General features: G+C 45.8%; 9 protein-coding genes and 1 long non-coding RNA gene across 17 annotated transcripts in view; 8 read left to right on the forward strand and 2 right to left on the reverse strand.

The window, feature by feature from the left end:
• Positions 1-4,171: 4,171 nt before the first annotated feature.
• Positions 4,172-13,581, reverse strand: LOC135367953 (retinal homeobox protein Rx1-like). 2 transcript variants are annotated; one of them, XM_064601046.1, is made up of 6 exons: positions 13,492-13,581; positions 8,899-8,990; positions 7,922-8,023; positions 5,671-6,131; positions 5,342-5,469; positions 4,172-4,608 (listed from the first exon to the last, which is right to left on the reverse strand). In XM_064601046.1, exons 1-6 carry the CDS (start codon positions 13,574-13,576, stop codon positions 4,301-4,303), a joined length of 1,176 nt encoding a protein of 391 aa, XP_064457116.1. In that variant the 5' UTR covers positions 13,577-13,581; the 3' UTR covers positions 4,172-4,300. The 2 variants fall into 2 exon arrangements, with proteins under 2 accessions (XP_064457116.1, XP_064457118.1); XM_064601048.1 differs by having other exon boundaries at positions 4,438-4,558.
• A 24,486-nt stretch (positions 13,582-38,067) lies between these two features.
• LOC135368866 (small ribosomal subunit protein uS3m-like) lies at positions 38,068-39,689 on the reverse strand. Its single transcript, XM_064602408.1, has 3 exons — positions 39,660-39,689; positions 39,260-39,440; positions 38,068-38,419 (listed from the first exon to the last, which is right to left on the reverse strand). Exons 1-3 carry the CDS (start codon positions 39,687-39,689, stop codon positions 38,130-38,132), a joined length of 501 nt encoding a protein of 166 aa, XP_064458478.1. The 3' UTR covers positions 38,068-38,129.
• Positions 39,690-40,146: 457 nt separating this feature from the next.
• On the forward strand, positions 40,147-43,304 carry LOC135367954 (GTP-binding protein SAR1b-like). Its single transcript, XM_064601049.1, has 7 exons — positions 40,147-40,280; positions 40,672-40,722; positions 40,822-40,941; positions 41,381-41,446; positions 41,779-41,882; positions 42,095-42,226; positions 43,097-43,304. Exons 2-7 carry the CDS (start codon positions 40,680-40,682, stop codon positions 43,208-43,210), a joined length of 579 nt encoding a protein of 192 aa, XP_064457119.1. The 5' UTR covers positions 40,147-40,280; positions 40,672-40,679; the 3' UTR covers positions 43,211-43,304.
• Positions 43,305-44,743: 1,439 nt separating this feature from the next.
• LOC135368867 (rap1 GTPase-GDP dissociation stimulator 1-like) lies at positions 44,744-52,533 on the forward strand. Its single transcript, XM_064602409.1, has 15 exons — positions 44,744-44,868; positions 45,097-45,213; positions 45,458-45,610; positions 45,684-45,809; positions 46,129-46,272; positions 46,368-46,493; positions 46,620-46,745; positions 47,172-47,318; positions 48,443-48,574; positions 49,281-49,418; positions 50,140-50,265; positions 50,327-50,416; positions 51,292-51,468; positions 51,909-52,037; positions 52,126-52,533. Exons 1-15 carry the CDS (start codon positions 44,865-44,867, stop codon positions 52,248-52,250), a joined length of 1,860 nt encoding a protein of 619 aa, XP_064458479.1. The 5' UTR covers positions 44,744-44,864; the 3' UTR covers positions 52,251-52,533.
• A 4,455-nt stretch (positions 52,534-56,988) lies between these two features.
• LOC135368868 (core histone macro-H2A.1-like) lies at positions 56,989-77,338 on the forward strand. The gene is made up of 9 exons (XM_064602410.1): positions 56,989-57,292; positions 57,499-57,605; positions 58,434-58,664; positions 60,932-61,012; positions 61,099-61,189; positions 61,280-61,369; positions 72,741-72,915; positions 73,531-73,695; positions 75,692-77,338. The coding sequence occupies exons 1-8, from the start codon at positions 57,121-57,123 to the stop codon at positions 73,691-73,693; spliced, it is 1,110 nt and encodes a 369-aa protein (XP_064458480.1). The 5' UTR covers positions 56,989-57,120; the 3' UTR covers positions 73,694-73,695; positions 75,692-77,338.
• Positions 77,339-78,923: 1,585 nt separating this feature from the next.
• LOC135368870 (uncharacterized) lies at positions 78,924-151,948 on the forward strand. Its single transcript, XR_010414885.1, has 4 exons — positions 78,924-79,215; positions 109,349-109,472; positions 118,662-118,798; positions 151,870-151,948. It is a non-coding gene; the product is annotated as an uncharacterized LOC135368870 (long non-coding RNA).
• A 612-nt stretch (positions 151,949-152,560) lies between these two features.
• LOC135369479 (uncharacterized protein K02A2.6-like) lies at positions 152,561-156,502 on the forward strand. Its single transcript, XM_064603064.1, has one exon. The coding sequence runs from the start codon at positions 152,561-152,563 to the stop codon at positions 156,500-156,502; it is 3,942 nt and encodes a 1,313-aa protein (XP_064459134.1).
• A 23,781-nt stretch (positions 156,503-180,283) lies between these two features.
• LOC135368871 (zinc finger MIZ domain-containing protein 1-like) lies at positions 180,284-229,334 on the forward strand. 6 transcript variants are annotated; one of them, XM_064602414.1, is made up of 15 exons: positions 180,284-180,332; positions 203,856-203,913; positions 218,790-219,059; positions 219,646-219,847; positions 220,749-221,066; positions 221,717-221,998; positions 222,281-222,431; positions 223,022-223,368; positions 223,916-224,182; positions 224,810-224,877; positions 224,954-225,111; positions 225,820-225,948; positions 226,020-226,207; positions 226,957-227,340; positions 227,910-229,334. In XM_064602414.1, the coding sequence occupies exons 2-15, from the start codon at positions 203,873-203,875 to the stop codon at positions 228,072-228,074; spliced, it is 2,970 nt and encodes a 989-aa protein (XP_064458484.1). In that variant the 5' UTR covers positions 180,284-180,332; positions 203,856-203,872; the 3' UTR covers positions 228,075-229,334. The 6 variants fall into 6 exon arrangements, with proteins under 6 accessions (XP_064458484.1, XP_064458483.1, XP_064458486.1 ...); XM_064602413.1 differs by lacking the exons at positions 180,284-180,332; positions 203,856-203,913 and adding an exon at positions 216,322-216,765; XM_064602416.1 differs by lacking the exons at positions 180,284-180,332; positions 203,856-203,913 and adding an exon at positions 217,552-217,658.
• A 5,183-nt stretch (positions 229,335-234,517) lies between these two features.
• LOC135368874 (group XIIA secretory phospholipase A2-like) lies at positions 234,518-235,857 on the forward strand. The gene is made up of 4 exons (XM_064602419.1): positions 234,518-234,813; positions 235,031-235,098; positions 235,390-235,558; positions 235,644-235,857. The coding sequence occupies exons 1-4, from the start codon at positions 234,576-234,578 to the stop codon at positions 235,754-235,756; spliced, it is 588 nt and encodes a 195-aa protein (XP_064458489.1). The 5' UTR covers positions 234,518-234,575; the 3' UTR covers positions 235,757-235,857.
• Positions 235,858-236,312: 455 nt separating this feature from the next.
• The window catches only part of LOC135368872 (protein spitz-like), a 52,324-nt gene continuing 278 nt past the window's right edge, over positions 236,313-288,358 (forward strand). Inside the window, exons 1-8 of one of the 2 annotated variants that reach the window (XM_064602418.1) lie at positions 236,313-236,485; positions 237,531-237,645; positions 271,436-271,549; positions 285,482-285,653; positions 285,761-285,822; positions 286,038-286,143; positions 286,862-286,973; positions 287,945-288,358. The exon at positions 287,945-288,358 is cut by the window's right edge and continues 278 nt beyond it. In XM_064602418.1, the coding sequence (XP_064458488.1) occupies positions 237,633-237,645; positions 271,436-271,549; positions 285,482-285,653; positions 285,761-285,822; positions 286,038-286,143; positions 286,862-286,973; positions 287,945-288,004 (639 nt within the window). In that variant the 5' untranslated portion in view covers positions 236,313-236,485; positions 237,531-237,632 and the 3' untranslated portion in view covers positions 288,005-288,358. Of the gene's footprint in view, positions 236,486-237,530; positions 237,646-266,600; positions 266,873-271,435; positions 271,550-285,481; positions 285,654-285,760; positions 285,823-286,037; positions 286,144-286,861; positions 286,974-287,944 lie in introns of those variants that run through there. The other variant, XM_064602417.1, reaches the window with a different exon arrangement.

Genomic DNA, 288,358 nt, shown 5'->3' on the forward strand with positions numbered 1-288,358 from the left:
AAGCGTAGGGGTGAGTTTTGCGTTTGCGTTTCTCCTCCAACGAACTTTCTACAGAAAATAAAAGTTATAAAAGTTGTTGGTAGTAAACTTCTTACGTGGTGCACATTTTCTTCGGACGATTGGTTCGAGTAAAAGCGTCCTCGCTCACTTGGGGACACTTACACTCACTTGGGGACACTCGTGCCCGTATACGCGTCAGTGCAATTCCTACAGCTACATGCTTTCACCCGTTTTTTTTTCTTTTTTACTCTTGTTTAATTTGCAATAAAACTGAATTGAATTATTCAACTTGTGAGAGCAAAACTGTTCAATTCGGCCTCACCGTCATTGTCATAAGCCAGCTGTGGCGCCGCTCTATGCAAATAAGCGCGCGCCACGTGCTGTTATACGTTCTTCATCATACGTCGTCACTCATGGATGTTGGATCCTTGTTTTAGCTCATTCAGCCCTTCATCGCGGAAATTGTTAGATATATTTGTTCCTTCATTTTCATTGTATGTATCATTCCAGAGTGTTGGTAAACTGTCTCTGTGTTATCCAAATGCCGTAATCTTGAATCTTTCGAGTTAGGCAGATAGCCAGGGACATCGGGTCCGTCACCGACGGTACTTAACTACATCTTCACCCCTTTCCCCACGCTCTATCTTGCCTCACATAGCGCAGCCGACACTCCTCACAACTTACAGAGGAAGGATCATGAACGGTGCGTGATGCGCACATGATCCACATCAAAGAGAGAGAAATGCTGAACATGCAGAAAAAAAAAGCATTTTCCTCTTATCCTTTCTATTCCGTTTCCCGTTTTTCAGAGGGTGATGGGTGTCAACTGCCTGATCTCATCTCCGCAACCCTTTGTGCGAACGGCGCGTCTAAAACTAATAATTTCTCCTGTTGTGTGTCCGGCGTCGCATCCATCAACCATCGTAGCATCCCCCTCCACTTGTTAAGCCTAATAACGCGAAAGAACCCGCCACTTATCCAATTGAAGGCCCCTAACGTAGTTATTGACGGCTGCACGAGCGCTACTTAATGCATCCCGGACACTCGTTGCGACCAATAAAAATGCAAATATCTCTCACCCCCCCCCCCTCTCCTTGCTATGTTGCCAGCAGTTGTCGGAGAAGAGCTAGTATCCGCTGAGTGGGTCAATTATGCACCCATGCCCGACGGTGCGGGCTATGGAGAATCAACTGTAACGCCAAGGGGCACAGGGACGCTTTTTACGAGTTTAACGAGCGGGTACAATCTGTCTGCGAATTCGCTGCTGTCGAGGGTGTATACGTGTAACGCCACGGAGGTCTCTGTTCTCATGCCTATTGGACGCCCGAGGTAATATCAATCGTTAACGGAGATGAGCCTTCATTCGGCCATCGATAATGACGAATGTTTGTTTAACTTGCTTATAAAAAGACGTATTTGAAAAGAATGTAAATAAGCTACGTTTACATCAACTTACTCTTTGGTTCGAGGCCGTAATCTTTTTCGCAGCGAACTTTATGATGATGATGATGGTAGGATAAAAAAATATGGAGATGTGAGCCCGTTCACCGCGGGACAAGCTACTCCAGATCTAGTAGAGGAAAGAAGGAGAAAAAAAACGTCTAAAAATAGAGAACTCCGCTATGCTCATAACGAAGGTGATGTGCGAGCGCCGCGCACCGTGACCATGAACCGCAGGCCATTCGCCCAGCACTTTCACGACGTCAAAGGGTCGGCTATGAAGACGGTCCCGGGATCTCTGAAGTTGCAAACGGGCAGTGTGAAACCGCGCATATTCGAGAAGAGTAGGTTACGAATCTTCACGCACGTCACACGTTGAACACAACGACGTAGGTTGGAGCGCCTGTCTTGAACAGAAATGCGTTGGCCAATGGGACATTGAGTCGAAGTCTGTGAAGCGAAGTTTCGAGCGACCGCGACATCCGCGGAGGGATTCGGTAAGACAGGTCAATTCTGCGCAGCAGCGACGTCGGCTCTGCGGAACTCGACCACTGGCTCCGAACTGCACCACCCTGCATGACGCACAACATACGTTTTGCGTCCTTAGAAGTGAAATATGTCTTTTGCGCGGGACCGCGTTGGTGAGCATCACGTGCTTCTCTGTCAGCAGCATCATTCTCACGCAGAAGAGTTGGCACTTTCTTAGTCCTTTTTCGTATTATTTCACTGTTAGATTCTTTCTTCTTGATGCTATACACACTAAGAAAGAAAAAAAGGAGTAATTTTACTCCTTTGGGGACTAAATACATCGCCACAAAAAAGTAGTTCATTTCGGGAGTAAATGAATGTCACAGAGTGGAGACTGCATTTCACGCTCTGTTCTAAGAGTCCCAGGTACATAATTCGTGTGCATGCATGAAAATACTTTGAAGCAAACCGTCAACCGTGATATATCGAGTTATATAAAATCTTGCGGCATACATATGGCACAATTTGCGAAGAAAAGAAGAGCTATCTGTTTCTTACTCTGTGTGGGTGGAAAATTGCTACGTTGGCTGAGTTATACAGCCTTGTGCCATCAAATTGACCAAGAGCACTCATATACGTATAGCGTTCCATTCGGAAGACCTTTTGCGAAGTTCAGCGACAATTTGCATTCCTGGGGAGTAAATTTCGGGGGTTAGGGGACTAAAATGGGGAGTAATTGCAGTCTAGGGGACTAGAAGCTGCAATTACTCCCAATTTTTCTCCTTGTTTTCTTAGAGTGTAGATTCGTGACGCTGCAGAAGTGCAAAGTATTTTGTCTAGCCTGATGTTGCTTTGTGGCCCGCAGTATCGCCCTCTCTCGTACCGTACTGTAACGATACCTTGTGTAATCCAGCACTGCTGCGCTGACACAGTGTTTCTAAGCTAGATTTGGCTTCACCCAGTAGTGCCACTCAGTCCAGCTCGACAACATTGTGCAGTGAAGAGAAGACAATTTATTGCTCATTCACACATTTTCTACAGGTGCGTATCGTATACACATAGCATATGTACAAGTCTTTTTTCTTCTTTTCTTTTCTTTTTTCTTATGGCTTCATTTACACATCAGTCGTGAACACTATTTTACACAGTGGTAAGGTGGTAGTAGAGCTCACATAGTTACGGACAATAGTTTTACTCTTTGATTTATTACTACCGCGGTTCAGGTGTGTGGAAACGAAAAGCAGAAGACAGTTTTTCTTCTGACAGAAGCAGAAGTTTCTTCTTTTTATTTCGTTAAATATTTAGTAGTTCAAGTTCAGTAGTCGAGCAACAACTTGGAGAATAACATTACTACATATTTACATACAGGCATCGCTTTAAAAAATGTGCAGCGGGAAATTGCAATATTTTATCGGGTATACACACAGGGAATATCGAAATGCATGAATTGTTTCAGATGCGTAGCTTTTGTTCCTACTAACTTCTGCGCGATGTAGATTAACTTGATCTGGATCTGCACTTGAGAAACTAGCAGAACAGAAACTGGAAGTGGTCCGCTACTCTTCGTGACCTATTTGGAATTTGAATCTGCGTAAACGTTAATCCAGATCGAGCTGATCTAGGTCGCATTGACAAGCGGGCTAACACCAACATAGAGAGGGTAAGCTGTCGAAAGGGAAAGAACGGAAACACAATATTGCACACGACCCGCAACGCCTAGCACATACATTCCCATATGGGAAGAATGGGACTTATTTTGTAGTAACCAGTCAAGATGGCTGTTTCATAGAAAACGCGCTTCACTGTCGGAGTTCTACGTACGCGTCGGATGCCTCAGTATTTCTCAATACTGCCTTTTGCTCGCGCATTATTTTCGCGTCCTCGTCAATCATATCCGCAGGCATCATTGATTTCATGATAAAGATAAAGAAGTGGTAAAGATAAACAGCCTGCCTTCCTGTCACGGAGAGCAGCTGTGATGCATTAACCTACTCTGCAGTAACTATGCCGTGGCGAAAGTGTTAAAAACAGCGAGCGAGCTATAGTTTAGAATTATACGATAACGCTTATAAGGTTCCACAAGCCATTGAAAATTACACCGTACTCGAAACCGTGCATTCATCATACAATTTGACGTATATCACATCGACCATCGCATATCGTCAGTCACAACTGAAGCTCTGTCGTTGTCCGACACGTCTTACTGTGTATCTTTCCCCTCACTTCAACTGTACACCGTTGTCTATGACATAATTCTTTGTTTAGACTTACTACCCCTAGTCCCTCCCGACAAGTAAACAAAAGAAAGAAGAAGAAAAAAAAACATGTTGCTTGGCGTCCCAATTAGACAAAACATTGCACACAATGTTACATCTCATAACAGAAGTCGTCGCTAGGTGTCGTCGGCTACATTCGGAAGCGGCGGCGTTTGTGACGTGCCCAGTATGGCGGACGCCGATAGGACAGCTTGAGAATGTTCTCGCGCCTTCCGTCGCAGTTCGGACACGCTGTTTGAAGTTTCTTTGGACGATGACGATGCTGCTGGAGCTGAAGAAGGCGGCGAGGCGTCGTTGCTAGCTGAGCTTCCGAGGGTTGTGGTGGGCGTCGAAGAGTTCTCTCGGGGTTCCTCTCCGCTCGCCGAAGAAGGGGGCTGCGACGAAGGGGGTTTTGAGATGCAGCAGGCGCACAGGGGATGAAGAGCTGCGAAAGAGGAAACCTCCTCGCACACTAGCAAAAACAGAAGCGATAAAAAAAAAAAAAGTGGAAAAATGGACTCGCACTGTATACATTCGACATTGGCAAGGGTTGAGGCTTTTATGTCGCGAATACTTAGAGGTGTGCGCGGATGACGTTGACAGTATTCGCATAGTACTCGCGCGCTTCTAGTATCCGGAATCACGACGCTTGAAGTAAGTGTATCTGCTTGTGTATCTGCGGATATTTGAGCATATCCGCACATAAGCGATCGTTGCTGCACTCGTAGGGAAAAGTTATGTGGCAAACACTTTTACTTCTGAGCACGCAGACTGTTTTTAGGAACATTACGTATTATAGAGTTGACCAATAATAGTAACGCAGCGCATTAACAGTAATATTAACGTAACATAAAAGTAACGCAACGCATGACAAATTTGGACCGTGTTAATTTGGATTCACTAAGTTTTTGTCATAGACTACCGCGCTCCGCGGAGGCTCGCGGATGTATATGCATCTTAATAACGCGGATTTTAAAGCGGTCGATTTTCATCCGCGCACACCTCTAGTGATATACTTGCCGAAAATCGTCGAAGAACGTACGTACGTATGTGTCAGTCAGTTCAGTCAGTAACGTTAGGATCCAACTATGCCACAAAGCGAGTGTAAAAGGCGTGCTCAACGACTGGCTTTAAATGATGCGCTATTTTCTGCGAGAGGTAAAGTGAGAAATCCTTACATTTGAAGGGGAATCCCGTCTGAGATGGCCCGAACTGACTCGACAAGTGGGGAGGGAAGTACATGGGAGGTAGTGGGAAGCGAGCATGCGCAGAACCACCCAACAAGGAATCACAGTGCTGGCCACTCCTGCAGGAAAAAGAAAAGCAAAAAGATCGGTTCAGAAACATTGCAACGAATTTGTAACCGCATGGTCTGCTGAATCTGCGTGATCTCAATCCTTCAATTCGTATCTTTGCGACCTTAAGCAGTCATATCTACACATGCTCGTATGTATTTCTTGAAGCTTCTGGAAATAAATAATGACTATCCACTCAGAATACCACTTACGAGTCCCCAAAGGCAGAGAATAGGGGATGATGGTGATGATGAGCAGCACGCAGCGGAAGTGACGCAGCAGCCGCAGCAGCGGCCGCGAAAGACGACAGCGCCTCCTTCAAGAATGGGTTGTCTGATGACGTCACCGGAAGGGACGGTGGAGGCAACATCGGCAGCGGAGGCGGTCGACCGACGTGTCCTTCCTCCGCAGGCTCTGACGTCTTGGACGACGACGTTAAGCCCGTACTTGCGTTGGCCGGCGACGGTGACGTTTGAGACTCATCGTCGTCCGTGATGAGGGTGGGGGATCCCAGAGGCCCTCCTTGCTTCTTGAGGTCGTCAGGAAGGTCTGACCCATCGTGGGGGACGTCGTTTGCCGATGTCCCCCCTTCTGGTCCGCGTTCCTTGTCTTCGCGCTCTTTGCGGAGTCTTTCCGCCTTTCGCCATTTGGCGCGACGGTTTTGGAACCAAACCTGGAGGTATTTAAAAAAATTACTTCCAGAACCACGACGACGAAGTCTGAGCTTTCGGCACAACGACTGCAAGGGCGTAGCGTAACCACACACACACGAGCTCAGCTTCCAGAAGCCATTTGCAGGCAACAGAACGAACGTGCGGACTAATACACTAAAGGACACGAATAGTCGTTGCGACTATTCGTGATCTTTACTGTATTAGTCCGTATGTTCGTCCTGTCACTTGCAAAGCGGATATGTAGCAACCGGCCCAGTTGTTTCTGTTCCAGAAAGCAATTGAGTCGCTGCTTTACCAGCTGAGAAGTTGATGGACTTTGGGTACCACAAAGTCTGACGTTGTGCGTTGCTACATTATCCACTGACTTCAGACATGATACCTTCCTAGTATCAAACCTGCTATAACTTGAAGTTGAAATACCCTTATATCATATGTACCTTTTTTCACCGCTTTCTATTCATTTTCTTGGATATTGTCCGTACTTCCCCCTCTCCTAGAACATCTCAGTTTTGCTGCCATAGATTCATAAACGAGGGTCGACAACAACAAATACATGTAGTGATCGTGAGTAGTGAAATTTTCCACTTTAATTTTGTGGTTCACTACCCTAAGTCGCATTAGCCGATTAGCGTATGACATATGAAATGATGTTGAGATGATGGGATGATGACATTACATCCTTGTCCTTGATACGACATGACGTCAGCGCACATAAAAGTCGCAATATTAGCGACATTAGGAATTAATGGATGACAGAATAACTGTTAGACTATAGTATGTGTAACAAGAAAGCGAGCGCGACGTAGCAACTAGCGAGCGATGTAGAAGTCGCGGCGTGCTTCAGCACACTTCGCGCTTTATTGTTGTTGTTGTTCTTCCTGTCTGAGCTGCAATCCTCCCTCGGAGCTGTTAAGCAAGCAAGTCTCGGGAAAGAAGGGAGGCCTAATTGGCGGCTTGATGCTCCCGCCCTCCTCGTGGCTGATCCCTTGTGTGATTTACAGCGTTGCCAAGTGTGGCTCCTCTCTCTATAAGGGAGATGAATGTCTTCCAATGGTGTGCTCTTGGCACAGAGTCAATTAAGGCTGGTAGGGAACTCTATTATGCCTGGCCCGTCTTCCATGCGTGGGGGGGGGGGGGGGGGAAGCTCTTCTCTCGCCGATGTTGCCAGACACTTGGTCGTTGAAAGGAAACCAATCAATATTTAATTACCGCTTAATTATTTTTCGTGCCACGATGCGAGTCAGCGGGACGTAACGCGTGTGTGCACGCTGAAGTTCTCGTACACGTTTCTGCATTCAGTGGAACACATTGGTGTTCCGCTGAATGCGGCGTTCAGAACGTGCTGCACTCTAACGAGAAAAAAAAATTTAATTAATGTAATTTAATTAATTCGTTTTGGAACTGTAGATGCATTGTTACAACAATTAGTCCCGTTCGGATCAAATGCGCGGAAGTTTGTGCATACTTTAGGGACTACTTGTAGTGTTTAGGGAGTAAATATTAGGGTCAGGGTACTGAATGGGGAGCATGGGAGTTCCAATCTAGGGAACTATAGACGCTGTAATAGCTCCCAAAATTGCTATTTCTTTTTTCGTACAGTGTGGGAGTGGCCACCAAATTACTCTACGAACAATCATATACACAGTTGACTATGCCATTCCGTTCTCTGTCTCAAGGACAGACTTAAATACGCCGGGTTGCAGAGTGTTCTTTTGCACATGACACCAACAGAAGGACGACCGCCTGACCCAACATAGTAGTTGTCGATCAAGAACTCGTAGCGACTTACCTGTACCCTTGCTTCTGTGAGGTTAATCTTCATGGCGAGGTCCTCGCGGGTGAACACGTCGGGGTAGTGTGTCTGAGCAAAAGCCTTTTCCAGCTCCTCCAACTGCGCACGCAGATATACCATATGTATAGTCTAATATATATGCGTAAATATACCGGGTGTTTCAGTGAAATCCCCGGGCTAAATAATTCGCGAACGGGTGCACCAATCCACGAACTTTCTTTTTTACAAGTATCTGTCCGATACCACCTACAAGCTGCACACCGTGTGAATGAGTGGGAGGCGCTCATTATTAAAATAAAAATGCAAATGAGTTTCGTAAAAAAGCGTAACTTCTGAAGCAGGGCGCTGTCGGCATTAAAATGGGTACTACCCCTTTTGAGACCTTCAATGGACACCTTTTAGAGAAAAATCTGCCACCGAAGCGGATCATTTGTTGCAGTAATTAATTGGTTTCGATTTACGTATTTTTGTCGCGGCTGGTCGCGGCGCAGCGCAAAAGGACGCTCTTTCACTCTCTTATCCATCAATAAATTACGTCCTTACATTAATGAATTACACCAATGAATTACACCAATTAAATACGCCCTTTTGCGCTTCGCCGCGACCAGCCGCGACAAAAATACGTAAACCGAAACCAATTAATTACTGCAACAAATGACCCGCTTCGGTGGCAGATTTTTCTCTAAAAGGTGTCCACTGAAGGTCCCAAAAGGGGTAGTACCCATTTTAATGCCGACAGCGCCCTGCTTTAGAAGATACGCTTTTTGACGAAACTCATTTGCATTTTTATTTTAATAATGAGCGCCTCCCACTAATTCACACGGTGTGCAGCTTGTAGGTGGTATCGGACAGATACTTGTAAAAAAGAAAGTTCGTGGATTGGTGCACCCGTTCGCGAATTATTTAGCCCGGGGATTTAACTGAAACACCCGGTATATGTACGTCTAGTAGAATATTTAGATGTTTGTGATCACCTGTTGAACAGTGAACGTGGTCCTGTTCCTTCGCTGCTTTCTCCGCACGAAGGCGTCTTCGTGAAGTTCCGTCTGGTATCCGTAGCTACCATCTGACAACAAGATTAGACACCTGAGGTTTGACATCCTAACTTTGTATAGTGGGGAGAATACTCGGCTTTAGAAAACAAAACAAAACAAAAAAAACATGTCAATGTGATTTCATTAACGTCTTTCGGCAGTCTAAGTTCGTGTAGGAAAAAGCAAATCTGTTACCGATACATTGATTAACCCATCGAGAAATGTTCCGGTAGGAATATGGAAGAAAGGACGGGTTTCGAGTAACACTCGGGTGGGGAAAAGTGGAAAACGTGGGATATTGCGTAAAAAGAGGGACGAAGCGTTTCGAGACTTAATCGATTGATTGATTGACTTGATAGAAACTTTTAATGACGCTATCAAAAACAATAATAATAGTAATACGGTTGAGTAAATTATTGCGAGATTACCATTGCTGCCGCATTAGGTTGGCTTGGATCATGTTGCCATGTCTGCGCGCTCGCAAAAGCTAATGTTCGAATTATCCTTAATTTATCGAATAAAGGCGCCTTCTTACTTACGTCCCGATGCTGACATTCCCAGTTTGAACTAGCACACTGTTTTTTTTTTTATTTTATTTTATTTTTTTTACCAACTCGCGCGGCGTAGTGGTTAGCATCCACGCCGAGTCTGGGAGGTGACACGGGTTCGAATCCGGTCACCGATTGTGCTGTATGAGGTTTTCTCTTGGTTTTCCAGCAGGCTTTCCAAAACGAATGTCGGCACAGTCCCCCCTGAAGTCGGCCCAGAAGGCATACTAGCCCCCCTGTCCCCCACGCCTTATTCCTGCTGTCGTCTCTCATTATGTCCATGTCCGTGCGCTGCTCATAGCCACAGTTGCTTCGCAGCGCTAACACGGAATTTAAAAAAAATATTAATTGAAACATTATATGAAAAATTTGAAAAGAGGTTACCGTAATTTTTATTAGGTTTGGAGTAATATAGCTCACCGTAAAATAAAATAAAAAGTCCATGTTCCGTCAATGTCGCAACTAAGGCCCTTCCCATTCACCATCCTATATTCCCTAAAGAATTCTTCCTCATATACTTACTTATCCCTGTCCCTTTTTTCCTTTTCTTCTTATTCCACTTCCTTTTGCCTCCAACTCGTGGCATCCATTACCCATATGCTTATATATGTATATATACGTCAATAAACTCATCAAAAACCAACGAGGGGGACGTACTACTCTCCACCTGTCATCGTTGCCCCTCTACTCACTTTAATGTATTACCAGGGCACCTTCCATTTGAGATCGCATTATGTTAATAAGCGCAGTTACGAAAAGCGGAACCCCCCCAATATTTTATTGACGCTAACGTAAAACCGCATTTTCTGTTACTGCGCTTCAACTAGAGAAAACTTGTCCGTGTTTTTTTTTTTTTTTATTGGCTGCCGCCACGCAAAGTGAGTTTGCCTCGGCGAACATCATCCTCGCTGTTTTTATCTAATATGCGCATTAGTCTCCGAACCCTGGGCGCAGTTTGCGCCGCCTTCGAATTATTCAAAATGCGCTCCTATAATGGAATGACGCTTTCTGAAAAGGCACCGAGATAGATACTGTTGTAAATATGAGAACACGTTTGCGTTCCGTACATTCCACTTTACGCGCGCTTTATTTATTTAAAAGGGAGCGTTGCTTTTTTGAGAGCAATGGTGGGCACGTGTTCCATGAAAGGGAGTTATAAGGCAGCAAATGGGGATGGAGGTGTCTTCTATAAAGCCTCGTTTTTTGTTGTTTTTTTTTTCTGAGACGGATATGGGCGTTAAGTGTGATGAAACTGCATTTTCACCAGGCATATGTTGCACGGTGTCCGGAATATTTTATAACGCGAGTAGGTCGTAGCGTGGGAGACCAGCGTGGATATACGATAGTGTACGAGAGACGGTGCGATGTGCTCGGGAATAAGGTAAAAGGCTGTTTCTGAAATTCGTGACTATTCTTGTAACGATACTCGTTTTGAAAATTCGTAATTGCCACATTTTTTTTAACGTGTGACGATTAGCAGCGGATTTGATACCAGTCATTCACAGTACTCCAAGCTTCTTCAATGTATACGTTTGAAAGAAAGTGGAAAAAATTGGTCTTCTGCCGCACTCTTAAAACAGATCTTCACCGCATGGCACGCTGCTGGCCAACCATCAACCCGAGTGACATCGTTCGCTCGCCTACTTTGTTGAAAGCGGGAGGCGTACGCCTTTTTTGTGACACTTAGGCAGTACATAATTGTCACAAAAAGGGGCGTACGCCTCCCGTTTTCAACAAATCAGGGGCGAGAACGGTATCTTTGGGGATGATGGTTCGCTAGGAAGTTCTGTTTTTAGGAGTGCGTCTCCTCTTTTCTCTCTCCCCCTTTCTCTCTTTCCACAACCGTTATGGACGGACCTACACGGCTGCTCACGTTGTTGCTACGTATTAGCACCGCGAAGCAGCTGTGGCTATGAACGGTAGTATACTGATGTGGACGAGAGGACAGCAGGACGAAACGGAAGACTGTGCGAAGACAGGTTATACGTTTTAGTGTGCCTCCTGGGCCGACTTTAGGGAGATTTGTGCCGATATCTGTCGGGAATCGCGGGAATGAAAATCCCGGGAAGACCCGAGACAGCGCAGCCGGTGATGGGATTCTACCCCGCAAGATCCCCGATCTTTAGATTTCCCATTGGGCTACCACTAAGGAAGGAATAGGAGCTTAAATAGGAAAGAAACGTTAAATTGGCTTCTCCGAAAAAAATCGGGTTATCAGTCGAATTTAACTGAATGATTCTCTTTTCCCATTGCGTGACACCTTGCAACCGAAGATACATGTGCGCCAAACTTTCGTTTCTGCAGAATAGGTGAAAATGACAAGACTCTATTTTTTTTCCTTATAATCAAACAAACAAACAAAACTCTATTTCGCCAGAAATAACCTGTACACCGCAGCACTTGCCAACGCAATAAATTTGAAATGTCAGAACCCCCTATTCATAGTAGCTGCTTTTCAGTAACATGCTAACTCGTCACACATAACAAACAAACAAAAAAGTAATTCTAACGGGAGCAGAGATAATCGGCCATAGAAATCTCCCCACGAGATTCTGGAGAAGCTTTATTCCAGTGAATACCGGCACTCGAGTTTATATTGTATGAGGCAAAGACCCTTGGGAGGAACTTTTCTATGGACAGAAAGCGAATGCGTGGACTACGAGATTGGTCGAGGGGAAAAGAAAAGAGTAAATGTACGTCACTCACTCACTCACTCACTCACTCAGCGAGCGGGAAATGATATACTCGCATTAAGGTGAAAAGAAAACGATGTTGATGAGCGGGGAATTCCAACTCTTTTGTGTTCCGTCCCGCGGAATAATTTTAGAGGGAATTCAGCGAAGGCCCGGGGCGGTTCGCGCTGCGGAGACATCTAATTATTCTGCCCGTTTCGAACGCATTTAATGCCTGGCACACACAATCTACTTTTCTATGGCTCTATAGAGGTATCCGAGTTAGAAAAGAAAGGCCTCGATTGTGCGCGTTTAAATCGTGCGAAACGAATAGAAAATAGTTCTGTGTCCGCGGGCAGGTTGTTTTAGAAGCGTCGCGTTTCGAAAAGGATCAGTTTTCAATAAAGGCTCTCTTACGGCGTAGGAACTTGCGTCATAGATAAAGCGCGACATCGAAATTATGTTCGCGTAATGGATAGCAATACGGTCTGTGGCATTCTGGTACAAACAGTCGTCTTCTTCGCTCAGGCAGCACAATGTACTGAAAGTCGAGTGCAATAGGGGTGGACGGGTAGGTGGAAGGCCTTGAACACACTCGTGAAACTAAATAACATTGATAAGACACATACCGTCTATTGCACTCGACTTTCAGTACATTGTGCTGCTTGGGCGGAGTTTCGATTGGCATGCGTCGTGGTTTTCTATTTTCCGCGCCTCGTTCTGTTAGTGTTTTGAGTGGTGATAGTTTCCAGTTTGCATAGTATCTCATGTCTGGGTAGCCTCGCAACTATAGCTTAGATGAGATGAGATAAGAGATGGAGATAAACAGGTGATGACGGAGGTGTTCCTTTACGCAATATGGGACGTTGTGAGGTACGAATGAAATACTGCGCAATGCCCATTGATGCGTTCTAGCTGGCAGCTTATTTACGTCAGATACGTGATTTTAGATAAGAGATAGGAGATAAACTGAAGTTCCTTCCATACGTGATTTTCCTGCTCTTTAATCTCTGAATCGTAACTACGATCGCAGAAGGAAGCCGAACAGGCAGTATGACGTCACGATGACGTAACTATGAACAGGCCAATGAGATGTATCGAAGATTTCTTTCTCCCCTCGTATACCCATTGTAAATTGGTATATCCTTTTGTTATATCTCAAAAAATTACACCGAATGAAGCATAAACGTGGGTTTCAGCCATTTTTTTTTCTTTATCACATCACCATACAAGACGTTACCTGCACTCTGGCTAGGAGCGTGCTATGTGGTGAAACTCATTTTTAAGGGTGTGTCAAAGGGCGTGTAACTTACATGGGGATCCCGGAGAGTAAACAGAGAAAGGCAGTGGAGGAGGCCTGGGGCCGAGGCTGCTGATTGGACAGTGATAGCAAAACATTCCGACTTCGCTAACCTGTAATCAGACAAAAGAAACGGTCTTCAATTAATGATATACTCGTAGTGTCCATTCTACATGTAGTGAACCCATACCCCATTGCCACATCCCCATACTTTTTTTTTCTTTATCGCGTCACCATCACCATCAGGCTACCGCAAACACAGTCTGGCTATCGCGCAGTGTCACGTGATCTCATAAGGCTACCGCTTTAATACACTGTCGCGAATTAAACTCGGCTCTACATAGTGTGATTGTTAGTGCATTTTTGTTATTAGATCAGAGGAGAAAAGAAAAATGTACTTCAGTTCAATTTAGTAGATTTTCTTCCACTCTTAGCGGCACTCTTCCGTCGTTGTTCCATCTTCGAGGGTGTCCACTCAGTGACTCATGACGAAAACACACTCACGTTTTATGGACAGCTTCCTCTTTAGCAGATAGCTCTTCGGACGGAGGTCATTCAATCACGATCAGTATCACTATCTGCTTTTTTTGACGCTAATAATCCTTCAGTCATCCACCAATCGCGTGGCATACCGGAAGTGATTTGTTACGGACACATATCACGATAAATGACGCTCGCTGTGCATCTAGTATATTAATATATAAAAAAACAGGCTGTAAAAATGCGCGAGTAACGAGAAATAAATTTACAATGTCCGCTCAATAAAAGCGAAGCCCTCCCATTGTCAGATGTGAGTCAATTGCAGAGGCTGACCCCTGGCCAGACGCCTCTTCCGGTTATGCTCGAGAGGGGATCGCTTCCGATGCGGCATCGTGCCCCCGTCATGCACACACGTCACTTCCGCCCTGCAGATTGTCCCCTTTGTGTGGTCATCGCGACACAGTGAGTAAAACACAGTGGGGATCGCGCTTATAGGATCGGACGGTTTGGAAACAGTACGTATGTATGTAAACCTTTGTATTGGAAAAAGCAATGAGAAAGAGAATGCAAAAACTGTGTAATTTAGATAATCACATTTTAATGGGGTAGCTTTCTAGTGCCCACCAACGTCGTGTATGTCCGTCCATAACAGTTGTTGAGAGAGAATAAGAGAAGTCGAGAGAAAAGGAAGAAGCTACAAAGGCACTGAAGTGAGCGTTGGGGATATATGCTTATTAAGAAAAAAAAAAGAAAGGAAAGGTTAGCCAGGCGAAGATCCGGCTTGCTATTCCAAAAACAAGAAAAAGGAAAAGAAGGAAAGAAAGGAAAAGGAAAGAAAGGTTTCGGAAGTCGGCCTTAGAAATCCACCGCATTTAAACACGTTTGGGAGAATGCCCAAAAATGCGGCCAATGTTTTAACTACGTACTTCTTCGATTTAGGCATTCCTGTGGGGTCTTACCCTTCTATATCTTACTACGTATCTGTGTCACCAGATCATTCTGGAAAACTACAACTACTCTCGCTGTCCTTCCAACTTTGAGATTCCTTTCCAGTTCTTGGGAGCTACGTCCGACTCCTGGATCCCTTTCTTACTTGGCAGGGAGCACAAGTCCCGAAGTCCGTATATTCATTCCATGCTCACGGCAGGAAGAAGTGGGGGATGGGGAGAGGGGGGGGGGGGTTCGTATGCGTCCTGGGCAGACTTCGAGAAGAAAGTCAGAGACAGAACAGCCGGTGGTAGAATTCGAACCCAGTACCTCCTAGCACGATCTTGCCTACGACCGACGCGCACACGCCGTGCTGCTGGTGAACTTATATTTCCGGAATTTCAGGTAATCTCGTCCCATTCCAGAAAGCGCGACATCAGCTTTCTGTGCCTCTCTTATATTTGCTCAACCCGAACAGATTACTCCGCGTACCAGGATATTCTCAACGCTAACGTTCCCCTCGTAAAAGCCTGTCGATTCGTGAACTACTCGAACACATTTGTCAGCAAAGTGTGCAATGTCCCCTCAACATCATCCGCTCTTTATCGCAATTCCCGTGGCAGTTCGGTTGCGAAATTCGCTCGCTTCGATTTACAATCTTCTGTCGCAGCGTTCTCGAAAATAGCGACCGATAAAATAAAATTTAAAGACAAAAAGGTGGCGGTCGAGTGTTGTGCGCATGCGTGCCACCGCCGCCGCTTGCATGCGTAAACTCATTAACGCTCTCATCAGGAGCGGCGTTTTATAATTAGCTTTTCTGCCAACGGAGGGCGGCCACATCGCTTCCCAGGGCTATAATTTCCATTAGCGCGGCGGCGGCAGCGATGGTCAGCGGCCGTTAATCAAACTCATTAAGTGGCGCTGGCCGCCACGCGCGCCGCTCCAAATTAATCAATTACAGCCTAAAGGGAGGAAGGACACAGCGAGCCAATCAGAAGCAAGCGCCTCTTTGATCGAGTTGCTCTCTTGTTGGCCAAAGTTCTCGTTAGGCTGCTGCTGAAAACACACTCTTTTATCTTTAAGTGCCGCTAACTGTGTAGGTACCTCTTAAAGAACGTGGAAAGTAAATGATGTGTTCACAGAGAAGAAATGGGTCGGTCTTTTTTATGCACATCTTCTCGGGTTAACACCGCGAGACAACTGTAGCTATGCGTGGTGTGCAAACGTGGACGGTTGGAGGAGAGGATGAGTGGGAGACAAGGGTTTAGTATGCCTCCTGGGCCGACTTCTTGAGGCACCGTGTTGACATTCGTCTGGAAAGTATACATGGAAACCTTGGGGGCAAAGCCCATGGGTTCGAACCAAGCACCTCCTTCGGTCTACCAACCTTGTAAAGAAATTATTGTTTACAATTCGCTACTTAAAACCTGATGTTGATGTTGGCGAAAAAATTAAAGCGAGAGATACTTATTACTTATTATTATTATCTTATAATTATAATTATAAGTATATTATTATCTATTTACTATTTGCTTTTTTGCGCATACGTATTGTGCAGCTGTGACTTACTTTTAAGTGTCGTTTTTTTTTGTTTTTTTTTTAATAACTGGTCCTACACGGTTCTTTACTTCGTTTCCCGGTTTAGTTGCTAATAAAAGGGTAAAACTGTTTGTTTGTCTGCTTGGTACGGATTAAGAGTGGTTAGCCCATGAAAACCTGGCTTGCGCCTACCCGGCGCAACCCGAGTTTATAATTTACGCGACGACCAAGTCGGCACTTTTCGGCACTTTGGGTGAAAGCGGAACCTGCCGCAGTTGCCTTATTGAATTTGAGTCCAATGGAAACAGTGTTCACACGACCCCTTATCCAAATCTACTGGCTTAATCCGCGTTAATCCGTTTTACAAGAGCGGCTCTCGCTAATCCGTTCCCCCTCCATCGTTGGACGGCGTCGGAAAATGCGATTAAGCGCCAGATGCGCTTGTTACCTGACACGTCCTCTACGTCGATTACGTGCTTTGCGCCGGTCGCAAAATTCTGGATAGGAGTTCGGAAGTTGCTCTCTTTCGATTGCTTCCAACTTTAATTGTTTTTATTTTCATTTTATACCGTCATTGATGGAGCCGTAACCAATGAAATGTTTCAGGTAGATGATTTGGTATTGTGTGCGTGCATAAGCGACAACACGCTTTCTTGCACTTGGAAACTTCGTAGTGAGTTGTGCTATGGAGAGAGCGCGTTTAAGATTCGTGTAGCAAGCCGGCTGTTATCGGGTTCCTCGTTTTACTTTCCGTATTTTACTTTTCGTTGTTTTACTTTTCGTTATACGTGCCCTCTGCACCGCTTTCGGTTTGTTGCCAAAACGACATCCGGTTTCGCAGCAAACACGGTCTGCGCCAACCGCCATGGCGACTGATACTGCCACCGCTTCTGACTTGAGGAGAGAGAGGGCCGCATACGCCTTTTTATGACAATTCAAATTGCCACAGAGAGGCGTACGCCTCCCGTTTTCAACATATCAGGAAAGTGAAAGCTATCATTCTGCATGGTGGCTGGTTCCGAGCATCCTTAGTCGCGGAAGGGCCGCAAGTCTTCGTGACACCGAAAGGCTTGTTTATGTTTACTCGTGAATGGTCATGTATTGTACTTACAGCAGTTCGGACAGTTGTATATAGGCGTGATAGGGGGAGGGGAGCTAGATTAGATAAGAGTATGACAATGAAAAAATGGCTAGATAAGAGTACCTAGCTTTGTTTACAGGTCCGTTGGAAAGTAAGTTGTCGAGCTCACAATTGACACTTCGACCCTTAAACCAATATTCTAAAAGAGGGTTGATTACTTCTATGTAATTAATTAATTAAACGCAGTAAAAAATATTTGCGAATACGGTACGCGGCCGCCAACGACATTCTGTTCGTTTGGTTTCATTCGTACATTCTTGAAATTTTCTTTAAATGTTAGTTGAGACACCCTGTACGTTTTCCGTTAGTTTTTCAACTCCGTGTTAGCGCAGCGAAGCAACTGTAGCTATGAGCGGCGTACAGACGTGGACAGATGGAGAGAGGACAGCAGGAAGGAGTGGGGGACAGGGCGGGTTAGTATGCATCCTGGGCCGACTTCAGGGGGAACTGTGACGACATTCGCCTGGAAAGTCTGCCGGACAAATCAGGGAAAACCTCAGAGAGCAGAGCCGGTGCCGGAATTCGAACACGCGTTTCCTCCCACACTCTTAGAAATGAACTTCACCGCATAGCATGCTCCTAGCCAACCATTATCTCGAATGATATCGTTATCTGCCCTGATTTGTTGAAAACGGGAGGCGTACGCCTTTTTTGTGACAATTATGAACAGCGTAAGTGTCACAAAAAAGGCGTACGGCTCCCGTTTTCAACAAATCAGGCAGGTCAGATAACGATATCATTCGAGATAATGGTTGGCTAGGAGCATGCTATGCGGTGAAGTTCATTTCTAAGAGTGCAATCTTGGTGTGGGAGGAGGTCATCCTAACCGCAACGCCACGCGAGCTGTTTTTCGTTGTTCTTTCTTCTTTTCGTTTCTTTTTTGCATTAGTTGAAACACCCTGTAGGTGTATTCCACGACCTACTAGATTATAACGACCATGTCATGGGCACCCCTTCCGAGCGCCGCATTTGGAATCTAGCGGTGGCGGCACTCATTGGCCCGGTTATTGCTTCCTCAATTTCTGCAATACTTTGTGCTTCAGTTTACCTTAGTATTTTTTGTACAAACGGTGGATGTCCAACGGGAGCTTCTTCTTTCTAAAGTTGATTATCATCATCATCATTCTAGGCGTTTTCATAGGAGCGGCTGCTGTCGTCTGCTACGGTAGTCGTACGTCTGCTTCTGCGCGTCCAAAAATTCAAACTTCCATTGTCCAATCATGATGTAGACCTCGCGGGCCGATGAGAAGCGCGCCTACCGGACCGTGCGGACGGACTCCTCATATAGAGGTTGCCGATTATGACATGGTCGTTATAATCTAGTAGTAGTACGTCGTGGTGTATCCACAAGCCTACTGCACTTCTCCGTTACCCAGCCATATACCATATTCAACTCTCGTTACGATTATCCTTTACGCGATCAATAAACTGGCGAAAGCCGACTCTAACCTGATCATCTTTCCCGGGAAGCGCGGCTGACAAAGTTGCTTAACGCACATAAGCTCAAAGACGGCGCCACGTTAGGCCTAGCCCGCGCGATATGGGCTCGATTCAATTATCCCGTAGGGCGGCGCTGCAACCACTTATCCCTCGAGCTAAGTATATATACATACCGCAGCCTAATTTTGCGAGCCGGAAGCCAAGGTGTATACCTCGCTAAATAATTTCATTAGTGCATTAGAGCCCGTTACGAGGTCGTTAAAACGGGCCGCTCCTGTTTGTTAGGCCTATATTTCGTCCTCGCACGGAAAGGCACGAGTGCGCCATGTTTGTATTTCGTTAGAGCCAATTAGGCGCGTCGTGTTACTCGTCCCATCTAGAAGCTTCCCCCGCCACGGAAATATGTTGCAGTTGCGGACCAAAGTTTTTCGTCGGAAATGCGATTAAACTTTCGAGTCAACTTTCGAGGATAATCCATTTGAAAAGACGCGGGGAAAAAAAAGTGAAAGCGCGTTGGTAAAAAAAAATAGCATAAATTCACTCCGTAGTTGCTTTTTACTGTCGTGCGCGACATTTTTAGGTAAAAACAAATTAATTTCGAGGCTAAATAACGTATATACCAATAGCAGAAGTGAAATTTCTGCCCATGGTCAAATCCAGCCTGCACTCTAAAAACTGAACTTCACCACATAGCACTCCCAGCCAACCGTCATCCCGAGTGACATCGTTCTTTCCCCTGATTTGCTGGAAACTGGGGGCGTGCGCCGTTTTTGTGGCATTATGCAGTTCATAATTGCCACACAAAAAATGGCGTACGCTCTCCGGTTTCATCAAATCGAGGGAGAGAAGGATGTCACTCGGTATGATGTTTTGCTAGGGGCGTGCTATGCGGCGAAGCTCTGTTTTTTATAGTGCACCAACACCCTGCCCTAGCAGCACCTCCCTGGAGAATGTAGGACTGCAATCAATCAATCAATCAATCACCAGCGGCATGGCCGAGTGGGTTAAGGCGTCTCGCTCATTTGTGTCGTTCCGACTGGGAGGTGTTGGGTTCGAATCGTACCACCGCGGCTGTGCTGTCTGAGGTTTTCCCGGGGTTTTCCGAAGACTTTCCAGACGAATGTCGGCACAGTTTTTCCTGAAGTCGGCCCAGGACGCATACTAACCCCCCCTGTCCCCCACTCCTTACCTGCTGTCCTCTCTCCATCTGTCCTCATCCGTAAGCCGCTCATAACTACAGTTGCTTCGCGGCGCTAACACGAAAGTAAAAAAAAAATCAACCAATCAATCAAAAATATTTTATTAATGCGACGAAAATACAGCAATGACAGCCACACATTGAGGACTTCGGTCCTCGATGTCATATTCAAAATAAAGTTGTTGATTCGATATTTTCTTTTTTCTCCTTACTCTTGTCAAACGAAGATACTTCCGCCGTTAATTTACGAACGGAACACGATATTTCACCAAATTATTTTACCATCACCAATATGAAAGATGCCCTCTGTCGTAATAGAGCATATCTACACAGCGTCACCCTCTTCCCTCTCCCGTTACGTTACAAGTGAACGATGTGGAGCAGACTTTATGCGTTCCCTCGTGACGCATAATCATGTTTCATCATGCTGCGCTCACCGGCAAAGAGCGAGTGTGCCAATTCAATTTGCCGCTAAATTTTATTTGGCGCGCATTACTGTCAGAGTGTTGGGAGCGGCTCGGAGGAGCATTAATCAGGCGGTGGCCGCCGCTACTCCGAGCCCGTTGCTTCATAAATTATGACAATGCTATCACGGGAGGTTGCGCCAGTGTTTTGTTGTCGTGCCAGTTAAGCGGTGGCTAATTAGCTGCGCCCGTGCGCTGCGCCTTCGTTGTATGCGTATGTTTCGAAACCAGTTTCGAAGTTTGCAGGTCTTGGCTCAAGCAAATTAAGCGTGTCAATATGAGTATGCTTCACTGCGTTGTCTCTTTGACCGGCAGGCAAAGCACGCTTTACAGGCGTGTAACGGATTTTGTGTCACGGTACGTTGCATTGCATACACTCTTAAAAATGAACTTCACCGCATAGCACGCTCCTAGCCAACCATTATCTCGAATGATATCGTTATCTGCCCTGATTTGTTGAAAACGGGGGGCGTACGCCATTTCTGTGACAAATATGAACAGCATAAGTGTCACAGAAATGGCGTACGCCCCCCGTTTTCAACAAATCAGGGCATATAACGATATCATTCGAGATGATGGTTGGCTAGGAGCGTGCTATGCGGTGAAGTTCATTTTTAAGAGTGTACGTGCGATTTCAGTAACCTTACACTCTCAGGACAGAACTTCACCGCGTAGCTCGTTGTTGGCCAACCATTACCACGAATGATACGGTTACCGCTTCTGATTCGAAGAGCGAGGTGGGCGTACGCCTTTTTGTAGCAATTTGCATATATGATAATTGTTACAAAAAAGGCGTACGCCCCTCTATCTCTTCAAATCAAAAGCGATAACCCTATCTCATTTCCCTGTCTCATTTCCATGTTCGTTCTGCACATTTTGCTGTTGTTTTGTTGTTACGTTTTGTACAGTCCAAGACCGCGACATTTCCTCCATCTCTTTCAACAGTTCATTAGCAGAGGAAGAATAACATTTTGTGTACATTTTACGGACAATGTTTTTCCGACTTCTCCCTTTCTTTCCCTCTCTCTGGCTTTCCTTGGCTTCAGAAATTTTCTTAGTTGACAGTCAGTGCCAGATAGTAAACAGATAGCAGCAACAGCAACTTTATTTTGATAATGTGCCTTTTTACAGCTTCTTTCTTCTCACAAACTTAAGACGCCTCCTTGTTTTTATAAACAGCGATAATAAGTGTCGCCGTACGTTCTTCCAATAATCAGGATGCTGTCCTCCAACGAAGCGGACATCATGAAACCTGGGCGCGAGTCTCTGAGAAAGCCTGTACGGCGACGGCGGTGGCAGCCTTGGTAATCGGGCGAAGTGAAGGCAGAACCGAAGCAGCATAATTAATGACGTTAAATGACGATCATTACTCGCTCAAGTTTAATTAGCTTTACGAGTCTCGCCGACGGAGTTTAACTCGATTACCGGAGAGAGGACTCTTTTATGCAAGCTAATTATCCAATTGTTTCTGTCCTTTTCCCCGCACGGAAAAAGAGGGAACATTTTCTGATTAGACACTCGTTTACGATGACGATTTGGGAATGGTGTCATTTTGTGTTAACTCTGCTCACTCAACGATCAAAAATTCAAACATTTTCCCTCCGATGTCTGAATATTTAATATAATTTCTTCGTCCGCACAGCTATATCAGTCGATTAGAAAAAAAAAAATCGGGAGAATATAATATCGCTACCTCCGTCACTTTTGTCAACTGTTCAAAACGTTTTCCGCTATACCACGGTGTGACTTTATACGTTTATCTTATCTGTTGAGGTTGTATCCTTATCCTAGATTTCCTCTGACGTGGTCAAGCAAAGCCAAGGCTGTTACGACTGCAACTTGTGCGCTTCTCATGGTAACTGACTTTTCATTGTTCAAAGTAAGGTCATCTGAAATGACATGTGCTCCTTGTTCGACGGGTCCCAGCCTTTGTTATTTATATATGTTTAGAACACTGTGTGAAAACGAAAGCGACGAATGCAATAGGCTTCTCCGGTGGAGTGGCATTCCAACCCAAATCCGCTCCAAATCCAATGCACGTTTATAAAGTGGCTTTGGATCCGGAAAATACGCCAATACTTGCTCATATGAGTAGTTCTGTAGCGCGATGTTGATACTGATGTGAATGCTGCATGACTGCTAACGCGTACCAAAAGTGAGTTGATGCAGTGAAAGCATCATTCCCTAATAATCTGCACGGTTGTATCATTTATCCCGAAGCCTGATTTGTACCCGCCGTATACTGGATGCTACTTATACGTCAGAAATGTTGTCAGAAGGTCCAAAATGACCTGCCGAGCAGCTTATCCGCGGTGCACTCTTAGAAATGAACTTCACCGTACAACACGCTCCTAGCCAACCATAACCTCGAATGATATCGTTATCTGCCCTGATTTGCTGAAAACGAGAGCCGTACGCCATTTTTGTGACAATTATGAACAGCATAAGTGTCACAAAAAAGGCGTACACCTACCGTTTTGAACCAATCAGGGCACATAGCGATATCATTCGAGTAGATGGTTGGCTAGGAGCGTGCTATGCGGTGAAGTTCATTTTTAAGATTGTGGAGATAATAGACAGGAAATTACAGTACACGGCCACGTTATTTCTATAAACAAATCTCAGAAACGATCTCCAACATTGATCCATAACTTAAAAACCCGAGACTACACTCTTAAAAATGAACTTCACCGCATAGCACGCTCCTAGCCAACCATCATCTTTAATGATATCGTTATCTGCCCTGATTTGTTGAAAACGGGAAGCGAACGCCTTTTTGTGACACTTATGCTGTTCATAATTGTCACAGAAAAGGCTACGCCTCCCCTTTTCAACAAATCAGGGCCGATAACGATATCATTAAAGATTATGGTTGGCTAGGAGCGTGCTATGCGGTGAAGTTCATTTTTAAGAGTGTAGGGGACAAAAAACGACAACACAATCTATACCACCAGCTCGCTTGCTACCTCTCTATCCTCTCGTTATCCAACATTGAGTTTGAGATAAGTATGAAGCGATGGATCCTGTCCCAATGCAGAAGGCGGTGCAAAGATGTGAGGCAGTTGAATTTCTCTTCGCTGATACCTTTTCCACGTAGCTACATGCCTTGTTTAAAGTTGAAAAGTAATTAAGGACAGTTGGTTCATCATCATCTCTGGACACCATCGGACTTCGATCGTTATTGTAAAGGGGCTCGTTATTTTATTCCCCCCATTCCACCAAGCACTGGGGTAGAGTATCGCCTGTTGCGATGAAACTCCCCACTCTCCAAGGCCGAAAATAAAGTTGTTGTTTGTTATCATCTCTGTTCTTCTCTGGTCATCATCTCTTTGTTTTCTCATCATCTCATCATCTGTTTGTACTTTGTTTGTAAGCGTACTGGGGTAGCCAGTTCGACTTCGTCACATCCCTTTTTTTTTTCTTTTCTTTGTCACACCACCATCACCATCGGTAGTGTGTTACTTCCGAGCTATCTTCCTGCCGATAGAACGTCGTGTTTCTCAGAAAGATTGTGCGCCCTGGGCCGACTTCGCAGGAAGCTGTCCCGACAGCGTCGGAAGCGGGAAATCAATGACAAAGCGTAACAAATCGAAACTAACGTAAATTGAGTTGGAACACACGGCACGCCTAGAAAGCGACCCTAGATCCTTGAAACTTGAAGTTGAAGTAGTTTCCAGTACATTTCTTAATGCGCTATTACTGTATTTTCTACTTTGTTTCTAAATACTGTAATGGTTACAGCAGAGGGTTCTGGTAGAGCGGGGTCAACATAGATATCACGTCCGAGCGGAGAGTAAGCTTCTTCAGAACACGAGCCTCGTCGTCGTCGGTTTCTTCCTGACCGCATTTATATATTTCTAAACATTAAAACAAAAAGAAAGCTGCTTCCTTTGGCGATAGCTTGAGTTTAGTTCCTTCAATACGCACTACCCAAAAAAGCGGGAGAAATGTTGAGTGACAACAGTGCGGTTCACTGGCCCTTTAAACCGGCAATCCAACTCAAAACTACATTTATAGAAATTAGCTGCATCATGGGGCATTCTGTCGGACTCGTTTAAAAGCGGTGCCATTGTAACTTCTTCCCTTCTCTCTCTTCTTCTCTCTCAACTGTTACGGACGGATCTACACGCGGCTGTGGACGTTGGTGCGCCATGTACCGCTACTACACAAAAACAATACACGGCGACCGCTCTCTTCTTCTTCTTCTTCCTTATGTCGTTGCGTCGTGTTTGTGAGGGAGTTGCTCTGCACCCATCAAAAGAAACTCGTACATGACATACTACCCTAAACCTTAAAAAAAAAAGAAAAAAAAAACGCGAACATCGTCGAGAGTTTTGATGTGGTTCGCCTTCCAAGGTCCACGCACTCTTAAAACAGGAATTGTACCGGTTGAAGTTTTTCTACTTAGTTGAATGGTTTTCAAGCATTGATTCTACACTCTTACAAATGAACTTCCTCTGATTTGTTGAAAAGAGGAGGCTTGCGCCTTTTTGTGACTCTTACGCAGAAATGTTAATTGTCACAAAAAAGGTGTTACGCCCCGCGCTTTCTACAAATGAAGAGTGCTAGAGCTATCACTCTGCACAATAGTTGGCCTTCAGCGTGCTATGTGGTGAAGCTTTCTTTTAAGAGGTGGACACGTCTGATCTTCCCAAAATCTTCCCCTTATTATCCCCGAATTATTATTATGATGATTATGATTATTATCATCATCATCGTCGTCGTCGTCGTCGTTATGCGCCAGTCAATGAGACCCAATCATTCTAAAGCAGTCTGCCCTTACAAGGTATTCACTGATATTTTCAAGTATTGGGTCCGTTGGGTTCGTTGAGGCCATTGTTAAGCAAGTTGTTCTTGTTTGTTAAGCAGGTTTTGGTTGTGGGCAGCATTCGTATTGCTTAAAGTTTGTCTCAGTCTATTAATTAAGTGTGCAAAAAGGGTCAACTCCTGCATGTCTTCACACACATTAAAGAAAAAAAAAACACTGAATCTTTCTGCACTCTTAGAAATTAACTTCACCGCATAGCATGCTCCTAGCCAACCATAATCTCGAATGATGTCGTTATCTGCCCTGATTTGTTGTAAACGGGAGGCGTACGCCTTTTTTGTGACAATTATGGACAGCCTAAATGTCACAAAAAAAGGCGTACGCCTCCCGTTTTCAACAAATCAGGGCAGATAACGTTATCATTAGAGATGGTGGTTGGCTAGGAGTGTGCTATGCGGTGAAGTTCACGTCGAGACTGGGAGGTACCCGAGTTCGAATCCCGCTGCCGGCTGTGCTGTCTGGGTTTTTTCGTGGGATTTCCTCAGACGCTTTCAGACATATGTCGGCACAATTCCCTTAGAAGTCGGCCCAGGACACACATTCCCGAGGGCGTCACGCTGTGCGTCAACCATTGCCACGAATGATAGGGGTATCGCTTCTGATTCGGGTAGGGGGGGCGTACGCCTTTTCTGCGGCAATTATATCCAAATTGCCACAAAACGGCGTACGCCCCTCTATCTTCTTCTTTCTTCTTTCTTCTTTTTTTAAAATTTATTTCAATACAATGCAAAATTCGTACAAAGAAACAGGACTGAAAGGGCAAGCCCTGAATCAGCCCTTCGAATCAGAAGCGATGACCCTATCATTCGTGGCAATGGTTGGCGCATAGCGTGCTAGGCGGTGAAGTTATGTTTTTAGAGTGTGAAGAAGCGTGGCCCTCCACGCGTAAGCTCGTATACAGAAATATACTTAGAAAGCTTCAGTGTTGTTTTTATATGTTTGTATCAATTAAGTGTAAGTGTATATTTGTTAGTGGTAGTGGGCTGCCTTTCTTATTTTGTAGCGTACTAATTTTGCAGTGCATATTGGATGTACCATGCCTGGGCCTGGTATAAGCCTGCAGCATTCCTAAATAAATGAAAGAATAGAAACAGAACTTCACCGCATGGCACGCTCTTAGCCAACGACCGTCCCGAATGACATCGTTACGCACCCTGATTGGATAAAAGTGGGAGGCGCACGCCTTTTTGTGACACTCACGCGGTCATGTTAAGTGTCAAAGAAGAGCGTACACCCAGCGCTTTCCACAAATCGTGAGTGATAACAGTATCATTCTGTGCAATGGCTGACCTTCACCGTGCTATGTGGTGAAGTTCTCTCTTAAAGGGCTTTCATAGGTGTGGTTCGTTACATCATGGGCGCATTGTATTGCAAGCCAGAATACCGAGGATGAAAGAATTATTCTGCAACGCGTCGTACTTAGCGAGATACAAGCCCTCGAACGCACTCCTGTGCAAAGCGCAGGCCTCGCAGACCTCGGAGTTGCGTCCATTCCCATTGGCAGCCGTTAAGCACGTGACTTCTCGTGCGCTGGCTCACTGGCGGCGGTGAGGTCTGTGACGTCAGAGCCACAATAGTTTCGCTGTCCGCGGTGTCCGTTTTCTCCGTTTCTATTGCCTTCTTCGCTGTGAAACTTTCAATGCAGGTTCACACCGATGCAAAGCACCGGCTTTTTTTTTTTTTTTTTTTTTTTTTTACGGTTATCTTGGATAACGCGGGATGGCCCACTTCCCCGCTGCAAAGCTTTTACAAATCGAGCGTCGCGGGCAACGATACCAGCGAGCAATTCTTGTCGATCACCGCTTTCGTGTGCGAGTTCTGGTTTACAAGTTTCGAGACTCCGATCGAGTCGCATTACTATATAACCATTGCGCATTCCGTTTCCTTCTTCTTCTTCTTCTTCTAATGTAATGTTTCCTTCCTTTGTTTCCGGCGGCGAAAGTGTGCTGGCTGGAAACGAGATCAGCCCAAAGAAGAGAAAATCGCTTTGGTGCGATCACTGAGCCCTCCGAAAAATCAGACCTCTTCTACTTCCGGCGGAAGTTCGTTTCGTGTATATACGCGGCAAAACTCGGTTATGTAGGTGGATGTGCGCAGTCTGAGGAGAACGGCGTCTCTGTATGGCTGCGAAATTGGATTGTAGCCAGTTCGCATCGCATAAGCCAGTTAGAAAATTGAGTCGCAGATTTGGCGCCGAAAAGCAGGTTTGCCAATAGGATCAAACAACTACGCCCGTGTGAGTGTTCTCTCTCTCCCTCTGCTGGAAATCCTTCGAGGACGCAAAATTTTATATTTCAATGTCCGCGCCGTATTCGTGTCAGCGAATATATACGTGCCATGTGTAGCAGTCATCTACTTGTTGAGAGAGAAAAAAAAAAAACAAGTCACACAGTAATACTCGCAAGTGAAACTTCTTTTAAGTCTTTCCGTTTTCGTGTATCTGTGAGGCTTTCAAACCGAGCGAATATCGTCCTCCTTTCCTGCTGGCTGAGACACGGGTGAACAGTGAGGCGAAGGGAGGTTACAGGTACACTGTTAAAACAGAACTTCGTCACATAGCACGCTCATAGCCAACCATCACTCCGGATGATATCATTCTGTGTATTGATTTGTTGAAAATGGGAGGAGGTGCCTATCTGGGACACATTATCTTGTCCCAGATAGTCGCCTCCCTCCTGTTTTAAACAAATCAGGACACAGAATGATATTATTCGGAATGATGGTGTGCTATGTGGTGAAGTTCTGTTTTGACAGTGTACTCTTTGAGGAACAGGGAAAAATAAAAGGAACGGTAGCGTTGAAAGCGGTAGCGGTAACGGCTTCTTGTTTTTAAATTTTATAGTGACGCACAGCTTTTAATTCGTATACGCCCCCACTACCCCTTGTGCGGTGAAGGAACATGAAACACTTGACTTTCTTAACTTGAAATATGAATGTCCATTATATTTCTCTCGGACCGCGGCTAAGGAATCTGTATAGTATGCATGTTGAATAATTGAATTGAGAAGTATTGAGTAGCCAAACAGTACTCGGTAGTAGAAATAACAGGGAGCCTGCCTCAGGAGATTCTTTATAATATCACTAATTCTGTGTTTTTTGTCTCGAGACGTTAGTTGACTCAGTGTCCTTTTCTGAAATCACGCTGATACGATACGGAACGCGCCTGTAAAGCGTGCTTTGTCTGCTATACACAGTAGCGCTGCAGTAAAGCGTACTCAACGACTTCACCAAGGTCTGTACTCTCAAAACGTTTTGCTCCGAAATGTTACTGATTTAAAAGTTTCGTTTTAGCGAACATACTTTAAGGTGACAATGTAAATGTTAATCGAAACAAGGGGAAGCTCAGTTAACGAGCAAGTTATGCGTGCATTTCGCACATGAAGATTAAAATAAAGCGGGGTGTGCCAGCTATCTTAGCACACACACAGTAAGCATTTCCCATTCGCCATAACGTTTTGATGAATCTCCTGATGCACGATAGAAGCTTAAAAATGTGAAACGAAGCTCTGACTTGTAACCGTTTTCCTGAAGTAAGGTATTCCTACGCAAACATTTACTATTTAAAGACGAGTGAGTGAGACGGCGCATCAACAACCAGTTCAATGAATGGTAATAGTCGAACGAAGATGCACATCTTGAAGATGAAAGAGACCGAAAGAGGGTGAATATTTTTTCCCTGATTTTTTTTCCGACTTCCGTTTGTTCCTTGGAGGCCAGACTTTCTTTGCTGTGCTTGGTGTGCTAGATTGTCTGAAAGGCCCCAGCTTACTGACGGCTCTACCTGTTGGAATGTTTCAGGCCCCTATCCGGGGAAATGCTCTCAAGGATATCACGCGTTACTCTTGCCCATACACGCCCTATAACCAAATCGATTAAATGTTGCAGCTATCATGTTACGATTAGTTACAGTTAATCAGTTGCGATGTATTCTAAGGGATGTACCAACCTCCCCAACTCTGAAAATTGCTGTTTGGTTGGAACTTTGAAAGGAGTTGTCACAGAATGCCATTCGTGAACGTCAACATTGTCTGCGAAAAATTAAAAAAAATACGCCATGTGATCCTATATAGACACTATGATTTTGGTGTTCTGGAAAGGTCCAAGACTGCGAGAATAATCTAAAGGAATTGTGTGTGTCAAGAAACACCCTCAAAACCACACGACCTGCTGTCAAAACACCAGGCGTATCATATTTTAACCACGCCTTTAAATAGAAGATTGCCCTTGTTAACCACGTTGGGCTATCTCTGCGCTCTCCAGTGTCGTGATCATGCACTATACGTCAGTTAATCAGAAGTTGACTCACCGCTTACGGTCAGTTGTCTTGTCGCACTACCGCAAAACGGACACAGAGGAACGCAAAACCGAAACAGTTTTTACAGGCGCATTGCGAAGCACAGAGAGCAACGTACTGTTTGACGCCTTCACGCGGTCACAGACGACGGTGACTTTTGAGGCAGACGACAGTTTGCAGCCATTGCATCCAGTCTCACCCTGATTCCCCCCCTCGTGACGTCACCGCGCTTCCCTTCGTCTGCTGCGATGGAAACGATGTCGATGATTGGTGGACTCTCGTTGCGGGCGGGTTTTATTGATTTTGTAGGCGTCGCGGGTCAAGCGGGGCGGAGTCGTAATCTTTTTTTTATCTCTCTCCAGTGTTTGCCACTTGTGAGGAACGCCTTCTGAAGAGTTCTAAGCTGAACTGACACGTGTTTCCTTTCCGGCGGATGGCAACATTGGGTTTCGGTATCGCAGATCAAATTGGGATGGCGCACTTTTGCTAATCTCATCCATACGGAGACAATACACTCGATGACTCGTGGGAGTACCTGGAGACTGTACCTCAAAACAAATTGAGGAACGATACTACGGGGTACACAGGCACAGGGGATACAACTACCAATGAAGGACTACAACACTTCAAATGCGTTTCTACCAAAGTATTTATCAGAAAATACTTAATGTACGCATCGAGTGAATTTTACTTTCTTGGTTGAATTTTTTTGTGCTCTAAGAAAAATGGAGGACCTGATTTGGGACACTGACCCTCTACCATAAAGACCGTAGTCTCGATTTTGCATTGACTCGATTTCACAAAGCTCACCACAGTGTACTGCACTGTAAAAACAGAACTTCACCACAATGCACGGTGAAGGCCAACCACTGCACAGAATGATACCTTTATCACTTCCGATTTGTGGAAAGCGCGGGGCGTACGCCCTTTTGGAACTACACTTCCAAAAAGGCGTACGCCTCCCGTTTTTAATCAATCAGGGGGCAGAACGATGTCATTCGGAATGGTGGTTTGCTAAGAGCGTGCTGTGTGGTGAAGTTCTGTTTTTACAGTGTAATCGAATTTTACCGGATAAATTTCTACAGCCTGTGCCCGCCCCACGAGACGGGTATGAATTATTTTGCCCCTGTGAGCTGAATATTACGAAATACCAGTCGACTCTCGATACATGTCATCATCACTTTTTCATCGTTTATTGCTGTTGTTGTCGTCGATATATGAACGACAAAAACGTTCTCGAAAATCGTTTATAAATCGAGGAATTCGTAAATGTAGGCTTTAAATTAATGGAATGGATAAAATGCGGTATGACGGAAGGAGAGCTTTCTGAAACTTTTAAAAACTACATGTCCTAGAATACATGAACTAATCTTGCTCAGTGTGAACGTTAATACCTTAAAGCAGTACAGAGGGCCATTAAAAAAAATCTGATTAAGACGTCTGATGAAAGTGTGTGTGTGTGTCAATTTACCGAATAGCACTAAAGGTTTTGATGTGTGCAATTTGTTTCCCAGAAAAAAAAGAAAAAACTCACATAAACATAGCTCTGAGCGTTCACCCTTAACTCATAACTACCGGATATAACGAAGAGGAGAAGCGTGATGGCACGTCACCGATGACGTTACAGGGTCCACGCGTTCTGATTCGCTGGTCAGTGGGGGTCAGCGCCCTGTCCCTTTGCCGCCGTAAACCCGTTTTGCCAACTTTTTCTACTGCGCTTTTCTACTGTTTTTCATCCTCTCTTCTGTCGCTCATATATTCGAAGTATGACGCACTGTAGCCTAGGTGTGGTAATCTCCGAATAAATCAGCAACGCCTTACGGCGTATTCAGCTTCACAAGTTTGAGTTCGCGCGACTATATAGCCCCGACGAATCCAAGCCAGTGTATAGACCTTTGGATTGCCCAAGGTCGCTTCTGCCTCCGTAGATTTATTGCAGTAAATCGGGACCCATCTTTTTCGCTTTGCTGCCCCCGTACTGAATACGTCCATTTCAAAGTTCAGAAGGACATGTCTTAGCCTGTTTTTTCTCTGAAACTTGGGTCACACTCTCCTGGTACATATTAGACTTCCCTCGGGTTACATTCACGCGTATTTTTTTTCTTTTTGGCGTGTGTGTGTGTGTGTGTGTGTACATAGGTTAATCCGTCCACCAAACCAATGTTACCAATGTTTGTAACCAATGTTACAAAAACCAACTTCCATATATTCCAAGTTCACTCTCCCAAAATGCGTTCACTGTTCGGGGCTGAAAGGTTCATACATTGGTCGAAGGGTTCAGAGGACGAGAGGTTCACAGGTGGTGACCCGCCCTTCGAGTTGCCCCTCGTAAAACGGGGGCATTCATAAATACAGGACCCATAAGTAGAGTGTATTGACTGTGCTAGTTTGGTACGAAAAATTATACGGTTCTGTGCGAACAACACAAAGGTGCATGCTGGTGATGGAGTGGAATTGCTTGCACAAAGGAATATGGCCAGTGTTCCCCACTACGTTTATAGAGATTATTTTTATTAATCTTTTTTTTATTGTTTATTATTTTCATTTTATTCATTATATTTTTCTTCATTATTATTTTTTATACATGCCCGATATCCCTCTTTCTTTTTACAAAAGGACATCTTCGTTTCCCAGTCTGTTGTTTCACGTATAAAAATCGCAACGGTTGTTATTCCTGAAACATACGTTTGCTTGCTGTTTTTTTCTCCTTCTCTCCTATAGCGGGAGCACGTAAAAATAACGTAAGTGTTTAGTACAATTATTTCGTTCGATATCGATATGAATCGATGACGTTTCCGTCCATTGTTCCGGTCTGCTAAACGGTTCCGCTCTGAGGAAATGTATTAGGAAATGGAACTTGCGGTTACAAGTTGACCCTATCGGCGTTTAAAGCGCCCCCTTTCAGCGAGCCCGCTTCCGTTGCGCGACCATGTTTGCCAGGGTTGACAACATAGAAACTGAAATGCGCAACCACTTGTCGGGACTAAGCGCTTCTGTGCACGCAATGTGAAAAGGGGAAGCAGGACACACGATGGAAGTGGTTTCACGTTGCCAACGCGACGATCAAAATCATTGGAATCGATGAAAATTCGTGCGGTACATTGAGATATACGGGGTACACCGTTCCATATCGGTACAGCCAGTAACGCTACGGGGCTGTGGTGTACGACTTATGATCCTAATATACGGGGTGCTCATTTTATAGCGATAGCTGTAAATTGGAGGTATAATGGAGGGGGGGGGAGATTCTGGAGTCGGCGGAAGATTGTCTGAAGCACATTGGGTCTGAAGCATCCAGTAAAGTGCTTCCGCCCGCGCCTCACAGAGGGCGCCACAGTCTCACGTTGTAATGTCGCAGGTTCACGCAGGTATATGCAGTTATATGCTGGACGGCCTACCTACAATTTATTAATTAACTTATTAATTAGATGTTTTCGGGAAAATGCGAGAGACCAGAATTGGAACCAGTCATGTTTTTAAAATCCACCCTCTTTTTTTTAAGAATCCTTAAGCGCATAGTACTTTGAGATATAAGCCGCTAAATTTTACTATGCATATGAGCCGAAACCAAAGCCACGCACTTCTCGAGCGCAAACGGACCGACGGGCGTTCCCGTCGGATGGTCACGTGTTTTTTAGCGATGGAGCTGATTGGTGTAGGCGAAAATCTGACGGCCAGATCGGCCGTTCTCCGGCCCAAATAAGGCAGATGCCATGTTGTTTCTGCGTCCGAGATCTGCGTAGTTCTGGTGTCGACTCATTTGCATACTAAAATTTGGCGATCTATATCTTAAAGTACGTGCTTGTTTCAGAATTTTTTAAAACAAATTATTTAACAAATTCAAGTAATGATTTTCTAGTTACCTGAAGAACTACCTATCAATTTCCATCGTGAAGTAACTAAGTTGCAGCTAGCGCGTGAAAATAGTGTCTAAGTTACAATTGATGTCACTTCTTTAAAAAAAATAGTAGTTACAGCTGAAGTTACCAAGTTAAAAAGTACGAGTAATTTGGTGGTCTGAGATTTAGTTATTTAGTTTAGCCGTAATTTTGTTTCTTTACGTTTTAGGGAACGAAAGCCGAGTAAATGTCACTCTTAAAAACTTTATTGTATCATTTGCTCACACTGGACCATAACGATATTACATACTACTCGTTACAGTTAAGTAGTAGTTCATTTTAGAAACTATCGTCAGTATGGTTCCATCGCTTCAGTCCAACTCCAACACTCCAACAACTCCAACACTCCACTGCAAGCCCCAACAAGCGTTGGAGCTTTCTCGGCATACGTTACAAAGAACGACAAACCGACTATTTGAAACTGATGCCTGGAAAAATATGACACTATACCTGACTAAACTACTTACACTGGAAGCTGATTACAGTTACGATTAAGTTATTTCCCTGGAATGGTAGTCGCTCGACACTGCAACCAGTTACTGCAGAAAGTAGCTGATTACAACTCCAGCTTACTGGTTGCCGAATATCGCAGCTATCCTATGCCACTATTGTACGATTTATACGTAGGAAAACCCCTACGCTCCACCAGCGCGTCATAACGACTAAATAAACTGACGGGCAGGAAGCAGTGGGTCTCTCAAACTTTTGTGCGCATATAATGCAATGTCGCCTCACACGAAGCAACTCGTTTCATGCTGATTATATACAGCGAGCAACTGGTTAAGCGGCTTTGTACGGCTCGGGGTTATTATAGAGAAGGGTCGACGTGAATGGTTAATTTGAATATCGAATATATAACTTCTCACAGCGTACGTCCCATCGCTCGGGCTCCTCCTTTCAAACGTGCTTGTTGTAGTCTGTTGACTCCCCTTGATAGTGTGAACTGGCTTCAAATGGGCTTTCGAATATGTTCTGAATACATTGAGAGACAAAATAAAGAAAAGAAAAATACAACGAAGATGTCGGTTCCTACACATCAGGAAGAGGCTACTTCAGTAAACTTAACTTGGGTTCAGAGGGGAGCTATCACATACACCCCTTAGGGTTGTAGTGTTGTACAGAGTGAAAAAACGTTGTTCTAATGTCTCAACACACTCTAAGAAGAAAGGGTGTGAAAAGCTCAACCACCTAGGTCAACATGCCGTCTGATAAGGGTGTAAAAGGGTGGTAAAAGCAACATATATCGAAATTGCTACAAAAAGGCGTACGCCCCCCTCGCTCGACGAATCGGAAGCGGTAACCCTATCATTCGCGTGTAACTGTTCCACCCTTTTTTCTCAGAGTGCAGTCCCGCAACGTGCAAAAGATTGCGAAAAAAATCAATACAGGATGTATTTTTACTTATGTAGAAATCCCCATATCATCGTCATCATGTATTTCTCTCTCTCTCTCTCTCTCTCTCTCTCTACTTATATAGATAATGCATTCTACAAAATCCGTAGTAACTGTCTGCGCGCTCTGCCTGTCTACCGGACACCATGGGCATGTAGCGTGTTGAGCTTCTTGATGTGTCAGAAGACCATCTTCCCATCTACTATTGGCAACAAAGGGACCACCGTGCTCAGGTCACGTGCGACGCGTTGGCAACAATAGCAAGATGACTGGAAGGCAGGTGGCGCCAGCTGCACTCGCCAACAGCGACCAGCAACAGTGGCCAGGAAGGGGGCGCTGAGAGCGTCGTTCCCAAATCCAATAATCAGGTCGTTTTCTTGCTCATTTGCCATTCATTTTGGGATGTTACCTCGTTAGGACCGCTCCTAGCGGCCTAAAGGGAAAGTTCGGGGAACAAGGCTTTCATTGGGTCGGTAATTACCTCGGCAGATTTCGTTAGGGCATTCAACAAAACAGGCGCAGAGTTTTTGCCTTCCCGCATCGTCCGCTCTCGTTAAAGATACAGAAGCTGCACCGTATAATAAGAACACTACAGAGAGTTACTATAGAGCTAATCCAACTACAGTTCCGCGTTGATATCCGTATCTGCATCCAACTGAACAGCCTAATATTAGTATTTTTGTAGGAATATCCAACGTACGAGTACTTATAGACTTCACGGCGTACTGTGTTTCCTTACAAAGGCGTCACCACACCTTGCCGAGTGGTTTGCCTTCTTCTATCGCCGAAGGACATGCGGACGCAAATGCAGAGTCGAGGTTTGTAGGGGGGAATGTATTTCTCATATCCCAGCAATACAAACTAGCGCCGGCGAACACTGCGTCACCCTGCGGCATGACTGAGAAGCTCCTGGGTTCTACAAGCTGTCGCGGTAAATGATTCCATGAGTTACGTCATAAATGTTCCACGCATAATTCCTGGAGTCCTTTTTCTTTCTAGAATACTCGTCATTATTACGCGTATAAGGGGGTCAAACGTATGTTTGCTTTGAATGACTGCAGGTGTGGAAACAGAACTGTCGTCTGCGATTTGCGATCAAGTCTTCGCTCGCACTTGGTGCAATTTCGGCTAACAGATCAGACGCTCTTCAAACACGGAGCACCCGCATCTTTTATGTAAGCTGTTGCAGTCTTGCGCTAACTTCAAGCGAAAACGCGATAGCAAGCAGCAGATGACAGTTCCGCTGCCACGCCTGCTGCCACGTGTTAGAAGTAGAAGTAACTATGACACGACTTCAGGAAGTGCTTCAAGACGGATTCGCTACACAGGGTGTCTCACTTGCACACATACAGAGGAACTTAAGTGGGTAAGCATTCAGATATTAGCATGTTTATCAATATGTCACAAAATTATGACACAGAAATGCAGATATTTTTCATAGTAATAAATATATTTTGCGCTTAATCTCCGTTCAAAGAAAATACCAAACTCGATATAACCTGAATCGGAGGTTTTCACCGCCAGTAGTACAGTAAATAGTAAATGTTTAACTTTTGTATCAGAACTGTTCTTCATGGGCGACTTCCTACATTCATGAATGTTTTCTCCAATATGTAGCACAATTCCCGAACCGTTCGCTACGCTCTTATGGTAATTTGCCGAGTGATACTAAAGGATGCACATACTTTGCTCTTTTTTTCTTCTTCTTCTTGTCGATATATTCTATCGCTGTAGGAGACAGCCCCTTAATCCTACTTACACTGGAATGTCTGCGGCCCTGACGCTGCTTAGTTAAACAGGTTCGCAAGTTACTGGAATGGCAGACGGGCGGCTTTTTTTCGGCGAATTATCCAGGTCCACACAGCGTTCTTCAAGTTGTATACCGGAAAATGACCAGCATTGTAACAGCTAGTGCAATCTGATCGCGATATTGAAAGACAATAAAGTAAGCAGCTCGCGCGTTGCCGGATAAGGCCAAATCTAACTTTTACGAGTGGTATTTATCGACGTGATTGCTGCAATACGTACTCTGTATGCGCATACATATTTCGAGGGAAAACGAGAGGGTGTGCTTCCCCGCAAAGCTGACGAGCGTTGCAGACGAAGCACGCTTTACAGCAAGCACCAGCACGCGCGGTCGGTTACGTGAAGGAAAGGGATTTCAACTGAAATCTTTTCTGTGATTTCCGAATTGTAGACATTTTGTGTGATTCACGAATTTTGAACATGAAGAGCGCTTTCTCTACATGTTCCTGTGTTAACAATATAATACAAAGTTCAGAATAAAGGAGTTTATACAAAGAGGGGAGTCAAGTCCTGTAGATCACATAAACAAAATACAGAAACCGACACTGAAGATTTTTGTTTAAGTTTAATTTGTACAAGCTTTCGCGTGATTGTCCACGCTTCCTCAGGTACAAAGTGAAGTGGTGACAGACATAAGTATATATAGTATAGACATATACACGACTTTTTTTATAGTTTAGTCGTGTATATGTCTATACTATATATACTTATGTGTGTCACCACTTCACTTTGTACCTGAGGAAGCGTGGACCTCCACGCGAAAGCTTGTACAAATTAAACTTAAACAAAAATCTTCAGTGTCGGTTTCTGTATTTTGTTTAAATAAAGGAGTTTGTGAAACACATTTCTTTCTAAACAGGTGCTTCCATAACAACAAAACTACCTTCCGAAATGGAGTCCACTGCATGAAAGCTTGTATCCATTAAAGGAAAGCTTCAGTGTTTTATAGTTTTGTTGTTACTTTTGCCAAGTGGATCTTGACGCAACCCTCTACGTTCTTCAACAGGTGCTCCCGTGTAAGATTTGACCCCTCCAAGATGTTTTCAACATGGCGCAAAACAGAGCTGCGAGGACTTTATTTCTATTCATTTTTAAACAAAACCTATAGAGCTACCGGTGTTCATAAAGTTCGCTTTCTTGATTTCATACAAGCTCCTGATAGAAAACACGTCGAAAGATAGACCAAAAACTTCTTTAATGCGCAACACATGAATGCAACGATCCTACAATCCGAATCCACTCCCTAAATGTACTTGAAGATCATATCTTCCTTATCAGCTGCTGACTGCAGCTCTAGTTTGACGGGACACTTGAGGATGTAGCTGAGTATCTCTTCCGTGTAACCGATTAGAAAATACAGTTTTCTTGGAATTATGGATCTCTGTATGATGCCTCCTATGAAAATCATGTTCTGCCGTCGTTTGATCAACACTTCAGAGATGAAGATACGGTGCCATGTGCCGAACATGAACTTTCGAATGAACATGTCTTCGACCGCCGTCTCCGATTGCCTTAGGCCACCTTCCAGGTTACCTGAAAGTGAATCTATTGTCAGCCACTTCCAAGGAGTTAAGCTTATGCCAGACACCTGCGCTGTATGAAGCTCACTGTTCTCCCTTATAATCTTTATCAATTTTTAGCGTTTTTTGTTGCGAATCTAATAACCCGTAACATGAGCAGTTGAACGCCATTTCCAGCAAATGAAATTGACTTCTGAATGCCAGACGGGCAAATATAATGGTGTTGCACAAAACTGACATTCGCTTTTGTCCCGGCAGAGACTGCATGCTCTCGATGGTAGTGTCTCAATAAAAAACAGCAGTGCCAAACAGCGGTTTAAAAAAACATTTTTTAAATTTAAAAATTACCAGTCCATACGTGATTCACAACCGGCGTGTTAAGGCAGTTATGGCTGAAAATTTTGCTTTCACGAAGTTGTCTTTATCTTAGTTGTATCTATTCTATTCGAAGTATCTAGAGAAGATACATATACTCTGCTATAATGCTGTCCTAATAAATTAAGGATTGTGGGGGTCATACAAATGACAATGACATGCTTTGCGAGTGACATTCTTCTTTCTGCCGTGTAGCTGTATCCGCCACAAACTGATTAATTTCACTGTGAATGACATTCGCTGAAAATGGCATTCATTCTCCCGCGTGACACGGACATAGGCTCTAGCCCGCCCTTACCTGACCTAATCCCTTGACACGTAAGCGCCGTTAGGAAAGCGCACAGTGAATGGTTCAGTACCGCTAATTTCAAATATACTTCAACTCCAGCGACTTGAATGCACACCTATCGTGTTTCAAATGCACAGACAACACTTTGTCCACATTGAGCGAAATTGATCGAAAGGAATATGAGAGTACTTGTGTTCCACGAGTTCCACGCTTTTCTGTGAGCGATTTGATGAGGGGGATTGGCCATCTCATACGTCAGGGGTCGGCTCCTATCTTTTGTGACCTTATAGCGACCGGCTTGCGCCCCAAAGCTGGCCTCTGTGGCGTGGAAGGAACGTACGGCAGCGAAGGTCGGCCATCGCACCAAGCCCTGCATATGACATGCGAAACAAAGAAAAGAAAATTTACAGGAAGCCCATGCTACTTGTGTACGCTGCCTGAGTCTAGCTACAAATTCACAGAAAACAGCTACAGTGTTTTAATTTGCTTCGTTGTTGCCTGTGAAAATTGCGTATGATATTCCTCTGGCATCACATTATTGCATTGGTTACACCACCTATGTAAAAAGACGCGATTTTTCTCTAGCTACCTTGAAAATATAACTTGTGGGCGTCGCCATCTTGCCTGACCGAAACATCAATACCGCAGTGTATATTATAAGCGACGTTTAGTCGAACAACTCACGTCATAAATAATCAGGTATTTTTATTTTTATTCAGTTACGAAAGAACACGGACATACTACGAATACTGTTTACTGTTAATATTTTTGTTAACTGCTGAACACCTGTGACGTAATATATGCCATGTGTTTGGGAGTATAATCGGAGTGGTACAAATTTCGCTCTCTTCAGTGATGAGACAGTAACTCATCATATATGACCATCGTTTTACCATTGCCTTTTATGAAAATATGAAAAATTAATTGTAATATACGATTAACTGAATGAACGACTCATTATACGCCAAATACAACGTTTTTTCCCGGAACATTTGTCGTTCGTAACTTCAACGTTGCACGGCGCGATGGTCGACCCCAAATTTGCTCCAATCACGACGTGCCTAGTCTACTACTCGGGGAATTCGCCACCTCTTCGATTTGCAGTCCCCTCTTCCATAGATCGGAAAGGAAGGCCGATACAAGGAAATAAGCTGTAGTGACCCCTCAAAGCTAAAGTAGTCACAGTACTTGCATCGAAACGGAAACACAGGTTTGTGTAGTCATCTCTGTCTGCCCGTATGGCGAAACAACGGCATTCCTCCTCGTTACCGTCGACTTTCCAGCAATGCTAGGCTTAGACGTGTAATGTAGAGACGATTTCATTGCACACCATCTGTGTTTTATCGCCACAAGGAGTTACCTTCAGCGTGGTAATACTGGTAATACGACACCGAGTCACCACATATTGCAGTCTGTTCCTGTCAAGTTAACTTGAGTGTTAGTTCAGGCAAACAGCTGAATCGTAGTGTGTGCTATCTGTTATCGATCGGTTTGTAATCGCCTTCAGATAAATGCAGTAGTGTGTCAGTCTTTTCACAAAGTGTCTTATAAATTTATACGATGTGTCTTTACATTCGACTCTTATTCCCTTCTGCTCGCAGAAAACACCATGTTCCTTTTAGAATGGATGAGCGGAGTGTTAGGATTCTTAGGTAAGCACCGTGACACACCGGTTCACATTGACGGGCACTGTGACACGACACCCATGTGGCTGCCTGTGTGTAACGTATGTTGACGTGCTCCTCTTTCAGGCCTATGGAAAAAGAGTGGCAAACTGCTGTTCCTTGGCTTAGATAATGCAGGCAAAACAACCTTGCTTCACATGCTGAAAGATGATCGCATGGCACAGCATGTACCTACACTTCACCCAAGTGAGTGCTTCGTGGTTGACTCGCTAAAAGTAATCTTTTGTGAACACCAAATCTCGCTCAAGGTAAAGTCCGGCGAAAACTTTAAAAAAATCTGACCTCAGCACATTTTTGGAAAGTATAAGTGCTCAAGATAATATCACAATTTTTTTTTTTTTTTAATTTGACACTGAACCTGCTCAAAGTAGACAGAATTTGGTAGACAGAATTTGCTGTCCTTGTCTTTGCAAGGTTGCCTGCTATGCTGCCTTAGCACGTCGTGTAACCATTCAATCGACTCTCATGGATGTCCCGAACCTGAAAAATTCAAGTTGCGTGATACTTGATAGGGAGCTTAAACATTTTAAGGGACCGAGGTCTTGCAAGGTTGATTCAAGTGGATGCACGAATTTCACCCCGTTATTGACTAGAGTTGTTGATTAGCATTCATGGTTGCTTGCAGCATCGGAGGAACTCTCAATAGGCAATATGCGATTCACAACCTTTGATCTTGGAGGCCATCATCAAGGTAAGACTTCTGCCGCCAAAGCATTCTCCACAAAAGTGATTACCCGTTAAACGGTTAAGGCGACTCCGTTATTTATTGTGCTTAAAAATGTGCGTAAATAACATGGAGGAATTTTGAGCTAATTGTTTCTACAATGAGTTTTTGCCCATGCTTTGTCTTCATTTCTGTCTCACAACCCTGCGACATTTGTACATCTGCTTAGTTTTTCTTGTTTCTACCATAACTAAAAGGCTTTACTGAATTAAAGTTTGCATTGCTATTTCACTAAAAAAAATTAATATTGTTGGCTTGCAAGTGTTTTTGTTTGTAAGCATTAATATATTTTTATGCAGCTCGACGTGTGTGGAAGGACTATTTTCCAGCCGTGGACGCCATTGTCTTTTTAATAGATGCCTTTGACCGAGAGAGGTTTCCGGAGTCCAAGGCAGAACTGGATGTAAGAATTGATTTTTTTAATATATTTTTTTTCTCCCATTCAGCGGTGGCCTTGGTTTCCATGTGGTTGGTGTCCAGTTGTGACGTAAATGCGAGAGACATTTAAGCACATTATGAAGTGGAAATGTTACACTGGTTACACAGTACGCATGTTTGCTTTATTAACTCATTTGACACTGCTGGTAAAAACACTGCAATTGTTACTCTTTGCAGAGTCTACTGACTGATGAACAGTTGGCAAACTGCCCAGTTCTTATCTTGGGCAATAAGATTGACAAGCCTGGAGCTGCCAGTGAAGATGAGCTCCGCGCTTACTTTGCTCTCTACTCACAGACTACTGGAAAGGTAATGGGGGAATGGGTTTCTGCTAGCACCGATGTTCACTTTGTGCGACAACTCGAATACTGTTGCCGACCGATAATGCGGACTAAAAAAAATCTGACTTTCCAATTTTTCGGACAAAACTGTGGGCACAGTCAAACGTGCGGGAAGGCGGAGCTTATTTGCTGAAGACCACAACTGCCAAAACTGAATGCTTCACTCCAGACGTGTTGCGAGAGCTTATCTTTAGAGCCTGAAGTTTTCGGGAAATTTTTTTTTCTAAATTCGGGGGGTAAAAATCTGGTCAATAAACACGTGCTCTAAAACAGACCTCAACTTCAAGTGGGGATGTTGATGATGTTACTACGATAGACCTGTTTAGCAGAGGTGAAGACTTAAATTCATTGACAGTCGAGGCTGACGTCGCCGTTTCACACTTCAGCGGCGTTAGCATCAACGTCGTCATCGGCACCGACAACATTAAAACAACAATAAAAACTAGTGTTGTTGATGCGCACCCTTCCACATGGGCAATCCTTGCTGTGGTGACTACACTAATAATGCAGTCGCTGAAATTTGCCGCAATATGTTGTGCGTTCGCACAGCAGAGCAGACATGTAGATTATTTTTAAGTCAGTTTGAATATTCTGAATGAAGGCTTTTGAAGTAAAGTGGGTTTATACAATTCACTAAAAATTCAGACTAATTTCGTGGCTCCTGGAAGCCCAAAGAACCGGTCGGCGACTGTATTTTAAGGTGTCACAAGATACGTTGTGGCATCTACGAAATGGTTTATCCACTGGTTTTGCTCCACAAGTGTTGATATGCACTTGCAAGGAAGGCAGTTTAAGTCACGATTAAATTTCCGTCATCTACATCCTCTTTTCTTTTCAGGGCAAGATTCCACGGTCAGAAATGACAGCACGGCCGTTGGAGATGTTCATGTGCAGCGTGTTGAAGCGACAGGGTTACGGCGAAGGCTTCCGATGGCTAGCCCAGTACATCTGAGGGTCTCGGCCAAAGTGTTGTGCATACGTGAACTCTAGGGGGGGTGGATTTGACGTGAACTTTGCTCTAACACGAAAGTAATGTGCCCCCCACAGAGCATGCCTCCCTCCCTTCCTGACTGCAAGATAACTAGTTGGGTGTTTCTCTGTTTTTTTTTTTTTTTTGTTTTTTTTAAAGGCACACACACCTTTGTTTTTCTATCGTAGTGCCTATGCCTGGGGACTCGATTTTTTATTTTTATTTTTCTGAGGGGAGGTAGTCGGTGCCCTGGCATCCACTACGGGATGCTTGACTGTTGAGAAAAAGTAGGTCTGGGTGTAGCGTACCTAAAAACTATGGGGAGGAAGGGGAATGTTGCATTTTTTTTTTGCCTTTTTGTGCTCTGGAGGTTAACAAACAAAGCTTCATGAATGCCATTTAATGTGTGCTGAACTTGCAGATACAAAAGGTTTTTTTTAGGCAGTGGTGGATTTCTCAACAGTTGTGGAGCAGCTCAAGAGCCACAGCTGGTAGGCTTAACCTCTCTCTTCTTGATAACTTCTAGCGTAACTTTCCATGACGTGCCAGATCAAAATGTGTGTCACGTGAAACAGTCTCTCTTGAATTTTTGTTGCAATGTTGCAGGAATGCATGCGGCCTTTGTTTTTATATAGCCTTGTAGCTTGCTGCAGTCAGTATTACTATGCTGTATGCCAGGTGCTAGGAGAACTTTTCTAATCCGTTCATTCACAGTGTTATAAAATTATTTTTGTGCGCACGAAGGGGAAGTAAAGGAGCATACTATGGTTACATGGCATCTGATGTGTTTGGCTTGTTCCTACGTTGTCACTGTCGATCAAGGGTCCTCTCTAAGAGACAGCGTGAAGGTGTGAATGGCATTCATGAAAGTTTGTGCTTTACTGTTGCATAAATTAACATTTTCCAAATTTCCTGCAGTTTTACTGCATTGTGAAATTTATCGGTTGTCCTTGGTCAGTAGTCTCCCAAGATATATTTTGGAGTGTATAGGTAATGCTGCTGCTGGGTCTCAAGCCTTGCTGCTGGCAGTAAGTTTTTTTTTTTTTTTGTACAATGTTTTTTTTTTTAGGTTCCCCTTTTCCAAGTGACTTAACTGTACTCGTTTGTTTTATAAAAATGAGCATTAAAAGATGCGTTCTTGTATTGAGCCCACGAGTTTGTTTGGGAAACACAGGTAATACTTGTGCTCCCTTTGAGGTGAGTATGCAGGAAGGAGTAGTAACACAGTAAGTCGAGTCAAATATATGTCAACAAATAAAAGGTATATAAATATAAGTCAATTGCTTTGGGTAAGTACAGGAGGACGGAAAAAAAAAATGGATTGCCATGCAGGCTGCTGCTGGCTAGCAGACGATAGACAACGTCAAGAGGGTCAAAAGAGAAGAAGGGAAAAAAAAGCTACCGTTAAACAGTTTGTCGGTGTTATTGTCAATCAGAATGATTGTTATCTACTATTTCAAAAGCGTCGTACTTGCTGTATGCCTAGAAATTGTTACTGCTATCGACAGCACGACATCCGCTTCCGTTTTTCTCGGTTTGTGTTGTGGTTGCGGTTTTGCAGAGTTGTGGGGCTGAAGTGTGAAACGATGCCCTAAATTAACGAATTTTTGCGACTTCATACCGCTTGCAACTGAAAATGGGTGAGTTGCATAGCCACAGATAAAGAGTAGTAATAGGACTAAGCAGTTCATAGCTTACTCTTGGGGCATGATCGCCAGCTGTCATAATTGTGATTAAGTTGCTGGTGTGCTCGCCCACAAGATATTGCTCGTTCTATTTTAAGGCCCCATACATAATACAGGATGTATGAAGACTCTCAGTGCTTCAAGTCATTATCTGATCGTAATTCTGTTTACTGTTCATTTCAGACGAAGTTACCCGGCTTTTGTCTGAATGTAAGCTGTCAACGCACGAAGGGAAACAACTTGACAGCACTGCATTGCAAAATAGCCTCAAGAAGCTTGTTGCGCTTTTGACTGCAGAAGGTATTAAAACCTTTTGTCTTCTGGAAGAGCCGGGTTCGCTCCAGGAGTTACATATGTAGTCTAACCCAACAATAAGATTGTTGCTGGTTGCAGTTTTGAATTGATACCAGTTGACCAGACCAACCAGACACACTTCTGTCGAAGACGTTCAGTTCAATCAGTGACGATGTTTTAAAATAATTTTCTCGGAGTCTTTGTGCTCGAATTCGTGCAATATACGATCTCTTATTTCTTTGCCATTCAGGCACAACCTCGAAGGACCAGAAACAAGTTGCGGACCAACTAGTGAAAGGCGGCTTCGTTGACATCGTCAAAAATACATCGAAACGGATTTCTGAGATCCACGTGGACTGTCTCTCAGTTTTCGCACAAGCTGTAGCAGAAGCCTGCAAAAACGGTAAGGACAGTTGTTATGTACGAAAGCGTGCGAAAGGTATCGTCAAGAGACACTTGACTGTGTTCGATCGCAGATGTCCTACGAAAGCTGTGTACGGATGTGACCATTATTGAGCCCCTTCTCAAGCAACTGTCCCGTGTGGACTATGCAGCGGTTCAGCAGGTCTGCCGTGCTCTGGGAAACATCTGCTACGACAACGGTGAGAAAGCGTCGCTCGACGGTTGTGTTCCTCCTTCCGTATCACGATGTTCCCTGATGAAACGACTATTTATTGATTGATTCCATATCACAATGTTTTTGATGAAACGACTATTTATTTATTGATTGATTGATTGATTCCATATCACAATGTTTTTTGATGAAATGACTATTTATTGATTGATTGACTCCATATCACAATGTTTTTTGATGGAACAACTATTTATTTATTGATTGATTGATTCCATATCACAATGTTCTTTTTTGATGAAACGACTATTGATTGATTGATTGATTGATTGGCCTTGTCTTTGATGCAGACGTTGCGAGGGACATCGTCAAGTCTCACCACGGGGTGGAGCAGCTGTTGCAGTTGCTGCAGAACTTGCTGGAGGCGGACACTGTCCCGGACAATTTACACACCGTGGCGTCTGGGTGCTTGCTCAACCTGACAGATATGCAAGGTTGTTGCGCGACTTCTAGTAGAGCACCCAAGTTTGCACGTCTCCTTGTCCGGTAAATCGCCGACTCATCACCGCAATCGTCTTCTTTCTGGTAGAGATCCAAGAACAGGCGCTCCAACTCGGGCTCGTGGACATTTTGCTCAAGTACCTCAATAAGTTCGGCAATGACGAGGAAGTGGCCATGCACTGTGTTCTGGTGCTGAACAGCATTGCAGATACAGGTAAGACTTCCCTTATGAGTTAGCTGACAAAATTAGCTTGATCCGAAATTATTTGATCTTGATTTGAGGCTTGATTTCAGGTGTAGTAAGCAATATTGTTTTTTTTTGTTTTTTTTTTTGTTCTAGACTCTGGTCGAAAACATCTACTGAAGCCGAATATATTTTCTTCCCTTTTGGCCCTCTTGGACAAGAACTTCTTGGAAGATGGGACAGAAATCCTTCTGGAACTCTTTGGAAACCTGGCTGAAAGTGGTGAGAATTGGCTATCATTTCATCCGACATCTGCTATGTAGTATTACAATATGCTGTATATGTGGTTCATTTCGCAGTCCTAAAGGGACCAAGAAAAGATCCCCGAAAAATCTGAGTTCTCGGTGGAGAATGGCTCTCAAGGAGGACTTTTATCTGAAATATATCCGATTTTTGCCATATCACGCCATATCAATTACTACTTACGCAGTATTTCTGCACATTTCTTGTCGTTACTGCGAACACAACTTTCACTGGTGTGTATTGTGATACCCGAACAGGCCCTTGAGGCTTCCTGATAAATAAAACAGTATAAATACGCATTACTAGTAGTAAATAAACTTTGAGTGACCTTTCGGGATCACCCAATCTGTGTGGGACTTCCCCTTTAATGGCTTACTGATGGGTAACTTTTTATTCCTGCTTCAGATGCAGTAAAAGAGAGCCTCGCCCAAGATGGCTTCTGCGAAAAATTAGTGAACATGCTTCAGAGGTTTCAAGCTGGCCCTGCCTCAGAAGATAAACAGGGAATCATGAAGACCATATGTGACCTCATCATCCTTGTCCTTACTGGTGGTTGGTATCTCAGCTAATTACTTTCGCGTTTAGATTGTAGGATAACGTAGCAAAATATTTATACTAGTAAAATGGCTTCTGCACAATGATTAAGGCCCTGACTTTTCAGCGAAAATGCGTTGAATCTAGGATGTATCGCGGAATCTGGGGTTTTATATATATATGGAATTTTGTGGAACTACGAATCTTGACTGAAGAACACAGCCTTGGTACCAGAGGTGGATGATGAGGTGGCCTACGACTCTTAGCGCCCTTTCCTGCAGCACCTAACTGAGAGGAAAACAAATGCGTGCCACGCATCTCACTTTGGCAACGCTGGTTGATTTTTTTTTTTTTTCTTTAGGATTTTAGGCTAGGACGCGCTACTTAGCATTGTCTGCCTGCTAAAGAACGGTACAGCTACCAGATTCATCATCATCATCATCATCCCGTCTAGCGCGTTTCTCACAGCAAAGCGTGTGATGACTTGCAGCGATGTTGATGCTGATGTTCCCATTTGGGGAAACGAGAGTGCGTGCAATGGGTGCGAAGGTTATAGTGTACGGTACCGAAGGATTCTACGAAAATACCCGACTGTTTTTCTGCAGTTACTGCGTTAGCTGTGTCATGCTACTGTTAAAACTCTTAAAACAGCCCGAAGTACCTTGTGATGCTTAGCTACAAGTGTATTTTGGATTTCTAGGCATTTTATTTCTGTGTCATGCAAGCTAGTGCAGATTTTGTCTTTATATATCTCCGTGAGCCTAGATGTGCTGGTACCTGCTGCGGAAAATTGCAGGATTTCCGATTCCTTGCCGCAGAATTCGAGATTTGCCGATGCAAAAAAGCCAGGCCCTTAACAGTGATTGAAAGCCATTATTGTCAGACCCTTCAGAAATTTCGAGAAACCGAAACAGAAAAAAAAAAAAACTGGAAAAAGTGTCGTGTTGAAATTGCACATACAGTAAACTGAATAAAGTTAAAAACTGGGCGGTTTGGTACCTCACTCTAAAATCGATAAAAGCCCCCAGCATTGGAGTCTTTCATCAGTATTAGAATACAGTAATCAAACAACTGTTAAGTGCACACAACAATAATGTATTGACTTGTATGTTCCATTGTGTCATGCATGTGAATCATTGCAGATGCAAGCATGCGCCATGTTTACCAAAATGGTAGTGGCAGCGTGTACAAGGCAACAATTGGATGGCTTCAATCTGAGGACGACAATCTCAAGGTGGCTGGAGCACTGGCTGCAGGAAATTTTGCCAGAAAAGGTCAAATAGAAACACTAACCAATTTTACTCTGAACTCGGCTGTTTATCATAATGTGAAATGGATTTCGTATTAGGATGATTTTAAGAAAACCTGTTATCACTGTTCTTGAACTTGTTGATGCTATATGAAAGCCCCGAAAGAATGCCCACCCAGGTAGCTCAGGTAGTGTTGGTAGAGTAGCATGAGCAGCATTTTGGTTATGTCCTAGCTTTTAATCATGATTCCTAGATTTGTCCTCTGATATTGTCAGCTGACTGGTTTTGAAAAAATAGCTCTCTTTCTACTGATATGGGCATGAGAAACGTGTGTACTTTATTAGGGGTTGGTTTTGGGTTAGGTTTGGTGTAGCAGAGGGTTTTGGTCTATCACGGCGACTTGACAATGCCTTCGAACCTACCCGTGGGGAAATGTTATATGAGCAGCTCTTTAACGCGGTTTACCAGAGTTGTATTGCTATTGTAAAATGTATTTACCACTGTGGTTTAATACTATGGAAGTCAAAAAGCCATTGTGGTAAATACATTTTACAATGGCAACACAACTCCTGTAGACCTCTTAAAGGGCTGTGGTTTAATACTACAGAAGTCGTAAAGCCATACGCACTTGCTCGCAACATAAAGCCACAAATTATTATTATTATCGAAAAGCCATAATATTCAAATTAGCCAATAGAAGCCAATGTGTAATGTTGAATGTTTCTCTCAGATGACCACTGCATTCAAATGGTTCAAGATGGTGTGGCCGTCCACCTCCTGAACCTGCTCCAGGACCAGACAGGCTCTGACGGTGACATCCGTCTCCAGCACGCTCTGCTGGCAGCTCTTAGGAACCTGGCGCTTCCTGGTAATCTACCCTATTTACAAATAAAAGCACCGGAGTGTCATATCTTGGGGTGTAGTTCCGTATCGGGACCACTCATTTTTAAAAATTAGTGAAAGCGTTAGGAAGGTAAATATTGCATAGAAGTTTAAGAAGAGCATGTACTGAATCTAAAAAATGTAAGAATTATAAAATTCTGTGGACTAAACTTTTCTTATATGCATTTCAACAACCCGATCTGGTTCACTCTTAGTGCAGGGGAAACACGGGAATGGTAAGCCTAATGGACTCGGACTTCTTGCAAGAGGTAGGGTCGTTGAGTTGGGCTAGTCTAGGTTAGGGTCTACAAACTGGGGGGGGGGGCAGGGCAGGGCAGGCACACACTAGACAGTGCAGGCGTCGAGACTGTGCCTCGGGTTAGATCAGAAGGTCCTCAGTTAAGATGGCGGATCGCCTTCAAGAAACGGGCGATAAAATTTAATTTGTATACGTTTCACGCAGTTTACGAGGGTCATTCCTGTTTAATTTTGTTACTAATTAGCGCCTCTTTCACATAAAAGCGTTTGATTTTTTTAAAATTCTTTTTTCTTTAAAAAAAGTCAGTGGTCTCGATACGGAACTATACATCCATATTTTGCATAGCTTCTGTTGGACACTCCAATGGATACAGGCATACAAAAAAAAAAATTAAGTCCCCAAAAATAAGATCCCTGGTTTTAAGCCCTTTTTCTATTTCCTCCTGTAGTGGCCAACAAACCCATCCTTGTGGAGCTGGGTATTGTGGACAAGCTGCTGTCCATGCTCGGTGTGGAAACGTTTCCAGTTGTGTTCAAGCTGCTCGGCACGCTTCGCATGCTTGTTTGCAAACAAGGTGATTCTATGACAGATTTTTGTTGACGCAGTGATTCACTTCCAATTCTTGCGGTCTCTAGAAGCGGTAGCGACGAAATTGGGCCTCAACGAGAAGCTGGTCCAGCATCTGGTCAGTTGGTGCTCGACAGAAGACCACCCAGGGGTGAAAGGTACGCTTGTATTGCTATGCGAAGTATCACAAAAAAAGGGGTTTGAAGAAATCTTCGAGAGAAAAGACGTTTGTGCACAAATGTGAAGTCAGTCATGATGTCAGTAATCGACCCTAAAGTGCCTCCAAGGTTGATTAAGTCTGGCCTTTATAATTTTGTGAGCCAAGTGCAACTACTGACTACCTCTTACTTCTACTTCCCTCTTCTACTATACTACTTCCAGAAATATTTATTCCAACATAAAAATTCCATGAATTTTTATGTTAGTATTATTATTTGTATGTTTACACATAAACATAAAAATTCCACGAATTTTTATGTTTATGTGTAAAAATTGTTTGGTTTCCATGAATTGAATCAGTAAAAAAATGTTCAGTCCTGTCCTGCACTTGGCCGGGTGAAGAGTCTTTCGCTGAGCCTAGAGTCACTAAATAATAGGGCTGTGCGAAAATTCAACATTTCGGATATGGATCTAATATTTTAAGTATTCGTATTCGATTCAGCAATTTTATATTTGAGGCTTTCATGACAGCTAAATGACAATATTTGTGCTGTGCTGGATTGCCTAGCGGCATTATCTATGTAATTCCATGAGAGCGTCCTAAGGAGGTCAACGTATCTACCTTGGTGAGCTGCTCGATACAGGAGCAACATTTCAGAGCACGCTCGATAGTCAGCTTCATGAGCACCGTTAGGTGACGCTAGCATGTCGCGGAAACAAAATGGCCTCTCCTTGCCTCTCCTGGTCATCCGTGGAACCCAGTGTCAGAACTCTGAAGCGAAGCTCATTTAGTGACTCTAGCTGAGCTCTGTCTGCAGCAGATTTGTACAAGAGCCCGCACGCCCCCAGAATGACGTCGGTTTGTACGTTCCAGGGGAGTCCGTGCGCTTGCTGGCCTGGATAGTGAAGAACAGCAGTTCGACCGAAGTGAAGGCTGCCCTGTGCAGAGGTGGCGCCCTCGTCCACCTGGTGGCCATGTTGGCATCTGAGCACGCTGTCATGCAGAGCGAGGGTCTCTTGGCGCTTGCGCTGATTGCTTCCTCTCCACCAGGTTATTTATAATTTAATATTATAATTTAATTATAGAATTACTTTATGTGTATTTTACTTGCATTATTTGTTAAAGATATTTTCCTTACCTACTTGCAAAACTTCAAAACACAAGAGTCGATTTGTAGTGGAGATTACTTCCATTAGGAATAATAATAATACATAATAATAATAATAATAATAATAATAATAATACTTTATTTTGAACGGTGCCCATCAACAACCGTGAGGTCTACCGGATGGTGCACCAACAAGGTCAATGGCAGTTTAAACATGGCAGAAGCAAAACAAAAGCAAAACAAAACATCAATAATATAAAGCAAACATCGGGAATGTGTAGGAATGTGAAAGAAGTCAAAAGTGTTAATGTGATTGCGTATTAGATGAAGAGATTGATTACATATGGATAAAGCCAGCACAACACGCCGTTCCTTCTTGCAGACATTGCTGTAGAAGAATTTAAAAAGACTGACGTGGTCCAGCTGCTTCACAACCTGCTCAAAACAGAAGGGATCGCTTCAGAATGTTTGCAGAATGGGCTTGCAGTCACGACGGCTCTCGGCAACCTTGGTGAGCATTTTGACGTCAGTCGCACATCATTTTATATGTCTTCTTGGAGCTTTTATAAACTTTTGAGCTTTGTAATATTGCGCTGCAGGACCTTTCAAGCCACTGCTACTTGAAGAGGGATACGTAGACACTTTGAAAAACATGAAACGGAGTCCCGACGTGCTCATCTCAAAAGCAGCGCAGACGGCGTTAGAAGTCTTAGAAAAGGTGTGACATGGGTATGGATGACGTAATTCACATTCACTCGCAAGAATGAGTGGCTGGGCGCACGGCTCGATCTCTCTTTGCAGCCGATGCTTTGATACATGGCAGGGTCCTTTCCGTTTAATGTGTGTGCTCTGCTCACAGCACACATTTCCCGAGGAACTTCAATGAGCCTGAGTCACTCAGCCTTAGTCGCTGAGTGACTCAGGCTGTGACTCAGTGGCTCAACAGTGACTCAGCCTCAGTCGCTGAGTGACTCAGCCTGTGACTCAGTGACTCAACAGTGACTCAGCCTTAGTTACTGAGTGACTCAGGCTGTGACTCAGTCTTAGTTGCTGAGTGACTCAGGCTGTGACTCAATGACTGAACAGTGACTCAGCCTTAGTCGCTGAGTGACTCAGGCAGTGACTCAGGCTGTGACTCAGTGACTGAACAGTGACTCAGCCTGAGTCACTGAGTGACCAGGCTCTTTTTTTTTTTTTTCAGGAAGTTGAAAAGCATGTTTGAACAAAGCGACATTTCCTTGAGATTGCAAGGGGCACAGGAATAGCAAAGACGGGACAGAGTGAAAGCTATGGGCTCAATGTGGGGTGTACTGTCCGCTTTGTCCTGTCCTCGTCGTCCCTGTGCCTACTCAGCCTTGAGCTAATGTTATACCTGCGCTACACGGGCAGAACAAATGACATTATCGTCTAATGCCATTCGGATCCCGAATGGCATTATCCATGGAGGTCGTGCCACACATCAGTTTAGAACAGAGCAAAACAATTGCACAAAATTGTACAAAGTGATTTTATGCAAGAATAAAACTGCTACTCTGCAGAGAGTGTGGGAGCGAGAGTATGCATTTCACTGGTTTAATTGGTTAAATGTCATTAAATACTTCCGTGTGGCACCACGCGAATGACATTAAGGCGTGAAGGATTCAGCACGTAACGTCATTTTTCGTGTCCATCTGGCAATGGTATCGCCATCTTCGTGTTTATGCCAGCTAGCTTGCTACCTTCTTACTATTTTATTAATTTAAAGTTGGGTTCTTCTCATGCTGGTTTGCAAGGTCTGCCATACTTTGGCCCACCAGTTGTAGGCACTTTGCTTCTAATTACGTGAAACCTTTCTCCTGCTCAGTTTTTGGTGAGCGCCACCTACTATACTGAGAAAATATGCCACACTGGCAAGATGTTTTACCTGTGTGTCTGGCATTCTTTAGCACATTGTTTACTCACATTTAGAAATTGTTTTTTTTTTTATTGGTACCTTTCTGCATTCGTAGTTGAGAAACAAGATTGCATCACACATAGTATTACATTGTGTTTGATGGTAAAAAAGTATTTGATGCTTTACTGTCGACATATTAATGTTTAATAAGTTGAGAACAGACACGTGCTCGTCCCTTAGTAACACACGTCAGTGCCACAATTTACAATAACCGTTATAATAACCGTAGTATCTTTCGCACTAACGAGCACCAAATTATCATGAAATAGCAGTGATATCCTATAAGTAATGCCATGTTAATGAATTTATTATTCCAATGAACCAACAAATTATTTACTTTTGCCACGGTGACTTGATTGTGTTGGTGCATGCCCTTAGGTTACTAATGATGGGCCTTATTTCTCAACATTTACTTAGAAGGTATGCAGCTGTAACTTGCCTTGCACGACCACACTTTTTACCAGCAGCATCATGATACGACAACTTTTGCCAGTAGAATAGTTGGCTGCTTTATTACTGTGGGCCCGCTTAATCCTCCTACAATACTCAGCTAATCACAGGATGAAAGGTCCGTTAATTCGGTGCCTCGTTCTATATCCATAGTGCAGAAGCCCGAGTCTGGGCTGAAACAGGCGTCATTCTGTTTGTCGCCCCCGGACCCAGGCTTTTGCACTACACAGTTTGTCTGCTAGCTGGCCTGCACCTAAGCCATACTGTCTCATTCTGTATCATACCTTTCGCGTCTATTCTCGCACACCTGGACATGGTCATGATCCGACATGGCTCGCTATGCATTATGCTGCGACGCAGCTACGTACGGCGAATTCTGCCGATCGTATTTTCTCAGAATGCGTTCTTTACTACGTGGAACTGTATTCGATGGTTACCTAGACCAGCCGTGTGATAGCCTGCTGCGTCTCGCAGAGCAGCGGAAGTTGAAGTTGAGCAGCTGTCGTTTCGAAGCTCAAGACAAAATTTATCTCGTGACAGAAACGGCTGCCCAACTGTTGTGGTACCTACCTTGATCTCTCGCTGTGCAAACTAAAGCTATTCTCGATGCTGCATTACCAGGCATTCTGACCTTTTGGAGTAGCTGCCCCTCATTCTCTTTTGTGTGAGCACATAGCACATGTAAGATGTGTGTCTGTGCATGTGCAAATGAACGCTCTAAAGAGTATCCCTAAGAATCATGACAGAGGAATTGCTGGAGGACGTTTGTCTATCCTTCCACATTTACTCCGAAAGGTCCGAGCCGCTACTTACGTGTAAATTCCAGTCGTCATGTTGTCAGCTTCAACAAGTGGATGTGATGGCATCGACACCTTTAGCTTGCTGGGGACCAAACTTGTGATGTGATGTTGCTATGCTAACTTACAGTATGACCTTTTTGTTTTTTCCTAAGAACATATGTACTTTCATTAATTGAGTATATTTTGTGCTAAAGCCAACCACTGTTTATGTCTGTCCCTGAATTGAATGTTTCACAGTAAATTGAATGTCCCCTTACGCTTCTTGTTGTCGTGGCACTGCAGTGTACTTTCCATTGTGGATTGCCTTGCACACATGTATGTGTTTCAATGCACTTCTTGGCAAAAGTGGTAAGCATCTTGCGTATAGAACTGTAATATAGCATTTCTCTTGTACTTTACTCTCAAATAATGCCTACAAAGTGCATACCCTCAGGTAAAGCCCGGTATCTCCTCTACTTGACCCGTTTCAGTGAAGTAAAGTGAATCAAAGAGCAGTCACTGATATCGGCTCTAAAAAAAAAAAAACTCTAAATGGTTTAGGCCATGCTCACGTGCACCAACTTCTTAGAACAAATCCGACTGACAACTTCACCATTCCCAGCTTTGTTTTGGCTGCGTTTCCTCGTTCGCACGCGTTAACTCGGATTTACCGTCTACAGCCGATTGTGTGCTTCTTATTTCACCGGCAGGAGCAGTCTTCAAAAATGTAATACCAAATTCTGTGCTTTTTACTGGTTAAACATAAATAGAGAAATGACGGTCTAAAACTGAAAACTGTCACGTGATTGGTTGATTGATATTGAGCGATGGGTCCGAGGCACCACCTTGAAAATTTTTCCCTACATCCTTACCAAATCGAGTTGGTCATGTTCACCGTTTTCAGTCGACAATCCCCTTGTTGAGTTCAAAATGAGCAACTAGTTTGTGTGCGAACAACTTGGGCACAATTAAACGTTGAAGGCTGAACTGGAAATAATATCCTATGCTCCCAAAAATATGTGTGCTTATATTGACATGTTTCAAAATGGTAGAAAATCTGCAGTTACAGGTTTGTGACAAAATTTATCGCCAGCATTCAACAGCCATGTTATATTGGGCAAAAAGTTCAGTTTATTCCTGACTAGAAACATTGGAGACAACAGATGTCAATACGTACATTCCAGCTTAAAGTTTTCTCTTTGTACTGCACACAAAGACTGTGACAAGAAACCATTCGTTACTTCCTATGTCTAACTGTGCCAAAAATGTTCTTATGTGCAGTACATTGTCAAGCGACAATTGTATCGTGTCATTAGTCTCAGTCTAAATACTGGTGTTCGTGGTGTGTGTGTATTGTCACTTTCCTGGCATTGCCATCGAAAGACTTAGTTCCTGCTTGTGAAAATCTTTTGTTGCTTCCCCACTGATTGTTTAACGTGCATCGGTACATTTAGGACACAGCGCCACGAAATGTTCTTGCGCTATGTAGTTATGTCTTGAAGGATGAAATTTAACGAAAATTACTTTTTCTGCACTCACACTACAGTGCACACTGCTGGTGTCTAGTCACGCTGTTCGTTGATATTATTGTGTAAAAAAAAAAAGCCACGTCTTTGCATGATGTAAAATTGTGTGTGTGAGTAGCATATGCTGATGAGCTTTTACTTTTGAACAGTTTAAGTGTCGCTTTATGTGAATAAAGTGAATTCTCCAGCTGCTCCTTTTTTGACTAACATCCACATGTATAACATGCATAAAAAAAAAGAAAAAAAGATGGTGTCTCCGTCATCAAGCCCCATCAAGCCCCATCAAGTGATTCAACCTCTCGTGCCTGCAGTGTGGGCGCAGGTATACAGGCAGCGTAATGATACTGTTGAAAAACGACAGAGAGTGAGAAAGAAAAACGGAGAATTGACACGAAGGGTACAAAACAAATTATTGTTTAGGCTGTCCATGGTCAAGAAACATATTATTCATGAGACACACACTCAGGTGCCCGTGAAATACTGTCGAAATGCAGTCCTTCTATTTGGTATTAGCCCCCCCATGAAGAAGAAGAAAAAAAAAAGTAGTGTCCCTAGGCGATCAGCGTTCAAGAAAAAAACTTGCGGTAGAAATAGTCTCGATACTTCTGAAACATATGGTAGTATGCATGCTCCCTAGTGCATGGTTATGTGTCAAAATGTGCTGATTCTGAACCTCAAATGTGCGGAAGCTTCATTAGCTGCTCGAGCGCTCACAGCCGAGCGAACCCGCACGGCCATCAACATTGCGCTCAACGACCAACCAAGAGAGAGAGAGGGAGAGCGAAAACGGGAGGGCGAGGGGGAAGACAGCGGCGAGCGAGCGGTCACTGCCGACACTTCCGAGCTCTGTCGACTGTTGTATTCGTATTTTGTTACTGGTCTATTAGTGGCGATCCTTCAACAGCGATGTCTGCTCGTGGTGGGAAAAAACGTTGCAAATCCATTTCCAAATCAACGAAGGCCGGGGTGCTTTTCCCAGTTGGTAGGATGCGCCGGTATCTACGGAAAGGAACTCACCATTTTCGTATCGGTGCCGGGGCCCCTGTTTACATGGCTGCTGTGATAGAGTACCTAACCGGTGAGTACTTTTGGCACGTATATTTTGTACTTTCTCGTACGTAATGCGGTATGCCCCGTAAAGTACTCACACGTGAACGAACTCTTGTTTTCAACCGAAATAAAGCCCACCAGAGTTGACTGAACGCAAACGATAACCCGAAGAACGGCATCCATTCCGCTACACGTGCTTGTTTATGTTACTATTATTATTTTTTTCATTTTCAGCCGAGATACTAGAATTAGCGGGCAATGCTGCGAGAGACAACAAGAAGGGTCGTGTGACCCCCCGGCACATACTGCTCGCAATTGCAAACGACGACGAACTTCACCAGGTAGGTCCAGTCGAGTGCATTCGGGGGGCGGGGTGGGGGGTACAGGTAGTGTGCTTCTCCCACTTTTCCTTATCTTGTTTCTAGTTAGATTGTGCCCTCACTTCTTGATGGATACAAATGTCTTTTGACGTTTGACAGTGTTTACAGTAGCGAAACCATAACCATATATTGAGTTCTTGACCCGAATCAAAGGCATTACCCGTAATTTCCCAATCGGCCTCTGCGAGGGAGGGGTATGTGTGTATGGGTATCTGCATTGATAGCTGAGCCCCTATTGGGCAATCTCAGAAATTTCATGGGAGAGGAAGGGGGAGGGAATCTATGCCCATTACACGGTTGCTTATGACATTTAAAATCGTTGTGCAAAACATTTTGGTGTGGTTTGTAGCCTGCCATTTATACTCGTAGTTAAATTTTATTGCCCGATATCTGTGTGATCACACAGTCGTTGCTTCCTGTTCTATGGTACACAGATAGCTTTTTAATGCCTTCCCCAGAATTGAAATGTGGAACTAAGAAAAAAACTATGTCTACATGGCCAGGCACGTTAAAGCATCCCGCTCTTGGTGGTAGCCAAGGTCGTGCCGAATACTGGGAGGTAGTGGGTCCGAATCCTATCACCAACTGTACTGTCTAGGGTTTTTCCTCCAAGTATGTGTCCTCTTCCCCAACGTACCCCTAAGCCACCCACGTTCTACAGCACCACTAAGATAGGAAACCCTGAGACATTGAATGCTAAAGTCCTTATTGTTCTCAGCGTTTCCTACTTCGGCACCATCTGTGTGTCATCCTCTAGTAGCTCCTTCCTGATTGCAATCTTCTTTCCAGCTCCTGAAAGGTGTGACGATTGCGTCGGGCGGCGTTCTTCCCAGAATCCTCCCTGAGCTCCTGGCCAGGAAGAAGGGGGGCAAATTCATCATGCCTTCTCCAAAGCACCAACCTTCATCTACAACCACCTATGTTCCACCCAAGTCACCACCTAAAAAGAATCCTCAGCCGAAGAAGGCAGCGCAAGCCAGTCCAGCAGCAAAGGAAAAACTGAAAGGAACCAAGGGAAAGGTGAAGAATTAAAAAGGTCACCCTCGCGTAGAAATTGGAAAACCGTCATCGTATGACTTCTCGTCTTTGAAGGTGGTGTCCGCGAGGAACCCGGAATTCTAAAGTTAATGTCACTCCACAAAACACCAAAAAAGTTTTGCAAAATTTGTTAGTGTTTTTTTTTTTTTTTTCATAAAACATCAAATTCAAAACCAACTGCCAGTTTCCGGTTGAAACCACGACCTACTAGATTATAACAACCACGTCATAATCGGCAACCCTTATGAGGAGCCCGTCCGCGCGATCCGCTAAGGGCGCTACTCATCGGCCCGCGTGATGTACATCATGATTGGACGATGGAAATTTGAATTTTGAACACGCAGAAGCGGACGTACGACTACCGTAGCAGACGACAGCAACGGCTCCCATGAAAACGCGTACAATGATGACGATAATCAACTTTAGAAAGAAGCATCTCCCGTGAGACGTCCACCGCTAAAGTACAAAGTATTGTAGAAATTGACGGGTGTATCCCGTTTGAAACCATTAAAAATAATCTTTCAAAAATAAACGCGTAAGTACCCACTGTTAAAAATATCTCTCCTAGAATATACGCTAAAAAATAAACGCACAAAAATAATCGCCGAAATATCCCCGTCTAAATATAAACGCTAAGGAATCCACGGTTAAGAATATATCGTTTCAGAATCCCCCCAAATCCACCCTACAGTTGAGTCATGTGGTATGGCCCAAATCAAGGTGAACTGCAAGCAAGGGGCTTAACCTAACCTCACAGGACCAAACTATCCAAAACTAACCGAAACCAAACTAAACTAACCCAACATAACATGGTATAACCCGGCGTAAATTGCAATCAGTCCGCCTCCGTGCTAGATGGTGAGGGGATTTTGAAACGGTTTATTTTTAATGGTGGATTATTAAACGGTGATCTCTAAGCGGGGATAGTAAGCGGTTTATTTTAGGAGATATATTTTTAACTGTGTATTTTTTTTTAACGGATTATTCTTTAATGTTTTATTCTTAAACGTTTATTCTTAATGGTGGATATGGGGACCCCCCCCCCCCCCCCCCCCCCCAAATTGAGGAAGCAATAACCGTGCTGACGAGTAGCGCCACTGCTAGCCTCCAAATGCGGTGCTGGGAAAGGGTCCATATGACATGGTTGCTGTAGTCTAATAAGTCGTGGTTGAAATGGCCTTTCCCTGCTTTGCCTCTTCCGGTGACATAGTTGGCATTGCGGATGAGATTACCAGTCGCTCAGCTGACTGCGTTGCCAGGCTGGTTGCAATCCAATACCGTCAAAAGCATGAGCACAGATGTTTCTAGTAAGTGTTCGGCAGCAGATTGCAAGTCGGAAGACCGCATTTTGTGACTGACAGCCTGCCTTCATAACCGACTCCAGTGACGTTGGTTCGCACACTGTTGCCCGAATTCCGTCGGAAGTGCGCAGCCGGCTGCAAAATCGATTAAATTCATTTTCTCGTGTTTCCGACGGTTTCGAAACGACATATTCTGGTTATATGTATTTCAGGCACCCACTATTCTGATCGCACCTTCAGTTCAACTGCGTTTTTTTTTTTTTTTTGTCCGGACACCACCTTTAAACTGACAGGTGTGGACCACTTATGAAACCGATACCACATGATCTGCGTCTGCCGACAATCTACTTGGCTAATTTTTTCGGACGAAAAGCACTTGGGTATTAAATGACAAAATTTTAAAGATCAGCGCTGCCTCCGCAGCTGCAGAGGCTCAGGCGACGTGACCTCACTCACGAACCGGAGGAGTGAGAGGGCGACGCTCGGAGGAGAAAGTCACCGTCCAGACGTCCACAGCATTCCTTTTCTTTCCCTTTCATTCCGCAGCATTCACTTCAGGAGAAGGAGATTCTGAAGTCTGCGGAAGAGTGTCTAAAGCATCCCGTAAAGCGCTTCCGCACGTGCCTGACAGAGGGCGCCTCGGGCTCACGTTTGGATAAGCCTGCGCTAAAGCTCTTCCGCCCGCGCCTCATGGAGAGCGCCACAGTCGTACGTTGTAATGTCTAGGTTGGACCCGCCAGCTATCACTGTTGGTGAAATAGTGCGAAGGATTCGCGTTAATTCTGCCATATATATATATATATTTTTTTTTGTAGTGTTTTATTGTGGTGCTCTGTGATTTCAAAACCTGGGGTACTGGTTTTGTCTGCTAGACTGAAATGTAACGTAGAATAGCTTGAATGTGAGAAATCCACAGTGCCTCTGCAACGTAGCGTAACTCTACTCTAGGAACTACAGAGCGGCGCAAGTGAACAGATGCACTCCAGCATCACAGTGCTCTCGGAGAAGAAGCTCTTCTTGGGGCAGAAGGCAAGTGTTTCCCCGCCTGAAGGCTGCATGTTCAGCGTAGTGTTGTGGCTCTGCTTGATGACTCTTTTCAACGACCATCCCAACAGCTGACAGTGATTCAAGGGGACATAGTGAATGTAACTGCAGACGCATTAATTCATCCGACAAACACGACGCTCTCCTTGTCTGGTGAAGTGGGTGAGTGGCGCCTCCGCTTGCCTTTGTTGAGCATGAGGTTAGTGACTTTGGAAGCGACATAGTCACCTGGGTCCTGCATGTGTAATTCAGGGCAAGCCTTGGAGAAATCTGGTGGAAAAGAATTTGTACAAGAAGTGAAAGACCTGCTGGCATCTAATGGCCCACTTGAAAGTGCGGGAGGTGAGTATACTTTACCAATGTCTCCTGTTTCTCTATGCCTGTCAGGTCAGCGGGCTCCCAGTTCTTCGCGTATATCCGCGTTAGTGTAGGGGACTTCCGTCAGGTGGCGCCACATCCCTAGGATATGCACCACGTGATACGCAAGCGGAATTTAGCCACGCCTTGCGTGAAGAAGCACTTCAATTCGAAAAATTTCGAAAACATGCGAAACAATTCGAAAAACGGACCGATAGCAGACGACAGTTCTCACGACCCTTGGGAACTAGCGCCACCGCCGCAAAAAGGGGGCGCTGGAGTGCGGAGCGATCGTCTTGCCAGGCATTACAGAAATATAGGAGGCGTTGACTTTACTTACGGCTAGAGGTGTCTGTGGAGGCGGTCGTATCCGCGATCATCGTGGATATGTGACATTCTGGTTTTTGAGTCAAAATTGAACGCTTAGAAATGTGCGTGGATAACAGGGATACATCCTCGGCCCTCTGTGGCGAACACGCGTATTCGTGCTGCCACCTGCAGGTAAGCATTAGTGTCTCTACCAACATTCCCAAGGTGGAGCCACCAGTGAAAGCACTGCATCAAAAATGAGGTGTTTTTATGTGCAAGCTTTTTTCAGTTGACACAGTTAGCGTAAAAAAATTGTGTGCTCAGAAGTTGTCCCGGTTTTTGTTGTTATTATTATTATTTTTTTTTTGTAATTCAGGTCATCAAATGGCGAGGGAATCTACTCAATATTCGCACAGACGTGGATACACCTATTTCGACTACTTTACTGTTACTGTCGTGGACCTTACCTGCACAAGTACCGTGTGGATGCCGATATTCACAATGTTATCCTCGCTCACCTCTGTGGTCGCACCGCCCCATTACTCGAAGTACACATATTTTACTTTTTGCATGTGATTAAGATGTGTACTTCAAAGTCAAAAGAAAGTAACCACCAGGACACTCAGCATTCTTTTGTACAATCAGGTTTTCATTTGTAGTTTTTTCTGGTTATTATAAATCATGGTATTTATGTGTACAGTTAAGAGGACATATCACATACGTCTCAACTCAAAAATGAACTTTTTTCTGCGATAGATGGCGCCACAAGTCGGAGGAGTGAGGAGGGCCCTCACTCCTCCGACTTTGTAAGAAGTCCATCGCGTCTCTGATTGGAGGACACGACAAGCCCACGTGACAGGCGGAGACCTATGAGCTGGGTTGTGTTTCCTTTATTTTTAGATTTTCTCCTTTCCCCGATTTGCTTTTGCGCGGTGGATTTCGTTGTCTCGCGTTTGCTGTTTACGTTTTACTGGCATTTCTCGAACATGCCGTGTGACTGTCGCGTACCGCCGTTACCACCTCGCTTTCTCGTGGATGAAGATTGCTCTGATCGGTAGCAGCGGGCTAAAGCTTTTCACCCGATACGCAGAGACTGTCCGTGGAGGTGTCTATTCGTGATATAGTAATCGTAGTTTTCAGTTTTCGTGGTGTCACAGGATCACGTGTCCCTGAGAGTATCGGGGGACTCCAGTTGAGCTGAATAGCGATTTTTGTCAGAGGCAGCAGTATCCAGAAAGGACGCGGGGTTGTCGACGGTCATATGACACTGCAACATCCCGTTGCAAAACATCCCTGCTTTTCTTGCCAGTGACACTTACGCTGTTGAACCATGACGTTCGTTGCTGTCGATTGGTGTCGTGAAAGCGCTCCCATTATTTCATAGTAGAACTCAAGGCCGGTGCGCTCGCACAGGACTGCTAGCAAATTTCGATAGGGTTTCGCACTCCCCTTTAGAGCATTGCGCGGGCCTTGTCGGGCCGGGCTTTACGTTTTTCGCACGTGCCCGTGCCAGGTTCGGATTCGACAACACATGGTGCGGCATGTACGTCAACAGACTTCATGAGACTCGACAGCTGAATGTTTGTGTCGGGTCTCGGTTCTTCTTCTACATAGGGGTTAGGAGATGTCAGCCAGATGGCTACGGCTTGCTACTCAAAATTCCACACACATGCACTCACACACGTTGGGGCCCACAGGCGTGGTGGGCGCGTTTGAACAGCAGAAGGAGCGTCCTTCAACAAAGCCAGAGAGGAGCAACCGCGTACACACGACACCGCTCTCTCCGTGAAGCAGAGTGAGACGCTGATCAAGAGGAAAGCCGAAGTGCGGAGTTTTCAGGCGTAGTGCAGGCAGGGTTCTGCACGACACGCTCTATCCTGCGGTGCGGATCCCGGTTTGCAGTTTCCCGCGGGTAGCGGGTCGGTTGCGGGTGATATTATTGACACCCGCGCGGGTAGCGAGACTGTTGCGGGCAGCGTTTTTGGCACAAGCACTGCTGGCGGGTCGGCCACGAACAAGCAACGGCTACAGCAACAACAACGAAGAGAAAAGATCATACCAAATAATAAGTAAACAAAGGCGCCGCAGCCCCTGCTGGTCGGGTCCGGTTGGGTGTGGATTTCATTTTCTGGTAGAGCGCGGGTGGCGGGTCTTGTCAGAGGATTTAGGGGTCGGGTATGGATTTCACCCTCAAATAATGGGTTGCACGTCATACGGTCCAAGTGCCCATTTCGTCGAACTACCAAGTGTCCGTCTGGCTTACGCGAACATTTGGGAAAACAAAATGCGTGATAGCGCTTTTCTATAGAAACGGCTGTCTTGTCCCCCGTCCCGAGTTTCTTCAGCTATCAAACAAACCAAACAGTGCACGTATGCACAGGTCATGCGCATTTTGGCACTGTAGTTGCCTCTTGAGAAGGGGTAGAGCACTGCATGGGCCGGATTTTTAGGCCCGTGCCCTGCCCATACACCAATATTTCTATACTGAGGCCCTATCCAAACCCACCTCTGCTCTAAGTGTTCCCCAGGCTCGCAGCGGGCCCGATGGCCAGTCCCATTTGTCCATTCCAATTTTCTTTCTGTGTTCTCGGGAAGGATAGCTCCATAACATACCCGAAAATCGTGCCAAAATTTTGGCGGCGATTTTGAGTAAATGGCCGCCGGATTTGGCCAATTTCGTGATACAGTGTGCGTGCAGACGGCAGGTATCGATTTGTTACTTCCTTCACTGTATTGTTGTTACTTTTTTATGGGGTTTAATGCTAGCCGGGCCTTCCTCAACCACGATAAAAATTTCATAATTCCAAGATAAAGCAACCTGTCTTCCAGTCTGTTCAGGCTGACGTGTTGAATTGTTTGTCTGAATATTCGATATTTCGGACGCGACTGTTTATCATAGTGTAGTTTGCATCAATTGCGGACTATCCGATTCAAAAATAAAAGAAAGTGTTTATTTCCGCGGCAATCGAACTATGATTTCATTTTCAACGTCAGAGATCGCAGGCGAATTTCCATCCTTTCCGCGGTGCATATACAGTTCATAAAAGGAAGCTTTTGACCGCTCGATAAATAATTTGTTGTTTTTAGTGTTTAAACATATGATCGTCCCACTACAGCGAAGGATTCTTAGGAATACATGCAGAATGCTCATGACAAATAAATCCGGGTTTGGGTAGCGTGCCGCGAAATCTTGTGGCAAACGTCCCCACCCTCACGGTCATCCCACTATATTTGGTTTTGCTGGTCCATAAGGCCCTAAACCAATGTGCAAAACACCACAAACGCATTTGATTTTATTTATATTTTTGCATGCGATGGGTTTGTTGTGTGGGCCCCGTCACATAACATCCGCGTCTGCACGAGCGGGCTGCCAAAGGCTTGGTGGTCGCGTCGACCTCAGCGAGCAGACGACCAGACAGCTGTGGAGAGGAGGACTACGCAACGGCGCCAACTGCGTCTCGCGCACGCCACAGACGCACGCATGGTTCTCCCTTGCAGCTTCTTCGGAGATCAACTGACTTTGCAGTTCGCCGCACAACGCATTGTGATCCCAGAGAAACGTAAACGATGAAAGGCGCGTTGGTTGGCAGTAGCCAGCTGAAGTTTATGACGCGCGACAGGCTGTTCGTAGACTCTGACGTGGAAATCGTCACTTTTAGCTATCCCGGAGCTACAGCGGCCCGTCTGAGAGAAAAAATCCATCGACTGCACCTAGCAGTAGACTGGATCGTCATGTATATCGGTGGCAACGATATCCAGGATGGGAAGAGTGCCGCAGCTGTTTTGCGGGAAGTCTCAGTAAGTACAGATTGCAACGATTTCAATCTCTGTGCTGCTAAAACCCATTTCCTCTGACACGCCAGGGAAGATTCATTTCCATGAATGGTCTTCTTTCACAGGATACCGTTGAGGTGGCGAAAGGCTACGCGGAGCATATATTCCTGTATAAGCTGATGCCACAGACAAGGCGGCCTGAACTTTCTGGCACAATTCAGGGATATAACGCGATGCTGCGCACGATTCCAGCTGTCCGTGCCGGTGACGCTACGGTGTTGAGCATTGACGTGAGTAGTCGCTTCTCGAACGCTAACTCTGGAACTTCCTGGTGGTCATGGCAGGTATTTTATAATGCTCGTTAATTTTGGAAAAACAGTGCGACAAAAAGTAACTGGGGCTACCTTTGTGGTGCTTGAATTACAAACAGTTGATGGTCTTGATGCGGTACCTGTTTGTAATTCAAGTATCACAAAGCTAGTTTCCAGTTGCTTTTTATCGCGCAATTTTTCCGAAAATAAAATGCGTACGAAGTACTGGCACATGCCTACCAGGAATTCCGGTTTATTTGTATTGCTGTCTTTGTGAAGTGCTGTTTGCAAAAACATTCCGTATATATGTTCAAATATCTTTTCCAGCACAAGGTCTTTACCAGGAACAAGGAGGTGAAAGAGGGGATGCTTTCACGGGATGGCTATCACATTTCGACGGGACGGGGGTTATCGTGCCTAGCAGGCATCCTCCGCACAGCCCTCGTGAAACGCTACGGACCATGGCTGAAAGCACCGGGTCCGCGTCGTGGCATCGTACTCAAGCCAATGGAGTCGTGTGAAGAGTGTCGTGCTAAGGGACACCCCACGAGTGCATGCAGGCCTGTGCGCTCACCGTGGTGAACGCTCACCATTTTAGCCGCCATGTCATGACGACACAGAACGATGTTACCACTGTTACCTGCTGTATTATAACAACCACGTCATCTGATCCCCAATCCTATGCTCACTTCTGTCAGCAGCAGCAACGTAGTCAAAGCTTTTTCTAACCTGTTCCTCCTGCCATCGCATACTTTGTCCCATGATTAGTGTACAAATGGCCCACATCATACACAAGACCTGCCCGATAAAATTTTGTAAACAACTATCATCATTCCGATGGAAATTTTGTAATGGCTTCATGCCGTCTGCCAGCTTCCGGCTGGGCTGTCTGCTCGTTACCCTAGGCACCCTGAGACCAGTAGTTTCCTTAGAAGTTGGTCCAGGGCACATATGCCCCCCTCCCCGTGATATTTCCTGGAGCAGAAACTCTAAACACAGCGAGGTGGTGCATGATAATGCGTGTGAAATTTGAAATTGAAAGACTACTGCATTGCTTGCCACTATGAGTGCGAGTCACTGATGCCCACTGTAGCCTGAATGAGATGGCTGGGTATTTTCCTACGGGTGCAACTCGTGCAATATATTTTGGTTAATAAAATATATTATGCTTCATAGCAAGCTTTTCAAGAGAAAAAATGTATTTCTCCTCAAATTCGTATTGTGGTCCGTACAGATGTGTTTGCAGTGTTCCCCCGGTCTCAAGTTTTTCTTCAGATGAAATCTGGTCAAGGTGACCAATAGCCATTGTTAGTAACCACTGGTTCACAGATTACTGCAAGCAGAAAATCCTAGACAGCCAGCACCCGAAAGATTAAAAAGAAATCAGTAGCACGTGTTCACTATTGGTAGATTGGAGATATTTTATTGAAGAACGCAGCATGTATACATCGTCACGTTTTCTGCATTACTTATGCGTATCAGCTCATGCTTGTAGCCTCAGAATGTTCATTCGTGGATACAGTATCCAACAGCACATTTCATCATTGGCGATGTGGCATACACACATAATGAAGTACCATACAGTCCGCTGCATGTAGGCGCACTTTGACATGAAGGTCTCGCACATACGGCATCAACATATAGCATCCTGGTGGACAGAGCCAGGTTCATAATATGGGAATAGTAAAAACTTGGAACGTGTTACTCAGCAACGAGTTTCCTTTTTGAGCAATGAAGTAGCAACTGATAGTTGCTTTTGCCATGCTTGTCAGTTGGCAGCTAAAGCCTCAGAGTGTGTGTTTATGGAAAAAAAATGTCCAACAGGGCACCATTCATCATTGGACACATAATGCTGAACCAGGTACAACACTGGCAAGGGCAGGTGCTTCATAATCAGGGAGAGAGTAGGAAATTTTCAAATGACAGGTAAAGACAGTAACACTTAGGAAGTTTGACCTTTGGGCGTCTGGCCATCATATTTGCAGTAGTACTGGATACCTGAATCTGAAAATACAATTTTCATATGTTGAAATGACACCTAAGTAAAGGCAAGATGGCAAGAGGACGTAACGCAGAGCGACATGTTGGGATGTTGCTCGTGCTCAACAATGCGGGGAACTGGCGACAGTTGGGAGACAGCTCTGCACAATGATACTTACCGACCTTGTCAAAATATCAAAATGGATTCATACTCAGGATGTCGACATCTGAACAGGCTGGTGGAGCTTCAAAAGTGCTAGGAATACCATTCATGTTTCTTTCCACAATTTTCATACACTCAAGCAAAGGTAGAATACCGTGATGGCCTCACACATATAGCATCAACGTGTGGACGTGTTTCAACCATGCCTGGGAAGAACGACGGTTTGGGGACAGCTTTGCTATATCTTCATAAACTCAAGCCAAGGCAGAATACCATGATGGCCTCACACATGTAGCATCAACGTGTGGACGTGTTTCAACCATGCCTGGGAAGAACGACGGTTTGGGGACAGCTTTGCTATATCTTCATACACTCAAGCCAAGGTAGAATACCATGATGGCCTCACACATATAGCATCAACGTGTGGACGTGTTTCAACAATGCCGGGGAAGACGGTTCTACGGTTGGGAGATTGTGCACCATTCTCATACTTAGATCCTCACGTGCTGATGGCTGGATTCAGATTTCACACTCTTACGCCATGTTTAAAATATGACAAGCATCGCACGACTAGTCTGTGGATTTATACATAGAAATATATTAATATAAATATTTAGGAAAATTGAAAAATATGCACAGATATGCACAGTAAAAATGGAAAAAGGTAACTTAAATATGAAACACAAACGTGAAGATATGCAGCCTGAGCCAAAGTCGAAGACATGTATATGGAAAAACATTCAGTAAATTATGAAGCAAAATGGATGAATATGCATTAAAACACTTGGCAAAGGTGGAGCCGCACAAACTAAATGACACGTAAATCCACAGTCTAGCCATAATTACAGAACAGCGGCAGGTGAGTTATCTTTACCAGTCTTCCGTCTCTTTCTGGATGAATCGCCCTGATTGGAAGTTGTTTTGGCGGCATCACAGAGCGAGGCAACCTGATGGTCACTCTTCTTGTTATCTCTGAGCTGCAGCCCACGGGACTGACGAGGGTCAACCAACTCCGGTAGAAGGCTATGCGAGTAGAACAGTTGAAGGTGGCCAATCATTTTGCTCCAGAAGCCATCATTTCTCTCGATCTTCTGGACAAAAATTTCCTCGCCAGAATATACCACAAAAAGACAAAACTGACGTCGAGTGATGTGGAGCTGTCCCTGCACCTGATAGTGGTAGTCATGGTTTTCCTTCAACGAAATATTACCAGAGTTATCAATAGTGCAAAAGGTGATTTTTTTTGCCCGCACTCCCTCCACAGGGGTAAGGGGCCGAGCCGAATAAGGGCACTTCACTTCCACGACAGTGTCATCACCGACAAGCCCATCAGGTGTTGCAGCAAGGTATGCAAACTCCTGATCAACAACAAGGCCGCATGGTGAAACAGTCACCCCTAACTCATCCTGCAGCTTAGCAATTGCAATGGGCTCAGTGTCGCGACCATATCGGAGAGCCTCAGTGTCAAAATGACCATAGAGCAAGGAACGAACAGTACTTGCACTGCTCGTTGCATCTCGCATCTTGCATACCTTGCCAAAATTAGAAGCGGTGAGCCGCTTTCGCCTCTCCTGCATCCACAAAGTTCTCCCTTCTTGACCTCGAGTATCAGCCTCGAGCTGCTCTGCATCTGGTTGGGAGAGCACAAGGGAATCCTTGTACGCCGCAGCAGCTTCAACATAGTCATCGTGGTTCATGTCTGGAGCATCCACTATGGAACCATAGTGGTTGTCGCTGGAAGCACGCTTGCAAGGCGCACCTTCAAGTGAACGCTTACAGCGAGCAGCCCCAGAACTCCGATGCCTTATGCAAGCAGCACGAACAGCTGCTTTACGCTTCAGCATAATTTTTGCATACTTCCCAGGGCTGGTGTTGTACACTGCCTTATGTAGAGCACGATGGTACTGCTTAGAGTTGAAAGACACGACTACTCCTCAAGCCCGCATTCCGAATGATCCCCTCTGGGAAAAGTTTATTCTTTTACCACCAGAAAACTTTGCAACGAGAGAATTGAAATGTTCTGCAGCATTATTGTTAACGTCAAGGATCAAGCTGCTACCATTGTTTGCCAAATGACTCATCGCTACAAGGATTTCATTGAAAAGTCCGCATTTCCTGAGCTCTGGGACGTGATTGACTTCCCCTTCTTTTGGACCACTGCAAAAGTAACCCGCACATTTTGCGTGGTCGCCGAACACATGGAGTGGCCCATTACGGATATCAGCCACCAGGTTCCGAATCTGATCTTGTTTGCTGAACTCGGCCTGCTCTTTGCGATAGTGAATAGCCCTAGCAACTCCAACTCTTAGTCGAACAGCATTATCCAGAAGTAGCTTCTTCAACGATGGGGGAATGGGGGTTGTTCTCTTTGCCAAAGCAACATCTCGAAGACGACTTACACGACGATTTACCAAAAGACAGCAGTGCCACTAATAGCACCAGAGGGGTCAACTTTTTCCTCCAAATAAATGCTCATAGTGTTCTTTCCACAAATGGTGGGCTCAGACTTCCTGTATATCCCGTCTGCCAAGCGGTGTGCAAGATAAATCCACCTTTTTCGGGCACCTTTATTAAGTGTAGATAAAAATTTTTACTTACCAAGCCAGAAAGAGCGTCGTACTTGTTCTTGTATGAACGTTTGCACCAAGCACCATCGGCAACGACCGTAATTATAGGAAAACCGTCAGCATCGACGTCCCCAGCCTCCCTAGCTAACCGAGCTTCCTCAATGCCTGCTTTTCTTATTTCTTCCCAAGCTGTTTCGTCGATTCCTTTAGCAACAATATCCTGATACTTACTGTACGTGCTACCAGCCATGCCGGGTATGTCCAGAGCACCTAGGAGCTCGCGAAGGCCTGAGAAACCAGAACCTATAGACACGATACCGTTCACTGCTGAGGAATTGACGTCCATGCGTTGTTGAACAAGTTGATCAACTGGTGCCTCTGTTGTGACTACATCTTTCCTCAGACACATCCTGCACTTCAAACTGAAAGAGCTACACAGACCTCGCCGATGTTCTGATACAATTTCCATGTCAGCCAGGCCGCAACCAAACGGACTATGTACCGACAAACTTTGCAAAGACGAGAAGAAGTGATCAATCTCCACTATACGCCGACCATTCACACTGCTTGTGCGCTGACTCTGTGTCTGGTGAACATTGCCAGTATCGAAAGATGAAGATCGACTGGGTGTAACAGCGGCAGTGATTGGAACGGGACTTGCTCTGGAACCGGCAAGCTCGTCACAACCTGAACTGCAGGGGACTACATTATCTACCTCAGCTGAATCAGCAAATGACGAATTTGAAGGACGAATTTCGCTTGTGCTCGAAGCGAAACAAGCATTCCGACCGGCATCAGTTACAGTTTGAGGAACAACACTACCACCAAAGGTTGAGCCTACAAGGGTATCTGCGCGATGTGGAGTCGTCGAAGTGCAACGATCACTGGGAACAGCACGGCTGGAGCATCCTGCATTACCAAAATCTCTCAAATCCGCAGGCTCCGTCACATGCCTGCCTCTACCACGTAAATTCGCAAAGTCCTTCTTCTTACGTTTCCGTTGTCCGTAGACGTGACTTCGAGCCATAATGGGTAAATACTATGAACACGCAGAAAACACACAAGGACAGAGAGCAAATGAACAGGACAAGAAAGTGAAAAAAACGCGTAACTTAGCCACGAATTGGTCACTTCAGGACGAACCGCCGAAACTACGGACGCCGATCAGCTGCTGCGCAATACGCGGATGGTTACGAGCGGACTACGTTCGGGCGCTGCGAGCGGACGGCGCCACCTTCCGGAATCAGTGGTAAACGCCTTGGATGCATGCCTGTACTCACTTTTAATTCTTTTTCGGAAAAACAGAATGCTAAAAACACACAAAAAACGCGTCATTTGAATCCTGAAACATGTCCCCGGTTAACCTCAGAAGCGGATTGTTTTTATTTGCTTTCATTTATTTATTTGGATTTTTTGAAGCTGTAGCGACAAAATTCATTTCTTTTTCTTTTTTAAAAAAAAATTACAACGCTAGAGCGATATTTCAGTTCCCAGAGTTAAGATGTCTTGACGTCACCTTTCCGATGAAAGTTTCCGCATTCCGATCTGTCTCGTAGTTCAGCCACAAAACCTATGCAAAGTTCACATAGAAAACAGAGGGGTTCCCACCTTCAGGGGTCCGTAAAAAAAAATTACAACGCTAGAGCGATATTTCAGTTCCCAGAGTTAAGAGATCTTGACGTCACCTTTCCAATGAAGGTTTCCGCAATACGATCTGTCTCGTAGTTCAGCCACAAAACCTATGCAAAGTTCACATAGAAAACAGGGGGTGGTATGTCCTCTTAACAGCATCCCCAACTTGGCTTCTTTGTCAGTTGGTAAAGTAGAAGCTGGCCTTGTACGAAAGAATTGTGATTCAAGCGCCGAGAGTAATCGCCTGTTAATCCCTGGAGAGACTGACTCTGACGTTTCAGAAAAAAATGTCAGCTTAGTGCTGGGTGTTGACTGTAAGTCTGGTGGAAAATGGGCAAGTTGAGCTCTTTCTTTCTTTTTTTTTTCCCTACCTGTAACTAACGTGCCCACCTTTATGATGCTCCGTTCTCGGTTTAAAAAGTGTGTTAGGTATGCCGGAAAATACAGTGATTAAATTTATGAAAATGCATTTGAGACTTTTGACATTGTGACATCGAGTGGCAGCAGAGATTTATGCCGCTTCTGAGTCACTCTTGTATGTTTCCTACCAACTGACCTGGCAACAGCGGCTTGTTTGTTTCGTTAAACAACCTTCTCTGAACAGCTATCTTCTCTTCCAGCTGCCATTTGTCCTGGGCACAACTTTCCTGCCAAATTCGTGGTTCACTGTAACATCCCATCCAACAACGTTGCCAATGTGGGCGAACTCCTGGAGAAGAGCGTTCGAAACTGCCTTACCCTCGCGGACGAGAAAAATATACGTGCTCTAGCGGTTCCTGCTCTGGGGACGCACAGGTGAGTTGATGTAAACAGTAAATTGGGTGTAGATTTATACGTTAGGTGAGTCTACATGCTGCACGTGCTGTATAGGGCAGAGCATAGAGCACTGCACGGGCCGCATTCTTAAGGCCAGCCCGAGCCCGGCATTCCTTTGGTTTACCCACCGGGGCATTTTCTCCCCTTTTTTTTTTTATGGCTCCTGAAATAAAACTTGATTTGTACTTCCTGATTTTTGGAAAAGATAAAACCCTAAAACACAAGGCCCTATCATGTGTGCAGCATAATACAGTGGCATAGCTATAGGGGGGGTTTCGGGGGTTCAAACCGCTCCCGAAATCGTACCTTTCGTAGTGCATTTGGGAGAGAGAAAAAATGAAGGTGAAATCCTCTCCTCCATGTAAATTTCACCCTTCCCAAAATATCTTTCTGGCTACGCTACTGCCGTGCACATTCTTTTTGTGTAAGTAGAAATACTAATGGCTTGAACTTTGCACACTAATTCTAAATTTGGTAGTCCACTTTTCTGCAGCTTTCTGTGAAGCTGACTATATTAATAGTGTCTCTTGTATCACAAGGAACTAGTGATGAGGTGGTGATGAAATCAGTAAATATTCCTTTCCTTATGTCTAGTACGGGGTTTACAAAGCAGCAAGCAGCTCAAGTCATTCTGAAAGCCATCTCCAACTACTTTGTCAACATCATGTCCAGTTCACTGAAGCAGATCTACTTTGTACTCTCGGACATGGAAAGCATTGGAATCTACACGAGCGAACTAGCCAAGCTGGACTCTTAAGAGTAAGTCGATCTATTGTGGTTGTCTATTGGCAAGGGGGAATCACTTTCTCCCTTTTTTTCTCTCTCTCTCTCTCGTTTCTAGCTAAGTGTGCCAATCTGCCAAAAAAAAACATGTTGTGTCATTTCTTTTTCCGGCACGACAGATAGAGGGAGGTTATCCACACTGAAACACATCTCACGATGTCCTTCACCTCTTACATTATTGATTAATTAATTTTACGCTGACCAAAGCTCACCTTCAGTGAACTGGACTGACTTTTCTCAAACACTGACACCAGCAGGATTATTTGTTGCAGCTATTAATTGGTTTTGGTTTATATATTTTTGTTGCAGCTGGTCGCGGTGAAGCGCAAAAGGACGTTCTCCCACTCATATAAATTAAATAAATGACCAACCAATAAAAGTCAATGAATTACATCCTTTTGCACTTCGCCGCTACCAGCCGCAACAAAAATATATAAACCAAAACCAATTAATAACTGCAACAAATGACCCGCTTCAGTGGCATATTTTTTTCTAAAAGGTGTCCACTGAAGGTTCCAAAAGGGGGAGTACCCATTTTAATGCCGACAGCGCCCTACTTTAGAAGTCGTGTTTTTCAGGAAACTCGTTTGAATTTTTTAAAAATAATGAGCAGCTCCAACTCATTCACGCGGTGCACAGGTTGTAGGCAGTATTGGACAGATACTTGTAAAAAAGCTAAGTTCTTCGATTGGGGGCATTGGTTCGCGAATTATTTAGCCTGGAGATGGTTGTACCAGGTTTGTTCCACTTACTTTCATTTGATGGTTAGATCAGGGCTACTTGACCACAAGTAATATACCGTATTTCATACCTGTTCCACGTCAGCATCCAGTCGGTTACGACATCAGACCGAGTGTCAATGCGATAGCTAGTTCTAGAAAAAATATTGTAATGTAGTGAGTAAAGTAACCGTTCATGGTTATGCCACTAACATGGGGTAGTCAGTCACAAACCGACCTTAGGTAATATTTTCGTAGAAATCGATAAATGTGTGGGAGAAGAGTTGTTAATTGCTCATCTCTGTTCTCGCTTTCAACACCTTATAAATAAGGCCTGACTTTTTCGGGTTTTAGTTTTGGCCAAATTCGGGGGGTAAATATCGGGTGATATTTTTCATTTGAAAATTCGGGTGTATTCGGGTTAAATCCCGTTACGGCATATTCTGTCGTCAGGAGTTCGGGTGATTTTTTATTTTTTTTAATCAAAATATGTCTCAACATGGAACTAATGTTTAGCAATGTTATCAAAACTTTATTTTAATGCACGCTTACGAGTGTGCCACGCAACCCGGATGTTTTCGGGTAGATTCGGGTTAAACCCGAATTTTACAGATTTCGTTCGGGGGGGTAAATATCGGGCGGATACGGGTGTAACCCTAAAAAGTCAGGCCCTACTTATAAAGTGGTCACGTGATATTCAAAGCCGCATTACTACTGAGTGTGCTACCATATAGTTAGGGAGTGACGTTTTCGGGTTAAATGCCTTTCGCAGATTCGGGGGGTAAAAATCGGGCGGTAATTTTTAAATCTGTAATTCGGGGAGAAATCGGGGCGATAATTATGCCTTCGGGTGTTTTTGTTTCTCCTCTTGTCTATTAAGTCCTTTCCTAATCTCTCTTCTCTGTTTTTTTCTTTTTTTTTTTTTGCGGGATCGTGACATTCCAGCGGTAATCCCCGAAGGCATAGACAGTGTTGACACGCACGGGTGTATTGCTGGGAACCTAAGTGACCCATTCTTACATGTGTTACACGTGGCAACCTTTATTCGTCTTCAGTGGAAACGTCACTTGAGGATTTCATAGTGACTGGAATTCGGGGAGAAATCGGGTTTAACCCGAATTGGTCAGAGGTCAATTTGGGGGGGGGAATAACCGGGCGGAATCGGGTTTAACCCGAAAAAGTCACTCCCTACCTATAGTGTCTGCAATATCACTTTCATGATTGCATTACTGTATTTCTGTTTTCATTTACAGCATTAACCTTCCATCGCTTCGAAAGACTGCATTTAAACAACTCTGTCATTTGTCACAGTCACCCTCGTTTCTTGAAGCCCCCCCTCCCCCGAGATAATGGAGCAGACCTGGTGATACTGACATACCATCATTTTTTTACGCGTACAACGTATTGCCTGTGACATTTTTTGCATACATTTGAATGTTATACCACCACGGTAGTTACGGTGTACCCTTTACATGTGTCACATTTTTGTAGTTTGCGGAAAAGTGCAATGTATCGTGATATGCTATTTCATATCGGTGCATGTTGTCGTCTGGCCAGTGTTGTGCGAAAGTGGGGAAAGTCCCTTAAGCTTATTGTTTCTTGTTATCCCTTTGTGTTGAAAGTATGTTGAGAAACAACACTGTCACCAACATCAAAACGTGTTTTTGTTTGTTAAATTTGGTAATGGATTGTTGTTTGAATGCACGGCGTTTGTGCATTTAATGCACCGTGGCAGTGAGTGGAATGTAGCTAAGAAAACATAATTATTTCACATTATTTGCACGTATTTGTATTTATTTACCTTTGTTGGAGAAGGAGATACTCTTGAGAAAGTCTGTGAGGCTTCAAACTTGTTGATAATTTTTATTAATAATCTAGCAGGGAAAAAACCTGTTCTACTTGGCTCAAATTTCCATTGTAGTTTTTCATGTGGTGTGCATTTTTTTATCTTAATTTGTTGTCTGTACTGATTTTCTTCTTGTTAATGCTGAGCTGAAATTTGAAAATTGGAAAAGTCATCCACGTTATTGAATCATGAAAAGTAAGCCAGGACATTCAAAATTGTCCGTGCAAAAGAGCCGTGTGTAGATATTAGGTCCCACTATAGACTGAGACTCTTTGATGGTCATTATCCTAAGTAGCGTTGATTTTCTGAACGGAGGATTATGATATGGAATGGCAGTATATTGCACAAACATTGAGAAAACTGCTGCACATTTACAAGTATTCAGTGGTGTAGCAAGTGCACATCCAAGAGATGATATTTGGAGGAAAGTATATTTATTCACCATTTGCCTGTGTTCTGCTGGTTTGGCTTATTTTATTTACTTTTTGAAGGAAAGTGCTTTGGGACTTCATATAGTGGTCAGAAGGTGCATTTCCCACAGTTTTAGTTTGTTTGTTTCCAAGTCAGGTTATTTATCGAGTGTGGCAAACATTTACATTTTTATTAATTGTAGAATTTTGGGCGGTCTTTGGAGGTATGGGATGGCGCTCATGAGGTGCGAATCATGATCTACTTCAACACGACTGGGTTAGTAATTATTAGACTCGTATATTTGACATCGTTTGGCCTCATCAAATGTGTGCGTTGAGCCTGTAAGGTTGTGAGTTGGTGTACCCCTGCTGCCCCAAGCATTTGTTACAGGCTTTTTTGTTAATCTGCAACTGTGATTGCTCTCAAGTCAAATGGTTTACTCTAGACTTTTAATTCTGTTGCTCATGCTACATTGGAAGCGCTATGGAAGCAACAGATTTAATCGCTCAGACAAATCCAGTTCATTAGTTGTGATCGGAGTAGTTTGAATGTGGGACCAAATGTTTTGTCTGTGTTACGTTACGCCTAGTCATACGTGCAATGTGATGGATTCTGAAATATATGCGTGTTTCTCTCTACCTTGCTTTGGAATTCATGCCTGTCGTTCTTTCCCCCTAGTCATGTTTGCTCATTTATTGCAATCAGGTGGTGTGCAGTTTCCTCAAGCCCACTTTGAGTATCCCTCGAGGCTGATCCATGAAAAATCAAAATTGTTGTTGCTTGCTCAAGGTTGCTTTAGGGCGTTAGGGGTTGCTTTAGGGTGTACATCGCACACTGTCAACGAAGGTCACAGTGAGCAGGGTGATTCTAAATTATTGTGGTGAAGATTCCTGTGACCTATCATTTCCAAATCAGAAAGATTAAGGAAACCTGTTATACAAAACTGAACATGATATAAAAATTTCCAGTATTTGTCAATACATGTGATGTTCTTGCCACATGAATGTTAGAGAATTTCTCTCGACAGCTGCACTTGGCAGATGGTGGCAAATGTTTTGTGATAAATTGAATTCTTGGGAGTCTTACCTGCCATGAAAGGCACTCGTGGTGAAGCTGTTTCACATTCTACAGTATCAATTCGATGGGTAATAAAACTAATAAAATAAATTTAAATTAAATAAAAAAAATTAAGTTATTCTTTCATATGATGCGAGCAGCTTTGTATTGAAGCTTTTGGTTTGACAATTATAGGTCACGCTGGCACCCGAGACAGTCACTTGCAGCTGACGTACAGTACGTTGTAGAATGAGTCCCGGTCATAACCACAATTTCTAACAAATTGCCCGCAAGTGACTGTCAGTATTACATTTAGTCCAGAGAATCTTGTGTTGCATATTGCGGACTGCATGGTTGGAAAATTCAATAAGAAGGCAATCGATGACATATCATATTTTTATCTCTCTGCGTACAATCGTATCATTGAACAAGAGTAATATCCGTTTTGTAAACTAGCAATATTTATTGAAAATTAAGATATCGTACGGCTTTGCAACTTTCAGTTACACATACGGGAGGCATATCTGCATCCATGGGCGTTGATGTTAGTAAGATCGTGATGGGGAAGATTCAGCCCAAAATTGTGCATCCTTTCCTCCTTCCCTGTAAGGAGTATAGTATTGTCCCAGTGTTTTCGAACTCCGAGGCCCTTCTACTGGATATCTATAGGCGTGGTTGTAGACGCCGCACTACGTATAGTTCATTGAACGGATGTTGCAGCAACGCACGATGTATCGTTTGGGAGTGACAGACTACTTTCATTTTCACACCTTTGTGTATGGCATTAAGTGTTGCTTGGTTATGGAAATCTGAATGTTCACACATTCATATGCATCCATCTGTACGAACGTTCACTTTTTAAAGTCTTGTACATTAAACATATTTTCAAGAACGTGCAGTTCTCTTTATGTTCGGTGAGTTGCGAGATGTTGCCGAAACCGAAATCAGATTATTGCAGACGACAACGTTAGCCATGCACTCTTTTGACAATGAATGAATTTTGTCTAACTCAGCAATTAAATTTTGGAAAACTAAAGTCCACTACCAAAATTTGATGTCTGAGATCGGCTGGTACACGAGTGTGCTACGAGGTCACGTGTCTGCTCCTTGCGTTTCGTCGCAGACGAACGAACGAATGCGGACGTGTGAGGTGAGCAGCGTGGTAACTGATTTATGTTTCATAAGTTCATTCGGTGAAAATGATGTCATTAAGTATGTTTCCGTGCCTTACTTGTACAAGTGAACAGAATGGATCGAGTTGCACTAAAGCGAACACTAACCTAGCGCTGGAAGCGTTCCCGCCAAGTTCGCGTCCATTTTTGTTTTTCTTTTATGTGTGATGTTGAATGTGTGACGTAGTGTAATTGTTGGTGTCTTGTGTGTAATTGTTTCTAGTTTGTACAAGCTCCTGAACGCAAGGAACACCATGGAAACGTCTGCACAAGGAAAGGCATCCCTGTCAAGGTAATCGGGGTCTTTGTCAATCTGAAGCCCCTCACTGTTCTAGACTAATTCTAGACCTGCGCTTGCTGTACGCAGAGAAACCAATTCGAAGGTATGAGTGGTCAAGTGGCTTGAAGTAAGTTGTTTCAGCTACCGAAAGCGCATTATTGCTCAGGTTGCTTGCGCCCTTTGACATCCGTGGTGTCGTCCCCTTCCTCGAAGGGGGGGGGGGGGGCTCTGTGCGTCCTGGGCTGACTTCCATGGCAGAAGTCTGTTCCTAGCCTGGCTCGGCGGCCGTGCGGAAGTGGAACCAATGAAACGAGAGAGCGCCGGGCCTCGAGCGGGCCTCGTGCAACCACAGCGCCCAGCGGGCGCTTTGTCACGAGTTTTTGTTTGTTTTTTTGTTTCGCTGCTGTTATTTTGACATGAAAAAAGAGCCACGCAGCAGCGGCATGCCAGAAATGAACTTTAGTTGGAAACATATCTACAACTTCCGAATTACATCCTAGGCTCATAAAAAAAATTGACATTTAAAGTTGTAGATAATTATGTTTAAATAATTTGCTGATTATGCAAATACTAAATCAATCAATCACAAAAGTATTTGTATCAAGCCGTCATGATGCGTTTTTTTCTAGGGTGGCTACGAATGGCACCCCATATATAGGGATGTTTAAAGGGGTTGTGACACTTCGTTATATGGATGGTTCCTTGCATCACATCACGTCCGGATGTTGTGTTAAAAAATTAATTATCTTTCATACTTTAAAATCGCTAAAAAAAAACAGTACCCAAGAGCCAAAAAGGCGACACGACACTGTTGTGTATACTAAAGTATGAACTACCGAACCACTCCGTTTTAACCCTTTTTTAATTATCTTTATGTATTAATCTACGTGACGTACTTGGCGAGATACAAATTATCGAACACGCGTACGCGTCAAGCTCTGACGTCTGAGGAGCGTGAGAAAGCCTGCGCATTGCCTCCTCTCCCTCTTTCAATTAAGAGTCAGAATGCGTCTGCTACTGCGATTCACCGTACTGCGAATTCAAGAACCTGCAAACGATTGCAGCTCAGCTGGAACCTGCACACCTAAATATTTAGACAAAAAGTGCGAGAGGCTTTCCAGAAAATCAGTTGTGAGACAGATTGAGACCGTTTTGCGCTTTATTTCCAAGTTTTCCCGTTAAGTACGCGGGGACGTTCAGTCACAACTCGCAGACGACGGTGGTTCTTCTCCGCGGCCACGACCGCTGAAAGCACGTTCGTGATTGGCTACGGCCGTTGAAAACACGATCCTGATTGGCTGAGTCTTAATTGTTACGTCACGTCGACGAGCGCGCAGGCTTTCTCTATATCTAGGTGGTGTTGGTTCAGGTCGTCTGTAAGTCGGTATTATCGTGGTGCCGATTTCTGCGCGTTTACTGCGCCCTCTGCTGTAGAACTTTGTTCACATCAATACAAATAACCGTGTATTCACACGAGCGACATTCTCCCAGAAGCGGAAGATGCGAAAAGCGTCATAGCTTTCTGCTGTCACGTGAGCGCGAGCGCTCAACGTCGTATCTTCACGTACACTGCTAACTGTGGGGAATATCCTGCTACACAGCCACAAGATATTCCGTAGCAGACGACAGGAAAACACGCTGACGGTGTCATCTGCTAAGTGTCGTCTGCTAAATGCGCAGTACGCCGCTCCCAATGTTCCGCACCGTGTGAATGCTCAACATAACACGGGACGGAACTGCGGCTCTGTAAGCACTGTTTTCGCTTTTTCTTCCACTAGAATATTCCGCGAAGATGTCGCTCGTTTGAATACGCGATAATTATAGTTCACATTTATTTGGCACAAGTCATGGGGTAACTTTCGCCAATCCCGCCGGCTACCGTGGTATATGGAACATCTCAGTGAAGGCTTACTGAGGAATGTTCGCATGTTATCTTTGGAGAGTAGTCCATCGAGACTATCTGCATCCTAGACCAAGAGGGACCCTACACCTCTCCCTCTCCTGTACCACCATCATCCTTCCCCTTTTTCCCTCTCCTTTGGTGTACCCAGCCGCTAGCTGAGAGCAGGCTGACCACACCTTCCCCAAACATCAACTGCCCTAGCACACGACATAACTTGGCATAACTTCAAAGATAGCGATTAACTGAAACCCCCGAGGATCCAGGAAGAGCCATCCTTACAAGGGCACACGTCCGCTCCGTAGGACACACGCTACCGTTCAGCCGCAACCAAAAGAGATCAATAAAGTAGCCGTCTCCTCAGGATGCCACAATAAATCTGCGTGTGTACCCGAGGCGAGGAGCACTTGTTATTGGACCGCCCTCTACTTCTTAACTCCCCAGGAGTACGACAATCTAGGGACAAACGGAGCTGCAGCTAGGGAAGACGGCCTGGGGAAAATAGGGAATGAATCTCGCGTTGAAATTGTTTTTCACGCCCACGGTGTGACAGAGGGAAGAAAGTTTTGTCTCTGTTCATTAAAAGGAGGGTCGGGTGAGCGCGACTTCTAGCGGGTGGCTCCGGGGATGTAGACGTTTTGAGATGGGGATAGTCGTTAAGCTAATTTGCGAAGAAAGAGATTAGCTAATGTGTTCGTTTAGGAAGTCAAGATGTCCTACTTACGTAGCACTGTCTTGCTCACGTTAACGTATGTCCAAAATGCCACAAAAAAAAAAAAAAAAAGCGTATGCCCGCCATTTTGAACAGATGAAGAAAGAGAACGATATGCCTGTGAAATGCGGTCGGTTCTAAGCGTGTTATGTGGTGAAGTTCGATTTTTAGAGTGTACGGTCACAAAAAGACGTTAACCTCGCTTTCTCCTCCAATGAGAAGTGAGTGGTGACAGCACCATACAGTGGTAGGCATTGAGCATGTTACCTCGCGAAATAAATTGTTTGTAAAGTAAAAACAGTACGCGTACAAAAAGGATTCATGTCCTACGTCTTAAAGGAGCATAGAAGTGACATTTCACATGACTCGAAACCCTGTGAAGCTGTCCACCAGGAGTCACAATGCAAAATATTTTGACTCTGCGGTGTAGTGTCACTGTGCCGTTTTTTTTTTTTCGTTTTTTCTTCTCAGCTCACGCGCCGCTTATCGTGCTTCAGCGTGTGCCGCTGTACGTCACTGGTCACGTGCCAGAGCCCATGATACGTCACGACGTCCTCTCGTTCGGCGATGCGCTCTTTGCAGGAGGAGAGGATTTTTTTACAGGTGGTGCGGAACAGAGCCTTGCGCGTGCTCTGTAGGTCACCTGCTGTCATTGTTCTTTCGCAGGAGTTCATTTTATTCGTTGCAGAACACGCCGCAGCGAAAAAATAAATAAAATAAAAATAAAAAATCGGGGGTCACTTCCATGCTCCTTTAAGAAAAGGAGGAGTAAGTTGGAGGGCAGTTAGAGCTTCTAGTCCCGTAGACTACAATTACTCTCTAATTCAGTCTCGTGACCATGAAATGTACTCCCTGCAATCCATCAAGTCCATAAAAGGATTAAAATCACCCCCATATCCCCTGCTCCTTTGTTCGCTAATATCGCTGATATTGCCATGTACGCACAGGAGCGATATTCCCCAGAATGTTCAGAAATAGAGAAACTTCTTATTTTCACGTAGGATTCACGTATCTAGCGTCTATTGGATGAACGCCTGATTGAAAGCGTGAATTGGTCGAAAAAAATCCTGGTAACGCCCACGCTTGTTATGCAGTCCTTACATTTTTGTAAATGTTCATTCAGCATTACCACCAGTGGAAGGTGCGAAAAACGTCATAGCTTTCTGCTACCACGTAAGCGCGAGCGCACAGCGTACGTCATCTCTTTCGGTGCAGTGCAAACCGTGGGGAATCTCCTACACGGCGCAGAACCAAGAAATCCCGTAGCAGACGACAGGAAAAGGCGGTGTCTTCTGCTAATTAACGTCCGATATTTTCAACATATAGCTTAATAATGCTCAATATAGCGCGCGGCGGAACTTCTGTCCCACGACCTTTTTTTTTCTTTCTTTTTCTTCCTCTAGAATATTCTGTGTCGATGTCGCTCTTGTGGATACACGGACTTGTTTCGGATGAGTGGGCAGCTTTGCGCCTTCTCGCCCACGACATCATTGGCGAGTTACCGCGACGGTCGATAAGGGCTGAGAAGCGGCTCCAGAGTATCCGTTGAGGGAAAGTTTTTCCCATCTTGGCCACGGAAAGGGAACGAGCCACTCCCATTCGTCGCAGGCTGGCCACGTGACCGCAGCCGTGCCGAGAGATGATCGGAGTGTGATCATTGAAATGAGTCCGCGGTGAAGTTTCAAGTTACGGTGGCTTGTCTTCTGACAATTTGTTTTTCGTCGGGTCACATATTTAGTGTCGCATAATTTCACCACAACTACATCAGTTTAATCAAGTGTAATTCAGAATGATGTCGACACACTCGAGCACTTGTCAAAATGTGTCGCTGTCGACCGCACGTCTCGAACGCCAGTGGTCCTGCAACCCACCCCGCGTTACTGAGAAGCTTTCCACGTGGGTTTTTCCCGTGGTTCTTCGTCTGGACCGTGCCCGGCGAGTACTGTTTCCTTCGATGCAGGGGACACCGGAGGTTGTGACGTTCATTGGATAGGGCTTCCCCTGCAGGATGCTATGCTACTTTCTCGTTACCTTTCCCCATGCATATGCCCAGGGCCTCCGCGAGGACAAACGTGAAATTTGCGTCCCCCCGTATTCTTGATCTTCTTGCTCACTTCTTTTCCTGCATGAAAGGTGTCCCTTTGGCACTCCTTCACGCGGCCTCGGGGGGGGGGGGGGGGACAATTGCCCCCCTCCCCCCGCAGACGCCGGCAATCAAATCGTGCACTAAAATACTTTCGTATATCTTCTTCTTTTTTTTTTCATACAAAAATTCCGAAATCTCTGTGTTTTCTCACTCGTCGACACTGTTACGGTAATGCCACCGGTATCTACGGTTGTCATCGTCTACCTTCTGCTATTATCGGTAGTAACCACGACTATCTATTGCGACTATCTACACTGCAAAAGAACCAAATTGACGAGCCGCCGGTGCTATTGAGCGGAGCACCTCCACGCGGCATCCACAATATTGTCCGTACCCTCTGTATGCGGTGACTCTCTTCCCGCGCTTCCCTTTTCTCTCCCTAGTGATTTATGGAATGCGGAGGCTCGACCTCTTCCTCCTCCTCTTGGAAGCGAGCGATTCGATAAATGCCACAAGATCTCTCTCCTCCTCTCCTGTGTGCATTTGCTTTTTTTTTTCTTTCGCTGTTGCTTTCCGGTATCACCACCACCACCGTGGAGGGAGTAAAAAAAAGGGAGACGCCAATGATGATGATGACGCTACTGCTGCTCTTTGGCGTTCGCTGGAAAACACGCTATACTGCGCGCCGTTCGCTCACGGGGTCCTGCTTTGTTGTTGAGTGCTGTGTCTTGTTTTTGATTCTGGTCGGATGCCGTGTTTGAACTTTGTGTCGTCTCTCTTATTGACCGTGCGCGTTGAGAGCCGTTACTCAACGGCTACCGAGAGCGCTGTGGTATTGAGCGCGTAGGCGATGTACATTGGGTACTGCGTAGGCTTCTTTCCGTACCGACTCGTTAGAATAGTGTTTGTGTGTCGTTCTTATTTTTAGGTTTTAGGTTAGGTTTAGGTTTTTTTAGAGTTACATTACCTTAAAGGAGCAATGAGGTGGCATTTAACGTAGCTCGAAACCGTGTTTCATTAGTCAAGCTGTCCACCAGGAGGCGCCATGCACAATGTTTTCGCTCGTTATAACTGCGCAATCAAATTTACAAAAACATTGGGAGAAGGTAGCCGCGGACGGCTGACACGATCCTCGCGCGACGTAGTGTGTAGGGAAGTCTCCGTGCCCTTTTTTTTTCTTCTTCTTTGTTTCTTTCTTCTCAGCTCACGCGCCGCTAATACCTGCCTGAGCTGTGCCGCTCTACGTCATGAGTCGCGTGCCCGGGGACCACGTTACGTCACGACGTTCCCTCGCTCTCCGATACGCTCTTTCCACGAGTGAAGGATTTTCTGAAGGTGTGCGGAACAGAGGCCTTGCGCGCGCGCTGTGAAGGTCACCTGCACGCGTCGTTCTTTCGCATGAGCTCATTTTTATTCGTTGCAGAACACGCCACAGCAAAAAAAAAACAAAAAAACAAAAAAAATTAGTGCTCCTTTAATCCTGTCGGTACGTGATCGCCAGACTATGTACGCTGGAATTATGTAACCACCGCTGTAAGAACTAAAAAAAAACTAAACTATTAAAATATCTCACAAACCATTATGATGCTTTCAATAAAAAATATTATTAGCATTTCAGCAAGACGGTTTCGCCAACCGCCAAGAATAAGCCCTATAATAAAGCCACCGCATACGAACGCGTTTGTCAGCAATATGCAAACTGACGCAGCTTATTATTTCGATTCTAAAGAACGAGCAAAGTACCAGCAGCGTATCTTGCGAGTACGGGACATTTCCCATTGGTTTCTCCAGGACAAAACGTTGTGCTTGCGGCCAGAGAGCAGATGGAAGGGTAGCATTGCATTACACAGTGCCTTCGTTGAAGATCCACAAAGTAATCTACTGAAGCTGCTTACGTGCTCTTTCTCTCTCTCTCTCTCTCTCTTCTTCTTCTTCTTCTTCTTCTCTCTCTTTTCTGTGTGGGTGGCATTTAGTGACGCCAGGTGGTACTGCTACACGATCCGTGTTTGATCCGCGTTTCTGCGAAGTGGAGAAAAATACTTCTTCTGGACACTTGCTTGGAGATAAAGCTTGTACTAGGGAGAGCTTCACGTCAATCATAGTGATTTTTTTCCGGGACATTGATGCAGACAACAAGTTTTGAGCCTATGTGTGTCTTGTAAGTTTTGCTGTTCGACTGTTTGCGTGTTGCGTGTTTGCGCGTTCTGTGGCATCTCATTGTGTGTGTACTTGCTTTCTGTTGGAATCACCACCACCACTAAAAATCATCATCATCGCCATCATCCTGCTCGCCTTCATTGGCATAAACATATTCCGAGAGTTTTCCGCCGAAGTAACTGGTGCGGGCCTCACATTAGTGAAGCCAAAATCTCCATTTTATTTTTTCCTTAAAACCAAACCAAACCAAACCAATCAATCAGTCCGGGACGGCTCTGGTTGTGGTCATATTATGCGGTCACATTCTTTCGTGTTCTTTTTTATTTTTATTTTTATTATTATTATTATTATTTATTGATCCATCAAGGGGCCTTTAGGCCATTATATGAGGGAGTGAGCACGTTATTATTCTTATTATTCTAGTTTATTTTATTTACTTTAGTCTTCGGTAGGCTTCATTCTAGCAGTGGTGTCTTCGCGAACGAGTCTTCTCTCCACACATGGCTCGAGACAGACACCCATTTATTTTTACGAATCTGACATGGCGTGTGAGAAGTCGCCAAAATCAAGATATGTCACGACCCCCTTTAATACGCGTAAGAACCTGCGGGGTGAAGCGGTCCTGCTAGGAAAAAATGCCAACGCTTTCAAAAGAGACACGGCGAAAGAGGGGTAGAACATCATTTGTCGCAGCGTGAGAGACTCCCAACATGGTCTTCCATCGCCCAAGTATCTACGCTATATTTCCTGCGCAAACTTTCTCCAACTTTCCGCTTTGCGCTAACCGTACAGCGCACAGTGGGAAATGCCGGAGAAGGAGCCGAATTGATTCAACCAATGGCAGCGTCTTCATTCTACTTCTTCTCTTTTTTTCCCCCCTCTCCAAACTCTCCTTCTCGGCACCCGATCTGGGATTCCAGAAGAAAATGACTCGGATGCACCCTCTCCACTCACTCCACTCTCCTTCTTGTTGTGTTCCCTTTTTTGTTTTATTCTTGTTTAGCAGCGCCCTCTGCTCTTACCCTCTACATTTGGTCGACAGGAATAGGTCTAGACGGAACTCATTTATCCTCAATCCGGTATATACTAGCTAGATGAGCCACAGGGAAGTAAAGGAATGCTCCCAGGATCGAAGCGGAGCACATAAGAGGGGAGAGGCTAGGGAATATTCTTCCCTATATTCAGATTGGTGTGAAGGTACACATTTTAGTGTGCGCATGCACGATGATGATGATGATGTGCAACCTGCGTCAGCGCAGATGATAAAAAAAAATCGTATTTGGCCGGCATCCGTTTTATACCTTAACCACTTCACCATAAAATGATCATTCCCAAGCAGCAAAATGTACTGAAAGTCGAGTGCAATAGGGGTGGACGGGTAGGTGGAAGGCCTTGAACAGACTCGAGGAACTAAAGAACATTGATAAGACACATATCGTCCACCCCTATTGCACTCGACTTTCAGTACATTGTGCTGCTTGGGTTATTGTAAGCGAATTTAAATTGCGCGGATTACCTAATTTACAACTCATAACTGGCAGTTTCCAACACGAAGAAGTTGTAACCATAAACTGCGCTGCTCTAATCTTATCGCTTATACTTCCTGCACGGAGACAAGATATCAGCGGAACGTTAAATAAATAAATAAATAAATAAGAAGCGCGTCGAAATGGGAAACGAGTTAATAAAAGGGGAGAACTTTTGGGGAAAGACGCTTCCCCGTTTAATACGTTTCTAGGGAACGGGGAACGTAAGGGAGGGAGCTATCGACCCGTTTTCCCCCATATTCGTTGGACGGCAGTTTGTCGCCTGCTTTCCAGTGAGGGTCTCAGATGGAGAGGAGGTGGTCGGTGTATGTACAAATATATATAGATAGATGGGTGTGACTTCCGTTCCACGACCCTCTTGCTGCCTTTTGTCTGCTATTCGCGAGAGAGGAGTTTTCTTTTAACCGCGGAGGGAAAAGTGGCGCATGGAAGCGAAGGAGAGATTCACTCACTTTGCGCTAAGAGGAAAAAAAAGGGGAATGAAAAGGGGCAAGAAAAGGGGAAAGCGCTGCTGTTGCCGTGTGAGGAGGTGCAGAGCGCGACGCATATCGGGACAAGCACCACGTGGCTATGCTAGGTATGCAGCCCCGCTCTTTCTGTTTGGGACTGCGTTAAAAGTGATTCGTGTCAGTTTCGTATTTGTAAGTGATGTCATTTTAAAGACAAAGATTAGCTTTTATTTAAAGAGCGTGACGTGCTCTTTTGTTGCGTCGCAATAAGGGAAAAAGACGCGATTTTTGTTCGTTTTTTTACTTTCCCCGTAATTCCTTTAAAAGGAAGCTCCGTCTTTGAAGGGTGTTGCAGTTGTACCATGAAACAAACCAGCAGTTTCACGGTTTCCTGGTCTTTTTCTTCTTCTTCTTTTTAACTCCCCAAACTAGTGCATGCGGTGCGCCTTGTAGCTTAGTCGCTACTGTCGGCACGTACGCTAAGGTGATATTTCGCTCGCAGAATTGCAAGTACTATAATATGAACATGGCTTACTTGTAAGTTTGGAATCGCGAAATAAACTTTTTCCAGCATCAACGCAAACGTGTTCAAGGGAGGACGTCTAAGCAGACTGGGATGTCGGTTCCGTGAACCTGGATTGTGTAATGGAAGAATCTAGATCGAAGCATCAACGATATTATTGCAAACAGAGGGAGCAGTGAAGAATCACAGCTTAGCTTTCCGACTGGTCAAGTGGATAAAAAAAGAAAATGGGATAGTGCTTCTAGCTAAATACAGCCGGTTGCTTCGGTGCACTAAAGGAATTGTGACATTTTAATGTAATGTGGTTAATTACATCGTACACGCCACAGTTCTGAGGAGAATTCTACGCGCCTTATTCGGTGACATATAAAACCTCGAACACACGTGCACGTCAGACTCTGACGTCACAGGAGCAAGCCATTCCCGTTGGCAGTCGCAAGCACGTGACCTCTCTCGCGCGCCGCCTCGCTGGTGGAGGCGCCTGCACCGATGATGTAGCCCGATGAGTTTCGGTATAGTTTCGGTATTTCAAAACGGTGTCGATTTTCTACGTGTCTGTTACCCCGTTTGCTGTAAAACTTGTAAGGCAATTATATCCCAGCACAGAGCGGTTTTCAAAATATATTTTAAGGGAATTTGGAATGCGGGTTTACATCGCTGCAAATAGCCGTCTTTCAAGCTTATTTAGCATAGTTTTGGACGAAGTGTCGTGGCCTTTAAAACTGCTGGCCTAGTAACGGGGAAATAAATATAAAGAACGATAATTTCATTATTCTTTGTCAGAACACAAAAACAAAAGTACTGAAGACTCTTTCAGTGCTTCAGAGTGCTTTTATTAATAACGCGTCCTGGAGTAGCCAGTCCCGAGTGGCTCGAGACGACCATCTCCATTTTTTTCTTTTAAAATCAATCAATCAGTGCTTCAGTTTTTCACTCATTTTGCAGTTTTCACTCTTTTTCAGTTTTTCTGTTCGTTTTTTTTTACTTTTCAGTGCTTTCCTATGTATTTATTTAGTATTATTTTATTTTATTTATTATAATTTTTTGTTTTTTGTTTTTCAACTACGGTCTTGACTGCCTTTCCACATCTTTGTGCTTCTAAAAACAGAACTTCGCGGCATAACACGCTGCTATAGCTAACCATCATCCCGAATGACATCGTTCTCCCCTGATTTGTCGAAAAAAGGAAGGCGTACCCCTTTTTGTGACACTTCCACAGTTACGTTAATTGCCACAAAGCACGCTGAAGGCCAACCATTGCACAAAAACTATACCGTCGTCACACCTGACTTATCGAAAGCGCCTGCGTACGTCTTTTCGTGAAAGTTTATCAACGCAACCGCGTAAGTGTCACAAAAAGGCGTACATCTTTTTTTTCTTTTTTTTTTACTTCAACAAGTCAGAAAAGAGAACGATGTCATTGGGGATGACAGTTATCTATAGGAGCGTGTTATGCAGTGAAGTTCCGTCTGGAGAGTGCACACTCCTTTACCGCAATTTAATTATCTATACTATAAGTCACCCATATAGCCCCTACAATTTGGTGAGCAGCATATCTCGCATCTCTTAAGGATCAAGCGCGACGTATAATTGGTTCGTCGCCCAGCTGTAAGTTAATTTAAAGTTAAATACTTTCCGAAGGCGTGCCTTGGACGGGCAAGCGTGACGCCAGGGGACGTTGAACCATCACCGATCGCATTGTTTCCGTTTTTTCTCACGCCATGCATACTTCTTTCTCTCTCTCTCTTTCTCTCTCCTTTTTTTTTCCGCCAAGGTAGGAAGGGAGAGAGAAAAGGGAGGGGGGGGGGGGAGATGTTTCGGACGACTTTTAAAAGAGGTTCCACCTCTTTGCTTGTTCTGCGTGCGGCATTGTATTCCGTATGAATGTATGAGATGTTCAGCGGGACCGCAGACTGCGCGCTGTTTGTGACGTCGAGTGTCGTCATATCGGTTTCGTAAGACGAGTGGTTTTTGTAATTCGTTTTTGTAAACGCAGATTCGTTCGCTCCTGGCCAACCATTCATCCCAAATGACATCCTTGTTCTCCTTTGTTTTGTTGAAGAAAATGATGCGCACGCCTTTTTGTGACACTTACGCGGTCAGAAACAGGAGAAAAGAACGCCAGTTTGCTGAAGCCTAAGTCATCCCGCGGTTGACACAGACACGAAGCATTATCGATGACTTTCCATTGCCACCTTTTTCGGTAATACATGCGCTGACCTTCGCGGGCGCACCCCACAGCGCATGCTCAAAGGACTTCTACAGAGGAATTTTATCCCGTGTCATCAAAGGACAGTACCCTGACCGCGAAATATATGCCTCCTCGAAATCTCCCGCCGACAGCACGGAGCCCGCGTTTCAGTTTTTTACCGGCGCGATTTCTCCGGGAAATTCCCATCTCTTTTCCCACTCAAGAAAACGAGATTTAAAAATACGAAGAGCGCAGCTTGTTCGAAGAAAGACGCAGGAATTCGTGAAGGCATTTTCCGAAGAACAGAGCTGTCTGCGAAAGACGCCGCCGTCGACGTTTTCCTGCCTACTCCATGTCAAAAAACGTGAGAAAGGTGTTCCTCTTGAAATACCCGTCGCCCGTGAGATGCGGTGAAAATAAACCGCTGTCGTCACTCCCCTCGGTTACCGACGTGGCGCATAGATGGCGCCACAATCCCCGCCGATCGTGTTGGGCAGCGCCGCAACGACACGTTTCCCGAAATAACTTCGTTAAATCCGCACGCACTTCGATATATACTCGAGTGCGGAAGACGACGTCATTGCCCAGTTGTGTATAACGTGTCATGACAGGATATGCAGTGCTTTTTTTTTTTCTCCGAATTGCGAATTGAAATAATTGCTTTGCCCGTTCGCTTTTGTGAGTTTGTATGATGGTTACTAATATATACGCCAATAACTTTTGGACGTGGTTCTGAGTTTGAACCGTGTTTTCTGCGTGCGGGAGATCGTTTACTTTTTCCGTTTTTCTTCTTCTTTTTTTTTTTTTTTTTTTCTGGTACACCTTGACGTTATCCTGTTGCCAAGGTCACGGAGGTCGCTGAGTTTGGGAAAAACTGAAGTAAGGTCAGTTAGTCAACTGCTGCTGGAGTAATTTATTGGACAGTCTTCCGTTTTCCGTGGGAATGGGGGGGAAACAATTAATACAACAAATAATAATTAAAAAAATCGTTGCTTTACGTCGCGAGACAAACAAAGCCAAAAGTAACCCAACGCAGCCAGTTTTCTCTACGACAACGATGTTACGATGATCGGTAAGCGGCAAAAAGAGCGAGAGCGAGAGACACGTAAAAAAAAAAGTATAAGTGAGTGTAAGAATGACCAGGTATAATTTGATATCGAATCATCGTAGACTAAAATTTAAAATGCGATTAAAACTGAACTAACACTAACATTTCACCCGTTTTCAAGATCCGTGGTACACTCTTAAAAAAATGTGTACTTTAGCTCTCCCTGCCGGGGAGTAATATTACTCTCCAGTAGGGAGGAATGTGTTATGCTACTCCCTTGAGGGAGTAAGGAGACACCATTTTGAGTGTAATTGTACTCTCCAGAAGGGTGTTATATATGTGGCAAAAAAAAGGAGTGTAGGCGACAGATTTGGCTAACCCAACGCAACTTGCTGCAGGATACGCGAAAGCAGAAGAGAGAGAGAGAGAAAAAAAAAGTTTAATATCGCTGAATCGCGGTATTAAAGCGCGATCGAGTTATTTCGATGCCATTTTTAATCCATATTGAAATTGGTTGCTTTGAAGCGAAAAGACTTCGGAGGGATTCTGTGTCGTTTCGCATCCAAAAAAGATCTTCTCTCGTTATTCTTACCTTGTTGCTCGACCTTTCCTTTGACAACCGCCGCAATAATTATTGTTTCTAGAGTGGGTGATATATTTCACGATGGCTATGAGCATGACAGGAAGGGAGGGAGAAAACGCCCTTACATTTGTGTAAGCGATTGGTCTCCGTCGCGACATGCGTACTGTTTTTGTTTTTTGTTTTTTAACGTTCGACATTTTACTTTTGCGGAGCACGTAGCTTTATGGGCCAACTGCCGTGTAGGTCCCCATGACCATGTGACGACCTGATATGGCCACGTGACCGCCCTATGGAGCTGGCACAATGCCCAAAGATGCCGGCCATTTTTATTGTTTATTTATCGTCGTTTCTTATTATTTTATTTATTCGCCGAACGTGCCATTAAGCCCACGCTCAGCATATATGGAGCAAAAAGACAAAGAAGGTATAAATGCGATCTTAGGAAAAGCAACTCCTGCACGCCAATTAGGTAACCAGGACTACATATATATAGGTGCGCGTAAGTTGGGAGAGGAGTTGATTTATGTTCCGGCGTGTGTAGTTCAACGGGCATAAAACTCCTATCAATATTGGTCGATGTTCTACGAGAATGCTTGGCGTCTGCCTCACTCACAGCGGCGTCGACGCGGTCGGGTGGTGGAATTCGAATCCTCCGAACCCGAAATGTATTCAAATCCTGATAGAGGGGTTTTGGGGGGGGGGGGGGGGGTTAAAAGAAACGCCTCCTTCCCTACACAGAAATTGCTGCGGAAACCTTTGCCGAAAAAAGATGCTCCGTCTAAGCTATTATACTGCCAACATATCGCTTTTTATAGCTATATTTACTTGATATGATAGAGAACGAACTTGAAGGCCTCACCTTTGTTAAGACTATGGGTTGGGTCGGATTGGATAGTAAAAACTTAAAAAAAAAAGGAGAGTGAGAGAGATTGGGGGTTATGACTCTGTTGGGTTTCCAATGCCTCACTTGACTCATGCCACTCATGACTCACTTGCCACTTTGCAAGCTTCGACGTTCGTTGCCTTGCCATCTTTTCGGGTTTCGATTGCTCTCGTTGCTTTGTTCTCACCCGTATGATCTTTTTAAATCTCAAAACGGAATCGTCCCTATTAGCGTTCAACATTGCGCGCACCGCGGGAAAAAGGCAGTGTGTTGTATAGTTTAATGGTATCTTATCTGTATTGTAGTACAACCGAAGCATTACGACAAATATTCGTCAACATCGTGACGGTCGGAAACGCCAAACCGCAGCATCTGCAAGCCACTCCGATTTCCTCTTCCGAACGGGAATCACACGTCCGCTTCTCGAACGCTTTTAGGCTGCTCACATTCTAGTCTACGTACGTTCCGCGCATGCGTGAAGACGAGCCCTGCTATGAGTGACAACTGGTCGGACGAGGAGGAATAAAAGTTGTTGCTGCCGCCAGTCATTGATATACGCGTACTATTGGTGGTGGCCGTGTGGGACCCTGCAGGGAGGGGAGACTGGTTTTTGCGGCAATGCACGTTTTTATGGCATACCACCCGACGTCTGAATGGTGTGGTGGCGCACCTGCATGAGAAGCGACGACTCGTCGGTTGGCCCCGGACAGTATACCCTGTTGTTGGCCGACCCTCCTCGCCCATTGTGAACATTACGCGCTCAATACGGTGGCAACGACAACAGGAATAAAAAGAAGGGCTCTTGTTTGTTCGCAGAGGAGAGTGCATTTTTTTTTAGCAGCATCGCTGTCCTCCAAAGTGAAAAAACCGCAGAAGAGAATCTGCCATAGTCTGGCAATAGGAGAGTCGAGTGAACGTATAGCTTTGCTGTTGTATAGCGGTGAAGAAGGTAACGTTTTACTGAGTAAGAGGGTGGAACTAAATTTCCGTCGGGTACTGAATCGATCTACCATTCTGAAGTACCTGTGTCGGGGTCAGCTGTTCTCGAGACCATTCCCGTACACCCGACACACTATTCGTTGCTTAAATATCACGTGGTTAACTTTTTTTTCTTTTCATCGTAATAGACGAGTTCAGAAAATCCCAGTGCTCTTTGCGCACGCATTGCATCCTGGGAGCTTGCTGAGCGGGGGGAACGGAGAATAATCCTTTACATTTCGCTTTCGCTGACCTTGACACGTCGTGGACAACGGACCGGTAGGAGAGAAATCGGAACAGTTTGGAGGCCACCCGTTTCTTTCGTATTAGTAAACTCCCACAGTTCAAAGCGGCGCTAAGCACTCTGGGATTTTTTCAAGTCGTCTATTACATCAACTCTATTCTTCTCTGTAGGCTTCGTTCTAAGGAAGACTCATTGGAAATCATACCTACAACTTCTGAAATTGGTGGCGACTTTTCACCCAAGGTTATGCCGGATAAATGTAAAACGAGCTCACGTATGCATCGATGGAAACCTGCATTCCAAGTTTTATAGGAGAGAGGGCAATATAGTCACCCTGGGAAATCGGCACGGCGAAAACCGAAACTCATCGCGGCAGGATTCTCCGCAGTCAGGCAGCCGCGGGAGGGGTCTCGTGCTTTCGACAACCAATTGGAGTAGCCGAGACTCTCGCTTGTCTGACGTCACAGCTTGACGCGAAAGTTTGCTCGAAGGTCTCTCGCCAATTGGCGGTCATCTAAGAAGTAATGCTGTGCCACAATGAGTGATAGTCTGTGCGCGTGCATTCCTTCAGTTTTATCTTTGCAAACGCGCAGCGGACGGTACCAAGAGTGTAAAGATACTGAGTACGGCTCTGCCGCTCCGCGTCTCGTAGCTTTGCAAACGTACGCGATCTTTCTTGACGACGCTCCAAAAATGATTCGCCCTTTTCACGCTAGATGGGGCGACGGCCGTAAGAAAGAAAAAAAAAGAAACTCATGTATTTCCTTCTTTTAACTTATGTGTCGCGCTCAGCAGACGGTTTGCATCCGAACACTTTTATTTATTTGTTCTTCAACCTTCCTGCATTGAATGTCTGACTTTAGCGTTTGAAATTCTGCATATCACAGTCGTAACAAGAAAACTGAAAGTGCTGCTTTCTCAGCAAAAACAACGCTCTTTCGCATGCTCTTTCCTTTTTCATTTAGCAATCATTTGTAACACTAATTCCCTTCGTGGAAAGCACTTAGTCCTTCCTCACGGGAGCGCCATCTGCAAAGGTGATCACAACCACCACCAGGGGGCAGGAGAGAGTTTTTTGACGCGCGTGTCCACATATCAGCAACAACCAAAGCAGAGAAAGGGAGGCAAAACCAAACAAGGCAATACGCAGCAGACGATCGATAGATATGTTTCATTCTGCTGCCACTTTACTTTCGGTTTCGCCTTCTGCTTCTTTGCTCCATGGTTGCTCTCTTGCCGACGCTGTTTCCGTCATTGCGCGCGCTTTCTCCCTCTCTTCTGCTGCTGCTGCTCTCTGCTCGCTATAAGAGAGCGCCAGTGTGTGTGTGTGTGCGCGCGCGTGAGGGGAGGAGAATCTGCAATAAAGCGAAGAAATCCGAGTGTAGTGTGAGTGTAGAGGGGTGGAAAGGAGGGAGGGGGTGATTCCCCCACTCCTCTAACTCTCTCTCTCTCTCTCGCTCGCCGGTGCCTCACTTCCTGAGTAGGGGATCGATTCCCCAATCTCTTGCAAGAAGCCGCTACATTAAGTCACGAAAACAGTTTCAGAGATAGGAGAGGAGGGAAGAGGTCTCCCTCCTTTCGCTTGCTGCTGCTTGCTTGCTTGCGCGTCGTCCTTTTCTCTTCTCTTTCTTTCCTTTTCTTTTTTTTTTCTTTTTCTAGTTGGAGAAAGGGAAATGGGGAAAAAATGAAGAAAAGGTCGATTATTCTACCTCTCTGGCGCGGATGAAGAAGCATAGAATGGCGTCGCACTGCGAAGATGGGACTCATGGTAACAAGAGGGAGGGGGGGAAAGGGATCAATCAAATCGATGCATGTTTACTCGTGTGTCACTCTAGCGTGAAGAACATTTTAAACGCCGACAGACATGCGTTGACTTTTGGGTGACTTCCAGAAGGGGACTTTACGAGCCCGGGGATGTCGCGGGTGACGAAAAAAAAAAAAAAAGAACTTGTGTTATTGTTGTTGACTTGATGTTTAACAGAGGTAGACATGAAAAAAAAAAAACACGTCATAGTAGCGGAGATGCATGTTTTCGAGAAAAGGTACTACGAGACTACACGGGGTGCATGTAAAAAAAAAAAAGTTAGCTACCTGCTTAGCTTAGCTACCTTAGCTGCCTAATACAGTCAAACTCCTTTACAACGAAACTCAGGGGATAGCAAAAAAAATTCGCAGTAAAGGTATTTTCGTTAAAAAGGTGTTCGCTATAAAGGAGTTTGACTGTAGTGACAAAATGCCAATAACGTGTTACTTCAGAGTGAACGCGGCTTTGAGTACTATTGGCGCTATAGCGATTCTAATATTTGGAAGCACGTATATAAGCTCATATATTTCCAAATACTTAAGGCCAATACTCTGGCACTTGAACTCTTCGTCTTTTTTTTTCTTGTTGTATTCAAGGTGCTCTAAGCTTTAAAAAAGTAATAATAACCTCCCACAATCTGGACACTTTTTACCGCACGTTTCGCCATATATCTCAGAACATCTAGTTTTTGTTTACTACAAGGTTGGTGGTTTCGAATCCTACCACCGGGTGTGCTGCGTGAATTTTCCCTGTCTGAGGCTCATGAAGTCAGCCCAGGACGCATACTAACCACCCCCCACTCCTTTCTGCTGTCGTCTCTCCATATATCCTGTACAGTCAAGTAGCTTAGTCAAATACAACCGTAATCATCAGGATCAGTCGAATGCTGCCTGGACTGCAGCTTTAAACGTATGACATACCCCGGAATGCAACCAGAAGTTGCATTGTGTACAATCCACTGATGATGCTGTTGCACGTGTTTCATCTGGCGTCGTATATCCCTTTGTTGCGCAGCGGGCAGTGCAAAAATCTCCTCCCAAAATTGTGGGCTGAATGGACTCATTGTGCGTGGCTATTGATCGTGAAACTGATATCTGGTGATTGAGCAACGATGTCTTTTTGTAAGCCCTTTTAAAACTTGTTTTTACCAAATATATGGACCGTGAACCTGAGCTTTTTCCTTCTGTCTCCGCAAGATTCATGTTCGGGACCTAATACGTTGTTGGTCGTAGTGATAGCCACGTTAATATGACCAACGTGCTGATATGGAAGTACCACATCTCTGTCCGACTACAAAAGGTACTAACCCTTCAAGCTATAGGTGTGTCTACCTGTATCCTCAGTAATCGCAGACGTTAAATTCGAAAACACGTGCACCTTTGGTGCGATGTGTTTGAAATGTGTTAAACAGATAACTATCGAAAGATATATATAAATAAACAAGTTAGGTTGTATTTAACTACGAGGTATATTACATGTATTTATGTTTTAAATGATATTTTGTGTACAATTTATTTAAATACTAACCCATTCCTGCCACCTACTAATGTGCACGTCACTGTAGAAGATAACGCCGAACTCTTATCGTTTCTGTGTACCGATAAAAAAAAAAACGAGAGTGACATAATTCCCTCTTCGAAGGAGGGGATTAACTGTGCTCCTTTGAAAGCTGCACTTTTTGATACTCCTCACACTCGCTGTCGCAAATGACCGGAAGATTTACTCCCTTGAAGTCATTTTACTCCCCCTCTCAACTATACGACCCCACGTGCTGATCGACGAGCGCCGCAGTGAACACGGGATCGAGACACTTGAGGTCACTTTGCCACACCATCACCGGATTTAATCGCGTTCCCTCTGTTATCGACTTTTCGGCGACAAACCACGTGATGCCGGAACCAATGGCGAGCGTCCTGCAGATTACCCCAGCAACAGGCTGTGTTCAGGCGCGACACACCTTGAAAGCGTAGGCTCACTCTCGAAAGCGCAGCTGGTGTCACTTTCAAAGGAATGATTTAGTTTCTCCAGTTCTGCAAACATAAAAAAAAAAAAAAAGAATATACTGGCGCTCTTTTAAATGAGGTTGCAGTGGGCGTTCATTTTCATGGATGACACGTCTCGGCGAATAAATGTTTGCAGGCTGCCTCAAAATAGCATTAAAAGAAGAAGCGACCTAAGTAGCGGTTTCTCTGGGTTCGAAATGTCCTGTGTAAATTGATTGTGTTTGACGAAAGAATTGCGAATCGGGCGGTAGCAATGGAATGACTGCAGTTGGATTCGAACCTACACCTTCCGCGACGCTACGTCGTCTGCTACCAAACGACGTACTGTACTGTAACAAACGTAAGTCACGGTAAAGCGCGAGAACGGCTTGTCTTTGTTTTAGTCGACGTTCTATAGTACGTTGTGCTTTGATGCGTGCGTTACTCGTCTGCATACTTTTATTGCAGCATCGTCGCCTTTTACGGTATCAGTAGAAAACAATAAATAGCACACACAAATAAGGTAGTGGGTTAGTGCGAAATTCGCAGTCACGTTTGAGAACATTTAAACAATTTAGGCTTCGGCTGGCTTCGGCTAGAACGGCGCTGTGCCCGTTCTGCATGCGGACGAGCGCAACAAATCGTTGCAATTGGTCGCGACGACCGCAAAGGCTGCTCCTGATTGGCGTTTCGCCCGTGACGCCCGGAGTGATCAGTGCGAAGTGCCTCTAATGAGTGATTGTTGCTCAATCGAACATGAGTCGTTTTGAGCGGCCCTCTCTCTGATTGCGGTGTCTTGGTGCCTGCTTCGGTCAGCGCATGAATCGATGGGATATACGCGGGACTCCGTATCGAATCCGCGTGCGGTCGAATTAATCACACATTCGACCGTGCTCGAGTGTGTTTAATGAAGCGGAACGCTATGGAAGTTAAATACGAGTCATAAAACTACACGTTGTATGTATGCATCAGACAGGTTTATAATACGCCCTGCCATACGGACACAAAAAAGGATATTACGTGTGTAATTTTAAAGGAGCTCAGATAGCGCTTCAATCACGACCTTTTCTCTCTCTCTCTCTCTCTCTCTCTCTCTCTCTCTCTCTTTTTTTTTTTTTCAAACCAAGCCGTTAATCTGATTTCTAAGACACACCATGCGAAGTGATTCACTCGACAGATGCGTACATATCGTGGAATTCGATTTTGAAAATCGCGACCGCGCGCAACGGTGGCAATGCCCGCAACTAGCCGCCAGAGTCGTTTTGACGTCATCGCGGTGCAACCCGCTAACTGGTTTGCTTGTTTGGAGAAGCGTCGTCTGCTACACAGAGAGAGAACTGGGAGTAGAAACGACACAGAAAAAAAAAAAAAAAAGAAGTGCGAAAAGCGCTGGCCCCGATTGGAGGGCGGTCTCTCTTGTAACCCTGATGACGTCACAATCCTCCTCCTCCTCTCGGCTTGCATCGCGAGTCGAGCGGGAACGCGCGCGTCGATGTTCGGGGGCGTTTTATTCCAAGAAAAATACTGAGTACAGATAATTTTGTTGTTTTATTTGTTACGTCAAGTTATACATCCTTTCGTAATTCGCCAGAAACAGCAAATCTTTTGGATGGCTTTCTGGGCTTCTTTAAACACCCCGTTTTCTTCCTATAAAACTGTTAAGTAGGTCTGTAAGATGCACCATGAAAAGTAATTCACACCATAGAGTCATAATTATCGCAGAAATTGAAAGTACGCCGCAAAAAGCGACCGTGCGCAGCGGCGGTGTAGAGCAGTACCAGCCTGTCATCTGCCTGCGACCTCGCGCTGACGCTACAGGGTCCGCGCTCGCTGATTGGTTCAGAGAAATGTTGTCTGCTACTTAGCTGTCGTCTGCTACTCGGCTGTTCGGTGCTCTGAAAAGCATTGCTGCTCCTGGTTTACGGCGGCAAAGAGACAGGGCGCTGACCCCCAATAACGAGCGAACCAGAACGCGTGGCCCCTGCAACGTCATCGATGACGTGGCATCATACTTCTCGTCCTCGCTATGTTTGTGTGAGCTTTTTCTGGGAAACAAATTGCACATATCAAGACCTATCGTGCTATTCGGTAAATTGACACAAACACTTTCATCAGACGTCTTAATCCGAAAAAAAAAATTTGATGGCCCTCTGTGCTCTTTTAATGTCATTCGTGCCGTGCTATACGGGGATGTTTAATGACATTCGTCCGAATGACAGTTTCCGCGTAATGAGATTGCCACAACCCATTCGCCCACGAAGCGTGTACCCTCGCTCCCATTGTCTGCGCAGAAGAACAGTTTCAAACTTCCCTAAAGCCACTTTGTACTGCGTGCCGCACAATTATTTTGTAAATTACACGAAAATAAGCATTATTTTGGGTAAAATACCTTGCGTTGTTAACGGTTGCTATTAACGTTGTTGTTAACGGTCCGCGGTTACGCTGCCCATAGCCACAGTTGCTTCGTGGCGCTAACACGCATTAAAAAAGAGAGATAAAAAATCAATAGTGACATTGAATGCGGTGGAAATAGATATCGCTTATTCGATTGAAGGGAGGCTAACGTCAGAAATATTACAGAGCGGCTCACTGAGGTATTTTCTGAAAGCTGTGTCAATAACTTCCGTCGGGATGCGTCCACCTAGAGTCACTAAATATAGTCTCTAGGTACCCTTACTTAGTGACTCTACGTCCACCCACTGGACCACTTGGGCGTGCGTAGCAAGACGGCTCCGACATGAATCACTGAACCAGACCACTTCCGATAGCTTCCAGAAGGCATGAATCACAGTTACTCCTTTCGTTAATCGTGTATTCACACGAGCGACATTCTCCCAGAAGCGGAAGATGCGAAAAGCGTCATAGCTTTCTGCTGTCACGTGAGCACGAGCGCTCAACGTCGTGTCGTCACGTACGCTGCTAGCCGTGCGGAATATACTCTGCTACACAGCCACAAGATATTCCGTAGCAGACGACAGGAAAACACGCTGACGGTGTCGTCTGCTAAGTGTCGTCTGCTAAATGCGCACTTCGCCACTCCCGATATTCTGCACCGTGTGAATGCTCAACATAACACGGGTCGGAACTTCGGCTCTGTGAGCAGTGTTTTCGCTTTTTCTTCTACTAGAATATTCCGTGAGATGTCGCTTGCGTGAATACACTGTAAAGCTGCACGGAAGGTACCAGAAAGGTCAGACTGCTCGAATGTGGACACGCGCCCCTGTTACGCATTGTTCGTCGTGCATTGGCAGTGCGGTGCTGCTTTGGAAAACGTGAGACACTGTCGGCCCTTTCGTCAAAACCGGGGTATGTTGAAAATACCAGGGAAAAATAGTCATCAGATAAGCCGCAGTGCGTCCGTGAAAAAGAATCGCGCATAAGCCGCGGCTAATACGCGTGATATTACGGTACCCGACGCACATTGAACCACATTGAAAAGCTACGTAGAAAGGTTAATTCCCCACGACGCTTTCAACAGCGACATACACGGTCCAGTGTAAAAAGAAAAAAAGTAAAATAAAAATTTGAGGCACAGTCTTTCAACAATGATTTGTATATTAATTAGGAAGCCTTTGCAGCGCAGAAACACCTTATATTTACAACCTGCTATACACCGTATATGCCAACAGTCAAGATGGGCCTCTTGACAAGTCTGAATGAATAAAACTTTTAATCGCGACGAAAACGCGATGAAACCCTCGTTAGAGGAGCTGAACCAATCGTTCTTCACAATTACCCTTGTGACTGAGCCTCGATGATTTTCCGATGGCTCGTTGTTGTCGTTCTTGTTTTTCGATTTGCTTGAGGCCCGATTCTCAAGCGGACCGCGGCAGGCGTTGCGTGTGTGTGTGTGGAGCCCAGAAGTCGAGCAGCACCTGATTGTAGAGAGCACGTTTCAAGGTCATCGTCAAACATGCAGGTATCCCTCGGGTCCCCCGAAGACCAGGCGAGCACACGTAATCACCATCTACAGTATATGTGCTCGGAGGCAGCTAGACGCATTGCTCCGTATAATCACCTTATGCACGTCCATCGTTAATTGAAGCAAAAAGAAGGCTGTGAAGACGCCTCACAGATGACAGTTCTTTGATTGATCACTCGGTTTGTTTTCAACCTATAGCAGCGAGACTGAAACGTTTTCTTCGTGTTATTATTATTATGATTATTATTATTTTTCGGTATAGCTTTGTACGTCTGGGCCCGCTCGGTGTTTTCGGGAAGTCCCTTTTCTCCGTTCCGACAGCGCTATTTTTATTTTTCGTCTGGAAGCACTGTGTTTTAGAGCGTCTCGTAAGGTCTGTGGTACGAATGCTGAGTTCCATTTCAACTCCCATTCCTACTGCACAGGGTAAGCTGGGATCAGGGACGTGCGTGTATGGTGAGTACGTACTCAAAATACAGCATTCTAAATGCTTTTTCCGGTCTTTTGGTAATCTGCTCAGTACTTCTTTCGACAAGTATATATTTTTGAAGCATTTCAAATAATTTTTTTCAGTATTTGCTACTCAGTACTCGCAATACTTTCCTTCCTCGTCAATCCGTGTCCAGCACACTTCCCCGCCGTGTCCATATTTTCAGCTCACTGGAACTTAGCCCCCCACCCCCACCCTTTTTTTTTAACGAGCGTTTTGAAATGCAGTTGTTCTTGCGTGATATTAAAAGATATGCTTAGGTACGGCGGATGAAGTTTATTCCTTCCATTTCTACGGCCACATTCAGACACGCGCGTTTCACTTACTGCTAACACAAAAGTACCTTAAAGAGTATCTTAAGTACTCTACTCAAATTACTTTCAGTTTTGAATATATTGTACTCTATGTTATATACTTTTTAAGCGGAGTATTTATAGTATCTTATTTTAAATTCTTTTGCGCAGTATTTTGTACATCTCAGGCCGTCATATGGGCCGACACCTACGAGAAAATGAAAGTTACCGATTATGTAAATAATTTTCTTTTACGTTTATTTAGCTTAGATTGCTGAAATGTCGAACCCGTAAGAGCTAACAACTGAATGCGAATGTTCGACATGAGAACCAAATAACCGTTACACATCTGCGCTCGCGCAGATAAAGATCACAGATATGCCACGATGATCCCCGTACATATTTTTTCTCCCGTTAATAAGACAAAACCACGATGCGCTTATAATAACACAATTATCGGCGGTTCTGCCGAAGCCTTTACCCCCACGCTCCATGCAGCACGCTCTTCCCAGGGGCTACGCGCATGCGCATTGCTGAAGCTAACCCATCCGCCGAATAATCACTGGCCGTATTTCTGTTTAGCCCGGATCGCGATCTTTTGCCTTTGCTCCACTTGATATATAGGGGGCACTGTGGTCGCAATCACGTTAGAAAGGAGCAAAGTTCCCTCCGTTGAATCGCATTAGTGCCGTCAGACACTTTCCAGAAGCACCTCCTTTCTCTTTCACCCCTTTCTCTCTGTTTTCCCCCTCGTTTTCAGCTCCTAATTTTCTGACATTCTCAGCGCTGTCCATCAGAAATTAAGATAAAGCTCTCAGTCAATGAGGCAGAAAATATATCGGGGGAAAAACATTGCGATGCCTTTCGACGAGCGCGCCAAGCTTCCTGCGCATGCGCGACGGAAACGGATAGTGTCGCGGTGAAGTTAGCGCACCGGCGTTGTAAGCGTCAATATCACCGTTAAAAAACAACACGTAAAAATAAGGTGATGATCATCTGAAAGCATAGGTCGGCACTTTTTTCGAAATTCAGTTAAGATCACATCGTGTTGGGTCTAACTCACAGCCCATCACATCAGCACTCCAACCCATCATTCAACGTCAATATCATACATCACATCACAGCCTGTCACTCAATATCGCATCATTGTTAGCAGATAGCCGAGGCGAGCTCCATCTATGGACAAACACAACACATATAAAACCTCCAAGAGCCTAAGGGTCAAAGTCAGCAAAGGAATTCACGAAAAAGCCAGCGAGTGTCAGTGCCAGGGGTGTGAACCTGGACACACCCCTGATTACCCGTCAGGGATGTTACGTACCTTTACACCACATTTATACACTCCTTTCCACTCACTACCTGTTTTCTCACTCACTCGCACATTCATACATGAGGCAGGCGGCTGCTGACAACAGATATATAGGCAAACGAGCGTTTGGCGCTTGCACTGGTTGGGCTTTTCGTGAATTACTCGTTGATGTCGCATTATTCTCACGATGTGATTGTGAATGGTGTCAGTGGTGACCATCACGAGTGAATTTACCGACTATGCCGGATGGTCGCATCCCTGAAGATCCCGGATGTAGCGCTGTTCAGTTGATTAGCTCACAGATGGCAGGACAGTAGCAGGCCACCGGAGGTATACCTTCCGAGAAAGTTACTGTACCCTCTGTAACCGCTTCAGAGTAGTCTTCCGGCTATACGACGACTGTTTTTACTGCCCCTGGTCCTGTACTGTATGGCGGTATGGGCCATTGAAATCACGAACTTGGACAAAAAGAAAACGGTACAAGCACAATGGATGTAGAGGAAGCATCATCCAATCGATAAATCGTCTTTGTAAACAGGTGCATTGTTTGCGGAACATTATAGGCATAAGGACGCGGTCCTTGTTAGCTCTATACGTCGTGCTCCAGAAGAATGCGATACAGCGTTGACCGGAGCGTGTTTACTGTGCTGCCTGCCGTCACAACCATTAGCCGCGATGTTCTACCGGCTTCGATTGAACGTGCCATCACAGGGGTCGACTACCGCGACAGACAGGGAAGTCGGATTGCCCTTGCTCGGTGCAAGGTATGGGGCCGTCGAGATACCAGAGCACATCTTACTGCCCTGCAGAACGTATCATCGTCACAAATGCGTTTTCAAATATCGTTGGCCTGCGGCACCGCAGGCACTGGGACGTTTTCCTGCAGTTCACGTTATATCTGTACAATGAGATATTGTCACGAAGCGAAATGGGCCGGCGAGTCGTCGAATAAACATCAAACGGTTTATTAGACTACTTGGTAGCAAAACACAAGAGTGATAGCTCTCTGGACACAACTGAGTCCAAAGAATGAATGAATGCTCAAGCCTGGAGCGCACAAGCATTTAAGCGTCGCGCCGAAAAGTCTAGAAACAGCACGTGCAGCAGGCGATGTGTCTGGAAGCTTCTTTCTTCTTCTTCAGCATGCACCGGGATGAGATGTACCGTTTCGTGCCTGCCCTGGAAGTTTCTCGAAGATGATTCGTGGCAATATGCCCTAGTGAGGGTACAGGTCCTGACGGAACAACAACACTTTTTTAATGGTGGTGATGGGGGCGTTTTATCGCCAGGGGCGAGGGGCAAGGTCGCCAGGGGCGATAGTCTACCCTATTGCTGGCGGTACTGTGGCATGTGGTCCTAACAGAGGGTGTCCAACTGTCTTCCAGCGGGGGAATAGTTCGGATTTCAATGGCTGCTACTGGAACCGTGTAGTCGCTGAATATCTCTACTTATTTCGCATAAAGTGAGTAACAATACTTTCTCAGGCAACCTATGACGGACGACAATTGTCATTTGCTATGATGAATGGAAGGATGTTCCACTACGGCCCGCTCTCCCACACACGGTATATCTCAACCTTCTACGAAGCCACAAGCAGTGGTTAGAATACTGGTGACAAAGCTGACAACCGATGTATAAGTGCACCACATTCGACCTGCAAGTCCTGCGCAGTGCGGATAATACGCGCAAGAGCTCAGCGAAGCACGCCTGGAGACACGCTGCCCGTCGTCTGACCAGCATCCTTTTTTCAATACCGTCCAGCCGGGCGACATTGCGCATTGTATGGAATCACTGCCCACAATACATCGGCGTTGTGTCTCCGAGAATTCCGGGAATTTTGAGAGCCCCCAACAAAAACATGGCGGGGCGACGTCCCATTGCAGCCGTCTCGCCTGCCTTGTCACTCCATTTAGGATGTTGTCGCACCCTGAGTTTCTCTCTGCAGCAACGCGTGGGAGCCAGGGAAACATGAGACGCCGGCGCACGTCGCTTCCTTCTGCACGATGACGAATTTCTCTCACCTCGACGGAAGCTGCATTTTCCTCCTCCACCCTTTTTAACAAATAAGCCCGGTAGACATGCCAAGAGAAACATCGTGGACGGTTTCTTTCCGGAACATCCAGTAGAGCTGCTTCCATGTATATATTCGCTCGGCGGCGTTTCGGCAAAGGGGCTTTTCGAGGCGGGGGGGCCTCTCGGTTTAGGTGTAGGTTGTCTTTCGGAACTTTTTGTCTTTCTTAAAAAAGAAAAAAAATCTGTGTTGCAACGGCGAAGCTGCTGTGGCCGTGAGTGTTGTACAGGCGCGTGAAAAGGTGGAGGAAGGAGTAAAAGGAGGTGGGATATAGAGACGGAATAGCTGGCGCGCGTCCTGGGCCGACTTCAGATGAGGGGACTGTATCCTGGACAGGAACGTTTCCTGGGAAAGCATCGGGCCGCGAAGCCGACGTTGGGACGTGATCCTGACGCTTCCCATTATTTAACGGACGTATAAACGCGTCTGTGGGTTAGCAACTTTGTGTCAGTTCATACCAGAAGTACCATTGGGGTGGATAACCAGCGGTTTCTTCTTCTTCTTTTGTTTAATCCAGGACGAATACCGACCGAAATGTGTCCGCATTTTCTTCGGTCTCGAGGCGTGAAGCAGCAGCTACAATTTCACTGGTTGACCCCGGGGTTGACTACTCCGAAAGGTACAAACCAATGACCGGCTCGCGTGGCTCAGTGGTTAGCGTGCTGACCGTGTCATGTCGAACCCGGGGAGGTACCCGGGTTCGAATCCCGGTGCTGGCTGGGGTTTTTCCTGGGTTTTCCTCAGACGCTTTCAGACATATTCTCGGCACAGTTCCCTTAGAAGTCGGCCCAGGACGCACATTCCTCCAGGGCGTCAGTCGTGACGTTGCCCACCTCTTTGAGGCCAAAAACAGCGAGTCCTATCACCATCACCACCACCACCACAAACCAATGGCGACGGTGCCAGCGTCCTCGTCATTGAGAGCCGCTAGGCAACGTTCTGTGACGCCGCCACCAGGAGCGCTCCGTTTTCAGAAATCCTTTTAGCGTCATTCCCCTATGCTACCACTTGGAGTGACCCATCTTGCCACAAGTACAACGTTACAGTTTGGGACAGAGCAGTTCCTTGACCATGCGTGGTCACCCATCCGTCATTCGGTGAGAGGGAGTAGTCAAAACCGGATTGGGAAGAATCCATCTATACTCTTTCCGGTCAGACCGTCTCCGAGCTGCTCCTGGATATGTATATATATATGTGGATACGCAGAAACGTGTAATGCAAGTAATCGGCTCGTCATGCGTGATTCTTTGTACGATGTTGTTGCTACACTTTTAAAGCGCGTTCGAACGGTCCTCGATGTTGTAAAGTCTTGCGCTCTGCATTTTGTTGTTTTATTTGGAAGGTTATTTGTGTCGTTTTCCGGCTCGCGAGACCATAATGGTAGTGGTGGTGGTGGTGGCTATGATGATGAACGACGTTACTGTGTCCGATCAATTTGTCCGCTTGTGTGTTCTTCAACGCCCGCCGAAATGCAAACGACACGCGTGGTCGTGTCACCTGCAAACCACCGTAAACGCGGACAACGACAAACGCTTTGTTTTATGATACCACTTATTTTCGCAACTAAATAATTTTTTTATTGGTCTTTTTTTTTTTTGTAAATCCTTATTGTTAGCAGTAACGGCTAGAGTCACTAAATAAGCTACGTAGCTTATTTAGTGACTCTAGTAACGGCACACGCAAGCAAACCGCTGTGCGTTATGAAAACCAAATTCTGCCTATCTTCACAATCTGCACAAGGAAACACTCCATTCATAAAGTTGGTGGTGTTGTTGTTGCCCTTGCGCGGGGAACAACCGCTTGCTTGAACTTTATAGGTCCCCACCCTATTTCCCACACTATTTTAAAGCTCTCTAACGAGTAGCCCTATAGTTGTATTAACTGCATATGCGTTGTAATACAATATGTACACACTTCGTACATTCACGGATAAATGATATACATTACATGTTTCCCGCCATTCCGCCCATACATTTACGTTTGAATCTCGACAATGTTCGCGAACACGGCAGGTAGAATTCTTTGGAGGCTTCACTTAGCGGAAAGAGGCACTTGCTGAGCGACCAAATGTCTTGTTGTTACAAGAGCGCGAAGGATTATTCTAAGAAGCGGCGCGTCACGGCGTTTCTTTTAAACGACTGAGAAAAGAGCGCTCTATTTCGGATGCCGTCTCGGTGACTGAAGGTCTCTCTCCAGAAAGAATTGATAAGTCACTGAACTCTGGCTCTCTCCAGTGCATACCGATGACATCACATTCATCGCAGACGACGGGTCCAAGTGTTGCCAGTCGCCTTCTTTTCTCTTTCTCGAAATAAGTCTATCTCAATTAGGGCACTTTATGGAAAGGTCACTATACAAGGTGTGTTCTTCTAATTCGAAATAGACTTTTTGTTAAAAAGAAATATGAGAGCTGCATAAATTTCGTTTTCGTAGTTGGGTTATGGGTGCAGGCGGGCATCCTGTAGGACAGCGTGTGCGACTAATAGACGATTAATTAGCTAAAATTAAAGAATTAACTTATTAATCGGATGTTTTTCTAGGAAATGCGAGATGGCGGAATTGAAGCCGGTCATTATTCAAATCCATCGTCTTTATTAAACACGTACCTTGAGATATAAATTTCCGAATTTCGCTATGCAAATGTTTTCGTGTGTATTATGTGGAACAAGACACCTGCTCCAAGGCGTGATAAAAAAATCTCCCATCTTCGTGTTCTCCATCTTTACTGGGGGAATGGCCCAGTGGACGCGGCATTCGTTTGTCGGTCGTACTCCTTCCAAGGTCACGCTACAGACAGGGAGGTGGGTGAGTTCGAACCCCACACCCTCGACTGAGCTGTCCGACGCTTTCCCTGGGTCTTCCGGCAGACTCTCCGAGCGAATGTCGCCACAGTTCCCCCTGAAGTCGGCCCAGGACGCATACTAACTCTCCTGTCTCCCTCTCCTTCCCGCTTCCTTCTCTCCATCTCTCCAGGTCTTTGCAGTGCTCGTGGCCGCGGCTGCTTCGCGGTGCTCATCGAATTTGGCCAATCCCCTGAGCTTTCCTCAGCCGGTCCAAGGAACATGTCAGCAGCTTTTCCCTATGAAGTCGGTCCAATGTACGTATTCCTCTTGGCAACATTCTGCTAGGTGGCAGGCAGAGCGCTCGGCTTCCTCTGCTGTGGTTGTCTCTGCAATAATTATTGCCTTTGATGAGGCGGACTAGGTTTTTAATTTGCCCATGACTTCGATCCTTATTGTGAAGGGGCTCATTATTTCATTCCACACATCACCACCAGCAACGGGGTTAGGGCAATTAATTAATTTGCAGACTTTCTTCTACTACCAGCTGGGGAAGAATATTCACTTGTTCTCAGCTTGTAGGGCGATCTTGGACACACCTTTATGATGCGTTCAATCGCTTGGCTTTGGGTATACAGCTGTGACACGGGCCGTCTTCCATGATGATTGGAACAGACGGCCATTGAACATGTGCGTAGCGCAATCTAGCGTATAATTTGACACATTACACTCTAGCTGGCGCTACGCGCATGTTCAAAGGCAACTGCTTTCAATCATCATTGAAGACCTCTCCCCCGTGTGACAGGGATATCGGATTTTCTGATAAGTACATCCTGTGCTCAAGTAGTCTCATGAATGCTGGTGCCGTTGTGAATCTATTCAGTAGCATGCCTGTCCGTGCGTCTGATAGCCACAGTTGCTTCGCGGCGCTAACACAGAATAAAGAAGATTGTAACGGGCTTGTCTTACGCAACAAGAGCGTACGCTGATGTATGTGGTGGTAGTGCTGAAAGAGCTCGCCGTTGTCGGTCCCACCGAGGTGGGCAACGTCACGACTGCCGCTCCGTGGGGAATGTGCGTCCTGGGCCGACTTCTAAGGAGAACGAGAAACTGGAAAGTTACCATTTCGAACTGACCATTGGACGCGAACGTATTGCGCGGTATTCCGTAGCGCGTTTTGTGGAGTTGAGACGCGTTGCGAACGGATCCGTTCCGGATGCTAGGGAGCGAAACGTCGCGTGGTTTTTCTGCTTGTGGCGAAGAAGACGAAGGCCACTACCCGGCAGCTGCGTGAATAAAAGACGATCGAGTCAAGTCTCGAGTTTGTTCCAGCCTGAACGGTCACACGCCTCACTCATTCCACAGTGGTGACCCGGACGTGATGCAAGGGTCGTCTGACGCACAACCTCCAACCTCTGCTCCGCCCCTGCAGTCAGCGTCAGTTGCGCATTTCGCAATTCGACTGCCCCCTTTTTTCCGTTCGAGGCCAGAGATATGGTTCCAGCAAGCCGAGTCACAGTTCGCGCTGGGCCACATTACATCGCAGATCATCAAGTTTCATCATGTTTTATCAGTGCTGCCTGAGGACGTCCTACTCCAAATTGCGGACACCCTAAGCACCCCTGCAGCCCTAGAACCGTACGACGCACTCAAGGCCGCCGTGATCGGCAGATCCCAACCCTCTGACCGACAACGCCTGCAGGAGATAATTTCAAGCGAGGCTTTGGGGGACCGCAAGCCTTCTGACCTCCTCCGGCACATGCAGGCAGTCCTCGGAAATGCCTCATTTGACGAGAAGCTCCTCCGCGAGCTATTCCTGTCGAAGTTACCTCCTACCGTCCAGCTTGCCCTCTCTGTCGCAGACTCCACGAATCTAGCAGCCCTAGCGTCCCGTGCGGACAAAGCCATGGAGCTGTACGCGGATTCCAGCTTTTCCACCAACCTGGCATCCGTATCAAGCAACGTATCGAGCAACGCTATGCACTGCCAGCCGTCGCTCGCGCAGTCCCAAGACAACTCCGACCTCTCCCCCTTGCGAGATGAGATACGCCGTTTAGCGGACCTGCTGGATCGCTCCCTTTCCCGCGACCAACCATCTTCCCGTCGCCCGGACCAACGCCGTGCTAGAAGCCGTTCCCCGACTCCGCCACCTTCCAGGCGTCGCCAGCTTTGCTGGTTCCACAAGCGTTTCGGCCGTCGAGCTCGCCGCTGCGAATCACCCTGTAACTGGCAGGGAAACGCCGAAGGGGATTACTAGAGGCGACCCAGGATCCCCACTCTACGAACCCGCGTCGCCTTTTCTTCATCAAAAACCGTTGCGGCAAGGAAAACTTTCTCGTGGACACCGGAGCGGAGGTTAGCGTGCTACCCGCCACACTGCAAGACAGAAGGCACAGCCCGCTCATGTACTTAACGGCAGTAAACGGTTCCCGCATTCCAGTCTACTACCGTCGTTCCTTGTCTTTGGATTTCGGGTTACGAAGGGTTTTCCACTGGGTGTTCCTGGTCGCAGACACCAAGCACTGCATATTGGGCAGCGATTTCCTTAGCCACAACAAGATCTTGGTAGACGTCGCCCGACATCGGCTTCTCGACCATGTTACACGTATGGCGGTTAATGGCGTTGCCACGCGCGTGCGCTCAGCCGGTATCGCAACTCCGCGCCCTCCAGACAGCAGTTACGCAAACCTACTTGGTAAATTTCCATCATTAACCGCCCCGTGTGACTGGACCCAGCCCGTGAAACATCCCGTCGTCCACCGAATCATTACTCAGGGCCGACCAGTCTTCGCCAAAGCACGCCGCCTTAGTCCGGAAAAATTAACCATCGCAAGACAGGAATTCGACCACATGCTCGCAGTAGGCATCGTGCGGCCGTCGTCGAGTACATGGGCCTCCCCCCTTCACATGGTTCCTAAAAAAACAGGTGACTGGAGGCCGTGCGGCGACTACCGCGCGTTAAACCTGGCCACTACTCCCGACCGTTACCCGCTTCCCAATATCTCTGACTTTACCGCGGGATTGTCTGGTGCTTCCATCTTCTCCAAAATCGATTTAATGAAGGCTTATCACCAGATACCCATGGCGGAAGAGGACATCGCAAAAACAGCAATCATCACTCCATTTGGACTATTCGAATTCCTCCGAATGCCTTTCGGGCTACGAAATGCGGCACAATCGTTCCAGCGATTTATTGACAACATCACACGAGGGCTACCTTTTGTATTTGCCTACCTGGATGACCTGCTCGTGGCCAGTGCTTCCCAGGAGGAGCACTTAACACATCTCCGCGCCTTGTTCCAGCGGTTAGCCGATCATGGTTTGCTCATCAACGCCGATAAGTGCGAGTTTGGAGTTCCCGCCTTGGAGTTTCTCGGTCACCGTGTTGACGCCCAAGGCATCACTCCCCTTGCGAGCAAGGTCGACAAAATACAAAATTTCCCCTTGCCCACATCAGTGACCCAGCTACGCCGTTTTCTGGGCATGATTAACTTTTATAGGCGTTTTGTCCCGCGCTGCGCGTCCATTCTACGGCCACTAGAAGACCTGCTTCAAACGACTCAGCCCAACAGCGTGCCTTGGTCCATCGACACTATTGCAGCCTTTGAGCGAGCGAAGCAGGCCTTGGCGACAGCAACAACCTTAGCCCATCCGATCACCGGGGCCCCCACCTCCTTGATGGTTGACGCCTCGAATCGTGCTGCGGGTGCTGTACTCCAACAACACGTATCCGGCCACTGGCGACCTATAGCCTTTTATTCCAAGAAGTTCTCCCCGACGGAGGAAAAATACAGCACCTTCGGTCGAGAGCTTCTCGCCGCCTTCATGGCTGTCAAACACTTCAGATACTACCTCGAAGACAAAACCTTCGTTATTTTCACAGATCACAAGCCTCTCGTCTCTGCCTACAATTCCGGAAGCTGTCGCTACTTGCCCCGAGAACTTCGGCATCTCGCGTATCTGGCAGAGTTCAACGCACAGTTCGAGCACGTCACAGGGGCTGACAATGTACCTGCTGACACTCTTAGTCGGATCTCCACGATCGAGCAAACTGCTGTCGATCTCGCAGATATTTCCCGCCAGCAGCGCTCCGACCCAGATCTACAACGTATTCTATCCACCCGCGCTTCGTCACTCACGCTCCAGGAAATTGACTTTCCCGGGATTCCAGCCCCCGTCTACTGCGACACTTCCACAGGCACAGAACGTCCGTTTGTGCCAGGTTGTCTGAGACGTTCCATTTTCTCGGCATTTCATCAACTGTCGCATCCAGGAATCAAAGCGACGCAACGCCTCATCGCTGCGCGCTATGTCTGGCCGTCGATGAACACCGATATCCGTAACTGGACCAAATCCTGCGTTCCTTGCCAACGAGCCAAGGTGCACAGACACACCGTTTCGCCTCTATCGGCTTTTCCAGTACCCAACTGCCGTTTCGACCACATCCATCTCGATATCGTCGGCCCGCTACCACCCTCAGGCAACAACCGGTACCTGTTGACCTGCATTGACCGGTTTACTCGCTGGCCTGAAGTCGTTCCTATGCAAGATTGCACCGCCGAGACCGTCGCGCGCGCCTTCCTGTTCACTTGGATAGCGCGCTTCGGCGTTCCTTCCCAGATAACAACAGACAGGGGCAGGCAGTTCGAGTCCCGGCTCTTTACAACGCTCTCGGAGCTCCTCGGTACAACTCGTTGTCGCACAGCAGCGTACCATCCCAGCGCCAACGGAATGGTCGAGCGATTGCATAGGCACCTGAAGTCTGCTATTATGGCCTACGAAGATCCCTCCCATTGGCATGATTTCCTTCCATTAATCTTGCTGGGCCTTCGCACCGCTTGGAAGGAGGACCTCGGCTGCACGTCCGCCGAGCTGGTCTATGGCACCAGTCTTCGACTTCCCGCCGAGTTCTTCGACGCTTCCGCTAACGATACCTCGACCCGTTCGGTTGCCGTCGACTTTATTGACAAGCTTCGCCGGCATTTCTCTCTTATCAAACCGACACCAACCAGAGCCAATCAGACTCGCCCAACTTTCGTCTCCCCAGATCTTTCGTCCGCCACCCAAGTCTTCGTACGGACGGACGCCCTAAGGAGGTCCCTACAACCACCATACACTGGACCATACCACGTTTTAGAGCGCCTTCCCAAATACTTCGTTCTCGACTGCAACGGACGTCGGGAAACTATTTCTATCGACAGGCTCAAACCTGCCTTCATCGAGCCGCCTACCTTACCGTTGTCCTTCCCCTTATGTTCTGACAGCTGCACACTCAGTACCTCCTCCCACCAACCCAAGCACGTGTCTTGGAGCGACCCTGTCGCTTCTGAGGGGAGGGCTACTGTGGCGAAGAAGACGAAGGCCACTACCCGGCAGCTGCGTGAATAAAAGACGATCGAGTCAAGTCTCGAGTTTGTTCCAGCCTGAACGGTCACACGCCTCACTCATTCCACATGCTCAATTGGAGTGGATGCAACAAAAGTCCGACCGTAGGATTTGCTTATCATTCTGAATGACCATTGGCCGCGAAAGTGTTGTGTGGTATTTCACATCGCGTTTTGCGGAGTTAAGACGCGTTGCGAACGGATCCGTTCCGGATGCTAGGGAGCGAAACCTCGCGTGGTTTTTCTGCGCTCAATTGGAGTGGATGCAACAAAGGTCCGACCGTAGGATTTGCTTATCATTCTGAATGACCATTGGCCGCGAAAGTGTTGTGCCGTATGTCACAGATCTTTTCGCGAAGTTAAGACACGTTGCGAATAGATCCGTACCGGATGCGAGTAAGCGAAACGTCGCGTGGTTTTTCTGCTCAATTGGAGTGGATGCAAGAAAGATCCGACCGTAGGATTTGCTTGTCGTTCTTGATGACCATTGGCCGCGAAAGTGTTGTGCCGTGTTTCACAGATCTTTTCGCGAAGTTAAGACACGTTGCGAACAGATCCGTACCGGATGCGAGTAAGCGAAACGTCGCGTGGTTTTTCTGCTCAATTGGAGTGGATGCAACAAAGGTCCGATCGTAGGATTTGCTGATCGTTCTGAATGACCATTGGCCGCGAAAGTGTTGCGCGGTATTCCGCAGCGCGTTTTGTGGAGTTGAGACGCGTTGCGAACGGATCCGTTTCGGATGCTAGGGAGCGAAACGTCGCATGTTTTTTCTGCTCAATTGGAGTGGATGCAACAAAGGTCCGACCGTAGGATTTGCTTATTCTGAATGACCATTGGCCGCAAATGTGTTGCGCGGTATTTCACATCGCGTTTTGCAGAGTTACGACGCGTTGCGAACGGATCCGTTCCGGACGCGATGAAGCGAGCCCATCCTGCCATTTCTCCCCCCCCCCCCCAGATCTTTTCGCGAAGTTAAGACGCGTTGCGAACAGATCCGTACCGGATGCGAGTAAGCGAAACGTCGCGTGGTTTTTCTGCTCAATTGGAGTGGATGCAACAAAGGTCCGACCGTAGGATTTGCTTATTCTGAATGACCATTGGCCGCAAATGTGTTGCGCGGTATTTCACATCGCGTTTTGCAGAGTTAAGACGCGTTGCGAACGGATCCGTTCCGGACGCGATGAAGCGAGCCCATCCTGCCATTTCTCCCCCCCCCCCCCCAGATCTTTTCGCGAAGTTAAGACGCGTTGCGAACAGATCCGTACCGGATGCGAGTAAGCGAAACGTCGCGTGGTTTTTCTGCTCAATTGGAGTGGATGCAACAAAGGTCCGACCGTAGGATTTGCTTATTCTGAATGACCATTGGCCGCAAATGTGTTGCGCGGTATTTCACATCGCGTTTTGCAGAGTTAAGACGCGTTGCGAACGGATCCGTTCCGGACGCGATGAAGCGAGCCCATCCTGCCATTTCTCCCCCCCCCCCAGATCTTTTCGCGAAGTTAAGACGCGTTGCGAACAGATCCGTACCGGATGCGAGTAAGCGAAACGTCGCGTGGTTTTTCTGCTCAATTGGAGTGGATGCAACAAAGGTCCGACCGTAGGATTTGCTTATTCTGAATGACCATTGGCCGCAAATGTGTTGCGCGGTATTTCACATCGCGTTTTGCAGAGTTAAGACGCGTTGCGAACGGATCCGTTCCGGACGCGATGAAGCGAGCCTATCCTGCCATTACCCCCCTCCCCCCCCAGATCTTTTCGCGAAGTTAAGACGCGTTGCGAACAGATCCGTACCGGATGCGAGTAAGCGAAACGTCGCGTGCTTTTTCTGCTCAATTGGAGTGGATGCAACAAAGATCCGACCGTAGGATTTGCTTATCCCCGGGTCGATTTAAAAATATCCCCTCGATGAGGCGCTTTCCCGCTTTGCGACAGAAATAAACTGGCCCCGTTTTTGCACGCGCCAATATTCACAGACATTCAGCTGAGTGACGCTCCTCTCTACTGAACCGTCGGACGTCAATGCGAAACGTTCCTCCTTTGACACGTCCAATTTCAACGGGAGCCCTTCGAAATGCTGCGTACGAGAACTTAGAGAAGCGTACATACCTGGTGGCGCGCCCCGTTTTGTTCTTTTTTTAGACACCGTCTCTTAGAAAGTTTTATCAGCATATTGTTAGGATGTTTGATGTCGCTGTTCCGATATGAAAACTGGTACAGCATATCGCGCCTTTGCCTAACAGCCATGTTTTGAGGTTGTGTCAAAAATAAAATATATAAACAGCATCTATTCGTGAGCTCCAACTTTCTCTTGTTTTCACTTTACAAAATTATCCGGAGCTGTTGATCTGATTATTGATCTGATACATTATCGGGCGTGGTCTAATGTACATCTGATTGCTTAGCTGATATCGAAAACGGACGCTATATGGGAAGGGCGGGTACGAGAACTTTCCCATAATTGAGGAATAGCTAAGAATGATTACCGGAGGTGTCCTGCCAGATTTCACCCCGCCTATTCGTCATTCTATACGACGAGAAGCCCCCACTGTTACGATGAATCCATCTGTACATGGGACTGAGAAAGACTCGAATTTGCTGGGTTTGCCTGGCACGGATGTATAGCTCTGCGACTAAGATCAATAACTAGGACTAGCGAGAAGCTGTCTGTTGCTCTTCTGCAGTCGAAATGTAGCACTCGAAGCACAATTATCGACAACACTGGTCGCGTGTCATCCGACACATCCAGTCGATTTCTCCGCTTCGATTTCAGGTTCAATAATTCCGTTTCACTGCTGTGAAGAGAACGCTATCTATTCTTTAAAACCTTTCGCACTTGTTGCGCCTACTTCGACGTCGCTAAAGCAATACTAGGTTATTATTGTTAGGCATTTGAGAGTATTTCGTATGGTACTGGGGCTGTTTATCTCACAGTACCTAGAAGGTTACGGATACCCCGGTTCAACACCTCCTCAACTCTTTAACACCTTTCTGGTTGTAGAAACGCGCCGACAGCACCCTGTAACGATGGGCAGGGGGCACCTTCACTCTTCGGAATGACAGTGCATATAAAAACAACAGACATCTCGGCCGGTGTCACCGTCATGCACCCCATATTGTGAGCACCCATACTGAACGGTGCTTTATGTGTCCGAGGAACAGTGCAATGCACAAACGGCCATTTTGCACCACTTTGTGGAAAATCAAGCAGATTATCAGGACGCACATCTGATCTCCGTCAAGTTGATTAATACTAAGAACATGGCCGGAAAAATATTTCGGGGATATCGGGTGGGGGTGTTTAAACCCCCGAACAACCCCCCTTCCTCCGGCCACACCGCTAGTTTAATACCCCCAAGTGGCCGCGTTAATCACCAAATAATCTCTCTTAAACACACCCAGACAGGTATTTAGAAGCTTGATCTCAACGGAGTTCTCTGTGCGGCGCACTTTCACTTGGCCTCGCTTCCAGCAGCCAATGCAAACAAAAGGCGATCGAGTGCGAGATAGTAGCGTTTCCCAGTGCGGCCGACAGATGGAGCCATCGGCGTCGTTTCTGCTTTTCTGCTCACCTTTCTCGGCTAGGGAAACTTCCCTTTCCCTAGCCATCTCGTTTTCGCTTTGTGGGCAGCATAGTGGGCAGATTCATTATGGAATGACCTGGTTAATGAGTCCACGAAGGAGGTATTGCATGGGGCAAAAAGCAAATGTGCGTTCATGCATGTTGAATGCGCATGGAAATGTGGACGTTCGAGGTCTAGTCTGAGCACGAACAATAGCTGGTATTATTCTCGAGTTTCTTTTTTTTTTTCTGCACTCGGATGCAATAATAAATTTGCTGTAGAACGCCGCCTTTTAATTGGGCGTGGGTAACGCTACGGCTTTCTGTGGAATTAGCTTTTAGTTTAGCAAAACTTTCCAAAGGTACAGTCCACTAGCGTTTGCGTCTGGGTATTTTTGGGCGTTCACTGCATACTTTTTGCCTACACGAACGACGAGAAACTAAAAAAATGGAAAAGCTCGCACCAAAGTCTTTCATTTGTAACATGCATCTCATCGTCATCATCCATTGCTGCTGTTGTTGTTGTAACGTGCGAATACAAATGCCATTCGCTCCCTTTCAGATCCGTAGAAAAACTGCAGCAGATGTCTGCACCGAAACTGAGAATGAGACAACACCCGAAATGACAATGACGCATATGCAAATGTACCCTTTTCATTCTCGTGTCGTCTGCCACGTCTTATTGACACATGCTATCAAGTAAGAGTTTTAAACATGTTTCTGATGTCTGATGAATATGTCGATAATCACATCGTAGTCGTCCAAGAAACGCGAAAAACTACGCTTCTGCAACAACAAAAATGTCTTCTGCTTCGCGTCTTTGTAATGTCGTCTGCTACCGCGGAGAGAGGGAGAGGGCATCCCCTAGAGGAGGAGCGCTTGTCCCTAGACAGTTCCCTAGCCTGGCCGCGTGCAGACAGGAGTGGCTGTCGGTTGCAATGGAAGCGAGTCCAAGATTCCGGTGCGGCGCGCTGTTCTAGTCCTCGCTTCACGGCGCCAATCTGCGGTCGGTCGTTTCCTCCGCGCCGCGCCACTTGTTTTATTGACGCTTCCCATCAACAACCGCCCTTGTTTCTCGCGTTGAACGAGCGCCGCGCCGCTGTCGCTGCCAAAGGGCGGGAAATTTACAGAGCGCTCGCGTTGTGCGTGCGTGCGTGCGTTGTTGTTGTTGTGGTGTTGACCCTCCTGTGTCGCTGCTGTGTTTGTGTTATGCTCGTGTACTGGTGATCGTGCTGTGACGTTGCGGTGTTTGTGGAAGCAACTGTTGGATACAATACCCGAGTGCACCGCTCTCTTTTGGGTCTGACTGTCTGGTGAGTGATTGCACGCCCGATTGACATGTGGGGGCAAGGCCGAATCGTTGGAGGATACCGGGCGGCAAAGAATTTACGTTTCAGTTTTTCATTACCGCGGTGACCTTTAACGGGTTCGGCGTGCGTAGCTTTCGCAGAGGAGCACTCGACGAAACAGAAAGCAGAAGTACAGATGTCTAGCTGCGTGACCGTGGGAAAAATAAATAGCAAAATACTAAAACTACATTTTACGGAGTAACCCCTGTCGAGAATGGTTTAAACTACCGTGTTTACGTACAAAGGGACTCCTTCACAGGGGGAGGAGGTAATTGACGCCCCCCCCCCCCCCCACACACACACACTTTTCACCCCTCTGTACCTATTGTGCGAGTCGGATATATATGTAGCGTTTCGTGCGCTCCTTTTGTGACGCGTAAAATATTTTGTCATCTTCGTACTGCTTGCCCCTTTTTGTTAAGTTATTTTCCCGCCGAGGACGGCGGCAACTTGGAGGAAGGGTACACGTTGCTCAGACACGCCGTCTTCCGCGAGGGACGTTAAATACGGGGTGCCGTGTGGTGAGCTTTCATCGCACGTTAAAGAACCCTCAGGTGGGCGAAATTAATGCACAGACCCGACCCAGTGTGGCGTCGCGCTCATGATCGCAGTTGTCCCGCGACGCAAAGCTCCGAATTATTATTTTCCTGCCACACCCACTCCATAGCAGGTACCATGCGAAAGTAACCGCGCGCGCGCATCTTGTCCATGAAATTTGCATCATTCCAAGTCTGGCAACCAGCAATGGGAAACAAAAAGCAGACGACACGGTGGCAGACGACGCAGACGACGACAGAGTAGCCACTCTCTACTTTTCTTGTACTTTTGTTTTGACATTCACTTCTCTCGCCCCCCCCCCCCCCTCTCTCTCTCTCTCTCTCTCTCTCTCTCTCTTTCTCTCTCTTTTATTTATCTATTTATTTTTCGTCTGTGCTACGACGCACGAACCCTTTCCCAATTTCGTCCGCACGGACAGAAGTTCTCGAAAGTTTATGCCTATCTTCGGTTAACGGCCGACGGGCAGAGGCAGGTTCGCCGTGGGATACGGACGGAGCTCTGACTTGGCGGCCGGCCGGCCTTGAAAGGTCGCGGAGAGGAAAGTGTGGCAGCGAGATAACACTGCAGGCGACGCAGTTAGCAAGATGGCACTCTCTCATTTACTTCTCACGTAGTATCTATATTTTTGAAGGGGGCGACTACTGGCAGGCTGTGGCAAACTCACTGCGCATGGATGTGCCGTTGTTGCGAAAACTATTCTCCTGCGACCAGCGCGTTGAAAGTAGTGCGCGAGTAGCAGTACGCTGGCAGTCACGTGCGACGTTACAGTGTCCGGCCTGTAGACTAATTTTGCCCACACTGGTCGTTTCATGCGAAAGGTACTGCACATGAATCGACAGTTGACTATTGTAGCCCTTGAAACCGAAAACAGTAAGAGATGCACAGTAGTTACGCAACATTTGTAAACATTGTAGTTGGTGGACTACAAGTGTAAATGGCAGAAGCGAGAACAGCTCGAGGAACAGTAGACCATGTCACGTGACCTTACACTCTTAGAAATGAACTTCACCGCATAGCACGCTCCTTGGCCAACCATCGCCTCGAATGATATCATTATCTGCCTTGATTTGTTGAAAACGGGAGGCGTACGCCTTTTTTGTGACAATTATGAACAGCATAAGTGTCACAAAAAAGGCGTACGCCTCCCGTTTTCAACGAATCAGGACAGATAACGATATCATTCGAGGTGATGGTTGGCTAGGAGCGTGCTATGCGGTGAAGTTCATTTTTAAGAGTGTAAATGGCAGAAGCGAGAACAGCTCGAGGAACAGCAGACCATGTCACGTGACCTTAGTGTCCCGCCTTATTCAAGGCCAACTTCAGATCGACTTCAAAGCCGAGGCTTCAGGTTCGATTGGAAGGCCCGTTTATTCCAGAACAGCTAACGCTCTGTATACACATGGTTCCCACTGGTCCCTGAAACTCTGGAATACCCTGGAATTTGAAAATGCCGAGGTCTGGAAAACCCCGGAATTTTCCCACAGTCCTTGAAAACCCTCGATTTGCGTCCTTTTTTCTTATTCTCGTGGAGCTGCGAGTGCAAATTCCGCTTTTCCAGAGTCAGAACTATAGCTTCAAAACCGCAGGTGTTAGCACTCATTGCAATAGGAATCGGCAGCAAAAACAAACAAACAAACAAAAAGACAATGAACGGCGCCCTGCGTTATATTCATCAACCGCCCTTTCTATGATCTTTAATGTTCAGGAGTCATCAATCACGTTTGTGAACTGATCCCTATTGTGCACAGTCCCCGTGCATTTGCTCGTGTGATAACTGTATGGCTTATAAATATTTTAGCGAGATGTTGAAGCCCTGGTCATAAACCTGTGTTTTACCATCCCAGGCAAAACGGCGGTTGAGCCTTTGAAGGTCCTTGAGAGACTCTCCTTAAATTTTTGTTCCAAAATTCAGTGGGAATCATGTGTACAACTACACTCCCCCCCCCTGTGCTTGCTTACTGCAGAGCTACTATGGTTCCCGCTCCGTGGCAATGACACCTTTCACTTGTGTCGTCATTCCGACACCAACAGCAGGCCACACTTTTGTGTTCCTAGGACATCGCCTGCTATACGATGCTGACACAGGTCACGCGTCAGTATGGAATAATAGGCAAATAGAAGGGATGTTGCCGTGATAAGGCGCACTTGGAGTCGTTTTCTTATTTGGAGACCATACAAGAAGATGAAAAAACAAAAACACACAAAAAAAACATTCAGTTTTGACGTTGAATGAGAGTGAATGACTTTTTGTGCAAACCCACACATACACTCTTAAAAATGAAGGCGCATTATGACCTTTGTAGTCGCTGCGCCAGAAAAACCCTAATCATCATCATCATCATTAAAAATGAACTTCACCGCATAGCACGCTCCTAACCAACCATCATCTCAAATGATTTCGTTATCTGCCTTGATTTGTTGAAAACGGGAAGCGTACGCCTTTTTTGTGACAATTATGAACAGCATAAGTGTCACAAAAAGGCGTACGCCTCCCGTTTTCAACAAATCAGAGCAGATAACGATATCATTCGAGATGATGGTTGGCTAGGAGGGTGCTATGCGGTGAAGTTCATTTTTAAGAGTGTATTTGTGGACTATTTATGCACAAAAGAAAAAAAAAAAAAGAAGAAAGATGTTCCTGCTAACAGGGAAATAAAAAGAAAGGAAATGTCAAGAAAAAGGCGTCCGCCCCCGTCTCCATAGCTCCCCCCCCCCTGAAAAAAAACAGTACCTACACTGTTAAAACAGAACTTCACCACATAGCACGCTCCTAGCCAACCATCATTCCGAATGACATCATTCTGTGTCCTTATTTGCTGAAAATGGGAGGAGGCTCCTATCTGGGACACATTATGCTTGTCCCAGATAGGCTCCTCCCCCTGATTTGAACGAATCATGACACAGAATTATATCATTCGGTATGGTGGTTGGCTAGGAGCGTGCTATGTGGTGAAGTTCTGTTTTAACAGTGTAGGTACTGTTTTTTTTTGGGGGGGGGGAGCTATGGAGACGGGGGTGGACGCCTTTTTCTTGACATTTCCTTTCTTTTTATTTCCCTGTTAGCAGGAACATCTTTCTTCTTCTTTTTTTTTTCTTTTGTGCATAAATAGTCCACAAATAGTGCCGGCTGTGCTGTCTGGGGTTTTTCCTGGGTTTTCCTCAGACGCTTTCAGACATATGTCGGCACAGTTCCCTTAGAAGTCGGCCCAGGACGCACATTCCCCCAGAGCGTCAGTCGTGACGTTGCCCACCTACGTGAGGCCGACAACGGCAAGCCACCACCCATCACCACCACCACCACCACCATCTGTTTTAACAGTGTAGTCTTTAAGGTATGCACGGAAAATGTCAGTGTTTCACTCCCCAGTCAAGGGCACTAATCCTTTCGCTCCATCCGAGACATTTGATAGGGAGGGGGTGTTGCATAAACGTATAGACATTAGAAGAGTAAAGCTCGCCTTCACAAACATGGATGACATGCATACACACACACACCGATTTTCGCGGACTGTTTAAGAACCACACGTCTCATATATACCACGGCCTCTGCAGCCAGCTCCGCAACACCCATATCGAACGGGTAACCTGAAGAACTCATGTGCCTGCAAACACGAAGAGAATGTAGGCATTCATAGCGCACAGAGCGAGGTTTCCCTAGTGGGGGACCGGTTATTAATTTGTGTTGGTGGGGGAAGAAAACGGCAGCCGGTTCTCCTCCAATTAAGTGGGCTGATATGGGCGAGTCTGTCACCCTCCCCTCCGATCGATAGAACGCAAACACAGCTCCGCACATTTCATAGAGCCCCAGTAATCGGCGCACAGTCAACAATATTATGACTCCCGCTAAATATACGCTGACGTTTCTAATGGGGAGACACTCGGAAAAAAATATAGCGAAATTGAATGAGAGCTGGCACTAGTATAGGGGCGGAAGCTGGGACTTAGTTATAAGTTTCGGTGCTTCTGAGTTTATTGTAATGGGTGTCCCAATTAACACGCACCGAGACATTAAAAGGAAAACACAGACTGAGTGAAACTGAGTGCTACTGGAACTGATTGTTCTTAGCAGGCGTGTATAGCGTAATCACCCGTTTTTTTTTTGTGTTTTTTTTTTTCATTGTGCCTATAATAGGTGATTAATTTTAAAAGTCGGACAATTTGTCCTCTCTAATGATCAGACGGATTGGCTAGTTTTTTTAAAATAGACATTAAAAAAATGTAGCAGAAAGCGTACCTTGTTGGACGCCCCTCAGTCGCCTGTTTCTCAAGGCACTCTACAACATTCCGATAGATGATTTCAGGAAATCCCAGTGCTCCTTGCGCACGCGTTGCACCCCGGGAGATTATTGTCATAAGGCAGAACAGTCCTTCGCGTTTCGTTTTCGCTGACCCTGACACCTCGTGGACTATGGACCGAGAGAGGAGAAACCGAAACAGTTTGGAGACCTTCTCCTTTCTGATAAGCAAGTTCCGAGTGTTCAAAACGTCGCTAGGCTCTCTTGAATTTTCTGAAGTCGTCCACAGTATTTCAACACTTAGCCAATACAGTTTGTCAGGATAAAGTTTGGAGAAACCACGTGACGACGCGTCTGTCCAATCACAAGGCAGCAATAAGGAGGTTTCCGTATAGACGGCCATGGTCCCACAGAAGAAGCCACGTGCGCCTCAACCTTGAAATGTTACCCCCTTATTTGTGAGAGGGACCAATGGGACTCGCTCCACGGGCAGTAGGGGAGAGGGGAAACTTACGAGCTGCGAAGACAGCTGACCTACTTGTATAGCGTATTATTCTTACCAATTCATTATCCATATCATCGTCACCACGTATATATATATATATATATATATATATATATATATATATATATAATATTTTACTGGCTTTGCACTGGGCTTTCAGAGGTGAGTCACTCACCCTGACGGGAGGACATCACGTTCCACGTGACCTTCCGACACCACTCACTCAAACGTCGCCCCGCCCACCTACGCATTGCTGATGAAGGCCGAATAAGGCCGAAACAGCTGTCCAATGCTGGTGTGGCGACGTTTGGGACTTATAAACATATATATATAATTAGGCACAGTCAAAAGATACTGGCGAATGCGATACACGACTGCTAATAATAATAATCACAACGTCGATGAAATATTTATTCCTTACGTAGCTCCGCCCCTTTTCTGTCCCCTGACATAGTGACATGGAGTATGGTTAACTTAAAGAACGTTAATGGAGTTATTGAAATATGGCAGTCGTCGAAAAAGTCACACAACGGCGAGAATCGAACCACGTACCTCCCGATTGCCTCGAGGCTTCTGTTGTGCGTTTCAGCCGCAGAACCTTTACTATTCTTCGTTAATTAATTAATCAATTAAATATGGCGCCGCGTCTTCAAAGCGGGAAGCATCGGGAAGATTTCGCCTGATCGGAGATCGTCGACAGATCACGCTCCTCCTCCTGTGTTGCAACTTTGCCAGGAAGGTTTTGATCCTGCGCTGACCACGGGAGCGTGGGAACTCTTGTTTAGCAAAGGAGAGGAAGCCAAATGAGTGGAGAGGAGGACAGGAAGTAGACTTCCGTCCGTTTCCCCTCCTCACTTCCGCTCTTTCCGAGAACCGCGGGCAAGGAAGGTGATACCTACCTCCTCCTGTCCGACGTCCAAGAGGGGGGGGGGGGGGGGGGTTGTTCATGTTAGCATGTAACACTTTTACGCACTGTGCCGTCGCGTTCGCCGCCACAAAGGGGGGATGGGGTAGAGGGTGTCATTCGAACTGTGTAATCGATGGCTGTCAGTTACGTAGCTCAGCGAAATGTCTTTTTTAAAAAGATTCCGTGTTAGCACCGCGTAGCAACTGTGGCTACGGGCGCCGTGCAGACTCGTGGTGAGAAGGAAAGGGTGGCAGACAGAACGGGGCTTTCGTATGCATCTTGGGACGACTTCAGGAGGAATTGTGTCCACATCTGTCTCGGAATTCTTTGCAAAACCTCAGAGAGACGCAACGGATTCGAACACAGCACCTCCCATTGTTGTCGTCAGAAAATTTATTAACGTTTACCGATTGGCTGTTTGCGCTGCTGGGACTGCCTCTACTCAAATGCAATGCATGCTATACAATATACAATACAATAACTATACAATAGCTACGCAATGCTATGCACTAACTATAAACTTATGTACATAGCTACAAGATTAGTTATGCATAAGGAATGTAGGTATGGGCGCGCATATGTACACTAGGCACTAATATGTACAGTTAATATGCACAACCACATTGGTGAATACAGGGTGTTCAAAATTAAGCATTCACTAGCACTTTATAAATAGGCGAACAAAAGAAAAACTGGTGCTATTTTTCTGTTCCTTGGGTAAGAAACAGGTGCTACATAATTAGCAGCACCTGTTAAGCTTTCAAATTAAGCTTTCACGAGCGCTACGCAAACACAGCGATGTGATGAAACCGGATGATAACTTTACGCTACTTGTGTAAGAAACAGGTGCTGCTAGTTATGTAGCACCTCTTTCTTACTCAAGGAACAGAAAAAGTAGCACCAGTTTTCTTTTGTTCGCCTATTTATATAGTGCTAATGAAAGCTTAATTTTGAACACCCTGTATAGCGTGACTAATATTTATATAGATTTATAGTCCATACCTTTAAAAGTAAAAAGGGTAGTTTTTGCTCCAAGTTAAGTACACCCTCGCAAAATTAGTTTCCGTTAAATCGCTTTCAATTAATTTGATACCTATAGCACGGCATTACACAGCGACGTACGTCTCTTTTGTTATTCTCTTTCGTGTTTTTTTTTTCCCGCGTTAGCAGAAGGCACTTCGTACGTTTCCTCTTCTACTAATTCCGGTAGCGACAAAGGAATTAACGGTCGACAACGAGAAGGCACGCCGGTGGCTTTTCTGCCCTCTGCTCGCGAGACGAGGTAATTAACTGTTGTGGATCGATTTTTCAGCCTCGTCTCTTCCCTCCCCCATCGGCATTTCTCTTTGCACTTGATACGGTGGGACTTTTACCAGATTTATACTGATAGAGTGCGTTAAGCCTTCGACATTCAAGGCCCGCGTCGTGCGCTCGTTTTTGATGCGTATAGTTTGATGTGAGTTGAGGTCTCTTCATTCCACCTGGAGACGGACCAGCTCTCCCGTCATTGTGGTTATATGGGATGATCGCTTTCCATGCCGATACTTGGAGGTGAGGCGGGTTCGAACCCCGGTTGCGCTGTCCGAGGTATTCCCTGGGTGTCTTGGCAGACTTTCCACACGAATGTCGGCACAGTTCCTCCTGAAGTCGGCCCACAGGACGCAATCTAACTCCCTCTCCTTCCTGCTGTCCTCTCTCCATCTGTCCACGTCTGTAGGCCGCTTATAGCCACAGTTGCTATTCAGAAAGCTTGGGCACCGCGCGGAAGCTGGGCTTTTCTTTTTCTCGGTAATAAACCAGCTATACAGCAAATCAAATAAAGTTGTTACCGTAAAAGTAACATTTTCGATGGATTTTGTGAATGCTCTTCCGATATTACACGTGTGTTTGAGAAATCTGAGAGTGTCATTTTTTTTTTTCGCGGACGTACAGATACTCCGATTATCACAACGACATCGGAGATGATTAGTTGTGTGAGTTTGACTTTATAGACTCCAGAGTCAGATGTGTGTATTGTCGCACACATGTTAAACAGAGCTCGTCTAATAGTTTCATTCAAAAGGCATATCAACAAACCGTACTAACCACATAGGTCACAAACGTGCTGTGTCCTTATTTCGCACGCAAAGAGTTGAAATGAGATAACGGCAAAAGAGGTTATGCAGAATATCGGAAAACCGAAGCCTTCCTACAAGTTCGTCCGCCATTCTCCCGTCGCACATAACCGTACTTGAATCTAAGCTGTAATCGGTGAGAATCGGTATCAACCGATAAGTTTGTCCCGGTTGTGAGCACTTAACGAGGCATATACAACACGACTTTCCGTCACCGACAGCCTCCATTAACATGTTTCCGTTCCGTTTATCGTAGACGGAGAGAAACCGTGCATTAACAGCAAGGACAGACAGGTGTTAACTAGAGAGCATTGTTAGGAGAGAGAGTGTGTCCTTCCTGTCCTTCAAAATGTGCATATCAGGCAGCATCCTAAGAGGCGCGTAGTACAGAGAACTGTTGTCTGTGAAGCAGTGAGAACACCTGTCCGTTTCGACCAGCGGGAAACCGTCCAGCAAGGTTTCTTCTTCCAACTCCGTGGCAGCTGCCTTTTTGGAGCTCGGGCGACAACAAAGACCAAAATGAGGCGGCGGTTTCCGAAGTAAAATCTATACTCTCATTCCTTCATTGAGCAGAAGCAGACGTCGCTTGTTTTTTCTGGGAATACTCCGTTCAGACACCTGTCTGCCTCCAGGCGGCGGAATCGCATTTCCTGAACGGAGCTTCCCCAACCATCCCCTGTTTCATTCTTTTTTTTTCTTCTTTCTTTCTTTCTTTCTTTTTTCCCTTCTTTTTGCCAACTTTTCATCGTCGCTTAAGTGTTTTGTTTGTCTTATAACGGTGCACGTATCACGATGTCCGGACTGCAAGCGACCATGGCATATATATGCTTGCCCTCGGAGTACGGCTAGCGTCAAAGTTAACTTGAACAGCTCCCCGGTCTGCGAAGCGGCAAGAGAACCATATAGCTGGCCATAGCCATAGCCATATAACTGGCGGTGCCTAGCAGAGAACAACGGCTTCATAACGAGGGTCGCCCCCCCCCCCCCTCTAACTGTAAATAGATGACCAAAGCGCCCTCTGCCGTTATTTCTACTAACCACCACCAGGGTCCGCAGGCCGGAATGGTGTTGAAGTTAACTCTGATGCTAGCTGTACACTCTCAAAGCATAGCTTCACCACATATAGCACGTTGAAGGTCAACCATTGTCTTGGGGGTCAACCATTGTCATGGTCTGGGGTTGAGGCGCGGATGTCGGCAACTTTGATATCGAAGATCGAGCGGTCACAAAATATCATGCCATCGTAGCTTTTAAACGCTGAAAACGCGGCGTGTACTTTTTTTTATTTATTTTTTATATTGGGAATGAACTTTTTCCGGTGGCAACAACTTATTGAGAATAAGGATTTGCCGAACAGTTCTAATACAGTCAAACTCCTTTATAGCGAACACATTTTTAACGAAAATACCACTACAGCAAATTTTTTTTTGCGGTCCCGCTGGAGCCTATAGGTCCAATAATAGACATCCTTTTTAACGAAAATACATTTACTGCGAATTTTTTTTGCTGTCCCCTGAGTTTCGTTGTAAAGGAGTTTGACTGTATAAGGAACTCGGGTGCCAAAGAAGTCGCGTCACAAAGACAGGGTGACAAAAAGACAGATGCTCATATAGAGAAGGATAAAAGTTCGTTCGTGGCTTCGAGACAGCGATTCAACGGGACATTTCGAAGTACCTTTCAGATCGAAAAATTGAGACATCATAGATGGAGCGAGCCGAATAGCGTGCTGCGTGTACAGTGCTATTTTGTGCAGCGCGCAGATTGAGGTGGGCGCGTGAAATGAGCGGCTCGAATGAATTTTTCCGCTACAGGAAGCTTGGAATAACCGGGAGCGCAGCCTCGGCAATCGATCCCTTTTGCCTCGTGGCCAGTTTCTTAAGTTGACCGCCGAGCGTCGCTACCAAACTACCGCCCACATCCTCTCCCACTCCAGCGAACTTCAGCAGCGTTTAAGTTATTACTCTTTAGTGTGACGAACGTTTGCACTTTCACCATGTGACAAGTGTGCCGCGCGCAAAATGTCGTGTCTTGTCGGCGTGTAAAGGGGGTCCTGTAAGTTTATTAATTCAGATTCGCATGTAACATTAACGCGAAAGCTCCGACCTTATCGACACGCAAAGTTAATTGTTGGTGGGGTCCGCGTAGTTAATTGAGGGTAGTTTTAATGCATCGTACGCTATCGCTTTTGCGCAATAGCGTAGCGGTTCTGCGCATGCGTGAAGCTTTCTTTATTGTTTGCACTTGCACAGAACCAACGCTATACCGGAACCGTACTAACGTACGAACTTTTTTGCGCTTCGGTCGCGCTCCGCGTCCTGACGCGAAACGCGCCGCTTCGTTACGACAGCCCGTCGTGCGATCTCATTGGTTGCTGCTCATGACGTCAGCCGAGCCCGCGTTCCTCGCATCCCATCTACAAACAAGCGGCACAAATCCTGCGGTGTCAATCCTGCTCTCGTTCCCGACTCCCCTTTTTCACGGTGTCCTTAGATCCACTATCTCTTCTGGCTCTGGATAGTGAATCCGGGTTCGAACCCCTCTGCTAATAAACGAACAAAAATCAGCTACTCCACTCTCTCTCTTCTACTATTACTCTCTATATAGTATTATTACCACTCTCAAAGTGACCATTATTAACGCTTTTCCTTTACGGCGTTATTTTTAGTATGGCACTGTCACGTGACGTGGACGGTGTCTTCCAAGAGGTGATGCGCCTGTTCATCATCCCAGCGGGCGCTGAAAGTGATCACGTGTGTAAGGCCGTCTGTCGGATCGATGCGCGCCCTGTTGCTAGGCGATGGCGTCTGCTCTTCACGCTCTCTTTTAAATAAACGCCATTAATTGACTCCAAATACTCGAAACGTACCGCTTCGTCGCACGTCGTTACTTTACCTGTTGTTACGTAAGCACGGGAGTAACCTGCTCCCGTTTACTCATCTCGAGTATCCGAGTCCCTTAGAAGTATATTCGCTCGTTCCCCTCAAGCTTGTCGTTCGGCATTTGCTCTTAATGTAAGGACGTTTGTGGAAGCTGTCATTTTTTTTTCTTTTTTTTTTACTTAAACACAAGGCCGATGGCGCTGGAAACACTGGCACGATACAGGTGCGATGCATTACGCAGTGCTCTTGTGGCGTCGTGTCGTTGCGTCGTTATTTATTGATTTGTTGGCAGAACCTCAAAGCATCGCGGTGGGAGCTTTCCGTGGGGAGGGGGGTAAACATTCACGACTTAGTGTTTAAGCTTGACACGAATAGAAACACTTCTGGGCAATATGCGAGGCACAACATTACAACACGATAAGTGGGAAATATAAATAACCGTTGAAGCAAGCAGTGAACACATTAACGTGGTTAATATGAACTCTGAAACACACGTCCGTGAAGCCTGTTCAATAAAGTGTCTGTCATATTCCATAAATGGCACAAAACTAATTAAGACACAAAGTAATTAGTTTTCAAATTACTTATGGTGTAATTATTGCAATTAAATATACGTCACTCGAATGGCTGTTAGCGAGGGGGCACTATACAACTCCCGTTATTTTTCAGACATATTTCAGACATTCAGACATATGTCGCACAGTTCCCTTAGAAGTCGGCCCAGGACGCACATTCTCCCAGGGCGTGAGTCGTGACGTTGCCCACATACGTGAGGCCGACAACGGCAAGCCCTATCACCACCACCACCACCACCACCACCACCACCGCCACCATTATGTTTCTTCTTTTATTTCTTAGCGCGGTAAACGTACCTCTGGTCACAAACACAATGCCATCGGTAGTAATACCAGGGACGGTGGTAATAACGGTATGTGTACTTTAAAGGAGCAGTCAAATGACGATTAGAATTCCCAAATCCCTGTTATCAGGCTGCACTGTTATAATTCGTGCAATAGATGTATTTCCTTCACTATTTTCCAAAGGAAACGCCGCGTTCTATGTGACCCTTTGCTGTCGCCTTCTCAAACGTTCCACGTATAATTGCGGCGAGGTCAAACTGTCCAGGTGCGCCTATGACGGCTTTCCACACCGAGCCATTATTTTACAATTTTCAAAGCAATAAGCTTTATATAGGGCCCACACACGTCGACACCCACGGCAGCCGTGTAGGTCCGTCTGTAGCTGCTATGGAGAGGGAAGAAGGCAAGAAGGTACATGAAGCTCCGAAACAAGAGCAGAAGCCCGAAGACCAGTATCGGATAATTTTATTGACATATTGACATACTGATTCGTTTGTGGTGTAAGGCTTCCTAAGATGGCGAATCCACTGCATCCCGTTAATACTATAGTATTCCGTTAATACTATAGTATTAACGGAACGTTAGTTAATACTATAGTATTAACGGAATACAATGGATTCGCCAATTTTGGGAAGCCTTGCACCACAAACGAATCAGTTCAAGAAGCTAACGGGTGCATAAAACAGAGAGAGAGATAGAAAAAAAAAAACTTATTTTGCGCGAGGTTAATTATAGGGTCACTTTGCGCAGTGGGGTACCCCTTTGGTACCCACAACCGACCACACCTGAACAATTATAACTTCCGTAATAAGGCGCATCCCATTATTGCGTATTAGTATAGTTTAGCGGAAACAAATGATCTTCCGCTGTTCCGCGACACCCCGCACTTGTAGTTTCCATGTTCACCGCTAGGGCGTGGCCGGTATGCGCTCTCTTCAACGGTGATAGGTGACCCGCATTAGAGTGAGCGCGCATAAAAATTGCGGCATTTACTGCCCACGCGTCGCTGTACTCACAAAACGAGGCAAGCCGCATTGCACACATGTATGGTAGCACATTTTGCTTGTCACTGGTTTGGCTGAAAAGCCGGGTCGTGATCGACATCATCAAGTGGAGCCCGGGTCGTCGGAAATGACTCGTTCACTGCATCGTTAATCCCCACCATTTGATGCATCAGTTGCCACGTATATTGTGCTCTCAAAAAAAAAAGGGTGGAAAGGTTTAGTCCTTCGGTGGAGTAACTTGTGGGAAGAAGTGGTTACCATGGATACGTTAGTTGTTAGTTCGCGCAATACACTTTTAGGACTAAAAGAAGCTGTCGCACAATGTGTTAGAAGCGTGTCAGGTTTCGACTTATTAAGCAAGTGCCTTATAAGCAGACATGTAACATCATGGCTACGCCGGAGCTGCCCAATCTCTCTCTCTCTCTCTCTTTTTCTTTTTCCTTCTCTATCTTCCATGTGAAGTGGGTGATAAACTGTCAGATAGAATTTGTGTAGGGTGAATGACGACCGTTAATTGATTGATCAATCAATCAGTCCTGTCGACATGTGAATGATAGGGTTATCTATCACTCTTAAAAATGAACTTCACCACATGGAACGCTCCTACCCAACTATCATCCCGAATGATAACGTTCTCTCCCTTGATTCGATGAAAATAAGAGGCGTACGCCTTTTTTGTAGCAATTATGCTGTATACGATAATGGTACAAAATAGGCGTATTTCCCCTCGAATTTCATCCAACAGAATGTCCCAATCTTTGAGATAAACGTGGAAGACAAACTGCGTGTTCACACCCAAAGGCCTACGCCTTTTTTTTTGTGACACTTATGCTGTTCATAATTGTCACAAAAAAGGCGTACGCCTCCCGTTTTCAACAAATCAGGGCAGATATCGATATCATTCGAGGGGATGGTTGGCTAGGAGCGTGCTATGCGGTGAAGTTCATTTTTAAGAGCGTCTGCAAAGTCAGCAGGATGAACTATGGGTGGGACAGGACCTCGTCATCGTTCTCCTCAAAGTGTGGACAGAAAAGGTCCTTCGAACACGCATTCCTTGAGCGGTCCCTCCATGAAGTGAGTGCCTGCTGTCATCGGGGCAGAACGGCTTTTCTTGTGAACTCCTTTCCTCGCTCTGGATGGCGTCCCGGAACAATGCCATCCAGCGGTGAATGGGCGGAGGCGTCCCTCGACCAGGAAACGGTCGCGTCTGCTCACCTCTCTCCATACACATTACGCATACACACTATTAAAAACAAGAGTTCACCGCAGAAGCCGCTGTGGTTCGTTCGTTCGTCCGTCCGTTCGTGGGGTATATACGATCGCGCTTCACGGGAATCAGAGCGCGTTTCGGGTCCATGCCGGGTCAAGTTGGCTCATTTTTCTGCTTTGATCCAAGTATACGGACTCGTATTAGAAGGATTTCTTTGAAGGAAGGGTCCTGTCGAGAAGCACTATCTGTGGTGTGGTTGTCTATAGTAGCTGAGAGGAGCATTCACAAAAAAAAAAAAAAAAAAAAAAAAAGAAGGGACTATTGGGCTCTTGGGTTATGCCTTCCTTTAGCGAGTTTTTGTCAGTCTGCTCTTTTAGTTGTCAGTTTGCACCTTTTAAAACAGATGGTGGTGGTCGTGGTGATGTTGAAAGGGCTTGCCGTTGTCGGCCTCACGTATGTGGGCAACGTCACGACTGACGCCCTGGGGAAATGTGCGTCCTGGGCCGACGTCTAGGGGAACTGTGCCGACATATGTCTGAAAGTGTCTGAGGAAAACCCAGGAAAAACCCCAGACAGCACAGCCGGCACCGGGATTCGAACCCGGGTACCTCCCAGTCTCGACGTGACAGAACTTCGCCGCATAGCACGTTCCTAGCAAACCACCATCTCCAGTGACATTGACAGTGACTGTGAAGAGAGTTTCTGGCAGGCTTCCAACGTTAGGCGGAGAGCGCTGTTGCTATTGGGGAGAGAAGTCAAATCCTGGTGACGTCACCTACTCTTGGAGAAACCCGAAACTACGGAGTTTTCGCGGCTTCTTTCGAGAGCTCGTGGAAGAGAGTGATGTTAACTCGCGTCCCGAGTCGTTGAGCGAGGTTGATTTTTATACCAAAAATTATTAATATCATCACCTAGGGTCGTCACCGACCGCAGCCGGCACACACGTCCCACAACGTGACGAAGCGTCACACAGATTGTCCCGCGCTTTGTACAGTTAGCGTTACTCCATGCGGACAACCTGACGCATTACCATTGTTTCCTTTCCACACCTTCTGTCGGACGTTTAGTCAGTGTTCTTTTATCTGAAAGCTGGATGCGTTAATGTGTCTAACGAGCGGAAATAATTCATTATATATATACAGTCAAACTCCTTTACAACGAAACTCAGGGAACAGCAAAAAAAAAAAAAAAAAAAATCGCAGTAAAGGTATTTTTGTTAAAAAGGATGTCCATTATTGGACCTATAGGGCTCCAGCGGGACCGCAAAAAAATTTGCTGTAGTGGTATTTTCGTTAAAAAGGCGTTCGCTATAAAGGAGTTTGACTGTATATATATATATATATATATATATAAAGGTTCCGGAAGTAAACCAGTATATTTTTTATTAATTTTAGTTTTCTTTTCTAAGTGTGCCATAACTGCACATTGGACCACCTCCAGCGTGTCCTCCTTCGCATGCCCTTCTTTTCTTCCCCGTTTGTTTCTCGCTTTTTCGCGGCAATTTCTGCGCGGTGAAGAAACTGCACTCGATTGACCCCACGCTTGCGTCACCCGTTTTCTGTTTTGTAACCTTCTATTCGAAAAACAAAAAACACAAAGTAGGCTAATAACTTACCTCAAGCTCCAGCTACTAGTGTCCCCCCCCCCCCCTGACGAGATTGTCGCTTTGCGCGTTTTATTTTTTATTTGTTTCTATAGGTGCGTCTTTTCTAAATGTGGAATGGGCCTCGTTTGACAGGTGATCCTCACCGGCGCAACCCGGAGAAGGAAAAAGCCACTTTGACCGGCTGTCCCTCCTCTGCATTCATCAGAAAATAGTTCTTCCGCGTTCCGCATTTTTTTATTCTCGCGCACCTTCCGTGGCGGCGAGCAGGTTAAACAATAAAGAGGAAATATTAAACCGACGAACACTCTAAAAAACAGAATTTCAACGCATAGCACGCTGTGCGCCAACCATTGCCACGAATGATAGAATTATCGCTTGTGATTGGAAGACAGAGGGGGGCGTACGCCTTTTTGTGTCGATTTTCGGCACAGTTCCCTTAGAAGTCGGCCCAGGACGCACATCCCTCCAGGGCGTCAGTCGTGACTTTACCCACCTCTGTGAGGCCGACAACGATAACAACAGCGACAACGAGTTTCGTATCCTCCAGGAGTAACTGACGTCGCGGTTGGAACTCGGGCATATCTGTCTCCTAGCAGCAGCAGCCGTCTCCGCTCTCCGCCCTACGTCAGCAGACTGCGCGCAGCTGTGGTGAAGAGACGGGAACCGACCTCTATAAGGTGCAGTGTTGCTGCATCGCATTGGTAGATTTGGCATCGGATGACGTCATATAGTTCTCAAAACTAGAAATAGATTTCAGGACGCTTCCGCATCAGATAAGAGAAACAATATTTTGGGAAAATTTTCAACGTGATACGGCTTGGATCGCAATGGCACACATTCAGATCCTGATCCTGATCCATTAGGATCCCGAAGACACGCGAGATTTGCGGCGCTCTAACCACTGTAACCGCTTGTGTCGATAGGGGGCGCTGGTTGTGGTGTCTATATAACTTAGAGTTGTCGGCCTCACCGTTAGTCAACCTCACGGCTATTGTTGGAAGATGAGATGATGGAAAGGGATGAGGGTGGAACGGCGATGGTTGACCGGTTCTCCAAGTCCATGTCTAAGGTAGTTGAAGCTATGAGAAGTTCAAAGCCCAAAGTTTCACGAAGGAAATGTGCTACGTTATTGGTTCTAAATGCGCCTTTCGGAGAACCTATACACTCGAGATGCACAATTTTCTTTACGTCACCGTTCTTGCAGTCTGTAATAGCCGTGTTTAACCGAAGAACGGCAATTTTAAGATACGCCCTACACTTGTTCTTGTTGGACGCAATAGGTAAGCCGCATCACAGTGAACGTCACGGCAAGTAGTGCGCCGACATCGAAACTATGAGAGAGCTATAGGCGACACCTGGTGGCGCTGCAGTACAATACCTCCGGCGGAGTGAGCCTGATAGGGTTGACGGGCTACGTTTAGTGCCGTTCTTGGGTTGAAGTTGAGCACAGGTTCAACGGTGTTGTTGGGTGCGCGCCATCATATACGATGGAGCCAATGAGCGTACATCCATGGGTTTTCGTGTCGAATAGGGACAACAAAGATGCATGATGTACGACAGAATTATCGAGTGCTGGCACCCTCACTGGAATTTGAGTTCTTTCTTTTTTTTCCTTTTTTTTTTTAAGGCGACTTTTTCGAAGCCTGTTGACTGTGCTCCCGCTCTACAAAAACTCTCGTGGCCTATTACTACTCTACAAAAAGTCTTTGCCTCGATATGTGTTGTAGAAGGTGTCATTAAATCTGCAGAACAACTCTATATGGAGTCTTTGACTCTCCAAAAAGTCTTCTACCCTAATTCTACACTGGAAAGAGTTTTTCTTTTCTTTTTTTTTTTAATCCCACTTTGGCACGGCGAAGCAACAGTGGCTACGAACTATGTTGAGAGTACAGCAGGGACAAGCAGCAGATAGTCCACAAGGAGTTTACCACTTTACACTCATAGAAATGAACTTCACCGCATAGCACGCTCCTAGCCAACCATCATCTCGAATGATATCGTTATCGACCCTGACTTGTTGAACTCTAGCTGGGGGCGTACGCCTTTTTCTGTGACAACTATGAACAGCATAAGTGTCAAAAAAGGCGTACACTTCCTGTTTTCAACAAATCAGGGCACATAACGATATCATTCGAGATGATAGTTGGCTAGGAGCGTGCTATGCGGTAAAGTTCATTTTTAAAAGAGTACTTCTATTAAAAAACAAAGAACATTTAACCATACTTCTCCAAAGTTAAAACAACATTCTTGCTGAACGACACAATCTCCTTTCCCCTTTTCTTCTCTCCAACGTCGGCGCACCTTTTTTTTTTTTTTTGCGTCGAATCGCGCCAAAAAACCGGTACATTTGTTTCTCTTTCGTGGCATTTCGTTTGTCGAGGAAGGCGCTGAAACAAGGCCACTTGAGCTGAGTGATTATTGACCGCTGCGCCGATAACCATGGAGACAGGTTGAGTAGAGAACGCATGCTAAACAGTTCTCCTTTCAGGTAGAAAAATATGCCACGCCACAAAGTGGAGCGACTTGACAGAGAAACGGAGGCACACCGCGGAAGTCTCGCAAATTCCGAAAACTTGCGTTGCGTTGACAAGCGGGAGACGGAAGAGCAATCTTTTATGTGGCAACTTTAGATTGAGCTTGCAAGATTGAGTACGCATACGTCGGCAAAGCTCATTCGTGAGCATCCTCACTCATGCTCAGGGTTGGACAGTATTTACATTGTATTTAAAATATAAATACATATGTACACACTTAAAAATATGAACTTCACCGCATAGCAGGCTCCCAGTTAGATATCGTTATCTGCCCTGATTTGGTGAAAACGGGAGGCGTACGCCTTTTTTGGGACACTTATGCTGTTCATAATTGTCACAAAAAAGGCGTACGGCTCCCGTTTTCAACAAATCAGGGCAGATAACGATATCATTCGAGATGATGGTTGGCTAGGAGCGTGCTATGCGGTGAAGTTCATTTTTAAGAGTTCCCTGCTAGTCATGCTCAGTGTTGCCGTATGTGCTTCCGAGGCTTCCCCGTTTTTTCCGGCACAGTTGTCCACTGAAGTCGGCCCAGGATGGGTACTAACCTCCTTTTTTTTTTTTTCATTTCAGCTGTCGTCTCCCCATTTTTCAAAGCCGCTTGCAACCACAGTATATCTTCGCGGATATAACATTGGCTGTAATTCTTTGGGTGTGTCAAATGCGTTTAAATCCAGTGACTTTACAGGGCCATCGTTTGCAGCTAACTTTTAACGAAACTCTTTTTGAAATGCTATTAAACTTTTATTAAAAGCCTTTTAATGTTTTGCGAAATCCTTTAATCTATCCTTCTGCGTTACTACCGTGGTGCTTACACAATTTCATCTTCGAAAGGTCTGGCGATCATGCGGTGGTGGCGCTGTCACGTGATATCACGTGACCCCGTACGTAAAACTACGGACGGACTACGAAGCTACCGCTTTAACCGTACCGAGCGACAAACGATCTTTCCATTTAGTTTAGTGCCTGTCGTGGCTTACCTGTCTTTATATATATATATATATATATTTTTTTAACTCGCGTGTTTCACCATATCCAATATTTTCCTTTCCGCGTCTGCACACGTATGCTTGCTTCCATTTTCTCCGCGCACGCCACTAGCACCCAAGCCTCCGTACTTTTTCCCAACCCGCAGGGCGAAAAAATCACCGCAGATAAAATCGCGACCATTTTTTTCCCCCCATCTCGGGTCACAGTTGAATGATGATCACGCCTGGCAATCGCGTTTCCGTCAAAGACATGTGTAGAGACGGCCTCTCTTATGCGGATAAATATAAATATTGATTCGGAGAGACAAAAGAAAAAAAGAGCGTTAAAAGGGCAAAGGAAGAAACGCATGCACGAAACGGGATGAGTAAAGGAAGAAGACCCTTCCTTTTTTCCCTGTTCTCTCCCCTATTTTCCCTATTTCTACGTCTTCTTCTTTTTTTTTCCCCGCGCTGCGCGCGCATCGGCTGCGAGACGAGAATTGGGATCGGTTTTGTGTTGGGCTATGTCGTTTGTTTGGAAATCGGTTGCCCCCTCTCTTTTTCCTTTTTTATCCCCATTGCTTCTTCTCCTTGGTATTGATTCAGGTCGGCCATGTTTGGGGAAGGTGAAAGCGACCGTCACGACACTGGGTTCCGCCATATTGATTTAAAGAAGAAAAAAAAACGAGGGAAAGAGGATAGAATCTCTCGTCTTATTTGTGTTGCATGCCTGTTGGAATGGAGGAGGAGGAGGGGGGAAAGGCCGTCGGAGGGATTAGGGAGTGGGGGGGGATACGGAGTTCGGTGTTTAGGGACGAAGAAAAAAGTTACGCAATTGATTGGAGAAAGTGGAGGAGTTTTGTGTTCTGTCACGGGCTGTTACAAGGTGATCAGTGTTGGGAGATTGCGGCGGGCTGACTTTCGCTAAGTGCGTGTTGGATCACGTGTTGGAATAGTTGCGGCGAATGAGTAACGACGACGAGGAGGTGGGGAAGAGTTGGGGGGTTGCGAGTGTGACGCGAGCGACACCCTTGTATCCCTAACCCGTGAACAAAGAGGCGTACACGCCTCTCATTTTTCAAGGAATCGGGGAAGAAAACGGTATAGGGGTTGGCTACGCTTTAAAAACATAGCTTCACCGCATAGCACGCTCCAAGCCCACCATCATCTCGAACGCTGGCGTAGCCAGTGGGGAGTTCCGGGTGTTCAAACCCCTCTGGTAGTGCAATAGTACCTGTGGTAGTGCATTTGGGAGAGGGAAGCGAGGGAGGAATCCTCCTCTCCCATGTAAAGTCCCCATAGAACCCCTCCCAAAATATTTTGCTGCCCATGCCGCTGCCGCCGAATGACAACGCTCTCTATACCAGCTCCCGTGGCATAGTGGTTAGGATGAGCGCTTTCCACGCCGAGACTGGGAGGGGACACGGGTTCGAATCCTGTCACAGGCTGTGCTGTCTGAGGTTTTCCCTGGGTTTTTTGCGAAGACTTTCCGGACGAATGTCGGCACAGTTCCTCCTGAAGTCGTCCCAGGACGCATACTAACTCCCCTGTCCCCTACTCCTTCATCCCCCCTCCCTGTCCTCTCTCCGTCTGTACGCCGCTCATAGCCACAGTTGCTTCGCGGCGCTAACATTGAATTCAAAAAAAAAACGCGCTCTCTCTCTCTGTCAATTTGGTGAAAATGGGAGGCGTACGCCATTTTTGTGGCATGTATGAACTGCATATTGCCACAAAAATGGTGTACGCCCCCCCCCCCAACCCCGTTTTCAGAAAATCGGGGGGAAGAACGATGTCACTAGGGATGACGGTTGGCTACGAGCGTGCTATGTGGTGAAGTTCATTTTTAAGGGTGTGGGAGCGTGCTATGCGGTGAAGTTTCATTTTAAGGGTGACGTGAAAGTATTATTTTAGTCACTAAATAGGGCGTAACGAGGTGACCTAGGTCTGCTTTTTGCGCTGCATGTAAGCGTATACTGTCATCGTAACATAAATCATCGTCACAAAAATACCGCCACTGGAGCGCGTGTTCTCCGAGTTACAGCCTTTAATGTGCACCGTGCTTCAACTGCATGTTCAGCGTCATTTCGTGTCGTTTCTTAATTGGAATAGGGGAAGGATTCAGCTCTCAACTCCCTTCTAAGACCGAGCGTATATACTCTTTCGAACCCCCACTGAGAGGTGTAGCCATCCGCAAGGATCGCTGTGCTCAATAATTAGCGAAAATAAAATAAAAAAGGTGCCTACGAGACGGGCAAGACAAAAAAGAAAGCGCGAGTTCATTGTTTTACGCGGTGGCGCTAAATGTTGAGCTCCACTGCGCGTGCGCAGTAGCCAAGAGCGAAGTTCTTCGCGAAACCGGAAACCCTCAAGGTCGAAAGACGGGACGCCCTCCCTCCTCCTCCTTCTCTTCCTCCTCTCTGTCTGCTTGGATGTCGTCTGCCGATGCGTCTGCTGCTGCTGCCCCCACCCTGGTCGTGGAAGGGGGGGGGGGGGGCGAGAGGAGGGGGGCGTCCTTCTCATGCACCAGCACCACTTCCATCTGTGTGTGCCCCACAACATTCCTGAAAACGCCCCCGCCTGCCCCCGCGCTGTGTCGACCGCTCCGTGTTGCTTGATGGTTTTCTGTCAACAGTTAAACCGCTTTGACGAAGTCCAGGACCTCTCTCTCTCTCTCTCTCTCTCTCTCACTCATTTCTATCGTCCTGTTATTGACTGGTGTGAGAAAATTTGGACGTCGTCTAATTATCTTTGTTTATACTAGGTGTCGCCGCGCTTCGTGTTGGAATGGATGAGTGAGTGAGTGAGTGAGAAAAGGTGGAGGAGAGGATGGAAATTGGGCGCGTTTGTCTGTCCGTCCCCCATGCTGGTGGGTAGCATCTCATTTCGGTCAAAGTCTCATTACGGTCAATGCGTCATTGCAGTCAAAAGTCTCATTACGTCCAAATACGTTTTAGCACCAAAAGGGCCTCGATGTACAAGACATCTCATCCGACCAGATGCAAATTAATTACGTAATTTAATTATTCTATCGATGATGACGATGGGAAGAAGGACAAATTTGGAATGCACTCTTAAAAGTAAACTTCACCGCATAGCACGCTCCTAGCCAACCATAATCTCGAATGATATCGATAGCTGCCCTGATTTGTTGAAAACGGGAGGCGTACGCCTTTTCTGTGACAATTATGAACCGCATAAGTGTCACAGAAAAGGCGTACGCCTCCCGTTTTCAACAAATCAGGGCAGATAACGATATCATTTGAGATGATAGTTGGCTAGGAACGTGCTATGCGGTGAAGTTCATTTTTAAGAGTGTGGAATTAACATCGGGACTCGGGCGTATTTACAAGAATGAAAAAAAACAAAAAAAAACAGGAAAAGCTGCATGTATCCGTGTTTGGCTGGCCACTTGAGCCCTAAAGATGTCTGCTGCCACGACGTTGTCTGCTTAGCAGGAGACATTTTATTTTTATTTTTTTATTATATTTCCTTTGGCGCGTTTAGGAAAATATACTTCCAAATATAACACTTTGCACGGCACGACACAGCATGTGCGAGTGAAGTGGTTAAATAATACCGCAACATGTGTTCCAAGATGTGGCATTGTCCGAGACTGGATCATTGAGTTGACAACAAAGGGTATTGTATCCCTTCTGTCACTTAACGCGAAGGCTCCCGATATTCTTTTCTTCGTGGTATGTTGAAAGCCCAGAGGAGGACGTTACATAATGGGGGACAAAATGAACATGAACATATATCCATGAACATGACGGTAGGACAATACAGTTTAAGACATATGACGCACGTTTTGTAAAGTAGAAAAGGTCGCAGATTCCGCAAAACTCCATGCGATGAATGAAATACACTGAAATAGCAGTCGTTATTAAATTTGTATTTTTTCTTATTCCCTTTCGATTTTTGATTTTATTTTATTTTTCTGCATTCTTCATTGGGCCCCCTCTGTCTGGAACTATACATGTAGGACAGGTTATGTTGCCGGCGTTGTTTAACAGCTTGTTGCTTGTAAACTCAGCACAACAAGTTGTACGTGTGACAAGAAAAGCATAAATATTTTTAAATTTGCTACTAAAATTTCGGTAAAACGGCTCGCGGCGACATCTGGTTGGAAATAATCTTCAATTTGGCAGGCAACAGTGAGCTGTGTTGCGGACTGTGCTTGCTGCTCGTGACGACTACGTAGCCGCGCGACTTCTTTTTGTTTCAGACCCAGTGTTATGCGCATGCACTGTAGCTTTGCCTCCCTACTTGACGAGCAGTGCGCACTTGGTTGGTCGTAACTTTCTATTTTAATTATCTGAAAAAGATATGAGAACAATTGTGACAAAAATTAAATAAGTAAAATTACATAAATAAAAATTGTGACGTGAGAGTGTATGCTGAGGGCTCAGACTATCGAACAGATAAAGTTTCTGAGATTGCAGCTCTGCTGCTTCGCAATACTTTTAAACCATCGTGTAGGTCCGTCAGTAGCTTTGCAGGGTCACGTGACAGCGCTGCCACTTTATTCTATGAAATGCACGTTTTTTGCAGCCTTCTGAACCGCTCTATCGCTGAACGTGCGTAACCGCTGCATGCGCTGTGAATGGCACTACGAAGCCACCGCATTCAAACGTGTTTGACGTAATGCCCACAGGTGGTTTTCTTTTCTTTTCTTTTTTTGTCGTCATTCCCTATTTTCTCGTAATACAAGTACTGCCTCGTAAGTCTAAGTCGTAAGTCTCGTAATACAAGTACTGGAATAGCCAGTACTGACCCCGTCGTCACTATAACAACTCCACATAACCTATGGCCTCCAGTGGTCTTGTGGTCATAGTGTACGACATCATCTTATCTCCTATACAATGCAACTGTCGCAAAACAGCACACATCACTCTTAAAAATGAACTTCACCGCATAGCACGCTCCTAACCAACCATCATCTCGAATGATATCGTTATCTGCTCAGGGGGCTTAATCGCTTCATCGTCGTTACGGTCGTTACAAGCTAACGAGTGGCGGGAAATTCAAAAAGGCGGGCGAGATATTTAAAAAGGTGGGCACGTGATAAAACACGTGCACGGCGCTCTTCACGCGATACGTAAAGGCCGTGGTACACGTCACGCGCAATGTGTCACGTGCCCACCTTTTTGAATTTCCCGCCACTCGTTAGCTTGTAACGACGATGTAGCGATTAAGCCCCCTGATTTGTTAAAAACGGTAGGCGTACGCCTTTTTTGTGACACTTATGCTGTTCATAACTGTCACAAAAAGGGCGTACGCCTCCCGTTTTCAGCAAATCAGGGCAGATAACGATATCATTTGAGATGATAGTTGGCTTGGAGCGTGCTATGCGGTGAAGTTCATTGTTAAGAGTGCAGTAGAGCTTCAGTGGACCCCCGTCGCATCGGCATTGCTGGGAATGATGCTGCTGACGGAGAAGCACGTGATGCTCACCAAAGCGGTCCAGCGCAAAAGATATCTTTCACTTCTGAAGATGAAAAAAAAAAAAAAAAAGAAATGTTGTGCGTCATCCAGCGTGGTTCAGTTCGGAGCCAGTGGTCGACGAGTTCCACAGAGACGACGTCGCTGCTGCGCAGAATTGACTACCTGTCTTACCGTATCCCTCCGCGGATGACCTTGCCGCTCGAAACTTTGCTTCGACTCAATGTCCCATTCGCCAACGCATTCCTGTTCAAGATATGCGCTCAACCTTCGTCGTTGTGTTCAACGTGTGGTACATGCGTGAAAATTCGGAACATATTCTTGTCGAATGTGCGCTGCTTCACACTGCCCTTTTGCAACTTTTGCACCGTCGTGAAAGTGCTGGGCGAATATGGCCTGCGATTCATCGTCAGGACGCACAGCGCTCACTCATCACTTTCGTTAAGAGCATAGCTCTCGTCTTTTTAGACGTCTTTTCTCTCTTTCTCTTTCTGCTAGATCTAGAGTAGCTTGTCCAGCCGTGAACGGGCTCACACCTCCATTTTTTTTCTCCTACCATCATCATCATCATCATCAACAACTCAACATTTATCATTTCTCCTCTAATACTACAGTGAACACTCGTTATTATGACCATGGTCGTTCCCGAAAATTTTGGTCATAATGCGGAATTGTCATATTAACGGGGGAGATTTGCAGAGGTTTCACAGCATTGTTCCCCAAGAGTATGGTTGTAAAGCGCGTATGTCAGATTATAGGGGGTCATATTAACGAGGGTTCACTATAATCTAATAAGAGAGAACGTAGAAGACGTAGTAACGCTCGACACTAAAATGCAGAAGCGAACACACTACACACGGTGCGGCATGCGCAGAACGTGGATCTGTATGGGGCTCTCGAATCCATGCACGGACTCCCAACTGGCCACCCCCGGACTTCCCATTTTTGTCCCCCCCCCCACACACACCTCCACCACCATCCCCTCAAATACGTACCACATCGCAAATAATGGACAAATCCCTAAACCACCGCACACTCGCCCCCGTAGTCTCTGAAAACCCCCGAAATTTGCAAAAGCCCGCGCGGAGCATTGTGAATGCTCCAAAGCGGGGTCAATTTACGGGAGCGGTATCCTTTCAGAGATTTTTGTATGTGCACCGGGGGGCTGACGGACGGTGTGACCGGTTGTTGTGCGCATGCGCAGCAGCATTCCATCCAGTTTGGGGTTGACGCGGTCGTTGAACGTAAATCACGTCAGCCAAGAAGAAGGACTCCTCTGCCAACAGGTTTCACCTCCTCCTCGTCATTGCGAAAGTTTCCGCCGAATCGAGCTTCCTTTCCGCGAGGGATCCGATCAACCCGCGAAGGTGGCAATGCTCACGCAGGACCTGCATTTCTCTTCGTTTTGTTTCCAGTTGACGCCCCACGTGCCATGCGCGGCGCATGATGGGAGCTTATGGGAAAGGACGAAGGCGCAGCTCGAAAAGTCTCTTTTTTTACTGTTTCTACTTGTACACGATAGACGGGGTGGCCTGTTACGTCCATTGTGTGTTGTGTACTGCGTCCCATGGTGGTGGTGGTGGTGGTGATGTAACTGCTGACCGTAGTCCCTCAAAACAGAAAATTTCACCGCATGGCACGCTCCTAGCCAACCATCACCTCAAATGATATCGTTATCTGCCCTGATTTGTTGAAAACGGGAGGCGTACGCCTTTTTTGTGACAATTATGAGTAGCATAAGTGTCACAAAAAAAGGCGAATGCCTCCGGTTTTCAACAGATCAGGGCAGATAACGGTATCATTCGAGATGATGGTTGGATACACCTTAAAAATGAACTTCACCGCATAGCACGCTCGTAGCCAGACATCACCTCGAATGATATCGTTATCTGAACTGATTTGTTGAAAACGGGAGGCGTACGCCTTTTCTGTGACACTTATGTTGTTCGTAATTGTCACAAAAAAGGCGTACACCTCCCGTTTTCAACAAATCGGGGCAGATAACGATATCATTCGAGACGGTGGTTGGCGAGGAACGTGCTATGCGGTGAAGTTCATTTTTAAGAGTGTAGTATAAAGCGTGTTATGCGGTGAAGTTGTTTTAAGATTAATAAAATGCACCAAGATTTATTGGATCAAATGAATAATTAAGATAAGACTAACTAGATAAGTTTTGAAACATTGGTTTCGGGGGCAAACGTTTAGAAACAGCAAGGAGGTGATACCAACGAAGTACGTCTTCATTTTATTTTTTTTTTATTGTTCTTAAAAACGGAAGTTCGCGAAATACTAATAAACAAAAGCACGTGATAACTCGCGCTGCAATTGCGTCGCGCGGTCGTACTGTCACGTGGTATTTTGTATTTCGCGGGCTTTCTTGTTAGGCCAGAAAGAGGAGCCACACAAAACGTTCATTCTCGGAAACACCGCGGCTCTTAAACGGGTAATTTAATCAAGCTCTGGCACCCTGTTTTGAGAGAAACCAGACAGTCAGTTGTATCGAGGACGATATGCTTTGCGAACTGGATACGCATTGAGGCATATGGCGGTTTCGTTTATATTTGCGTAGTGAGGAGTGGGTGAGTGGGTGGGTGGGTGGGTAGGTGGGTGGGTGCGGGAGAAAGTGTGAAGGGAACTATAGAAGTATAATATTGAGCTTCTAGAGTCTCCATAATGAGGATTCTGCAATTAGACGTCTATGTGGCTTTTGTATCGAAGGAGATTTTTTACAAATTGTGTCCATATACTATTTCTCTTCATACTCTTGCCCTATTTGATGAGTACTTAAATAAGTACTCGTATAATAACGCACCAATGTGTCAATATCTTACGTAGCTGCAATAAGGCGGGCGAAGAATGAGAACTCTTTATTGTTTTTCAGCCACCTTATGCTTAGGATACACCTGGTTTCGCGTTAAATATTAATCTTTTCGTTGTCTGGTAATTACTTTCCGCGCATATTTCATAACTGATATCAACCGTGGTATTGTTATCATATTTCGGTTGTTCGAAAGACCTCCAGTTATGGTGTCGTCAGTCTTCTCTAACTACAGTTTCCATTACCTACAATAACTGCACTCTTAAAAATGAACTTCACCGCATAGCACGGTCCTAGCCAACCACTATCTCGAATGATATCATTATCTGCCGGGAGGCGTACGCCTTTTTGTGACACTTATGCGGTTCGTAATTGTCACAAAAAAGGCGTACGCCTCCCGTTTTCAACGACCCAGGGCAGATAACGATATCATTTGAGATTATGGTTGGTTAGGAGCGTGCTATGCGGTGAAGTTCATTTTTAAGAGTGTGGGAGTTACGATGGCTGAATATAACTTGACATACTGTCAAGGGGCAACATCCCTTCACGCTCTACTAAAGGGCCTATGTAACCACGTTTATAACTCTCGAGCCCGCGCGCGCGGGATTAAAAAATAGCGCCAACACGGTGTGAAAGAAGCGCGGGTGAGGTCTGTTCGTGCTGGACCCGAAGCTTTCCCGAAATATCGTCTCACCGAAAATAGAGATTTAGCTCGTGCGCCGGGCGGACGTTTTATTGACCTTGGCGGCTTTCGCCTACCAGCCGGTCCCCCGCGTTATTTTGGAAAAGGCGCGAAAAACAACTCGTCGCAACAGCCTTCGATTTTCAGGAGGAGATACTCCAGGGCGGGAGTCGAATTAGCCGCTTCCATTCGAGGCCGTCTAGGTCGCTACTGTGCTGCCACCTTCGAATCTCGACCGCGAACTGAACGTGTTATGTGCGTCATGAAGGGAATCTCGAATATTTCGCTCAAAGTTATGTCGAAGACGGGTATATTTGCATCGATGTGAACGTGTGCCGTTCCATCGAAAGTCCCTCCACGCAAAGTATCCTACCACTTAGAAATGAACTTCACCTCATAGCACGCTCCTAGCCAACCGTCATCTCGAATGATATCGTTATCTGATCTGATTCGTTGAAAACAGGAGGCGTACGCCTTTTTTGTGACAATTATGAACAGCATAAGTGTCACAAAAAAGGCGTACGCCTCCCGTTTTCAACAAATCAGGGCAGATCACGATATCATTCGAGATGATGGTTAGCTAAGAGCGTGCTATGCGGTGAAGTTCATTTTTAAGAGTGTACCTCTTAGATATGAACTTCACCGCATAGCATGCTCCTAGCCAACCATCATCTCGAACGATATCGTTATATGTGTTGAAAACGGGAGGCGTACGCCCGTTTTGTGACAATTATGAACAGCATAAGGGTCACAAAAAAAAAGGCGTACGCCTCCCGTTTCCAACAAAGTCATGGCAGATAACGATATCATTCGAGATGATGGTTGGCCAGGAGCGTGCTATGCGGTAAATTTCATTTTTAAGAGTGTAGGACCTGCGAATACCGGAACTGACGTCGCCGTGACGTCAGGACAGGCTAATCCAACAGCCAAAGCTGCTGCGGCCAGCGGTCTTGGGGGAGGTCGCGTGCTTTTGGGAGCCAATAGGAATAATGCACGGTCGCACCACTGACTTTATCGAGTCGACTGGGGGCTTAATCGCTTACACGCTTAACGAACTAACAGGATTGGAGTATTCGTCAAGAACGGGGCGTGAGGGGGATGCCTTAAAGGGGTTGTATAACACTTTGATACGTGCGACTGACCATGGGATACAAGCCTAGAGCGATAAAGCATTGAACCCATATACACGTCACGCGCTGTCGTCAGAGGATCCAGGGCTACGGCCATTCCCATTGAGCACGTGACCACTACCTCACTGCCCCCTTGCGGAGACGCCGGCTGCGATGCCAGAGCCGATACATTTTCATGTTCCGTTTGTCTACGCGTATATACTGCCCGTTTTGCTACAAACCTTGGAATGCATGTACATATCGATGTAAAAAATTGTCTTTCACATTTGTTTGACATAATTTCGGACGAACGGAGTGATCGCAAACCCGTTAATTAATTAATGGCATTTTGACTCTTGTGGTTCCAAGTGTGGCTCGCTGTTGCCAGATCGAATTTTCTAGCCTCACAAACTTCTCTTTCGAGTACAGCACTTCGCAAACTATCACTACATTCACAAAGGCGCAGAAATGCCACAGGTGCGCTGTTTCACACACGCACACACACACACACACAGACAGAGTCGTGATTGTTTCCCTCAGATCGTCAGTCCACAACGAAAGCTGCGTTTATGTACATAATAGATGCACACTTTCCACCTCATTATTCGGTTCTGCAATTCTCTCTCTCTGGTTCTAATGAGCTTCCCGAGGGTCAAGAGGCGCGCTTTCGAACGGCGTGACGGGCCGCCGCCGCGCGGCGCCACCGTCGATCTGCGAAACAAAACGAGGGACGAGTGACCACAGCTGAGCGTTGACGACTTTCCTTTTCGCATCGCGGATTTTCTTCTTTGCCACTAACAATGGGCGAACACCGGCTTCTTTCCCAGAGGGCATTGACTATATGACTGGCGATTATTATGTATTTTACTTTGAAATGTCCGTCAAGCCGAGACTTCATTAGCGCAACAGAGCTATTGTGTCTCCGGTGCGCATGTGGCATATGTCTGCGCACAGAAAACATTTCAACCACAAATAGGCGTCCTCGAGAGAAGTGCTCAGTACGTCAGTACGTAAGCATTGTAAGCATAACTTGCTTTGGTTGCTTTTGGTATGGCGTATTGGGGTGTAATGATGTGAGTGTGTTAATTGGTTTGTAACGTAATGTTTGTGCTACGTAGTGTATGAATGAGTAGTATTCTAGCTCGTGCGATTTAGCCCGCGAACAAACACCAGCTGTCTCACAATTGATTCAAACGTGTACTGCTTCAGTTGAATGGGAATCGCTCTCTGTGCGTGCTGCGAGGTTGATGATTAGAACTCGTGGCAAACGGGGAAAAATAATTCAACGAATGAGAGCGAATCGCAATTTGCCTGCGAAAATTTCGGTACGCATCTAATGAATAAGCTTCACGGTTTCAGTTTCATAATTTCATATTACGAGTACTAAATGCATCTTGTTTTTCTCGTGCCGCACTGATTCCATAGCCAAGCGGAAATGTTTTCAGAAGGTACCGCAAAGGATGTTTATAATAGTTTAATTATAATAGTATTTATTTTCATTTCTGTATCGTAGAAATGAAAATAAACAATAGTAATAAATAATAATAAAAAAATAGTTTCGGGCACGTCGTTTGTGGTTCTCAAAAGTCAATTCTATCCCCAAGATTGTACTTTGATGACGGCCTACTGTACTTCATAAAGTTGCCTCCGAAGCGCCAGTATGTGACACGCCCACATTTCCAGCGATGTCGTCAGTATGGCGGGAAGTTTGAGCGCGTCACGGAGCGCTTTCCCGCGCCACTGCAAACTGGCGTTGGCCTTGGTCGCCACCGTTTTCGTGAAATTTCTGCGTTATTTTCGCACGGACGGTCTGGAACAAGCAGCATTATTAGTACTTACTACGAAGTTTCGCATTTTACAAGCTCATGTGCCATGTTTGCCATTCCACTTTCTTACGATAGCGCGTTCGCTCCGCATTTTATCGAAAAAAAAAAAAATACTCCGTGTTCACCGTTATCGTGTTACAAACACGAGCTTTTTTTTTCTCTCTCCCCAAAAGCTCCTATATGGTTGTGTCTTTGCCTCCTCTCTCCCGAAAGTGGCCCCCAGACTTAAAGAAAAAAGAAAAGTTCGACCCCGTAGGAAAAAAGCATGCCGAGCGAGAAAACGCCGATGTCAGCTATAGAGTCATAAACAAAGTTCCTCGGCGCCATATTGCCACCTCTAGTCTCTCCCCCCCCCCCCTCCCTTTCCTCTTCCTCTTCCAGGGGGGTTGTTGGGGTGAGGGGGAGAATTTACTGCCGACGTCAGGCAGAGGAATATGATGGTTGGTTAGGCATCTCTTTTGAGCTCCGGCACCGCTTTTCCCCTCCGGTCCTTTTCCATCTGCAAGATGTGGAGACCCATCAGTGTTGCCTGTCCGTCTTTCGTCATCCGTGCTACAACAAGGCGACAGTTATACGGCGTACAGCGCCCTCTCTGAGTCGTTTCTGTCGTTGTCTCACCGTTTTAGAGTCCTTAAACGCGACAAAAGAATTTGTTTCAACATGCCTCACGGCTTTTAACCGCAACGGAAAATTTGTTCCAACACGTGCCGTCAGCAACACTTCATGCTGTTCCGTTCTCTGCTTCTTTTCCAATGTTCGAACTTTGCTGTCTGTTATTTGATATGCTTTGTTCGATATACAGTGAAACTCCTTTACAACGAAACTCAGGGGACAGCAAAAAAAATTTGCAGTAAAGGTATTTTCGTTAAAAAGGATGTCCATTATTGGACCTATAGGGCTCCAGCGGGACCGCAAAAAAATTTTCTGTAGTGGTATTTTCGTTAAAAAGGTGTTCGCTATAAAGGAGTTTGACTGTATATACACAGTGATTTCTGTATAACGTTCTTCCAACAACTACTTCGAAATTCTGGCGCGGGTAAACCTTTGTACAAGAAAATTTTTATGATCCTTGTCTATTTTGTGACTTTTGTTTCTGTGTGTCCGCATCGTCATCACAAACTTGCCATCTGCAATCTGTAACGCTAATTTCTTCTCCGCCTTCAGGTGGCGCTTGTGTCGTGGCAACAACGTCACCACCACCATCATCATCATCACCATCGTTCCAAGAGTACGCTGTACGAAGGCGGGTACGCTATTTCAAAATACTAACTAACTACTTCAAGGTTTCGATTCGTCGTTTTATTTTATTTTTATTTTTTTCATGTACCACGAAATCCCGTCACGTTTTTTAATATAATTGACGATGAGGTCTTGGGGCACGGTTCGAACCCTTCCGTTTCCTGTTGCAGAGACAGATAGCTGTCACTTGACTTTTTGCTTGTTTGCTTCATTTGTCATCCTTATAGACTGTAAGGTTTTAGCCATTCGAGGTATGTAGCCTCGCTCACTACTCGAAATGACGTCGTGAACCAAAGTCTACCGAGTATAGCAGTCATACAGAACGGACTCATTCTTAAAGCGAAAGTGTTACGTGTGATATCTGTATCGATTACGCGATAACGTGTTGACGGTTCAAGGCCTTCCGCCGCCTCAGCGTTCCTGATAAAAGGGCGCAGCTTTCTTGTGTACGCGTCTTTTATGTCTGCGACACCAACCTGTCAGTATGCAGACAGCGGTGCTGCCTGTCGTTTTTGTCGAGCAATAAACATTGCTGTGAAGTACGCTTTTGCTGGCTCTCTGCGAATAGAAAGACACTACATATTGGCGACGAGGATGGGATTTTACGCCAGCATGGATGGACGGTGTTAAAGAAGATATCGTCCAGAAGAAGGAAGTGGTGCCCTACACGGAACCAACGGCAGGGACGAACATGGCAACTATTGGGCAAGTGGAAAATTTTGACGAGACTATCTCAGATTGGATTTCCTATGAAGAGCGACTCAGTTCATTCCTGAAAGTGAACAAGATAGGAGATGATAGGAAAGTAGATGCGTTTCTCAGCATCATAGGCCCGAAAACGTATACGTTGCTAAAAACGCTGCTCGCACCTGAGAAACCGTCAGACAAAACTCTCGATGATTTGATGAAAGTGCTACGTGATCACTTGTCCCCGAAACCATCAGTGATTGCGGAGAGGGCGAAGTTCCACAAATATATACAAGGGGAGGCTCAGACTATCGTCCAATTTGTTGCGGAATTAAAGCGACTTGCGCAGGACTGCAAGTTCGGAGCGAATCTCGAAGAGACTTTGCGAGATCGGTTTGTGTGTGGACTACACCGACTTGATATCCAGAAATGCTTATTTGCTGAGAACGAATCGCTCACGTTTAAAAAAGCCGTAGAAAAGGCGCTATCACTTGAAATGGCGACAAAGAGCGCCTCGGAATGTCACGCGGCGGACACGCCCCCAAGACTGAATAAGATTGATAAACCAGAGAGAAGAAAGAAACGCTTTTGTTATCGGTGCGGCGGCAGCAATCATGCGAGTGAGGCGTGCAACTTTCGAGACGCTGTCTGCCATAGATGTAAACGGAAGGGACACATCAAAAGAGCTTGCCAGTCTGGAACAAAGGTCAAGCCCGCGGGACGACAATCCTTGGGTAATTTGAAGGAGGAGAACGACTGGGTTCAGAATAATCCTGGGGGAAACGCTATCCTTCGACTGGAGTCGCACAAGAATGATCCTATGTATGCTACCGTTTCCGTCGAAGACGTTCCACTTACGATGGAGATTGATACCGGTGCTGCTGTTTCTGTAATGTCTTTACAACAGTACCAGAACTGCTTCCCACACCTGACCTTGGAACCCACATCTCTACGTCTGCGCACGTATACTGGTGAAGCACTAACGCCCCAAGGGTACATTACGGTCAACGTCAACTACGGAGGTCGTCAGCGGACCCTGCCCCTTCATATCCTGCGTCAACCAGGTGTCCCTCTCCTGGGCCGTAACTGGGTGCGTGAGCTGCGGCTAGATTGGGCCGGACTGAACACCATGTCGCTTGACGTCAACACAATTACCGGACAGTTGACTGAGAAGTACAAGCCTCTTTTCACCGAAGAACTCGGAAAGATTAAGGGTGAGCAAGCATGTCTCAAGTTAAAGGAAGGCAGTACGCCACGTTTCTTGAAAGCTCGAAGCTTACCGTTTTCTCTGAGGAATGCTGTGGAAAATGAGATAAATAAATTGGAGAAGATGGGAGTAATATCGCCAACAAGCTGCAGCGCATATGGCACGCCAGTAGTTCCGGTCGTCAAGAAGGACGGCTCCGTCCGATTATGTGGTGACTACCGAACAACGTTAAACCAAGTCCTGGAAGTCGAAAAGTATCCCCTTCCGAGGTTCGATGAGATTTTTGCGGCGCTTGCTGGTGGAAAGTACTTTTCGAAAATAGATCTTAATCGTGCATATCTTCAAGTAGAAGTCGACGAGCAATCAAGTCGGTATTTAACGCTAAATACCCACAAAGGACTGTATAAGGTAAACCGTCTTGCCTTTGGTATTACTTCGGCCCCTGCAATATTCCAGAGAATCATGGATAATATGCTGAAAGACCTGGATGGTGTCATCGTCTACCTAGACGATATTCTTGTTATGGGGAGGTCAGAACAAGAGCATATTCGGAATCTGGAAAGGGTTCTGCAGCGCCTAATGGAACGAGGGGTCCGTATAAAAAGGGGAAAATGCGAGTTTTTGAAGACCGAGTTACAGTACTTAGGACATGTCATTAACGCTGAAGGCGTGAAGCCGTCGAAAGAGAAAGTTGAAGCGGTACTGCGTGCCCCCGCGCCGACAGACAAACAACGGCTTCGCTCGCTGCTGGGAGTAATCAATTTCTACGGGAAATTCCTGCCAGACCTATCAAGTGTCCTGTATCCCCTGCACAGGCTTTTGAAACTAAAAGTGGCATGGTCGTGGAACCAGCAGTGTCAGATGGCCTTCAATAGAGTAAAGGAATTACTCGCATCACCGCCGGTCTTGGTGCACTACGACCCGGACGCCCCGTTGCAGCTTGAATGCGACGCCTCGGCTTTTGGAGTAGGTGCGGTACTGTCGCACATACAAGAAGACGGAAGTGTGAAACCCATAGCCTACGCGTCACGAACACTAAGTACAGCGGAGGCAAATTATAGTCACTTGGAGAAAGAAGCACTTGCCTTAATATTTGGCGTTAAAAAGTTTCATAGCTTCTTGTATGGACGAGAATTTGTGCTACTGACTGACCACAAGCCACTTCAGACCATATTCGGTGAAAAGTCAAGCACACCTACTATTGCTGCTGCACGTCTGCAGAGGTGGTCCCTTATTCTAGCAGCATATCGCTACGAGCTTCGCTACAGGGCCGGAAAGGCCAACGTCGTCGCGGATTGCTTTTCTCGTCTGCCGTTGCAAAGGACTCAGGAGGACGACGATGACGAAGTCAGTGCGATCTACTCTTTGGGACTTGAAAGTTTCCCTGTGAACTGCGCAGAAATAGCTAAAGAAACTGCTCGCGATCGAGTACTAAGTGTGGTGGCGGAAGTTATTGCCAAGGGGTGGCCTGCAACTATAAATGATGAGGCACTGAAACCTTATTTCTCACACAGGACAGAGCTAACAATGCATCAAGGATGCATCCTGTGGGGAATGAGGGTCCTGATACCTTCAAAGCTACGCACGAGGGTGCTCGACGAACTCCACTGCGGACATCCAGGAATCGTCAGGATGAAAGAAATTGCAAGAAGTTACACATGGTGGCCACGAATCGACGACGAGCTGGAACAGATGGTAAAACGATGCGACGACTGTCAGGAACAACGCCCTCAACCACCGAAGGCTCCGTTGCATCCCTGGTCCTGGCCGTCGCGACCATGGGACCGTGTGCACCTGGACTTCGCGGGTCCCTTCTTGAGTAAGAACTTTTTAGTCGCGGTGGACGCGCACTCCAAGTGGCCGGAGGTGTTTGTGCTCCAGTCAACGACCGCAGCAGCTACTATACAGTGTGTGCGAGAACTGTTTACGCGATGGGGTATCGCGGGTACAATTGTCACAGACAATGGACCTCAGTTTTGTGCGGAGTCTTTTCAGATGTTTCTCAAGCAAAATGGCGTGAAACACATAACATCGGCGCCCTACCACCCATCAAGTAATGGGTTGGCAGAGAGGTTCATCCGGACGTTGAAAGAAGGCCTGAAGAAAGATCAAAGTCACTCTCTGGAGGTGAGACTGGCTAACCTGCTTTTGGTTTACAGAAACACTCCACATGCCACAACGGCACAGTCACCCGCAACGCTCATGTTGGGACGATCATTAAGAACCAGACTGGACCTCATGAAGCCGTCCCTCGACCTCACCGTCCGACAGAAACAAGTAATACAATCCTTTACCCGGAGTCCCAGAGGCCGCGTTTTTCAAGTGGGAGATCCTGTGCGCGTCAGAAACTACCGTGGTGGTGAGAAATGGGTAATGGGAAATGTTGTTGAGAGAACGGGACCGGTGTCATATAGGGTCAAGGTGAATTGCCAGAATGGTACACTCGTCTGGAGGAGGCACGCTGACCAAATGATAACAGCTGACGTTCCTGCCAAGAAGACAGCCCAAGAAGAATCGTCAGACCTTTTCCCGTCGGTTCAAAGTGGATCAGCTACCTTTACCGACAACGCCACCGCTACGGTGGAAACACCACCGTCACCACAGATGGAACGAAGATACCCTTCACGTGTACGCAAACCTCCTGACCGCTATCAGGCTACTTGAATTGTTCCATGTACAAGCTGCACATGAGAATACGCAATGATAAATTTTGCATGACAATTAGTATTGTATAAATATTGTTTTAGCCTCGGATGGGCGAAGATGTGATATCTGTATCGATTACGCGATAACGTGTTGACGGTTCAAGGCCTTCCGCCGCCTCAGCGTTCCTGATAAAAGGGCGCAGCTTTCTTGTGTACGCGTCTTTTATGTCTGCGACACCAACCTGTCAGTATGCAGACAGCGGTGCTGCCTGTCGTTTTTGTCGAGCAATAAACATTGCTGTGAAGTACGCTTTTGCTGGCTCTCTGCGAATAGAAAGACACTACATTACGTGTTACCAATATTACGGGCATTTTTCGGCGCGCGTACCCCGAAAACGCAAGGTGGACAAAGCGCCAGAGCAGACGACACGTAGCAGGCTTTTACTTGGCAGACGACACTGGTGCGCCATGTGACGACTTTAGGGAGGAGGTCATGAATATAGGCCTTGTGTGTATCTAGCTGGTGTTGGGCGTGAGAGTTTATTTATGACTAGGAGAGCGGAAAACCAAGTGAGATCATCTCGTAGTTTCGCGAAAATGAGGGCACCAGAGGGCACTATATTTTTCACCGGGCTTCATGAGCCGGAAGAGGCGCGGTGACAGCTCGGCGATTAGTCAATACAAATCAGTTCCTACAGCGTTTGATGCTGCTCATGGACCATATCTCGCTTTTCTCGTGTGTTATATACGGCCTGGTGTATTTCTTCTTCTTCTTTATTTTTTTTGTCATTCTTTTGTTGCCACGAAGTTTCTTGACCGAGTAACTGTTTTGCATACTTGAGAAAGGTAAAGATGCACCCTTGCTGCTTTGCTATGGCGATACGGTGAATGCGCGACCAACTAGATTATAACGACCATGTCATAATCGGCAACCCTTACGAGGAGCCCGTCCGCGCGATCCGCTAGGGGCGCTACTCATCGGCCCGCGAGATCTACGTCATGATTGGACAATGGAAATTTGAATTTTGAACGCGCAGAAGCCGACGTACAACTACCGTAGCAGACGACAGCAACAGCCGCTTCTATGAAAACCGCGTAGAATGATGATGATAATCAACTTTAGAAAGAAGCATCTCCAGTGGGGCGTCTACCGCTTGCACAAAAATATATACGCTGAAGTACAAAGTATTGTAAAAATTGACGAAGTATTAACCGGGCCGATAAGTAGCGCCACCGCTAGATTCCAAGTGCGGTGCTGGGAAAGGGCGCCTATGACATGGTCGTTATTAATCTAGTAGGTCGTGGGTGAATGTTACGGAAAAGTGCCAACCTTACATTCTTCACGTGCGCAAACGCTTATTGCAGACGACACAGCATGCATTCCACATATCCATTTGCAGACGACACGCAGTCTATAGTCAGCACTACCGTGTGTCGTATATAATATCTGTTGACGTTGAGGTTGAGAAGTGCAGACAAACTCTACAGAATTACGGCTAGGATCCCCGCAAATCCCCCTCGAGTGAACATACTGATCCTCCTCGCTACAACATACCCCGCTACGCTTATATGGGAGCAGACGCACGTGCGAGCGAGTGACACAAAAAGTTGACGTGCTCCCTAAGAGGCTACCCCCCCTCCCGTTGCCCAGGCAACCGATCTCGGTTCCCAAATGCAATTGCCTTCCCGGCTGCTCAATATCCATGCGGTTCGCTTTTCCAACGCTTCCGTTTGACCCTCAGTACGATCAGGTTAGATAGACGCCATTGACTTCCAGGAAATGTCGAAACTCTCTATTAATTTTTGCTCGCGCGTCTTGGCACGCGACAGAGAAACGGAAGTAACCATTAGGTCATGTGATTAGGTGCGGAGCACGTGCGTCGTCTGCCACCTGCCACCGATGCTAGGTGCAATTACACGGACAGGCATTTCGCCTACATGGGAGGGCTGAAAAGTGAATCTCGGCGGCTCTTGTGTGCACCAACTATATACTTCGGCGCGTGTCCTTGCTGGTTTGTCCATCAGCTGCCCTTCCCGCGAACGCTTGGTTGTTTTTTAGTGTTCTTTTTTCTCAAACGCTGTGGGGGCAGTAGTGAGCGTGGAGATGCAGACGGACGTACATCTGCCCTCTTGGTGCGACTCACGTGGTGCGACTGGCATTCGGCGACTGCGCTGACTGTGTATAGACAGTGCCGGACGTAGTTTTTTTCTTCTCAATTTCTGCGCTGCAAACAAGGATCGTCCTGGCACTCCCTAAACGCACCTCAAACGGAGAATATATTCATGTCTTGAGCGGCCAATGCCAATATGGCACTTCTGTTTTGAACACAACTACAATCAACACGCCTTCATCGCAGTCACGAACCAATATAGCGTCTGTGGAGTGACAACCGCGGTTAGCGCGCCTTGCCGCCTTGGGTTGCGCCCACCGTGGTTGCGCCTCACCGCGCGCGAGAAAATTTGCTCGTCGAAAGTGACAGCGCAGCGAGAGCTTCCAGTGGCCAACAATGGATGGCGCCACTTGCCGTCGCTCCTCCCATCAGTCGATATCTCTCCGATCCCTGGTGTGGTTGTTCATGAAGCTACATTAGCTAAGGGAAAACGTTTCCGAAAACTTGGCCCTCTCCCCTTCCAAGCTATTTCTAGTGGGGGGAGAAGGAAGGCCCAGAAAGGCGAACAAAATGAAAATGGACAAGTGGGCCCCTGTTCTCACTACACCGCGTCGCTGTTGAACAGTAATATGTGCGCGAACTCGTTATAACGGATTGTTTTATGTGAGTTCGTTATAAAGGGCCTTTTTACATTTGAGATGGTTACGTTATGTTCGAGTTCGTTATAAAGGGGTGTTTTATGTGAGTTCATTATAAAGGGTCCATTTGCATTCGAGTTGGTTACGTTACGTTCGAGTTCGTTATAACGGGGTGTTTTATGTGACGTCATTATAAAGGGTCCTTTGACATTTGAGTTGGTTACGTTCGAGTTCGTTATAATGAGGTGGTTTATGTGAGTTCATTACAAAGGGTCCCTTTACATTCGAGTTGGTTACGTTACGTTTACGTTCGAGTTCGTTATAACGGGTTGTTTTATGCGAATTCGTTATCACGGGTCCTTTTACATCCGAGTTAGTTACGTTCTGCTTTGCGTTTCGGTTACGTTTTAAGTTTACGTTCGAGTTCGTTATAACGGGGCGACAACGAACCTTCCTGTTACCCCTAGCATCAGGGTTTTCGTTGCGGACCTTTGCCACTATCTCGCATGCTTTTTATCCTATGTATCCTTTCAGTGTCAAATCTTAATTCTTTCACAACTCATATTTATTCGTCCTGGAAGTTCTATCGTGTGTCGTGGTGACATAGCTGCTGCCACTATCTTTTTAAGGCAGAGAAGACATAAGCACGGAAAGGGTGAAGAACTAATCATATATTTTCCAACCTTCCATTTACCACTCCCTTGCAACGCAATTACCACATCGTAGCTATATACTACTCGAACAAAATCTCCGTTCAGCGCAGCACTAAGTCCCCGCAAAATCCTCTTTGGATCACTTGGAAGGCGACTCCGATAAAGGGATCGAGTAGGAAGGCAACCAATCACGCCGGCTATGACATCATCTTGGGGGGGTATCCTGACACATCGTAGACTCCGAGAAATCATCCCACTCTCTCTATACCGAGTGTGTGGGGAGCGATCCCCGGTGAAGGGAATAGAGACCTTTCCGGGAATCGCTATCCCAAACGGTCACGTGACCCTACTCCTGCGGTGTTCGGCGCGGAAAACAAAAGACGGGCGAGGGAGGGAATCTCGGGAGAGCAACGTCTGGCGTTGCTTACATCCGAGAGATGGTCTAGCATGTTGTGCCGTTCTTGTCATACGCCGATCGTTTACCTTGCTTTGGTACTAAATGTCCGTGTGTGTCTAAACGTACTAAATGTCAAAATGTACTAAATGTCTAAACGTACTAAGTATACTAAATGTCTAAATTTACTAAATGTCAAATTTACTAAATGTCAAATGTACTAAGTGTGTCTAAATATACTAAATGTCCGTGCTAATGTCCGTGTGTACTAAATGTGTGTGTGTGCAGGATAAAATTTTCGATTATTTTAATTATTTGTTAGCATATCTATTTTTTACGACTGCGCATTTTACCTTGGATTATAGGGCGGATTAGTGTGAGTTTGAATGTTACCAATCCCATTACCTTTCCTTCTTCGATTTAGCTGGTACATAATTAGTGTTGCGCTCTAACAAGGCCCTTTTGGGGCCCAGACGCATTGCCACAACCCTTTAGTCCCTTCTGAAGTAAACGTACTGAACGTTATGCGAAGTTTAGAGACTATTTGCAGTGTTGGGGAGTAAATTTCGGACACATGGGACTAAAATGGGGAGTAATTGCAACCGACGGGACTAGAAGCCCTAATTGTTCCCCAAGTTTACTCCTTTTTTCCCATTTTTCCTCAGATTGTAAGTAATACTATTCCCATTAAACAGCTCGATGTACTAATCGTCCAAACCATTTTTTTTTAAATAGCAAGCCAACCTTTCCCTTTTCTTTAATAAATTTTCATACCCCCCCCCCTCAAAAAAAAAGGAAAAAACAGTCAGCGTTAATGTATATGACCCTGCACTCTTTTATGTCTTGTCAACGATTCAGATAAACCAGTGTCGTATATATACAAAATGCACGTCGGTGAAGATTTAGGACAATCGCATTTTTAGTACGGAACGTACGCGGACGGTAGCGAAGTACTTCCCCCCACCCCTGACAGATGGAGATGCCGTTCGAACGGCCAGCAGAACTAAAAAGCGCGGAGAACAGAGAGGTGGTGTTAGGCACTGACAGGCGTAGAAGTCTGACTGGCCGCATTCCTTTTTCTATTGGCTCGGCGCTTTTTTTTTTTTTTTTGTTTCTCTCTCTCTTATTGATTTAGGCTCAGTGCGCGGAAGGGAATATATAGGGGGCGCATTAATCTAATGAGGATGGCGTTGCCGTTATATTGGCGTATTTACTCCCTTTGGAACTGTAGGTGAAGGAAAGTGCTTTTTATTTCTTTTTTCTGTGCTTTCTGTTCCTGCTGGGTGTGATTTATGGGACACCCATCGAATTATCGCTAAAGTAAGGGCGTCAATTATGCATCGTCTCGTGGCCCAATTTGGTTTACCATTCCCAACATGGTGGATTAAGATCACTGGACGGAATCAACCGGTTCGGTAGCGCTGGGTAATGGTTTTGGGTAAAGTAAATACTCTTAACGTTACCATCATAGTTAAACTATCGATTAGTATTATCGATAGTCGGCTACCGGAAAGCTAGCGGGGAGCAGATAAAAAAATAGAAAAAGAAAATGCCTCACTCCTATACAAGCTTTACAGTACAATTTGATGACGAGCATCTTCTTTCGTCGCAGGTTGCAGTGCATCATTCGTACGTTACAGATAAATTTACGGAAAGAACTTGTGCCGCATATGTCGGCACAGTTCCCTTAGAAGTCGGCCCAGGCCGCACATTCCCCCAGGGCGCGAGTCGTGACGTTGCCCACATACGTGAGGCCGACAACGGCAAGCCCTATCACCACCACCACCACCACCACCTTGTGCCGCACGTGGTTCTGTTCTCGTTGCCACTGTGCCAGCGCGAAAACGAAGACGAGAACGAAAGCATCGATAGTGAGAACCACATCTATCGCTATCGATAGTAAAGAAAAACAAATGAACAGTACTACCGGTAGTCAATTTATCGATAGTTTTGCATCACTAATGTGAAGTCATTTTTGTAAACCCCTGAGTACTGCGTACTGTTGTTTGGTTAATACAGTCGTGCAATGCAACGCATCAAGATTTACCAAATTGTTTGCACAGTATACGTACTTGCTAAACGTCGAGTGCACGAAAAGAAGTAACATTTCCTAGAGTTTGAAGAACAAAGATGCAAAAATTCCTCGCTTACTCGTTTTTCCTCTTACCGCATCAGAGTTTCATTGCTTTCGTGCGCTCACTCTATGCAAGTTGGTCAGCGCACCTCCCCAGCTTCCCTCTCTCCCCTGTTGCCCGTGCAGCGATGCGATTGGTTCCAATAAGGGAGGAGGCAACATTTCAAGCTGAGGCGCACGTGACTATACTTCTGTGGACACGTGCTGGTCCACGAATATCCCCTTATCGCTGCCTTGCGAGCGGAGAGACAGTTTGTCACGTGATTTCTCAAAACTTTACCCTCTCCACTGTCGTAGCATGCGCCATGTTGGTTGTTCGTGGGCACGATAAAAATGAAACTTGAACTGAATTCAAGTGCTCGTTCGAGTCTGGTGGCGTCTTCCTCGTTTTGTTTGTTTGTTTGTTTCTTTGATTTTGTTTTCCATCTGTGTTGTTTTTTTCTGTCCTCTTTCTACAGTACACCGGCTCGCTTGCACCAGTACTAAAAGTGTGTCGACGATCTGCTATAAACATCACTCGTGCTCACCACGCATTCTTTTTTTTTTTTTCTTTGTCTGATATTTCATCTGTGAACGGGCGTACTTTGTGCGCAGAAGAATGCAGGCAATTAAACCGAAATCACGCTTTTGTTTGACCAGAACCCGTCGCGTTTTCCGACCGTACGGTGGCGCTTGCTGTCGCACTCGACGCCATATTATAATGAGTTGTGCTTGCTGTTGTACACTATTTCGTGGCAAAAGCACATTTACCGCGAAAGGCTTTTGTGTATTTGTGTAGGATAATGTTATGTATCTTCATGGCTGTACGTCAGTCATTTATATTTATGCAATATAAAAGTAAGGCTAAGTGCACATCGCGTACAATAAAAATGTGTATCTAAACTTTACCATTATTATTGTTGTATACCTTCATTGTTGTTTTTGCAATAAACAGTTCAAGTTTGACCTATACGCTCTAACCCTCGTCGGTCCTGTCCTTCTCCCACCTATAGCGCAGTACATTGAACCTAGACAATATAACCCCCGATAATCTGACATACGCGCTTTACGACCATACACTTGGTGAACAATGCTGTGAAACCTCTGCAAATCCCCCTTTAATATGACAATTCCGCATTATGACCAAAATTTTCGGGAACGACCATGGTCATAATAACGAGGGTTCACTGTACAACTAGGGTTGCCACCAGGCCGGTATCATACCGGCACAGCCGCTTATTTGCTCGCTCTGACGGTTGCCGGTATAGGAAGGTGATACCGGCAGCCTTTTGCCGGTATTTGTGGCTCAAGACCTTTCATAGGGGCTTTTGCGGGATTTTCCCTTCAACATTCCACTACAGCTTGAATAAATCTGGAGCACGTACAGACCCAACTCCTCAGTCACCAGTTGTTTCCTTAGTTATTCATTATTATTATTATTATTATTATTATTATTATTATTATCAGTGTTATTCATTAAGTCTTGTGTTCTGAAGATCAGCGGTTGTGTAAAGCTGTCGAGCCAGCTAGAATTTAGGCAGGTACAACCATCATGTGAGATCTCCGCCTGCAAAGAAGGGATTGTTTGCGTCGATGCGTTTTTCAAAGTAAGTGGCAGTCAAATCCGGTTGTTCAATTCCAGTGTAGCGTTCATGCAATTTCTAACATCAATGATCCACCCACACATACACAGGAACATATGTTTCCTCGTATTAACTTGAGCTCTCTCTCTCGTTTCCTGTGTGTGCTCTTCCATCCCTCACCCACCTCCCTTTCCCGCGAGCCTTTCCTCCTTTATCTCTATTCCACCTTTTCTCCCTCAGCCTGTATTTTTCACTACGAAAGGTGGCAACCCCATGTACAACCCACGACAAAACTTCATATCATCACTCGCGCAAACACGGGCAGAGGGCGTCACAACTTGAATCGCCGCCGAGTTGTCGCTCTCTCGTCGAAAAGTCAGCGTCAAGAAATCGAGCAAAGGGGGAGGGGGGAAGGGTTAAAGAATCTCCATTGTGCAACTTGGAAGAAGGCGGTGAATCAATTGGTGAGATCGCTACAATAACGTTGCCAATGGCAACCGATGAGAGGTGGTTTCAATCCAGATTCCCAACAAGATGCCTCCATTTCATTTCTGATTCGCTTCCCCCATTGTGAGTTGCCGAAAAAATATACCAGTAGCAAAAAAGAAAAAAGAAAATGTCAGTAGTACGAAAAAGAAGAAGAAGAAGCACCGTTTCATTGTTTGCCACGAAAAAGAGGAGATGTCCTGCTTAATTTCAACGGCCACGCCTCAGCCGCGTTTATTTATTTTTTCTTGTTTATTTTATTTTTCTCTCGCGTCATTCCCTCGCACTCTTAAAAATGAACTTCACCGCATAGCACGCTCCTAGCCAACCGTCATCTCGAAAACGGGAGGCGTACGCCTCTTTTGTGAAAAATTATGAACAGCATAAATGTCACAAAACAGACGTACGCCTCCAGTTTTCAACAAATCAGGGCAGATAACGATATCATTCGAGATGATGGTCGGCTAGGAGCGTGCTATGCGGTGAAGTTCATTTCTAAGAGTGCACGTCGAAGACTCAACTTCATTGAGCGCTGCGCGCGCGCAGGAGTACGCGTACATACATTCAAAACTTCCGCGGACCTATTTGTCGGCGCGGACTTTTGCGTCATTTTGCTTCCTGGTTAGCGTTATTGGGCACAGGGTTGGTGGTGATGGTGAAAGGGATGGGCTATTCGTCGGTGCGGGTAAGGATGTGACGCTCTACGCGCGGTTAATAATAGTTTGTCAATTGAAAGACCGGCCCCTTTGGGAGGATGTCAAAAACGGCTCTTGGCCAAGCTACACTCTTAAAAATGAACTTCACCGCATAGCACGCTCCTTGCCAACCATCATCTCGAGTGATATCGTTATCTGCCCTGGGGGCGTAATCGCTTCATCGTCGTTACGTTCCTTACAATCTAACGAGTGGCGGGAAATTCAAAAAGGTGGGCGCGTGACGTTACCACGGCCTTCACGTATCGCGCGAAGAGCGCCGTGCACGTGTTCTATCACGTGCCTACCTTTTTAAATTTCCCGCCCGCCTTTTTGAATTTCCCGCCACTCGTTAGCTTGTAACGACCGTATAACGACGATGAAGCGATTAAGCCCCCAGATTTGTTGAAAACGGGAGGCGTACGTCTTTTTTGTGACACTTATGCTGTTCATAATTGTCACAAAAAAGGCGTACGCCCCCCCCCCCCCCCCCCCCCCTGTTTTCAACAGGGCAGATAACGATATCATATTCGAGATGATGGTTGGCAAGGAGCGCGCTATGCTATGAAGTACATTTTTAAGAGTGTAGGTACTGGCAGTGCACGCGGCCATCAAAATTAGCTACAGAAAAGAGTATAGTTACGACAGATAGTGGGATATGCCAACTGTAAATAAATTGGCTGCATCCTGAAGTTCTCGCGCCTGCACTTGTTCCGGCGCCATTGTAACGTTTCCTTCCTGTTCTTCTCCCTTCACGAGTGTTACGGACAGACGCGGCTGTCGACGTTCGTGAGCATTCGAGAAACAGTATGCAAAATGCCTGTTTCCAGTTTGGCAATGTGGTACAACGCGTGTTCGAAGCTCTACACAGTGCATTCTCCAAGCGTTTCCCGTCGGGATTATACGCCTCTTTTTACGGGTGCTGATATCGCGCAACCTCTCCAATTAAATGAATGGAACGAAAAAAATAAAAAATAAAATAAATAAAGGGCACCTTGTGTTTCGCCGACACATCAAAGCGAGCATTTATAATCTCTATGCAGGTGCGTTCGTAATTTCTGCGCTCTCTGTTCCTGGAAGCGAGTCTGATACCCTTAGAAGCTTCATTAAGTTGTGAGAGAGACATCGTGAGCGTATACCGAAATATTTTCCCGATGATGATGATGATCATCATCATCACCTTGAAATATAATAATGCGTTCTCACCGAGGCTGTTTAGATAACGAGAAAATAAATCGGCAGAGTGAGCAGGTGTAAAATTTAATGCTGACCGATGCGGAGTTTCAAATAAATAAATAAAATGAAATGAATAGCGCGAAGTTGGTGAGCACTTCACGCACTTCGTGGTTAACTGCAATGGCGAAGTACGACTGGGAAGGTGGTGAGTTCGAAACCTATAACCACCGGCTGCGCTGTCTAAGGTTTTCCTGGGCTTTCCGGCTGACTTTCCAGACGAATGTCTGCCCAGTTCCCCCTGAAGTCTGTCCAGGACACACGCTAACCCCCCCTGTCATCCCCACTCTAAGACAAAAAAAAAAAAAAGGCGTGAAAAGGTGGTAACGTCTATAGTTATACCACCTACACTCTTAAAAATGAACTTCACCACATAGCACTCTCCCAGCCAACCATCATCCCGAATGACAACGTTCTCGCCCCTGATTTGTTGAAAACGGGAGGAGGAGCCTATTTTGTGCCGTGCATAATGGCACAAAATAGGCTCCTCCTGCCGTTTTCAGCAAATTTCAGCAAAAAGGGGCTAGCAGAGTGCTATGTGGTGAGGTTCATTTCTAAGAGTGTAGTTATACCACCTAGGTCAACATAGCGTCTGATGAAGGGTGTAAAAGTGTAGTAAAAGCAATAATCATACATCCAAGTTGCTACAAGAAGGCGTACGCCCCCCCCCCCCCCTCGCTCACCGAATCAGAAGCGCCAACCCTACACTCTTGAAAATGAACTTCACCGCATAGCACGCTCCTAGCCAACCATCATCTCGAATGATATCGTTATCTGCCCTGATTTGTTGAAAACGGGAGGCGTACGCCTTTTTTGTGACAATTATGCTGTTCATAATTGTCACAGAAAAGGCGTACGCCTCCCGTTTTTCACAAATCAGGCCAGATAACGATATCACTCGAGATCATGGTTGGCTAGGAGCGTGCTATGCGGTGAAGTTCATTTCTAAGAGTGTATAATTCGTACGTAGCAGGTACAACTTTGCAACCTTTTAGGCACAACATATACGACAATTATTACCTCCTAAAAGATGTAACTGCTCCACCCTTTTTTTTCTAAGAGTGCACTCCTTCCTGCTGCCCTCTCTCCACCTGTATACGCCGCACAGTTTAGGGAATTAAAAAAAAACAAAAAAACATCAAGGCGAAATATGACGTAATAACGTGATGTCCCAATCCGATTGCTTGAAGTGGCGGACACTATAGAGGGCAAAACCTCGCAGTGCAGTTTACGTCACCGCTCTTGGAGGATGTTATAGCGATTCGCAAATGGCCGCGTCTCTTGCATTGAACACATTGTGCCCTCCACTCGGACTTTCCAAGTACGTGGAAAATAATAGCCGTCGTAGATAGCATCGCGTACCATCTCTCCTTGATCGCTTCGTGGCAGCACACGGAACGGTACACGACGTTTTAGTACGATTGGTTTCCTTTTGACGCAGAATATACGTGCTTCCGCTTTGCCACTTGGGAAGTTTCGTGCAACGTGTTGGGCGTTATACGGTCCGTTGCGGGGAATTAATGCAATTGATTAAAAAAAAAATGAAACGAAGACATCCGAAATGCGACGTCACCGAGGAAAGTTCCTACGACCGCTCGAGGTTTGCACCAAGTGGGGGAAAGGAATGAAGGAGGGAATGGGAGAGAAAAGCGTGGGACAAATCGCGTGTGAACGAGGAGGAAGATTCTTACGTGTCGCGTTACACAAGAAGGGACAATGAGGCTTATGCACGAGGGAGTTAGGGGTGTTACGTTGACAGGATACGGGCACGTGTTGTCCGCGAGCTCCGAAACCGACACCCAAAACAATCTGGACACGTAAACCGGAAAACTAGAAGCGCAGTGACACGGCTGGTGCTCAGGGTGGACTTGACGTTTTTTTTTTTTTTTTTTTTTACGCAACAGGTAAGGTCCTGCCATCCTTTCTATTCGCGACGAAACACTCATAAGAAAAGAGAAGATACTATATATAAGGGTGTCCCACCGAAAAAGGGCCAGGGGCCCTTTTTCGGTGGGAGTTCGGCGGTAGGAGTTTCGGCGGGCGCCGAATTATGGGGAGCGCTCTGCGGTGCGCGCGGCTTCTGAAACCCATTTTTAAACCCGGGAAAAAACGAAACCACAAGCCATAGCAACCTCGAACCACTTCAGTTGCGTCTTTTTCGACATGTACTACAACTTACTCATTGACATCTGAGAGCTAAAACCGACAATTAGAAAGATTAATTACCGCTAATTAATTCAAGTTTCTCTCTCTCTCTCTCTCTTTTTTTTTTTTTTTTGGACAGACCACACCACTGCCAAGCACACACAGTTTGTTCCAGTTCTGTATAGCACTCCGTTTTTTCTTTAGCCCCTGCACTCTTAAAAATGAACTTCACCACATAGCACGCTCCTAGCCAACCATCATCCCGAATGACAACGTTCTCGCCCCTGATTTGTTGAAAACGGGAGGAGGAGCCTATTTTGTTCCATTATGCACGGCACAAAATAGGCTCCGCCTCCCGTTTTCAGCAAATCAGGGTCGAGAACGTTGTCATTCGGGATGGTGGTTGACTAGGAGCGTGCTATGTGGTGAAGTTCATTTTTAAGAGTGTGGCCCTTTTTCGGTGGGACACCCTCTAGATAACGCAAAAAGAAAACACACAAACTCTAGTTTTTCTCGTCACGATTCAAGTTTGCTGTGTTTGAGAAATTTTAGGTGTGTGTGTTGTGTTGTTTCTCCTCGTCTCGAGTATCGTCCTCTTCGCAGTTATGCACCAGCTAACCTCTTCCTGTTTGTAAACAAATGACGTCATAGTGTTCGACAGCGCCACCAATTTGGTAGAATTGAACTACGCTGGAAGCCAGGGGCGAACAAGGTCGCGCCCGAAAGCCACGCGGTCTTGAGGAGATTACAATGGTCCCTGAAAGGAACGCGACCTTGAGTCCTGCTTTTCTTTCAGTAGGAGGCAGCGAACAAGTGCCCATTCATGGAACTCAGCCCTCCCCCTTCCGATATTTGTTTCGATTTCAGTCCGTCTACCAACGTCATGATGATGTTTCACGGGTATAGAGGCGTCGAACCGAACCGAAACCGAAAACCGGAATTAACCGTAAGTTTTAGTTGGAACTGATCCGGAACTGAACCGTAATTACTAGCGCCATCTTGGAGCTGAACCGCAACCGAACCGATATAAAAACTGCGGTTTCCGGTTCGGTTCGGGTTGGTGTGTGTGTGTGGGGGGGGGGGGGGGGGGGCGTGTGGATTCAAGCGGTCTGCCTGCCTAGATTGGCGGCATGTTGCCCGGAGAAGGGGCGAGAGGAGGTCCTATTGGTCGAAAAAAAAAAGAAAAGAAATAAATGCACAAAAAACGTAACTATAAGAGATCTCGTGTCATTTTTAATGGCTACCTATAATTTTGTAGCATATTATAACCTCGAACCGGTTCCGAACCGGTTCACAGCCTTTTGCACCGATTAATCGAACCGATATATGTGAACTCCGGAGCCCCGAACCCGACACAAACCGAAAAACGTTTCGGTTCGACGCTCTGGGCCCTCAAGTAATCTGGACGGAACTACTTTCTTGAGCGTGCTGGTGTTGCCTCGTCACATACCTGCTTTTTGCCAAACTGGAAGCGTCCGAAGGGGAAATCAACTGGTCGTGTAGAGCAGGGGGGCAGGAAAGGGCATTTTGTGGCGTCGCCTCCCCCCCCCCCCCCCCGAAGTGACAGTGGGGGGGGGGGGGGCCGTGTATATCGGAGCCCAATAAAAAGATTGGTTTACCATTGAGAAGGGCTGGAAGCAACAAACGGGAGGGTCCCTGTTAACAGCCGGAAACCTCTTTCAACGGGGAGCTCTTTTGTTGGTGTCGACGGGGCCATGGGGACGCGCTATTTTTTTTTTTTTTTTTTCGTCGGATATTGTTGGTAGCAGTGTGTAGCCGCAGTGTATACGTGCTAGAGCTGATCAAACGTATTTCTCGACGGAAATCCCGGCACTTTGCTTCGGGTTGTATGGATCAATATCGTAATGATGGCTTCGCGTACTTGAATGGGGGGCAGCGCGCAGTGTCCGTATACAGGAAATCATATACGCACGTGCGGTCTTGGGTAGTAACCTGGGAAGGTAACTTGCAACTGTAAACAACGGGAATTAGCCGAGGCTTATATGTAACTGCTAACTTATGGTAACTATATCGAATGTATATTTTTGTTACTTTTCTATTTATTTTTTTTTTTTTTTTTACAGGCACCAAATTCCACGCTATCAGTCTCGTTTTGCTTTCACCAGACCAAACTAAACCAAAGCATCGATCCCGTTGCTTTTATAATCTGATCGGCTTGCGTTCAACGAGGTCAAAATTAGCATAAAGTGTCAGTTCTCACTCGAGCAATGACAACAAAAACGGTAAAAATAAAAAGGTTGCCGCGTGATTTCTTACGGTGGTCGGTACCGCCATGCAAAATGTTTCCAGAATGTCGAATATTCGTAGTGTCATTACTGCGCATGTGACGTCAGCGAAAGTTCACCTGCAGTTCCTCGTCAACCTAAAACCGAAACGTTCTTTGTTTCGTTTCGCTTTTCTTGTTTTTAACGAAGACTGCGAGGTTCCGTCCTTTGAAACTTTGCAATATAGTAATAATAAGTCATTATTATTATTAGTAGTAGTAATATTATTACACCATAGTCTGTGCGACCACGATTTAGCGGTACGGGTGAGCTCAAGTATCCGGCTTCACACTTCTAGCCTCAATCTATTATATATATATATATGATCATATTTATATGATTCACCAGGTCGCTTGGCGTAGTGGTTAAGATGACTCGGAGGTGTCGCGGGTTTGAATCCCGGCACCGGCTGTGCTGTCTGAGGTTTTCTCTGGGTCTTCCGGCAGACTTTTCGGACGAATGTCGGCACTGTACCCACTGAAGTCGGCCCAGGATGCACACTAACCCCCCTGTCCCCCACTCTTTTTTAGTCTTTGGGAAGTATGACGTCACAGGGTGCACAATCTGCCACGCGTCTGGCAATATTCCTCCTGGAAGGTCGACTTCCGTCTCCTCACCGCAGCTGCTGGCACTCTTGCAACGTAGCGCGGAGAGCGGAGACCGGGAAGGTGTACGCGCTGTTGGTAGTGGGACAGACACCAGTGCGCACGGTGACGTCACCTTCTTTTGGAGAATCCGAAACTATGATAGCATTGCGGCTTCTTTCGCAAGGCGTTTTAGTCCAAATCCAGTCCAATCCAAACCATGACTCATAATCGAACGCAGCTCTAATCTCACATCCCATTTGCCTGCTCCGCACTGTTCCTTTTGAGTAAATATATCCGCGCATTTTTTCCCTCTCTTTCTCTCAATTATGCCCTCGTTCTTTTCAAAGTAGCGTGGCATTTTTGAACCCTCTCGAAGTGCAGCGCTGTGCGAACGAACGCCATCCCTCTCTGCATTCGGCCGGGAGGGGTGGGGGGGAGAGAATATTGAACCGGTTGCTTTCTCACGGACAGCCGACGTGGTTGACGCGAGCAGAAACAATGTCTTCCCCTCGGAACACCAACCACCACCGTTAGGTCAGGGATGGGATCTGTCGCATGACTCAGCAGCAACAACTCGCGTGACAAAAGTTCCCCCTCCTCAATATCCGCGAGGAAGGGAGAGGGGGAGGACAGATGGGTCACAACCCCTTTTTCTCTCCCCCGTCAGATGGGTCGCTTTCGATCTTGTAGTACGCTGCATGCGTGCGTTGTTCTGCAGCACACGATCTTTCAGCTGGTTTTCGCTGTAGTAACAGGGATACTTTCACGAAATTGTCAAATTACGGCTAGAAGAGGTACCTCTGAAGTCGTTGAAGTCAATCGTAGGGGACGGACTGAGAGGGTGTTAATTAATACTATTAATTTAGTTACTCTAAGCACACTCTTAAAAAATGAACTTCACCGCATAGCGCGCTCCTAGCCAACCATAATCTCAAATGATATCGTTATCTGCCCTGATTCGTTGAAAACGGGAGGCGTACGCCTTTTTTGTGACAATTATGAACAGCATAAGTGTCACAAAAAAGGCGTACGCCTCCCGTTTTCAACAAATCAGGGCAGATAACAATATCATTCCAAATGATGGTTGGCTAGGAGCGTGCTATGAGGTGAAGCTCATTTTTAAGAGTGCAGTTGATTCTACACTCTTAAAAATGAACTTCACCACATAGCACGCTCCTAGCCAACCATCATCCCGAGTGACATCGTTCTCTCCTCTGATTTGTTGAAAACGGGAGGCGTACGCCCTTTTGTGACAATTAACATCTCTGCATAAGTGTCACAAAAAGGCGTACTCCTCCCGTTTTCAACAAATCAGGGGAGAGAACGATAATTACTCGGGCTAGCTGATGGTTGGCTAGGAGCGTGCTCTGTGGTGAAGTTCATTTTTAATAGTGTAGAAGTCATTAGTAACGATGATTTGTTACTTTTGAGCGGTCGGTCGCGGTGATTAATGAAAGATAGGCGCATCAATGTAATTAGTCGTCCGTTGATTAATAAACTGTAAATCGGCATCTCGAACGTGTCATCGGAAATTAATTTTTCCTAAATTATACGATTGGCGTTCAAATTATTTTTTTTTAAATTTGTGCCTTATACTTTGCGATGCCTCGTGTCTTCTAATATGAATAATAATGATTACGACTTAAGATATTAACGCGTTTTACGGACGTCTTATGAAGGATATCTTCTGAGATCTTTAACAAATGAAAAGTACAATGTACTATATAGGTTAAACTTTGCAGCAAGCGTGCACCCGCCTGGAGTTATTTCCGACGAATTTGATCAGAGTGACGGACAATTGTATTTATTTGCCCTTTGTGAGGAGTAATTGCTCTGGCAATTATTTTATAGCAACTCCCGCTCCGTTTCCTTGCGGAAGTATAGCGTTGCGCAGCTGTTAAAGTTCATTTAAAGATCACTTTCCTGTCTGTACGCGAGGATAACGACATTTTAGCATTGTCTGTTATCGAGGGATATTACTGCGAGACAGAATAATATATTGCTATCGACACACCGTCACTCACGCTGTGTTTACATGACGTATTACGCTTATCATATTCACTGTATTTATAGTAATTTATTTACGAACAACTCGCGTTGTTTCGGCAGTACTAAACACTTTGGTTTATGGCATCGTTCGTCGACATATTTGTGAGGACATATAGTTTCTTTCATGTTTGCGCGCTATACTTCCGAAATAACCGTCTACTCTGACTTTTCGCGTCTTTGCACTCTGGTTTCAACACTTTTTGCATATATATGTTTTTTAGCGACCATGCCGCTAGTCTTTTTGCGTATAATTAGGGCCTGACTTTTTAGGGTTAAACCCGTATCCGCCCGATATTTACCCCCCGAACGAAATCTGTAAAATTCGGGTTTAACCCGAATCTACCCGAAAACATCCGGGTCGCGTGGCACACTCAAAAGCGTGCATTAAAATAAAGTTTGATAACACTGCTAAACATTAGTTCCATGTTAAGACAAATTTTTATTAAACAAAAAATAAATCACCCGAATACACCCGAATTCCTGACGACAGAATATGCCGTAACGGGATTTAACCCGAATACACCCGAATTTTCGAATGAAAAATATCACCCGATATTTACCCCCGAATTTGGCCAAAAATAAAACCCGAAAAAGTCAGGCCCTACGTATAATGTATAATAATATGTGTATTGTAATAACAATAACATGTATAATTTATTACAACTAATATATTTTTTATATATTACAACTAATATATTGTTTTCTTCTCACGCGATGCCTTACAAAAAAAAAAAAAAAATGTTGTGCCTCACGGAGTCCCACCCTGCCCATTTGGCGAGCGGTTAATCTGTTGCGCATATCTCGATTACCGGCGCTGCTGCACTCATTTCGCCCGATGGCACCGTCATTCCACTCGTTTCTTTCGTCCACACACGTGGTTACGTTCCGGAGCAGTTTTGCAACTCGCTCGCCAGGGGGAGATGTTGGGCGATTGCGCAGTCGCCGTCGTTGACCTATCGGCGGAAAACAAAAGACACTGTCTCCTTGTCCAGTTCGCTGACCCCCCGCAGGGGTTGTTTGGCGCTGCGGTTGCGAGGCCTGTTTGCTTGCTTCACTTTTGTGTCTTACCTGCGCATGTATATATATATATATATATATATGTATGTTTCTCTTTTTTTTTATTCTCTCCTGGGCGACTTGTGCTCGCCTGGAATGTTCTCCTCCGGCGCGTTCCTTTGTGGAGGACGGCGCCTTCTCTGTCGCATGGTCGGGTGGAGGTTATTATGTTGTTGCTAGCTAACGGCATCTGCTATTAGCGAACGAGAACGGAGATGTTCTTCAATTTAGGAGATCATTTCCGGCCGAATTGAACTTGTCACCGAGAGAAACGGATTAATGAGACGATACAAGCAGCGGGTTGTTTTATTAAGCCGGTGTGGTCACTTTGCGAAGCAACTTTGACTATGAGAGGGCTATAGGAAGGAGTGAGAGATAGGGGAGGTCATATGCGTCCTGGGCCGGCTTCAGTGGGAAATCTCCCGGAAAGCTTTTCTGCTGCGTACAACAATATAAGCTATATATGTATATGCTACTCAGCCCTTATCATTCTCTTGGCAGCATTTATTTTTTTAATATTATTTTTATTTATTTATTGTCCTGACGAAGGCTTCCGCCGTGACGTAGACGTCGCCCCTGGCTTTTATAACGTTTAAGTTTTAATAAACTCTTTTGTTACTTTCTCTACTTTTGTCTTCAGTCTCCCATTTATCTCAACGTTCACTATTATGTATATATATATGTGTGTGTGTGTGTGTCCATGTGCAGCCACAGAGCTTCGGCTATTTTCCCTTTGTGTATATATATATATATATATATATATATATAAGAACGAAAAATCACGACAAAGAGCTTACAGTGTTTTCCTGTAAGCTCTTTGTCGTCTTCTGATTTTTCCTGCTTATTTCATTCTCGTGACCGCCCTCCTAAGCCTTTGCCGTTGCTCCTCCCTCGAAATAAAAGACAAGTTTTACGTTGCTGGGTGGAGATTGAACACGAGTAATCTTATTCTCGTTCTCAGTAATATTTATCTAAATGACAGGAAGTCCCATGTACTCAATATTGTGAAGGAGAGTCGCAACGGTACTCCTATACAGGCACTGTAAATCTTTAAATTTGTAGGGTAGCGCATGGGCTTAAACTCAGTTGGTGAATTTCCGCATTCATCATAATCGGTGTATTTTTTGTCGTTGTTTGTGGTGAATACATGTTTTCACAACTCGATATAACTGCAAAATACGAAGAATCGCTAACTGTTCCGTTGGTGCTTTTTTTTTTTTTTTTTGCCCGAAGAGCAATATACTATCATCTTTTTCAGTTCATGAAGCAAAGCTCAACGTTCCACTGTCGATGTTGAAGGAATATACGTGATAACCAATTATGTCGTCGTACGCACACGATCTAAACGAATCAACACGAAGATTAACTTGTCGAATGTCGCGGTTTTCGTTCGACACGAAAAAAAGAAAAAAAAAAGCTGCACATAGCATAACGATTGAGAGACGGGTGGCGCCATGCACGCGTCCTCGTCATCGACGGTCTCCCATACAATCCCATATAATAGAAGCCGGCGCAATACACGACCGGATTTCGTGAAATCCGATATTTGAGATCGAGAATCCTCGCCGACAAAAGGTTACGCAACCGCTCCTGCTTCATTGTGCCTTTTAAACAGTAACAACAAATATAAGTAACGATGATATAGTAGGATGAGCAAAGTAATATGAGCGATTCACTCATTCATGGTAGAATCCCTTCTTCCTTCGCAGGCGTTATTGGTGGCAAAGTTAAAATTATTTTCCTCATTTTCAGAGTCTCAAGTATTGCGCCCTTTTCTGATTTGGAAGTGGAATTGTGCCTCTCGTATATCATGTTCGTGATATGAGACCAGCATAGATGTCGTTTTTCCAGTTGAGTTCAACGGCCAGGACGGACATCGTGTGCAACTACAGCATGACTAATTACCTAAAATTCGTTAATTAACTTTTTTAATTAGGGGATTTCGGGCAAAAGCGAGATGGCAGATTGAAAGACTATCCTATAGTTGCGAGCCATTGCAGGTATAACAAATGCTGAAACCCGTACCTGCGTTAAAATATCCATCCCCGAATTTCGATACGCAAATAAACCGAAACCGCTGTGACCGGGAACGCGAGGAGTTACAGCGCTCATTTCCCGTCAGAGGGCCACGTGCTTTTGAGCAATAGACGACCTGCGCCCTTACGACATTGATTACGTCACGCCACCGCGCAAAGCATGCTGCTGGGCACTATCAACTTCGTCAGCCTATCAGCCGACGCGTTTTTTTTCCCGCTTCTTGCCTACCGCAACAAAATATAACCTCGAACCGGTCCTCTCGTGACGTCACATGTTTGTAATCAGAGGGTCGTCTATAGAGATGATTGGAGTAGGTGCCCCTCAGCTGGCGAGATAAACAGCTTTCCGGCCCAGATAAGATTCCGTCGGCGAGGGTGACGGGCTCCTCGGGCGCGCTTTTTTCGGTTTCGGCTCATTTGCATATCAAAATTCGGGGATGGATATTTTTTAGCGTACGTGCGTGCTTCGGGATTTTTTAAACGTGGAATGGCGCTCAACGGGGATAGTCTCTCAATCTGCTATCTCGCATTTTGGCCTTTTGCATTGGGGAAGTTTCCCCAATGAAAAAGTTAATTAGTGAATTTCAGGTAATTAGTCATCTTGTCGTTGCATACTCTCCTCCAGAGGATGTCCGTCTGGCCGTAGAACTCAACTGCAAAAACAACATCTATGCTGCTCTCATAGCTTTTGTATAAAAAATCTGAAAGGGCTAAAAATAAACACCCTATATATATGTAACATATATAATAGTATAATATAATATTCGTAACCTGTAATAGTGTGTAACTGATGTTTAGAACCTCTCTTTATCCGTGTATTCACACGAGCGACGTCCTCACCGGAAGAATATTCTTCTGGAAGGAAAAGCAAAAACTCCTAACGGAACCGAAGTTCCGCCCCGTGTTATGTTGAGCATTCACACGGTGCTGGAATATAGGGAGAGGCGTACCGCGAACTTAGCAGACGACACTTAGCAGACGACACCGTCAGCGTCTTTTCCTGTCGTCTGCTACGGTATATCTAGTGGCTGTGTCGCGGGGTGTTCCCCACGGTTAGCTGTGCACGTGAAGGCACGACGTTGAGCGCTCGCGCTCACGCGACAGCAGAAAGAAACGACGTTATTCGCATCGGTCTAGGATGTGACGTAGCAGGGCTGTCTGTTACCATGGAAACGCGAATACAGAGCTTCGCTGGAGACATACACGATGGAAATTCCGATTTTTTTTCGCGCCCAACTTTTCCCCCAAATAAGTACATGAAAGACATTGACGAGGGCGTCGTCGTATACGACGACGGCGGTTCGGGAAGTGACGTAGTCTTGCTGCACGTTACCATGGAAACACATACAGAACGCTGCTTCAGAAGTACACGGTGAAATCTCCATAATCTTTCGCGACAAATCTAGCTCGGTTTTCTTTGTTTGTTCCCTCAATTTTAAAAGTGGAAATACCCGTACAAAATATTGTTGCTGTTTTTCGACGCCTACCTCAAATGGGTGCCGTTATATTCTGTCTTGCTGACGGGTGCAGAGCTCTCTCTCTCTCTCTTTCTCTCTATCGGCCGATCGTTGTGGATCTGGGCATCTGGATTCCATCGCCTTTCACGCCCTTCGAGAGAAGAAATGCCCGTCTCCTCTTTTTCTAGAAATATCCGACGAAGGCCTTTCAACGCGCCTCGACGATATGCATGTAAAACGCCTCATCAAAAGCACCATTTCTTCGCATAGCGTCGTCGTCTCTTGGCCCTCGTGGAAGGACCCTGTTTGTTTGCCGAGGTTTTACAGAAACGCTCGTGTTTTTTTTTTTTTTTTCTCTCTCTCTCTCTTTTGCATAGCGAATGTAATAGAAGCATGCCCCATACGAAGACGATTTTTTGTCTAGGTTCTGTCGGCCCCCTACAAATAAAAGTTTCGTCTTTTCTCTTCTTCTTCTTCTTCCTTTTATGGAAAAGGTTATTCTCGTTGAAATGCCACGCCTGTGTCAGCGAAAACAGTACTCTTGGGCTGATTCTTTATGTAAATCATATAAGAACGAATGGTTTCACGTCGAAAGAACAAATCCGCATATACGGACGCGACCGAGACACAGAGATGCATCTCCATGGCTGATCCATTTTGGGGACGAGAACACTTCGCACCTCGCGATACGAGATTATCATTAATGGGAAACGGGTTCAGATTACGCCCCTTTTGTCATCCGAATACACTTCTACTCATTCTATGTTTAACGAGAGGTCATAAAAGCTTCGACGCCATCTCGTGTGTCCTTTAGTCACATATAAACTGTTTTAATTTCGTCATCTAACCCCGTTTTCCCCTGCCTTGGCAGGAGCGGCATGAAATATGAAGAGGCTCACTTGTGGGTAGGAAGAGAGCGGACGTTGTTTCCACCGCGCGGTGGCGTTGAATGCGTCTAATGACCCGCTTAGCGAGAAATGACAACCGGCGGGCGACATCCAACCGTGGGACGACCACGGTCAACCCACGGCGAGCCCCTACTGCGGAATCACTCGTTTGTTGAACTAAAAAAAAAAACCGATAGTCATCGTCATGGTTCTGTCTCGAATGTCGTCTGCGAGGAATACGATGCTTTTTTTTTTTTTTTCTACAGGGGCGATAAAAAGTTAATAGAGAGTTTTAGAATAGGAGGCGTGAAGCTATCCAGAACGCAAGCGCTATAACCCAAGCAGAACAACAACTTGGGCCATTATTGGACCAATATTGGCAATTCTGGCCCAATATTGGTCCAATCTTGGCAATACTGGTCCAATATTGGTCCAGTCTTTGCAATACTGGCCTAATCTTGGGCCCAATCTTGGCCCAAGATTAGGCACAAGATGTTGGCTCATTATTGGACTAATATTGGCAATACCGGCACAATATTGGTCCAATCTCGGACCAATACTGGGCCGACATTGCTAATATTGGGCCAACATGTTGTGCTGCTTGGGTGGGTTCTGGCTATGCACGCTGGCGACGACGTTTCCGAAGCCCAAGACACTTGGGTTCACATATAATTAGGGAGGGGACCCCAAACGGTATGGGGGACATGTATATAGTACGCTGCGTGCCCACGGTTCATACCAGGTGGAACTGAATGGAACCTTTGAAATGATCCACAGGATAGCGGTCCATAAGATATAGGTAGCTCCATATAGCCACGTTACATTTCCTGGAAGGTGGTGGGGTCGAACCATCGGCTGTATTTGCCTGGGGTCTTTCCTGAAGACTTGCCGCAGAGATGTTTGCATAGTTTCCCCCTAATTCAGCCCTGAACGATATTAAACCACCCTGTCTCCCATTCTTCTCGACTGCCCACGTCTGTATAGCGCTTATGGCCAGATCTCCTTCGCGGTGCTACTACGAAATAGCAAAAAAAAAAGAAAAAAGAAACCTTACGAGATAGACGATGGCTGGGCCGCCATCAGCAAACTTGATGGTGAGCCTGAACAAAAACGACAACCAATTGCGGAGGAAATTAAAATGGACTATCCCGCGAAAGCACATCTATGGGATGGCGTGATATTAAATTCCGAGGAGGCATACTTTGAAGCCCTGCAGGGAGTTGCTCTTGCTGTTATGACTTGAAATGAACCCGGGGACAACATGCGAGGGTTGGGCACTCGTAGCACGCGTACTCCGCATCTAGAGTGGCGTTTTAATTGGTGCGATTCCTTCTTTCCCCGAACGAAGGGGATAAATTTTCTGACCCGAAGATATTTTCTCTTTACAGGTTTCGCTGGTGTGAACGATGGCGTCCACAGTCTCGTAACAGCACCATCCAACAACGTAAGTCCTCTCCCGTTCTACAGGGTGTCTCAACCAAATACGCACCAGTATTTAAAAAAAATTAAATAAAAAAATACGGAGCGTTTTCCGCCTAATGAAACCAACTAAATGTTGTCACTGTCGTGTAACATACCCAGGCAGTACTGAATCCTGGACCAATATTAGTTGGTCGTTGGAAGTATTGGTCCAATATTGAACCAGCTTTCTCAATGGCCAGCCAATAATGGCTTCAGCAAGGAAGTACTGGTCCAATATTGGACCAGATTTGTCCATGGCCAGCCAATAATGGCTTCGGCATGGAAGTATTGGTCTAATATTGCCAATTTCCAGCATATGTTGGCTATAAACGGGCAATATTGGTCCACGATTGCTTACAACGGACCCATATTGGCTGAAAGCTGGGAAGGACGGCATTCATCATTGGCGTTCTCACGAAAGAATTGGCACAATATGGGCAATATGGGAAGTGCACTGGCAATATTGGTCCTCGCATGTACAACATTGGGCCAATATTGGCATCACTAATTGCCAATCTGGGACCAATATTGGCGTGCTGCCTGGGTAGACGTCAGCATTGTTTTCTTTTTCGTTGTGCTTAATTAAGTAATTATAGATCAGGCTAATTAGATACCATTTGAGATATTAGTGTAAATGCCGACATGTTGCTCACACAACAGAGTGAGACATTTGTCCCGTTCCCTTGCTGTAGTAACAAGCATTATAAAGCACCCGTGTTATATTGCATTCGACAACAACAACAATATTTTATTGATGATGATTGGCCTCGCGCGTGCCAATGCGGAGAACACTGAACGCATATTAATTAACTGCTCCAGATACGATGTCCAACGTAATGACCTTAGAGCCGCCTTTGAAACACGAACCACCGTCCTCTATGAGACTTAGTGAAGCTCCTCGGAGAAGAGCCGAGGGATCTTAGACAATCGTGCGACAGCTGCTTTAATGACATTCCTTGTGGACATTGCGGCGCCTCTAACTTATTAGACACGTGTCCTAATTTTTATTTTCGAGTGTTTCGGAGTAGCCGGCTCCTGTGACTCTGATCGAGAAGTTTCATCACCATGGGCGATACACTCTATCCCCATCGCTGGCGGTAATGTGGTGAAAGGGAATAATGAATCGCCTCAAGGTGAGGACCGAACACCGATATGAAGCCCAGAAAATGTAAAGGGCACAGCGTTGGTGGGCCGAATTTGGCCATGAGCCAGGCAACTCTGACGTCATGAGAGGACCAGAGACCAGCTGATTTAAAGACACTAAAAGTGTATTGTTCTGAAAGGTTGGTAGTACGGGCAATGTTAAAGGATGTTCTCTGGATCTTCCAGATCACCGCAGTAGCGGCATCTTGGAGACTAAAAATAAGAATATATAAAAATAAAAATTGTATAAAAATAATATATATATAAATAAAAATTATATAAAATAAAAATATATAAAAATAAAATATGTAAAAACAAAATATATAAAAATAAAAATTATATAAAATAAAAATATATAAAAATTGTATTAAAAATTCTATAAAAACCAAGGAATAAAAACTCTCTCTCTCTCTCAACCTGTCGCAAGCTGTAACGCAGCGGAGCTGTAAAGGCCACATTGACTTGCATTCGATGAATTAATGCAGCGTCGTGACGAGATGTGCTTCGTAGCATCCGGTTATATTAACCTCGCTTGCTCGTAAAAAAAAAAAAATAATATTTTTCATTGTGGCTATTAGCTGGACCGATGTGTCCTCATATGGGTGAGCACGCCTGACAATGACAATCCTTGCCTTTTCTTCTGGTATCGGCTTATTTTTTTTGCTCAATAGGTACGAGGTGCGCGATGTGTGTCAAGGCTCATATCGTGTTGTAATTAAACAATCTCCTAACCCCGTCGAGGCAGACAGAAAAATGTCTTTGTGACGGCGGCTGACCTCAATAGGGGAACGATATCCTATTCAGGTCGTCTGCATGCCCCATATACAGGGTGTCCCCACTCACTCAAATGTACCGGGACATTTAAAAAAAATTGAAAATTAATATTATAAAGACGGACCGCTCTAAGCGCATGAAACCGACTGAACGTCGCTAATAGTCGTACACTGTGATAGCCTTTTCTTTTTTTTTTCGTTGCGCTTAATTCATTAATTGGATAATTGGGTAGGGGACTGGGAGGGGACGCGGGTTCGAACCCCGGCTGTGCTGTCTGATGTTTTTCCTGAGTTTTCTGACAGACCTTCCAGGCGAATGACGGCACAGTTCCCCCTGAAGTCGGCCCAGGACGCATTCTAACCCTCCTGTCCCCCACTCCTTCCTGCTGTCCGCTCTCCATCTGTTCACATGTGTGCCCCGCTCATTGCCACCGTTGCTTCGCGGCGTTAACGCGGATAAAAAAAAATAATTGGATATCCTTTGAAATATTGGTCCGTGGTTTTAATGGGAAAGTTGTAGGATGATTCGAGAAAGATTAACCGACAGAAGTGTCCTTACAAGGTAAATTTAAAGATACGAAGGCAAAAAAAAAGGCGATGTCAAGTTGCCGATGGTGAGTAAATCAAAGAGTGATATTAAACGGTAGTGATATTACGGCTTAATATCACTCAAAGGTAAATTCTGTGCGACGTTTTCATTCTTTTTGTTTTTTGTCTACCTTCCCGTTTCCCACACATTTACAGAGAGAGAGAGAGAGAGAAAAACATTCCTGGAATACTGCTCAAAGTTTCAGGTGTAAAACGTCACTTCTCGCTTTTTTTTTTTTTTTTTAACGAACACTGCGTTTCGTCAGAACAGGTTCCCGGTTCTTCATGCAGACCCGTGGCAGACGCTGCGGATACGGCACACAATTGCGACGTCAGGTGCAGCTTTTCCAGGTGTTTGCATAGCCTACGTCATAAAGTATAAACTGTGGAAGGCGCGTACACTGTACCTTGGCCGCCGGCGCGATTGCGATAGACGCGCGTACATGACGCCTCTGCATCGCCTCTGCTGACGTCATCATTTGCGTCGGGGGGATTCGCAGACGGCAAAATTCCCCCGGTGTCATCCTGTTGACAAGTCACCGTCCTAAGAATTCTCGAAAGGCGTTTTCTGGTCACGAGTCAAATGACGGAAAGAGAGATGAAAAGGCATTGATGAGAAGCATTGCAGTGGGGGTCACGCGGGATATCATTACAAATTATCGCAACTTATGGTGTGTATTGTCATCAACCAGGATAACTTGGTATTGTAGCGGAAGGGGAAGTGCGTGAGAATGCGTGATCGAGTACTTGATGATGGATAGATGAAATTAAACGTTCTAAATAGACTGTTCGTAGTACACGATGTAGGAGTTGTGCTTGAACGAGACTTCAGCGCGTCACTAATTGCAAAATTACTTAATAACAATGTAAGCTTTTATGGAAGCTAAACTTTTCCTGCGGGGGTTCCCCTGCGGAAGCAGATCCAAAGAGTAAAGCATTCGGTGTTCTGGGGGGAAATGAGGATAACAGGAACAGCACAGTCTTTGTTTACTGTTTGTTTGGTTCCTCCTGTCCTTTTTCTGTCTCTCTCTCTCTTTTCTACTCCTTCCCCTTCCCCCTTCATCATTTTTCGCCATATTTTTTTTTGTATGTTATGTCAAGTGTATACGTACACCCGTAGTGTCTTTAAGTGATTATGTGCCATGGAGCAACTGGTCTCCATGTGAAGCCAATTTTCTTTATTTTTTTAAATAATCAATCAATCAATCAACCAGGAACAGCGTACACATCCGCCTTTCGGTACAGTTCTTCTGCTTCAGCGTCGCGCTTCGAAAAGATGTCAAAATTGGATTAATTAGGTAACACGGTATTCTGGTTCCTAATAGAAACCGTGCTGCGACGTTCGTTGTGGACGTTTCCGCAGGTTGTACGGATGCTAAGCGTCACTTTGCGCGTGGACACAATGAGTCTCCTGTGAAGGTCACTCTGCCGCAAACAAGGACGTGTGAAGGTGAAGCCCACTCGTAGAGCGTACCATACACGGACGTCCTTCCAACTAACACCCCCCAAGTAACAATGTCACACGGTTACTGAAAGACAAGCAGTCAGCAACAGCCATTGATACTTTCACATTTTTACCAACATGCATTGCGACGAAGTGCGTCATAAGCCATTGGGCGTGATGTGGCGTGAATTATGGAATCTGTATTAGTTAATGATTGACAGGGCCCCGACGTTTCGTATTAGGCCAATATGTCACCACAATGTCAAAAATACTTGGTCTATTTCCCAATCCTAACCACCAACGCTCTTTTCTAAAAACACTTATACACTTTTTGGACTCCGTATAAGACTTCGCACTTCGGTCCTCACTGTGAATATCGCCCCTGGCGACGAAGCTCAACCAACCATCATCATTAAACAAAGTTCTTGTTGTTGATAAGCAAATTAGAATGGCGCAAGCGCGCTGGTATACTGGTGAAAGAGGTAAAATTTTCGCGAGTTTGAGGAACACACAATACGAAGAGGACAACGCAAGTCTCAATAGTGTTGTCCTCTTCGTATTGTGTGTTCCTCAAAAACCCAAGGAAACTCTTTCTTGTTGTTGTTTAGGCTATCGTACCGTACCGTATGGTATGGTCTACGAGATCGGGGCTCCAGCTGGACATGGCAAAATGTAAATTTTTTCCTCGAATGCCAGTTGCGTTGTCGATGCGCTGGTGTTTGCGTTCGCCACCAGGAAGGTTCTTCGACATTCCTCTGTCTATTATCGAACCGACAAATAAAGCAACCGTTATCGGCACGCAAAGCGGTATCAGATGCACCGTGTTTTTACAATGCATTGTTCGTCGGTATTCCTGGCATCCATTTTTCCGAACCCTATTTCCTGGTGGCCCTCGGTGATTTGCTAAGCAGGACAGGAAAATGAAGGCGCGCGAATGAAATAGAATCAGATATACGTGTATTTTGCATAATCCTATTGGATTGCATACGGCGAGACTGCAACATACGAGTCACCTATACGAAGGTTGAAAAATTCAATGCGATAGGTATCTCTAAATAAATGAAGTACTTATCTATCTATTGAAATCTTTAGAGCGGCCGCGAAACGTTATTGTAAACTAAAAATAAACCGTCAGAGCCCTTTAAGCATCGGAGGAAAAGAATCAACTGGGCATAGCTTACAGTGCATTCCTATACAATGTGATGCGTGAACAAAAGGAGTCCGATACTTCCTGACGCCTTTTTAAAAGGACGTTGCGGACCTGTCTACTTATTTAGAGATGTATTTTTTCCGTGTTGGTGGTAAGACACGAAAAACGTCGTAGCTTTCTGAGCGCGAGCGCCCAACGTCCAGTGTTCACGTACACTGCTAACCGCGGGGAATATCCTGCAACGCAGTCACAAGATATTCTGTAGCAGACGACAAGAAAGACGCTGACGTTGTCGTCTGCGAACTGTCGTCTGCTAAGTGCCCAGTACGCCACTCGTGATATTCCGCTCCGTGTGAACGCTCACATAACACGGGACGGAACATCGTCTCTGTAAGCAGTGGTTTCTGCTTTTTCTTCCACCAGAATCTTCCGCAAGGACGTCGCTCGTGTGAATGCACACAGTTACTGTAACGTCAGGACGTTATATATAGAAGATCGGTAGTTTTTGAGATAAATGAGGAAAACCATGGCTATGTTCACACCCGGTTTCGGTTTCGCAATGACGCGAACATGAGCTACTCCGCCTTGGCAGATGTCACGTGGGTGTGCAACCAAGCTAAAAAAAAAAAAAGATAAAGTTGATCTAGGACAACGTTGAGGTTTGTAAACGTGATCAACACGTTTTGTCTCTAAAATCAGTGACTCGATTGCGCGCAGGACAAAAAACCGGAAGTCACGTGACAGTGACGTCACGGCACGGCCTGCGCAAGTTCCCGCTATAAAAATTAAAATTCCATTCACAAATAACTGGTCGCAGGTTTAATCGACATATTTTCTACGGTGACTCTAATGGTCACAAAGAAGGACGTCGGAGAGATTGTGTAGCTTTGATTTTTGGTCCGGACTTCCCTCTAAACTGCGTTAGAAGTAGCGATATTGGCTACAGCCTATTTGGTCGGATTTCCTATGCTAATTGGTTAACTCGAAACGTAATCGTTTGTAGCACGACAAGAGTAACAGTTTAATTAGGAGAAAATGAGTGGAGTACGGTAGTTTATAGCGACAGGTGATGTTCTACTCCACTGTTGAAGGTTTTGATGAAAGGACGGGGATGAACTTTACGGTGATGACGCAAGACAAAGGAAGGCAGTACTTTTAGCGCAGTGGGACTGAGTTTGACCAAGTGTAGTAAGTGTAAGAAAGTTTGATAATACTGAAAGCGAATGTGCTCTAGATGTTCCGGTCACCCAAGTTACGGCAGCTTGGTAACTGCCGTATACTGGTCAGTTTCGGCACTACCACATACGGTATGTGGTACTGCCAAAACTGACCAGTAAAGGCGTTCACTGTGTACGAACAGTTGCACCTCGGACGAGGACTCATAGCGCAAGGAATATAAATTGACGGATAATATGGAACATAAATAACAATGTTACGCGCGGGTATCCTTTTTGTTCGCCTTTTCTCGGGCTTCGCGAGCGCGTAGCTGGCTACCGTAATTTCTCTTTTTCTCCGGTAGTACCTTTGCGTTTCGCACATGTGAACACGCATTATATGTACGCGTGTCGCAACGCTGTCGCATGAAAATGGCTGGCATCGCTTAATGGCGAATGTACACGCGAGTACAAATCGAGGCAGTCCTTGGATGACACGTGGGAGCCACGGTTGAATGTCTTTCAAGGGGACGAGAATCACTCGGACGAAACACGACGCCATTGTTTGCAATTCTTTCCGGTTTAGATTCAGACCCTTTGCGTTTCGTTAACGCAGTGGCGTATCTGAGTTTTATCGCTGCTTATTTTGTTTTCCGTATATGTATATACGTCAAGAACTGGTGGCATTCGAGCTTATTGTATATACCAGTGGCATGGCCCAGTGGTTACTGCTTTCGCTTGTTGGTGGTGGTACGCAGCCCCAAGGTCATCTGGGTTCAGAACTAAGGGGATACTAACAGAGTTGGGAAGGGATGTCTTCGGGATTCCTATCATCGGCAGCGCCATCGGATGTTTTCGCTCTACGCTTAGAGAGAGAGAAAAGTGTAAATTTGAGGATAATTTCAGCTTTTAGTCCCCTCTATTGTAATTACTCCCAATTTTAGCCCCCCTGTCACGAAATTTACTCCCCCAGCACTGCACATAATCCACAAAACTTCGCGTGCAACCTGCGTACATTTAGTCCCGAAAGAGACCAACGTGCTGCTTAGTCTCAAAAAACGATAGAAATACACTTTTTCTTGATTGATTGATTTTAAAAGAAAAAAATGGAGATGGTAGTCTCGAGCCATGCGGGACTGGCTACTCCAGGACGCGTTATTAATAAAAGAAACGGAAGCCACACTTTTTCTTCTTCTTCGAGTGTGTGTAGGTTTTCCGGCTTTCCAGATGATTGTCGGCGCAGTCCTCCCTGAAGTCAACCCAGGACGCACACTAAGCGGCCCCTCACGCCCTTCCTGCTGTTATCTCTCCGTCCGTCCAAATCTGTACGCCGCTCATATATAGCCCCAGTGGCTTCGCGGCGCACGGTACATAAACAAACATCGAGCTTTTTGTTACTCCCCTTCGTCTGTAAGTGAAGTAAGAGGCGAAAACGTGTTATATCGGCAAGGAAGACGGGCCCCGTACTTCAATCCCGTCTATACTTCGCGCTTAATTGAAATGATGCAGTGGCCGTTTTTTTCCTGTTGACGATGAAAGTGGTATATGCGTTGCAAGAAGAGGAAAATCACGTGCAGCAGTGAAGCAAACAACAAGGCCGCGGCGAAAGCTTTTGTTTGCGTAGTTCCTTCTGGCTTCCACCGACGGCAAGGTCGTTTGTCACTTTTGTCTTTGTCAATCATACAGGCTCTCGTATTCGGATGGTAGGAAAGGAGTTTCGTAAAATACTTCGCCATTTCGCCAAGCTGGGATTTCCAGAAAAGCGGCGCCCGTTTGTCGATAAAGGTATATGGCGTACACTCTTAAAAATGAACTTCACCGCATAGCACGCTCCTAGCCAACCATTATCTCGAATGATATCGTTATCTGCCCTGATTTGTTGAAAATGGGGGGCGTACGCCATTTCTGTGACACTTATGCTGTTCATAATTGTCACAGAAAAGGCGTACGCCCCCTGTTTTCAACAAATCAGGGCAGATAACGATATCATTCGAGATAATGGTTGGCTAGGAGCGTGCTATGCGGTGAAGTTCATTTTTAGGAGTGTACACGCGCACACCTTTTGAGTGAAAGTTGCCAACGGTATAGTCACCTTTGAAGAGAAGACACGGAAAAGGGAACCTTATCATTTCAAGCTGAGTCACTAGCGGCATGGGCGGAGTGCATAAACGCGTTCGCTCGATGGTGGCGAGTTCGAACCCTACTGCAGGCTGTTCTGTCTATAAGGTTTTCCTTGGATTTTCCAGCAGACTTTCCACACGAGTGTCGACACAGTAGAAGACAAAGAAACCGAATCAGAGTAATGGAAAGTCACGCAACGATGTAGTAGCTTGAATACCTTTCACAGAAGTGGGTCTGATTGGGTCAGATTAGGCAACTCAAAACCCTGCGCGGGTTCGCCAGAGGCGGGGACCCGACGTTTGGGTACCGATTCGGTTCGTCCTTCAGGTGTTACTGTAGCGGCCGGTACCCAAGCAGCACAACATCTTGGCACAATATTGGACCAATATCGGCCCAATATTGAGCCGGTATTGCCAATATTGGTTCAATATTGGACCAATGTGTTGTGCTGCTAGGGTAGCAACAGCTTTGCATAAAGTTGTCGACAACTGATACTGCGAAGTTGTATATTTATTTAGTGCAATCGACACAAAAGGACTAATCCGCAGTTTTGTGTACATTAAATAAACAGTATAAGTATTATAGATAGATACGCAGTTAAAATTAAATGGGACGTATCTAAACTACGTGTTGAACGGACGTATTTATCCCCTTTTGAACCGAACATTCAGTTTCGTCCTAGTATTTAGCCACGGTCTCATTTGCGGACGTATACGTGCTCCTCTCGACGGCGTTGACCGGCGGCTCTGCCGACAAACAATGAGGGCGCGACTTCTCCTCAACCGACCGGCTTCTGCCATCATCGGCATAACTCACGGAAGCGAAGGCACAACCGTGGCGAAACGACCAACCAAAAACACCGCGAGATCATACAACAAATAATGGTGTTAAAAAAGAATAAAAAAGAAAGACGCTGTAAAAGTGGTTGCGCGAAAGAAAGGCTTGCTTCACAGGGAGAGGAGGAACGGATCCGGAAGTGGTCGTCGGCCGGCCGGCCAAAGGTGAGAGGGAGGGGGCGTGGTCCCTGGCGGTTTCGGCGGTCGTTAACCTGAAGGGATCACTCTTTTTGCACTCGATCGTCTCCAGCGTCAACAACGGACTCGCAAGGGAAGGACTCGCCCTCGGGAACTGATTTCGTAGAGGGTCACGCGTAAAATAGCTGGTGGGAATGTTCAGAGGTTGCGCATGGAATTTCGTGAATGAAAGCGATCGACGCGGATCCGGAGCTGCGTTTGGGAGGTGGAGGAACTTTTTCTATCGTTTCTTCGCGGCTGCACGGGGAATTAGCTTGCGCATGTTGATCGCGCAACGTGAAGTAGACAAGGCCCGCTCGTTGCAGCGTGTGACGTCATTATTACGAGTCCAGCGAATTCCAGGCGTGTAAAACGATCGTATCCTTCAAGAACATTCTCGGAATTACGGGGTACGCGTATGAGAGTCAAAAACATCGCTGAGGTGACAATCAGCTGTTGCAGACGACGAACTGTTGCAGACGAAGAGCTAGCAGACGACGGCGATGCGGAATGCGATACGACAGGAAAAGGGAAAAGAAGTCACGCAAAAGCCGTCTGGATTTAGTTATTCGATATATACATATATTTTGGAGTCATGAGTTTGAAATTTCGCGGTTACGTGTAACCTTTAGACAATTATTGAGTCCTGTCTTTAGCAGACGACACCTGGTGTATGTGATAACATTGAAGACGAGGGGGAGGAGGACAGACCTTGTATATCAAGGCGGCTTCGCTCACGCCTGGTTATTTCTTCTTCTATTGCCTTCTGTCACAGTTAGGCTGTGAAGGATACGTCCTTCACTTACAAGGCGTTGCAGGAACTTTCTTTTTTTGACTCCTACTATCGATTCAGCCGTTTTGATCCACTTACACACGCAAAAAGTTATCTGGGTCCTGATTTGACGTACGTACTCGAGGGTGTCTGAGTTTGCACCCGTTTCGCAGGCCGCCTACGTCGCAAACAGACCCCGGCGACCTCATTTGAATGCTTAGTCCCGATGAAGGAAACGCCTACTGGCACGACTAGTAGGCGGGTCCCGTGTGATGTCGCCACGCGGAAGATACGAGGCGTGATTGACGGGTGAACCCGGATACTTCCATTGTGGCCAACAGCGCGATCCGCAAAGAGAGATAGCACCGTTTTCGATCATGCCGCCTCGCATCTGATACAGGTTTGCGTCGGACGTCAGCACGCGCTTGTTTTCGCAGATATCATTGCGGATAAAATGGAGACGAATAAAAATAATCGCGGTACTGGTTCATGTCTAAACCTACCGCTTTTCTTTTGCTTATGTCTTTTGTATGGCGCCGCTCGCACAGGTAGGCGCTCGCTTCTGCAGTGCCGTACAGTACTGCGGCGGAAGATAGACCATCAATCTGAAGCGGGCGAGCCAGTTTCGGTTTCGTCTTAGCACGGCGCCACCTGCTGGCTTCGCTATAAACTTGCAATTTCTGTTCCATTGACCTGGACCGGCAGGTATTTTTTTTAAATTATATATATATATATATATATATATATATATATATATCGGGTGTTTCACGAAGGTCCCTCAGCTGGATAATCCGTAACCAGGTGGCGCCATCGAATAACTTTTTTTTTTTTTTATCCTTGGGACGTCATCGCACATGAACTCAGTAGTGAGCGGCTCATTTGCATACGATCACAATTTGAATAAACATCCTAACTTTTAAATTTCACTTCGCACACTCACGGAACCCCTGTTTTACGTATCGGGACCTTCAGCGACAAATATTCAAAAAAAAAAAATCGTCGACACTTAGTGATTTTTTCGAGTAATTAATCGGTTTCGGTTTACATATTTCTTGCGCAGAGCAGTGCACCAATGCGCCCTTTGGATCAGCTATCCGGCTGTCAATTTTGTGTTCATCCGCAGGGCGAAAGCAGGGCGGAGAAATAAGGTACCTTTTCGAAACAACAACTTTATTACGGAATGATCGCTGGGGAGTTTCATCGCCGGGGGCGATGCCCTGCTTTTCATTCTTGTGTGATTCTATACAAAACTGTTATTTCTTTGCGTGCATCCCAGCAAATTTCCGCACGTTTTGTTTATGACTTGCAGACGCAGCAAGATTCTTAACATGCACAGGTATTTGCAAGGAATCGTTCAGGCTTAGTGTTGCACTGTCTTTAACCCGACACAGTAGGAACTATGTGAGTTATTAGTGCTTTCAGCTGATATGTTCGTATCCTTCAAAAAGTGTAAGACATTGCACGTTTCTTCGAAGTCCGCAAAATTTGTATGGCGTGTAAATACTACCGCGTTGTGGAAGTGAATGCGAAAGGACGTTGCAAAAAAATAAAGAAAAATGTAAATCGCGGAGGGAAACTGAAATAACGTGTTATGGGCAACATGGGTGTAGGATAATGTAGTTTTTTTTCTTTATTATACGCAAAATGTTCTTTAAAAAATACTTAAACCCCAGTTATGAATACTGAACTACAAATATGAATACTTGAATAATTTATTATCCTCGGTCTCAATCAACGCTGAGCTGCTCCAGACCGAAATCCACAAACTAAAAACCAAAACCACTTTCTAAAAAAAAAAAAAAATCCCTCCTAACCAATGAACTAAAACTACACTCTTAGAAATGAACTTCACCGCATAGCACGCTCCTAGCCAACCATAATCTCGAAAGATACCGTTACCTGCCCTGATTTGTTGAAAACGGGAGGCGTACGCCTTTTTTGTGATACTTACGCGCTGTTCATAATTGTCACAAAAAAGGCGTACGCCTCCCGTTTCCAACAAATCAGGGCAGATAACGATATCTTTCGAGATTATGGTTGGCTAGGAGCGTGCTATGCGGTGAAGTTCATTTCTAAGAGTGTAAGCTAAACTAGGCAACTAAATGAACAGCTAACCAATATTTCTCTCCACTATTTGGAAGATGGCCAGCTTCGAACGAAACCCTGCTAAAGAAACATCCTTGGAGAAGCCGCTATTAGTGGAAGAATGTCCCGTATCCAGGAAACTACCTGCGAGCAGAAGCGTGTGTGTGTGTCTATGTAAATGAGGACGAGACGCGGAAGGACACGAGGAGGAACTTCTGCCATCGCGTCAAAATCCTGCCGGCCACTCGGTCAAGGAAAAGAACAAGGACGTCTTTTCCTCCGTCGACGCTTCAAGAAAATATGTTTCGCTCTTTTTCACGGAGACAAGCGGCGGGTCCTTGAAACAATGGCGGGAAAAAAAATTGACACGGATATTTTGGATTCTTCGAAAGCCCCAGCTGCAAATACGCGCGCTATCCGCTATTATATGCGACGAGAAGAGACCGGATGTACGATTTTTGTTTGTTTTCGTGCGTATCGCGGCCTCCGGTGCTAGATCGGAAGGATATTTATGACTTTAGGGGTAATGTAATATGTAGATTTTGCCCGGAAGTGTCTTAATTTGTCTCCGCTTTGGTTGGGGTGGCAATCAGTCCGCACCCGCACGAGAGGACCTCGATAATCCCGATGAAAGATGAAAGTCACTGAAAAGGTTAGATGGGTAGAAATCCAGCGAACCGGTAGAATGTAGGAAGGGAGTTGCCTCAGGACAGAAGCCCTGAGCCCTGAGGCTTCTGTCCTGAGGCAACTCCCTTCCTACTGAAAAGGTTAGCCAGCTGTAGGAGTCGAACCCACATCTTCTGGATTCTTCTGGATCTTCTGGGTTCGACTCCTACAGCTGGCTAACCTTTTCAGTCACTTTCATCGTTAATTTCTTAGGCAAATTGAGGCTTTGTATGTATTTGTCCCTGCTATGTTGTTCCAGCCTCAGAACATCAGTTCTCTCATGTTCGATATTCCCGGTCGCCGATCAAATAAACGAGAACGCTAGATTGCTTCCTAAAATGATATGCCGTGTTTAAAAACACGACATCCCTATTTAACCACTCAAATTAACGAATTTTCTATGTTTGTCCAAGTCGTTTTAGCGAACGGAAGCCACATTTTAGCGGCCATTAGGTTTAGCAGGGCGGACACGACGGAACAGCACGTTGGTTAGTTTATTGTTTGGTTAGTCCAAGTTCGGTGTTTGCATTTTGATGTCCAGGTTAGTTTAAGTTCGCCGTTGGTAGTTTTCCGCGCGCGGCTGTGTATTTTATAGTCACATAACATTTATTTACGGTAGTTTATTTTGCAACGGGGATTTCGATCACATTATGGCGAGGTACCGCATCCGCAGACACGGTCAATCTGCACCCGCACGAGTTTTGGTGGAGATATATCCACAGACCCGCTCGATAGTGGGATGCATCCGAGATTAGTGCGGGTATCCGCGCGGATCCGCGGGTACACCCGCATCCGCGCAGACGACTATATAATCACTAGGTTACACAGTCGTTTGCTTTCTGGTCTGGCGAATGGCACAACCGCGTTTCAATTAAATTGGTGACACATCATTCCTAAAAAGAGACAACGGGAGATAGCAACACGGCTAGCCAGCACAAGCCGGGTCAGAACGAGACAAAGTCAAAGCCAAAGTTAAGATGATGTGTTGTATAGCATTTATTTTTCACTATGCATGGACAACCAGCAGATCCAGGCAGTGGCTGTGCTCTCTGGAGGTTTCCCATTAGTTTTCCTCAGATGCGCCGTAAGGCATTTTCCTTCGAAGTTGGCCCAAGGCACACGACACCGCTTTGCAATAAAATCATCAAGCAACCATCGTGGGCTTTAAATGAGACAAATTCCCCACCAATTGAGAAATTTCTTGGAGGCTCGAAAAAACGCCGAAAGAAGACCTGAGCCTCCAACCCCTGATTGCCAAGCCAAGCCAAGCCAAGCATAACCGATGAGAAGTTACGCCATTCAGGGACATTATTTCAATTGTCTCCACAAAGGTTTGTTATTTGTCACAGGAATTAGCGTTGCTAAAACAGTCAGGATAACAAACGGATTGGATTGGATATGACAGAAAAAATACGGAGGAACTATCCCTTCTGCTTGATTCAGTCCCGTCCTTGAGGGGCCCCCTCTGTGTGACCTTGAAGGATGTTTACCTGAGCGACTGGATGGCCAAAAAAGAGCTTCCCTTTGACGGAATGCCGACTCCCTACTCGAGGTCCAGGGAGCGTCCCTTTGAGGGTGGCCGAAGAAAGACGACGGCCGTCCATCTGTGTTTTACCGCCGACACTGAACGCTCACAAGTGGTTCTGGGATCAGGTTGAAGAAGAACCAAGTGTGGAAGATGTTTGCATTCAACGAGCACACGAACGCGGCTCGCCGCCTGGTCCCGCTCGCAGGAGTTCGTTTGGAAACAGACATTTCGCTCTGAGCAAATCGGAAATGAGAGCGAGTAAAATTCCGGAAAATCGAGCACGATTGTTTGTCGTGTGCGCTAACCAATTACGCTGCGCTGGCGTCTGCTTTCCGACGACTTACCACCTGGGGCCTCATTCAGCTAACGGGACAAGCCTTCTCTCTCTCCCTTCACATTCTCTCCTACACTCTTAAAAATGAACTTCACCGCATAGCACGCTCCTAGCCAACCATCATCGCGAATGATATCGTTGATTTGTTGAAAACGGGAGGCGTACGACTTTTTTGTGACACTTATGGTGTTCATAATTGTCACAGAAAAGGCGTACACCTCCCGTTTTCAACAAATCAGGGCAGATAACGATATCATTTCAGATGATGGTTGGCTAGGAGCGTGCTGTGCGGTGAAGTTCATTTTTAAGAGTGTTTGAATGTGTGTATGAGTGAGCAGAAATGTAAGAGTGAAAGGAGGATGAGTGAGAGAGAGTGGCTGGTTTGTCCCTTCAGATGGACGCACCCTGGAAGTCGCTGAGAAGGCGTGTTAGTTTAGCTCAATTGGTAGAGCCCTGGACCGGCAATCCAGAAGATGTGGGTTCCAGTCCTACAGCTGGCTAACCTTTTCATCTTTCATCGTTGTTCGGGTTGTTATGGCGTTAATATAATAAACGTAAAACTTATAGTGAAATTCCCGGGGTAAATAATTCGCGAACGGGTGCGCCAATCGAAGAACTTTTTTTGTTTGTTTTTCATATATCTGTCCGGTACCACCTACAAGCTGCGCACCGTGTGAATGAGTGGGAGGTGCTCATTATTTAAATAAAAATTAAAATGAGTTTCGTAAAGAAAACTTAACTTCTAAATCAGGACGCCGTCGGCATCAAAATGGGTACTCCTTTTTGAGACCTTCAGTGGATAGCTTTTGAGAGAAAAATCTGCCACCGAGGCGGGTCGTTTGTTGCAGTAACTAATTGGTTTCAGTTAACGTATTTTTGGCGCGGGGAAGCGCAAAAGGACGCTCTTCCATTCCCTTATCCACCATTGAATTTACGTCCTTTTGGTCTTTGCCGCGACAAAAATATGTAAACCGAAACCAATTAATTAGTTAGTTACCCAAATAGTTAGTCAAGTTCCGCGTTTGGATTTTCTTCTTTGTTTCTTTTTTTTTTATTTTTGTCAGGTTTGTCAAAGTTCGCTATTTGCATTTTCCCGCCCTCGACTGTATTTCCATCAGTTCATTCGCTAAAACGACTTTCACAGACACTGCAAGCTCGCGAAGCTTGACGGTTAATTAGTGATATCGGATTTTTAAGCACGGCATATCATCTTGCGAAGCATTCGAGTATTTTCTTCCTTTCGAGACCGTGAACTTCGAGATCGGGCCCTTGTTATTCCTGTATTCATAAGCGCGTCGCCTCCCGCTATAGATTCTTCAGTTTTTCCAGCTCTTATCAGAAGATAAATAATTAATAACGGAAGAAATATTCATTTAAAAAAAAACGTTCTACTTGCGCGTTTCATTAAAAACAACGTCGTGTCGCCCTTAAATTAACATACGGCATATTCCCTCCCTGAGCCTAATTATGATTTATTTTGGCACTGTTCATTTCGAGGGCGTGGATTTTTCGGCGATTTATTTCGAAAGGTGGATTTTCACGGGCGTGTTTCTAAGAGTGGATTTTCAATTTTTTTTAAATCTATTTTTTGGTGTACACCCGTGAACATGGTGGAAAGTAACAGTTCCGGATCTGAAACACGCAACAGACGAACACAACACGGGTCTCAAGGTGCCCCGGAGAACGTGAACAGTCGAAATATGGCAGAGCACTGGCCGCCTCTCTCACCACGCACCAGCTTGTCAGCGCCCTCTTACTTCTTTTGAGAGCACTGAACACCCGCGTTTAACTTAGAGTCACTATAGTTTATCTCTCTCTCTTGACCTTTTTGGACACCGTAGGATTTCGATCCTCATATGTGAAGTGGCTCATTACTTCATTCCCCACAACAACACCAGCAATATGATTTTAGAGCATCGCCCCTGGCGATGAAGCTCCCCATTCATCAACCCTGAAATAAAGTGCTGTTCTTCCCACGGTCTAACCAAGTTTGGCTGACGGTGCAAGCCCTCACGGGTGACTTCATGAACGTTTCGAGGTTGGGCTGCCCTTTAAAGGTGATCCGCAGCGCTTGCGCGTCAACTTTTCTCCGGATGCGTGGGTGGCACACCCATCATGCCGCCCACACATTCCCAGCTCCGAAGAAAAGGGAAATGTCCTCCTTTCTTCCCACGGCCTTTTCCCGATTCTCCCGGGTCTAATTCCGCATCTCTTGAGGTGACAGGTGATTGGTCCTCCACTTTACTCTCATAATTGGACGCGCACAGCGGTCTTCCGATATAGGTTTGCTCGTCGCTCTGTTACATTGAAACCCCTGCTTCGCCCACGTTGTTTGTGTGCTGCGGGGTGTGATTTTTTTACGGTTTTATTGACGTCATTCGATGACACTTTCATCTATAGCATGGCGACTATAATCGAGGTAAACGGGATATTCGTGCTTTATATGTCCGAATTTAGCTCTATAAGCGGATTGTCGTTATAAGTGGAATTAGGCAAAGGAGAATTGAATTGAATTTTGAATTGAATTTTATTTCACACATGGTGTGATAAACTATGGCAAAAAAAAAGCAAGTGGTTTTCTGATAAAGAGAAGAGAAGATAAACCAGTCGTGTTTATCCTTTCTTCTTTATGTGTGATTGTCTGCGCTTCTACGTTCAGGCTGCTTGTCAAGATGAGATGAATATAACCCATTATCCAATCACCTGCATGGTTTCGACAGTAAACGATAGACCATTAACGAAGAATACCGATAGACGATAGACAATTGGACGTTACTCAGATTGGGTAGGCGTTTCATAGCACATGGCCTACTTTTGCGCATTTTGATGATATTTCGTTGCGTTACGTCGCGTGATTTTAAAGCACATGTATTCACAGCGAAAGAGAATAATAATAATAAAGGTTACAATCCAAATATTTTTCTTGTTGTTCTTATTTTTGCGCATGTAGCTTACTTCACACTTCTTAGTACAAAAATATATCCTGGTGTCTTTAAAATGACGGCATGCGTAACTTACGGGCTTGACCTGTTTTTGTGTTGCTGGTTGTGTATATCATGGCATCAGTGTATTGAGTGAACTGACATTCTACCTCTTATAATCCAATTTGAGCTCTCTAGCTATAGGTCTGCTTCAGCTATAGCAAGAAGTTGATTACAACCGGAGGGTTCTGTAGCGTTAACATTGAAAGAAATAATACCTGGCAGGTGCATTGTTATCGCCATAAAGGAGGAGAAGAAAAAATACACTCAACTGTTCGCCTACGGGGGTTTGAGTTTCGCAATGACGTCATTACTAGAACTGACGTCGTAGAGGATAAAAATCCCTATTATCTGCTCACCGACTCAAGAAGCTGCTACGCATGACGTGTGTTTAGTCCAATTATAAATGAAGTGTTGGAAGTCTTAGGTGAATATTTCGTATTACCACTCTGAGTATGTATCGTAAAGAATACTGTTAAAGCCGACACGGCAGCAGTCAAGTATATTTATTCTGCGTTTGATGTATTGGAGCGATATAGTTGTGACCACCTGACAGCACATAGTTCGATAAAACTAAACAAAATAAACTTCGTTCCTTTCTCTAATTCCACTGACGATGAAGGACGAGACTCGGCTCTTGGAAACAACACAAAACTGCGATTAAGAAATCCAGATGCGATAAAACGAACGTTTAGTATGGCTTTGCCAAACTGCAGTTGAAAGGCCAGTATAGCGGTGGTTACTGACGAATAATCCGCTGCAGTTCAAGGAGTGGAAATTTGCACGCATTCATCACTGAACATGGAGGCACAAATGGGTTCCTCCCACTCGACTCTCAGCAAGGGATCCCCCCCCCCTCCCAGCTCCCACCAAATATATTTCAATACAAAATATAAAAAAAGAAAAGAAAAAGAAAAGAGCGAAAGGCCAGTATAGGGTTGTTGCACTGAAGTTTACACAGCGCCATTTCTGGCCCAAGCGGCCACGGATCCGAACAGTAAGGAGTTTCATCAGCGGGTTTTGCATGGTGTTTCAGACGGTATGGTGCCAAGGAAAGCTACAAAACCTGTAGGAAATCCACAGAAAAAGCGATGCTTCTTGAAAACTGCGAACAACTCGGCACCGTGTATTTGAAAGTGCCGCGTCGACTGCTAAACCTGGGAGTGTTGCATAATTTGGGGCGCCGATGTTGCTGCTCACTTGCGCCACCTGGCCCAGAGCAACAGGTCTATAGACACGGGTGTCACACTCCACCTACGAAATTCCGAAACTCCCTGTGACGCAAATCCCTGCTCTCAACCGTGAAACAAAAACCATCGAAAACGTGGGACCCGTAGTGTTACCTGTTCCTGCGCATGCGCGAAGTACTTGCTGTTTTAAGTCACCTCCGAATTATATACCAGGCAGACGACGTCAATATACCGGTACGTATACCCCTTGAAAGATGACGCGCAAAATACTTGCATATAGGCCTATATACAAAACGTTCCACGGGTTTTCTTCGTCGATGCATGGTTGCATATGCTTGTCTAGTGCACCAATAAAATGCTCTAGATTTATTGCGAGAACAACAACCGTGTGTACCCCGACAAAGCGATCTCCTTTCTTTTCTTCTTTCCTTTTGGATGCTTTCCAACTGCTCTCCCATTGTTGTCGTGAGAACATTGTTTACAGCATCGCATGGGAGGGACGGAGTATACCTCTGATGGGAGAACAAGCAGTGACAACTCGGGACTGGTGGAGGGAACACCCTGAACACGGCGTCTCTCTGATATCAACGAGAAGGGGGGGGGGGGATGTCATGACGTAACGAGTAGCGATGTGAGCGAGTGCGGTGATATCCGCATGGACATGCACATTTTATCCGCAACTAAGCGTTACTGTCCCTGCCGGCGCCCGCTATGTGCACTCTAAAAAAAAACGATTAATGTTAGTCCTTTGGGGGAGTAAATGCGTTGCCAAAAGGATTAGTCCCTTTAGTTAGTAAATGCATGGGAGTAAATGAGTGTCACAGAGTGGGGTCTGCATTTCACGCTCTGTTCTAATAGTTCTACACTCTTAAAAATGAACTTCACCGCATGGCTCCCAACTAGCCAATCATCACCTCGAACGATATCGTTATCTGCCCTGATTTGCTGGAAACGGGAGGCGTACGCCTTTTCTGTGACACTTGTGCTGTTCATAATTGTCACAGAAAAGGCGTACGCCTCCCGTTTTCAACAAATCAGGGCAGATAACGATATCATTCGAGATGATGGTTGGCTAGGAGCGTGCTATGCGGTGAAGTTCATTTTTAAGAGTGCAGGTATATAATCCATGTGCATCAATGAACATGCTTCGAATTCAACTGTTAACCGTGATATGTCGGGTGATTTAAAACCTTGCGATACGCGCAGGGCACAACAATTTCTCAAGGAAGAACCTCTTACTATTTGTTTTTTCTTCTGTGTGGATGGAAAATTGCTAACTTAGCTAAGTTATATAGCCTTATTCCGTCAAGTTCACGAAGAGACCATTTACGCCACTTTCAGGAGACCATTTGCGAAGTTCAGCGACTATTTGCAGTCCTGGGGAGTAAATTTTGGGGTTAGGGGACTAAAATGGGGAGTAATTCCAGTCTAGGAGACTAATATTACTCCACATTTTCTCTTTTTTTTCCCTTACAGTGTGGAGCCGTACTGAACTAAAAAATGGCGTGCCCAAGAGAGCCTGTTGCGTTAGCTGTACCTTTACCTTGCATTAGTTATGTAGTGAACATCTGTGGATGACACACAGTTTCTCAGAAGTTTCTGTGTTCAGAAGCGGAAACGTTTGTCACGTGACATTTGCGTCGCGCACATATACTTTGTTCCCACAAATGGTCGTCGATGTTCGTTATATAGTCAATATCCGCGCGGATGCGAGGACACACATTCCAGCTTGCGGATGCGGATACTGTCAACGTCATCCGCGCTAAAGGGTACGGGTTCCCGCCTTAGATGCAGAAAAAGGGTGCGGAGGTTAAAAGAGCAAAAAAAGTAAGACGCGATAGAGAATAAGAGATGTGCAGCGTTAAACTGGCTCTCGACTTTCTGGCAAAGTTCTTCCGCTACCACGAGCGTATATATAGAGAAAACAAAAAGCTTCCGAAACTAAATGAGAAAGCAGAAGCAGCAGCGCCACTACCTAGTACTTCTTTGGTGGCGAGGAGGAGGAGGAGGAGAAGGAGGAGGTGCCCACGCAGCCCCAGCCGCTGTCGCCCTGGCAACGGGTGACGCGGCTACACCGTCGTCGTGGGCGTCATGAATAAAAAAACAAAAACAAAAGTCGAATAAAGCGGACGGCTGCCGTTTCTACTTTCCCATTGTCGCTTCCTCCGATTGGTCGGCGACGACGTCTGTCGTGTGACACCGTGGCGTCATCAAGGTGGTCTGTCGTCACCTGTTTGTGCAGGATCTCCGTTGTGGTCTTTTGTCTTTGTTCGCGCGCGAAAAGTTTCCTTTCGAGATGAAATCGATGGGTTAATGGTTATGCGAGCAGGATGTCAGCGTGGCTCCGCTGACGAGCAATCTTGGTTCGCGATTAGCATTCTTGCGGATATGAATACATGTAATAGCAAGGTCGTGCTGAAGACTGGGAGGTGGTGGGTTCGAATCCTACCACCGGCTGTGCTGTCTGAGGTTTTCCCTGGGTTTTCCGAAGACTTTCCAGACGAATGTCGGCACAGTTCCCCCTGAAGTCGGCCCAGGACGCATACTAATCCCCCTGTCCCCCACTCCTTCCTGCTGTCCTCTCTCCGTCTGTCCACATCTGTACGCCGCTCATAGCCACAGTTGCTTCGCGGCGCTAACACGCAATCAAAAAAAAATAATAGCTTTTTTATTATTTTAGGCCAGGAAAAGTGGTTCGTCAATCTGTGATTCGTACACTATGAGAGAAAAAAATAAATAAAATAAACGGGTAATTGGGAAGTAATTGCAGCTTCTGCTCCCTCGTGTTTGGAATTAGTCCCGTATTTTGGTCTCCGACACCCTGAAGTGTACTCTCCAGTACTGGAAAAAGTCCATGAACTTCGCATAAACTGACACGCGTATGGTCCCAAAAGGGGATTAATGGTTGTGGCAATGCATGTACTAGTCCAGGAGGACTAAAGTCTAAGAAGGACTAGTAAAAAAGGACTAAATAGGGGTAAACTAGTAAAGGACTAGTCCAAGGAGACTAAAAATACCCTCTTTTTTTTTTCTTCTTCTTCTTCTTCTTAGAGTGTACGGCACATCTCCCGCAAGAAAAACGTGATTTTTAGGCCATCTCAACTTTTTGAAAAGGAAATACCAAGTGGGGAAGAACCTCGTGAGTGACTGAGTTTCACATCCAACAAGAGATCGGCAGTGACTCATGACTCACGCTCACTTAGTCGCCGCTCAGCTCTCCCTGTTGCTCACTCCATGCTCCCTCCACTCTCCGTTTGCTCACTCATGCTCAGCTCGTTCGCCACACTCAGCATGAGTGACCATGGTTATGTCTAGGTAAAGACAACGCGCGGTGGGGGTTGTGATAAAAAAAGGAAAAAAAACAATTGGGGAAAGCCCGAGGTGTGGTTGACAACTTTTAGTTCTTAAAGAATGTTCTTATAAAGTGCTCGGGCAGTGACACATCCAAGTCAGACCTCGAAGCGGACGAAGGTTTTAACGCATGGTGCCAGCATACAAAAGAGTGTAACTACTTTACTCATTTCGTAAATATTTTTTCACTCGTCCGTTACTGCCATCACATCATCATTAACCGGCTGGTAGTCTGTGCTACCAACCGACCTTCAGTGGTATTACAACTGGAGGAGTTGGCCGGAAACTTCGGGATATTGGAACATTGAGTCGATATAAGGCGTCTTTTTTTTTCTTTTTTCTTTTAAATACATGAAGGGGCTGAACGGTAGTACTAAACTACATAAAGGAGCAATGACCCAAGCATCACAACGTCTTGTCCCAACATTGGTCCAATATTGGGCACAGACAATGTTGCTGATGCATGCTTGGATGACATTTAACGTAGCTCGAAATCCTGTCAAACTGGCCATCAGGGCCAGGAGTAATCATACAAAATATTTTCCTTGCGAACACGATCCTCGCGTGACGACAAAAAAATTCCCCGTGCCTTTCGTCTTCGTTTCTTCCATTTTCTCAGCTCACGCGCTGCTTTACGTCACGAATCACGTGTCAGGGGTATCGGCTACGTCACGCCGTTCCCTCATTCTCCGATACTGTTTTTCGAAGAGTGGAAGATTTTTGAAAAGTGCGCGGGAACAGAACAGAGGCCTCCTGCGTGTGAGATTTCTTGTGCCCTTCATGCTTTCGCAGGAGCTCATTTTATTCCTTGCAGAACACGCCGTAGCCAAAAAAAATAAAAAGTAGAAAGGTACATCAGTGCTCCTCTGAACCAGGAGTAATGATTAAAACGATAAAAAGCCTCAGATTGTCGTGCTATGTATTCTGTAGACCAGCTTGGAATGAGCGTCAGTATAGCAAAGGCAGAAAAGCTATGGATGCCAAGAGTAGGCGTCGTGTTGCTCGCATAACGAAAAGACGACTAAACTCCCAATAGTTTTATTACATTTATTTACTTTTTTGTGTGTGTAACTAAACCAACCAGTTTGACGTCTGTGACGTGCTGCTTGTGCCATCTCTGCAGTGTTTGCTGGTAGGTCCAACGAAAAATCTGTTGCGCGGAATGTTTGATGCCTGGGGAGAAAATTTGATTGGCTCCTTCTCTGCCTTTCAGAGCCTTTGGACAACTGAATGCAAGGTCTTCTCGGGACTTCTCTGCACCACCGGCAAAAGTAAGTCCCCTTTACCGCTTTTATGGTTCACCAACTATACTGATTCAGCACTTTTTATGATGCGCCAGTAGAGTTGTTTGCCCGCCCGACATCACCGAGTCACCCAGTTACATCAACTGTAATGAATGGGACATCGATACAAACCTATCCGTCAACAAGGCACGCCGTCCAAGAGCTGCTTAACCACCACAGACATAAAAGGGGAAGACACAACAACAACAACATAGATAAATGGATGATGATGATGATGATGAAGGGGAAGACAACAAACGATGAAACTTCGACAGATCATCGTTCTCTCGAAATCTCAGTACCCTTATATGCCCGAATCTGTCGTTATAACTTATAAGATCGATATAGCGGATGAATTTTAGACCTTTGTAGCTTCTTTGCACCCGCTTGTAGCGAATCAAGAAATCTGTTCAATGAATGAAACTTGTTACAGAGAAAAAGACAGAGGTGTAGTGTGTCCGCAGGTCAGTCTTATCCACCTTTCCGCTGTCCGGCTTAGCACAAAGTCTACTTTCCTGCTCTAAGGTGACTGGCAAAAGCCCGGAGGGTCCTTGTTATGTGTGAAGTCAACTACCGTAATTTCACGCGTATAAGCCACACCGCAGATAAGCCGCAGGCGCCGTTTCTTAGGAACGTTTTGAAAATTTTCGGGCAGATAAGCCGCGGGCAGTACGACGCCGCTGATTTGTGCGACAAAGGAGACCATAGAGAAGGCCATAAACCCTGTGGTCCATACTCGGTGGTCGGCGTGGTGTACAACAAACAAAGGAGGTCAGTTCTAGTGTTCTACCAAGATCGCATTGCGCCCTTGTTGCGTGTTTGTCATGGATCGACGGGTCAGTAGCCTTCCAGAAGACACGAATCACTGTCACCACTTTGGTTAAAGCTGCTTAGGGAAAGACACCAATCTACTCGAATGTGGACACGCCCCCTGTTACGCATTGTTCGTGCATTGGCAGGGCGGTGCTGTTCCAGACACACTGTTGGCCCTTTCGTTAAAACCGGCGTATGCGGAAAATACCAGGGAAAAATAGTCAATAGATAAGCAGCAGAGCGCCCGTGAGAGAAAAAAAAAAAATCGCACATAAGCCGCGGCTAATACGCGTGAAATTACGGTACATATAGTACTTCTATGGCTGCCCCGAATACTGCTATATTCACGGAGCCACCTAGACGCATTTTCGCGACTTCCCGCTAGGGGTGCAGAATTTTATCCTTCGGAGGGGGCTCTGCAAGTGGACGTATTTACATGCTTTTGACAAAATACAGTCAAACTCCTTTACAACGAAACTCAGAGGACAGCAAAAAAAATTCGCAGTAAAGGCATTTTCGTTAAAAAGGATGTCCATTATTGGACCTATAGGACTCCAGCGGGACCGCAAAAAAATTTGCTGTAGTGGTATTTTCGTTAAAAAGGTGTTCGCTATAAAGGAGTTTGACTGTATTGCGCAATCTCACAAAATTCTAGGTGGGTCTCCTCTAGATTTTGGGTGTTGTAAGGGAGGAGGGGGATAGTGGATAAATCACTGAAGTAGCGCTCCGATATACCGAATCCGAAACTATAGGTAGTGGGTGGCGCTGCAGTACCATTTGACGGACTACATTACGCGCCTGTCTTATATAGGTTGAGGCACGAGTAAAAGCTTAGCCTCGCGATAACTCATTGGGAGTAACGTTATTAGTGAATTGTAGTGCATCGGGCGCCATCGCCTTTGAACAAATTGAACAAACAAAAAAAATGTCATTTACGAAATGTCATCATCGCAATACACATAACGATTGCAGAAAGTACAGAAAACACTGCTGTGCGCTTGAACGTCACCTTGTTTACTTTCTTTATCCGGATAAGAACATGATTGCGTAGTTCCGCATGTAGACGCGGAGGCGCGCCACCGTATATGCGACCTCAATGTCTAGGTGGGTTTTAAACGTGATGATGCCAACGAGAGGAGACATGTCAAGATAATGTCGGTCAGGGGGGAGATACTTCCGCGCCCTTTTCTTCTTCTTCTCCTCCTCCTCCTCCTGACATTCTCTTCCGGGAGAGACAGTTAGGTCAGTTTAGATGCCTGCTGTCCTCTCGGCAATTGGGCAACATACAACCGTGAAGACGTGTTATGCAGAATTTCATGAAGGACAAAGCCTCCGGGAATGTAGAGCGTACTGCCGCGCTGTTAGTTAGCTAATTAAATTTACAATTATAGGGGTAAGGGAGATTGATAAGGAGACGACAAATTCATTAAGCGGTCAAATAGGCAGGGCGAATGTCGCGCTGTTTACAAGTGGGTGAGTGTCTCTGTTTTTATGCTGAAGGTTCTCGTTTTTGTAAGACGGGATAGTATTCGCACGGAAATACAAAAAAAAAAAAAGATAAATATGAAGTAGATATATATGCGCACGGGCGTAGCAATGATAGCAGAATAAAATGCAGAACGCAGATAAAAAAAAAACATTGATGTAAGTATTGATCTAAAAAATTGATCATGATTGTCTTCCTCAACATTTGTTGCGTTGGCGTGCGAAGTCCAAATGCCGCGCCGCAAAGCGGTCCGTCCACGAGGATGGTGATGATGATGAGGATGATCTCATCAAACATGGCACGAGTAATAGTGAATTACACATTATTGATCAGCATCCAGCATTATTGATCAGTCGATTGAGCGATTGCTGCGTTTCTAAGGCTGCCCAGCTGGAGCTGATTTCGTTCTTCCTGCATCCAGTTCGGAATTTCTACATCTTCGCTTCGTGACGTTGTGCACGGCATTGCCCGTTTTAGCAGCGCATGCGATAAGCCGTGGGACGTTCCCAGGTTTAACAAAAATGTCTAAATAAAAATTACAACAACAAAAAAAGAAAGAACAGGCAAATAAAAAAAGCTGAGAAGGGCAGATTGTCGACGTCTCAATTTGAAATGGCTTTGTTGTCCCATTTGTTAGGTCAAATAGCGTCTATGCAAATCCCTTTCCCCTTCTTCTGTATTAAATCAGTCGAATGCATGACATCTGCAATGCCGCACAGGAAATGTCCTCGTTTCAGTTTTTTTTATATACATTATAACTTTCTAATACGACGATTTTTCCTCCTCGTGTATTCAACTTCAGGGTCGTATATTTTACAAGACTCGGGTGCTAAATATTGGGATTCATTGGGGAACAAGGGGGGATCGGCGAAAATCCCACAATATGTGTTTCAAGGCTGCGCATGGATCAAGATTAAGCGTCTTTGTTTACGCATTTTTACTGCGTGTATGCATTAGTAGCAGCAGGAGGAGAGTCGTGCTGTTGTCCACGCGCCAGAGGTCGTCTCGAGCCCAGCGGAGCGTGCGCGCGTTCACGTGGGGAACGTCACGTCGTTGTCGTCACGCTCGTCAAGGCCATTCGACGCTGATGTCGATCGCGGAAACCTTTCCTGTCTTGCACCTTCGTGACAAACGGCCACTTTCCGATTGGAATATTCCGATTCACACATGTTTCCCGCGTGTTTTTCGTGGTTAGTTAGATAATAATGCGACGTGTGATGAACGTTTGAAACGCGCGCGCGTGATAGCAACGAGGGTCACTGTCCTCCTCGAGGCAGTTCGTTGCGTTATCGACAAAATTGGGTAGCGTGTAGCAGCTTCTCAGTTGTGGAATAAAGCTAGGTGTATGCAGGTTTTGATTTTAGCCAGATTTGCCATCGCGATAGTTTTTATTTATTTTTGTTCTTATACTGTCAGAAAAAAATAAAAAAAATAATAATGTTAGCCCTTCGGGGCCAATGGGCGTTTCCAAGACTGTTAGTCCCTTTCGGGACTAAAATGCGTGGAAGTTTACGCGAAGTTCAGGGACTTTTTGGAATCCTGGAGAGACAATTTCAGGGTCCGCGGAACTAACATTTGAAGTACGTCATCGCAATCTGGAAGAGTAGAGACTGCAATTACTCGCCAATTTACTGATCTTTTTCTTTGGGCGTACTTACATATCGTTCCAGACGAATGTCGGGATAGTTCCCCCTGAAGTCGGCCCAGGTTGCATACTAACCCCCCCCCCCCCCCTGTTTCTCACTCATACTAACACGGAATTTAAAAGAAACTTACATACTTTATATTACAATTAGATTGGGATGAGAGTTAGATCCGTACGCTATCGCCTTTGCGTGCGTAAGGGATAGCGTGGTGGTTCTGCGCAATGCGCGAAGCTCTCTTTATGTTTTGCGCATGCGCAGATCCACCATCGCACTATACGACGCACCTGTTATCTACTATTTCCGTGCTGCATCCAGTACTGGTATGTAGTACTGGCAACCTGTGCCAACATTGGGTCAACGTTAGTCGATGTGTTTGGGGTTTCGATTGAGATCTTGCTCAGGATTGCAACTATCGCTAGCCACACGGATGCGCGTGATATCACCCGATCTGCGTCATAAAGCGAATTCTTATCTCATACGCGCACTCAGATTTCCCCCGTCAGGTGATTCATGTTTATAAACAAACGTTGTGCGCTTCGGTATGCGGTCTCGTCTGCACGCTGTGTTTGTGCTATACAATGAGACGAATATCACACGATGGAGCTTTCTGCCAATAAGTCGTTTCCTCGGAAAACATAATGCTCGCGTAGTAAGTATGAAGGCACGCGTTCAACTTAGAAAAGGAAGAGTCGAGCAAGCGATATGGACGGCATTGAATAAACATGCATGTAGGCAATAAAATATGGCGTCGTTCGTGAGAAAGATAGATTTTCGCAATCCGTACTCTTTACGCTCTGGATGTTCACAAATATAGATGCAGGGGAAAGCTAACCTCCCCTTAGACGAGGCTTAGGATCACTGCACTTGCGCCGGTGGCGCCGCACGTCGAAAAAAAAAATGCATTCCTAAGATCTGTCGCGCGGCATTCGATATCGTTTATAACCCTCCCACAAAAAGACGTTCAAAATCATCAGCCGTATGCTATTTGTGGCCAAGTGACGGAAGTTTGAAGCAGAGCAGAAACAGAAGCAGAGTGTTCTAGCAGACGACGTTGCCTGCCCGCACGAGTGCTGTCTTCTGCTACGCAGTTTGGGAATACAGTTTGCTATGGCACTAGAGTGTTGTCCATGTTTTCATATGTAACTTGATATTAATTTTATTTATAACTGTCGGAGAGAAATTACGGTGGAAAACCGACACAATGATTATATGCCAGTTCTTAGTCTACTCTTTCTTGACAGCCGGCGATGTACTAGCACAGCTGAATGTGTTGTTCACGTGTAATGCGGTCAAAAAAGTGTTTAATTGTTGTCTGGGTTCATGCGCGGCAATTTGTTAAAAGGCCAGCCAAAAGATTTCACGATATGGCGTCGTCTTCGAAGGCGTACAGTCGCTGTTCTAATGCTAAGCTTGCCCGGGCGATGCGCAATTATGGGATAGGACGGTCAATCCCCATTTTCAGGTACTGTGCCTTAGGTCTCTGCATCATTGTTATACAAGTCTTCGGACTAACCCGCCAAGACTTCCACGTTCCGGCTCATTTATTTGCTCCGATTTTTGCCACCAGTGCAGAACGTTGACTTCATATACAGTGAACACTCGTTATTATGACCATGGTCGTTCCCGAAAATTTTGGTCATAATGCGGAATTGTCATATTAACGGGGGGATTTGCAGAGGTTTCACTGCATTGTTCCCCAGGAGTATGGTCGTAAAGCGCGTATGTCAGATTATCGGGGGTCATGTTAACGAGGGTTCACTGGTATTCCGAGTGGTGCATTTCACGGACAAAATCCGGAAAATACCGAACTACCCGGAGATCATAGAGACGATTACTTCCATCACATGGAATTGTGCCCGTAGCATTTACCTATAGGTATTGCAGCGGGGATTTCCGTATACACCCCCTATAGGCTTTTTTGTGTGTGCAAAACCCCCGGAAATTACTGAGATTGTCCAGTACAGCTTGGCAATAGCAATACGTTCGAATCGAGCGTCCTTTGCCGTACACGACACTCAAAAAGTGGATGACAAGTTTTCTTTTTCTTTTTGATTTTGTGTTAGCGCCGTGATGCAACTGTGGCTATGAGCGACGTACAGATGTAGACAGATGGAGAGAGGACAGCAGGAAGGAGTGGGAGACAGGAGGGGCGGGGGGGGGGGTTAGTAAGCGTCCTGGGCCGACTTCAGAGGAGAACTGTGCGTACATTGGTCTGGAAAGTCTTCGGAAAGCCTAGGGAAAACCTCAGATAACACAGCCGATTGTGGGATTCGAACCCACCACCTCCCCAGTCTTCAGCGCGGGACCTTGGCAACCACCCTTAACTAGCTCGGCCATGCCACTGGTGGATGATAAGTTGATAGCCATGCAAATGTCCGTATCATGCATTGTTCCAATATGATTTGGAACAAACTTTTTTTTTTCCTTTACTAAGACCTGGAGTAGCTTGTTCTGCAGTGAGCGGTCTCACATCTTCATTTTTTCTTTCTCCTATCATCATCATCACCACCATTTGCACACCTTTGCGTAATCACCAACGGCTGACTTCTGACTCATCTTTCTGCTTTTCTTCTCACCGTTGGCTGCCAAAATTTCACAGTCTCGTGAGACAACGTTCCTTTTGTATTTTTATGACTGCATCTACATCTGTCGTAAGATATTGTGCGATTCTAATATTTTATGTTCACAAATATTTTTTTTTTGTTCACAAATATTTTTCGTTCACAAATTTTTTTTACAAATATTTTTTTGTTAAAAAAAATCGCATCAAAACAACGTTGTTGGCATCTCATCAACGCGCTGTGGTGTTCTCCGTTCGCACAAAAATTAGACCGACAAGGACTTCAGCAAACCGTATACCCCCTTCCCCAGTCGATTTCTGGGGACATCATTGTTTTGCAACATATTCAGTATACTACAAAATACACTCATTTTTCTGGACTGTGCCTGTATAGCTGTTCAGTTGGCTCTACTGGGAGCTGCCAATATTTCAGAAACAAAGTAAATAAATTCGTTTTTCTGTCGCGTATTGCGCTCTAATATTATCTCAACGATTCTTTTCTTTTGTGTGCATGTGTGTGTTGCTGTTACATCCAACCGGGACGTTTCTTTGAAATAGCCGTCATTTTCTGATTTCTGTCCGCAGGACGTCGGAAAACGTAAATAGTAATATCCGGCTGCGTTCCGATCCGAAGATATGGAGCATAGTCTCTGCGTGGCTGTTACAACACAAGTACTTGTTCGTGCGTTTATTCCACGGTCAAGCAGCTAGCTTTTAGGATCCGTAGAGTGCTGTTGCGTGTGTGTCTGTACTTCATAAACAATAGGACGTGTCATCGGAAGCAGGATTTCGCAACTGGTCGTGCAGGTGGATAGCATTACATGAACAAACATGACAGCTGTTTCGAAACTCCACTGTACGCAGGCCGCCAACAGTGTCGTCTGCAAAGTGACGTCACAGTAGTCGCCGGCGGAAGATGTTATTTTTTTGTGTTCAGTTTTATTTCGTTTTTCACTTGGTACGGGGAACATAACCGAAAGTTACATTAGAGTGTGAAATTTTCTAAAGTGTTACATTAAATGCGCATAAAAATGTTACCACGAGGTTAATTTGATTACGTGATTAAACGAAGATGGTGGAGCCGTTAGATTTCGCGACTCGATGCTAACTTCTCTGTTTGCCAGAGATTATCGAGCGGACGTGAGCTGAAATACACGTATTTCGTATTATGACACGAATAATTAATACGCGGAGTACTTACAAAGATCATTGTTTGTAAGGCGTAATAGTGAGACTTCGAATTGATGTTTTTTTTTTTTTTTCTTCACATATCTCGAACAATAAGGGCGTTAGATGCTACGCTTCGCAAATTTGTTTGCGAAAGGCTTGGCGCAGTACAGCCATTGTCGCTGTTGCGGCTGAAATCCCAAATCACTTATACGCCGTGGCAGACGCATGACTGGGTTTAGACGACGGTACGTCCAAAGTCACAGTGAAGTCTGGAAGGTGATTGGCTGGAATCCTATAGCACCGGCTACGCTGCCTGAGGCTCTCTTTCCAGACGGACACAGTTCCTCCTGAAGTCGGCCCAGGACGCGCCTTCTAACCTCCGTGGCTCTCACTTCCGTCCTCTCCACCACTCCACGTTCTGTACGCGGCTCATAGCAAGGAGTAAAGAAAACCACCCACTCACTCACTCGCTCGTGTGCTTTAGCATGAAATCATTAACGTATGAAATTCGAAATCTTTTTGCATCTATAAGGGATAAATCGTAAAATCAACTAAAACAAATGTGTAGCCTTGCGAGCTTGTATGGCCTCACCAACGGTGGAGGTGTACCTCGGAATAAAGTGATCGAAATCCCCGTAGCAAAATAAACTACTTTAAATAAACGTTATCTGACTATAAAATGCGCAGTCGCGCGCGGGAACCTGCCAACAGCGAACTCAGACTAACCTGGACAATGCAATGCAAACACCGAAGTTTGACTAACCTAACGTGCTGTTCCGTCGTGTCCACCCTGCTAAACACAATGGCTGCTGAAATGTGGCTTTCGTTCGCTAAAAACGACTTGGACAGACATCGAAAAGCCGTGAATTTGAGTGGTTAAATAGTGATGTCGTGTTTTTGAACACGGCATATCATCTTACGAAGCAATCGGGCATTCTTCTTGATTTTCCTTATGAACTTCGAGGTCGGGGATTTCGGAACCGGGAATATCGAGGTCTTTCTATAACGGGGGTAAGCGACAGCCGCGCTGCTTTTCCTTTCTTTCTTTTCTTTTTTCTTTTTTCGTGGTGCTGTACACTGTTATAACAGAGCTTCACCGCATAACACGGTCCTGGCAAACCATCACACCGAAAGGTTCTCTCCCCTGATTTGTTTGAATAAGGGGAATCGCGCGCATTTTTGTGACAATTAGCGAGGCTGTACACAGTCACGTCAATTGTCACAAAAAGGCCTCCACCCGGCGCTTCCTCCAAATCAGGACATAGGAAAAAAAAAAAAAGACGTTCGTAAATTTATTACGGTACAAGCTTTCGTGCACTTCCTCAGGAACTCCTTAGGTACCTGACGAAATGCGACTTCCTGCACGAAAGCGTGTACCGTAATAAATTCACGAACGTCTTCGGCGTTTTTGTGCTTTATGCTCTTCAACCTACGGTGTTGACTGCCCTTCGACGTCTTCGTCCCCAAATCAGGAGTAATAACTGTATCATTGTGCGCAATGGTTCCTTCAGGGTGTTGTGAGGTGAAGCTCTCTTTTATGAGTGCATGGATAGTGGAGACCTCGCGAAATATATTTTCTTCAGAATTCAGCCCGGGAAGTCTAAAATGGGAAAGTTTTTTCCTGAGCGCCTAACTCCCCTAAAGTTTTATCGCTCGATCTCCTCCGTTGGCCATGTGTATTAGAGTTTCACATTCAACAACGAGCCCTTTTTTTTTGTGCGCCGAATACTTCCCTGAACGACGCGCTTCTTCTCCGAACGTTTGCTCTACACGATGCATAGTGTGAGGGAGAGCTTGTTCAGCTACGCTTGATCACCTGTCAGCCGACGATGGGCTTCCGCGAGAGCTGTCGTCCGCTTCCTGTGTAAAGCATCGGGTTAATTCTATTCGTAATCAAATGTATTAAATCCAATAAAAAGAAAGAAATGCGATAAGGTTGATATGCACAGTTAAAAAAAAAAGGAAGAAGAACTGGTGCTTTCCTGAAAGGCGACTCGTAACTCAAAAAAGGAACCGAAAAGATTGACAAAGTCATCAAAGCAATACACGAACATGGACTGCGCCCGTGATCAGCCTAAGTACGACACGAAATGAGAAACCTAAGCAGAGTTACTCCGCAGCGCCGCGAGGTGCCGCCTATGGGGCTCCAATAGTTTCGGTGTCGGCGCCGTGCACACTACGTGTCGCGACGTAGAGTGATGCGGCTCGTCGCTATTGCAGCCAATAGAAAGGCACTGTTTAAACGTGCCGTTCATAGGTTGAGCAAGAACACGAAAAAAAGAAAACAAAAAGGAAGGAAGAAAACTTTTCTTTTTCCGTTTTCTGCTTCAAGGCCTTGCATGCCTATGTTTGTCATATAGGCTGGACGCTGCGCTTCTGAGCCTCCGTATTAATTCCTTCCTGCGACCTTGTCGTGGAGTTTTTCTAAAAGTGTCCTATCTAATCAGCGACGGCTAATGTTGTTGCACGGCCCATAAAGATAGTGGCCTTATGGGGCTTCTCCGTTGCTCTTCTCTGCTTCGACACTTCGTACGAGCCAATATTGTAGTACCTACGTGTACTGCGTTGTTTTACACGCAGCAGATGGATGGAATACTGTGGCTTTTCCTTTTGGAACGGGCGACAGCTTGCGCCACTTGCCTATAAAGTGTGTAAATGATGTTGATCAGCAGTGGGCAATCAAAAGTGATCGATCAACTTCGTCGTCCGCTACATTGCGGTTAGCCATCGCAAGCCAATGACGTTGCGATAGCCTTTCGCAGCTTTTTTTTTTAGCTGTTCGGGAGCATTTTCCTCATCCTGGGATTTCTTTTTTTTACATCCAGTATTTGCTCGGAACACACATAACTAAAGAGGTGTCACGGTCTGTACACGCTAACAACACGCTGTCGCCGCAAAAGACACAACCACACATTGCGTTTGATGAGCGCAAAGAGCTGCAAACCGCCCCCTTTGAATAACGCCCGGAATAAGACACTTAATTCCAGCCGCGATTTCAGCCGCCCCGCTTAACAACATAACAGCGCGCGCCCGGATAATGTGAGTCGATGATAGAGTGAATCACAACTCCCTCTCAAATACTAAACACACACAAAATTACCCTCTAGTGTGTGACGCTGCTCTTTCAACAGAGAGCGACGCAGTTCACCACCACCGACAGATGGCGCGGACGACGGAGGTGACGCGGGAAGGGAGGGCTGTAGATCAGCTTGATCCGGTTTGGAAACCACGCAGGGCGATGCGAATAAACCATAAACTTTACCGGAGGACCACACGGAGAGAGTGAGGAAGAGGGGTCAGAAGCAGGCGCGAACGCGACGACCTTCCTCCGCAGAGCAAAATAGTGCCGCGGATTTCTAGCAGACGACACGGCTGGTTGCGGTTGTTGCCGTCGGCGCTCGAAAAGAGGATTTCAGCGCATGCGCGTTGCTGTAGCTGTACATAGTTCACGCAGGAGTGTGCGCACTACTATCAGGTATTATGCAGCGACAACTTGAAGGGACCGGGGACTTAAACAACTTAGAGTTTCAACAGTGTGCTAGTTCTTGCAGCCCTGACAGTTTGGGCATTGCACCCTCGTCTACGGGCAGATATTTATGAGCATAGGGCCCCCCCGCGAATCAGAGCGAGCGACGGGGCTGAATTCCATCTTCTCACGGTTCCCGTTATGCTGTGGGGGGGACTGTCATAGAGCGGAGGGTCCTGAGAAAGTGATAATAAACATACCCACGTTGAGAACGTTGAGAGAGGGAAGCTTCGCATCTCACGCATACGTCTATATATCGACCATGGCAAAGAGACTGGCAAGGTTAGATTGGCCAATATTGATGTCACGCCGGGTGACTTTTTTTTTTTTTTCCCCTTCCCCTCGACGTCTTCTGTGGGTGACCTTTTCGAGTCGTGACCTCTCTCCTTGTTGTGATGTATTTAGTAAGAGAGCGCGTGGAAAATTCTTCACTGAAACTCCGGCGATTAGTTTGGTTGTGTCGACAATGAAGAGAGAGGGGATACTTTTATGAATGGGTTGCGAACGCAGCGCCACCTCTTAAAAGTGTGTGCACGCGGTCAGGTTTTCTGGTCCGGTTACTGAGATCCACCAGTGCAAGTGCAAACGTGACGTGCCTTGCTTTATTCGTTCCAAATAAATAAATACATGGCCAATTGGAAGACTGACTGTCACACGCTCCTATGCCATGTCATATTTTCACTTTATCCGATCCTTCGAATGGCATCAGTGATCACCTTAGTGATATTTTATGACATGCAACACACCGCAAATTTACGCGTCAAGTTGACAGGGCTATGGTGCTATGGGTTTGTGGGCCGAACACAATTTATCAACTAAAACACGAAGCATGCGGGACAAATATTGACGGACACCGAATGCACAAAGTGGTCTCCATGAAAGTTTCTCTGTGAGTGTCATGTCATGACAATGCAGTCTCTCCGCGCGTTGTAGAAAAAAAAAAAAATAGACGAGAAAAAGCAGAAAAAGGCCTTCCTCTTTCAAAGGCGCGTGCTTTTCGACGCGAGCGCCATCTGCCGCAGTTGACAGGGAGCAGACTGCACCCATTAATGATTAGCGGTGGCGGAGGAACACCTTTGGAAATGGCCGCGGTATTTGGGCCGTCCTGTCGCGGCGGCGCGCTTGATCAATGCGCACCGAACGCCCCCGCCTCCTTCTGCAAACATTATTATCCAGCTATCACTCTTTACGCGTTCCAAAGCCCACTGTGTACGTGCGCGCGCGCGCGGTCTCAGCGATAGCAGACGAACCGTACAGGAGAACAGGAACGTCCGAAAGATTAGTTTGATTTCCTCAAAGCAGCCACCGAGACAAAGGGATATTCAAGGACTTTGGTGTATGTGTGCAGATATTGATTTTTCGCCTTTTGCGCTCGTGTAAGGTCGTCCCCGGTAAGAGAGAGGCCAGCTGCTCTGCTGCCTGGCTTGGTGGCGACGGCGTGACGTCACGACGCTTCCGGGCATGCGCAGTGGAGACGGTTCGAGCAGCCATCCTAACAATGGCGTGAATGTGTGGAGTGCGTGCGTGTGTGACTGCATTTTTATGGGTTTCTACGCGAAATCATGTGTTCCCTCACGCCCATGACTCAACTTGAAATCGTGGCCGATGTGTATTGTGACGGACAGACACTTTCTGGAAGGTAAGGCATCTTCCTAACAGCGGATATTCACTGGAAAATGCGAGATGCCCTCCTGAATGAGTCTTAAGAGCTGCCGATCATATGGAACAAAACCAGTTCGCCTTCAAGTAGTCGCGATGCAAACTTATACATTGGCATATTTTCGCACCTATGCAGTGTGATGCAGGATGTCAAGGATTCTTGTTCCCCACAGTGCACTTTGCGTTTAACGGGCGCGCTCACTGCATATTTGTGGCGCCGCACCAAACTTTGAATGGTTCGCTCTGGCTTGTCATTCGTCTGTTGCTTGCGTGCTGTAGTATTTTTCGTGCCGCATATCGAACACCGCCTGAAAGTAATTTAACAGTGACTTTTTAACGCCGCTTTGTTGCTGATTTACGGGGCACCGGAGGAACCGCAGTGCGTTTTGTTGTGCCCTGTCAAAAAGCCGTTGTGTGTTTATTCCGTGCATGTGTCGTCTGCGAGGTGCACGCGCGCTGCTATCCAAGCTGCGGCCGTGCCGAGTGTCGGTACAGTATTCTCAGCATATATTGCGGCGTATTCAAATCGCGTTGAACTTTCCTGTTTGTATCTGCTCATCGTCGTTGTGTCGCCCGTCAGCCGTGACATGAGCGTAAATTCAGTTGCTCAACGCACGAGCTCTCTGCCGTGGAGCGTTTCGAAGCACGCTTGCACCTGTGCATATTTTTTTCTTCTTTCGTCCGTGTGGTTTGTTTTAGAGGGAGAGTGAGGGAAAAAAATAACAGCACGTGAACATTCGTAGCGCAGCATCACATGTGTCGCACGACGGCGAGCGGAACCGTCTGCTTCCGCTACTAGTGCCACGCATCAATCGCTCTTGCAAACTTCTGCCAAAATAGAGGGCGCTCCGGCAGGGAGCGAAATTCGAACCGGTGAGTTTTGAGTACGAGGGTTACCTGTTTCACGCGTTGTTAAAACTCGCGTCTTATCGTTGAGGCTTACGTGTAAGTTATTAAACGCTCGCGGAAAATATTACTGCCGATTGATCGTCTGCTGGGCATCTCGCTTGCGATATGGAATGCTTTCTTCCGACGATATGACGCTTCCTGCACTTATCGCAGGAAATTCTCGTGTACATGTTTGCTCGGAAATATGTCCTCGTACTGATATAATGTGGTGTGTTGCGAGCGACGTTTTTTTTTTTTTTTCCCTTGTTTTTCTTCCTCACATTACCATCGTTGTTATCGTAGTAACTTCTAATGTTAGCTGTTGCAGGCGTCGGATGTGGCTTCCATGAAGATTCCTGTGTGATTTCCTTTCTGCTATCATTTTTCCGTATTACTAATTATTATAATATTCAACGAGGAATAGAAACCGCAGTTCAATGGCTGCACTATACTAGGAGCAGCCTATAGTGCAGACGAATTACTTGTAGAATAATGTTACTGTTTATAAGGTATAACTTTAATGAAGGAAACATGGTTCAGATACAAGACACTGTCCCTGATGCCATCGAAGTTGCCTTTTTCTGAATTCAATTAGTTTCGAAAACACAAACTTGGCACGTCCCTTGGAACTGCATTGAGCAGAAGAGTGTCTTGCTCGGTATTACAGTTGGGAGTTATTACATACCGTCTCAATCACGCCTACAATTGAAGCTCGTCTTGTCACGGTAGCTGTTGACGTCGATCTAATACGTTTGGAATTTCAGCAACTCAATGGGGTCTATTCACATGACGTCGTCCGTAGGAGACCGCCACTGTCGCTAGCAGGCAGATTCGCTGCCATTGGCCGATATATTGTAGGTTCCATCCAAGCTGTCACCCATATGTGATTTGTAGCATATCCAAGTAATTCCCCTGTTTTCGACGTTAATATAGTCATCCAAAAAGCATATGACAGCGAACGAATGCGGGAACATAACTTCGAGGGGCCTAAGGTATGGTGGCCAGGTGACGTCGGCGAATAAACCCTATGGGGAGCTCGTCCTACTGCAAAGCTGTCTTGTTAGGCATTCAATGGTCTATATTAACGGATGTCTGTCGTTTTTTTTCTTGGTGCAGTGATGCCGGAGGATTGGCAGGCATGGGTTGGCAGCAGGGGGGGCCCCCCGTAAACCAACAGCAGCAGCAACTGTCAGTGGTAACCACGGTGTGGGGCGTGACGGCCACAACGCAGAGTGGGCCGGGGGGACCGCACTACCCCCCGGCCAAGGGGCCTGGGGGCCCCTATGCACAGGGGAGCTACCCGACGGGAGGTGTCACCCCTGGACCCCCCAATAAGGGCTACCAGGGAGTACCTCCTGCCAGGCAGCCACCAAACTCCTATGCAGGGTGAGTCTCAATTTCTAAATTTGGAATTTAATTGACTCAAATTTGCGCATAGAACCTCGTGTCGGTCTAAATTCTTACGATAAATTCCACTGTGCCCTTAGTATGTCATGACTAGGGTCGCCACCAGGCCGGTATTATACCGGCACGGCCGGTTTTTTTGCTCGCTCTGCCGGTTGCCGGTAGGAAGGTGATACCGGCAACCTGTTGCCGGTATTTGTGGCTCAAGACTTTTCATAGGGACTTTTCCCTTCAACATTCCACTACAGCTTGAATAAATCTGGAGCACAGACCCAACTCCGCGCAGTCATTAATTGTTTCATTAGTTACTCATTATTATTATTATTACTATTATTATTATTATTACACACAGGAACACGTTTCCTTGTATTGTCTTGAGCTCCTCTTCCGCCCCTCACCCACTTCCCTTTCCCGCGAGCCTTTCCTCCTTTCCCTCAGCCGGTATTTTTCACTACGAAAAGTGGCAACCCTAGTCATGACAGAGGTCAATTTTAGAAGATATGGTCGAGCGGTCCACTTCCGCCACATTACGGGGCTCTCTGCTAAATGTGTCATTCTCCTTCGACAGGTTTCCCAGTAGGTACGGCCAGAACCCAGGCGGCATGGCAGGTGGGGGTGGAGGGGGACCCAATGGGGAATTCCAAGGGGGTCCGGCACTCAGCGCGGCAGCACTGGTGGCCGCCGCGACGGCCACAGCTACGGCTACTGCCAGCGTGGTGGCGCTACAGGAGAGACAGCAACAGGAAGCTATGGGCAACCAGTACCCACAGGTATATGTTTTATAGTATACTGCATATGACGATGTGGGAACGACGACACTTTCAAGAACTGTCGTTGTTTTGAAACCTCAAAAAAAAAGTTGTGTTCAACTTTCAACCGGGGCTGCGTGGACGTCCGGATTTTTTTAAACACCGAAGAGAATTGTATTGCGTATTTGATTCCAACTCCAAATCAAGTACATGCAATTCTATATTCGAAGTCGAAGCACTATCTCATCCAGACTGAATATATTCAAATAGTTCAGAAACTCCACTCATAAACTGAAACACGTGACAAGAGAAGGTTTAAAACGTAGAGAGCGCTGCTTCATTTGAAGATGCATATACCACATATATGCTGTGCATACGGGGTGTTTGCTCTTATGTGTCCAGAAATTATATTTAAAGCGAGCGATAAAAGAAAAGCAAGTGGTACTTTTGTGCTACTTGAGTAAGAAACAAGTACTGCTTCACTAGTAGCACCTGTTTCTTAGTCAAGTAGCTGAAAAGTAGCACTCGTTTTTTTGTTATTGTTCGCTTTAAATAAATTTCTTTAAATAATTTCCGGACACGTTAACACCCTGTATATGCTGCATACCTGTTCGATTCAGTCATATTAGCTATTCACGTCCTATTTGCTTCGGTTTTCAAATTAGTTTGCACAGCCCTACCCTATTATGTAACTGTTCTGGGTTTTCAAACTTGAGCCCTTGAAGTCCACACCTTGTCTATCCTACAAGAATAAAAATCAGGACTAGTGTACCAAAAAACTAGTGTGTTAGACTAGTGTGTTGTTTTGTGTACCTGCAGTCTTTTTTATCGTTCTTTTCTATCCTACCGCCATTAAAGCCATCAGAAGCTAGTATATATGTGAAACAATATAGTACTAAACCTCTTGCTTTTCTTGAACCAGATGCCAAACCACCAACAGTTCCAAGGAGGCTACGGGGGCCCTACGCAGAGGATGCCCCACCACGGCGCCCAAATGGGGTCTCCCATGATGGGAGGGCAGCCGACTGGACACCCTATGGGACCCATGGGTCCAAAAGTCACCTCTAACATGTACCCGGGACCCAACCAGCCCCGTGGCAGACCCTACCCGAACCCGCAGCAGTACATGGTCCAAAAGAGGCAGCAGCAGTCCCAGTATTCTGCACAGCAGTATGGGGGACCCAGTCCCATGCAGGGCTACGGCCCTTCTCCGTCAGCACAGCAACCCTACAGCGCACAGGTCTGCACATAAAATAACACCCTTGAACATGATTCATGTCTGATCCATGTTAAAGGGACATCTGCTGTCACACCGATCGATTACGAAACTATGACAGCTTATAATTGACCACTGATTGTTCGCAATGATAAAAAAATAGTCGTGTGTCAATTTGTTGCATAGTTTTTGTGCAGTTTAATGAAATACCCTCTCTGAAAATATGCGAAAACATCAGAATGAAACTGACCAATAACGGGACAACCATGGTAACACTGAGCAACAAGCTCTTCCAATGTCTGCAAGGCACCTAATGAGCGAAACATGCGAAATCTGAAACTATGCCAATTGCCTTCCCAATGCACTGCCCTCTGATTAATTCTTCAAATTAGTAGGGGAAATTAATTCATTAATTAGGCAGGAAAATTAGCCGAATAAACTGTCAAACATATGTAAATGCCACTCCCACGTAATGTCCGTAAGAGCCCTTGGGATAAAATATATATATAAAATATATATATATATATATAGATATTAATATATGCTCATTTTGGGTGCCAACTGTCACTCTAGCGCGGGACTATTTTACATATTTGTCCGTACGTGACAATCCACAATTTAAAAGTGGCGATTTTCTTCGGAATGTCTCGTCAAATGCTTATTACATCTTTCAGCAGTACCCAAGTCAGCAGAACGGTCCCTTTTCCAAGCAGCAGGCACAAGCCCCTCAGTACGGAGGACCAGCTGGTGGCGGTCCCATGCAAGGGGGACCGGCGTATCATCCCGGTGCGCCTCAGATGAGGCCCAGGACCCAGGGGCCTCCTTCTTCATACCCTGGACCTCAGAGCCAAGCCCCCCAATACTACCAACAGACAGCACAGATGAGCAGCATGCCTCCGCAGCAGTATGAACAACAGTTTATGCCAGGAAATCAGTACCCGCCCCATAATTTCCAGGTACAGTTCTTCTTCTATACAGCATTATAATTAGGGCCTGACTTTTTTGGGTTATATTTTTCAGCAAGTTCTGCGTTAGTTGTGATGACTTCGGATCCCCCTGGTCCAGCAGTTTCCGGGGAAATATTGGGTTACACCCTGTATTTGCCGATTTGAATCGGGAGGGTAAATATCGGGGGGTAAATCAGGTATAACTCTAAAAAGTCAGGCCCCAAGTACGATGCAGTGCCACCTGTGTCTAACCGTGGAGGTTGTCGTCTGATGCGTCTTGCTTATTTGCAGCAAAGAAACATGAACTACCAGCACTCACCCATTCCTGGGAACCCAACACCACCCCTGACCCCAGCATCGGGCATTCCTCCCTACCTCTCTCCCAATCATCAGGACACGAAACCTGTGTTTCCTGACATGAAACCCCCACTGCCAATTCAAAGTACGTATTCTTCTTGCCCTGCAAGTTTCAGGGAAAGGTGGCAGGCTTCAGTGACCACATTTAGACCTGAAAATTATTATTATTATTTATTATTAAAATTATTATTAGTAGTATTAGAGTAGCTATAGCTACTTTTTCCGAACTACTCGCCCATACAAAACTAGCTGATCCACTGAAAGCACAATAAAAGTTTAAACGCTGAGAAAAAAAAAAGAGTATGAATTTTTTTCCTTCAAGCAACTGGCAAATACCACTGTTATGAAAGGAAGAGATATAACTAAAAACTTTTGTCAGATGATTGGAATCCCGCTCAGAGTTTTAGTTCAAGTACAAAAAACTTCAATGGGCATATCACAATTTATTAGTCTTTCGATATTTTTCATGCGGATTTTTACGAACACACATACTTATTACACAATCCTAATAAGAAACATGCAAAGAAAGATGACAAGAATCCATATATGTATCTTACCAAATGCTCGCACGAGGAAGGGTGTGAGGGCACTCTGCGCAACTCTGAAAAGGGTTATTTTGTGAGACTTTGTAACGTCTGTAAGTCTTAGCACGAGCCATGGTCTCTGTTTCAACAGAGGATGACGAGCTGCGGTTGACATTCCCGGTGAAGGACGGGATAATCCTGGCCCCGTTCCGTCTGGAACACAACCTAGCCGTGAGCAACCATGTGTTCCACCTGAAGCCTTCGGTGCACGAGACGCTTATGTGGCGGTCGGACCTGGAGCTGCAGCTCAAGTGCTTCCACCACGAAGACCGGCAGATGCACACCAATTGGCCGGCTTCCGTGCAGGTCTCGGTCAATGCCACACCCCTGTCCATTGACAGGGGCGAGAGTAAGACCTCGCACCGGCCACTCTACCTCAAGGAGGTCTGTCAGGCTGGACGAAACACCGTGCAGATCACTGTCACTGCCTGCTGCTGTGTGAGTCTCCCGTACAAGTACTCCGAGTATTTCGTGGTTGCCAGGGGAGGGACAGTGTGCCCCATAGTCTGATTATTTTTAATACGCTTAAATTTGAATATTTATTGCGATTATTTATTATTATTATTATTTATTTATTTTTATGTTATCATTTGAATATTCATTGTGATTATTTTTTGTTATTACTATTTTATATATTACTTATTGAATATTTAGTGTGTGTTATCAAACTATTGTAGTACCTTGTAGAGTACAGCTTGCAGTATCTTTGTAAGAACAGCCCTGAAGAGGGCAGGGAATGAGGGTTAGAGCATTTTAAAACTGATTGTGGAGACGTTGTGTTTCTTTATCGAGGTTTACTTGGCCTACAGCGTGGCTCTTGCTCAAGGGTTCAGTTAGAACCTAGGAAGTGGCAACTGCCGTAGAAAACAGCGTCCATAACTATGCTCCCGAATTAGTTTTCGTGAGGAAGTTACAAATACATTTCAAGCACTCCGAACGTAGTACAAGTACCTCGCGAGTAACTTGTCCCTTTTCCCTGGTGCAGTCGCACCTGTTCCTGCTCCAGCTCGTGCACCGGCCAACGGTGCGGTCGGTCCTGCAGGGTCTGTTGAGGAAACGCCTCCTGCCGGCCGAGCACAGCATCAGCAAGATCAAGCGCAACTTCTCGGCAGGGCCGCAGGGAGGGCCGCAACCCCCCTCCGCAACGGAGGACGGGGTGGAGCAGACGGCCATCAAGGTCCAGCTCAAGTGCCCAATCACCTTCAAGCGTATCACGCTCCCGGCACGAGGACAAGAGTGCAAACACATACAGGTATATTTTTTTAAAAATGCGCACTCTGAATACCGCACGATTCTAGCACGCTGTTTTTATCTACGTCCTAAAGTCTAAGTAAATGAATGTTTCAACCGTGCGGATTAAAAAGTTGAGGGCTGAAAACCACGTACCTCATCCAACATCTCTGGGATTCCCAAAGTACACGACGCAGCTCGGTTCTTGTCTATTTGTCGTCACAATCGCTTTCTGCTTAAAACCAGCTTTATAATTAGGGCCTGACTTCCGGTTTTATTTTTGGCCAAATTCGGGGGGTAAATATCGGGTGATATTTTTCATTCAAAAATTCGGGTGTATTCGGGTTAAATCCTGTTACGGCATATTCTGTCGTCAGGAATTCGGGTGTATTCGGGTGATTTTTTTTTTGTTTAATAAAAATTTGTCTTAACATGAAACTAATGTTTAGCAACGTTATCAAACTTTATTTTAATGCACGCTTACGAGTGTGCCACGCGACTTGGATGTTTTTGGGTAGATTCGGGTTAAACCCGAATTTTACAGATTTCGTTCGGGGGGTAAATATCAGGCGGATACGGGTTTAACCCTAAAAAGTCAGGCCCTAGATATACTCGATTGTGTGATCAAGTGCAAATCTCCTCCGTGCAGTGTTTCGACCTCGAGTCATACCTGCAGCTGAACTGCGAGCGAGGGTCTTGGAGATGTCCTGTGTGCAGGTAGGCACTTCGCACTGCGAGGTTTGGGCGGGGGTGGGAAAAGAACGGGCTGCTTACTTTGATTTCCGCACAACAGTAAAACAGCCATCCTGGAAGGGCTGGAGGTGGACCAGTACATGTGGGGAATTCTCACCAATCTCAGCAACTCTGACATTGAGGAAGTCACCATTGATGCAACTGCCAGCTGGAAGCCCGTCACTATCAAGTCTGTCAAGGAGGAGCACGATGGGAGTGGTAAGCGCTAGCCACAACCGTATCTGCATTGTTGTTTGTTATACGTTGCTGTGATGTGTGTTGAGTGTGAGGCTTGAAATAGTTTTCAGACTGTTTTTCTATTTTTCAAACTGTTTTAAAGCGAATTAATTGATACAGAGCCCGAAGTTTTCAGGAAATTTTTTTTTCCAGATTCGGGGGTGTAAAAATCGGGGGAAATCAACGTGCGCTCTAAATTCGCACGAATTCGGGTGGAAAAACTTTCAGTATGCTAAATTCGGTGAGAAATCGTGCTCTATTACTCCAAAGAATTGTACTGGTTTGGTACAAACGGTGATGCAATTGTGTTTGCTGCCAAAGAAGTTAGTGTGCATTCCTACAGATATTTCAGTTAGGGCAATTTGCCGGTTAAAAATCTGGTTTCACCCCAAGGAGGCAATTTCTAATTCGGGAAGGAACGGGTTAAACCCTAAAATCTTCAGGCTCTATTGATACTTTATGTCGACTCAATAAATGTAAACCAGGTTAAATAAATAGTAATATAATAAGTAAAAATAAGTAATGAGTAAATAACTAAATTCAGGTTTGTTTTAATGATAGTGAACATACATCTCTTTCATGCAAAGAAAAACAAATTTGTTAGGGGAGAAGAAACATTTTTATTGTTTTCCATGCAACATCTATGTACCTCCGCTCTTTCTTAGACCTTCCTTTTGTTTTCTCGTGCAGAGTCATGCAGTGCACAGAAACGCTTGAAGGCCATGAGCCCAGGCAGCATGACCATGCCCACCACAAGTACATGGGAGATGGGTCAGGGACTCTCTCCGTACCCAGCACTACCTCCACCTGACATGCAATGTGAGTCCTTATCGTGAGTTAATTTTAGCGAAGTAAACTACAGTACTGTTTGTCTCTTTCCTACGTTGCAGCGTTAGTGAACGGCCCCATGCAGAATGGTCCTGGAGGCATGGCCAATGGCATGAACTACAACAACCGTGGTTTTGACTTCCAGTCCCAGGCTTCTGACTTTGGAAGCCCCCTCTCGCATCTCAATGACAGTGTGGCTTCACTGGACCACCTGGCTGCCATGGAGAAGTCACTCAACCATCACGAACAGGTAACATGCAGGAAGGTGTTAACTTCTGTAGGCTACTGCAGTGAGACTTGAAGCTACAATGTGTTGTTCTAGAATGCTTTAGAAAAATATGAAATATGATTCGTATAAAATACAAATATGGTTTTTCTATCTGTACGTTTTGCCTACAGACAGGGGGTTCAACGAGAGGATGTCATTAAATTCCTAAAAATAAGTTTTACTTCAGCAAATTATGAAACTCCTTGCAATACACTCATACAAACTTTTGCCACAGATTGAGGCCGTTTGCGTTCTTGTCTCGCGTTAATTCGGCTTATTGTATTAATTGAACTCTCAAATTTGCCAAGCAAAGGTAGCATTTTTCTTCATGAATTCAGAAGCCTGTTGCCATAGCACACTATTCCAGTCATAATCACAGTGTTTTTCCACGAGATTTTAACAAAAATTAGACAGCCGAAAATCTGTCTCTGGGCGAAGTATGCTCTGTGAAATTGCAGACATGTTGCGAGAGAGAAACCAAATTCGCAGATTAGCAGGAGCGTGCAATGGAACCCAAGCAGCACAATATCTTGGCCCAATATCGGCTGGATATCGGCCAATATTGGACGAGTATTGCCAAGATGACGCATACCCGCACTGACAACTAGTACTGCTTGTTATTTCTTGATTTCTACGCTGTTGCCTTTGGAACATATTTTGTAAATATCTTGAAAAAACATCATGCACTGATGTTCATTCGTGCCTGTGTGCCCCTATCAATTCTTTTACAGCAAATGATTCCTCCGCCGGCACCACATGATCAGGGTGGCAGTCGGCAGCCCCCTCAGTCATCTTCATCATCCTCCAATCAACCGCCGACGTCAGCGTCTGCAAACCCCGGAGGCAATGCCCCTGCCACGCCGCATGCACCTCCTTCGCAGCAGTCCGTTGGAAGTAACGGGCCCCTGACACCGTCTCACGGCCCTCACACTCCGCACACCCCTCACACACCGCACACCCCTGGGGGGCCCCCTAGTGTTCCACCAAGTGGAGGCCCCAACCAAGGCATGGACAACAGCGGGGGCTCGGATGCCCTGGCTCCAGACCTGAGTGATTTGAGCTTCGACCCGGCCGCAGTGATAGACGGAGAAGGCCAGGGTCAGGAAGGTCTTAATGTGAGTAAATTTTCTCGGGGGGGAACACTAATGGAACGCACCTCAAATGTACCTCGTGAAAAATTATATTATTGATTTGTCACTGAATTGCACAGTTCTTGAAAGCTCTGTGCTCATCACCCTGAAGCAAGCATCTCACATACACACATGGCGCAGCACAGTGCTCATTTTAGGTGAAAAATTTCAGGATGTTTATCGAGGGGAATTTGCTGGGTAAAAATGGGGTTTCACCCTAAAGGGGAACCTTCAATTCGGGGTGCAAATTCGGGGAAGAATCGGGTAAAACCCTAAAACTTCAGGCTCTAGTTATCCCGTGTCCGCACGGCGAAGAAAACTCGCGTCGACCGTTATTTCAAGACAGTGTGAGCGCTCAAATAAATTTTTTTTTTAAACATTGCAGATTTAAGGCTTTGTCTAAAAATTCGGACCGATTTTTGTGGCTCCTCCAAGTCCGAAAAATCGGTCTGCGACCGTGCATGTTTTCTGTGGGGGGCTTTACATGCCACACGAGTCGCGATCCGTTGAAACCTCGACAAAGAGCCTCCGACTCAAAAGCCTAACCCTTGCAGCTCTTACCCGACGGCTGTGTCGACGCCATGGAGCTCCTGTCCTACCTCGACCCCCCCGACATGAGCAACTCCAATGGGACGGGGACGGGATCGCAGACGACCCACGGTGCCACGTCCGCTGGCAGCTCGGCCGGCAACGACGATCTCCTCGCCCTCTTTGAGTGAATGTGTGAGCACTCGGACGCTCTTGACTGATGCTTCATTGTACGAGACAACAAGCAGTGCAACGTTTGTGGTTGGAGAGGTGACTAAGCATTCTCCCGCGTTGTTGTTGGTGGCACAAAAACAGACGTCAGTGTTTTTCTTTTTTTTATTCTTTTTTTTCTGTGCCCCCCCTTCCCCGTGTGCAAAGTATTACCCCCTCCCCCGAGAGTGGACGCTCGTTGCAAACTCTCCAACGTGTCTTATTTTGCCGTGTAAGTTATTGTGTGCGAGTGTGTGCGTATGTTTTTTCCCTTTATCATTACCTGTGTTGTTCTGGTCGGCACAAAGTGCCGCGTTCCACCATTACCTCAAACTGTACAGGAGCTGCTGATGTGTTACCGGCAGGGTTTGTTACCAGAAGTGACACGACGAATGAGGAAGTACCGTTAAAAACTGGGAAAAAAAAAAGAAAAATGTGAGCTGTCTACGTAGTAGCTGGTGGTGCATCGTGGGCAGAAGTAGGTTTTTTTTTTTAAGATTAGTTTTAGGAGCCTTGTGTTTTAGGGTTAAAGCCGGTAAAACCCTTTTTTTTGTTGTGCCCTTCAATTCGCATTGTCGTCACTTAAGGGTAACGCCCGAAAATTCCAGAAAATGAACTTCCAAGGTGCAAAATCATCTCGCCATCTGTCTGAAATGCGAGATACCCAGTTTACTTACTTTAACACCCGATACATACCCAAGTAGCCCGATCTTTCCCCAACATTGGGCCTATATTGCCAATGTTGGTCCAATATTGGCCCAAGATGTTGTGCTGCTTGCGCAGCTTCCGAAATAAAACCTGATTTTTATTCCCTCCTCCCTCCGGTTTAAATATATAAAAAAAAACATAGAACCCGAAAACACAAGGGTCTATATATTAACGCAGGAACCAGCCCACGTTGACAAGGATTATGGAGCATTCTTCAATACTAGCAATGACAATGGACACCTCGTTTACTTTTGGTAACAGATCCTGACCCATGGGGCATTAGAGGGAAAGGGCAATCATGAAAACTTGCAATGATTATGCAAAATGTGTGGCACGGAGGATAAGGGCTCGTAAAATATGTACAAAGAGTTGCTTTTTTGAGGTGTCTTAAACACTACTGTGTGTATATGCGTGTTCTACGTGTTATTGTACAGCGAGGTACTTTCTTCTTTTTTTTTTTTTTTTTTTGTTATTGTCGCTTTGTCATCCTGGACACTTCATTTTATTTATTGTGTAAATGTGGCCCAATCATACACTCGACACTCATTCTTTTCTAAACACGCATATCTTTCTTTGGCTTCTGGCAAGGGGTCACGCTTTGTATTCGAATCACACCTTATAATTAAGGGTCTTCCTTTTTTTGGGTTATACTTTTCTTCTTTTTTTTTTTCCTGGATTGAAGGAGTTATAAAGCACTCTCCTTGCTGCAATTTGTGAATATTCTAGGCATCACTACATCTGTTCAGATGTATCCTGCCCCACTTTCGCAAACTGCAATCGGAGTAACGTCCGGTCGGCATCCAATATTTGGAAATCCGTCAGGTCTTCCCCGATCTTGAGTTTACAGTTCAGCCCGAATTGCACGTTAACGTCATGTTAACGCATGTACACCTACAAAAGTTGGCACGTCACACAACGTTCGATCTGGCTGAGATCCTGCAAGCGTCCAATGTTGCGTATTGATCGGACATCAATTGCGTCTCAAATCGCACACAAGTTGATTGTCCTGCATTGCTGTATTCATCTGTTCGACATTACAAACAAGATTTGTTTCTTTTTGTTACTCGAGCAGGCACCACTTTTAATTGCAGCTCAGCTGGAGCCACATTTATATTAGTAAGGGAATTTCATGGTATGCAGGCATACCCTTTAATTTTATTTTACTGACCAAAATTGGCACTGTTCAAATTGTGTATCCCCCCAAAAAAAAAGTCTGACCCAATCCATAGCAAACCACTGATGAAATGGTTGTTCTACACACACACACACGTTTCTTTCTTTTTCTTACGATGCACCAAAAACAAGTGGAGAACTGGTTGTATTGTGCCATGTACATTAGAAAGAGAGGTTTTCACAAACTGTAAGGCCTATATAGGAGCTTATTCCATTCCCTGTTGAATGGCAAGAAGGCTCTACCTTAGAGTAATGCCTCGTGAGAAAGGATGATGGCTTTTTAGACTACGTTACAAATCGAAATTTGGGGTTCTGAAAAAAATGCAGCAAAAGCCTATACTATAACAAACAACTTTGGAAGCACGACAACTTTATCGGGCTGTTGCACATTTATGTAATTCATAACTGTTTTGCATTGTTCAATTCAATGTAACTGCAATGGTTCCTCCTTTCTGTGCTATTGGTGCTTTTTTTTGTTTCTTGTTTTACTGGACACTACATTTGCTTTTTTTTTTTTTTTTGTGGTTTCTGCAAATCATAAAGCCAACCTTTTTCTATACCTTTTTTTTTTTTCATCAACACACGAAATAATGATCTGTGATACCTAGCAACCTGCAGACATTTCATCACAGCACAGACAGAACACTGCGAGAAAGTGGAAAGAAATTATGAGTAAAGTTGTTTTTCACTAAAAAAGGGTACATTCATATTAAGAATACTGTTCAAAGTAATGCATTCAAGCTAATGAGTGTTGCGGCACGGCAAATGTCACGAGGAATATTTTTTACCAACAGACTTATCTAAAGCATTCATTGCATTTCAGCAAAAATGGTGATGGACGTGGGCAAAAAAAAAAAAAAATGCCAAAAGAAAGGTGTTGTAGCAAAATAGTTGTGTGGAATAGCTTTGTTTTTAAGTCATCTACTGGGGCCTCACATTTTCACAAATTCTATGGTATGAGATCTCTAACTAAGAATGAAACTGCCACAACCGATTTCACGTTGAGTGATATCACATGTATGCACCACCAAGTCTAGTCTCGCAAACTGCTTGATTATGACGATCGCAATGTAGACGTTAGGATTACACTAGCAGTTACCACTTGATCGAAGACCTGGACTGCTTAACATGCAAAATAATGCGGAGTTTTCCCAGCATAAATTTATTCTTTTTCACAACATCCGTTTCCCCGTTTAGCTGTAAGACGAAAATTGAAGGTTACCAAATTTTAGGTAGCAATAACTGCTTGTCATGCCCAGGTGAATGCTTCGAGGAAGAAGTACTGAACCACAAAACCAGGATGGTGTCATTCCATGTGAACTGTACCATACTAGCATAAAATTTGATACTACATACAAATACTTCACGGACGTTCTGGAAGGTTCGTGCCCTTTAAAAAATGTTAATTTTTAATGTTCATACGCAAAAACAGGGTACAAGGAACAATTGCGAGGTTTTGCAGAGTATTATGCATATCGTAGCGAGGCAAAAAAAAAATTCACCTCCTCATTTTTCACCAGTTCTGGATGCAAACTTTGCTTCTGTTGGATTCAAACTTTCCCATAAAGGGCACGACAATCATTTCAACATTTCTCTCCCCCCCCCCCCCCCCCCCCCCTCTCCTAGCCAAAGTTCAGATGCACATTACTGTTTACCATGCAATTTTTTACCTCAGTGTTTTTTTCCTACAAACTACAAGATACTTTTCCTCGTCCTGTACATACAAAAACCGTTTTCGTCATCGTGGCTCGAAAAAACTCTACGCACCGACGGCGTAGCGCACACCTGCTAGAGAGGAGCGTAGGACACGCGTTTACTCCAACGCTCCAACAACCATTTACGTAGGGTCGAAGCTCGGAGGTCTATCTCGGCCGGAACACGGCGTTCCTGGCAGAAGAACATGCGTCTTTCCTTTGTAAATATTGTAAAGTGGTTGTATAAGAAGAAGAAGAGGTAAAAAAAAAAATCGTGAGCTTCTCATGCAAACTCCCCCCATTACTGTGCTTTCCCACCTGACTGCATTTCTTGTATTTATATTTACCCTTTGCTTTGCAGAGTTGTACAGCTTTTTGATGTTGCGCTCTTGTAGTGTATGGATGCATTCTTGTTTGTTTTTTTGTTTGTTTTTGTGTGTGTGCATTTTTTTTTTTTTTAGTTTTCATACGGGGTATGGAGTAGAGCACGGACGGGTCCGCAGATTTGGAACTTATCGAAGGTTCATATGCAACTGCCTCCACTCCAGGGAATCAGACTCGGCTACACGTGCCAAGAGCAGACGTAAAAAAAATCACTCGTTGCTTCGCGGCGCTAACACGGAATTAAAAAAAAAAAAAAAAAAAAATCACTCCTTGGAGTTGACAAGTTGTAATATAATTGTAAAGGCCATATGTTGCGCCTGTACCTATAATTTGTGGAAACGGTCTTCTTTTTTTTCTTTTTTCTTTTTCTTGAAATGCAATGCCATAGATGATCTGTACATTTAGGAATAGATGGTATAGTAAGTGATGAGACATGTAACGCGGCAGTTACCAGCTTTGTTTCTCGTTTTTTACGGTGCTTGCAACGTAGCCGAGAAAATCGCTCGATTTTTTTTTTAAGTTCTCTCAAAAAACGGGTAGATATCCCCAAAAATATATCGCACGCACGGGGGGAGTTTAAAAAAAATTAACTGGGCTCACGATAGCCTTGGCTCTGTTTCAGCACAGTTTACGGCAACCCTATTAAACGCGTGACACGCGGCAAATGTTGGGCCCTCCGGGGACCTGTCCGTGCTCAACTCTGATGGAGATACATACACACACATAAAAGATGACACGATCAGTTGGACGAAAAGGACCTCTTCACAGTGCTTTTAAATATCATATCAAACAGTTCCTACATCTGTACAGCACGGATCAGTCCGGTGACGGCAACGAAACCTTTATTTGACCTTCAAAACGAAGAACCGAGGGTTGAGACATTTGTGTGCCCGAATCGGCAGCACTCTGAAACGACACTTGTGCATGTCCATGCCATTTCATGTGGTCTTTCTTCTTTTTTTTTTTTCTGTTCTCTAGTGTAGATATCCATATTTATACAATAAAAAAAAATGTTTCTATAACATGACCCCCCCTCCCCTCCACGATACGAACAGTTGCTGATAACCTATGGGTGTGTTTCAGTGGGGGCAGTGAGAGACTGTTCGTATCCAAGATATAATCCAATAAATGCAACCGTTTATGCATTGAAATGACCTGTGTCGCTGCGCTGTTTCTTTGTCTTACTGACGTGGCCAATGGGAAGGCTATAAACCCCTCCCCCCTTTCAGAGCGGTTTCCATTTTTGTCCTGTTCACCCCCTGCAGGGGTGTGGGGTGGGGGCAGGCCTTTGTTATTTCAGCCTGAGGCACGCGTCAGCAACGATTACCGTAAAGATATTTCCTCCCAGTGTTTTGCAACCCGTCTCCCATGCTTGTGTACTGCCTCTTTGGATCAGCTATCCAGCTGTCAATTTGGTGTCTATAAACGTGAAATTGACAGCCGGATAGCTGATCCAAAGAGCGCATTGGTGCACTGCTCCGCGCAAGAAATATGTAAACCGAAACCGATTAATTACTCGGAAAAATCACTAAGTGTCGATGCGCTTTTTTTTTTAAAGATATTTTTTGCTGGAGGTCCCGATACGTAAAACGGATGTTCTGAAAGCGTGCGAAGTAAAATTTAAAAGTTAGGATGTTCATTTAATTAGTCAGCGTATGCAAATGAGATGCCCACTACTCGGTTCATTGCCGATGTCGCACGATCTTAACCAAAGAGCAAATTTACAAATTATTCAGCCGGGGGACCTATGTGGAACACCCGGTATATGTATAGGCTGAATCACCTTACATGTAAATCTACTCGCAGTTCTGATTTATTTCATCCTACAGCTTTAGTTTAAGTTTGATGTAATTGCTGCCTAAGACAACTATCATTGATGAGGAAAGCCAGAGCTTTTGTGCACCTCATCATGGACGTGATCCACCAGCTCACCTGCGTGTATGTTGTTTTATCTGTTATGCAACCATTTCATCCCACCCCGGGGGGTGTAGGAAAATCTCTCGTTTCAACAGCTCTTACCTGTACAAGTGGGGGAAGGGAAGCAGGATGCCCACATGGGCATAGCGAGAAGGGGGGGGGGGGGGGAGGGGGGCCTACCCCCAAAAAAAACTTCAAGGTCACTTGTGAAAATTGCGCACTCTTTATTCATATAGGCAGTCACGATTTTTCTCGGATGTCATAATAATATATGGCCACAGTTGCTTCGCGGCGCTTGCACGGAATAAAAAAATAATAACGTAACGAAATGATAATATTGATCTCTGAACACCCGCACAGTCCGCAGTGTCCGCCTCCAGCAAAAAGAGGTGAGGGGTTTGCACCGTTTGCACGCATAGCCCCCGCCCCCTTGGAAAAAATCCCGGGAACTCCAGCTGCCCGCTTTCAGAGCTGTAAAACATCGCATCGGCAGCATCGCCATCGCCGTCAACGCCATGCGAAAAAAATTGAGTCTGCTTTTGGTGACGACGTCGTATCTAAAAACGATGAGTATTTCACAATCGTGCGTGTCAACATCCTAATGTCATGCAGTTAACATTGCTGAGACCTTGGAAGCGGATATTTACCGTTATTGTCCTGTTGACAACATGGGCAGCTTCCGGGCAGTCTGTGTTTGACTACGCGCGAGGTTTCGCTGAGCAGGCAGATAAGCTGCTCACCGACTTAAAACAAGGGATAAGAACGTTTCGTTATGGTGTAGATGCTGTGGAAGGAATGCTCAAGGAATCCGAGGACAAGGAATGCCATTTCAAGTGCCCAGATGGTAAGTGTAAATGAGAAACGTGAATGTTGATCGATGTGGGGTAAAACGCGGAAGGATTATCACACCCCTTGCAGGGCACACCCCGTATAGACTTCTATCTGCTGATCTAAAATACGTACTCTTGAATCAGCAGTCAAATAATCTTTCGCTTAATAGTAAATCTCTGATACGGTACGAATCAAGACACGCAGTAATTTCATCACATTCAAACACGCAGGCTCGATACCGAAGAAGATATTGGACTATAAGTCAACCCCAAACGGCTGTGGAACAGCTGAAATATATGTAAGTAAACAGTTTACATTTCTCATGTTCTATTTCTAAAAAAAGAAAAAAGAAAGATCAGCAGGTGTTGAGTTGACTTCTGTCAATGGTTGGCAACAAGTGGAGATTGCTTCTCTTTCTGTTTTCTTGATAAAAATGGAAAATCAGATTTTTGATTTTTGTTAGTACACTCAAGGTATTCCACTACAAATACTGTAGCTACACAGCAACAGCAAACTTCGTTAAAGTGCATTTGGTTCAAGTTAACGTGTCATTATAATGGATCGATTATTTGTTATCATTCTGCTTCAGCTGCGACCTGATGAACTGCCTCACAAGGAGATGAACCACTGCTGTAACCAGCACGACATCTGCTATGGAACGTGTCTCACAAAAAAGGACAAATGCGACACTGATTTTCGGCATTGCCTAGATGACGTGTGTCACAAGAAGAAAGGGAAACACAAGGAACTGTTTTTAAGTATGTGAAGCGAGCCTGGGTGTTTCACACACTTTTTTTTTTTTCAGTGTTTGTGTATTGGGCTCATGATCACATTGCCTTCTAGGTTGCAAAGCCGCTGCAAAGGTGTTTCACGCAGGCAGTCAGTATCTAGGTTGCAAAGCGTTTAAAGATGCTCAGAGGTCTGCTTGTAGATGTGACAAGAACTATGAGTTGTAGTGCGCCGTTAATTTTTCTTTAGTTTATATGTTTATTTTTGTTAACTTATTTTTTTTTTTGGCATACCGCCGCTTGTTCCAATAAACATGTTGAATTGTTGAGTAATGTCCTTGTTCTTCTTCTTAATGTAAACATTCTAGAATTTGTGCACAAACGAGCTCAGTGTACGGTTGAGTTGGCTTGAGACACACCCTGTTTGGGCCCTAAGGGCCTAATGCCGGCTTGAAGAATGCTCATAATTCAAGTGGAAAAGATTCGTAGGCATGCCAAGTAAACTTCCTTGGGCGATGTACTTTTCTAGTGCTATTTAATTTGTAGATATCGCGTACACTATTTCTCCTTGCCGTATTTCTGATCTGCATTGCCGCCAGTGTACGCCGGTTTTGGTTTCGGTTTCAACTACATAGCATTTTCTTATATATAGTTGATACAACAATAATTGCGGCTTTAATACACTGAACTGATAAATTGAGAAGCCTTTACGCTTTTCATGAAATTGTAACAGGTCGTGTTAGATTACGAAGTGACTTTTGCCTTTACTACCTGTCAGAAGATGGCGCACCGGTTGGCGTAAGAAAAGCAATATGGCGTTTTGTGATGTTGTGTCGACGAGCTTGTTTCGCATGTTTCGATGATTTGCTGTGTTTATTGAACACATTTCGATAAAATTTCGACGAAAAAATATACATTTACTAGTGACATAGTGTGCTGAAGTGTGATACCTAACAGGTAAGCCGTCGTTCTTTAGTAATGTCGATGTTTTGCAACACCTGTCTCAAGGCTTAGATGGTTTCTAGCTTTCGCAGAGTTCATGCCTGCGCTTGCCTGTTCCTTCAAAACTGCCGGTGCCGCAAGTTCAAGATACATAAGATAGTTATATGAACTGCTGTGTTGTATACATCACTCCTACGGGTTGCATGCAATCTGCAACAGCGATAGTATTTGTAAGCCTAAGTGTTCGAAAGAGAAGCTTTTCGCGACAAATCTTGAGTTCTTGTTTTACACGAAACTTAGTTTCTGTATGCAGTCGAGTCACTGGGACGATCAGATGTCGCTGATGAAGGTTAGCCCGAGGCAGCTGTCAACGATACTGTTCGTTGTCAACAGGCGCAGTTGTGTAAAAGTCATCCGTCAAATCCCGTACAGCTTCGTGAGCACTGTGTAGCAGACGTAAATGTCACGCGTTCATTGGCCCTTCAGCTACTTTCGGTTTGTCCGTTTTTCTGAACCCCTTCTGAGGAGATTGCAATTTAGCTCTGCCTAGCATTGGCTTGATAGTGTTGCTACGTTTTTTTGTTTTCTTTTTCTTCTTTTTACGAGACAGGGTAAGATGCAATAAACAAACCATTCATTTGCGGAGCTCGAAATGACGAACAATCATGCTTGTTAAACTTGGAAGTAACAAGTCACCAGCATTAACACCTGAAAAAAATAATAATAATAATAATAAATAATGAAATATAAGATGGACGAAAAGTACCAGGTTGAGGAGCAGCTGAAGCTAAATTTTCAGCCATTTGTTTGCCCGCGATGTTTCAAGTTTGCAAACCAGAAACGTTATTGCTGTTTCTTTTTGTTTAGTTTTTTTTTTTTTTTTTTTCTCTCCTCCGAAATTAACTTGCACTGCTGCTCGTTTATGTTTTCGGTGCAACATGCCCACAGTGAACCATATGTCCCATAGGTCAAATATTTCTACATTACCTTATACTGCTGTCATTTTAGACTAAAGTTCAGTACCCGTTAAACCCTGACTCCCTATTCTATCCTTTTGTAGTTTGTATACCTACTCACCTTCAACAATGTTGGACAAGTAGTGAACCCAAAGCTGCTGAACCATGTCCCAGCCTGGGATAGGAACCTCCTCTGCTTCTTGTCAATGGCATTGACTGGTGAGCTTGCACAAAAATTTTTAGCTGCATGCACAGATCGGATTTTTTTTTTAAATTTTCAAAGCCTGTTGGTTTCATTCCTCTCGGACCGCATGCTCCTTGTCCACTGTGTGTGTCGTGAGACGTTGTCGCCTGCGATGCTTTCTCTGTGGTGTGTATTGCACTGTTTAACTTGAAATAGTTTGTGCAGTATCATCATTGTAAGTGATGACGTAGGAATACCAAGGGGGGGGGCTGTTCTAGTTAATTCATCCATGGATGTTTTTTTAGTGTCTCTGTGATCTAGTGTTGCAGAGGATGTCAGTTGGAAGTGTGAACTATTATTTTGCACAAATTTACGAAGTTTTTTGCATCCAATTTATCCGGAAATTAACCTGTTTAATTTCCATCTACGTCGGAATGTGTAGAAGTAGCAGGCTTTTGTGCAGTGATTAACCTCGAACTTGGGGGGGGGGGGGGGGGGGGGGAGTTACATTGTACGTAACGGAAAGACTTGTCGCACAGTAGCATATTATTATTGAGATCTCCATGTTTGTCATGCTCCAGAAGGTTGGGATGAAATGTGAACTATGATAAAGCACGAAACTTTATTGCACAGTTTGAAGCGAACGCTTTCATTTTCCCACGAAAATACCTTCATGAACCACGTAGGACGCAACCCAGGACGCATTCTAACCCCCGCCCCTCCTCCTTCCTTCCTGCTGTCCTCTCTCCATCTGTCTACATCTGTACGCTTATCTGTTCGTCTTATAGTCACAGTTGCTTCGCTGCGCTAACGCGGAATCAAAAAAAAAAAAAGGAAGTCAGCCCACCAATTAGGAATGTGTGATCGACCATTCTGTCCGCTGAAAAAAAGACGAGCGTTCCTTTTCGCCTGTAACGGTCCCGAAAATTGCGGCTGTACGTTTATAGGCCCTTTTCTCGTCAAAATTACTCAGCAAGACACCTATCGCCAATTGTCCCCCCCCCACCTGAGGTTGTGTTACAGAATGTTTGGCACGAACGTGCAGCGGAATTTGAACGTTTTGCAATGGTGCTCCTTTGACCGCTAACACGGAGGAATGAGCGAGGGAGTTGGGCTACCGCATGGTCTCCGAGCGGGGCGCACAAAAGAGCGGTATTTTTATTATGTTTTCGTGAGCCCATTGTTTGAGACGGCACGCAACGGGGTCGCGACCCAAATGTTGGCGGTCCAGGCGAAAGTACGTCTTTTTTTATTATTATTATCCTTTCTTTGTGTACTTTTTGGCCGGTCCAGCGTGGGAGCATGTGTTGCTGCTGCTGGTCGCCTCCGTAACGGCGCTCAAGTGATATCCTAATACGCGATCAAAATGCTCGCTGTCTGTGAAAGGTGTTTACAGAGATGACATGTCACGTTCAGAGCCTAGCGTTTGGGGAGGGGGGGGGCGATTAAAGCCGATAAAATCCGTTTTTATCCCCCGATTTGTAGTCGCCCTCACGTCGTGTAAAAATCGGGTAAAACTCGAAAGGTCGCACAATACTGGGATATTTATGTAGGCACGCGTGGCATATGCTTTGCATTAGCCATATCGTGTGTTCTTCTTGGCACTCTTTAGCGAGAAATTTAGCAGAAATTTTTCGGCCGAAAATCTGTTTTCATATGGCATCAGCAGATTTTACCCTATTCTACAGGTTCTAACACAAAACCTACTGTTTTGCAAATCTCTCCATTTATTATTTTCTTTTTCATAATCAGTCAATAAATCTATTTCCTAATCCCCATTTAAAAAAAAGAACACATACAACCCGAAAACCACGGGGGTCCAATGACGTTTTGTTCAACGTGCACGATGCGGTTTTTCTTTATACTTGTCAGTAAAGGCATGTGCGGTTATTCGAATTTTCCGAATACCGCACCGAATGATTCTTATGTATTCTGTACGATTTTCGAATCGAATACGGAGTTCTATATTGGAATTTCGAATCGAATCGAGCTTCTTCCGAACCGAATATATTCGAGTAATTCTGAGTCTGCAAAGAAAGTGAGAGCTACTTTCAAATCCTCATCCGTACGAATATATCGCGCGTAGATGTCGTAATGTTTATATCCGTACATGTGCTGCATGTCTATCCCGTCTGGTTATACAACTACATATACGCTTCGTATTGGGGTCGGTTGCGGATATGGGCACGTTACATCCCCTCGAAGTCGGCCTTAGACGCGAACCTTCCTGTCTCCCGTTCTTTGCTGCAGTCCTTCCACTATCTGTTCGCGTATGTACAGGGTGTCCACGCTAAGTGTGAACAGATTTTTTAAAAATATATCAATCACTTTTTCCGAGATGAAATCTATTGCAATATAGCATATGCTGAAGGGCACTCCCTAGGGGGGCATTAACAGACTCCTAAGGCAATGTCTTAATTAACTTTCAATAATTAACTTTTTAATTATAAAACCTACGAAGTTGCTCCAATGAGAACATCTGATCTCTTCGGTCACCAGATACCAAAGCCGTTTTCAGAACAAAAATCCGTTCGTTAGATCGTCCGCAAAAAATTCGTGAAGGAACGCCATGAAAGTTAATTAAGACATTGCCTTAGGAGACTGTTAATGCCCCCTAGGGAGTGCCCTTCAGCATATGCTATATTGCAATTGATTTCATCTCGGAAAAAGTGATTGACACATTTTTAAAAAATCTGTTCACACTTAGCGTGGACACCCTGTATATAGCGTTGACACAGAACAGAAAAAACGAAAGTTTCGTACGCGGTACATTCTTGACATATCGTGACCAAAACGAGGCAGAAGATGATTTTTTTATTTTTTTTAAAGGGATGAAAGACCCCCGAAATGGCAGCCAGACACTGTCGCTACTCGCGCCAGAGAAAGAGAGGGTGGGAGAGGGAAATAGAAGCCGCCAAAGGGTCGCCACGGGCCCAGGTCTGTGTCGCATTTGTGCTGTTCACTGTCGCGGTTTTTTCTGTGGGACGCATAGGTGTATCTATGCCACCCACTGCTGCCGTCACCCACGTCCCCGTGACTTTTTTTTCTTTCTCGCGTGAGATGTGACTTGCAATTGAAATGAAAATAACATAAATAAAATTAAAATAACTCTTCAAAATGGACGATGCGTTGTGAAAGTAGCACAAATAATCGAAACTCTATCTGGAAAGTATACTTGAAATAACGAGTTAAAAACATGCTCACTACAAATTTAATGCGATTTACAATAAGTGTCAGTTACATGAAAAGAATTGCGAATTTCGAGCATTCCTTATATACAACTATTTTCGGCGCTCGTAAATAATTACGCCGATCCGGCATTGAGACAAATTCGTCGTGCTCAATGGATTTGATAACCCTGAGCGACATAGACTACTTGCTCTTTTGCTGTTTTATTTCAGTTATTTTCTATTTATTTTCTGTCTGCAGCTACGAATACATTCAGACCGCAGGTCCCCCTGCTGAAGCCATCTCCATCCGCGCCTCCTATATCAGAACATGTACGGCGAAAATGTTCATATCACATAGTTAACATAAGATTTCACTTTGCCCAGGGCGGATCCAGAGGTTCTCGTTCAGATGTTTTGTTGTGTTCGAGCGCGTTAATGTATGTGATGCTCGACGAAACATGTTTCGAAGTTGTGTGACCAAGCGTACACAACACCCTCGTAAAGGCGTTATTTTGTACTTCCGATAAATAAACCAAGTAGACGGATGCACTCGATAACAAAAGGCCTCAAGTTTGCATCTTAATCTTAGCGAAAGGAGAGCGGCGAGGCAACTTATTTGGGCAAAACGAAAGTGAAGTCCGTGGCGTGGGCGTTTCTAATGATCGCTGCTCCCTCTGGCGGCGGCCGCAACCAGGATGCCTTCCGTGATCGCTTTATATCCACACTGTCTGTTTGGGTGGTCCACCTTGTTGTCCGGCCTGTTTGCTTTTGTCTCTTTTCTTATCCGACCAAGTTGTTAAACAGCTCCGCGCTACTGACATTCAGATTGCTCTCTCTGTGCTCGGTGAAGTATGACCACAGCGTGCTTTTGATGTGGGCCGCTCTGCATGCGGAGAGATTGACGGGTCTTGAAGACCTTGTCTCGATCACGGAGATGATGCTTGCATGGAGCGCGAGTTCCGGGAATTTTCTCTCGTCCAAGGTGTGGTTGCCTCTTTCATCGGGTGTCGGATCCTGTTTCGGGCGAATTCACGTGCAACGGTCAAGTGCTGCTGCTGCTGGTCGGGCCCCTTTTGAGTGGACTCTTTGATAGGGCGTAAATTTAATAGCACTCCCATCTTATAGGTACACCGTGGAGGCCTTTGAGGGTCGCCAGAGTCACTTTCGCTTTGCGATGGAGGTGCAGTAGCGTAATAATAACGATGAGATTACCTGCATCTCCGTAGGACTGTTCGTGTGAACATATCACGTGACAACATCACGTGGTCGCAATTCGAGGCGTCCTGGAACAGGTAACTATGTTCATTGGTACTGCTAAGTGATAGCAAACTTGTCACGCCACCCAAGTAAAACGAGCATTTCTCACACCATGTCTGGCAACAGTGTGTGGTCCTAAGCAGGATGTTGCCCCCCGTGAGTCACCAGAACGCCAAGTCGAGACGCTTCCGCCTTTCCGTCATCGATGACGAACACTTTTTTTTCTCGTCTCTTCACCCCATTCTCGCTATTTTTGTCCTTTTTATAAGAGTCGTTGAAACACGATGTGCTAAATGCCATCCACTGCCCCCAACATCACTAAAGCCGTCGCAATCTGTCTGTGTGGCATCGTAACGAAGGATAGAAATAAACTCAACGTCTGCGACCTTCCTCTCCGTTCCTTACGTGTCGTCTGCCTCTTACGACTACCCTTTTGTGCAGCCGTCGTGGACCGCGCATTGCGTGTCTTTCTTGGCTGAGTCTCCGCCGAACCGAGAACTGCTATTCTTCTGACAACCGGAACCGTAACGCCGTCAGGATTCTGCACCAAGATTTTGTGGGATGAACAAACGAGAGATTCAAAATGCTCCGTTTTACGAGGATAAAGAAAGCTCTAATGTAATGTGGACGTATAGAAGCCTTTGGCGAAGTTACTGGAAGTTGTTATTGTTGCGAGCGTGCCATAGCTTTGAAGTTCGACTGTACTGGAAAACAAGAAAAAAAAAAAAAGGCCAGGAACCATCAACGAACCAACTTTAATAATGAGAGTCGCAACCGCACCGTGGTCGCAATTCTAGCAAAACCGAAAGTATCCACGTTGGCTTCCGCCGACATTGTCGTCTGCTACAGCAAGAATACAAACTGCGCGATGGCACAGCTACAGGTGTCGTCTGCTCGCGCGAGCTGACTCGTGATCTGCGTGGTGTCGAGAATATTTTTTGTTTGGAATTCCGCGCTTGGTTATTCTCTCTTATACACACACCCGTTTTCTTTGCTCCCAACATTTAGGCCACACTCTGCGGCATTGCGTAATCACGGGGAGGGCTTGAGCCCCGCCGTTCAAGTGGAGCTTTGCCAGCTGGCTCGCAGGTGGCGCCACGCTGCGCAGCATCTGCTGACATGGAAGCACCGTTGCCAAAAGTTGAAGCAATACCGTTAAACTTAGCGTCTATGTCTGTCGCTGTCTTGGGGCCGTTTGACATTCCTTTCCAGTTCCGTATTTTCCGATGGATAACGCGCACTCCCGATAATTGGCGGAATTTCGCAAAATGTCGGACGCATAGCGCACCACGGGTGTGAAAATACCGGCGCAGTTAGTGCACAGGAACGCTACATTGTTGTTAGTGTGCGCAGTAATCAAAGCCCATCCGTCGACTATGAATACTTTTCCATCACGGGCACAGTGTTTAGAGTCGGTGTTAGTTGTATTCGATGCTCGTCCCCATTCTCTGTCTCGTTTTCCTTCTCAAATACGCCGGTCCCCTTAGTTTCACCTCGACTGCACCCCGTGCGCCCACCTCGCACCTTCAGCGTACGATGCCTCTGTCTGCCCTTCGTGTACTCCTGCCCACCTTTTCCGCGGCGATATCAAGCGGCTGGACCAAGGCGCGAGGCTAGAGGATGCACGGCGTCCCCTTAGAAACAGCCGCTCTGCGAAAAACTCCGACGTAATTGTATGGCACGCACTGCGACACTTTTTTACAATGCGTAACACGCGTTATACTCTGATACTCCGGAAAATAAGGTAATTGTCGAGCGCTTTCGCCAAAGATTTGTAGAGTTTTCAAGGAAAGCTGGAGAAAAAAAAATGTTTTGTTTCTAAATATTCCGAGACGCGTACTTTGGAGCCACTTCGTAGTAGATCTTGCGCCAGTGCGAGCTCTTGTTGAGAGAATATAGTACTGCCGTTCGTAAATCACAAATCAGAGTCTGCATTGTCTTCTACTGTTCTAGACTCTCCCTCTCCGCAAAATTTCTCAAAAGTTTCGAAAGAAAGAGCGGTGTATGCACCCTGTGGGGTCAACGCTTCCGCCCATCTGCTTGGCCAGAGGGGGAAAACGGGAAAAAACAGATGCCCGGCGCGTGGCGGCGGTCAAGCCCGGCGCATGATGGCGCATGACCCATCACCCGTGCTGATGTGTGTGTTGATGCCCCTGTGTGTTAAACGGAACACGAGTCTATCTCCCCTGATCAGGTCTGTCTCATTCACCGGTGGATCCTTTGACGCGTGCTTCTGGGATATTTGCGTTTGGGGGGGGGGGGGGGGGTTCCTACCCGTCTAGCAAACAGGGGTCAAGTGGTGAAGCAAGCTGGTGAATTTGGTTCGGAAATGATGATCCTTCCGTCAATGGTAGGGCTGTCCCGTTGCGATGAACTTTTTGAAATCTGCGCAGGAATTAATTTTCCCCAGTGGTTGTTCAAGCTTATAGGGCAGTCGATAGGTTTTTGTGCTCGAATGCAGGACTATATTGGTCGTTACGGCATAGTTTAGTGACGTCATAAATGTCCTCACGATGGTATAAGAGAAGGAAGTTTGAATTGAAATGATCGGCTTGACGTTTAACCCCTGGTATCGGTATAGCACATTTTCCGAATTTTTCAGTCGCGTGTCGCATTGTCAGAGTGCGACAACTTCCGGGACCAGTTGTTGTCGGCTCAGCTGACTTCCGGTAGCTATGTGCAGGCGTGTAGATGCGCCGTCCTGGCATTCCGATACCTATAGGTCAGACCGTTTAACTTTGCTGTTACAAGCTTTCGTTGATAGCTCTTGTTGTCGGATTCCATTCATACAGGAGGATGGCGTCCTATCGTACGCGTGACTCGATGTTTTTTTCGTGACAGTGTATCTGTCGGTGGGAATATTATGAACCCCCAGTGGGTGACACTAAATGTCATGTCTTTCACAGAGTTTCATGCTTGCCGTTTTCAAGAGACGCGCTGTTTCCAACCTTATTTAGGGCCACGTTTACTTGAACCGCTTTGTAGAGCGGCAGGCGCCTTGATATTTTCTTCCGCCAGCTCCGCGGGTTCCAGTCCCCGCACCCGCTGTGCTGTCTGGGGTTTTCCTGCAAACTTTCCGAACGAATGTCGGCACACTTTCCCCTGAAGTCTGCCCAGGACGCATACTAGCCACCCTGTTCACAACTCCTTCCTGTTGTTGTCCTCTCTCCATCTGTCCACGTCTGTACTACGCTCATAACCACAGTTGTATCGCGGGAATCTCATAAGGAATCTAAAAAAAAAAAGTGTCTCAGAGCCTGTTTGTGAATCTTGCATGGTATACGTATTTGCAGGACTGGAGAGTAAACTTCAGAATCAGGGGACTAAAATAGGGTGTAATTGCAGTCCAGGGTACTGGAAACTAATTACGCCCCAATTTACTATTATTATTATTATTATTATTATTATTATTTATTTATTTATTTATTATTATTATCGTCTTAGAAGAAACTTCAGAAGAAAAAGCTTCCCTTTTCGCGAATATATACTTGGTACAATGCTTTACTTTAGCGCGGGATTTTTTTTGCGGAAGTATAAACTCCTTTCAAGTGAGTTATAATAGTCGGGCGAAGTTTTGAGACAGTCGCAAGGCTGGCGTCGTTCCGACTGAGCTCAGCTCATTGGATGCAACATTGGTTTCGGTTTCGGTCGCCTGCGTCTGCTACAGCGTGAAGCCGCGAACAAAGCCGCTTGTGTGCACAACAAGGTCGACAAGGTCGACGTCGAGAGTTCGTCCGCACTCACCTGCGCAAGACCTCCTCTTGAAGTTGCGCATTTTAAGTGCCGATTCCCTTCGGCAGTCGCCGTACGAGGTCGACCCTGTTCCCAGACTAGCTACACTCAATGGCACCTTACACAGTATGCTTTGCATACCAGACGTCACTCCGAAGCATCCCGTGGGAATGGATGTACAGATGGTGATAAACAAAATGAGCCGATGATGCTAACGAAAGAGGGCTGTTAGATTAATAACTTTCTCTAATAGCCGTAATGTTAGTATTTTATCTTTTCCCGACCTTATTCGTGAAGGATGTACCTTGCTTGTCTATTTCGTTCTAACGACAAAACCTGCCCTACTACAATTGTATATTCTGAAAGTGTATAAGAAGCAACCGAAGCGTTGCTTTACATTATTATATTTTGTAATAAGCAAAAAAATTTGTATATTGCAATCGAGATTGTGGAATTCCCTATACCACTTGACGCGAAAAATAGTACTTGTTTTGTCACAAAGTTAGGGCGGCGTGTACTGGCCACATCAAAACATTTAAATGTTGTTTAATACTTTACTTTCTTTGTTAGTTGTGTGTTGCAGGAGTGTCTACTAGCATATGCTATTGACCTTGCACCATGGTGCTGTTTTAACCTTCGGCTGCTGTCGGTCTTGAATACAGAAGAAAGAAATGAATAATCATCGGCATCAGAAACTGAGTGAAACTGCTTAGCATCGGACCTCTCATGTGTGAACGTTTCTTTTTCCTTTTTTTTTCTGTGTCGCAAGAACGTAGTGCGTGGTGTTGCCGTTGACGGCACACGAGTATATACGCCCTCGTATGAGTAAGTGCGGCCATTATGCAAGTGAAACGATACAAAGTAAAAATATCGGACAGACATATATACTGGCATGCTGCCCGATCGGCGCATTTGGTGCTATACGACATCTTTATTTCAGTTGTGTCGTTCTTATCGAGGCTCAGTTTCGTATAGCGCGTTACTTCTCAGTTAAGATGCGAGTTTGTCATCTGTTATATCGGAAGAGGTCCTTATCCGTGTATTCACACGAGCGACATTCCTCGCTGAAGCAGGAGACGCGAAAAACGTCATAGCGCGAGCGTTCAACGTCCAACGTACACTGCTAACCGTGGGGAATATCCTGCGACACAGCCACAAGATATTCCGTAGCAGACGACAGGAAAGACGCCGAAAGGTGTCGTCTGCTAAGTGTCGTCTGCTAAGTGCGCACTACGCCACTCCCGATATTCCACGCCGTGTGAGTGCTCAACATAGCACGGGACGGAACTTCGTCTCTGTGAGCGCCGTTTTCGCTTTTTTCTTCCACTAGAATCTTCCGTGAAGATGTCGCTCGTGTGAATATACAGTTTCTTAATCAGAGCCTTTGCAATGATATTCAAAAGGTTCGCTCATAAGACCGACTGATTTCTTCTCAGTTTGTAGTCCGCGAAAATTTACTGTTTAACAAACAACTCCCTGTATGTAGTCTTACTTTTCGCGGGGAGTGTTCTTCGCGAATGTTGAAGACACCAACTTCGAAAATATTCCGTCTTGTCGTTTATTATTATTACATTTTCTTTCTTTTCCTTTCCTTTCCTTTCCTTTTCTCTTCTTTTTTTATTTTTTCGCTGCACGCCGAAGATAAGTCGCGAACACAATTTTTCGCTCACGTTTGCACGTCAGCGCGAAACTCGCGCAAAGTAATACACCGCGAACGCAAACGTAGTACGTATTCGCAATCTGAAGTGTTTTGTGTGACGACAGGTGGCGCGGATTCTACTCTCTCTCTCTCCCTCTTTCAATCTGGCCCCGTCCGCGTTACAAATGTTGCCTCTCAAGGCTCGCGAACGGGGAGACCCCCCCCCCCCCCCCCCCCCCCCCCCCGTTCCACCGCACACAGCTTAATATCGGCTGCTTGTTTGCTTCTCCTCTGTACGCAATCTTTTCTATGTCTAACCTTTTGCCTTACTATTTTGCCTACTTTTTGTCTGGTTTGCGTGTTTACCCCGGTATCTCGCCACTATGGAGGCACCGAGGTCACAACCGCGCGTCGCCGCGCATCCGTCTTTTGGAAGGAGGTTGCGCGCGCGCGCGTTTTTCTGAGGTTTTCTTCAGAATAAGGGTATGTTTATTGTTGTTCCCTCCTTCTTAGAGCCTCGTTACGCTTCCCCCCTACGCAGAAGTTGGGGAGAACCTCGTTGCCAACGTAGTAGTTCTATTTTGTAACATTTGCGTATAGTGAGCGGATACCCTCTTTCTCTCTCTCTCTCTCTCTCCTTCCCTCAGTCACCAACATATGCGGTATTGGTACCTCGCGCCTTGGTGGAGGTAAAAGTAGTAATGGGGAGTACTTGAAGTACCGGGTATACTGTATGCCTCAGTTGGTACTGTGTATGTAAGTGCGCTCTTGAGTCCTGAGCGCATGTAGGTAGTGTACTTTATAAACACGTTGAAAGTTGTCCACTGCAGTTTAAGTACGTTCGTTCCTCCAGTACTTTTCATTCGTGTGCTCAAGCGCCCAGCTGGTAGACAAAAAATTGACGAGCAGAAAATAAATTCATTTTGTGTGTCAGTCGGGAAATAATATATACTTTACAAATTCGCCGCTGAATGCCGTGCATCTCTGCTTCAATTCAGTCGTGAGTAAGCAGAGCCTGTCAAGACGTTACATTCCCCCTTTTTTGTTGCCACCAAACGGTGAACCGTGAAGCCATACGAATTAAATTTCCAAAGTACTTGATGAATAAATTTCCATGGTACTTTGTATTCCACTTAACGCTGTAAGCTGATGCTGTACCAAGAGGTCATGAATTCTCGTCTACTATATGGCGCACGAGGTGTTTCTTTTTTTATTTTATTTTTTTATGTAGTACTACTTTTGCTGTAAAATAAAATGTTGCGTGAGATCTTGTGGTTCGTGCTAGGGAGGTGTTCACTGGTATGTCCACAACTCCCATCGCAATTCGGGTGGAATCTTCGATTTCATTGAGAATTTTCCTGTTAATTCGAAGCCTCCTGGAACTTGAATTCGAATCAAAATCGAAAATAGCAAGATTCGCAACTTTTGGAACATCGTAAAAATCCGTACGTTCTTACGACGTACAGTTCACAGTAGTAGATCTTAACGCACGTTGATAAATTATGAGCTTGACTTATTCTTACAACTTAACTCGTACTTCACTCGTAAATTATAATTACTGAACATTCGAATTATACTCGTTTTTTGAATTATATAAGTCAGATAGGATTGACGCCATCCTGGTCCTCGTTAATTTCGTAAATTACCCGGGTATGGGGGCAACCTCTGAAATAAACGCAAAAGCGGCGTATCAATATTGGCAATAGTAGCGTGCACGCCCTCTGGTGACCTCCGCATGCGGGCTATTATTGTATTGTACGAGCTCGTGCACGCGCGCGTCTGCCGCTGTTTTCTTCTTTTTCTTCTTCTTCTTCTTCTGTGTGCTTTCCCGCCGCCGCACAAATGTTTGTTAGCGGAGCGACAGCACGTGGTACGGCTGAGGTCTTTGATAAGCGGGCACGAGTGGAGGAGGGGGAGGGAGTTCTGTGGCGCTACTTTGGGGAGATTTCGGCGCTTTTTCGACTCAAAAAAAGAAGAAAAAAATATGAAAGGGAAGGGAAGGATGGTTTCTTGCGGGAAGAAGGGAAAAACTGGTGCGCAAGATGGCAGAGGGAGAAATTGAAGCAGAAAGAATAAAAGCACTTTTTTTCTTCTTCTCCTTCTTCTTCTGGGGCTTCGTTCCATTATGAGTTGGCGGCAGCTGCCGTGGTCGTGGCACGAGCTGAAGCGTGCGCCGTCGCCGCCGACACACGGAGGAGGAGGAGGGGGGGGGGGGGGAGAGCTTCGCAAGGCCGGACGATCACCTGGCGTTTGTTCCGTTTTTTATTTTAAATTTTATTTTAATTTTTTTTTTCGCGTTTCTTGGTCCTTTTACTTTGGAGAGAGTTTTTGTAGATACTCTCGGTAGGCTTTTGACGCGGGTTCCTGAGCCGTGTGTGTGTGTGTGTGTGCGCGCGCAAGATTTTTTTTCTCTCTCTCTCTCTTTCTCTCAAAAGGTTCATCCGCTGTATTATGTGCGCAGATACGGGGGCGTGATGTCTGGCCGATTTGAGACGGGCCGAAAGCTCGGCGAAATCGGTGAATGACGGATGGCGAACCTGCAGATCGGATGCGGTTACTGGGGGTGCTGTCCCTCGGTGTCGCAGTTTGAAGCATTTATCGTCACGTGAAGTCGAAATGCGGGGCGACAGGGCGCGTACATATTACGCTAAGGAGAACAATCGCACAAAGTTTCCAAATTGTAAGTTTCGATTCGTTGGTTTGTTGCATCGAAATTTACCTAGACTTTCCCTCGCGTCGGATAAAATGAATAAAAAATTAATGAACGAATAAATTGAAGTGAAATGCTTGCAGCCTTAATTGATCACAAGCTATCCGTCATTTCCGGAGAAGCGAAGCACCTTGCTGTGATTGATCCAGGCTGATAAGTTGTTTTGAAGGGAAATTAGTGGAAAAAAAAACGACATATTCCCATTTTTATATACAGATTAATAAACGCTTAAAATCTCGTGTCGCTAATTAGCTAATTAATAATAATATTTAATTAATAATATTAATTAATAATAATCAGCTAATTAGAAGTTTCGTAGCTTCGTAGTAAATTGGTCAGCTCATAATGTTTGCATTTACCACGGAGGTGCCTCAATGCTGGCTCGCTCAATACTATAGCCCAAGCAGCACCACATCTTGGCCTAATATTGGCCATACCGGGCCAATATTGCACCAAGATATTGTGCTGCTTGGGAGGGCGCTAGTATTGAGACACCCTTAGTAGTGGTGGTTTCCACTCTGCCTTCCTTTGAACTACGTACAAAAGAAAGTGAGATTCTGTTACAAAATACGAGAAAAACATTACTCCACAACATTACTACCGCATGAAAAGGAAGCCACCTTTATTTTTCTTTACGTCACGGGCACAATAATCAACTCCTCCGTTAGGGAATTTAGGAAACGCTCTATACGAAAACGATACTATAAACGGTGCTGTCAAATGGAAGCTCAGCGATGTGATCGGCTTATCGTGTTTTCCAAATACCGTTATCGTGAACGCCCTTCGATCACGATAACGTTCCCGAAAACACGATAAGCCAATCGCCCGATTCTTTTGGAGGGGCTGACGTCACGTTTCTGATATCTGGTTGGCTGATAGCAATACGGAGTCGAAATCGGAGCACTCGTACGGTTCTGGAAAATTGCCGAATGAATCGTTTTCGCTCAAACGGTTCTCGAACGGTATCGCGGGTGCCCAATAGAGAGTTTTAGTGTACCGTACGCTATCGCCTTTGCGTACGTAAGGAATAGCGTTGGTGGTTCTGCGCACGCGAAAATCATAAAGAGAGCTTTGCAATGCACGCAGTGCGCGGAACCACCAACGCTATTTCTTACGTACGCAAAGGGAAAACGATCCACTAAAACCCACTAACGACAAGAGAAAGCGACTCTCGGTACAATCCTGTGCTTGAGTAGCAGCAGAAACGTTCGCAAATCACTTGGGTGAAAACGATTTACTTGCATGACAATAGAGAGTTCTAGCAGACCGTTGATAACGTGGCTACCCAAGCAGCACAATGTACTGAAAGTCGAGTGCAATAGGGGTGGACGGTATGTGTCTTATCAATGTTCTTTAGTTTCACCAGTTTGTTCAAGGCCTTCCACCTACCCGTCCACCCCTATTGCACTCGACTTTCAGTACATTTTGCTGCTTCCCAAGCAGCACAATGTACTGGACGTCGAGTGCAATAGGGGTGGACGATATGTGTCTTATCCATGTCTTTTAGTTTCTGGAGTCTGTTCAAGGCCGTCTACCTACCCATCCACCCCTATTGCACTCGACTTTCAGTACATCGTGCTGCTTGGGTTGGGTAGCGTCTCACCGTATCAACCGGAACCAATCAGTGGTTAAGATTCTGAGTCACGCACCACTGCGATTGGTTCTGATAGGCACGATAACCTTATCAACGGTATACTAAAACTCACTAATCTCTAGACTTTTAAGGTGCTCATGATAGCGCCTCCGGAAACACGATAAGCAGGGCTGAACCTTCGATGCGACTGATATATGAAATAGCTGAACTCCATCGTTACAGCTTCTTTCATCGTATCGTTTTCGTAGCGTTGCTTCCGACCTACCAAAACATCAATGTGTAAGAACTGATACCGCTGCGTCAAAAAGTCACGGTTGACTAAATTGGGAGTTACTAGTAGTACTTGCATTGGACGAACTACTGGTATTCAGTCTGCCCGTATCTGCTATGCGCCTTCAAGATATGTACAGGGCGTTTTCCCTTCCACATACTTTCCCGTTTCGCGACCACTTTCTGGTTTTCCTGCGCAGTTTTGTCGCTCCCTTCGTTCGCTGAAGCGAAAGTGAAGTGGGCAACTTCACGAAAGAGAGTGTCTTCACCCAACTCTTTTGCTCAAGGATCTTTTTTTTTTACCCGTAGCTTTATTTTACGTGCGTTTTTACTCGTTACATGGAAATAGTAGACTGACCACACGTTTTTAGCCTGATCGTCCTCATTTTCGACAGCCCACGAGGCTTTTTGCCTCTATGGGTGAGATAAGGTTTGAGTAAAACGTTGAAGTGACCTGCGAGCTGCAGCTGAGAGCGAAACGATTGCACCATTTAGCTTTTGTCGAGGTGAATTTCGTGGGGAGTTTTATACCCATGTCACACGGGCAGTCTTCAATGATCATTGAAACCAATCGTCATTGAAAATGCGTGTAGCGACACCTTGCGTGTAACGTGTCAACCTGTCGGGGAACATTGAATCCAATACTCTTTGGGAAGTTGACACGTCACACGTTTGGTGTCGCTACACGCATTTTCAATGATCACTGAAGACTGCCTGTGTGACAGGGGTATTAGGCATTGTGACAGTGCAGAGAGTGAGATAGTCGTATTAGGACAACATAAAATGCCGCTGCTGTTCAAAGGACATGCCGCAGCAGATAGAGACAGCATCTGTGAAGTTCGACGAACTTTGGCTTTGGTGAAAAGTCTCGCAAATAATTAGGGATAAACAAAATACGTATTGAAATAATGATTTTTGAAATCGAAATAATGGGAAACATGCGCGTAATTGCTTATCAATCATGCCACTATCATAGTTACGGATGGCTTCGTCCTGATTGGAGATTGACATGCTTTAAGTTAGCCGCGTACAATGTCTTTGAGGTTAGATAAGATTAATTCTTTTTTCTTGCGTGTTAGCGCCGCGAAGCAACTATGGCAATGAGCGGCGTACAGATGTGGACAGATGGAGAGAGGACAGCAGGAAGGAGTGGGGGACAGGGGGGCTAGTATGCGTCATGGGCCGACTTCAGGGGGAACTGTGTCGATGTCGACGTTCGATGATCTTTGGACATTCTGATCCCCCGCGCGTCCGCGCTCGTGTCGGTGTCATCGCCATTGCAAGTGCTTCTCACATATTCTCTTCCCTCTCTACTTCTTCTTCTTCTCTCTCTCCACAACTGTAACGGACGGACGGACGGACAGTACTGCTGATGGATATGTCTGTTTAGGGTGTCTTTTGTGCTGCGGTATTTCAGTCTCAGTATTCAGTGCCCGTGATGAAGCTACCGGGTGTATACCGGTGCTTCGATTGATTTTTTTTCTTCATTTTCTGTAGCTAACCTTTCTCCCTCTCCCCCCCCCCCCCCCCCTCTCCTGGTCCTTTATTTGTGTTGTGCTTTTCTTCCACGCGTGAGGTCGCCTCGCCGCAGAAGTGGCTTCATCTCTCGCATTCACCGGGGTATACGTATACTCCGGAAACGAGGGAATCCGAGACACGAGTCAAACTTATATATCAAAAACTGGTGGTGGGGAAAGACAGTCGGCGTTCAGGTTGCCATGGTTACCGGAAAGGCTCTTTCACATCCTTCTTGGCTTTTGTTGGCTGCGTCGGGTGAGAGGAACGGAAATGGCTTTCCTCCGGCAGGATGCACCTCCCTCGCACTTGGTGCAGCCTGCCGTGCTTTTCTTTTTCTTTTTTTTTTCTTTTTTTTTAGCTTTTCCAGATTACCTGGAAGTGTTCTTCATAGGCGATCATCGGAAATGCCTCAACACCTGGTGCGTGGATACCGCTAGCTGGGCGGAGAAAAATTCCACGCGAAGGAGAGCTTTTGCGTCGGAAGTTTGGATTTCTTTCTTTTCTTGTTTTTTTTTTTTTCGAACCTGAGGTCGAACGAAGAAATCGATAAATGAGGGCATCTCGATATATATAAGGTGTACAATACGAAATACAGTTAGGCCCTGGGTGTAAGGACAAAAGATAGATTCATACTTTGTGTGCTGCATACCCCGCGACATGTGTGCGATAAATGTTAATTTGAAACGAAGTCAGTTTCAGCTTGATTGTAAAGTCGGGATTTTCCAGTCAAATACGTCGTTGACATTATCTTTGCGATTGGTACGGCAAATTTGAGCTATAGTATACTACGTTGTGTTCGACGAGGGGGGGAGTTGGTAGCTGTATACAGAATAGGCATCCGGAACCGCAATCTGAGCTCTCATTTTGTGATTACGGCAGATTGTCGCCGTTTTTCTTTAGGTAAACGAGAAGAAGGAACAGCATATTCGCATCCTGCTTCAATTTCGTCATGACGTGAGCTAGAGCTGAACTCTGCTTTGGCAGACTTCACGAGAGCGTGCGATGAAGATAAAGGCGACTCATCTTTAGAGATATGATCATATCTAATCAACAAGTGTCGTCTTTAATGAGTTCAAGCAAAGAAACCGGAAGCTATTGTCTGGACGTCGCGTACAGCGAAGGCGTTGGCAGTCAAATTCACCTATAAATTAGGCAGTGAGTTTCTCGGGTTGAACCCGATTCCGCTCGGTTATTCCATCCCCGAACTGACCTCCGACCAATTCGGGTTAAACCCAATTTCTCGCCGAATTCCATTCACTATGAAATCCTCAAGTGACGTTTCCACTGATGAACAAAGCTCGCCACGTGTAAGAATGGACCACTTACGTTCCCAGAAATACACACATGCGCGTCAGCACGCTGTCCTGGCCTTCGGGGATGAACGCTGCTAGGTCACACACAAAAAAATAAAATAAAGAAATAAATAACTAAGATCAGCAAAGCACTAAATAGACAAGAGGAGAAAAACAACGACAACCGATAACACCCGAAGGCACAATTATCGCCCGATTTCTCCCCGAATTACGGATTTAAAAATGGCGACCCCACCCCCCTTATCTGAGAAGGGCATTTAAGCCGAAAAAGTCGCTCCCGATTTAATATTGGCTGCGAATTTAGTGGCAATATTTTGCAAGGTGACGTCATAAGTGCTGAAGACTGGGAGGTGGTGGGTTCGAATCCTACCGCCGGCTGTGCTGTCTGAGGTTTTCCCTGGGTTTTCCGAAGACTTTCCAGACGAATGTCGGCACAGTTCCCCCTGAAGTCGGCCCAGGACGCATACTAACCCCACTGTCCCCCACTCCTTCCTGCTATCCTCTCTCCGTCTGTCCACATCTGTACGTCGCTCATAGCCCAGTTGCTTCGCGGCGCTAACACCCAATCAAAAAAAAAATGACGTCATAAGTAAGCAACGCGACGGCGTTTTGTTTAGCTTTCGTTTCCGTATGTATGTACTCTCTCGCTTGAAGACGTGGCACTTCGCGGAAATCGCGCCGATATCAGGAAACGAATCTCACGATAGTTTATCTCATTGTCGTGGATTTGTTTTGCCATATTTACTCGACGAACGTCAGAAACTGCTGACGTGGGTGATGATCCACTTCCTCGGGAAGAATGATTTACTACCTTCTCAGGAAAGGCGCGGCACAAGGTAAATGCTGTCGTCGTCGTCATCATCATTATCACACTATCATCGTCGTCCTGGTTTCGCTTTCTCGTGCAAAAACATATATCTGCCTAGCGAAAATGTGTGTATACGTTCATAACGCGCGTATAGTCAGAAACGTAAACTTGACTGTTGGCTGTTTTCAAAGGTTCGTCTAGCAACAATACCAGCAACACTCCGATTTGCTCTATTTTTTCTTTGTACGCCCGAGTAATTAAATAAGACCGCTAGCTCTTCAAATATTTGTCTAAGGGCCGATGTGTATAAATTGGAAAGTTGCACGGCGGCTTGTAAAACACGCGCTAACAAGGTACGCTTTGTGTAGCTTTTTCCACCGGGGCTTTAAAAGAAAGCCAGCGAAACGAAAAATAAACAAGAAAGACTACGTGACAGCGCTCCCGCGAAGTTTCAATGGCTTTTATTTTATGAAAACAGAAGAAAAAAAAAAAGCTACACAAAGTTCGTGTTCCTCACACGTGTGGTTCTTCGAGGCACTCTACAATTTTCCTTTTAACGCCTCATGCCATGCACCACTATTTAAAACGTTAGATAATTAGCCTCTGTAATTAATTAATTAGGCACAACGAAAAATACAGGCGACTACGATGCGCGACTGCTATAGCAAGAGCGCTACGTCTTTTTTTTTTCCCCCTTTTTCGGATTTTGTGTTAGCGCCGCGAAGCAAGTGTGGCTATATGAGCGGCGTAGAGATGTGGAAAGATGGAGAGAGGACAGCAGCAAGGAGAGGGGGACAACGGGGGAGGGGGGGAGGGCTTTTCTTTAAATCTCTGTGCATCTTACTTCGGACACGCAGTGTATACCCGTATTTCTTTTGTCCTACACGAGTAAATGGCGGGTTAATCACACGATGCCTGTTTAAACATTGTAATTAGCGCATCGATTAAAACGTGCCCACATATATCGTCGCGCGCGCGCGCTATACCCGAATCCACCCCGACGATGAATCCCGTTCAGCATCCGCATGTGCAGCTCCTTGAGTCTTTTCCGGTTGACTTTGTGGAGTTTTTTTTTGGGTCTGCCCGAGGTGGTTGCGCTGGTGAGTCACTACCGTAGGGCTGGGCCGCTTCTTTCGCTGACGGCTTCCCACGCAGCCACCGCGCCGTCGAGAGAACCGCTTGTCTGTCTGTCTGCCTGCCTTCTATACGGCATTACCTTTTATATAACCTACACGGAATGAGGGGCATATATACTAGGGCTCTGCGAGACTATCCACACCGCGGGTTTTATATTTTTTTAAAAAGTAACGTACTCACCCGTTTGAAACTAGGTCACCAAACCAGGTAGCCCCCTTCCAATGCCGGGCAGTTGTTTCTATTTACTGAAACATTGTTTGGAGTCCTCTCCCTTGTCACACTCTTTCGAATCTACCGATCATCCTGAAATCTTTTCTCTCTCTCTCTCTCTCTTCGCTATTTCAAAAGGGAACTTCTTCAGACGACTTCGACAAAGACTTCAAGGACCCGAACTGCTCAAACCTTGACGGCGCGCGAAGATCCGCTTCGACACTAAACTTCGGGAAAGCCTTCAGTGTTCTTTATTCGGCACAAAAGCTGAATGCTAAAGGATGCGCTAATGTATAGCTTCACGAAAGCGTGACACTTCACGATACATATAGACACTTGCAATACAGGAGTACAGAGAAACAAGTCAGCTAGTTGGTTGCACCGAGAAAATATTATTTGGCGTTCCGAAGGACTTAGAGCAGGGAACACCAGCTGGAAACGTCATCTAAACACAGAAGGCCTCGTCGCACTTCTTCGCAACATCGCCATGCGAGGTCACGATGTCGTCTGCTTCAAATAGCTGCCGCAGACGACACTGGCTTTTTGTGGCTACCAGTGGCTGCCCGTGCGGCTTATGACTGTTCGTCTCCATGGCTGCCTCCTCGCACTCCTTCGCCATCCCGCCGACGTACGAAGTCAAGATGTCGTCTGCTTCAAACAGTCGCCGCAGACGACATTGGCTTCATATGGCTACCGGTGGCTGCCCGTGCGGTTCATGGCGGCTCCTCTCCATGACTACGGCCGACGAAAGCATGGTCTTTATTGGTGGACTTATAGTGGTTACGTCACGTCGTTTAAGCGGTCAGGCCTTGTTTACCCAGGTGGTCGCGAGACGGACTAGAAATACGCAGCGCCTGTCCTCTGAATTTCTTATCCGCCTCGGGTCCAATGTCCTTCAAAAGCAATGTAGCAACTACCCCACGACTGTTAAGCATTATTTGGTGTGCTCCGGGTCTCTTAATCAGCTGGACTCTTGCCCCTGTATCTCTCTCTCTCTCTGTCTCTCTCAAAATTACTTGGTCCCTGGCCACATCCACCCCCGCAACGCTCTGCCCTCAAAGCTCTTTTGACTTTTTTTGACACCATAGGACTTCGATCCTTATTGTGAAGGGGCTCATTATATCATTCCCTTTCCACGTCACCACCAGCAATGCGGTATAGAGCATCGCCCCTGGCGGAAACTTCCCATTCATCATCTTAAAATAAAGTTGTTGTTGTTGGTGGTGGTGGTGGTGGTGGTGGTGTGGGCGCTCATTGTCCGTTTCGATGTTCTGATCCACGAAGATTTCAACACTGTCCCGAAAGTCATAAGGCGGGCGGCGGGACCAGGCTCGAAAGAAACGCCCTTACAGTTTCAGTCGGCGTGGCGTGCTCTCCAGGCCGTATACGGATAACCTGGATGCTCGTGCGATGCTGAGCATTTCTGAATGTGGGTAATTCCTCTCCAGCAGCTGTGCATAATACAGCCAGACGGACAACGCGTTCCGTGCACTCGCTGGGCGCCGGAAGCCGACCACTTCCATCATCCGCCGGAAGTCCAGGGCGTCGCACTCTTTCAAGGAGAGACTACTGTTGACGAAAAACGGCAATCGACCATGACAACCCGGGCCCGTGAGCAGCGGTACAGGACAGGAATGTCGGCAGCCCTGAGACTGGGGACAGGTGTTTCGGTAACCGGGAGAGTGGGGGGACTGGAGAAACTAAGCAGATCGAACGAGCGCATCAAAGCCCTGGTGATGGGGACAGAAGAAAAAAAAAAAGCTGCAATATTCTAAAGAGCAAGTCCCGTAAACCCACGCACTAGGGACAAAAAAAATAAAGAAAACTCATGAGAAAGTGTGAAAAGCCGTGATCCTGGGGACCAGAAACTTTTTGTCCTGAGAAGACCATATACGAAACTGTAGACAAACTATATGTAGGGACAAAGCCCTGAGTCGGGGGGCATAAACAATAGCACCTCCACGGTACAGAAGTGACAAAAGGGCCCTGAAATTAAAGACCAAATCGGAAAGAAAATGCACAGGGCAAAGAATCTCTAAGGCCCTGGAGGAACAGTACAAACATCTTGTATACCGAAGCGACAAGCACATGCGGCGGTTGTTCCTATGTTTTGTCCGTTGCCTCAGACTTCTATCGTGCCCAAGCGCTGACATGTCCTCGGGCGGGTTCATGTCCGATCAGCCGGGTGAGGCCTCGAGCTGCCATTGCGTGACGCCCTTTCATGATTGGTCCTCCCAAAATGTCTCTATGAACACCTGTTCCTTTACCGTTCTTCCAGTACCTGTATCCGTGATCATTCATGCCAAGCGCTTTTTTTTTTTTTTCAAAGTGTAATTATATCTCGTAACAGTTGTGCAACGATGTCTATTAGCTCTAATAAAGTAGTGAAGCTCTTGTAAGTAGTTTTACGATGGAAGGGTCGTATTAAAGATGTAGCTTTATAGGGCCACGTGACTATGAATGGCTTGAACAGATTGATTGGCGGTCAGTATGGTATAGAATCTGTGATTTATCTAGACCCCCCTCCCCCCGCTAAAAAAAAAATAAGAAAGATCTAGAGGAAACCCCCTAAAATTTTGTGAGATTGCGCAATATTTTGTGAAAAGCACGTAAATACACCCCCTTGCAGAGTCCAACACCCCCCAAGAACGAAATTCTGGGTAAACCAGTGGTTACAATAGCGTAGGTGTACAACCCCGTACGCCTGAAAGCTTCGCAAGCAATCTTGATCTTGATTGGCCGCTTGCCTTGTTGGCGACCTATAGGCTCTGGAGACTTCCTGCTGGAATCGCACTCAATGTCGTTTTACATCAACCGTACCTCTTTCCGAGATGGGGGCAGCGGCTAACATCTCCATCTCTTCCTGCCACAATTTGAAACACATTTTGAAAGATATAGCGATACAATTTCAAATCGACTCCGCAGGTCGCGGTATACCACAATACTTTCTATATACAGTCTTCCACTTATAGCGATATCCAACAAAGGTCCCGGCTTGTCCGCGGCGATGGCTCGGTTTGCTATCTCTTCCGACCCGCCAAAGTTCACCCGTCTCTCACCGTGGAGTGACCTCGATGGCCTCGTGCAAACATAATACTGCGCAGTAAATGACATCATCATCACCACCCCCCGATGATGGGTGCAAAAGAGCGGCGTTACCAGAGCTGCCCTAACGACAGCTACGGACATGACCGCCTCGTTGTTGTCGTCCCTAATGGAGGACGGAATCAAAAGAAGGGACCTCTTTTGTTCCCACCCGGAAAAGAAAGTGGCTCGGATTGGCTCGACTGTCGATAAGGTGTCGGCGTTTGAAGGCAACCAGCCGAGGGCGACGAACCGACTCCGAGGAGGGAGCCGAGCGTGTCGTCACGAATGACTGGGGTGGGCTAGCTATTTCCAAACCTGTGAAGCTTTTGCTGTTCGTCGAGACAGACACTTTGCCCACCTTTGGCGCGTCTGGTGCTTTGTTTTCGCAGACGACACACGCTTCTCCCTTCGGTACCTCTTAGCACGTGTTGGGGGCCCCCCCTTTAAAAGGGGGGCAGTGAAATGCGCCCGTCCATAACGGCTTTGTCTCTGGCTGTGACTTATTTGTTGTGCAGCAAATAACGTGGGCTCTTGCAAAGGAACGCGGGGCGCAGCCGACCTGTCGTGCGTACTCTCCACTCCGTCAAAGAGAGTGTAAGTGAACGAGGGAAGTCGATGACGTAAGCAGTCCTGAAACGTGACGTAGTCAGGCCTGTCAGGTGACGTAGTCGGGCGCGCCGATGTGACTGCAAAAAAGCCTTGTTGCAGCAGCAGACGAATTTTCGGTAGCCAATGAGAGAGTCAGGCAGGGTCTGCTGACGTCACACAACGAGGTCGGGCCGGAAGCCACTTTCTACGTCCGTTTATTTTTTATTTCATTTTTGTTGTAAATTTGATTGTTCAACAATGTATGCACGGTGTTTCGAATCACGTTAAATGGCACTTCATTGCTTCAAGCGCCGACACAGAGGACAAGTACCGGAGTTAAAAAAACTGCGGTACTTGTCCTCTGTGTCCGTGCTTTGTCTCAGTCACTGTAACAAGGCCTGCATAGCATACATGCATGCATCGTGATCAAAACTGTGTGACTAATCCCATATGTCCCTGCCGCAGGCCCGTTGAGCCCTTTTCCTTTTTTGTCGCGAACTCTGTATACGCTTACCTTTGTGTGACATTCTCTATATGGCCTGCAGTGGAATTTGTGTCGCTCGAAACCCGTCGAATGTCAACAGCCAGGACTCACGAAGATCGTGCATTCGGCAGCCCACTTTCCTGTCCTGCAGTGCGCAAACGGCCTTCCAAAGAAGGCTTCCCAACATCGCTTTCTCTCAGCCCAATTTACTTCTCTCACTATAATACCACGCTTCCTCACCTCAGCATGACTGCTGGAGGGTCTTTTCTCAACGTGTAGCTTAAACCCGCTTCATGGTACAGTGAACCCTCGTTAATATGACCCCCGATAATCTGACATACGCGCTTTACGACCATACACCTGGGGAACAATGGGGTGAAACTTCTGCAAATCCCCCCGTTAATATGACAATTCCGCATTATGACCAAAATTTTCGGGAACGACCATGGTCATAATAACGGGGGTTCACTGTATATACGAGCCTGCATGGTAATGGATAGCGTGCTCTAGCCTATTTGACTTAGGTCAGAGTCAGCCGAGAGAGGGATCTATTGACGAGCTTTCACCCTTATAGCCTACATATCAAGAGAAAGCGCGATTGTATGACGATTGGCCCAGGGGACCCGGATGATGGTAATAGTCGCGCTGAAGATTGCGGAGGCGGCATGGAATCCCTCCAGAGATTTTTTAAAAATATTTTTTTCATTCGTTTCGCGGTTGATAACCAAAAGTTGTATAATGAATTATTTTTTATTTCGTGCTAGCGCCGCGAAGCAGCTGTGGCTATGAGTGACGTACAGACGTGGACAGATGGAGAGAGGACAGCAGGAAGGAGTGGGGGACATGGGGGGGGTTAGTACATGCTTCCTGGGCCGACTTCAGGGGAAACTGTGCCGACATTCGTCTGGAAAGTCTTGGGAAAACCTCAGGAAACCCTAGATTTCGGCGACTCATGTTGAACGCACGTGATAATGAAACAAAAAAAAGAAAGAAAGAGGGGGACATTCGGCTGTACTTTTTACAAGTTCTATCGTGCTTCTGCGAGAGCTTCTGTTTCTGTTTCTGTATCTGTTTCACTCAAATCATTGTTTCGGAAATGAGTGTAGTCAGATTTTATGAGGCTAACCTATATACACACTCTATTTTTAAACTTAGCATAACGGAATTTCCGCCTGGTAAAACCGCCCTATTTTGTTTAGCGCATTAACACCACGCCGCGCGGCAATTTCGCGTAGTCAGATAGTATATGGTATTACTCTACTAACTATATATATCTTCACCAAATTCCCTGTGAGCAGAGGAGCAGAGCATCACCTGTGGCAATCAAACACCTCGCCACACTGTCACCAAAATAAAGTAGTATAGTTGTTGTACTGTATAGGGGACACGGTTGTCTAAAATCAGCACCTCCGTGGTTTATCTAATCTCAAATCTCCAGGTGTTGCAAGACTACTTCTTTTGAGTAATAAACACTTCAAAACATGGTCCACCTTCAGATACAGTATCGGTACAACCAGATAAAACTTACACTAGTATTTGGCGCATTATGCCCTTGGTAGCTAATGCGCCAGAAAAACCCGAATCAAATCAAATCAAATCAAATCAAATCGTATCGGTACAACACTATCAAGAGAAAAACAGAGGTAATAATGGACGGCGAAGCACTGACAGGTGATTTTAGCTAACCCTGTCCCCAACAGTACCTTACTGACGTAGCTACGGGGGTAGAGTATCGGCCCCTGGCGATGAAACCCCCCAGTAGTCGTCTCGCAATAAAGTTGTTGTTTGTTGTTGTTGACGTAGCTAATCTTATATAAAATTTAACCTACACGTCTCTCTCTCACCAAGAAAAACCGCACGAAGAACAGTCGCCGCTTCATTTGAACCCAGAAAATGCCGAATATTGGTCCCGAAATGCATCTAGGGCACCGTTCCTTAAACTGTTCCAGCTGTCCGCTCAATTTATGACCCCCACTGCATATATGTGTGTTTATGCCCTGTCGGTGATGATGATGATGAGGAGGAGGGATTGAGCCGTCAGTTTTTCTGGCCGTGGGCACTTATACCTCCCCGCGCAACGTGTTTGCTTTGCAGAAAGCGCGGAACGCCGTAATTTGAAAGGGGGAACATCTCACCCCTCGCAGCTCGACGTACATTAAAAAGCTCTCGCGGGCACAGACACGCGCCGCCCCGGCACATATATATATACATACCTTGGCAAAATTGGTGGCCCAAGCCTGGGAGGGTGGTAGGTATAGGAGAGAGACCACCTCTGGAGTTTTGGAAGCGTCCTGGAATGGTTTTGCTCCTTAGCTTTTTTTTTTTCTTTTTTCTTTTAAAGCAAAGGTCCGACTTCTTCGGTGGTCGTTAACGCGTAGGTGGTCGTACAGTGTCTTTTTGGGGTTGCGCGCCGCGGCTCTTATTAGTATTCTTTTTTGTTTGTTTATTTGTCTTTCCCCACCGGCCGCGAGGTGGCCAGCCTGTTGTGTGAGCGGCGAGAGTTGGTGATGGGTTAATGAGAAGGTGCCCTCGGAAGTGCGCAAACAAGAAGGGAAATGCGCGTGTAATAGCCAGATTGCAAGGTGGGAAAAAAGGACGTCTAGTGTTACAGCAGTGCCCCGACTAGTTGCACTTTTTTTTTTTTTTTTCAAGTAACTTGGAAAAAGCAGCTGCCGCTTAATGCGTAAAAGGCGTGTGATGTAAATTCCGGTTTGAACAGTTACGAAATGAGGTTCCGCTGAATGCAAAAAAAATAAAGTTTTTGAAAGTTGCATTTACGCTTGTTTTTTTTTGTTTTGTTTCTTGAGACTAACTGTAAAGAAGCTAAGTTACGTTAACGTTGTAACTGTGGCTGTAAATAAAGTAATTTCGGAGAAAGTAACTGCACTTCCGTTACCCGTTTTTACGAGCTTAGCTGTAACTGTATCTTGTAAACCGTTTGAAAATGACCTCCCAAGGACTGCCTAGACGCGAACGCAAGTTCTTATTTTTTTTCCCTCTCATTTTATTCCGCACGGTTATTATTTGTAGGTTTTATCTCAACAGATCCCCTTTGCTCTAAGTTGTATATACACGTAGCCCTTCTTTTATTCGGTTGATCTCATTGCTTCTAGCTCCTGTTGTAAATCTGCACATTGTTGGATAAAAAAAGAGCACACAAGACAAAAACGGACGCCACACAGCACGAGCTCAGGCTTACAACTGGTGCTTGCGCTCGCGTTGTGTATATGTCCGCTTTTATTTTTATTTCATGTTTTGTGCGCTCTTTTTATCCGGCTGTGTGACTGGACTCCAACCAACTTTGCCCGTCTTTCCACACTTTGGAATCTGCCACATTCTTGCGAAGCTTCCATTCTGTCAAGCGGCTGTCGCAAAGGACAACCAATATGCTATTGAAACGAAAGCGCGAAGAAAGAAAAGCAAGAGGCCAACAACATAGCGGGTTCCAGAAGCCTTCCCAAAGCGGTTTTTATTTCTTCCAACACGGTGGCCAGCGGTGTAAAAAAGAAAAAGAGACGCCTCGGCAGAATTCGGAGAAAACGCCGCAATTTATCGGTTTCTCCGCGGGCCCCCCTTAAAAGTGGCGGCATTTTTACTTTGTCGTCCCGAGACAGCAGCAGCGTTTTCTGCGAAGCGCCAAAGGGGGCAACAAAAGACCACAGGGAGGGGGGGGGGGGGGAGGATGGACAGCGTGGCCAAAGCATTCACCACGCTCTCTGTCGGCCAAAAAGAGGTGGTTATTGATGACGGCTCTATTAGGGCTTCTTCGGGGCCCGGGGCCACGGCAAATAAAAACCACCCCTCTGCCGAGCGCCTCTTTCACTTGTCACCGGTTTGCTTACGAGTTTACCGGTATATAGGCAGAAGGTCTCGGGAGAACCAGCGTGCTAGGATATATACTTCTCGCTCTCTGTGGAGCGTGAAATTTGATCGCCGTCCTACTTTTTTTCGCGCTGCTTGCGTGGTGGATCTTGGAAGAGTGGAAAGGACTTCTGCGCGTATAATCGCGGTAGGTGGTAATGTCGTCGTGAAGTACTTATTTTGAACTGATGCAGTGCGCGATGTTTAGAGTGGTGCGTTGTCTTGCGTTTGTTGCGCTCGAAGCTCGCAGTTGGGATGATATGTATCTTCAGTCATTATTACTTTACCCGTGGGTTAGTTATTTTGTTATCATAAAAAAAAAGGGGTAATGGTACTGTTCATCCTACTGGAAACTTAACGCACTAAGTTTTTACATGGTGGCTATATCATGTTGTACATGCAATGCAAGGAGGGGCTAATGATGATGATGGGCAGGATGTGGTAAGAAGCATCATGTCCTTCGCGAGGTTTTGCACCTGAGTCTAAAGTTTCCTCTTCATGGTTCGAACCTAACATTGACATTTTCGCCGAAATATTTCCCATGTAATGAACCATGAGAACTGCTAGCCGTTATCAAGGATGACAGGAACGGCAGCAGCTGGCACAAGTGAAAGACGTTAGGGGTGGATTATCCGGCTGCACGACCTGCAATCACGAATCGTCACGATTTGAAATGTTTCTTTTTCTTCCTAAATTTCACGGTGTCCTCCTAGCAACGGAACTATCTAGTGATTTCGGCCTGTGCACCTTCCTTTGAAATTAGTTTTTTTTAAATAAATATTTTAAAATAAATTAATGCAAAATTTCGGACACATCGGGATAGTCACAGCCAGGTGCATCTTCGTCGTTGTTTCCGTGCCAGAACAGAAACAGGTCATCCGAAATAATGTCAGTCCACTGCAATTTTATGCTATTTGGCAAAGGGCGAGAGGAAGAAAAAAAAAACTTTCTTGGCAATCTTGCGTAACTGTTACACACGTCCTGCACTATAGCGAAGTATATATCATAATGAAGCGAACGTTGCGAAGACCTGGGAGCATAAATCTCCCCGCGCGTGGAGTGCGCGTGCCGAAGTAAGCACGCCGGCGAGCGCCGGTAGAAAAATTCCAAACATAAAATAAAGTGCGCCACATGGCCAACGTCTGAGCCTCTCTTCCCTACTCAACAACAGTTATATGTCCTTCTTTCCCTTCTTGGTTAACCACCCAGCTGGAAACCATCCGAAAGGAAGCATTCGAAATCGCGTGGCAAACGAAAACGAATTGCAGACCCTCGAAGACTGCATCTGCTGCTGTTTGCTTGCTTGCTTGCTTGCTTGCTTGTCCGGCCGGACTCCGCAGCAGACGTTGGGGGAGGGAGTGTAAAAATACTCTTCGAACCAATTAGGTGCACGTGCCCCGCACGTACGTGCCTTTGAAGGGAAGGAAGTTCCTTGTATGTTGCCCCCCTACCTTCGACTGCAGCTGCCCGGTTTCTTTTTCCTTGCGCGCACACGCTCCCGTCTGCGACGCTCCTTCGCTAGCAGACGACAGCGTAACTGCGCATGCGTGCGCTCTTTTTCTCTCATTGGTTGGAGGCGTACGGTGGTCGTCTGCCTGAGCGAGGTACGCGAGGTACTTTTCAGACCGAGTTTTTCCTTCGAAGTGTGCGCTTGTGTTGGTTGTGTGTACGATGCCTCCTCCGATGTTTGTTGGTGGTCCGTTTCGGCGTGCCTCTTGGATTTGCCGAGGATTTTCGGACTGAGCGCGAACGGATTACTTCGGTGTGCTTGTGTGATGACGACGACGACATCGATTGCGAACGAATGCAGAGCCTGTTGCTGTCGGTCGACGGACTGCTGTTGCTCGACGAGTTCCTTCGAACTCATCCACACTGTCAGATTAGGTAGGTTGTCTGCACTTGACTGATGATTCCGTCACTCCTGTTTAGCGGCACCACCGTGATCCAGTTAATGTAAAGTACGAATGGCTAGACACATTAAAACTTAAATGCGACACCTACACAGCCGGTGTCGTCATCTTTAAAATTATTTGCAGGTACCTGAGCCAAAACGACAAATCATTCCGAGGCAAAACCTCCCTCGTTGCTAGCCCAGGAAAACCTCGCTGACGTCAACTGAGTGAACTGTAGTCCTCAAAAAAGCCTGCCGTGCGAATAACGGGGTGTAGTGCAATCCCTTTAGCAACGGTACCTGACAGACACCTAAGGCTCTGAGCGCCGTCGCTTTACCTATTTTGGGTGCGCATGACATCAGTTGTATTTGAACGGGAAAACCATCCGTGATACACGAAGATCGCGAATCTGGAACTCCTATATACCGTGCAGATCGCGATCATGTGCTTAGATCGGGATCATTTGGTATTGTCGTATCGAGAAAAACAGAGTGACAACGTGGTTACATGTCTCCGGAAACGACACCACAGCGTAAAAAAAAAAAAAAAAAAAAGCGAAAGAAACAAGCCGCGACATGTGCCAGCATCCGGCGAGATAACTTTGAATTTGTCCGCGCCGCTACGGAGACATAAAAAAGGAAAAACCGTACAGGTAGATATGTGTATCCCGTAAACGTCGTTTCAATGACGTACGAGGAATGTGAAGTACGCCGTGAGGGATGTTGATCTGTGTTGCACAGAATTACAACTCTGTTATCGTAGGTGCTACATAATTACGTATGTGCGCGTGGATCGCGTAAAGGGGGTAAACGATATCAAGTGCTGCCCGCGCGTGAATGTTGTTGTTGTTGTTGCTGCAAGTTTTTTGTCAGTATAGTGGAAATGATGTACTCTGAAAGATACAGTGGGTACACCTGGAGGCGAAGTGCTTCTTAAATCGTTACCGGTAGTATCGGACTGATAGTTGCACCATAGAGAACCCGCCGATTACCTGATGCGGTTTTCGGAATAATCATGGTCTTTATAGTTACCAGGCTGGAACTGGACCGGGTTTAAGCTGTTTCACGTCAAATAACATTACAAACGCAACTAATACCGATGGCTTCGCACAAAGCCCGTTTTGATAGGTACTCCTTCTTGTGACAATATTGCGGTCCGTGTAGTATTTCTCTCTTTTACATTAGCAACAATAAGCAGCGGCGTATCCATGGTATCGCTTTTGTCACAAAGCCAGTTGGCTGTTTCAGCCTTCGTGCTCACTCTTGGTGCCCTTCCGACTTTGCAATGGGAACCGTTCCTAAAAACGAAGCACCCCCAGCAATGGCCAACTGTTTCTCTGCCATGAGACAGCAGGTATCTATACACCCAACTAAGAGGTCTACGACCCTGTTCGTGTTGGAGGACTGCTTAAAACTGCGACGGCGATGAAGTCAGAGGCGTGGGCGTTCGCCCCCGTCTGCCTCCTTATGACAAAAGCCCTGCCTCAAATATGCGCCAACTATGTTGTCACTGCTCGAGCTACTGCGTGGTCCGTACGATGGACCCATCCATTTCGGTGTCTGTCAGGTTAACAGCTCGCAATATCCATAAGTGTTTAACCCTTTATACATCGAAACTGAGTATATAGACTCGTTCCCTCGAAGGTTCCGTATTTTCTTCGATACGGACTATAGCAGCACGTCTCGGTAGCGCAGATTGTGAAACGGTGTCAAACTTTGCGTCACCCATAAGGCTGCCCGTCGGAGCTTAATTGGAAAGGGCTGTCGCAGGTTGAGTCACTTGCTCTAGATCCACAAGCTGTGCGATACGCTCTCTAGCAATCTCTTTCGCACCTCAGGGTGCAAGGAGATGACGGGCTCCGTAAGAGCGTACTGAGTCCGAACGGATCTCCTAAGTTTATCGCGACATCACTCTGAGGAAAGTCGTACCCTTTGCGTGCAGTGAATCACTGCTGCGTCGTGACGGTGTCGCTGAGTGTGTATCCTTTTTCTGAAGGCGCTGTGAGCAGCTTTCTCCAATCAGGTGCGCAGAAATGAGGGCAGACTGGATATAGGGAGGCGCCACCCTGTCGTTACCGGTAGCTCCGAGGTAAAACTGAAGAATTTGAGGTTTTCCCCCGGAGTTCCCCGGCCAACTTTCAAGACAAGGCGTATTGGTATAGGCCCCGTTGAAGTCGGCCCATGACGCACACGAAACCCCTCTATCTTATCTTATATTATCTCTAGCCGTTCTATCTTCGTTTTTCATTTAGAGACGTCGGGCATAAACTGTCATTTCGTGACGTCCGTCCTTCGCCCGTCCTTAACTGCACTCCGCTTATAGCATCAGTTGCTTCGCGGCGCTACTGTGAGAGGGAGTAAGTCAGGACCTTATGTCTCTGTACTCCTTCTCCAGTTTAACCCCCCCCCCTCAAGTTATTATTTTTTTTTTTTACTTTTGTGGGAGCCACTGCGTTAAAAAAAAAAAGGTTCTTGTCGTGTCTTGCCGGGACGCTTTGTGTCGTTGTGGGGGCGTCCGGCCGAGACCCAGGTAGGCGGCTTTACATTGAATGATCGTTCGGAATGTGCGGGGGCGCGCCACGTTAATGGGCGACACTGGAGCACTGCGCATAATTCGAGGGGGTATTTTTATGTCCTCCCCCATCCCCTTTCGTCTTGTCGTGTCTTTTAAGTTACGTAAAATGCGAGCGGCGTGGTATAGACGAGCGGCCGGCGGTCGTGGCGTGAAAAAGCGAAGTAATTGAATCTGCCAGTGTGGGCCGTAAATGCCTCGCAATTTTTGCTCTTCTCCGCCTAATTGGCCGCGATATCGATCTGACCTCTGTACGGTCTCGTGCCGAAGACACGACGGTCTCTGTGTGTGTGTGTGTGTGTGCGTGTACAAATGATGATTCGAAGCGGACGAGCGAGAATTAGTCGAATTCAAACAGCTCCGGGAAAAGAGTCTGCCTCGACCAATTCTGGTTGTTTACGAGAATTCTGGTCGTTTTTTAGGGTACTTTTTTTTTAACGGTTTCGTACGTTGTGTGTAGCTATGTCTCAGTAGCTATTTTTTTGTCGCGATAGTGTAGAGCCTGTCTTGAGGGGCATGTTCATCTGAGCTTGCATGTTCTGTCGACATCTCTCCTTTAATTTTTGTTAGGTATACATTACATTTTTTTTATTGGGTATTGAGTTACCTTTAAACTTGAGCCAGACCGCGCCAGCCTATAGGTCATCCGTGGTTCGACCAATCTCATTTTGCGAGGAACATCATAAATTTCCAAAGCCTATAGCTCGAGGAACGAATGTCGTTATTTATATTTGTAAATATAGCCTCCGCGTTATACTCTAAAGTCTATTAGAAGTTAGTGAGATCGAATACGTGAGGTTCCATGGGATTCCAGACAGCACAGTTCCCTCTGAAGTCGTGCCTGGGACTATTAACCCCCTTGTGTTCCTCTCCCCTCTGCTGTCCTCTCTTCGTCAATGTCCATATCTGTACACCGCGTATGGCTACAGTTGCGTCGTGGTATTAACACACAGAAAAAAAAAATGACAATAAGGTCGGACAATATGTAACATTTCACCTCCTTTTCTCAGGTTGAACTCTCTTTATGCCTCGAACAACCGTTAGGTGGCCAATTTGTTGCTACACACTCTTCCTTTGTGTTTCTCCGCCGACAAGGCTACATATCTCGCCTTAGGAGCGAGGTGTTTGCGGAATAATGACCCTCTTTTTTTTAAAGTTTAGTCTAAAAAAAGGGCCGCTTGGCGTAATTGGGCTGCTTCGGGCGCGCTCGCGAACGCTTTTTTTTTTTCTTAATGTTTTCTTTTTTTCAAAACTCGAGACGGAGGGGCTAATTTGGCACGATTCAGCCGCTAGTTTTTTCCTGTTCCATACCGGCGTGAGAAAAAAAAAAGGTTTTAAAAAAGAGAGCGTGAGAAAAAAAAAAAGTGTGTAAACCAAGGTGCCGTTTTTCGGCGTTGGCAGTCGATGTGATGAGTATGTCAGGTCTTTGGAGTTGCTTTTTAGTTTAGTTTCGATGTACCTTTCATACTCGATTTGCTCTCATATGTAATTAGTGCAACTCGGAAACTTTACTACAAATCCAGGGTTTGTCAGAAGTAAATCGTATTTGGTTCGTTAACTGGTAAATTACGCCTGTCTTTGTATTCATTATTGTAGTATTACATTATTTCCAGTTCATATTGGCTTAATACCCGCTGCATGGCTAGTGCTGCTGCGCTGGAATTTACTCGTAGTATTGTTTTGTATACAACTATACAATAGTTTTCTTCCGACCTGAGATTTTATTCATCGCTTCATTCAAGAGCGGAAACTGCAACCGAAAGCGGATAATCTACCCCGCTGTCTGTGTATAACTGTACTTATCTAGATCCTAGTATTTTTCTCTCCCACTTTAGTAAATTGCACGCACAATACCGGAAAGTGCGTAGAACAATGGAACCGTATAAGGACCTTGTATATGTTCCGTTGCTTGAAGAGCTTGTTACGTTGCAGGGTATATATATACGCAGACTAATGTGTGTTTGTGTTTTCTGTCTCAACGCAGGGTCGACGTGGATTCCCCGGGCATTTGTCGTTGGCGAGAAGAGGATGCCGTACGCGAGCCCACCGGGATGGCTGCTCCTGGTCGTTCTCGCAGCGGCCCTCTTCAGAATAGCCGGTCAGTGTCTTACTCCTTTTTGTGACGCATGCATCTCTTACGTTCTGAAGCCTACCGATCCCAAGGTTGCAGGTTCGATCCCTACCAGGGACACCTGCAATTTCTTGTTACGGTACAGGTTATAGCTACAGTCGTACTTCAGCGTAAGAAATGCACGCTTCGGCCGCGCCCTAATCGTGTTCTATTGGCTGCAATAGCTACCCGTGTCACACTATTCGTCACGACAAGTAGTGCGCCGATACCGAAACTACTGGAAACGTGCAGACGGCCCCTGGTGGCGCTGCAGCATAATTTTGAACGCAGATGTAAAATGCAAGCGAGCTGGTGTATACTTGACGTTGTCAACATGTCCCTGCGCTTGTGGGAAGGACATAAGACAAAAACAAACAAGACAATGTGCTGTCTTGGTCAACTTGTTTTGTGCTGTTCGTTTTTGTCTTTTGTCCTTCCTTCCAAGCTCAAGTACATGTTGCCAACGTCCAGCATAGTTCCTGCGGCGGAGTAATTCTGTTAGGGTTGACGGACTACATTTCGTGTCGTTCTAACATCGAACACGGGTATAGACGCGTCTTCCGCGAGCGACGATAATATGCATGGCGATTCCAGCGAACATCAACGGACCCTCAACTGGGCAGAATCGTTCTACCGCGGCGTCGCTCAGTATAGCTTTAGTTGCCTCGCGACGTGAAACGCTGAATTACAATTACACCGTAGTATAGTTTCGTGGTAGCGTGTGAGAGAAAAACGTATTCATAAAGGGATGCGAGTATATAGCCAAACAAAGTAATAAATGTCCGTGCGTGTATTGGTGCGCGACCATTTCCTGCGCGGTGCTTTGGGATCCGTGTTGGAATTCCTTTTGTGCGAACAGCCTGCACTCACCTGTATATACCCCGTGTTACGCTCTCCTAATTATGTCCCCCGTATATGTACGGCCCCTTCTCTTCCCCCCTTCGCCCTCTCTCTCTGTGCGTTACTCCCATTTGAAACGTTTGAAAAGTTCTCGTTCATATGCGTGGGTCGGACGCAACGAGCCGGCGGCGGCGGCGGCCGTTGTCTGTGTGTGGTTCCGTTTCCGCCCGTGCCACCTCTTCTGCTAAAAACACGGCCGTCTGCTACGTTAGAGAAAGCAGCGTTGTCTCGCACAACCTACTATAAGGGTTGACCATGGCGCTCTTGAAGACATTACATCGCGTTACTCACCATGGTTTTGGCGCTCTATGACCTTTGTTGCCCTTGTGCCATTAAACACATAATCAATCAATCAATCAACATCGCGTTATATTGAAGCAGAATCCTCAGGCCCTGGTATTTAGAGCAGAGGCTGTCCTTCCTGTGTGTACTGTCCTCATCGATGGCAGTGTATTTAGAAGACCAGAAGCTAAAGAGCTCACACGGCGATGCCCCTCCTACAGTACTTTAACCCATAATCCCCCGACCCTTCAAAATACACAGCCAGTGATGAAGGACAGTGAAACATTAAGAGAAACAGCCTCTGCTCGAAATATCGGCGCTACTGAGGAAAAAATCACGCGTGATGTTGGCTTTGGCTATGGCTTTGGCTGACCTTGAAGGGCGCGTGTGAGGTACACGAGACTTTTCAAGTCATTTCATGTTGTCGCACGGCTTCTAAACGACGTGAGGGGGAGTTTGTATTCGAAGCTCCACAAAAGCACGACGGGCCCCCCTCTCTTGTACGTAGCTGCCGTGCATTGTGTATATGTATATATATATATATGCCTGTGTGACTCCTTGCGCCCTGCCCACCTTAAAGGACCACTGCAGGCTGGGTGGCCCGCATTCCTTTACGTGTCCACGCATTGCCGTTCGGGAATTGGTCTCGGCTGCAGAGAGCGAAGGGCGTTTTTAGGATTCCGCGCTGGAATTTTGAGGCTCTCCCGGGCGGAAACGTCCACGTCCAGACCTGCCCGAATACTTGGCGGTGTTAGCCTATGACGCTATATAGGGTCGCCTTCTCTTCGGTCTTTTAGGTGCTACTCTGGCAAATATTCTGGCTCGTTGTTTGGGCATGGTCAGGCGGATCCCCGCCTTTGGCCATGATTAATACTGCATCTGGCCACTAACTATATGCCGGCTAACGACAACTATAAAAGGGCAGATAAGGCACGGCGCCTGTCGGCTAACTGGTGAATTATGCAGTTAAGTGGCCACGCCTCTGCGGCTCTCCAGTGCCGAAGTTATAGCTGGGCGGTGCTCGTTTTACTGAGCTCCCTTGTCTCCCTTGACATTGATGATGGTACCAGACTGGCAGCACTTTTGTTCGCGACCTTTTTCACTTTTCCAGGCTTTCCGCTAATGTTACGACGAGTTTCGCGAACATCGTGTGATAAGACCTGGTTTGCGACGCCGGGCTATCAACAGTTTAAACATTCTGAAAGAGGATAAAATGGGAGCCCATAATATGACGGGCGGCAGGACGCGTTCCAAGGTATAGGGTAGGTAGAAGCGGCGACACGGCTCGGAGAGTTCACGACAAGCTTGACCGGCCACGCGAGCCCCTAGGCTCATTACGATCACCCCGGGCGCAAGCTGTCACGGCGAACACACTTGTTCGCTCAACCACCTCCTCCTACCGACGGTACAAAATCCTAATGCCCCCACCTGACAGCAGGGATTGGGCTTGGGGGGCGATGAGATCAGGGGTAAACACTTTCCCCTGACCTTTCCCGAGAGATGAGTGTTTTTCCCGACAGAGTGATATTTCGGTTGGTTGGATGACTTAAGAGGGGATACCACCTCCGGCGGCCCCATGTATTTTCTATGGGACAAACTTTGCAGTCTCTTTCGGTAAATATTGAACCGATTTTCACGAGACTGGTCTTGTTTGATAGTATTCGGAAATGCGCTTTGTCGCTTCAGGAAAAATATTGCTTTTCTCAAGACATTTTTCTAAACGCGTTATTGAAGTACAAAAAATTACCAAAATTGGATACACAAGCTTTGACACGCTCTGATAAAAAAACTAAGAGACCTATGCGGAAATTTTCCTGGAGCGGCAAAGCAAAAATCTTTCTAGAGCATTTTAACACGGGGATCATCCACATCCGATTATCTGTTCTCTCGATATATGATAAAATGTGAAGGTTGGTAACGCGCTGCATTTTGCGCCTTCCTGTGGCGCCATATCGCGGGCTAAAGGGGTACAAAGAATCCCTCCGCCACACAGCAGCGTAAATCCAACACCCTATCCTAGATTCCCTTTCCTGAAAGGTTCCATTCCCTCTTATGAAGTCTTTGAAACAGCTCTTTATGGGAGATTAGGTAAGGGAATGACAAAAGCGTCTGCTGTTTGGGATTGTTGGAGATAGTATGTGTGTCGCAATCTCCCAGTCTGTTCCCTGCCTAGGGTTTTTCCGACCTGATCGGTATGGCAATGCAAGTTTTCCGGCAGGCAAGTCTGCAGCTATGTCGATCACCCTTGTTTGTTTTCTGTGCACAGTGGCCGCCAATTTTTCGGTGAAAGGACCATGTATCCTACTTTTATATGGTGCTGTCTTTGAAAGCATACAGGTTTTTAATTGCACTGAGTATGAAAATCGGCACTGCTTTTGTTATTAGTTGCTCCGGTGCAGGGTTTTAAGAAGAAATGCCCCCACCCCCCAAATAATCAAAATGCCACTGAAAAAATTATCAGCTGGAAGAAATGTGCACACAAAAAATGTCCCCTGAGGGACATCCAATATTGATGCGCCTGGGATTGTTCACTTTGGACGTCGGCTTTTTGCTACAGTGTGAATAAACACGGGGGGGGGGGGATATGAAGATGAATTAAAGAAAAAGGGAAAAAAGGAAAGGTCAACCGAAGCGAGTAGTCGTATATTCTGTTTGAATTCCGAATCAAACATGCAATTCAACGTTCGAATTCCTAATCGCATCGATGTTTCTTCCAAACACATTTCAATAATTGATTGATTGATTATTTAAAAGAAAACCAGGGAGAAACATTTCAATAATGTCGAAGCTGCACACGTTAGACTAGAGGGCATAAAATAATGTGAGCGCTGCTCCAGCATGGAAAGCAACGGAGGACACGAAACGTCTAGGTAAATTGTAGCAAGATAAGCTAAGTTGATAAGGAAATTTAAAGATTACGTCCGTTTCATGCTGAATAATGATTTCGCATGTGGTGGATACCATGCGTACGGGTGTAGAAAAAAATGGTCGACAAAAAATGGCCCCTCAAGCAGTCTTGTGCCCGTTACTCGACAAAAGTAATTGATTACCGTTACCGTTACTTCTACGCAAAAGCTAATTGATTACCGTTACCAATTACTCGACTCCAAATGTGATTGAGTAACGAGTAGAAAAGTAATGCGTTACTCCGGTCGTTACTCTACATTCACGCAAATTATACCCGTCCTTGTGTGCCTCAAGAAAAAAAAAGAAAAAGAAGAAAAGAAAGAAAAGAAAAAGCTGTTGAACAGCGGAACAGCTGAAGAACAGCAAAAAACGCAAACGCATGGAAGAGGTAGATCTGTACGGCTACTGTATTTATGGCCCCGGAAGCCATTGACCCGATTGTGGGAGAACATTGCGTGGAACTTCCCCATGACTCACTAAACCCCAAAAGCTTCATGTACCACACCTCTGGTGTAGGAAGGGATTTGGGAGAGCGACCCTGAGATTCCAGAACGTTATTACAATGACCTCCGCTTGCTAGTAGAACTAGAGTCACTAAAAAAGAAGAACGGCCCAACTAAGGCTGAATGAACGTCGAATGAACGTTTCATCAAACGCAGATTCACCGAAACCGAAAATCGAAAAAGTCATTATTTTTCGTTGTACCATGGCGAAATTATCTTCGTAGCACCCGCAGATTTCGGGTAGCTTACGCGCACATATCGCTATCCCATTTCAGATCTTTCCCTACCAATGAAAAAGGTGCCCAGAAAATGTAGAGGTTGCTCCCAGCTTGGGGTCTTTTTTTTTTTTTTTCAATATGTGTCCTACTGGTATGCGTGATTGTTCCGCACTGTTCTATTCCGCTGTGCTGTTCGTGAATGACAAAGATATGAAAATAACCAGTGGTCTCCCCTCTTCAGCTGAAAAACCAAACAAACAAACAAAAAAAAAGAAGAAAAATTTCGCATATTCGTTTCGAATACAGCTATTTACAATTCGTTTCGCATGTAGTGCCCCTGCGAATTAACTTCTATCGGAATGAAGTTCACCAGGGCGCCGACAATCGCTCATCGGACAAGAGCTCACCCAACGATATCGCTCACATATTTACCGACTGCGACTCTTTTACTGCCATGGCCTTTTCTTTTTCTTCTGTGGGTTCAAATGTCCCCGGACAAAATGTCCCCGGACAAAATGTCCCCGGACAAAATGTCCCCAGCTGCCGTCACTCAGCCGTCTGCCAGTCCTCAACTGCATTCTTGTTCGGCGGATTAAAAAATCAAATTATTCAGATTTTTTTCATTTAAATATGATGAGTATTGATTAAATCACTGAGTTGATTTTTGTCTTCTAAGACAGAGCTTCACCTCATGGCTTCCGTGTGCCACCTCGTAGTAGCGAAATCACTTTTTGAGCACATACAAAGAAGGGCGTCTAGACTTCTAACAGTGCGGCTAACAGTTACTAGCTAATGCAAATGGAGATCTATTTGAAAACTATATATTATGAATTACACCGAATAGTAATAGGAAAAAGAAATAACTGGAAAAGTTCTACGCTCGTATAATGACCACCCGCCATGTGTAACCAAATTGATTGCCAGTGTGCCAGAGAGCCACTGAAGGGGTCACGTGACGCTGTTTGTGCTAAAAGTCACTGAAGTATAATATATTTCAGGCTGTGGTTCATTTCCAGGCTCAGTCTCATCTTCCCCAGCGTCTCCAGTTTTATGTTACTATTCGAATTCAAACATAACATAAGGGAGGTGATTTAAATCTTGATTAATATTCATGACTTAAATCGCGATTAAAATCGGTGATTTAAATCAATCAACCCTGCACATGGTAGCATGAAAAACATTAGTCACATTTGAGGTACCAACGGCTGTGCAACCGGACGGCATCTGGGGACATTTCGTCCGGGGACATTTCGTCCGGGGACGTTTTGTCCGGATCCCGAGACTCGTAAACATCAAGCATAGACATGAAAGAACTAAGATGTGGGTTCGAGTCCTACAGCTGGCTAGCCTTTTCAGTGACTTTCTTCTTTCATCGTTAATCAAGCATAGGTTCGCTTGCGTGTGTGTTTTGCAGATTGGAGAAATTCTATATGGTAATGTAATCAATCAATCAATCAATGCACCACATTTTTTTCTGTGAATACACAGCACTTGGCTTTACGAAAGCCTAGCTTCTATCTGCGAAATGTTTTGCAACTCCCAGCCAAAGAAACATCAGCAGGTCAATATAATTTTAAAGAAATAAGCGCGGCGAACGAAACGTAACACTTCGACTTTGCGTGCTGGTGTCGAAGAACTCAGACATGGAAAGCTTAGGAAAGCTAAGATAACATCAACCCCAGAAGTCAGGAGATGCTGTCCACAAAGAGACAATGAAGAAGAATTCGCCTTGGTCGGACCTGTCTTTTTTCCTTTAGCTCAGTTGACCTTGGCAACCCACACAAGACGGGAGATCCCTGCACCTCAATAGTCAAGGAGGTCACACGTGTTTATGGAACTACACAATCCCGCGGAGGAGAAACTCGTAACAGGGGTATTCATTAGAGCTTTCACCTTGATGAGACCCGGATGTTTCTGTGGCGCCATCTACATGCGACAAAGTCGTGAATCGGAGATGGCTCCTCGGTGATATCCCCTCTTAACGCCTGCTCTTATGTTGGGTACCTGAGCGCTGCGGGCGTCACCAAAGAAATAAAGGGGGTCGTCACTGCGCATGCCCGAAATAGAAAGTGTTTTGCATAATGTGCAGGGTACAGTCGTTACTCCTTTGGGTCTCCAAAGCGGTTGAGTAGCCCATTCTAAAACTACCGGCCAGTCAGCCTCTCTCTCTCTGTCTGTCCGTCCGTCCGTCTCTCATCTTTATCTATCTATCTATCTATCTCTATCGTTGTCTCTCTCTCTGTTCTGACCAATACAAAGCCGCACCGGTCGTTGCCTTTGCATTAGTTTTCCCAATCTATGCATTATCTTAGATAACGTATCTTACGCGATAATTGATAACTTATCTAACGTGCTCTTGCATCAAATCCTAATATGCGGTCCCCATCATGTCTAGCGCCAGACCGAGTTGTATATACCGTGTGCGCGAAGTTTCTGATGTTACTTTGCCACAACACACACACGCTCGCTAGTTTCCTTGTATCCGTTCCGGGTCAAGTAATCGTGTGGTCTGTATATATGCGTACCGGACGTCAATGTGTGATCGCGTACGCGTAGTACATTTGCCTATTTGCTGACGGCGGTGGAGCGCGCGAGGAGAAAGTCCGGAAGAAAAGCGCATCGGTGCCTCGCCCGTGAAAAATGGTAAAGAAAACTGGGGAGGTTTAAAGGGGAGGAGGGGAGGATATATTATAGGTAACGTGTAATGCGTGCAATGTGGGGTTGCGAAGGAAACCCAAGTGTTTCGTTTGACAGAGCGAGAGAGAGGTGACAAATGAAGTCGCCGCGTCTGTTTCCGGCGCGCTGTTTCCGTTTGTCGCCACTTCCGCTTGGAATGCCCCGGATGTAACTTTCCCTCCCGAGGTTTGGCCCTTTTTGTGTTTTTGCTCGGCGCATTGACCTAGACTCTACTTCGTCTCTCTCTCTCTTTCCCTCCCTCTTTCTCTCTCTCTCTTTTTTTTCTGTCCTACGATTTTTGAGAGAACGTGATTAGATACTAGTTCAAACCTCATCGTTTTGTCCCGTTATCTCGATTAAAATCTCTTCACCGAACCTGTTCGAGATTGTTCGTACACTTTTTAAAAATGAACTTCACCACATAGCACGCTCCTAGCCAACCTTCACCCCGAGTGACATCGTTCTTTTTTCTGATTTGCTGAAAACGAAGAGCGTACGCCATATTTTTGTGGCATTATGCAGTTCGTAATTGCCCAAAAAAATGGCGTACGCCCCTCGTTTTCATCAAATCAAGGGAGAGAACGTTGATGGTCGTTGGCTAGGAGCGTACTATGCGGTGAAGCTCTGTTTTTAGTGTATATGCGCGTATGTAGTGGTGAAATAAGGTAATTGGACGGCGGGATTCGAACCTGACACCTCTTGATCACCGGTCAAGTGGGCAAACGTGTCTACATGTCGTATTTTTCTTCGGGCTGACGCGGGCACTCAACGAGGCGGGCGGCATCGGACGCATAAAATGAGAAAATAAGCGAGCGCACCGATTTCGAAACTCGACACTTTAAAGCCTTTAAAAACAAGCGAACCCCTTCCACATCATTCGCGAATTGGTGTCGCCTCGTTCGCGGAGCATTGTGGGAACGCATTAATTGACCAGTCGGCGCACTCTGTCATACCCCCCCGCGGAAGCGACTAAAGCAAACCAATTAGCGCCACTCCATTTGTCTCGTCCATCCCTATGTATGTTCTGCGTGTTTGTATGCGTGACACGAGTCTATCAAACCGGGAAGCCACTAACCTTATCGACGCCAAAGTGGGCATTGTTGTTGGGCTTTGTAACAGGCGTGGCACGAGCCGCAAATAGAACTCACCACCAGGAAGGCATTTGGAGACAACGGTACCTGTAATGGCCTTTAGGGGCACCACTCTTGGCCTCCTCGGGATTATTTTACGGCCTTTGGCAGAGCTCCTTTCGAACCTCCTCTTGCTTTCGGGACAAGCACACAGGGTCCTTGAGAGCCGCTCTCTGTTACAAGCGCGCTTGCGTGATCACCGCGCACACGCCATAGCGGTCCCCGCGCGCGCGGGGATGTTATCAGCTCTACGATGAGAATGAAGAAGGAATAAAAATGAGGTCGATTAGGGTGATGAGTCGATTATCTCGAACCAGTGCAGGTCAAACATGTACCCTGCGTCGATGCGGAAGACATACATACATGTTCGCTTTTAAATTGTTCTTTCCACGCGAGGAAGTATTTAAATATTAGGGAGTTTTAGAATAAGCGCGGGGGGGGGGGGGGGGGCAATAAATGGAGCGCGCGTGGCGGACGCGAACGAAAGAAACTGGAGAAATGTTTAGAATGGAGTTATGAGAATGGAACGCAAAACGCTACGGAATTGATTTTATTTGAAAAATAATAATACAAAAGTTTCGACCTCGAGTAATATATGTTACAGTGAACGACTTGTGTTTATTTCACTTCTTTCATATAGCTCTCTCTCTCGCAAAAAAAAAAAAAAAAAAGAAACTCACTTCACTTTGGGAGTTCGGGTATCCACGCTATTTTCGAAAAATTGTGTACGCTCCCAAACGCAAAACACGAAACGGCTTCCTGGAATTGCGCGTCGAAAACACCAGGCTGTAGCAAGTGAGCAAGTGAGCCATTGCATAAAGAACTATTGTAATGAGTCCGTCAAACGCCACATTACAAAATGGGAGCGAAAAAAAAATTACGATACCGTTTACAGGCCGCGCGTCACAAAGCACGCCCCATCGTATATACCTTCATACTCCCGGTTATAACGTGAGCCAGCTATTTTTGTTCAGTTACAGCGATGGAATCCTTGGCAATAATAAACCGCGTGCTCTTTAAGAGTCATAAAACGAAACAAAGCGGGGCACTTGTTGCAATAGTTAGCTTGTATCCAATCGATGCGCAAACAGGGAGCAGCTCCGGTAAAATTACCCAATGGGGAATGGACGCAGGACGTAATGCGGGTGTTGACTTTTGTAAAGCGCGAACATTACAGCGTCGGAGGGGGAGGAGTTGCGGGGAAGGGATGCCATCTGGCGCGTGCCATGTGCTCCCCCTGCCCGTTTCCTGTGCTTTCTTCCTTTTCTTCTTTCTTACCTTTTTATCTGTGTACTTTTCTCAAGTAGACCATAGATGTACCTTCTTTCTTTTGCCCCGCTTATTGGAGTGTGCATTTCGCCATGCATTTCGGTTTTATCGCAGAGATTTGGATCGCGCGCAACTACTTTTTCATCGAAATAGATAATCGGGATGTTCTATAAGAGAGAAACGATATTGGAGTTATAGTATAATCGTGTGCCAGGATCTTCAGATCTCTGTTCGATTGTTGTTGAGTTCGCAGTTTAGCACGTCGTTTTTTTTCGAGCTTTCGGTACGTGAGCTCTGTTCTACTTGTTTTGTACCTACAAAAGTAAAGGCAGAGTATATTGAACTCTATGTCTGTGTGTTCGAGAAAGTGCGATGGCACAGATTTTCAGTAACTCGAATGCACATTTGGACAGGCACATTCGAGGCATGTTTGTGCCTCATTTTATATATACAGTCCAACTCCTTTATAACGAACACCTCTTTAACGAAAATACCTTTACTGCGAATTTTTTTTGCTGTCCCCTTAGTTTCGTTGTAAAGGAGTTTGACTGTATGTATATTATATGATGACATTATATATGATTATATAGTATGTGAATCGTAGTTTATTTTTCTATATATTTTTTTAACGAGGCGTCATTTGTCTCATTCTTAAGTGATATTTTTATCTGGAGGTTGAACCGAATTACCCCAAAATTTTAGTTCCATCTGTTAGTACTATCTGTTTTGTTTCACTTCGGGAGCTTACACCTCATTGGTACATTCGCCACAAAATGGGGAGGAAAAGAAATCAAATAAAAGCATTTCCGTCGTTGTGCATTCCTCTACAGAAATTACTGCGCTGAGGAAAGTCCTTTCCCCTCTTCCTTCTAACCCCCCCCCCACACCCCTTCAAAAAGAAGAAGAAGAAGAAAAAAAAAAGTGAGAGCAGCATAAGTGATATCTCCCTGGGCTGCACATTAATCATTCCTTCTTTCTCTGTCTTTCTTTATGCTTTGTCTCCCTTGCAGATGACGTCGCATTTGACTGTGCACGCGCATACTGTCACACTATACTTACCGCTGGCTACTACTCCCCTGGGCGGAGGTGGGGGGAGGGGGGGGCGTACGCGACATCTCATATTCTGGGTCTATTTTTATCGGCCAAGATGGCGCGAATTTGATGCTCCCTCCCACCAGATGGAAAAGATCTGGTGCGTGGCTGGCACGTGCGTCCGTTTCCTCTCTTGGGAGGGGGGGGGGAGGATAACCCCCCACCCCCACCCCTCCCACAACAGTTCTTCTTACGTTTTTCAAATGTAGTCCTGTCAGGTGATGAGGTCGACGCCGTGCCGTAGCCTTGAGACGAACGCGCGTATCTTTGTCTGAGTCGCTTGTGGCTGCCGACGAGGAGTCCGTTTTGGTGTACGCGGGTTACTTTGAAGTGCAAGTCGGAAGCAGAATATCGCGTTTAACTGCCTGTGAATGAGCAGTGCAGCACCTTGTACTTTTTTTGAGGAGTCGGGAAGAAGCGAACCGTATCAGAGTGTCGTAGAGAGCGATACCGGTGATAAGGGGCAGTGTACCGGTCTGCCCGCCGCACCGGTGGTACCGGGCCCGCCGTTCGGGTACGAGCCTTGTCTTGTGTTTGTCTGTCTGACAGTGCGTTCTAACCTCAGAACAGTGACTTTACATGACGTGATTCTGTGATCTCCGTCGCAGGCCCTCGCTACATAAGTACGGTATAACAGTAACTCTGTATAATTAGTGGCTTATAAACCCCGTAGTCGGGAGGTGTACGTGTCACGTAACTCGAACACTAATCGTGGTTACGAGCCGCGCACGTAAATGGGACGGTTACGTTGCAGCGCAGGTGCAATGTAATGTTCGCGCATCGAAAGGTTTGTTGACTGTGTAGCGGCACGTATCTAAGTGTTGAGTGGGCAGGAGGGGCGTTTTATGGAGCGTTTTATGTTCGCCCCCCTTTATTGACACGGGGGAGAAGACGTCAGCTCCCCGTTGGGAAACGCCCGGGATTTTTACGACCGGTTTATGGACAAACTCGAGAGGCGCCACCGTGTTCTCTGACATCTTATATGGGACGTGTGACGGATGCATTTTTGCCGGATGAATAAGCTCTGGGGCCACCACATGTGATAGTTCTGCCGTAACTCTTCCCCGATTGCCTTCTGTCAAACCTTACGAAATTCTATCGCCTAAATAGACAGCCTTATGACTTTTTCTTCTTCTTCTTTTTTTCTGTGGCGAAAAACGGCTTGAACCGAACTGTTTCCAAACAATGTGCGCAAACCCAATCGCAAGTGTCAGCCAGTGAGCGAACAATTTGCCAGCTTGTGAAACCTGCGGCTCCTTCTATCTTCCAGTCATTTTCGGCACAGCACCAATATTTATGCCCGAGTCCGGAAACGTGACCCTCGAGTGCTGTGACACCGTCTTCCTTGAGGACATCGACAGCCGCGCAGCAGACGCAGACGATAATAGTAGCAGACGACAGTGGGCACAAGGTCGTCTGCTGTTACAAATGGAACAGGCGCGAAACGAAGATTGCCTTTCGTCGCTTTCTAGTGTCACTTCGCATCTTGCTAGCACTGCTCTGCACCTGGCGTCCCCTCTTTTCCGCTATTGGGGGGGGGGGACGCGACTGTTTGTTCGTTTGTTTGTCTTCTGCAGCAGCCGCCGTCTGCTGTCGCTCGCGTGCCCGGGCGCGCGCGCTCCCCGCGTGCGCTTTCGTTCTCCTCTTCCCAACTACTGTTTCCGATACTTCTTTGATTTCTTTTCCGCCGGCCAGATCCGCCTCTCAACCCTCGAATGCCGGCGAGCGAAGAAAAAAAATAAGAAAAAGTCGGGGCAAATAATCGCGCTTGAAAAGGGGAGGAAAGCGACGTCTGCGAGGAAAAAGCGGGCCGCCGCCGCAGGGTTCCGTTGACAGTTCGCGTGCGTCGGCCGCCACGAGCCAGGTGCTGGTCCCTTGAACAGCACTATCACCCTCCCTCCCTCCTCCTTGGGGACCCCGAGCTCTCTTGTTTATGACTACAACGCTTGCACACCAGATGTTCCACTGTTCCTTTCCTTCTCCGGTAGGGGAAACGGAGAGAGAGGAAGTTAAGACAGGTGGAGGAGAGGACTTGGGCGAGAAAAAACGAAAAGAGAAAAATAAAATAAAACCATACGTATTCCACCATTTTTGAGACTGGACCAGCTGTTGCCCCTTCCCGGACGCGTGGACACGACCGTCTGCTGTGGTCGTCCAAGCGGACATTCGGACGTCGTTGTCCAGGTGTTGTTGGTCGTCGTCTTCTTTGTATTTCGCGGGCCGCTGTGGCCACGTACTAGGTGGAAGGCTTCGGGGGGAGTGGGTGGGCCTCCCAAATGGCCTCCTAATTGCGTTTCGCTTAAAGACAGAAATGGAGCGCACTAGATGGCGCTAGTTACCGACGCTTTTTTGTTAAGCGAGGTCTCGGTGGTTACGCTCGGACGGCGCTATTAAATCGACCTGGGCCGGAATTGAGCGCCGCCGACGGAAGAAGCGCACAAAGGGTGGTGGTGACTTCCTCCTCCCTCTGCCCGTTGTTCAGCGCATATAATGATGCTGGTAAAAGCATCCGCGATTGTTGCGCCCTCTTGTTTGGTGGTGATTTATTTTAGCGACAGCGTGGGCCTTGTCCGTGACTGCTGGCCAGTGAACAGGATCACCAGACCTGTACCTATAGGATGTGGAGAGGGGAACGCGGGGTGTACTTTTGTGTTTGTGTGCTATGGCTTGATGAATCTCCCAAAAAAATTGAGCTGTTGGGACGGCTCTGTAATTAGCTGCTAGTGAAAATTTTTACATTACGGAAAAGTGTATACTTTATGGTTTTACTAAGCTTACATGAACACTAGCCAAAGCGCAAATTTTCTGTGTGGCAACATTCTTGATGTGGTTTTCTTACGACGTGCTTACACAGAAAGCAGTTTGACACGATAAAATAAATGCAGCTGTAATTATAAATAATAAATGCTCATATCTTAATTTCCTTCCTCGATTTCAATGCAGACGGTTGCTCCTCAAGGTCGACACCGAAACCGCGGCCCCCACAGACAACAGTACGGCCCAACATAACATTCCAGACGTACGCCTGTCCGGAGGCCTATGCCAAGTGGTACTGCCTCAACGGCGCCACCTGCTTCTCCATCAAGATCGGAGAATCCATCCTCTACAATTGCGAGTGAGTATAACACAAAGTATTTACATGCATTTTTTTGCTTTGATTTGCAGGCATTTTTTTGCAATTTTTTTACTCACAAATTTTTTCATTTTTTTTTTCATCATTAGATGTGCAGATGGATACATGGGGCAGAGGTGCGAATTCAAGGACCTCGACGGAACTTACTTGCGTAAGTATTTGGAAATATATCTCCGACTCATTTAGGGTTTGTTTACCGAGTTTGACACCATTTTACCAATGGCTTACGAAGCTTGTTCAGCTTCTCCGCCACATTTCTGGGTGTCTCTAAGAACTTGGAACATGATTTGTTACACTGCGAGACCATTTTTGTTTCTCCGTTTTTTTATCAGTATTTAATATGTTTTTTTTTTCCGCTCTCTGCAGCTGCAAGGCAACGGGTGCTCATAGAGACTGCAAGCATTGCCGGCGGAGTCACCGTGGCAGTTATTTTCGTCTTTGTTATATCCGCAGCAATTTATCTATACTACAGGTAAGCACTATTATCAGTTTATCACAGTTTGAAGCGCTGTAATGAAGTAACTACACACAGTACCATTGACGCATATTGGCGTTTTCCCCCATTTCTCTGTATGAAAGCATTTGTGAGAATGCCTGCGTGCTACCAAGTACTGTAAAAGTGGATTTTTTTCGCACGGAACGATTTTTCGCGAATTAAAAAAATTCACGAATGTAATTCACCTCGAAGTACTATAAATAAACTGACTCCCAATACGATCATCTCGGTTAATGTAAATAACTGATGTAACAACACCAGAATGTCATGCCGTTTCATTCCTCACACCATACTTTCATGAATCGGGCTCCTAACTTTCAAGACTTCAAGAAACTACAGGCTCGTTGCCGCTTTTAGCTGCATAGTATCCAATCACATATCGCTGAGCATCACTAAAGGTGATCTAGGAAATATAGGCTGACTAAGTAGGATAATTTCTCAGCGAGGGATTGGATAGTTATCGCAAAGGGTTTGGTCTTTGTTTGAACGTAGCTTCAATGGGCTGGTCCCTGAGACCGCCGAGAAACAAGAGCCCGCGTTTTCTGCTAATTTAAGTTCCTGCGAATTCTTTCTAAGCTAAGGCTTCCACCAAAATGCGAAAATATGTTTCTCGTGAAATCAACTACTTTTACGGTGTTTGATGCTTTGAGGTTCCCTTTGTCTCCTAAGGCATTTGTGGTATCTCTCGTTGCAGACGTAAGAGAAACAAAGAGACATATTACAGTGTGGCAGAAGTTCCGACACCTTTCTTTTGTGACAGAAGGAAGCTCCTATCCCAAGATGCCAGTAGAGTCCACAAGCAGACGGTAAGCGAACAGTCAAAGCAGAAATGTGGCGTGCATCTGAGTACACCAGCAGACAGCTGTGTGCTGGCTGTCGAGGACAACAGTGTTGTTGTTCCGAAGGCAAGAATTTTCGAATAGCAGCGTAAGGAAATTGTAGTGATGCTACTTCGTGTAAAGTTTCATAGCATACTAAGTTAATTCTGTGAAGGTGTTATGCCTCAGTTATTCTTGTTCTGTGTCGTACCTTACAATGTGTTAAAGAGAGTGTATTACAATATACAGGGTGTCTTTTTTTTATTTTTTTTCGATACAGATTTTTTATTAAAAAAAACTAAGGGATGTAGACATGCTGTTTTCACTTCTATCATCTCTGGCCCGGCGGACGTTCTTGGCCATATGTTGCTCAACCGTTAAATGACTAATTACCCAAAAATCGTTAATTAACTTTTTAATTATAAAAGCTACGAAGTTGTCTCAATGAGAACGTCTGTTCCTTTCGGTGACCTCATATCGTAGCCGTTTTCAGAATAAAAATCTATTCGGTAGATCGTCCGCAAAAAATTCGTGAAGAAACGCTTTTTTTTTCTCTTTATTTTGCTCATTGCACATCTTCGGAGACCCGTCTTTCCTTCACCCCCAATATGAGAGGGTGAAAGAGCCCACTGTCGCCTCTTGCGTCCTGGAGAAAGATAAACAGAAAACAGAAAATGCAACCCAAGATAAGGGCAGTTCCGATAGCGTCACCCGATGCGCGTTTTCGTTTTGTTTCCGCAAGTTAAAGCTCATGTTCGACGCACGAGGCCACATTGGGGGTGAAGGAAGGACGCGTCTCCGAAGACGCGCAACGAACGAAATAAAGAAAAGAAACGGTTCCCGTCTGGGTTTCTCAACTCGCATAGAATTGTGTGCCTAAGAAAATTGTGAAAACCGTTAAGAGAACATTTTTTTTCTCTTGCGGATGACTTAAACACTGTTGTCTCGTCCACTTTTAGGACCTTGAACGTGGGCACCACAACACGGCGGCCGCCGCCGCGAGGGCTTCGGACAGCTAAGGAGAGTCGTGTGTGCAACTAGATAAAGCCGACGGCATTCCAACCTCTCCGCACGTCCGTGCCCACGGCCTCCATGGAATTCCCATTGCTTCCTTCTGTGACTAACGAACTCGTTGAAAGTTGAACTGCGTGGGACTACTGACCATTACTTCTGGACTGTGCTATTGCACACACATATTTAAGTTGTTTTAACGGGGGAAAAAAAGATGAAACAAAGGAGTCTGCCAGGACTGGAAAAACAGCGTCTGCAAGTGCGTGCGTGTGTGTGCGTGTGCGTTCCTCCCATTCTTAACACCGCTTCTGCCACGTTTTTGCCTCCGGCTCTTTTTTGCCCCCCCCCACATCCCAACTCCC

This window comes from Ornithodoros turicata, chromosome 9, assembly GCF_037126465.1.
Source record: "Ornithodoros turicata isolate Travis chromosome 9, ASM3712646v1, whole genome shotgun sequence".
Lineage (NCBI taxonomy): Eukaryota > Metazoa > Arthropoda > Arachnida > Ixodida > Argasidae > Ornithodoros > Ornithodoros turicata.

Bases quoted from the DNA above. Each gene is read 5' to 3' on its own strand.
- LOC135367953 (XM_064601046.1), bottom strand. From the start codon at position 13,576: ATGTTTTGCTATCACTGTCCAATCAGCAGCCTCGGCCCCAGGCCTCCT. The intron at 6,132-7,921 runs GTAAGTCGCTAC...AAATACCTCCAG, and splicing joins TCACAGAAGCAAGGGTACAG to GTTTGGTTCCAAAACCGTCG. The intron at 4,609-5,341 runs GTAAGGATTTCT...CCTCTTTCGCAG, and splicing joins GACGGGATTCCCCTTCAAAT to CTCTTCATCCCCTGTGCGCC.
- LOC135368866 (XM_064602408.1), bottom strand. From the start codon at position 39,689: ATGGCGACGCCCACAAGTTATATTTTCAAG. The intron at 39,441-39,659 runs GTAGCTAGAGAA...TGTCATATGCAG, and splicing joins CCACAAGTTATATTTTCAAG to GGCTTGGTGCGATGGCCGAC. The intron at 38,420-39,259 runs GTACTCTCATAT...ATTCACTTTCAG, and splicing joins GTGGAACTCGTGGAACACAA to GTAACCTGGAAGGTGGCCTA.
- LOC135367954 (XM_064601049.1), top strand. From the start codon at position 40,680: ATGTTCCTTTTAGAATGGATGAGCGGAGTGTTAGGATTCTTAG. The intron at 40,942-41,380 runs GTGAGTGCTTCG...GGTTGCTTGCAG, and splicing joins TGTACCTACACTTCACCCAA to CATCGGAGGAACTCTCAATA. The intron at 41,447-41,778 runs GTAAGACTTCTG...ATTTTTATGCAG, and splicing joins TCTTGGAGGCCATCATCAAG to CTCGACGTGTGTGGAAGGAC.
- LOC135368867 (XM_064602409.1), top strand. The intron at 45,611-45,683 runs GTAAGGACAGTT...GTTCGATCGCAG, and splicing joins AGCAGAAGCCTGCAAAAACG to ATGTCCTACGAAAGCTGTGT. The intron at 47,319-48,442 runs GTTGGTATCTCA...GAATCATTGCAG, and splicing joins CATCCTTGTCCTTACTGGTG to ATGCAAGCATGCGCCATGTT.
- LOC135368868 (XM_064602410.1), top strand. From the start codon at position 57,121: ATGTCTGCTCGTGGTGGGAAAAAACGTTGCAAATCCATTTCCAAATCA. The intron at 58,665-60,931 runs GTGAAGAATTAA...ACTCTACTCTAG, and splicing joins TGAAAGGAACCAAGGGAAAG to GAACTACAGAGCGGCGCAAG. The intron at 61,190-61,279 runs GTGAGTGGCGCC...TGTGTAATTCAG, and splicing joins CTCCTTGTCTGGTGAAGTGG to GGCAAGCCTTGGAGAAATCT.
- LOC135369479 (XM_064603064.1), top strand. From the start codon at position 152,561: ATGGACGGTGTTAAAGAAGATATCGTCCAGAAGAAGGAAGTGGTGCCC.
- LOC135368871 (XM_064602411.1), top strand. From the start codon at position 217,805: ATGCTTTCTTCCGACGATATGACGCTTCCTGCACTTATCGCAGGAAAT. The intron at 225,112-225,819 runs GTAAGCGCTAGC...TTTCTCGTGCAG, and splicing joins GGAGGAGCACGATGGGAGTG to AGTCATGCAGTGCACAGAAA. The intron at 227,341-227,909 runs GTGAGTAAATTT...TAACCCTTGCAG, and splicing joins AGGGTCAGGAAGGTCTTAAT to CTCTTACCCGACGGCTGTGT.
- LOC135368874 (XM_064602419.1), top strand. From the start codon at position 234,576: ATGCAGTTAACATTGCTGAGACCTTGGAAGCGGATATTTACCGTTATT. The intron at 234,814-235,030 runs GTAAGTGTAAAT...TCAAACACGCAG, and splicing joins CCATTTCAAGTGCCCAGATG to GCTCGATACCGAAGAAGATA. The intron at 235,559-235,643 runs GTATGTGAAGCG...ATTGCCTTCTAG, and splicing joins ACACAAGGAACTGTTTTTAA to GTTGCAAAGCCGCTGCAAAG.